At 40.7% G+C, this 288,358-nt stretch overlaps 1 protein-coding gene across 6 annotated transcripts; it reads left to right on the top strand.

Moving 5' to 3' along the window:
• The first annotated feature begins 53,862 nt into the window (after window positions 1-53,862).
• Window positions 53,863-274,317, top strand: CCDC85A (coiled-coil domain containing 85A). 6 transcript variants are annotated; one of them, XM_027966814.3, is made up of 7 exons: window positions 53,863-54,733; window positions 62,258-63,218; window positions 225,335-225,411; window positions 260,840-260,974; window positions 264,025-264,144; window positions 267,657-267,755; window positions 272,511-274,317. In XM_027966814.3, the coding sequence occupies exons 1-7, from the start codon at window positions 54,476-54,478 to the stop codon at window positions 272,598-272,600; spliced, it is 1,740 nt and encodes a 579-aa protein (XP_027822615.1). In that variant the 5' UTR covers window positions 53,863-54,475; the 3' UTR covers window positions 272,601-274,317. The 6 variants fall into 6 exon arrangements, with proteins under 6 accessions (XP_027822615.1, XP_027822616.1, XP_004005983.3 ...); XM_027966815.3 differs by lacking the exon at window positions 260,840-260,974; XM_004005934.6 differs by lacking the exon at window positions 267,657-267,755.
• Window positions 274,318-288,358: the final 14,041 nt, after the last annotated feature.

Genomic DNA, 288,358 nt, shown 5'->3' with positions numbered 1-288,358 from the left:
TTGCACTCAATTCTAACATACAACATTCTGAAATGTCTATCAAACACTCTAGTTTATGACATAATTTATATTTATGTAGAACCTAATTTGTTATTTAAATTTTAGAAAACTCAATAAATATTTTGGGTGCATGCTTAATATAAATTTATTTTTATTTATCTGTGTTTGATAAACAAATGCCTTCCCCCCACCCCATTCTCTTCACTCTGCATTTATTTTCTGGATTGTCTGCCCTGCGTTTGTAGGCAGAAGGTAATTGAAAGTTGTGACCGGCTGCCATCTACTGGGGAAATAGAACAATAGATAAAAAACAGGCTTGGCAGGGGCCTCAGTGCAAAAGAATGAATACTTAGAAAAAGAGAACTTCATGAATATATAAAAGGAAACATGGAAAGAGATGGGATGTTTACATATTCCTTGATACGGGAATCTAATATGCTTCTTTAACACATATTTTCTTTAAAGTAAGTGAAAGTGTTAGTTGCTCAGTCATGTCCAACTCTTTGCAACCCCATGATGGACTGTGGCCCACCTCTGTCCATGGGATTTTCCAGGCAAGAATACTAGAGTGGACTGCCATTTCCTTCTCCAGATAATCTTCCCAAGCCAGGGATCAAACTCAGGTTTCCTGCACTGCAAGCAGAGTTTTTACTGCCTGATTAGGTCAAACATTAGCTATCAGGAAAAATCCTTAGTCTATTAAACCCTCAGTCTACTTAAAATCCCCAAACTTTCATAGTGATAAGACCTTTGGGATCACCCATTTCAGCACCTTCACGTTATAGTTGAGAAACAGAGACTCTGAGGAAAGGGATGATGGCAGAGGACCTGCATCTTCTCATCTCATCACCAAGATGGTCCTCACTTAGATGAAGTGGCCATTTGGGTAAAGATCATGATTTAAAGGATGCCAAGAAGTTATTCAGGGCACCAAACATTCTCTCCTTTGCTGGCTAAATAGGCTGTTAGAAAGTCTCAGAATTAGAGTTGCTTCTTTGAGTCAAAACTGGTGCTTACTCATTTGTACTGTAAGTTCCCCCAAACACCTTCACACAAATAGGGTTTTTCTGATTACCTATTATTTCCCAGCTTATTTAGAAAGTAAGTAAGTAGTAAAATCACTGCTTGAGATCTAATTCTAGCCAAGAGAGGGTAGTGGTGAGTGAGAAGAGTCTTGTGAGATTCGCTGAGGCAGTGAGAGCCAGGGAGGAAAGCTGGACCTGGTGAGGCTGAGACCCTGGATCCTGGAATTCAGAGAAAAGCAGGTACCTGGAGGGATGAGGAGCTTTCAAAGCCATGGTACTTCATCTGCACAAATGCAGACACCCAGTGAGAGGTAAAAATGGGTGCTTAGAAAAACCAGGGTGGCTACACTGGAGCTCTCTGATGAGTTGTCATTTCAGAAGTATACTTGTAGAGGGAAGTGAGCTCTTGGAGCCGGGGGTGAGAGGCAAACCCTGTGGGAACAATGTTGTGGAGACTTTAATTCCCATGAGCTAATAAGAAATGTTCAGGGCAATAAACCCAATAAAATTAGGTTCAGAGTAACTCCACAAGGCAGAGGTGGGAAATGGGCCTGTTACCTGGAGTTTTTCTTGAATGCAGACCAATAATTAAAAAAAAAAAAATCAGAGATTTCCTTCTTCTTTCACCATTATTTTGGCAACAAAGAATGATCTTTGGATTGAAAATCATAGAACATCCATCAGTGAAAGGGAAATAGAAGTCCAGACGAGAGGAAACCCATGTCAGAGAGTAACAGTGACATATTGGAATGCTTCCTGCATCATCTCATTGAATTTGTACAATAACTCTGTGGTTTTAGGCACTATCTTATTTAGATATTAGGAATCATAAACTTATGAAGGTGAAACTATCTATGTTTCATGTAATTAGAGGAAGGGAAGGAGCATAATTTATACCCTGGTCATCTGAGTCTGAGAGCTAAACCACTCCGTTATTTGGCCTCCAGAGCACCTAAGAGAGATCAGGTCTCCTGGTGCCCACACATCACTCCAACTGTTGAGAGAACTTCCAAATATGTAACGTGGACCGTGGTGAGAAGCTGAATGGAAAAATCTGTGTGTGCTTGCTCAGTCATGTCTGATTCTTTGTGATCCCATGGACTATAGAACCCACCAGGCTCCTCTGTCCTTGGGATTGTCCAGGCAAGAATATTGGAGTGGGTTGCCATTTCCTCTTCTAGGGGAACTTCCTGACCCAGGGAAGATCCTTGTGTCTCCTGCATTGGGTTCTTTACCAGTAAGCCACCTGGGAAGCCTCGAAACAGGAAAACAGGTTTCTGTTAAAAAATGTTTTTTTCCTTAAAAAAAAGGAGACTGTAATAGATTCTACAAATTGCAAGTAGTGAGCTTGATGTAGATTCTGTGAAAAATCCTATGATAGTCTACTAAGGGATTATTATATTAAACTGTTAAGAAGATACTACACTTGATCTTAGCCAGAAGGTCAAGAAGCCATAATACCTGGGAAAGGAAGCTTTGGGTCCAAGACCCAACAAAGGTTGTTAACACAGGTTATGTCATTTAGAAAATACTGCAGCTGCTTTGGGCTTGCTGCTGTGTGGGTTACTTATAAAAAGAGTCATCCTCTCAAAATAGTCACAACCAGTGTAAAGGAGACTGGGTCAGATGATGACAATGCTGTAGATCTGCACACAGAGGTGCATCAATGGGGGTGAGGGAGTCCCAGGGAGAGGCGCACAAACCAGAGAAAGAGGGGCAGAGGAAGTTCTCCAAGGATCACATTCCTTTGCCTTCCATTAGAAAAGTTTCTAAAATTGAATTTCTGTTAAAATTTTAGGTTGAATTATGCAAACGTATGTTCATGTAGATGGGATGGCCATTTTAAGGTCACACATAGTCAAATATTGGCAATTTTGTTGATTCAACCTAACCCAAAATCTTAAAATTCAACAGCATTACAGACAAGTCCATGTTGAAAGAATAGGAGTTCTGTGCTCTGCATTTCCCCACCCAGCCCTTTCTCCAAGGCTGCCACAGTCTTCTCTTAGAGCTGTTTTCAGCTATTTCTTTGGTTACTTACTGCCTCTTAATATGTTCTATCATTTCTTGGCTTTTCATTTTCATACCAGCTATTGCAATTCTCTTCTGAGAATGGGGATTTAGCTCTCTAACACCACCTCTGTCATAAATGTCTGCACTCCCTTACCCTTCTTACCTTGCCCTGTTATAGTTTCTGGTGAAATCACTCTTCACGTTGGCATCGTTAATGTCAGGAGGGAAGCCTGTTCCCCGCTCCTGAAGTTTTCTTCCTTGAGGTGGGATTTCTCTGTTCTCTCTGCCCAACTTGGTTATTCATTTCCTTCTCTCTAAGGGAGAAGGAGTAGCTTGATTTGGTTGGTAAATTTGGATCCGTTATTTTTCCTTCTGCCCCACTGGAAACTCTTTTTTTTTTTTTTTTTGGAAACTCTTCATTACCAAGGAACAAGCACTCCATGGAGCACTGCCCTTGCTGGGTGAGAAAATATGCCCAATCTGGGGTTCAGTCCATTTGGCTCTCCCAACTAAACTACTTTAGCCAAATCAACCTTTATCATAAAGAATAAAAGTGGTATTTTATCTTTCCCCTGAATTCCTTAGTTTTATTTATCAAATTATTCAAAACTTAGGTGGGGAGGAGAAAAAATGATTTACCAGGTATCTTGGAAGGACCCCAAAATTATGATTATATACTTCTAAATCTGCAAGGAGATCAGACCAGTCAATCCTAAAGGAAATCAGTCCTGAATGTTCATTGGAAGGACTGATGCTGAAGCTCCAATACTTTGTCCACCTGATGCGAAGAACTGACTCATTGCAAAAGACCCTCGATGCTGGGAAAGTTTGAGGCCAGGAGGAGAAGAGGGTGACAGAGGATGAGATGGTTGGATGGCATCCTCGACTCAATGGACGTGAGTTTGAGCAGACACCACCAGATAGTGCAGGACAGGGAAGCTTGGTGTGCTGCAATCCATGGGGTTGCAAAGAGTCAGACACGACTTAGTGACTGAACAACAACAACCTCTAAATTTACTCTTCTTTTCTTATAGTACCTTTTATTTGCTCTAGAGCTATTAAGTTGCTCTGTTTTTCTTACCTATTTAGCTCACCCCTAAACTCCTGAAGGCTGAGCCCTTCTTTCTATAACGTCATAACTTCAAGTAATGTCTTGCTCTCCCTACCCCTGCCCATTCTCCTTGGAGATAAGCCTTTCAGAATTCTCCTACTCTGTTTCCATCTGCTCCAACTGTTCTCTAGGTCTGCAGCCCAGCTGTCACCCAGAGGCTCCCCTTCACCATTATTCTGGGAATTCTGTTTGTTTCTCTCCTGTGTTGAAATCTGATCTCGTGGTTTACATGATTCCTCTTCCTTGGTCTACATTCTACCCTCACACTTGACCAGTCATTTTGTTAAGTATAGAAATCTGTCTTGGACAGAATTTCCCTTAGAAATTTGAAGAAAGTACTCTTCCAGAATTCTAGTATTATGAAATTTTGCAATGATGGGCATTCTGCAGGATACCTGACACATTCTTTCCATTTAGAAGCACATTCAAGTTGTAGAAAAATTTCTTGCATTATCTTTTTTTATAATCTTCCTTCCTTTTTTTTTCTGATCTCATTTTCACCCACCCATGCTTAGAACTCTTATAATTTTAATGTTTGACCATCTGAATCAATGTTCTTTTCTCTCTTATTTACTATCTTTTTGACACTTTGTTTTACTTTATGTGAGATTCTTATACTTTATTTTTCCATGCATTTGATTACATTCCCCAGTCTTTAGTTGGTCATCTATCTCAATCCTCCTGCATCCATGTCTTGGGTCTCTGAGTCCAGAGCCTAAGTCCTGGACCTAGAGTCTGAAACCCGCTTCCTGTGCAGAAGGAAAACCTCCTGTCTTTCTCCCATTGCAGCAGCAGAGTCAGGAAGCCATAGAGGTGGTGATGGGGTGTGTTGCCTAATTCCATGGGTGTAGGAAGGGAACTTAATGCCTCCTTACAGAAACTTTCAACTAACCCTCCTATTTTCAGCCTCATCCCATAGCATGGTCTTCAGAAGTAACCAATGCATTCAATTTCTGAGACTTTCTGGTGCTTTCTGGCATGCAAATATTCCATCTTGTCTTCCCATATAAGCTTGGTTTTCAGCTTTTTTTGAGTCTGCTATGTCAGGATGAATGTCTGCTATGTACACTCATGCATCTACTTTTCCAGCATTCAAAATCGTGTTGACATCTCCCCTTGGCTGTAGTCTTTTCTCCCATGTTATTTGTCATCTCTTTTAAAAAAGAGATTACACCTTAAAAAATTTTTTTTCTCAGTATTTTGTTGGCATTTGGGGAGAGATTAATGCCTGGTGTAATGCAATTCATGGGGTCGCAAAGAGTCGGACACAACTGAGCGACTGAACTAAACTGACTGAAATGAATGTTACTTAATGTTCCATGTTTAAAGAGAACTTTGCTCCCCCATTCTTTTCTCCCTCCATCCCACCCTTTCTACATCAATTTTTAGTAACAACTCTGTTAAATTATAATTCATAGATCTTACAATTCACCCATTTAAAGTATACAATTCAATTTTTTTAGTATATTTCAGAGTTGTGCAGTCATTGCCACCATCAATTTTAGTATATTTTTGTCCAAGTATGTAGAATATTTTAGAATATTTCAAACCTAAAAGAAACCTGTACCTGTTGGCAATCACTGCCTTTCCCTCAATCCCACCAGCCTTAGGAAATCACAAGTCTGCTTTCTGTCACTATGAAAGTTTTAGTTGCTCAGTCATGTCTGACTCTTTGTGACCCCATGGACTGTAGCCCGCCAGGTTCCGCTGTCCATGGGATTCTCCAGATAAGAATACTGGAATAGGTAGCCATTCCCTTCTCCAGGGGATCATTCTGAGCCAGGGATTGAACCCGGGTCTTCTGCATTGCGGGCAGATTCTTTACCATCTGAGCTACAATCTGGGCATTTCATGTAGTGAAATCATACAATACAATATATGGCCCTTTGTGGCTGGCTTCATTTACTTAGGTCTTCTCTGGTAGCTCACCTGGTTCAACTCCTGAGTCAGGAAGATCCCCTGGAGAAGGGATAGGCTACCCACTCCAGTATTCTTGGGGTTCTCTTGTGGCTCAGATAGTAAAGAATCTGCCTGCAATGCAGGAGACCTGGGTTTGGTCCCTTTAGCATAATGTTTAAAATGTTCATCCATGTTGTATCAATACTTCATTTCTTTGTATTAACAAATAACATTCCAACATCAGGATATACCATATTGTATCTATACATTTATCACTTGGTGGACTTTTGCATTGTTTCTACTTTCTGGTCATTATGGATAATACTATGTTTCTGTGTAGATGTATTCTTTCATTTTTCTTGCATGTGTAATTAGGACTGGAATTGCTGAGTTAACTCTATATTTAATCTTTGAGAAACTGCCAGATAGTTTCCCAAATTGGCTGCACTATTTTATATTCCCACAATGTATGAGGGTCCCAAATACCCCACATCCTCATCAACAGTTGTTATTGTCTTTTTTATTATAGCCATTCTAGTGGGTGTGAGGTGATATCTCTTTGTGGTTTTGATTTGCATTTCTCTATGAATAATGATGTTGAACATCTTTTTATATGCCTGTTGCCTGTTCAGGCATGTCTTCTTTGGAGAAATGTCTTTATAAATCCTTTGACCATTTAAAAATTGGGTTGTCTTTTTATTATTGAGTTGTAAGGGATTTTTTTTTAATTTTTATGTTTATTTTACTTTACAATACTGTATTGGTTTTGCCATACATTGACATGAATCCACCACGGGTGTACATGCGTTCCCAAACATGAACCCTCCTCCCACCTCCCTCCCCATAACATCTCTCTGGGTCATCCCCGTGCACCAGCCCCAAGCATCCTGTATCCTGCATCGGACATAGACTGGCGATTCGTTTCTTACATGATAGCATACATGTTTCAATGCCATTCTCCCAAATCATCCCACCCTCTCCCTCTCCCTCGGAGTCCAAAAGTCCGCTCTACACATCTGTGTCTCTTTTGCTGTCTTGCATACAGGGTCATCATTGCCATCTTTCTAAATTCCATATATATGTGTTAGCATACTGTATTGGTGTTTTTCTTTCTGGCTTACTTCACTCTGTATAATCGGCTCCAGTTTCATCCATCTCATTAGAACTGATTCAAATGTATTTTTTTTAAATGGCTGAGTAATACTCCATTGTGTATATGTACCACAGCTTTCTTATCCATTCATCTGCTGATGGACATCTAGGTTGTTTCCATGTCCTGGCTATTATAAACAGTGCTGCGATGAACATTGGGGTACACGTGTCTCTTTCAATTCTGGTTTCCTCGGTGTGTATGCCCAGCAGTGGGATTGCTGGGTCATAAGGCAGTTCTATTTGCAGTTTTTTAAGGAATCTCCACACTGTTCTCCATAGTGGCTGTACTAGTTTGCATTCCCACTAACAGTGTAGGAGGGTTCCCTTTTCTCCACACCCTCTTCAGCATTTATTGCTTGTAGACTTTTGGATCACAGCCATTCTGACTGGTGTGAAGTGGTACCTCATTGTGGTTTTGATTTGCTTTTCTCTAATAATGAATGATGTTGAGCATCTTTTCATGTGTTTGTTAGCCATCCATATGTCTTCTTTGGAGAAATGTCTGTTTAGTTCTTTGGCCCATTTTTTGATTGGGTTGTTTATTTTTCTGGACTTGAGCTGCATAAGTTGCTTGTATATTTTTGAGATTAGTTGTTTGTCAGTTGCTTCATTTGCTATTATTTTCTCCCATTCAGAAGGCTGTCTTTTCACCTTGCTTATATTTTCCTTTGTTGTGCAGAAGCTTTTAATTTTAATTGGATCCCATTTGTTTATTTTTGCTTTTATTTCCAGAATTCTGGGGGGTGGATCATAGAGGATCCTGCTGTGATTTATGTCGGAGAGTGTTTTGCCTATGTTCTCCTCTAGGAGTTTTATAGTTTCTGATCTTACATTTAGATCTTTAATCCATTTTGAGTTTATTTTTGTGTGGGGTTTTAGAAAGTGATCTAGTTTCATTCTTTTACAAGTGGTTGACCAGTTTTCCCAGCACCACTTGTTAAAGAGATTGTCTTTACTCCATTATATATTCTTGCCTCCTTTGTCAAAGATAAGGTGTCCATATGTGTGTGGATTTATCTCTGGGCTTTCTATTTTGTTCCATTGATCTATATGTCTGTCTTTGTGCCAGTACCATACTGTCTTGATGACTGTGGCTTTGTAGTAGAGCCTGAAGTCAGGCAAGTTGATTCCTCCAGTTCCATTCTTCTTTCTCAAGATTGCTTTGGCTATTCGAGGTTTTTTTGTATTTCTATACAAATCTTGAAATTATTTGTTCTAGTTCTGTGAAAAATATCGCTAGTAGCTTGATAGGGATTGCATTGAATTTGTAGATTGCTTTGGGTAGTATACTCATTTTCACTATATTGATTCTTCTGATCCACGAACATGGTATATTTCTCCATCTGTTAGTGTCCTCTTTGATTTCTTTCATCAGTGTTTAATAGTTTTCTACATATAGGTCTTTAGTTTCTTTAGGTAGATATATTCCTAAGTATTTTATTCTTTTCGTTGCAATGGTGAATGGAATTGTTTCCTTAATTTCTTTTTCTACTTTCTCATTATTAGTGTATAGGAATGCAAGGGATTTCTGTGTGTTGATTTTATATCCTGCAACTTTACTATATTCATTGATTAGCTCTAGTAATTTTCTGGTGGAGTCTTTAGGGTTTTCTATGTAGAGGATCATGTCATCTGCAGACAGTGAGAGTTTTACTTCTTCTTTTCCAATTTGGATTCCTTTTATTTCTTTTTCTGCTCTGATTGCTGTGGCCAGAACTTCCAGAACTATGTTGAATAGTAGCGGTGAAAGTGGGCACCCTTGTCTTGTTCCTGACTTTAGGGGAAATGCTTTCAATTTTTCACCATTGAGGATAATGTTTGCTGTGGGTTTGTCATATATAGCTTTTATTATGTTGAGATATGTTCCTTCTATTCCTGCTTTCTGGAGAGTTTTTATCATAAATGGATGTTGAATTTTGTAAAAGGCCTTCTCTGCGTCTATTGAGATAATCATATGGCTTTTATTTTTCAATTTGTTATTGTGGTGAATTACATTGATTGATTTGTGGATATTGAAGAATCCTTGCATCCCTGGGATAAAGCCCACTTGGTCATGGTGTATGTTCTTTTTAATGTGTTGTTGGATTCTGATTGCTAGAATTTTGTTGAGGGTTTTTGCACCTATGTTCATCAGTGATATTGACCTGTAGTTTTCTTTTTTTGTAGTATCTTTGTCAGGTTTTGGTATTAGGGTGATGGTGGCCTCATAGAATGAGTTTGGAAGTTTACCTTCCTCTGCAATTTTATGGAAGAGTTTGAGTAGGATAGGTGTTAGCTTTTCTTGAAATTTTTGGTAAAATTCAGCTGTGAAGCCATTTGGACCTGGGCTTTTGTTTGCTGGAAGATTTCTGATTACAGTATCAATTTCCGTGCTTGTGATGGGTCTGTTAAGATTTTCTATTTCTTCCTGGTTCAGTTTTGGAAAATTGTACTTTTCTAAGAATTTGTCCATTTCTTCCACATTGTCCATTTTATTGGCATATAATTGCTGATAGTAGTCTTTTATGATCCTTTGTATTTCTGTGTTGTCTGTTGTGATCTCTCCATTTTCATTTCTAATTTTATTGATTTGATTTTTCTCTCTTTGCTTCTTGATGAGTCTGGCTAATGGTTTGTCAATTTTATTTATCCTTTCAAAGAACCAGCTTTTGGCTTTGTTGATTTTTGCTATGGTCTCTTTTGATTCTTTTGCATTTAATTCTGCCCTAATTTTTAAGATTTCTTTCCTTCTACTAACTCTGGGGCTCTCCATTTCTTCCTTTTCTATTGCTTTAGTTGTAGAGTTAGGTTATTTATTTGACTTTTTCTTGTTTCTTGAGGTATGCCTGTGTTGCTATGAACTTTCCTCTTAGCACTGCTTTTATAGTGTCCCACAGGTTTTGGGTTGTTGTGTTTTCATTTTCATTAGTTTCTATGCATATTTTGATTTCTTTTTGATTTCTTCTGTGATTTGTTGGTTATTCAGAAGCGTGTTGTTCAGCCTCCATATGTTGGAATTTTTAATAGTTTTTCTCCTGTAATTGAGATCTAATCTTAATGCATTATGGTCAGAAAAGATGCTTGGAATGATTTCAATTTTTTTAAATTTATCAAGGTTAGATTTAAGGCCCAGGATGTGATCTATCCTGGAGAAGGTTCCATGAGCACTTGAGAAAAAGGTGAAATTCATTGTTTTGGGGTGAAATGTCCTATAGATATCAATTAGGTCTAACTGGTCTAATGTATCATTTAAAGTTTGCGTTTCTTTGTTAATTTTCTGTTTAGTTGATCTGTCCATAGGTGTGAGTCAGGTATTAAAGTCTTCCGCTATTGTGTTATTGTTAATTTCCCATTTCATACTTGTTAGCATTTGTCTTACATATTGTGGTGCTCCTATACTGGGTGCATATATATATTTATAATTGTTATATCTTCTTCTTGGATTGATCCTTTCATCATTATGTAGTGGCCTTCTTTGTCTCTTTTCACAGCCTTTGTTTTAAAGTCTATTTTTTCGGATATGAGTATTGCCACTCCTGCCTGATGTCCTCTGCCAGCATTCAGAAGTTGTTTTGTGGAGTTTGCTCAGCGTTGAAATGTTCTTTTGAGGAATTTGTGAGGGAGAAAGTGGTCTTCCCGTCCTATTCCTCTGCCATCTTAGGACTGCCCCCCGCCCCCCGCCGGGATTTTTTATATTATGCTCACTAGTTCCCTTACCAGTTATTTAATTTCCAAATATTTTTCCCATTCTGCAATTATGTGTTTACTTTCTTAATAGTACACTTTGCAGCCATTTTATTTCTCGTTTTTATATCTTGTGCTTTTGGTGTCAAAGAATGAGTTGGAAGTGTTCTCTCTTCTTTGGAAATTTTATGACATGTTGGTTTTCTTCTACAAAGGTTTTGTAAAATTTATCAGTAAAGACAATTGGGCTTAGAATTTTTTGTAGACAATTTAAAAATTACTGACTATCTCCTTATTTATTATGTCTATTCAGATTTTCTATTTCTTTTTGTTGGTTTCAGTATTTTATGTCTTCCTAGGAATTTGTCCATTTCATTTTCCTTCATCTTTATGTTTATTTTTGTCTTGGACAGTAGAAAGGATAGTTCAAGGAAATACGGTGGTGTGCCTCATGCTGCTGTATGGGATTGTACAGGCTGTAGTTCATTTGAACTTGCTACTCTGAGGTGAGTGTGCACAAACTGCATGGCCAAACATGGTGTCTTAAATAGCAAGGGAGTTAAATGTGCCAGCTTTGAAGCATTTGGGTTTGAATCCTGCCTCTACCACTTTCCAGAGGAGTGCCTTTGGGCATATTACTTAATCTCTTTAAATATCAGTTTCCTTCTGTATAAATTATAGATAATATCACCTTCCTTAGGGATTTTTTTTTTAAAGACCAAATGACACAGTACAGTTAAAGTGCTTAAAATAGTGGCTGATTCAATAAGAATGTTACTTTTGTATATAAATGTTATTTACTTATGTTTATTTATGTTTATAAGTGTGACTTGTGTTATTGTTCAGTAGCTAAGTCATGTCCAACTCTTCCCGACCCTATGGACTGTAGCATGCCAGCCTTCCCTGTCCGTCACCATCTCCTGGAGTTTGCCCAAGTTCTAATGCATTGAATCGGTGATGCCATCCAAACATCTCATCCTCTGTCATCCCCTTCTCCTGCCTTCGATCTTTCCCAGCATCAGGGTTTTTTTTTCCAGTGAGTCAGCTGTTCACATCAGGTGGCCAAAGTATTGGAGCTTCAGTTTCAACATCAGTACTTCCAAAGAGTATTTAGGGTTGATTTCCTTTAGGATTGACTGGTTTGATCTTGCTTTCCAAGGAACTCTCAAGAGTCTTTTCTAGCTGAACATACCGTGGAAGTGACAAAGATTCAAGGGATGAGATCTAGTAAACAGAGGGCCTGAAGAACCAATAGATTCAAGGGATGAGATCTAGTAAACAGAGGGCCTGAAGAACTGTGGACAGAGGTCCATCATATTGTGCAGGAGGCAGCGAACACCATCCCAAAGGAAACACCTTATGGCCCACCTATAAGCTTCTGTTAGTAACTGAGGTCAGAAACGTTCTGTTTTTAAATTGCTGAAACTTTAATCCCCAGCAAGATGCCTGCTACACAGTAGGAGCTCAATATTATTTGTCTAATGTTTCCATGCCAAAGTACTGGATGTGAGGGCAAAGAGCTTGTTGAGGCACGGATTAGGGTACTGATTCATAGTGAATGTCACTGGAAGAGACTGGAGGCATGCTGAAGCTATTGTGGCTCTTGTGGGGTTCAACATAGTCATAAATGGCTTGAATAAAGCCACTTGACATAAAGAAACTATGAGGGAGAACAAAATTTGGGTATGCATATATTTGTGTATACATCCCTATACTTGAATCCTACAATTACCACTGCATATGTAACAGGAAGCTGTCGATTTGCTGCAACATAAAAGAAATGCTTTGGATTCTTGCCAAAAGCAAGGTCATTATGAGTAAACAATTCAGAAACAGTAGCAATAGAAAGCTATACTCTTTATATGTGAAACAAGGGATGGGACAAGTACACGCACAACAGAAATGTGTTGTAGCCTCACTCCTCTTTAACTTTTGGGGGGATAATTTGCTATCTCTTCTAAAAAACTGAATGTAGACAATTGGCAATAGACCCTGAAGCATTCTCTTTTATGGAGATGGTAAAGTTTTATGACGATGAGTTAAAAGTGTTCAGTAGACAGGTTGCCATATCCTTGGTATAGCACCTCATCAAGGTTGATGTAAGGATGCACTTTCTTATCACTGAATTATCACTGAATGTGAGTTGGCCTTTGTTCTTTGGCATGAGTCTCAGTCAGGATCCTCAGATTTCACACAAAGTTATCAGTTCTATTCCCCAGCTCAGTTTAACTGAAATAGAGTAAAGGTACCTGTCTGTACTCATTAGTACTCAATTACTTTCCAAACTGAAGCTGAGAGAAAAAATATTAATGGAAAACAACCTGAAGGTTATGTGAGTCATCCATCTACACTCTAAAATTTGTCCCTAAATGAAGCCTATCAGAGAATCAGGAATGCATCGTAGCCTTCCCGCAGAGATTTTCTTTTGTTGAATTGTATACTTTGGCATGAGAGTATGAAACTATATTAAAGATTGTTACAGGAAGCATCCTTATGAAATATGCCTTTGATTTTATATTATTCAAATACATTAATTATTATGCAGCATCCTAGGATAATTGCTTGAATTAAGCCTGGAAGATAAAGATTTTCCTAGGCAAAAAAGAGAGTAAGCCAGTGGAGGAGAGGGATGAAGAAAGTGAAAAAGGGTATATGTGGGAAATGCTGGTTACCTCAGGTTATCTGGGGTGAGGCATCCAACTAGGACTGGAAAATGGAATAGAACCAGAGTGTACCAGGCCAAAGAGAGAATCAGTTCAGTTCAATTCAGTTCAGTCACTCAGTCATATCCGACTCTTTGCAAAGCCATGAATTGCAGCACTCCAGGCATCCCTGTCCATCACCAACTCCCGGAGTTGACTCAGACTCATCTCCATCGAGTCGGTGATGCCATCCAGCCATCTCATCCTCTGTCAAACTCTTCTCCTCCTGCCCCCAATTCCTCCCAGCATCAGAGTCTTTTCCAATGAGTCAACTCTTCACATCAGGTGGCCAAAGTATTGGAGTTTCAACTTTAGCATCATTCCTTCAAAAGAAATCCCAGGGCTGATCTCCTTCGGAATGGACTGGTTGGATCTCCTTGCAGTCCAAGGGACTCTCAAGAGTCTTCTCCAACACCACAGTTCAAAAGCATCAATTCTTCGGCACCCAGCTTTCTTCACAGTCAAACTCTCACATCCGTACATGACCACTGGAAAAACCGTAGCCCTGACTAGATGGAACTTGTTGGCAAAGTAATATCTCTGCCTTTGAATATGCTATCTATGTTGGTCATAACTTTTCTTCCAAGGAGTAAGCGTCTTTTAATTTCATGGCTGCAATCACCATCTGCAGTGATTTTGGAGCCCAAAAAGATAAAGTCTGACACTGTTTCCATTGTTTCCCCATCTATTTGCCATGAAGTGATGGGACCAGATGCCATGATCTTTGTTTTCTAAATGTTGAGCTTTAGGCCAGCTTTTTCACTCTCCACTTTCATCAAGAGGCTTTTGAGTTCCTCTTCACTTTCTGCCATAAGGGTGGTGTCATCTGCATATCTGAGGTGATTGATATTTCTGCTGGCAATCTTGATTCCAGCTTGTGCTTCTTCCAGCCCAGTATTTCTCATGATGTACTCTGCATAGAAGTTAAATAAGCAGGGTGACAATATACAGCCTTGACATACTCCTTTTCCTATTTGGAGCTAGTCTGTTGTTCCATGTCCAGTACTAACTGTTGCTTCCTGACCTGCATACAGATTTCTCAAGAGGCAGGTCAGGTGGTCTGGTATTCCTATCTCTTTCAGAATTTTCCACAGTTTATTGTGATCCACACAGTCAAAGGCTTTGGCATAGTCAGTAAAGCAGAAATAGATGTTTTTCTGGAACTTTCTTGCTTTTTTGATGATCCGGTGGATGTTGGCAATTTGGTCTCTGGTTCCTCTGCCTTTTCTTAAACCAGCTTGAACGTCTGGAAGTTCACAGTTCGTGTATTGCTAAAGCCTGGCTTGGAAAATTTTGAGCATTACTTTACCAGCGTGTGAGATAAGTGAAATTGTGTGGTAGCTTGAGCATTCTTTGGCATTGCCTTTCTTTGGGATTGGAATGAAAACTGACCTTTTCCAGTCCTGTGGCCACTGCTGAGTTTTCCAAATTTGCTGGCATATTGAGTGCAGCATTTTCACAGCATCATCTTTCAGGATTTGAAATAACTCAACTGGAATTCCATCATCTCCACTAGCTTTGTTCTTAGTGATGCTTTCTAAGGCCCACTTGACTTCCCATTCCAGGATGTCTGGCTCTAGATTAGTGATCACATCATCGTGATTACCTTGGTCATGAAGATCTGTTTTGTACAGTTCTTCTGTGTGTTCTTGCCACCTCTTCTAATATCTTCTGCCTCTGTTTAGGTCCATACCATTTCTGTCCTGTATCGAGCCCATCTTTGCATGAAATATTCCTTTGGTATCACCAATTTTCTTGAAGAGATCTCTAGTCTTTCCCATTCTGTTGTTTTCCTCTATTTCTTTGCACTGATTGCTGAGGAAGGCTTTCTTATCTCTCCTTGCTATTCTTTGGAACTCTGCATTCAGATGCTTATATCTTTCCTTTTCTCCTTTGCTTTTTGCTTCTCTTCTTTTCACAGCTATTTGTAAAGCTTCCCCAGACAGCCATTTTGCTTTTTTGCATTTCTTTTCCATGGAGATGGTCTTGATCCCTGTCTCCTGTACAATGTCACAAACCTCCCTCCATAGTTCATCAGGCACTCTGTCTTTCTAGTCCCTTAAATCTATTTCTCACTTCCACTGTATAATCATAAGGGATTTGATTTAGGTCATACCTAAATGGTCTAGTGGTTTTCCCTATTTTCTTCAATTTAAGTCTGAATTTGGCAATAAGGAGTTCATGAGCTGAGCCACAGTCAGCTCCCGTTCTTGTTTTTGCTGACGGTATAGAGCTTCTCCATCTTTGGCTGCAAAGAATACAATCAATCTGATTTCAGTGTTGACCATCTGGTGATGTCCATGTGTAGAGTCTTCTCTTGTGTTTTTGGAAGAGGGTGTTTGCTATGACTGGTGCGCTCTCTTGGCAAAACTCTATTAGTCTTTGCCCTGCTTCATTCCACATTCCAAGGCCAAATCTGCCTGTTACTCCAAGTGTTTCTTGGCTTCCTACTTTTGCATTTCAGTCCCGTATAATGAAAAGGACATCTTTTTGGGTGTTAGTTCTAAAAGGTCATGTAGGTCTTCATAGAACCATTCAACTACAGCTTCTTCAGCATTATTGGTTGAGGCATAGACTTGGATTACTCTGATATTGAATGGTTTGCCTTGGAAATGAACAGAGATCATTTTGTCATTTTGAGATTGCATCCAAGTACTGCATTTCAGATTCTTTTGTTGACCATGATGGCTACTCCATTTCTTCTAAGGGATTCCTGCTCATAGTAGTAGATATAATGGTCATCTGAGTTAAATTCATCCATTCCAGTCCATTTTAGTCTGCTGATTCCTAGAATGTTGAGGTTCACTCTTGCCATCTCCTGTTTGACCACTTCCAATTTGCCTTGATTCATGGGCCTAACATTCCAGGTTCCTATGCAGTATTGCTCTTTACAGCATCAGACCTTGCTTCTATCACCAGTCACATCCACAACGGAGTATTGTTTTTGCATTGGCTCCATCCTTTCATTCTTTCATTATTTCTCCACTGATCTCCAGTAGCATATTGGGTACCTACTGACCTGGGGAGTTCATCTTTCAGTGTCCTATCATTTTGCCTTTTCGTACTGTTCATGGGGTTTGCAAGGCAAGAGTACTGAAGTGGTCTGCCATTCCCTTCTCCTGTGGACCACATTCTGTCAGACCTCTCCACCATGACCTCCCCATCTTGTGTGGCCCCACATGGCATGGCTTAGTTTTATTGAGTTAGACAAGGCTGTGGTCTGTGTGATCAGATTGACTAGTTTTCTGTGATTATGGTTTCAGCGTGTCTGCCCTCTGATGCCCTCTCGCAACATTTACCATCTTACTTCAGTTTGTCTTACCTTGGACGTGGGGTATCTTTTCATGGCTGCTCCAGCAATGTGCAGCTGCTGCTCCTTACCTTGGATGAGGGGTATCTCCGCTGCCCCTCCTGACCTTGAACATGGAGTAGTTCCTCTTGGCCTCCTGCACCCTCATAGCCACCACTCCTTGGACTTGGGGTTGCTCCTGTATTTGAGAATGAACACAAGATCATCCATTCATAAAAAAAATATGAGTTGACTGCTGCTGGATATGGAATGATAAGTAAAATGGACATAATCATTGGTCTTATGGAGCTATTATGATCAGTGAGATGGACATTAATACAGTAAGGAAACAAATAAATGCTTAATTTCCCTCCATGGATGAAAACGATAGGGTACTAGAAAAGTAGGAGAGATCAGAGTGAGAGAAAGCTTCATCAAGAAGAGTGAACTCATTTTGAGGAGTTGACATTGATGCAGAGACCTAAGGATGAGAGCTGTTGTCCAGATGAAAGTGGATGGGGAATAGGGTTCCACTCAAGGGGAACAGTAGATGCAAAGGCCCTGGAGCAGGAAGAACTTGATACTGGATGACAACAAGAACAGCAAGTGGAGCTGGAGAATGGAGTGGGGAGGCAAGTTGGAGAGGTAAGCCACACCCACTCGTAGCATTGGGAATTGTTCTAAGGATAATGAGAAGCTTTTTTTTTTTTAAAAAAAAAAAAAAACGTTTTAAACAGAGTGTGTGTGTGAGAGAGATAAAATCCATTAGTAATTGAGTTCAGGGTATTGGTTAGGGGACACTTGAAAAAGTAGAAAGAACAAGAAAGAAATTAGAATGGGGCAGACCTGTTGCAATAATATATATAGAGGAGCAAGCAGTTGGCAAATATTTTCTGTTAAGGGCCTCATAGTAAATATTTCAGGCTTTGAGAGGCAACAGTCTCTGTCTCAATCCTTCAGCTTTGTTATTATAGTGTGAAAGCAGCCAAATAATATGGAAATGTGAGGATGACTATGTTCCAGTAAAGTTTTATTTCCCCAAAACAGGTGGTGGGACAGATTTGGCTCTAAGCCCAAATGGTACTAGAGCTGTGCTAGGGGGCAGGAGCACAAAGGATGGGCTGGGAAAAACCATGGATGAAGAACTGCTAGGCTTTGTGACTACCTGCAGGGACTGAGAAAGAAGGTATCAGGAGGTGGGGTCCAAAGCTTGGGATATAGAGAGAATAGTATTTTCATTGACAACTACGTGGAAGTCAGGAAGAGAAGCTGATTTTGGTGACAGATGATGCATTTGCTTTTCAATTTTACACAGTTTATACCACATTTTAAAATTGGATTCGGCTAGTCTAGGCTTCCCAGGTGGCACTAGTGGCTAAAAAAATCTGCCTGCCAGAGTGGGAGACATGAGATTCGAGTTTGATTCCTGGGTTGGGAAGATTCCCTGGAGGAAGACATGGCAACTCACTCCAGTATTCTTGCCTGGAGAGTCCCATGGACAGAGGAGACTGGTGGGCTATGGTCCATAGGGTTGCAAAGAGTCAAACCGAAGCTATTTAGCATGCATGCAGTCTGGAAACATCCATAAGACTGGCAGTCGGTGATGATATTCAAGGCTTATGCAGGCTGTGAGCAGTCTGTGTATAGGATTGCTTTGTTTGAAGGCTGGGGTGATTTATCTGATCTGGCCCACAAGAGGACTGCCCCTTCTCCTTAAATGAGCAGCTTCTGGAAGGTGCAGATCCAGCTGAAAAGGCTTTTTTCCAAAAGACTTTGAAAGTTTTATTCTTTCTGCAGGCACACATTTGCATTTGAGTGAATGTGGTAAACCATTGTAGGGGCCAGAAAGGTCAGGAATGCCTTGGGCTCTATTCAGTGAATACTGAATTGGAGTGTGATTTCTCCAGCCAAGATGACAGTCCCCTAGACTAGATTTCCCATTTTGGGATCATCCTTAGTTTTAGCATATTTGTGTCTTAAAATATATTGTCATCCATCATTGATACATTTTACATTTATTATTATTCAAATACTAGACAATGTATTTGTTTAATGAAACAAATCATAGTGTGCCTGAGAAATACCCTGAAGAGAGAGGAGAGAATGGGAATCAGGCTTAGCTCTGCTTCAGATGGCAGCATGCTTCTTACAGAAAAGTTCCATACTGAGGGATTTTACGGGAGAGTTTGGCAAACTGGAGGCAGTTACCCCATGCTCTTCAGTGTAGCCTTAGGATTACAAGACTGGAATTGAGTGGGAGAAGGCCATGGCTTGGCTAACATCAGGCCTCCTGTACATGTTATGATGGTAGTCTGGCACAGGGGGACTTGCTGTGGCTATCCTTTTGCAAATTCTCACCCCTGTTTTCCTCAAAGTCCTGTTTGTTCTTGGTGTTCCCTGTGTCCGATACCCATAGTGAGGTTCAGTTTAGTTCAGTTCAGTCTCCCAGTCGTGTCCGACTCTTTGCGACCCCATGAATCGCAGCACGCCAGGCTTCCCTGTCCATCACTAACTCCCAGAGTTCACTCAGACTCATGTCCATCGAGTCAGTGATGCCATCCAGCCATCTCATCCTCTGTCGTCCCCTTCTCTTCCTGCCCCCAATCCCTCCCAGCATCAGAGTCTTTTCCAATGAGTCAACTCTTCCCATGAGGTGGCCAAAGTACTGGAGTTTCCAGCTTTAGCATCATTCCTTCCAAAGAATCCCAGGGCTGATCTCCTTCAGAATGGACTGGTTGGATCTCCTTGCAGTCCAAGGGACTCTCAAGAGTCTTCTCCAACACCACAGTTCAAAAGCATCAATTCTTCAGTGCTCAGCCTTCTTCACAGTCCAACTCTCACATCCATACATGACCACAGGAAAAACCATAGCCTTGACTAGACGGACCTTAGTCGGCAAAGTAATGTCTCTGCTTTTGAATATGCTATCTAGGTTGGTCATAACTTTTCTTCCAAGGAGTAAGCGTCTTTTAATTTCATGGCTGCAATCACCATCTGCAGTGATTTTGGAGCCTCAAAAAATAAAGTCTGACACTGTTTCCACTGTTTCTCCATCTATTTGCCATGAAGTGATGGGACCGGATGCCATGATCTTTGTTTCCTGAATGTTGAGCTTTAGGCCAGCTTTTTCACTCTCCACTTTCACTTTCATCAAGAGGCTTTTGAGTTCCTCTTCACTTTCTGCCATAAGGGTGGTGTCATCTGCATATCTGAGGTTATTGATATTTCTCCCAGCAATCTTGATTCCAGCTTGTGTTTCTTCCAGTCCAGCATTTCTCATGATGTACTCTACATATAAATTAAATAAGCAGGGTGACAATATACAGCCTTGACATACTCCTTTTCCTATTTGGAACCAGTCTGTTGTTCCATGTCCAGTTCTAACTGTTGCTTCCTGACCTGCATACAGATTTCTCAAGAGGCAGGTCAGGTGGTTGGTGACAACAAAAATTTTTCCAATGGTCATGTCTTGCCCTCTTCTTTTGAGGAAAGCTCCTCCTCTCCCCTCAGCCCCTGGTCATGTAGTCTAAAAGAGGACTGTCATCATTTTACATGTCCCTAGTTCCCAGACCATAGTCATGGATCCAGACATGCCCTCTGAGTTCTTCCTTGTGAATTCTTAAATGGCAGCTGCCCTCTCTGATGACAGAACTGTTTCAGAAAGGGGGACCCCTTTCAGGGCCCGGAACTGGGCTCTTGTCTAACACTCAGAAATGAATTGTCCGAGGAGACACATCTGTTGACAAAGCAAGAGATTTTATTGGGAAAGGGCACCCGGGTGGAGAGCAGTAGGGTAAGGGAACCCAGGAGAACAGCTGTGCTGCGTGGCTCGCAGTCTCGGGCTTTATGGTGATGGGATTAGTTTCCGGGTTGTCTTTGGCCAATCACTCTAATTCAGAGTCTTTCCTGGTGGCGCATGCATCGCTCAGCCAAGATGGATGCTGGTGAGAGGGATTCTGGGAAATGGATGGACAAGCGGTGTCTCCTTTTGACCTTTCCCAAACTCTTCCGGTTGGTGGTGGCTTATTACTTCTGTATTCCTTATCAGGATCTCCTGTCATAAAACAACTCATGAAAATGGCTACTATGGTGCCTGGCCAGGGTGGGCAGTTTCAATCAGTGTGCTTCCCCTAACAGAACCACAAGGATGCAAGTTTGCAGCTGTTGCAGGAAGGGGGACCCCTTCCAGGGCCCGAAACCAGGCTCTTGTCTAACACTCGGAAATGAATTGTCTGAGGAGATGCATGTGCTGACAAAGCAGGAGATTTTATTGGGAAAGGGCACCTGGGTGGAGAGCAGTAGGGTAAGGGAACCCAGGCGAACAGCTCTGTCACATGGCTTGCAGTCTTGGGTTTTATGGTGATAGGATTAGTTTCCAGGTTTTCTTTGGCCAATCATTCTGACTCAGAGTCCTTCCTGGTGGGGCATGCCTTGTTCAGCCAAGATGGATGCCAGAGAGAAGGATGCTGGGAGGTGGTTGGACATGTGGTGTTTCCTTTTGACCTTTCCCAAACTCTTCTGGTTGGTGAAGGCTTATTAGTTCCATGTTCCTTAGCAGGACCTCCCGACGTAAAACAATTCATGCAAATGGTTACTATGGTGCCTGGCCAGGGTGGGCGGTTTCAGTCAGCGTGCTTCCCCTGACACAGCTGCGGTGCTGTGTTCACAGCTGGTGACAGACTGTCTGCAGACAGAGGACGAGGAGGACCTGGGGTTGGGAAAGCCCAGGTGACAAGCAATCTGTTCTCCTCTAAGATATTCAGCACTGCCCTTGCTGTCCTGCTAAGAGCCTGGGAGGCAAGCTCTCTTTGATTTTCTGAGCTACCCTAGAGTCCTGCAACACATTTCCTATATGCTTAAGCTAGTTTCACTGGCCAATTTACAAAGTTTTAGGGTAGGGAATGGGACACAGCATTATAACAATGTCCTGAAATCACAACATAGAAACAGTAGTCCATTTGGTTTGAGTGAAGTCACCATTGTCCTCTAGTGTCTAAGAATTAACCTCAGGTCCTGCCAAATTTTAGACAGAGGCTGACCCTGAGGATATAGGTCATTTGAACACTTGGAGTGATCTTGTGATAAGAAATCACTTTTCATTGCCCTAACAATAGCAAGCTAAAGAGGGATAAATGGGTGAAAAGGGTCTGAGGTCTCTCTCTACAGAAATAGTCCATGAGTCTGGCTTTTTGCTAGGAGGGAGACTTCACTCTCTTGGTTCTCCTTCAAGTGGCTCCAGCTCATTGGTCCATCTTTATTGTCTACCACAGAGACAATCTGACAAAAAAAAACTTCACTGGACTTGGCTTCTGCTTTTTTGCCTCTGTCTTCAGACTAAGTGCCCCTCCTCTCCTCAGTTTTCCACCTACTGAAATCTTGCATATACTTTAAGACTTATTGAAGATGCCATCTCCCCTTGAAGCCTACCTTTATTGACCCCAGCTAAAATTAACCCTTGCCTCTTTAACTATTAATACAATAGAGATTTTATAGCTCCCTTAGCATTTATGCATTACTTCTTCCAAAACTTTGGTAAAACTCATCTTATTTTCATGCATTAGGTCAAGAATTGGCCTATGTAATTTCTAAATTTTCTTGCAGCAATTCTCTATTTTGTAACATCTGTAATTTTATAACTAATATCAATTGTTCACAAACTTAGGGTGCACATCTTTTTATTTTTAGAATGGCTATTTCACTACCTCTTATCCTGGGTTTTTTTTTTCCCTAGATTTATGAAGACATAATTGATATATAATATTGTATAAGTTTAAGGTGCAGAATATGTTGATTTGATATATTTATATATTGGAAAAACCACAGTAGTGTTAACTGATACCTCCATCACCTCATATAATTACTGTGTTTTTTGAGGGGGGTGAGAAAACTTAAGATTTATTAGATTTACTCTTTTACCAAACTTCAAGTATATAGCAGAGTGTTATTAGCTATAAGTGCCATGTTATATATTAGATCCCTATTGTCAAGAGTTTAGTATGTCTTTCTTCCTTGAGATTTCCCCAATTCTTGAACTGCTCAATAATTCTAGGGAGGCACTGTCCAATAGACCTTTCTGCCATGATGCTTCTCATATGCGATTATTGAACACTTGTAATGTAGCTTGTACAAATGAAGACCTGAGCTTTTCATTCCATTTAGTTTTAATTAATTTAGATTAAAATTTAAATAGCCACATGCAGCTAGTGACTACCATATTGTTTAATATAGCTCTGAAAGCTTCCACAGTCCCAAAACATTTACTCCAACCTCTGCACCAAGTTGAGTATCACTGGGTTCAGTAACCATAACAGCTGATGTTCCTCCCACCAAATATTGTTGCCTACAGAAGGTCAGTCCTGCACTGCTTGCTCACAGTCGCTGGTTCACTTCTTTGAAGAGGAGGTGACAGAACCCTGTTCTTCCTACTGCAACTCTTTGGGAACATGATCTCACTCCCTTGAGCTAACCTTGGCCAAACTGCCCGTGCCTGGACTCCAAGGCTTGGAGTTTTCTTACTCATGTCTCCATGCACAACTACCAACCAGAACTACTGCAGTAATTGAGTCAGGATCAGAGCCAATTCTGTTGTTGATCACCCGAAGGATCTAGAGTCACCCTTTCCCTGTCTAGTTATCCATCACAGGAGTCAGAAGATTTTTTTCTCTTGAACCCTCAAAAGCACAAGGAATTTGGCTTTGGATTTCTCTAAGAATAGACCTTTAGGTAAAGACTTAACTGAAAGTAGTTTATTTAAGGAGGTGATCCTAGGAAATATCAGTAAGGGAATTTAGAAGTAAAATAAGGAGGTGGTGAAGGAAGCTGGTGAAAGGTAATGCAGCAGAGTTACCATCTTGGGGAACTCTAAGAGGCAGTGTAGAATGTGCTTCAGAATGAGCCCAGCTGAAAGGCAAATGGTATCCATACACCAAATTCCTGTCAGTCATTGGTTGAAGTCTTCTCCTGAAGACTTTAACTCTTCTGCACTCTTGCCTGCTCTAAGGGTAGCAAGTATGCTCTCAATGACAGAGGAAGTCTCTCAGGCAGTTACAAGAAGTCTATGGAATACAGAGGTGGGGGTAGGGGTGATGATGCCTGCTCTGGTATCCTAGCCAATGGGTCAGTCATACTTCCTTTTACGATTTCGGCAGCTTTAACTGGTTCTGGGGTGCTCCACACTTCCCATCTTGGGACAGAAGCCTCAGAAGTTTCTCACAAAAGATTTACGACAACTGTAAAATCTAGGGCAGGGTATGTGTCTCTGGTAAGCTACTCCATTTTATCTTGTTTTGTCTATTTAGTAATATACTGACCAACATGCTGAGAACACCAAATAAAACTTTAATGTGGTCTGAAAAGCATAAGAGAAGTTAAATTGATACCACCTTCACAGGTTCTAACAGTATCACCAGCTTTGTGTAAAAGAAAGGGGTTTAGAATTTGAAAATATCTTAGAATTTCAGATTTTAAATGCACATATTTTCATGAACTTTTGCTTTCTTCAGCTTTAGCAGGCATATGGGGATTATTACACTTGCAAAAGGTGACTAAGATACAATATATTAGGTCTCATATGCACAAAGTGAAAAAGGCAAAAGAATTGAAGAATGAAATCTGTTCTTAAGTATAGTCAAGTGGAATTGAGTGATGTAGGAGTGAGTGAATGAAAGTCACTCAGATGCATCTGACTCTTTGTAATGCCATGGACTGTAGCCTGTCAGGCTCCTCTGTCCATAGAATTCTCCAGGCCAGAATACTGGAGTGGGTAGCCATTTTCTTTTCCAGGGGATCATCCCAACCTAGGGATTGAACCAGGTATCCTGCATTGCAGGCAGATTCTTTATAGTCTGAGCCAGCAGGGAGCCATTCTACAAGTGAACTCAGCGTTCCTTCACGGTAAAAGCATTTGGCTTGGTTTAGACTGGATCATTTTAGAAAGTTCATTGATAGCAACATTTCCTCTCACTATATCTGGAGGTCTGAAGTAGATGGATTTTGTGTGTGTGTGTGTGTGTGTGTGTGTGACTTTTCATTTAATCACAAACTTAATTTGGTCTATATGCAAAGATTTACAGTTTCTCCAGATAGGAGGAGTATCAATAATAAAGGAGATACTGGGCAGTGTGCTGCTTCTCATCAAATATTCAGTGTGTGATATGAAGATTTATCTTGTAAATATCACTGGGTATAACCTTGTAAATTCAGAGATACATCATCTACAGTTCAGCTTTGAGAATAGAGCAAATGAAGGAAGAATGGATTTTTTAAATGAAAAGATCAAAAAGGATAATTAATATTTCATAATCTTAACTAACTTTTCCATTGCACATTGGTTTTTAATGTTATTTGGGGAGTAAGGTGTGATTATTGCTTTCATAGCCAAATCAGATAATCTGGTCACAAACTTGAATGTCAAAAGGTAATGTGAAAATTTTGTTTGGCTTGAGAAATTAGTCATTAAGTTCTTCAATTAGCTCTGTGCTTATTCTGGGGAAATTGCATTACACAAGTGAATAAGATTGTAAGCTTTTAGAATAGGAAGCAAGTTATTAAGCATGTTAGGTTGGAGCCCACTGGTAAGAGATGTATGAATTGCTGTATTAGGAGAGAAAGAGGGACCCTGCACCAAGGTGCATGGAATAAACCATGCTTCCCAGTGGAAGCATGGATAAGCATGGATAAGCATGGATAATAGAATTTAACAGACCACCCAGCACAGTTGATTGGTAGGTGCTTCTGTGCTGGTAGGCACCTGATCCTTGAAGCCAGCCAGGATTGGACTGGATTCTTGACCCCAGCAAACTCACCTGCCTATCCAGTAGAGGTACACCAACCAGAGCTAGTGGGAAGTGTCCAGGACCATCCAAACTTTGATCATGGCTCACTTTTCCCTTGGCCTCATCTTCCCATCCTGAAGCATCTGGATTCAAGACTCTGACTTCTGAGCGCCCCCATCTAATATCTCAATTTCAGTTCTTTTACCTCCCTTGCTCTAGTGACTTTGCTTCAGCTGAAAACTCCCTGTTCCATTCTCTATTCTGGCGACTTAATCTCCAGCTGGGTTAGCTCCTGACCAGCTTGGGTTGAGGTAGGATTTAGGGTAAAAAGGGAAAGAAGGAATTCAGATAATTTACTCCTGGGAGGTGAATAGAACTTCAGGTTCTACATTTGCTGCAAAGCATACTAGGATCAAAAAGGTAAAATGAGAACCAACATGGGAATCATGGAGAGGTAGCCAAGAATAAGAGATTCACGTCTAATTTATAGGCAGGAATTGCAGTTTGTATAAATTAGAGTATGGTACATTGTGCTATTATTACACACTGCCCCACATCACTGTTTTAACAAAGTGAAAGTTGATATCTTATACAAGGTATCCAGTGTGATATAGTGTGGTGATCTGTCCCACTCAGTTACTCAGGGACCCAAGCTAACCAAGTTTCTGCTGTTTTATTCTCTGCATCGTTTGTGTCATGTAGACTTTATACCCCCCAGCAGGAGAAATAAGACTGGAGAATCTGACATGGGCTTTTCGCTTCCATGGTGCAACAGTGATATATGTCACTTCCGGACACGTTTATTGGTTAGAACTAGTCAGATGGCCCTGTAGCTTTAAGGGGGTCAGGAAACGTATAAGAGAAAGTAATATTTGGTGAGAATTCTGTTTCTATCACAATATACATGAGTAAAAACCTCATCAGAAGGAGTAGGGCAGGGGTGCTGTGGCTGAAGTTTGAGGAGGGAAGTGCGAGGGAACCCACCCAAAAGAGAGGTAGAGGAGGGTAACAAAAGAGCCTGGTCTGTCCAGAAGGAGCTGCATGGAGCCCTCAACTAGCTGGGTTCTCACTCTGACCATAGGATGGCCTGCGGCAGGCACTGATGTGCACAAACAATCTCACGGTCACTTTAAAAGGTCTTTGTTTCACATTATTATGAAGGGATTTTACCAAGTAACTCCTGAATGTATAGAATATGCGTGCCTTTTAAAGACAGGCAGATACTTGTATAACGTTATGAACTAGTCAGATATCGTCTCAGGAGGAAATGTGCTGTCTTTTGGTTGTCACTTGGAAGGAAAGTTACCTAAACCTCAGAGTCATATATTTCATGTGTAGAGCAGAGCTCACTTTTGATAAGTTGTTGCTATCATTTATTATAATAAGTAGTATACATGTTTGACCTCACCTAATCATCTCCATAAGCCTAGAAGAGTATTATTAGCCACCTACTTTACAGACAAGACTACTGACTTTCAGATAGGTTTAGTTATATAGCTAGTAAGTGACAGTGTTGGGATTCAAATCTAGGTCTCATCTGAATCCAGTGTCTCATATCTCATTGCTAGAATTAAGTAGATTAAACATGCCTATCATTAACTAGGAGCTCAACAATGTTGATTTTCTTCCTCTTCTTTTCCTTTTTCCCTCTTATCCTGGGATTCCAGCCAAGTAACTCATCACTTATTGGGGATTCCTTTGGGGACCTCTCTCTTAGAAGAGCCAGGAAACCACTTACACAATGATTTCGGCAACTGAGCAGGTGATGAGAGGGAGAGCAGGTGGAGAGGCGCGCTCTTGCCAGCCCCCCTTCTCCCCCTCTTTCGCAGTTGGTCTGGGAGAGGTAAGACCAGGAAGAGTTCTGTGCCCATTTACCTTCTCAAAAACAAGAATAAGGGTGGCAGCCTTCACCCCTCCTTGTCCCCTTTCTCAATATTTCTGTCTCTTGTGCTATTTCGGTTATTTGTTTACAGCTGGAGAAAATGATTCACTTGGTGACACAAAACTTTTCTCTGTCAAGCACAGGAAGCTGTACCAATTGCCAGCTCTTAAACATGAGGTCATGTTAACCTTTAATCTTAAAAATATGTAGCTCTATCCACCAGATTCCATGTTCCTCTTATCCTGAGATCCAGATGCCCTAGGGAAGTGGGGTTAAAGGTGAAGGGTTGTAGGTGGGAGGATGTGATTCTACATCTTGAAAACAAGATTCTCCCGGTTTTTTGTTTTGTTTTTGTTTTCTTTTTTTAATTTAGAGGAGAACAGGGGATGCCTGCTTATGGCACCCAGCATGGAGCCTGGGGCTATTTCTTTTATCTCATTCTATAAATAAACTGGATGGCTGCCAGGGAAAATGTAATCTGGGACATGATTCTTAGTTTCTACTAGACTGAACTGCTCTAAAAATTCTGGCTGCCACTTGGTACAAGTTTCAGGATCTTTAAAGAGTATTTTGAGTGCTCATGCATGGGAAGCGATGCGTTCCCTTCTTCATATAGTTTCCACTTAAAAAGAAAATCATCAGACTCAGAATGATTTAGAGTTTCTCTGTAATCAAACGGAGAAGGCAATGGCACCCCACTCCAGTACTCTTGCCTGGAAATTCCCATGGACAGAGGAGCCTGGTAGGCTGCAGTCCACGGGGACGCGAAGAGTCGGACACGACCGAGCGACTTCACTTTGACTTTTCACTTTCGTGCATTGGAGAAGGAAATGGCAACCCACTCCAGTGTTCTTGCCTGGAGAATCCCAGGAACGGGGGAGCCTGGTGGGCTGCCGTCTATGGGGTCGCACAGAGCTGGACACGACTGAAGCGACAGCAGCAACAGCAGCAGCTGTAATCAAATGCTAATAGTTTTAGTACATACTTGCTTATTGCTCACCATGCGTTGGGTGAGAGGCTAGTCTCTTGCTAATTTTGAGGATAATGGTGTTTCACTACCACTAGTCCAGGAAGGCCAAATTTGTTCTTAGTTGAAAATTTAAATGCTGCTCTCCTTATGTAACTTGGTCTTCCCTTGTGGCTCAGCTGGTAAAGAATCCCCCGTAATGCTGGAGACCTGGAAAATTCCCTGGAGAAGGGAACAACTAGCTACCCACTCCAGTATCCTGGCCTGGAGAATTCCATGGACTGTTTAGTCCATGGGGTCACAAAGAGTCAGACATGACTGAGCCACTTTCACTTTTACTTTACTTAACTCAGTAAGTTACATGTAGCCCTAAGAAATAAATCCCTTAGGGTAAATCAACCAATTTGTTAGAATTTTGGCCCCAAAGGTGGGTTTGAAGTCTCACATCTTATTTGTTGCTGTGATTTACTACTGAAAGTTCAAACATCATAAATCAGGATGATGAGATTTTAAGCATGGGTTACTGAGGCCTCAAAGGGAGGACACAGAGCATCTCCCAGGCTGCTCAAGAAAGAAGAGAGTCTGCTTTGCATATGATAGGGTGGAGCATTGGAAAGAGTATGTACCTGTTCAGGGAATCCAAAACCATCTTTCCCTCCCTCTGAACACTGGTGCTTCTACTGTCAAACCATTCACTTGGCAGTTGCCTTTGTCACATTCTGTTCATATTGTGAGTTAGATGTTCATGTGTAAGAGTCTAAGATCTCAACCTGATGGGAAGTTCTGCAAGGCACAAAGCTGAGCTTTCTACTCCTTCATGTCCTTGTATCTTCCAGCTTTGAACTTTGCATATAATGATGCATAATGTACCATTCATTAGTATGAATTATATATTATTGTTATGAATTATTCTTATGATCCTCATTATGACTCATTATTCATACTTGATGAAAATTCAGTCAAAGTTAAAAGTACACACGATGCTCTCTTTCTCACGCATTCGTGTAGAGCTTATCTTGACTCAAGGCCCAGAGGTCTTGTATAGGTATCTTTTTTTGTAGAAGGTTTATACTCAGGATACAGTTTATTTAATTCAATAAATATTTACTGAGCTTCTATCACGTGAAGGGTTATAAGTTATAAGAAAGAAATAAGATAATATTAAAGTACTCAATGTGCTTATGTCTACCCCATGAATGATGGATAGATTTCACCTTAAATGTCTAGTTAATTAACTGATGAAGGCTGCTTGGATTGCTGATAAGGATTATAAAGTCTGCTTTAGATTCAGGAGAAAATAATACCATGATTAATTAGCAATATCTGCCCTTTTATTTAGGAGTAGAGAATGGGCTTCCCTGGTGGCTCAGATGGTAAAGAAACTGCCTGCAATGCAAGAGACCTGAATTCGATCCCTGGGTTGGGACGATACCCTGGAGAAGGGAATGACTAGCCACTCCAATACTCTGGCCTGGAGAATTCCTTGGACAGAGGAGCCTGGCAGGCTATGGTCCAAGGGGTCACAAAAGGTCAGACAGGACTAAGCGACTTTCTCTTTCAGAAAATGGTGGCACAGATGCCACACATTCATAATCCCCAATTTGCAGAATGAATTGAAGTCCAGACAGTAAAAGAAGCTTGTATTTAGTAGAATCCAGTCAGTCAATAACTTATATTTAAGTACCAAACAAATACATAAATTACCTGAAATAATTATGTATTAATCTGGTTGGGCTTTCCATCACAAAATACCATTGACTGGGTGGCTCACACAACAGAAATTTATTTCTCACAGTCCTGGAGGCTAGAAGATATTTTTTGAAAAAGAGGTCATGGGTTTATAAAAGGCAGTCATTCATAAGAAAGAGCTCTTACAGGAACTGAACTGGCCCAAAACTTCATCTTGGACGTCTAAGCCTCCAAGACTGTGAGAAAATAAATTTCTGTTGTGTGAGTCACCTAGTCCATGGCTTTAGGCTGTGCCAGTGGTAAAGAACCTGCCTGCCAATGCAGGAGACATAAGAGAGGCAGGTTCGATCCTTGGGTCAGGAAGATCCCCTGGAGGAGGGCATGGCAACCCGCTCCAGTATTCTTGCCTGGAGAATTCCATGGACAGAGGATCCCGGTGGCCTACAGTCCACAGGGTCGCAAGGAGTTGGATATGACTGAAGCAACTTAGCACACATGCACGCGCATGTAGTTGATTAAAAATGTTGTGTTAGTTTCAGGTATTCAGCAAAGTGATTCAGTTTACAGATACATGTATATATTCTTTTTCAAATTCTTTCCCAATTAGGTTGTTACATAACATTGAGCAGAGTTCCCTGGGCTATGCAGTAGGTCCTTGTTGGTTACCCATTTTAAATATAGCAGAATGTACATTTCAATTCTAAACTGCTGAAATAAGTTTGTTTTCTAAGTCTGTGAAGTCTCTTTCTGCATGATCTCTTTTTTGTATTCTCTAGGAAAGAGTGATAAGGCCCTGTGGGACCAGGGCCCTGGCTTTATAACCTCATTTAGCCTTAATTACTTCCTTAGAGGCCTCATTTCCAAATACAGCCACATGGAATGGGGTGCCTAGGGCTTCACCATATGAATTTTGGGAGAATACATTCAGTCCTTAGCAGTATAAGGTAGATTTATATCTCGTGTTTGGAGGATGGTATAATATAGGAGTTAGCTATCTAGCCAGGGTTATCATTTTTTAAAAAGCAAGACATCAAAATTGATTTCTTAATTAATGTTTTTCATGTTAGCTACATTTATGAGTTTAAACACATCTGATCTTATGGGTTGTTCATAATAACTTAAGTCATTTACATAATGCAATTTAAAAATTATATCAAAGAAGCCAGTAGTTCAAAGTAACAGGTGGTAGACAGGTTTACAAATGTACACTTAACAAAAACTCATACACTTTTCTAAATCTTAGTGACATCCTAAAATAGTAACTAACCACTAAAAACAAATACTATCCATCAGATGGTGCTAACTGTAAACATTTTGCCTTGGAATATGGCACCCTTCCTGCTGAAACTCCAGTACTTTGGCCACCTCATGCGAAGAGTTGACTCATTGGAAAAGACTCTGATGCTGGGAGGGATTAGGGGCAGGAGGAGAAGGGGACGACAGAGGATGAGATGGCTGGATGGCATCACTGACTCGATGGACGTGAGTCTGAGTGAATTCCGGGAGTTGGTGATGGACAGGGAGGCCTGGCGTGCTGCGATTCATGGGGTCCCAAAGAGTCAGACACAACTGAGTGACTGAACTGAACTGAATCTTTGTGTTGGTGTGTGCTGTTGTTGTTGTTCTTCAGCGGCTCTCTGCGACCCCATGGACTGCAGCACACCAGGCCTCCCTGTTCCTCACCATCTCCTCAAGTTTGCCCAAGTTCATGTTCATTGCATTGGTGATGCCATCCAGATATCTCATCCTCTGATGCCCTCTTTTCCATCTGCCCTCAATCTTTCCCAGCATCAGGGACTTTTCCAGTGAGTCGTCTGTTCGCATCAGATGATGATAATACTGGTGCTTCAGCTTCAGCATCAGTCCTTCCAGTGAATATTCAGGGTTGATACCCCTTAAGATTGACTGGTTTGATCTCCTTGCTGTCCAGGGGACTTTCAGGAGTCTTCTCCAGCACCACAATTCGAAGTCATCAATTCTCTGGGGTTTTGCCTTCTTTATGGTCCAGCTCTCACATCCACACATGACCACTGTGAAGGCCATAGCCTTGACTATACGGAACTTTGTCTGCAGAGTCATGTCTCTGCTTTTCAACACTCTGTCTAGGTTTGTCATCACTTTCCTGCCAAGAAGCAATCGTCTTCTGGTTTCATGGCTGCAGTCACCGCCTGCAGTGATTTTGGAGCCCAAGAAGAGGAAATCTGTCACTACTTCCACCTTTTCCCCTTCTATTTACCATGCAGTAATGGGGCTGGATGCCATGATCTTAGATTTTTTAATGTTTAATCTTAAGCCAGCTCGTTCCCTCTCCTCCTTCACCCGTATCAAGGGGCTCTTTAGTTCCTCCTCGCCTTCTGCCATTAAAGTGGTATCATCTGCATATCTGAGGTTGTTGATGTTTCTCCTGCCTATCTTGATTCCAGCTTGTAACTCATCCAGCCCAGTATTTCTCATGATGTGCTCAGCAGATAGATTAAACAAACAGGGTGACAGTAGACAGCCCTGTCATACTCCTTTCTCAATCTTGAGTCAATCATTTGTTGGATACAGGGTTCTGTTACTTCTTGACCCGCATACAGGTTTCTCAGGAGACAGGTAAGATGGTCTGGTATTCTCATCTCTCTAAGAGCTTTCCACAGTTTGTCATGATCCCCACAGTCACAGGCTTTAACGTAGCTAATGAAACAGAGGTAGATGTTTTTCTGATTCTCTTGCTTTCTCTATAATCCAGTGAATGTTGGCAATTTGATCTCTAGTTCCTCTTCCTTTTCTAAACCCAGCTTGGACATCTGGAAGTTCTTGGTTCACATAATGCTGAAGGCTAGCATGCAAGATTTAAGCATGACCTTACTAGCATGGGAGATGAGTGCAATTGTCTGATTGTACATTCTTTGGTACTACCCTTCTTGGGAACTGGGATGAGAGTTGACCTTTTCCAGTCCTGTGGCCACTGCTGGGTCATCCAGATTTGCTGACATAATGAATGCAAAACCTTGATGGCATCTTCCTTTAAGGATATGAATAGTTCTGCTGGAATTTCATTGCATCCACTAGCTTTATTAACAGCAGTGCTTCTTAAGCCCCACTTGACTTCGCAATCCATAATGTCTGGCTCTGGAGGACTAATTACACCATTGTAGTAATTTGGTTCATTAAGATCTTCTTAAACAGTTCTTCTGTGTATGCTTTCCATCTCTTCTTGATCTCTTCAGTGTCTACTAGGTCTCTGCCATTTTTACCTTTTATTGAGCCCACCTTTGGGCAAAATGCTCCCTTGATGTTTCCAGTTTTCCTGAAGGGATCTCTAGTCTTTCCCCTTCTGTTGTTTTTTCTGTTATTAAGCATTGTCATTGAAGAAGGCCTTCTTGTCTCTTCTAGCTATTTTTTGGAACCCTTCATTTAACTGGGTGTAACTTTCCCTCTCTCCCTTGCTTTTTACTTCTTTTTGTTCTTCCACTATTTGTAAAGCCTCCTCAGATAACCACTTTGCCTTCTTGCTTTTCTTTTTCTTTGGGATGCTTTTGTTTGCCACCTCCTATAAAATATTACAGACCTCTGTCTATAGTTCTTCAGGCACACTGTTTACTAGATCTAGTCCCTTGAATTTATTTGTTACCTTTACTGTGAATTCATACAGGATTTAAGTCATACCTGGCTGGCCTATTTTTTCCCTGGTTTTCTTCTTTAGTTTTTGTGCTTAATAGACTAAAAATACCATGTTCGTTTTTACGGGTATACTCATTACAGTGGAATTAAAAAATGTGATTTACCATTTGGTCTCTGTGAAATTTAAATCTTGATCCAGGTTAGTTTTGTTTTCATGTGTGTGTGTTTTAATTACTTCCTCCAAGAAGCTTTATTTATTAAAGTGATAAGATACTACAGCTAGTGATTACACATAGAAGAAAGAAGATATATCAGTGTTTGAATTTTGACTCCATCCAGCCCATGCTTGTCTCTCCACTCTTCCATGATTTTATATTTCAGAGTAAAAATATTAAATAATATTTATTCTTTATTATTAAAGAAAAGCTGACCTGGGTTTTAATAGAACTCTTAGCTTCAAATGGGTCATAATGCTTTGTCATTTATCTTTTGTCTTGACATGATTTAACTGTAAGAACACTCATGTTGATGATAAAATGGATTCCCTTGATTTTAATCACAAACAAAAGCTTCATAAAATGTTTAAATGAATTCTTGGTTAAGGCCTAGAAAATTCAAGGGGGTATTTTTTTATCCATATTCTTATGTCAAAATGACTCTCTTTAATTATTAACATGGGAATAATGTAGTGGCTCAAGGTGACACCTCTAAGTATGACTGAATAATGTTTGAAATGTGACAAAGATCTGAAAATTCTGTACACAGGGAAGTGTTTCATTTTAAGAAATTAGCATGTAAATTATCATTTTTCATGTATTTGAGACAGTATAACAGGAGAAATTATAATCTGATACATACACTGTTTGTTATTATAGTTATTATATATGTAATATTATATATATAGTTATTATAGTTATTATTATAGTTATTATTTTCCAAATAAAACAATATCCTCTATAGATCAGAACAAAGAGTATAAAAATCTTACATAATTCCACCACTCAGTATTCATTGAATTAAATATTATTAATGCAGAGATATCTAACATTATTTTAATGTACAGTCTTCCTATTTTTAAAATTGGAATTATGTGACATATTTTAGGCTGCTACATTTACTTATTAATATATTATAAACATATTCTTATATCACTGCATATTAAATATAATTCTATCATGTAGTTATATCAAAATTTATTTAAACAGTCATCTGTTTCTGAATCGAAAGAGCAACAGAGTCCCAGAAAAACATCTATTTCTGCTTTACTGACTATGTCAAAGCCTTTGACTGTGTGGATCACAATAAACTGTGGAAAATTCTGAAAGAGATGGAAATACCAGGCCACCTGACCAGCCTCTTGAGAAACCTGTATGTAGGTCAGGAAGCGACAGTTAGAACTGGACATGGAACAAAAGACTGGTTCCAAATAGGAAAAGGAGTACGTCAAGGCTGTATATTGTCACCTCACCTTGCTTATTTATCTTATATGCAGAGTACATCGTGAGAAATGCTGGGCTGGATTGAAGCATAAGCTGGAATCAAGATTGCTGGGAGAAATATTAATAACCTCAGATATGCAGATGACACCACCCTTATGGCAGAAAGTGAATAAGAACTAAAGAGCCTCTTGACAGTGAAAGAGGAGAGTGAAAAAGTTGGCTTAAAGCCAACTTTTCAACATTCAGAAAATGAAGATCATGGCATCCGGTCCCATCACTTCCTGGCAAATAGATGGGGAAACAGTGGAAACAGTGGCAGACTTTATTTTGGGGGGCTCCAAAATCACTGCAGGTGGTGACTGCAGCCATGAAATTAAAAGATGCTTACTCCTTGGAAGGAGAGTTATGACCAACATAGACAGCATATTCAAAAGCAGAGACATTACTTTGCCAACAAAGGTCCATCTAGTCAAACCTATGGTTTTTCCAGTAGTCGTGTATAGATGTGAGAGTTGGACTGTGAAGAAGGCTGAGCGCCGAAGAATTGATGCTTTTGAACTGTGGTGTTGGAGAAGACTCTTGAGCGTCCCTTGGAGGGACTCTTAAAGAGAGTTCAACTAGTCCATCCTAAAGGAGATCAGTCCTGAGTGTTCATTGGAAGGACTGACGTTAAAGCTGAAACTCCAATACTTTAGCCACCTGATGTGAAGAACTGACTCATTGGAAAAGACCCTGATGCTGGGAAAGATTGAGGGCAGGAGGAGAAGGGGACAACAGAGGATGAGATGGTTGGATGGCATCACCGACTCAGTGGAAATGGGTTTGGGTAGACTCCGGGATTTTGTGATGGACAGGGAAGCCTAGCGTGCTGTGGTCATTGGGGTAGCAAAGAGTTGGACACGACTGAGTGACTGAACTGAACTGAACTGGTTTCTGAATATTTACATTATTTGCAGTTTTGTTGTTTCAAGTAATATTGCCTCAAAGTAATTTTATGTAAATATGATTGTACCTAAATTATTTTTATTATGATAGAGTCCTAAAAGTGGAAGTTTTGGGTTAAAGACTATAAATATTTTTTTGGATTTTAGTAGATATTGTTTCTCAGAAAGACGTATCATCTTACATATTTTTGGCTATACTGGGCCTGCACTGCCGCGTGGGCTTCTCTCTAGTTGCAGCAAGCAAGGGGTACTCTCTGTTGTGTGGGTTTCTCATTGTGATGGCTTCTCTTGTTGCAGAGCAGTAGTTGCAGCTCCTGGGCTCTAGAGCACAGGCTCGATAGTTGTGGAGCATGGGCTCCGTTGCCCCACAGCATGTGGGATCTTCCCAGATCAGAGATCAAATCCATGTTTCCTGCATTGGCAGGTGGATTCTTTACTGCTGAGCCACCAGGGAAGCTCCCATTTTACATTCCTAACAGTAATTTGAAAGTGCTGTTTCTCTACACCCTGGCTAACAAAGTGTGTTACAACTTTTTATGCTTGTCAATTCAAAAGAAAAAAGTATGATAGTAAGATGTATTATTTTTATCTACTTATAGGCCTAACTCTGAGCTTAGATCAGAATATAGAAGTACAGAAGGAAGCATTGTCAGTCTGTCTCATTGTTCTAAATACTAATTTTAGATTAATATCTTTTCATTAATCAATTCAACAAATATTCTCAGCGTTCTTCTTCAGAAAAGAAACAGAATTTGGAATGTAAATTTTTATTTTTGGCAAGTTAATCATATTCCTCAGCTGATGGCATGTTATTACCATGATCCATGCCTGGAAGCCCTCTTGTTTATTTCCTCTTCTTTCATCCTGATCCCAACTTCATTTCTCTTCTCTTCCATAAGCAGCCATTCTAGTGTGTTTAACACATACATATATTTGATATACGTATTTCCTTGAAGAACACATAGTGTCTTGTGGTTTTGAGTATATGCATTTTTAATTTACATAAATTATATTCATAAATATTATATAGCTTACATTTTCCATTATTAGCACATTAAAAAAATTCTACCTTTGTGAGCATGTTTGGATTTCTGTTTCTAGTTTGCTGCAAAAAATTCTATGGTGAAGATGGAAAGTCCAAAGAAGAATAAATGTTTGTGATTAATTCATCATTCTGGGAAGATCATATAAACATTTACATGTTATTTCTTAAATAAAGCAGATCATGGTTAGTTATGTGGCTACATATGTCTAAGGTAGGTTTATTAGTTTCTGAGAAGACTGCAAGAACTTTCAGGAAAGCTTACATTGATTAGCACCCCTTTGGAGCATCAACACTCCGGGTTAAGACTGTTGTATCCATCCTGCACATCTGTCCAGGGAGCATGTGCATCACGTCATTGACTTTAGGTGCGGGCAGTTGGTGTCATGTGTTGTGCTGTGCCTAGCACACTCTCCCACGGGTACCACAGCCAGGAATACAACCCTACCCCTTGTCTCGTATCTTCAGCATCACTCACAATGTCTGGCACATAGGAGACACTCGAACACTGTTTGTTGAATGGATGAGTGAAAAGGAATCAATCTATGCTGAATCTTAGAGAGGCAAGGATCCCTACTGCTCAGGCTATGAGGGATTTCCAGGGAAACGGCTTGCAGTTCATGGCGTAGAATCCACCTGTGTCTTCCCCTCCTTTCCCTCCTGAGCACTTAGATACTACTACACTTCCTAGCCCTTTGGCAACTGGGTGAAACTGTTTTACTAACTGAAGCCGATGAAATATACATGAAGTTACATATGCCATTTCTATGTCCAGGCACATAATGGCCAGTGGGCCACCTCTGAGCTCTCTCTTCCCTTCTCTGGCAACCTAGGAGGTCGCATGTTCCAGACTGTGCAGCTTACAGGACAACAATATTAAACAGCCTTGGACCCTGGTGCTATATAGAGACAGACCACCCTCCTCCTCCTCTGCCAACCCTCATTGGGAGGAGTTTGGAAGTGGTGAAGGAGGGGGTTACATTTTAAATAATGAGGCCAGGGAAGCTCTGATGGAGGTGTTTCAGTTGAGACCCAAAAGCTTCAAGGCAGTGAGGGGATGAGAGGCAGTTGAGACAGGACTATTATGAGCAGAAGGACAAGCACGTGCAAAGGTCCTAACATGAGGTTGGCTTTGGTGTGTTAAAGGAAGCAAAGTCAATGTGGCTGAAGCAGAGTGAACAAGGGGAAAAGTCACAGACATACCAGCTGGAGGGAGAAGAGAACAGATGTGCAAGGCCTTCTAGGTCCTTTTAAGGACTTCAGCTCTCATGGTAGGGGACACTGTAAAGTCTTGCATACTGGAGTGACATGATCTGACTTACATTAACCTCAGTTGAGAACAGAACCAGGGTGACAAAGGAAGAGGCAACTAACTAGGAGTCTACAACAATAATCCAGGCAAAGGATGGTAGCGGCTTGGGATAGGGTGACAACAACAGAAGAGATGTGAAGCAGTCAAATTCGGAATGTAGTTTGAAGGTGAAAGTGAAAGTGACAGTGAAGTTGCTCAGTTGTGTCTGACTCTTTGCAACCTGTGGACTGTAGCCCCCCAAGCTCCTCCTCTGTCCATGGGATTCTCCAGGCAAGAATACTGGAGTGGGTTGCCATTTCCTTCTCCAGGGGATCTTCTCAACCCAGGGATCGAACCCAGGTCTCCCACATTGCAGGCAGACGCTTTAACCTCTGCACCACAGAATTACAGATTAGACTGAGGGTCGGAGAAGGCAATGGCACTGCACTCCAGTACACTTGCCTGGAAAACCCCATGGATGGAGGAGCCTGGTGGGTTGCAGTCCATGGGGTCACACACTGTCAGACACGACTGAGTGACTTCACTTTCACTTTTCACTTTCATGCATTGGAGAAGGAAATGGCAACCCACTCCAGTGTTCTTGCCTGGAGAATCCCAGGGATGAGGGAGCCTGGTGGGCTGCCGTCTATGGGGTCTCACAGAGTCAGACACGACTGAAGCGACTTAGCAGCAGCAGCAGCAGCAGCAGCAGCAGCAGCAGCAGCAGCAGCAGCAGCAGCAGATTGAGGGTATGAGAGAGAAAGTCAAGGATGACTCCATGGTTTTGGTCTGTGTAACTGGGAGGATGCAGTGGTCATTTGCTGAGATGTGGAAGGCTGCAGGGTGATGGTGATCAATTTTGGAAGACTCTCAGGAGGTCAGGTTTGGATGAATTAGGCTGATAACCACTGAACATGCAACTGTTGCTGGAAGGAGAGTACACCAGGCTATGCTGGCAAGGAGGTGGACAGACTGACATGGATGATGGTGCTTCTTCCCTAGGAGGTTGAGGTCCAGGTTCTCTGAGTGGAGATTCAATTGTGAAGGGCATTGGGAAGCCTAGTCCTTGGTTTCTAGAGGGCAGGCTGACCTGGAACTGAGGTTCACTCATGATGACTAATCTGAGTTTTTACAAGGCTAGACTATAAATGCATCTCCACATGGCAGGCAGAAGGCCAGAATTTCATATTCTGTGGGAGAAAAGTCACCTAAAAATCCCATCCTCAAAGCTTCTGCCTCCTTGGGTTTGAGACCCCTTTCCAGGTTTTCAGATCTCAGGGATGAACTGTGAAAGTGTATTTTAAGGTAAACTAATTTATGCTTATTCTTCCAGCATAAAAAATTGTATTTTCACATCAGAGTCATGTTTGGTTTCTAAACCTATCACCACAGCAAGAACTATTTTCCCCAGTTTTCCCTAGCTGCATTGTTTATATTTTTTAGCTAACAACATCTAAACCTTTTTTTTTTTTAACTCACTTGGAACTGCCATTTATTGCAACCTTTGCTTATGAAACATTTATATTCTGAATGTGTGAAAAAATGCCCTTATGTGGGGGAATTTTACACACCACCCTGCTATCTGTTAGGGTCATGATAAAGGTAAGTTTTGTGTGTTTTCCGATGCCAGCCCTATACCAGTACTCTCCAGGCATCATACTTTCCATTCCTAATTGTCTCACAGTGTTGAACTTGACAGCACCTTGTCTGTGACTGGTAAATAGCGAGTCATTCCGTATGCTATCCTTCTGCACAAATGCCATTTCTGGGACTCAGTACTCGTTGAACACTTTGGCAGCCGTTTTTTTCTGTTATTAAAGTCCTTACTTTGTAGACTCATTTTGGTTTTTGTCCTCTTCCTGTTGTTTTGTGTTTTTATTTTCTCTGTTCTTCAATTTCTGAGGGGAGATTGAATGTGTCACATAGACCTGCCAGTCCAGGGGAAAGCTGTGCTTCTCCCACTGAAAGGAGGGGTTCAGCATCGTACCCTTGACTTACAGAAGTCACGTAACTCAGATGCTTGTCTGGGTAGCCCTAGTAAAATTTGAAAGGAGGCTTTGGGACTTCCCTGTTGGCCCAGTGGCTAAGACTCTGTGCTCCCAGTGCAGGGGGCCTGGGTTTGATCCCTGGTTAGGGAACTAGATCCCACATATTGCAACTAAGAGTTCACATGCCACAGCTAAAGACTGAAGATCCTGTGTGCCACAACCAAGACCAGGTGCTGCCAAATAAATAAGTAAAAATTTAAATAAAACAATACAAATTAGCATAAAAGGAGGCTTCATCAGAACAACTCCTAAAATGAGGTACCTTCTTAGGGTACCGAGTCTAAACCACGATTGGTCCAGAAACATGGTGGGATTGAGGAAGCCACTATAAAGTCCCTGAACTTGGAGAAGAGGAGGCCATTTCTTAGAGAGGTTGTTAAAACAGTGGGCAGGTCCCTGCCTGTGCTTGTGTAGACTGTGTTCTATGCTGTTGCGCCTAGCTGAGGGGCAGATAGGAGCTGGAATGTGGCCTGTAGTCCACCATGCACCTTAATTAATTTTATGTGTCAACCTGACTTGGCCACAGTGTGCCCAGATATCTGGTCACGCATGATTCTACCTGTGTCTGTGAGAGTGCTTCTGGATGAAATTAACATCTGAATAGGTAGATTCAGTCAAGCAGATGGCCCTTGCCAACACAAGTGGCCCTCATCCAATCCACTGGACACCTGAATAGAGCAAAAGGTGGGATAAGGGAAAATTTCCTCTCTGCCTGCTTTTGAGCTGGGACGTCTGTCTTCTCCTGCCTTTGGACTTGACTCAGACTGAAACCTATGCCATTGGCTTTCCTGGTTCTCAGACCTTGAACTTAGATTGGAATGAGAGCATCAGCTCTCCTGAGTCTCCAGCTTGCACTAACTCACAGAAAGTTTCCATATGGACTAACAAAGGTTCTGGCACTGGGTGTGGAGAAGTGGGAAGGGGGCTGGTAAGTATAATTTGAATAACAATGTCCCCCTCCACCGCTGTATAGCCTAGAGTTTGACTGTGGTTTAAAGCTCCTAGTCACAGCATAAGTTTATATTCTAGATGATTCTTATAGCTCCAGAGGGATGGGAGCAATTAAAGATTTTAGTTCCTCTGCTACATTAGCAGTAAGTCCTGAGAACACCTTTGCTGATTGGAAAGAGATACAGCAAACTGGGGATAAGTGCTATCCACACAAAATAGTTAAGCTGCATTTTGGTGTGGCAGTGTGCACTTTTCAAAACATGTTCCTTTCTATGCTTTAATACAGGGAAGGATGATGAATGCTTGTTTTATTCTCATTTTAAATGTGTGGTAACAGAGCTGCAAAGGGATGTCCCTGTGGCAAGGTGGCTTTTAGGTATCAGGCTTTTTCTCTAGTCGAATTGCTGTCTGGACTCCTGGATTCTTTCCAGGCTTCCTCACAGGCCTGACAGAATGCTTAGAATCTTGGCATGCTCTTTTGAAGCATTTCACTTCTTTTCTCTCCTTGGTTTCAAAAACTTTTGTATAACTTTTGAGGGTTCAGAGGGATTATGAATTCTAATATACACCACAATATAAGATTATTAAACTTGTATCTCAGGAAAGAAATTATACTTTGAAAATCTTATTGTAGAATTGGAGCTTTGTCTCATAGCAAAGGTGATGAGATTTGGATTCTAAAATATTCAAAGTTAATGTTCAGATAATCAGTGGAGATTTAAACATTCAGAGTATGTGCGATTGTCATTCTTGGATACTACAGTAATTAAACTAACAGCTAGTGTTTATTGAACACCTTACATCTATGCTAAGAGTCACACTAAATTTTTAAAAAATATATGTATGTAGAAATATTTATTTCTTAGGAAAAGTAGAATATGACAAGTAGGAGCATGGTTTTATCAAAGAACAAATAGGAGATCCTGGCTGGTGCAGATTTTAAGTTTTTGAGAAAATAACCATGCTTATTTGGATTATAATTATATATTTTAATCGAGTTTTCTCCTCTCACTGTCCATAGTCTCTTCTAATTGCTGTACACAAATACATGCTCACATGTGTGCACAAATGTGCGCGCGCGCACACACACACACACACACACACACACACACACACATCTCAGGTCTGTTTGTTTAACAATTTCTTTAAAAAAGCCCTCAAGACATAGGCACTCAGGGCACTGGGGTGTCACACAGGTCACCACAAAAGAGACAGAGTGGATGTGAGGTCATGTTTGCAGAATCTGACATATTGGCCTCAGAGTAAGAATTATTGTTGGTGCCCATCCCCAGCAGGCAGAGAAAGAGTGGCAATGATATTACCATGCTGTCAAGAGTTTCTTGTGCCCCAGGGAGAAGATGGAAGTCAGTGAACCAGAGAACCCATGTTTTGCTTTTGCTTTGTTTTCAGATGCTGTCTAAATTGGTTTCCTGATTTCTTGTACTTTTATGTAACCTTCCCTCTGGGTCATTTAATGCAGATTAAAACAACACAGCCACACCTCCAACTCCGGAAAGACCCCTATGAAGAATGACACAGTTTATTTAGGAGCATTAATAACAGATTCCTACACCATCTTCTAAAGTTTTGTGATCTTCATAGTCATACATCATTCTAGGAGGCTAAAGTTATAGGCCAAGAATCCAGCCCTTCTCAAACTCTGAAGTTCTTATAAATTGCCTGGAGAGCTTGTCTAAAGGCAGATTCCCATTCAGTACTTCCAGAGTGGGGGCAGGAATTCTGATATTCTAGCAAAGTCTTTGGTGAAGACCATGCCCGCTGGTCCTTGGACCACACCATGAAGAGTAAAGGCCCAGGGTGATGTTAATTTCTCAGGTACTCAATTCCTTTTCTTTTTTTCCTTTTGATGTTACTACTATGTGGCTGTGGACTCTGCTCCCTGTCACTGCCATTTCCAGCCTCATTCCCCATCTATTGCTAAAACAGTATTTAGTATTGATCTCCAACCACTCAAATCTGCATAGGGTTCACATGGCCATCCTTAGGTGGTCTACCTTTGGGTTCTTTTGCAAACCCCCAAAAGATGTATGTTACTTTGAGGTTCCAAGGAACTTGGGATACATTTTCCAGAAAGTGGAATTCTTTAGCTACCCTGAATATTCCCCCCAATTCCCACCATGTTGGTGGTCTCTGTCTCTCCTTCTTACTGGGGAGCATTAACTCATGGTGTATAGAAGGTAACATTAGCTTTGAATTTTATTTATGCCTTCTTGTGGCTAGACAAGGGTACATATGCAAATAGGAGTCACAAGATACACTCAGACATCCCCAAGATCCAAAAATGGGTGTGTGAATTAGGTTGTTGCCATGTCTCTCACTGCAAAGAGAACAAATACAAATTGTGTGAGGAGGCAGGCATGGGGTCCTGCATGCTGTTCTATTGACTGATCACATCAGGGTTAGCAAGAAGCAGCCTTTTAGAATACACATTTCCAGGACCTCACCTCAGACCAACTATATCAGCCTTCTAGTATTGGGGGATTTGTACTATTATAAAGCATAGAGTGATTAGGGGCTTGCTGTGCTGATAAGCAAATATTAAACATCTGCCATTTATCTAGTTACTAAAAAAGAGTTTCCGAATAGATACCATGAGTCAGGCACAACACAAACCCACCTCCTCCCTATGTGCCTTTCCCAGCTGAAAATGGAAAGTAAACAAACAACATAGAAACAATTTCAAATGAAAAGTGTTATAAAGGAAACTAATAAGGTGATGAACCCACGATGAAGGAGTAGGTCCTTCTGATGAGCTGATTAGTGATGGTATCTCTGGGGCAGTGACATTAAGGCTGCAACATGAAGGGGCAGGAGTCAGCAGCAGCACAGTGGTGCTGAGGCAGACAGCATCCTTTGCAAATATTCCTGTGGGAAAGAGCCTGCTTTAGCAACTTCTGTAGATGCTACCAGACAAACCAAAAGACAAAAAAATGTTACAGCTCCCTTCCTTGCAAAATATTCTGCAATTAGGTTTTCTTTCCCAGTGGCAAAGGCATAAGAACCCCTTTTATGTCACCTTCAGAGGCTGTTCTCATTCTGTGTTTGCTCTACTGCTATTTCCAAAAACCTGGGACTCAGTGTACCACTGAAGACCCCGTGCCATTCTTTGAAGGCTGTATGGAAGGTTGGGGCCCAGAGAGTCACCTGCAGAATCTTCAAACTCCTCCTGTTTTCTTTGGATGAAGACTATCATCCGGATGATACTCTGTGTTAACTGTGAGAGTCTGGCCTGAGCCTTGGACTGCTCATATATAAAAGGGAATCAAATGCCTGGTCATAGTTGATTCAGTAAGATCGTGTACCTCGCCCATGAGAGTTCTCCAGTTCAGTGTGCCCACAGCATTTTGGAAGCTTCTGTTCTGAAGGACAGTGTGTACTTGAATTTTTGCTCTGTCATTTATCATTTTAAATTATATGGGGGCATGATAAGCAACATCCCAGGTGGTATCAATGCTTCCAGGAGACTGTCCTTCTGCCTAAGAGCAGACTTCCCAATCAAACTTACACACCCTCAGAGCAGCTGATCTCTACATTAGGAGGAAAGCTATCTTATTGAGCAGACATGTGAAAAGGTATTTTCACCCGTGAGACTCTTAACTATGTCTAATTCAGGCAGCTGAGCAAAGAGACAAAAAATTCCCGTGGGGGTGGGTCTGCCCTGGGACAGGCGGAGGTGGGCTAGTTCTGCTGGAGTTTGCATCGCAGGTCAGACCTGGTAGGCAGTTCCTGTGTCTAGCACTTTCTTCCTTTTCTCTACTCCTGGGGTTACTGCTTCTCAAAGATACTTCAAGAGACTAGGGCAGGCAGGTGTTACAATGGATCAAATGAATGTCTAGATGTCTGTGATCTGTTGTCACTCTGTCAGATAGAGATCTCCCTTGGAGGCAGCCTGCCTTTCATGCTTTTCCAGAGCACACACAATCTGGGCACCCTGGAGACACCACTTCAGGTGCTTCTGAACAACCTTGGCTGATGCCTATAGCAACCACCTAACTGGCTGGGTGTGGTGAGGGTTCATCAATGAATATGCATATCCCTGCCTCAAAAGAGACACAGATATATAGAACAGACTTTTGGATTCTCTGGGATAGGGTGAGGGTGGGATGATTTGGGAGAATGGCATTGAAACATGTATATTATCATATGTGAAACGAATTGCCAGTCCAGGTTCGATGCATGATACAGGATGCTTGGGGCTGGTGCACAGGGATGACCAAGAGGTACAGGGAGGGAGGTGGGAGGGGGGTTCAGGATGGGGAACGCATGTACACCAGTGGCGGATTCATGTCAATGTATGGCAAAACCAATACAATATTGTAATTAGCCTCCAATTAAAATAAATTCATACTAAAAAAAGAGAATATATCAATAGGTATTCAACTAGCTGCAAAAGAAGACAGACTGTGATGACTGCAATACTACATATAAAAAGTATTAGTTCCTACTGTCGTATTAGTTCCTACTGTGGCCACATATTTAACATCTTTAAATAATAGAAATTTATTTTCTCACAGAAGGCCAGGAATCTGAAATGAGTCTTAAGCGGCTGAAATCAAAGTGTCGGAAGGGCTGTTTCCTCCAGAGGCTCTCGGGAGAGTCTGTTCCTTGACTCCTCCAGTTTCTAGTGGAAGCCAGCATTCCTTATTTGCAGCCTCATCTTTCCAATCCCAGTCACTGTGGTTACATAGCCCTCTCCTCTCCTGTCGGGGAATTCTGCCTCCGTGTCCCTTCTATAAGGATACATGTGGTTGCATGCAGGACCCGCTAGGATAAGCTACTGCCCTATCTCAAGATGCTTAATGCAATCATATCTGCAAAGTCTGTTACTACCATGTAAGGTAACATTCATAGGTTCCAGGGATTAGCACAGGATATCTTTGAGGGTGTTATTATTCAGTCCACCACAGGTGCCACTCTCTTTCTTCCACTCCTCCGCACCACCCCCACACCAAATAGAATACATCTGTGCTGTCTAATTTGGAAGCCACTAGTCACATGTGGATATTGAGCACTTGAAATGTGGCTTGTCTGAATTGAGATGTGCTGTAAGCATAAAGCTCATGTTAGATCTTGAAAGCTTACTACAAAAATGCAAAGCATCTCATTCAGAATTTTTATGTTGATTACACATTGAACTAACATTTTGGATACATGAGGGTAAATGAAATCTATTATTAAAATTAGTATCACCTGTATATTTTTACTTTAAAAAGAAACTACTAGAAACTTTGCAGGTTTCCCCAGTGGTTTAGTGGTAAAGAACCTGACTGCCAATGCAGGAGATACGGGTTTGATCCCTGGGTCAGGAAGATTCCCTGGAGAAGGAAATGGCAACCCACTCCAGTATTCTTGCCTCGAGAATCCCACGGACAAAGGAGCCTGGTGGGCTACAGTCCATGGGGTCACAAAGAGGCACATATGACTTAGGGACTAAACAACTAGGAACTTTAAAATTTCATTTGTGACTTGAATTTGTGGTTTGTACTGTACTTCTATCCCATCTACACCATCTAACAGTAATTTTCAAATGGATACACAACAGAATCATGTGAAGAGTTAAAAAAAAAACCCAATGTGTATGCTGTACCCCAGACTTATCATATCAAAAATCTCTAGGGAGAAGCCCTGGTTATTCCAGTATGCAATCAAGGCTGAGAATCTGTGGAGTAAAGACCGGAGGAGGGTTAACAGTGGCAACAGCATTAAAGGTCCTGGGATGACCATGAACGGGTATGACTGTTTCCTTTACAAACAACAGAAAATAGGGGTTCCTGAAGTACCCTCTGCTTTCACTTTCTTCCCTGAGATGCAGGCCTCATCCCACCCATGGTGCAGCTGTGAGACTGTGCGTGTGAGGGGGACAGAGCTGCTGTTCCCATGAGCCCAGGGACACTGGGGATCCCAACACTGATGATCAGGCCGACTGAACCTGTCTCCCTTGGGTGCTTCTGGCAGTGACATTAACACTTGCCTGGAAGTTTCTGCCTTGGTACTTGGCAGAACAAAGTACAATAAAACCCAGCAAGCTCCTAAATGTCCTGTTTGTGGGGCTGGATAAAGGCAAAGCACTTCCACATTGGCTTGAGGCAGAAGCATGTTTTGGAGTCAATCATCAATAATACCCACCACCCCCAGAGGTTTCTCACCAGAGCTGGGAATCTCAGCTGTTTCCCAGCTCCACACAAGGGCCATGTTCTCTGGATCTGGATGCAGAATTAGACACCAAAGCTAAAGTCTGATGCACTTCCATCGAGCTTTGAAATGTTGCCTGGGAAACAGGCCCTTGGGGGAGCAAGATAGGATGTTTCAATGGCTGCTTGTGTTACTTGACACAACACACATACAATGAGATAAGCCTCAGCCTTGTTGATGCAGTACCATTACTTACTCTGGCATCATCAGCGAATAAACCTGTCACCTGAGAGCATTTTGCAGCATTTGAGCACCATAATATCCTACCTTTAAACAATTTTGAAAAATCTGAAAAGTTTTCTAAACTGCAAAGCACTCCTTTGACTTCTATAATAGCAAATGCCAAACAGTAATTAATATTTTCAAAAGGAAGAGGCATTCCAAACCAGGGGGATAAAAAATTCTGAACAAAAGCTTCTAGGAAGCTTGTTCTCTCCTTGCTTCCCTCTTTTATTAAGTGCTGACTTTAAGTAGGAAGCAGGCCTTGTTGACAGAGTTTAGGGCTGACAGAGGAAAAGACATCAAAGTAAATGGGAGACAAGCATATAGGGTCTATGGCTGAAGGAAAGTCCTCTCTTTCCCTCCTGTTCCCTTTTTTTGTGTATATGTTTACAGATGTATGTATCTGACAGTGTACAAATATACATACAGAACAAGGTAAAAGATAAATTTGGAAATTTGGAGAAGGAAATTTGAAAGTAAAAAAAAAATGACAGAAGTCAGAGTTAGTCAACAGACGATATTCTTTAAGTCTTGTTGAAGTAGCTGAATGTGGGCCACAAATTTGGATCTGACTTCCCAGCAGCCAGTGCAAAGAACAATGCTTACCAGATGCATAATTCAGTCTCCATAAGATTAAAACTAATGAGTTGCCAAGAAATCTCATGGATGAGGATGCAGTGTCGTGACAATGCATTGTGGAATATACTCAGTAATGTCCTCAATAGCAAGCATCTCCCGTGGTCCTGAGGGGCTCTGTAGGGGATGATGGGGGTCTGTAGGGTTTGGAGACAATACAAAAGATAGATGATTAAACTCTGGCTGGAGCTAAACTTTCTACTAGGATTGAGCTGGGTTAGTCTGAGTTTCTACCTATACTATTCTGTAGTTGATAGTATGTTTCAAGTGCTGAGCTATGGTATGCACTGGAGGTGAGATGGGATACTCACTCCTACTTCCACTGAAGAACGTGGGCTGATGCCAGGGACCTGGAGAAGCTGGTGCCCATGGGAAAAATCAGTGTGAGTTGTTCAGGGAAAAGGCAGGAGAGGCACGGAGAGAAGAGCAACAGTGGGGCACAGAGGTATGGAGAGTGCCCAGAGGGAGCGATGGGTAGTTTGGCACTGGATAAGTATGAAATACGAGGCAAGGTAGGCAAAGGCCAGACTGTGCCAGCCCTCTGTGCTCTGCTAAAGAACGTGGCTTTGCCCTATGGAGAGATACTGAGATGCCACTGAAGGGATTCCAGCAAGGGAGTTGGACCTCCTATCTATCGCATTCATGATGCACAATAAAGATACCCCAAACTCGGTGGCTTACTAACAATCACACATTCTTGCACACAGATCTGAGTCTACAAGGGGAGGGTGGCCTGGCTTCTGGGTGACTGTGTGGGGCCCAGACTGAAGCAACAGCAGCCACCCAAGGTTAGCTCTTTCCACATAAACTGTGAAAGTACAGGCAGGTGAGTTCTCACCAGAGAAGCGATACACCCTCAGGTGCTTTGCTTTCCATTAGCAAAGCAAGTCCTGTGGCCAAGCACAAAATCATTAAGAGAGAGGATAAACTCTGCTGCTTTGGTGGGAGTTACTGCAAAGTCGCGGGGCAGAGATGGTATGAATTATACCTGGAGGTTGAGATGAGCAGTGATTCACCCTACCTGAGGGGGGTGAAACAGCTTGACTTGACTGTTTCAGATAGTTTATTTGGGCAGTTGTGTGAACTCTAGAGAAGTGATGCTGGAGTCAGAAGAACCAGTGCGGACACTCAGGTGAGACCTGAGACTCTGAGTTAGGCAATAGTGAGCTATTATGGAATAGTTGATTCAAAAGGACAGATGAGGTAAAACCATCAGGACCTAATGACGTAGAGTCACATAGTGGCTGGTTTTAGACACCTCCATTTACTGTATACAGAATCCCTTGCTAAGGTCTGCATATGAAACTGTTAATTGGCTTTATAATATCAGTTTCCTTATTTATTAACACAACTTTGATTTGACTTGTGACATTACTGTATCTTAAAAAAACTACCTAGCTTCCCATGAAGCTGGGAGGTGGTCAGATGGTAAGCCCTGACTATTAGGATATAAATGAGATTCACTGGGTCATGTTACCAACAGAACTTTTGGCATCTACATCTACCTCCTTCCTGCCTCAAATGTAGATGGATGGCCAGAGCTCCAGGTATAAACAGAACCCCACAGTTCAAACTCTTGTTGTTCAAGGGTCAACAGCACTAGAGGAGTCTGGGTGTTGGGGATGTTAGCTGATGTGATGAGCCATCTGTGTTTGCTAACTGGCACTCATTGGAGTTAGGCTTCTACCTCCAAGAGAGCTAGGGCACTATCTTCCCTGATGATCACATTTCAAATGGATGGCTCTCAGGTCCTTGAGAAAGAATTTCTGGGTGGTAATACTGGTGATAAGCTGGGAGGTGATCTACAGTTCAAGAGAGCAGAGAGAGAATTTACGAAGGAAAGTCTTCTAAAGTAAGTGTTCTATGGAAAGGGAAGTCATGGACCTTCAGGATGGGCAGGAAGAAACCTGTCTGAAGTGTAGTTAAGTGGAGGGGAACTTTAAGGGCATCAAGGTCAAAGGGAGAACCACCATTCAGGCTCTCCAGGAAGTCAGGTGTCAGAAGTCCCTGAGCGATCATCTCTTAACAGGTAGCAGCTTTATCAGGGGACATACACTGAGCAGCTGGTGGGGGGTGGTCCTCTGATTTAGATCCTCATCTTACTGGACAGAGAGATTGCCTCTGCACCCTGGTTTTCTGAAGTCCCTTGGGGGCAAATCTCTGTGGTTTTCTGACCCTGTCCCATCCTATGCCCCATGACATGCCCCACCCTTGGTCCTGCGCATATCACTTCAGTGAGTATACACTGAAGTGACATGCCCAGGACCAAATGCATCCACTTCTTCAGGCAAAAACAAGCGTTTTCCTCTCAGATGATCCCATGTGAATCATATGTGAGAGCAGAACTGAGGATAGGGGAAGAGACTCTTGTAGCCCAAACACAGTACACAGAGACACAGGGTACCCCTTCCAGAAATTACTACGATAAAAGGCCGAGCAGCAATACAGGGCAGCCTTGACAGGCATTACAGCTTGCCTAAAGGGCAGTACTCAGAGAGGAAGTGACTGCTGACCTTAAAATCCAGGCTTCCCTGAGCAGTTCATTCAGTTCAGTTGCTCAGTCGTGTCCGACCCTTTGTGACCCGGTGGACCGCAGCACGCCAGGTCTCCATGTCTATCACCAACTCCTGGAGTTTACCCAAATTCATGTCCATTAAGTTGGTGATGCTATCCAACCATTTCATCTTCTGTCATCCCCTTCTCCTCCCACCTTCAATCTTTACCAGCATCAGGGTCTTTTCCAATGAGTCAACTCTTCGCATCAGGTGGCCAAAGTATTGGAGTTTCAGCTTCAACATCAGTTCTTCCAATGAACACTCAAGACTGATTTCCTTTAGGATGAACTGGTTAGATCTCCTTGCAATCCAAGGGACTCTCAAGAGTCTTCTCCAACACCACAGTTCAAAGGCATCAATTCTTCAGCACTCAGCTTTTGTTATGGTCCAATTCTCACATCCATACATGACTACTAGAAAAACCATAGCTTTGACTAGAAGGACCTTTGTTGGCAATGTCCCTGCTTTTTAATATGCTGTATAGGTTGGTCATAGCTTTTCTTCCAAGGAGCAAGCATCTTTTAATCATGTCTGCAATCACCATCTGCAGTGATTTTGGAGCCCCCCAAAATAAAGTCTGCCACTGTTTCCCCATCTATTTGCCATAAAGTGATGGAACCAGATGCCATGATCTTCGTTTTCTGAATGTTGAGTTTTAAGCCAACTTTTTCACTCTCCTCTTTCACTTTCATCAAGAGGCTCTTTAGTTCTTCACTTTCTGCCGTAAGGGTGGTGCCATCTGCATATCTGAGGATACTGATATTTCTCCTGGCAATCTTGATTCCAGCTTATGCTTCATCCAGCCCATCTCTTTCAGAATTTTCCACAGTTTATTGTGATCCACACAGTCGACTTTGGCATAATCGATAAAGCAGAAACAGATGTTTTTCTGGAACTCTCTTGCTTTTTCGATGATCCAGCACAGGTTGGCAATTTGATCTCTGGTTCCTTTGCCTTTTCTAAAACCAGTTTGAACATCTGGAAATTCACAGTTCACGTATTGCTGAAGCCTGGCTTGGAGAATTTTGAGCATTACTTCACTAGTGTGTGAGATGAGTGCAACTGTGCTCATTTGAGCATTCTTTGGCATTGCCTTTCTTTGGGATTGGAATGAAAACTGACCTTTTCCAGTCCTGTGGCCACTGCTGAATTTCCCAAATTTACTGGCATATTGAGTGCGGCACTTTCACAGCCTCATCTTTTAGGATTTGAAATAGCTCAACTGGAATTCCATTACTTACACTAGCTTTGTTTGTAGTGATGCTTCCTAAGGCCCACTTGACTTCACATTCTGGGATGTCTGGCTCTAGGTGAGTGATCACACCATCGTGATTATCTGGGTCATGAAGATCCTTTTTGTATAGTTCTTCTGTGTATGGTTTCCACCTCTTCTTAATATCTTCTGCTCTGTTAGGTCCATATCATTTCTGTCCTTTATTGAGCCCATCTTTGCATGAACTATTCCCTTGGTATCTTTAATTTTTTTGAAGAGATCTTTAGTCATTTCCATTCTATTGTTTTCCTCTATTTCTTTGCATTGATTGCTGAGGAAGGCTTTCTTATCTCTCTGTGCTAGTCTTTGGAACTCAGCATTCAAATGGGTATATCTTTCCTTTTCTCCTTTGCTTTTCATTTCCTGTCTTTTCACAGCTATTTTTAAGTCCTCCTCAGAGAGTCATTTTGCTTTTTTGCATTTCTTTTTCTTGGGGATGGTCTTGATCCCTATCTCCTGTACAGTGTCATGAACCTCCATCCATAGTTCATCAGGTACTCTGTCTATCAGATCTAGTCCCTTAAATCTATTTTCCACTTTCACTGTATATTGTAAGGGATTTCATTACAAGAAGACTCTACACATGAACATCACCAGATGGTCAACACAGAAATCAGATTGATTACATTCTTTGCAGTCAAAGATGGAAAAGCTCTATACAGTCAGCAAAAACAAGACCAGGAGCTGACTGTGGCTCAGATTATGAACTCCTTATTGCCAAATTCAGACTTAAATTGAAGAAAGTAGGGATAACCACTAGACCATTCAGATATGAGCTGAATCAAATCCCTCCCTGGGCAGGAGTTTTTATTTTTCCCTTAAGGCTCTGATGTTTTCCAAACAAAAATATAAAAGATCCAGAACTTTCCTTTAAGCTTCTTCACTAAGTAGTGGGTTTTTAGACAAGACAGAGGCCTGCTCTGGTGAGTGTGAGGGTTTGCGGTCCTTAGAGTATTGCCCAGAAGCCTCTTTTACCCCTTCTTAGAGAGTTTTCTTACACGTTCCTTCCCCACAGCCCGCTTATGTCTTTGCCACCGACCTTTTCTTCTGTCCTCCAAAGTATACTCAGACGGTTACCCTCATGTCGTCCTACCCATCTTTCCTGAACCTCAATTTCTTCAAGTAGCTCATTTTGCTCACAGCTGTTTCCCCTGCCAGGTAACTAGCCTGGCAGGCAAGGGGCGGAGGGAGCAGTAACTTCGGTCACACGGTGGCGCCCGCGAGCCTCCCAAAGCCTGAGCGTCACGTCTTCTCATACTTCTCCCGCCCCACCCGCGCCGGGGCGCAGAACGAACCGCACCCCCGGCCTTCCCCGGCGGGACAGCGGAGAGCGTGCCTCGGCATCCCAGCAGGCAAGGGAACGGCTGCAGCTGCGTCCGGCCCGCGCGGGAGGTGCGGCCGGCTGCAGGCTGCCCTGGCTGCAAGCTCCTCCTCCTGCCGATCCAGCCTTTTCCCACCCAGCCTCCACCCCTCCTCGGCTCGGCGCTGCAAATCCTAGGCTTCCCTGGGAGCGGCGGCGGGAGTAGCTAAGGCGGTCGGAGAAGCGCCGCCGTCCGTCCGCACGGATCACCCGGGCAGCAGCGGCGGCGGCGCCAGCTTAGCCCCGGAGGTGCCGCGGGGCCCAGCGCGCCCCTGCGAGGCTAGGATAGAGGCGGGGCTGCAGCTGGGCAAGGGGGAAGAAAGTGAGCGCGTGTGCGTTGTGTGCGTGCGAGAGTGTAGGGGGCGACAGGCTCGAATTAGGGCGGTGGAGAGGGCAGGGGAACCGGGCTGCGGCTCCCCAGTGCCTCCTCGAGCGGCACCCGCTTCCCGGCGCCCCTCACCATGGACCTGCGCGGAGTCGGGATGTGCCTTGGCCGCAGCGCGCGGGTGGCTGCCCGGCCCTTGGGGTGCGCGGGCGCGCGCGCGGAGATGGCGAGGTAGGATGGCCGTCCAGCGCGACCCCTGCCGCCCCAACCCAGCGGCCCCTGGGCGGTGCAGCTGACTCGCTGGAGCGCACAGGGGTGTGGGCGGAGGCGGCCCCGCAGCGCCCGCGTCTTCGGGAGTCGCTTTGCCTTTTCCACCCACTCACACCTGCCGCCGCGCGGATACCATGTCGAAAGCGGCTGGAGGCGCATCGGCGGCGGAAAGTTGTCCTCCAACCTCTGCCGGCCCGTCTGCGGCCGCTGCCGTGGAGGACCTGTCCAAAGTGTCGGACGAGGAGCTGCTGCAGTGGAGCAAGGAGGAGCTGATCCGTTGCCTGCGGCGCGCGGAGGCCGAGAAGGTGAGCGCGATGCTGGACCACAGCAACCTCATCCGGGAGGTCAACCGCCGCCTGCAGCTGCACCTCGGCGAGATACGAGGGCTCAAGGTGAGCGCTGAGCTCTGCAGGGCGGGGAGCTGGGCGCCCCGGGGAGGTGGGGCCAGACGACTTTCCCTCCTTCCGTCAACAGGTAGTGCTCCCCTTTCTCCCTTGTCTGCACCCCCCGCTCCCCTTCCCCAGCCCTTTGGAAACTTTTCCAAACTTCGGAGACATTCGGTTCCCTCCTCTTCTCCATATGGGGCGCGCTAGCGTCGAGCTCGGTGGTCCTTTGTGGCCCCAGGAGCGTGCTCCAAGGATGTCGAAAGGCTGGGAGGTCAGCGATGGGCGCGCGGAATCTTTAATTTCCCAGGAAACCTGGAAAATCGGTGCTTTGGGGAGCCAAGTTACAGCCAGGCAGGAAAAAAACAAAAACGAGCGAAAGGTTGAGTCCAGAGCGTCTTCGCCCTTGGGGATCAGGGATATGATAACGTTGCTCTGGCGCCACGACTTCTCCATGGGGCAAAAGGTGAAGAAAGGGACAGGGGAGAGGGGCTGACGGGGCGCCCAGGGTGAAGCCCGGCGCCATCCCTGGAGCTGGGCTATGTCTCATCTTGCAGAGAAGCTTACCTCTGCCTTCCCGTTCTGTTTTCTACCTGTTCCGATGCTTTCCTTCTCCTCGAGTTAGACTGGCATCATCTGGGGTTGCCCGACCGTACCATTTGCCCCCCATTTGATTGTAAGTTCACCTAGCCTGGGGTGAAGGGCAGAGGGACTCAATGCGGGAAGCACAGGGATTTGAAAAGGCAGCTCAAGTATCAGCCAACGATGCTTTCCCTTTCTTTGCTATTAGGGGAAAGAAAAGAACAAAAGAAAAGCAAAACAGTAACGCCGCAAACCCCCACCAAGTTTCTTTTCTCCTGGAAGCCTCTGAGTGTGCCTGCAGCGTGCCCGCCCCAGTGGCTGCCGCAGATGAGTGGTGGGGAACCGCCCTGCCCCTGTGTACCACAAACTTCCTTTCCTCACTGCTTGCGCTGGTGCCTCCTGGTATTCCTTCCTCTCATTGTTCTTCTTTTGTTTATAGGAAGCCAGACACAAACGAAATCACTGAAGGAACCTGGGGAGCAAATACCCGCAGGCACATGCTGTTCTTGTCCGCTTTCCACTCCCACCCTGCTTCTCAGGCCCTAGACGCTTACCGCATACCGAATTTCCTCGGCGGTCCAGCTGTAGGATTCTGGGGCAAAGGGGAATGGGAAGGGTAGAAGGCAAGATGCTCACCTGGGTGGTGGGCCCGCTCCAGGTGGAGATGGCCCTGCCCTGAGGCTCCAGCTGACTGTCATATGGTCCCTAGAGTGGGTGCAGTTGGGAGAATCTCAGTTAGGAAAACCCCAAGGCTTAATCTCTCTTTTGGTTCAATTCATTACTAATGGACTATTTATTAAGTACTAGACTCTTGGGGGATTAGAGGCAGGCCAGGCTAGTGGGGAGCTCATCTCAGAGGTGGATTTGCATCTACAGTAGAATCCTCATTTGGCCAGGAGGGTGAGCTTGGGTAATTAATTTCTCAGAGCTTCATTTTACTCATTAATAAAATGCAAATCATAGTAACCATCGCCTTGGGGGTTGTGACAATAAATTATGATAATGTAGGCAAAGGTTTAATTCTGGACTTGTCTGCAAAAATGGTGGTTATTGTCCTCAGGTGACGATGCATAGGTGTATGTATATGCATCTTCCGGATCAGTCCCAGTTTCCTAGGCAAAGCCGGACCCAAGTATAGTTCACGATCCTCCAATTTCATCTTCTATGGCTTGACCTATAATATGACTTGGAAGAGTTTGTAATTAATTTCCTAGAGATTTTGATAGTATGGAACATTGACATAAGTGCTTAGAAATACTTGAAAGTTCTTTTCGTTTGTGTGGACTGTGTGTGTAAGTCTATGTGTAAGTGGTGTGGGGAATGGGGGACCTGGTCTTGATTCCAGTAACCTCATTTAGAGGAATACCTGTATGGCCAGTTAAGAGCAGCTATTATACCTCAAGTAGTCTCCCTTGTGGCTGGAATTTGTGACCAGTCCACCAAGTTCAGAAATGACGGGGGCAGGTTACTGCTATCTGACACAGCCTCTACTCCTCATCCACATCATCCCGCCTCCCCCCGCCCCCCCAGGGCTGTGAAAGCCCAGTCAAGGGGCCAGCCATCTTCCTTCCCTTCTTCATCTCGGCTCAGAGCTTCCATAGACACCATCATGATCCATAAATGTCATTGACTAAATAAGTAATAGTACATTTATTTTCACTTAATTGGAAGGAAGGGAATTTATTTTTTGCCCTCTGTTGGTTTGGGACTCAGCTGAAGACTAAAGTTTGGAGTAATTAAGGCCATAACACTTTGCTTTCTTTTTTTTTTTTAATGTCTCTTTCTTTGAGCTGCCTTTGAAATTGCATCTCAATATTTTGAAGGCTACTAGGTGGTACTGTGGCTGTGGACATGGGGAGATGGAAGCAACATTCTCATCCTTTGAGTGGCCTATGACTAAGTCCAAGCATTGGCTTGGTAGTTCAGGGTGGAGCAGTGGAAAGTGAAAGGTTTGGGGCCCTGATGATTTGGGTAGCATGGGCAAATAACTCACCTTTTTGAGCTTTTGTTTTATTTCATCTGCTAAATGGGTATATTATTTCTGAATGAAGTTTGATGAAGATTAAATGATACACAGATAAAGAAATCCAGTGAGGTTCAATAGCTTTCTTAAGGTCACACAGATATGAAATGATACAAGTAAGCTGATTTTTTTTTCTTTTGGCTGATTGACATTCTCTGGTTGGGATGCATCTTCCTAAAAGGGGTTCGAGAAAGGAGATTCTGGTTAGGGTGCTGATGTTGAAAGGGATGAATTCCTGAGAACCACGTTCCTGCTCTCTGAACATATACCAGCACTCAACACGGCTCTGGCCTAGAATTTTGGCAAGGGAGGTTGGGGGCAACTGAATCTCTATGGATTTATCTCCAGCACATTAATTTTCCTCCTCGCTCTCCAACACACTAATTCCCCATGCTGCAATGATGGAAAAACAACAAAATAACTCTTTAACCTCAGTTACAGTACTTGAGGGGTTTCCCTGATGGGGCAGTGGCAAAGAATCTACCTGCCTGTGTAGAAGATGCGGGTTCAGTTGCTGAGTTGGGAAGATACCCTGGCAACCCACTCCAGTGTTCTTGCCTGGAAGATACCGTGGACAGAGGAGTCTGGCGGGCTACAGTTCATGGGGTCACAAGAAGGTTGGACATGACTCAGTGACTGAGCACATGCACACACATATGCGGTACTTGAGAGCCCTCTGTATGAAATTTGGGATGATGTGAATTTCAAGTGATTATACATTTAGCCTTTTAAAAAGCCCACTTTAGACAAATGGGTAACATGTAGTGGCCTGTTGCAATGTTAAAAAAAAAAAATACTGTTTTGAAAAAGACAACCCAAGTCTTAAAGTGACAGATTTGAAAAAACTATCTCACAAGATTATCATCAAGCTGGTTGCTTAGCTATTCATTACAAGGCAAAGGAAATGGCTAAAAATTGGAGAGTACATAATATTTGCAAGAACCCAGGTGGCACTAGTGGTAAGAACCCACCTGCCAATGCAGGAGACATAAGAGATGCAGGTTTGATCCCTAGGTTGGGCAGATCCCCTGGAGGAGGGTATGGCAACCCACTCCAGTATTCTTGCCTAGAAAATACCATGGACAGAGGAGTCTGATGGGCTACAGTCCATGGGCTCGCAAAGAGTCAGACACAGCTGATACGACTTAGCACGCATGCAATGAAAAAAAGGAATAGTGAATAAATGAAATAAATGAAAAAAGGGATACTGATAAAACTGATTGAGGCAATACCTATCCCTTCAACCTCAACTAGAATTCTGGCATTTGAGCAACACAGGTGTGAATCGCTCAGGTCCACTTTTTTAGGGATATTTTTTCTAGTAAATACTGCAGGGCTATGATCTGCCATTGGTTGAATCCGTGATTGTGGATCTGGTGTGTATAGGGCCGACTATAAGTTGCATGGCTTTTCAACTTGGCCAGATGTCAGCACACCTAGCCCCCAGCTTGTTCAGGGGTCACATGTATATATTTCCCTCCATTTGGGAAGCAGCCCATGGTGGCACAAGTCCTGTTTACTTCCCAGTTCTGGAGAAAACAGGAATAGTTGTAGGACAGTCAAAAGGTAGTATTTTCACATGGGGATTCAGATGAAGAAGAACGTGACTTGAACTTTCTGTGAGATACCAGAATTAAGCTAAATGTGCAAGAATTTTTGAAGCTGAGAAAGATTGATTTTGTTTAGCATTATTTTCTCAGAATATCCACAGCTTCTGATTTTCCATAAAGCACCCGTGTCAACGGATAATTTATTCTCTTATTATTATAGGCTCCAACACAGCAGGAGCTAGCAGAAAACAATAAGAAGCCTTTTGTCAGTAGCTAGAGCTGTGTCTTGTTTGGATCACTTGCCTAGGGCTTTAAAGGGTCAGTTGCTCCATCAACACCTATTAAGCTTTCACTGTGTGCAGTGCACCAAGTCAGATGAATCAAATATGCAAAGAAAGACATTGAAATAGATTCTTGCCCTCCAGAAGCCATCTACATTAAAAAAGAAAAAAAAAAATGATGCCCAATGAATGAGTGCTCTAGGGAGTGCTTCTTACCGGCATTGAGCAGTGAGTAGAAATTCATTCATTCATTCTTTCAGACCTGGTGCTCCTGCATACCTGGTGCTCTTCTAGGGCTGGTGGAGTCTTAGAAGTGCAAGCTCTCCGCTTTGGCAAATTCACAGACCGGACAAGGTAGTTTTTTCTAGTTGCAAAGTTAGACCTAATCAGGGTTCCTAGTTGGCTGGTTCAGAATTAAAGGGGGCTAAAGGTAGAAAGGCAGGAGAAAGCCTTTCAGGCCTGGTCCAAGGGTTTCTTCGTTTTCCCTGGCAAAGGGGAGGTGATGGAGGCAGGAGAGATGTCAGCTGCAGGGAGAGTGTTTGAAGATCAGTCTGGCAGGGAGAGCTTGAGTTGGAATGACTTAGGGAAGTTAAGGGCTGGGGCAGATCAAGGCTGGGAGGCCTGGGGATGCTTTTGGAGACAGCAAAAGGTCACACCTGATGCTTTTTGAGACACCTGAGGTCAGAGGTGGCACTGAGAAGCAGAAGAACTGGATGGGCATTAGACACAAGGAGACAGAGCCATTGGTAATGCTGGGAGCTAGAATCAAGTTGAAAACTAAGCTGCACTGATCCTCTTTCTCCTCAGGCCTTGAGAATCACTCCTGCCTTAGGCCTCATGACTGCCAGGAGGTGCCAGGCATGGTTGGCAGACGTTTTATGTTTACTTTCTAGTCAGTATCAAGGAAAGTGTTGAAATCAGTCTGAGTTTGAGAGAATCAGGTCCCCTCTCCGAGTGCCTCTAGTTCTGGATTGTCTGACAGTCACAAGACCAGAGGTTTTCAGGCTTTGTGAAGCAAGGGAAATCTTAGGTAGCTTCCCCCTTTTACCCTCTCCAAAGGATGGTGCTGCAAGAAACAGCTACCCCTTTTACTCTGTGTGAATGGAGACTAAATGGGGATTTCACAATTAATTCTGACCTTGATGTCAGGTATCCACAGTGGGGGTGCTGTGTGTGGGGTACACAGAGGTGAAAGGAATAGATGGGTCTCCATTCTCATGACTCTGGTCCTGTGAAGAAGGAGACTTGACCAATAGTCACACTCAACCATATGTGATTAGAAGTTGTAAAAAGCCCAACAGAGGGGACGTTGACGGGGTCCCGCATAGAAGAGGACTTCCTTTAGATTGAGTGAAAGTGGGAAGGGCTCATCTCTTGGGCCTGAGACCAGCCAGCATGGGTGGGGCTCAGTGCGTGATGGGGAGGAATGGTCTCACTTTGTCCACTGACTCCATGGGTAGCAGCCGTTATTATCTCCCTCTGCCTAGACTTACCTTGTAGCCTCCTAGCTGGTCTTCCAGCTTTCACCCTATCCTGTCTCCCTCACTTCAAGCCACTCCCTCCTTCCATCCCCCAGCAAACTCTTTTCTGCACAGAACACTGGTGATTCTTTATAGAATGAATCACATCATGTCAAACTTCGAGCCTCAGCTCATTAACAGTCCAGAATTTTCCTGTGGCCCACATTACCTAGCCCTGGCACCCACCTCGCCTCCCAGACCTCCTTCCTCACTTTGCCCCTCTTGCTCATTCTGCTTTAGGTCCACTGGCCTTGCTGCAGCTTGAGCCACACTTGTCTCAGAGTTTTTACACTGGCCTTTCTCTCTTTCAACAAATGTTTGCTCCTTGATTTCGCCCAGGTATTTGCTCAAATGTTTTCCTTCTCTGCAGAGGTGCCTTCTCTTTATAGATAGTATTTTTTCACCTGTTTTAGTCTTTTTCCCAGCACTTTTTACTATATGACGTTACGTTCTATACTTTTTGCTAATCTTTCCCACCAAATGAAAGCCATAGGAAGGTCAAGGTCCTTCAAGGTCAAGGTCCGCAGTCAATGTCCTTGTTGTGTCTGCTGATCTCTCCCTAGGACCTGGACTAATAATACCTTGCACATAATAGATGTTTACTAAATATTCATGAAGGAATCCCCATTCATGCTGGAGAAGTAGGCCAGTTAAGAGGACTCGGAGCCTTTTGAGACTTACAGGATTTTGTACTTTATCCTAAGGGCAGTGAGACCCTTTTAAGCGTTTGAAGCATGGGAGTGACAAGGTAAATTTCAGAGGTAGAGTTTAGGAGATCTGTTTGGCTTGCAAATGGGAGGTGAGGGAGAAGGAGGTGTCAGGCACAACTACAGATTCTTATGAAGAGAAACAGGATGGGTGGAGGTGGCATGTGCTCAGAGGTGTGATTTGGGGAGGGGACCCTGGATATAACACAAGAGCTTGAGTTTCCATGAGATGCCTGGGACACCTGTGGGGGTTGGGGGTGGCAATAAGGGGCTGGATGTGCAGGATTGAAGCGCCACCAGAGGGCAATTGTGCTGCTCCCTAGAGAGGGATCAGGGCTGCGCATCCCATGTCATGAGCTGAACACCAAGGCTGTGTTTCTTGTTTGCGGTGATGAAAAGTCTGTTGCTTCAGAGCTTTTAAGTCTTTCACAGGTCACAAGTAGCCATCTTTCTTCCTTGAAGATGAGGTAGGGACCCTTGCCTTTTTTTTTTTTTCTTTTTTACTGATTTCCTGTTAATGAACTGGCTGCTCCCTCAAGACTGACTGGATGACCTTGGACAGGTGAAGCTTTTCGAGGTCCAGTTTCCCATTCTGTAAAAGACCCATTATAACCATTATCCCCTGAGGGTTTGGTGAGAAGTCGATGAGATAATGCAAGTAAAACAGGGCAGGGAGCATAATCAATACCCATTATTTTTATTTTTATGTATAGCTATGTATCTTTAGCTTGCTCTCACCTTCTCACTTCCTCCCCTAACATCACAGAGAACTCACCCATTCCAGACTCCCAGGTCCCAGGAAGTCTGAGTCTGGTGCCCCGGCCCATACACGATTATTCCTCCCTTGAATGGCTGTGTGTCTCTTTTCAGGATATTAACCAGAAACTCCAGGAGGACAACCAGGAACTGAGGGACCTCTGCTGTTTCCTGGATGATGACCGGCAGAAGGGCAAGAGGGTGTCCCGGGAGTGGCAGAGACTGGGCCGGTATACAGCGGGGGTGATGCACAAGGAAGTGGCCTTATACCTGCAGAAGCTGAAGGAGCTGGAGGTGAAGCAGGAGGAGGTGGTGAAGGAGAACATGGAGCTCAAGGAGCTGTGTGTGCTGCTGGACGAGGAGAAGGGCACGGGCTGCGCGGGCAGCCGCTGCTCCATCGACAGCCAGGCCAGCCTGTGCCAGCTCTCCGCCACCACAGCACCCTACGTGCGGGACGTGGGCGACGGCAGCAGCACTTCGAGCACGGGCAGCACCGACAGCCCCGACCACAAGCACCACGCAAGCGGCGGCAGCCCTGAGCACCTGCAGAAACCCAGGGCGGAGGGCAGCCCGGAACACTCCAAGCACGGGAGTGCCAGCCCCGAGCATCTGCAGAAAGCTAGGGCCTCCGGGACCCCAGATCACCCCAAAGCTCTCAAAGGCCCCAGCCCCGAGCACCACAAACCCTTGTGCAAGGGCAGTCCAGAACAGCAGAGGCACCCACACGCAGGGAACAGCCCGGAAACGCTGCCCAAGCACGTGCTGAGCGGGAGCTCTGAACACTTCCCGAAGCACAAGCCCGGGGGCAGCCCTGAGCACACCAGGCACAGCGGAGGGAGCCCCGAGCATCTGCAGAAACACGCCCTCGGTGGGAGCCTGGAGCACCTCCCCAGGGTCAGGGGCACCAGCCCCGAGCACCTCAAACAGCATTTCGGAGGGAGCCCTGATCACAAACACGTGGGTGGAGGAGGAGGCGGCAGCGGCAGCGGCAGCAGCAGCAGGGAGGGCACCCTCCGAAGGCAGGCGCAAGAGGATGTGTCAGCCCATCACCGGAATGTCTACAGTGGCATGAACGGTGGGTCAGTACGTGCTGCGGAACTGGGGCAACTCTGTAGACAGTTAAGATGATGAAAGGCTTGCCGGCCACCTAAGAAAGTGCAGGTGCCAGCAGGCGCTGGCCTGGAGGTGGGTGGGGAAGGGCAGCATACATTTGCCCCCAGATTATGATGTGTGTTACTCCCCCTCCATTTGTCCTAGGTTTATGCATTTATCAGGTAGCCTGGAGAATGTTGGGGAGGAGGGGGCAGGGGAAGGAGAGGAAAACAATAATTCTGTGGGACCCTGAGTAGTTAGGGTGAGATCTTGGTCACTGAAGATAAAAATAGAACCAATATAAGATTTCTGTATCTTGAACATTTTCCTAGTTGCCTATAGTTTCTACAGGGCTCTACTGAGACAGGTGACCAAAGCTTTTTGAATCCAGTTAACAGCTTATGTGCAGGAAGAAATAAGTATTTATTATGAAAAACAACACTAAAAAAGAACTAGGACATCCTTAAATGGCATGAAACTGGGTTGCCACGTGCCTGTAAACATGCCTTACTTTACGCTGAGGATGTTTTGCATTGTGTTGGGGACTTTAACAGGAATCTGTGACTTTTCTTTCCATCTGGAGTGCGTCAAATGATTTCCTTCCCAGTTCAGTCAAAACCCACCCAATCCTCTCACCAAAGTTCCTCAAATGTATTCTGAGTAGCATGCTCTTTTACGTTGTGAGTTGTCTTTTTGGTTGTTTAAACGTTCCCTTTAAAATGTACAGATGTGTTTGGACATTCTTTTGCTTTCCAAAACTTAACAGCCACTACCTTTGCTGAAGCAGCCCTAAACCTGACTCCAAACCTTTTGGAAGAGGTTTAATTTTCTGCATCTTGGTTCTGAAACCACTTTGAACTCGAGAGAAAATAGTTTTCTGTTTAACAAAAAAAATCCTCACAGTTCTTTTATGTTACATGTGACCGAGTTAGAACTAAAACGACTGGTTTTATGAAGTGGAGTTTTTGCATCCAAAAAGTTTCAGTATCTGAGGTTTTTCACTTTATTTGAAAGCTGCCCCAGAGTCGGTGTGCAGTCAGCTCTGAGCAGTGGTCGAGGCCACCAATTTTAGCAATGACACAAAGGGGTAAATTTTCAATATTATACTTGGGGATTTACCTGTTGGATTTCATTTCATCCTAATCTCATAGTGCTGAAAATTGACTCCTGAAGCTTGGCTTCTAATACATCCAATATTTTAAGCACAGATTTGGAACTGGAAAGAGCAGGAAAGGGCGGATGCCGTTGCTTTCTCAGTTGTGTGTGCTGGGAGGTGGAAGCCAGGAGAAGCCAATTCACTGTTGTGTTGAGGCCACCGCCTAGCTGGCGGGGCTTTTACTTTGCTGATGGCACCCTCCCTTGCACTTGCTCTTTCTTGGGGAGGTGGAGGAGTGGCCTGATTGCAGGGCAGCCTCAGTTGTGTAGTTCTCGAAAGAGATGAAAGTCTTTTAAAAAGATATTTTGGTTGTGTTGCTGTCACAGATCTATGTATCATCAGCCATGAAACTTGACTTCGGGGGTAACGGGTTAATGGGAAGGTAAAGGTGATGACTTCCATTTCTTGATTATTTTTTAACTAGCATGACAAGTAAATGTGCACACTATTTTGAAGAAATTTTGTATCTTGAACCAAAATAAAGATTACTTAAGGGCAGGTGGTTCACTTACAAAACAATTCTTCTTGCAAAAGGACTCATTTAAATAAAGAACTTCTCTAATTAATGTATGATTTAACTTACCAGAAGGGATTTTAGGTGCAATTTTTAAGCAATTTGTGCAAAGTAAGGCCTGTCTCTAGACTGAGAGGACATTACATCATGGAATCTTATTGCCTGAGTTCAGACAAATTTCAAAGGAAAATTATTAAAAAGACTTTTTAAATTTAGTTAAAAATTTGATGTAACATAGATGTATTCTTTAGAATGAAACCATAGCTTCTTGTTTACTTCAGGTTTTCTCTTTCAAAAGTGACAAATCTTCTGACAGTTGATATCCTCACCAAAGTGCATTTGTAGTCCATTTGCATTGCATTTTTATTTCAGTAATTAATTGGAAAATGAAGAGGCGCGATGAGATGTTTATGGATCATCAGCCTGGAAACTTGGGCACTGGTAGCTTGTGTTTATCCTGCTGTTACAAATTAATTTTTTATATGGATGGTAAGACATGACTTTTCAAAGTTTTAAATCCCCACACACTTTAGTTGAATTACTGGCTTATAAACAGATAGGAATCAGGAGCGAGGTAAATCCCAAATTGCAAATTTGCTGAGTCATTTACAGAGTCCTTCAGTGTGGGGTTGGAGTGATGGGTGTTTTGGATGAGCATTTAAATGTTTTTGCTCGAACACAAAGCAGGTGAAAGTTGCGAGGGAGTCGTCTTGTGTGATTTGGCAGGTGTAGCGTCACTCCCGACTTACGGGTCTACTGGTAAGCCATCCCTAGTTGTGACGATTATACATCCAGATGGCTGTCAAAGTTTCCTGGGGTATCGAGATGGCAAAATTGCCCCTGGTTCAAAATCACTGCTTTCCAGCAGCGTTTTTCAGTTTGGCTGCAGGTTAAAATCACTGGGCTGACTTTGTAAAAACACTGATGCATGGACCCGACATTCTGATGAACATTGATTTGTTCTGGCACTGTCCTGTGGGCACATTGTAAAAAAGAACCCTTCAGGTGATTCTAATAAGCAGACCAGGTGGAAGCCCCTAGCCAAGGTGCATGGTTGTTGGATAAGATAGGTTGTTGTGAGTGAAGCTCTTAAACACCTAGGCAGCCTGGGAAGAAGGAAGTTCTTTCCTTTGTTGAACTCCAGAACTGAGAGGACTGATCACAGCAGCTACTGAAAACCTGCACCCCTCAAAACCCCAGCCTAAGGCTATCTTTGGGAATGTGGGTTGAAAATTTGAGTTTTTGGTGGGTGGGATTATTAGGTTAATTTGGGGAAGCTCTGACATACGAATCATTTAAGGCTACTTTTTAAAGCCTTCAAATTAAGATAAAGAAGCATGGGGGTTTCTAACTTATTTCCAGTGGATGCTTACAGTGCATGTAGATCACATGGGATCTGCCATCCTAATGGCTTTTTCCCACAAGAGAACCCTGCATTTCAGATCTCTCAGTTTATAGGTTTTACCTTGAGTTTTAAGATTGCTTCTGATTCTCTGTTGAGGTTACTAATGAGGAGATGAAAGATGCTGATAACACAAAAATGGCCTTGTCTGTTAGGAATGAGATAACCTGTGTGTGGAAGAGCCCAGCAGGGTTTCTCTGAAGCTAGGTTGACTGTGAGTTCAGTAGTGGTACATTACAGCATGAGTGGTCGCTCTCATTCCTCTTTTGTTTTTGCTTAGAAAAAGTCAGACCACCACTTATGAATGCATTGGACAATAGAAATTGACTGTCTCTTGGGAGAAAAATGTCAGCAGTTACAGTTACAGAAATACTACAGAACTGATTTTAAACTGAGGTTCTCTGACTATATTTTCTATTGTGTGAGCTAACACAAGAGGGTTAAAGACCTTGATAACAGTTTTTGATCTTCAGGCTTCAGTATGGTAATTTGGTAGCCTTATATACACTTTGATAGGACAGAAATTTTAAGAAATTTTGAAAAATATAATCGATTATACTCTACCTGTTTATTCAAAGCATGTTGCATTTATCATAAGAATAAATTTGTTTTAATGATATCGGTCAGTTCAGTTGCTCAGTCGTGTCCGACTCTTTTGTGACTCCATAGACCACAGCATGCCCGGCCTCCCTGTCCATCACCAACTCCCAGAGTCCACCCAAACCCATGTCCATCGAGTCGGTGATGCCATCCAACCATCTCATCCTCTGTTGTCCCCTTCTCCTCCTGCCCTCGATCTTTACTAGCATCAGAGTCTTTTCCAATGAGTCAGCTCTTTGCATCGGGTGGCCAAAGTATTGGAGTTTCAGCTTCAGCATCAGTCTTTCCAATGAACACCCAGGACTGACCTCCTTTAGGATGGACTAGTTGGATCTCCTTGCAGTCCAAGGGATTCTCAAAGAGTCTTCTCCAACACCACAGTTCAAAAGCATCAGTCCTTTGGTGCTCAGCTTTCTTTATAGTCCAACTCTCACATCCATACATGACCACTGGAAAACTATAGCTTTGACTAGACGGACCTTTGTTGGCAAAGTAATGTCTCTGCTTTTTAATATGCTGTCTATGTTGGTCATAACTTTCCTTCCAAGGAGTAAGCATCTTTTAATTTCATGGCTGCAGTCACCATCTTCAGTGATTTTGGGGCTCCCCAAAATAAAGTCTGACACTGTTTCCACTGTTTCCCCATCTGTTTCCCATGAAGTGATGGGACTGGATGCCATGATCTTCGTTTTCTGAATGTTGAGATTTAAGCCAACATTTCCACTCTCCTCTTTCACTTTCATCAAGAGGTGCTTTGTTTCTTCTTCACTTTCTGCCATAAGGGTGGTGTCATCTGCATATCTGAGGTTATTGATATTTCTCCCGGCAATCTTGATTCCTGCTTGTGCTTCCTCCAGCCCAGTGTTTCTCATAATGTTCTCTGCATATAAGTTAAATAAGCAGGGTGACAATATACAGCCTTGACATACTCCTTTTCCTATTTGGTACCAGTCTGTTGTTCCATGTCCAGTTCTCACTGTTGCTTCCTGACCTGCATACAGGTTTCTCAAGAGGCAGGTTGGGTGGTCTGGTATTCCCTTCTCTTTCAGAATTTTCCACAGTTTATTGTGATCCACACAGTCAAAGGCTTTGGCATAGTCAATAAAGCAGAAATCGATGTTTTTCTGGAACTCTGTTGCTTTTACGATAATCCAGCAGATATTGGTAATTTGATATCTGGTTCCTCTGCCTTTTCTAAAACCAGTTTGAACATCTGGAAGTTCATGGTTCACATATTGCTGAAGCCTGGCTTGGAGAATTTTAAGCATTATTTTACTAGCATGTTAGATGATTGCAATTGTGTGATAGTTTGAGCATTCTTTGGCATTGCCTTTCTTTGAGATTGGAATGAAAACTGACCTTTTCCAGTCCTGTGGCCACTGCTGAGTTTTCCAAATTTGCTGGCATATTGAGTACAGCACTTTCACAGCATCATCTTTCAGGATTTGAAATAGCTCAACTGAAATTCATCACGTCCACTAGCTTTGTTCTTAGTGATGCTTTCTAAGGCCCACTTGACTTCACATTCCAAGATGTCTGGCTCTAGGTGAGTGATCACACCATCGTGATTATCTGGGTCATGAAGATCTTTTTTGTACAGGTCTTCTGTGTATGCTTTCCAACTCTTCTTAATATCTTCTGCTTCTGTTAGGTCCCTGCCATTTCTATCCTTTATTGAGCCCGTCTTTGCATGAAAAGTTCTCTTGGTATCTCTAATTTTCTTGAAGAGATCTCTAGTCCTTCCCATTCTATTGTTTTCCTCTATTTCTTTGCATTGATCGCTTAGGAAGTCTTTCTTATCTCCTTGCTATTCTTTGGAACTCTGCATTCAAATGGGTATATCTTTCCTTTTCTCCTTTGCTTTTTGCTTCTCTTCTTTTCACAGCTATTTGTAAGGCCTCCCCAGACAGCCATTTTGCTTTTTAGCATTTCTTTTTCTTGGGGGTGGTCTTGATCCCTGTCTCCTGTACAGTGTCAGGAACCTCCATCCATAGTTCATCAGGCACTCTGTCTATCAGATCTAGTCCCTTAAGTCTATCTACACTTTCACTGTATAGTCATAAGGGATTTGATTTAGGTCATACCTTAATGGTCTAGTGGTTTTCTCCACTTTCTTCAATTTCAGTCTGAATTTGGCAATAAGGAGTTCACGATCCGAGCCACAGTCAGCTCCTGGTTTTGTTTTTGCTGGATGTATAGAGCTTCTCCATCTTTGGCTGCAAAGAATATAATCAGTCTGATTTCGGTGTCGACCATCTGGTGATTTCCATGTGTAGAGTTTTCTCTTGTGTTGTTGGAAGAGGGTGTTTGGTATGACCAGTGCATTCTCTTGGCAGAACTCTGTTAGTCTTTGCCCTGCTTCATTCTGTACTCCAAGGCCAAATTTGCCCGTTACTCCAGGTGTTTCTTCGTGCTTTATCATTTCAGTCCCCTATAATGAAAAGGACATCTTTTTTGGGTGTTAGTTCTATTTGATGACATAGAATGCTTAATATTGGAAACATAGTTTAAGATATTGCAAAATATCTGAGGGGCAAACTATTATTGGAAAACCTAGATGACTTACAGAGGTAATTTCTAGTAGAATGTAAGGTTTTCAGCTGAACTGGCAATAATAGCACAAAGCTATAAACACTCTTGAAATCTTGGGGACCGTTTTAATCTTCTAAAGAGATTATCCTTATCATCTATATGCTCTGTGTGTATGTATGTATGTATGTATATATATTTCAGTAACTTTAATATTATGTCTAAATAATGCCTGCCATTCGGCTGATTGATTCTGTTTAGCATACACCTTCAATTGCATTTAGGTTCAGTCACATAAGCTGTGAAGCTGAAGACGAATTACTTTCAGCTGATCATGGTTTTGCTTTTTAGACCTAGTTGAAATCAATTAAACATTTGTAGTTTGGGGTCCATTGCAACTTTTCAGAAGATATCCACAGTAGGGTAATACCCTTGAGTTAGTAATGCTTTCATCTTTTTAACTGAAATGATTCAGAAAAAGCCTAACTTACAACAAAATTCTGGTGACTATTCCATTTCATCTGAGAAGTCATTTTCACAAGTGTCAAATGAATAAGACAGTGATTGCTGTAAGGCTCTACATTTACTCATAGTAATGATAGAGTATTCTGGAGACGCCAGTGTGGGGATCATATTAGTTAAGCTCCAACTGTTTAAAATTAAGAATGTGAAGGCAAACCTTGCAAAAACTGAAAAAAAAAAAAAAGTTTTGCTTGTATAGCACCAATGGGCTAGTGTGTGCTGAAGTCTCCTGGAGGAGGGCATGGGAACCCACTCCAGTATTCTTGCCTGGAGAATCTCATGGACTGAGGAGCCTGTGTGTCTCCAGAGGTGGCCGTAGTCAATAGGGTCGAAGAGTCAGGCTTGACTGAAACAACTTAGCATGTACACATGTGCTGAAGTCTATGGCCCTAGACTCTGAAATTTCCCGTTTTAGCCACTGGTGATATTTAGAAACTCTGAAGCTGGATAGAGCTGTGAGTCCCTATGTTAGATGGCTCTTCTTTATTTTTTTTCCAATATCTACTTTTAATAGAATTTCAGTTACTCTAGTAGCAGCATGGTGTCAGCAGTATTCCTTGCTGCTCTTACCTGGCCTGATTTTAACTCATTCCCTCGCTATTCCTAAATTCTGCTCTGCTCTAAGGGTCGTCATACCTTGGGGAAATGGATGACCACACTGATAAGAAAGAACTGTGTTGAAAACAAGAGTAAGTGACCTTGAAGTATCCTCTGTGAGTAAAGTGCACAGGCTTTAGTGCACGATCCATGTGTCATGCATTTATCAATTATTTGGGCTGAAAAAGTAAGTTTTTGCTTGTTTTCTGGGTCTTGACTGTTTTTCAGATAATTGAAGTGTTTCTTTAATACAGGGGTCCCCCTACCTTTCAAAAATTTGCTCTACTGAAGACCTACCTTAGTACCTGTTTTTGCTAACTTAAATCTAAAGAGGCTATTCAATTTTATGGAAAAGTAAAAAGCAAAAATACCTTTCAGGGTTGGTTTGGCACTGAGCCTCTGGAGACCCAGTGGACACCCCAGTGGTGAGGGCGGCACCACCAAGCTCCTTCCCCAGGAAGCACACTCAGCATCAGGCCACCGTAGCTTTGCACTGTGTCTGTGAGCATCTGTGCTTTATCTCGATTGGCTTTGTACATCTGTTAGCAAGATGTGTCTGAGGCAATTGCTGCTTCACTTTACGCCATTTCAGCTTACAAACAGTTTCATAGGAACGCTCATTTTTTTCTGATAGCAGGAGAACCTGTTAGCAACTCAGCAATTTTTGCTCCTTCGGTACTACAGAACAACCAGGTTGCTCTTACTACTACTTTAATGCATAGTGTTTATGACATGCTTTGTGAACATTTGAAGAAAAACACTTATTTTGAACTGGATCCTGGGAAATATTAAAAGTTTCATTTTATGAAATGGGCTGATTCTTCAAGAGTTCTAGGAAATTTGTGATTCAACATCAAGAGTAGGCCATGGGTCACTTGAGAAATCAGATGTGTGAAATCTCAGCTCTAATTTCTATGTCTCTAATCTGCAAGAGAGTGAGGTTCAAGTTACTGCTGCTTCTGCCATAAATTGCCTTCTCTTTTAGAGTGCCATTTGAGAGTTTCCAATAGAAAGAGTGGCTGCTCTTTCAGAGAGGGGAGATCCTTGAGCAGCAGAGTGGCAGAAGAGGTGTTTAGAGAGGAGAAAAGAGCAGAAGAATAGCAGCTTGTTTCTTTGTCCTTAAAAAGGCAATACTGATTTGTCCTCCTTCAGGAAAGACAATGGCTAAATTATTCACACCATTGAGTTGTTTACAGTTTTCATGTCCCAAAGAGTTAAGTGTATTACAGCGCTAACATACTTGAATCATTATGGAAGGGTGCACAAAGTCTTGGGAGTTCGTCTTAGCCCTGGTTTGAAATTAGGCACATCCCTGATGGCTCAGAGGTTAAAGTTTCTGCCCTCAACGCGGGAGACCCGGGTTCGATCCCTGGGTCGGGAAGATCCCCTGGAGAAGGAAATGGCAACCCACTCCAGTATTCTTGCCTGGAGAATTCCATGGACAGAGGAGCCTGGCGGGCTACAGTCTATGGGGTCGCAAAGAGTCGGACACGACTGAGCAACTTCACTTCACTTCAATTAGAAATAGATGAAAGTATGGGGAGTAATATTTTTTAGTGTTTTCCTTCTTCAGATCCTTAGTTTTTTAGGCCCCTCATGGGCTTTTCTATGAGACAGGATATGTAAAGGAGAAAGGTTGGGTTTGATGATTGCTCTAAGTTTATATTTCAATTATTTGCTTTTCTCTCTCTCATGTGCACACTGCATTGAGTGGTCTTATATGCTTTTTTAAAAATTTTTATTTTTACTTTATTTTACTTTACAATACTGTATTGGTTTTGCCGTACTTTGACATGAATCCATCAAACATTAAATGCTTTGAATTTGAAAATACTGAATGACTCCTTCCATTTTCAGCTACATAAAGGAAAGTGACTACTTACATTTTAAAATCTCACAGACAAGATAATTATATAACCATTTTTGCTTGCTGCTGTAGTTGAGGGATAGAATGTTTTGGTTACCTTTTGATGACCAAAATTTTGAAGATGGTTTCTGATTCCTGGGTTGGTTTCTCTAGTCAGACATGTTCATTGCTATGTTAAACTCAGAATTTTGTCTTCTAGTCTTGATTATAAAGGAAACTGAAAGGCCCTCTCATCTTTCTTCCAATTATTGAGGGGGGCATCTTTTGGCTTTTAGGGGTGACCCTGATCTGGCTGATGTGCAGCTGCAGCTTCCTGAGTGTCCATAATTGCCTCCTGTTTTAGAAACGTTAAGTGTGAATTGCATTTGGGAGCATAGATGTGTTTGTACATATTTATTTTATTTGGTTAATTGAGAATGTCTATTTCACTGCTAAACAATTAGGACACTATCTGATAACACTTGGAGCTGTAAATTCAGTTCAGTCGCTCAGTCATGTCCGACTCTTTGCAACCACATGGACTGCGGCACGCTACCAGGCTTCCCTGTCCATCAGCAACTCCCGGGGCTTGCTCAAACTCATGTCCATCAAGTCAGTTGAGCTCCAACTTGATGGAGCTATAAAGTCCTCTCCATTTCATGCACTTCTGATTGAGAAAATTGACTTTCAGAGATGTTCAGTGAGTTGTTCAAGGCCAATTGCGAGTTAGTAGAGAACTAGAATCCTGTTGACTCCAGGGCAAAGCATAACTTTTATAAAGGTATTTAATCTTCCAGACTTTGAAGGTGCTTGATGTAAGGGTAGTGTTAACAAAGATGCTAAATAGAATAGGAAACCAGTCTTCCTGTATTCCTGTTGGAAATTCCAGAAAACCAGCGAATTGTGATGAGTGAGTGAGACAGGGCAGATGTCAGTAGACTTGGGCCTAGAGAAGTTGCAGAGGAGACCTGGAGATGCAGGAGGGGAGCTGGGATCGCTTGCCCCTGCTTCAGTTAGATGGGGTGAACTGTTCACAGCTGGGTGAACAAGTCTTGAAATGCATCCCTAGTAGAAGGAATATTCCTGCTCTTTTCTTGAGAGACCAACGGCTTTCTTGCTCTTCTTCCTCACACATGGACTCATCCCACCCCAGGACCACATTCCTTCAGATCAATAGTCTTGTGAAGATGGGCTGACGTTAGTCCTGTCCTCACACATCTGATGGTCTTCACAGCCAATGGGCTTTGTCTGGAGAAGTGTCAGCTTCTGGACCACAAGAAACACAAGGAAAGACCAGGAGCAAGGGGTTAGACCAGATGGCAACACCAACTGCTCTCAAGGAATTGTGTTTTTAATAACTTTGCGTACTGCAAACAAAACTAATTAAGCCTGTTTTTCTGATTTATGCTACTGTCGGCAGAAGTAAAGTACACTTTCATTACACTTTTGATGTCATTTAAAAGGTCAGAATATCTGAGTTGCAAATTTCTGTTTCAAGCAGCCTGGTCTGTTGAACTACTTTTGAGAATTCAAATTAACTGTGCTTATTAATTCAGCATCTTTTCAATTTTTCCCAAACTGCAAGTGCCAGTTCACCTATTCACCTAAACAGTGTAATATAACACTGAAAGACAAGTCACTTAGTTGTATCTGTAGGTGATGGATTCCTAGTGAATCACAGGAAAGTGATGTAAAAGTCAACTTACAGGAAAGAAGGGGAGAGAGTGAAATTACTGGACAAAGGCTGAGGGAGGGGGGTGCCTTGAGGAATGTCAAAAGATCTACCTATTTGGTGGTGACCCTTGTTGCTAATGGGCAGCAGTCTTATGTGATTGGCAAGGCCAGCTGCCTCACTGTTACAGGACCCAACCAGAACTGACCTGGTTATGGAGCTGTATGGGAGGGCAGGGGGACTGGCTGAATTTAGCCATTTATTGTATATAAAGGGCACTTTGGAAGAGAATACATTTATGATTATGATCAATTAGAGGTCTAGAAATAAGCATTATTCAGGTGGTTTGTCATGAATCAACTTCCTCATTGTAGTGATTTTCATGAGAAACCATTAGGAATCAAGGAACAGGCTTGAAAATTGCTTGATTTTATAGTGTTCCTTTAGCTCTTAAATGGAGAGCAGTACTTAATCCTTCTTACTCTTATACTATATGCCATATGGTTTTCACCCTAAACTGCTTTTGACTTTTTCTTGTTGCAATCTCAAAATTGTCTACTTTGGGTTTTATTGGCCTAGCACATAAATCTATCTGTAATGGAAACATTGTTCTTGGTAGAGTCTGACTAGCCATGTATACAGTGGGCATTTATTTAAAAAAGAGAGCTAGGTTACTACTATTATACTTATTCACAAAACATAGCTAGTTATTTTTACATTTGTAGGTATTGGTGGAATTTCACATTTTAAAGGAATATGCAGATCAGTTCAGTTCAGTCGCACAGTTGTGTCAGACTCCTCGTGACCCCATGGACTGCAGCACGCCAGGCCTCCATGTCCATCACCAGCTCCCAGAGTTCACCCAAACTCATGTCCATTGAGTTGGTGATGCCATCCTCTGTCATCCCCTTCTCCTCCCACCTTCAGTCTTTCCCAGCCTCAGGGTCTTTCCAAATGAGTCAGTTCTTCACATCAGGTGGCCAAAATATTAGAGCTTCAGCTTCAGCATCAGTCCTTCCAATGAATATTCAGGACTGGATTTCCTTTAGGATGGACTGGTTGGATCTCCTTGCTGTCCAAGGGAATCTCAAGAGTCTTCTCCAACACCACAGTTCAAAACCATCAATTCTTTAGCGCTCAGCTTCTTTATACTCCAACTCTCGCATCCATACATGACTACTGGAAAAAACATAGTTTTGACTAGATCAACCTTTTTTGGCAAAGTAATGTCTCTGCTTATTGAAAAGCTGTCTAGGTCAGTCATAACTCTTCTACTAAGGAGCAAGTGTCTTTTAATTTCATGGCTGCAATCACCATCTGCAGTGATTTTGGAGCCCTCCAAAATAAAGTCTATCACTGTTTCCACTGTTTCCCCATTTATTTACCAGGAAGTGATGGGACCAGATGCCATGACCTTCATTTTCTGAATGTTGAGTTTTAAGCCAACTTTTTCACTCTCCTCTTTTACTTTCATCAAGAGGCTCTTTAGTTCTTCTAACTTTCTGCCATAAGAGTGGTGTCATCTGCATATCTGAGGTTATTGATATTTCTCCTGGCAATTTTAATTCCAGCTTGTACTTCATCCAGCCCAGTGTTTCTCATTGTGTACTCTGCATAGACGTTAAATAAGCAGGGTGACAATATATAGCCTTGACCTACACCTTTCGCAATTTGGAACCAGTCTGTTGTTCCATGTTCAGTTCTAACTTGCTTCTTGGCCTGCATACAGATTTCTCAAGAGGCAGGTCAGGTGGTCTGGTATGCCCATCTCTTTCAGAATTTTCCACAGTTTATTATGATCCACACAGTCAGAGGCTTTGGCATAATCAATAATGTGAAGTCTAGTGAGCCTTAGGAAGCATCACTATGAACAAAGCTTGTGGAGGTGATGGAATTCCAGTAGAGCTGTTTCAAATCCTAAAAGATGGTGATGTGAAAGTGCTGCACTCACTATGTCAGCAAATCTGGAAACTGCAGCATTGGCCACAGGACTGGAAAAGGTCAGTTTTCATTCCAATCCCAAAGAAAGGCAACGCCAAAGAAGGCTCAAACTACTGCAGAATTGCACTCATCTCAGACACTAGTAAAGTAATGCTCAAAATTCTTCAAGCCAGCCTTCAACAGTACATTATCTCCACCACAGTTTGGCCTCAGATCAAATAACAAGGAGGGAACACAGCCCTGCCCTCCAACAGAAATTTGGATTAAAGATATACTGCGCATGGCCTCGCCCATCAGAACAAGACCCAGTTTCCCCCTCAATCAGTCTCTCCCATCAGGAAGCTTCCATAAGCCTCTTATCCTTCTCCATCAGAGGGCAGACAGACTGAAAATCACAATCACAGAAAATTAACGAATCTAATCACGTGGACCACAGCCTTATCTAACTTAATGAAACTACATGCCATGCCATGTAGGGCCATACAAGACAGACAGGTCATAGTGGAGAGTTCTGACAAAACGTGGTCCACTGGAGAAGGGAATGGCAAGCCGCTTCAGTATTCTTGCCTTGAGAACCCCATGAACAGTATGAAAAGGCAAAAAAATAGGATACTAAAAGATGAACTCCCCAGGTCAGTTGTGCCCAATATGCTACTGGAGATCAGTGGAGAAATAACTCCAGAAAGAATGAAGACATGGAACCAAAGCAAAAACACCCAGTTGTGGATGTGACTGGTAATGGAAGTAAAGTCCGATGCTGTAAAGAGCAAATTTGCACAGAAACCTGGAATGTTAGGTTCATAAATCAAGGCATGACGTTCACAGTTCATGTGCTGTTGATGGCTGGCTTGGAGAATTTTGAGCATTACTTTACTAGCGTGTGAGATGTGGGGTATCTCCTCACAGTTGCCCCAGCACCATGTGGCTCCAGCCATCCTTAAACTGGCATATGGTACACTGGCTTTATAACTTACAATGAAGCAGTCTTATAAACTTCCTTTAAGTGGTATTTATTTAAAACATATGTCAAAACAGCTAAAACTTATACATTTATTCATGGAGTTAAAGTGTGATACCCTAACTTCATAAAAGGAGATCTGGGTATAAACTGGCTTTGCCACTTTCAATGTCGCACTTTGCTGTACGACCTTTAGCACACCACCCACTTCAGTGGGCAAGATAATTTATCTCTCAGATAAGGGGCTTGCAATACATTTTTTCTAAGTCAGAAGTCTCAGAATTTGGATTTTATAGATGTATAAAACCTGAGAATAAACCAAGAATTGCCAACTTTCTATGTTTGTTAGGTAAGAACTGCTATAAAACGATCATCTATTAACACCATCTGTCACAAAAGATCATTTGAACATTTAGAAACAAAAGATACTATTTACTAAAGTGTAGGTTTTTTCCCTCACATTGTACTGATAACATCTCTACATCTCTGCTAAACTTTTTTTGGGAATAGTAACAACATATAGCCTGGCTTTCAGATTCTGCGATGCAATGTGAAGCACATGTCTAGCGCCCAGCATGTTTGTGGACTTTATTTTTATCTCAGTCATCATAGAAAATCTAGTTTCAACAGCTTGACATGTTGATAAGCGCAGAACCCCACAATGTTGATTTCACTTAGGCAGAGTCTAGGTGAACTGATGGAAACCGGGAAGTACAGCCCATGTACCACTTCCAGCTTCTTGCTCCTCTTACAAGGACGGGACGACTAGAGACGCATCGACTTGAGGGCCTGACCTGCTTGGACTGGGGGCTCCTCTCTGTGCATGTGAGCCCATCTGCCTTCTCCAGAGTTTGTGCAGCTGGGTCTGGGCTCCTCACAGTGCAGTCAGGATGTTACCCTTGAGGGCTTCTGTGCTCAAGTGGAAGGTTCACTGTGTATGGCACCACCTGAGAACTGTGGCACTAAATCCTGCCCTGCGTCTCTGCGCCTTGTCAGGAGCTTGTTGGGTTTGCAGCATTCACCCAGCAATGTCCAAATAGACCCAGTCTCTTTAGGCATGGTGACAGTAATGATTGAATACCTCATGAGTGAACAGGGAGCTCTATAGGCCATAGCGAAGGTGTCTTGGGATTTGCAGCATCCTGGAGTTTGATGTAAGATTTCTTTTCTTTGGGTGGTCTTAGGTGGTAGGCTGCAACTGGGTTGGCCATGGGTGAAAAATGCATTCTGGGTCAAGATTCTTATTTCCCTGTGGCTTAGTGGGACAGTGCTCTGGAAAATCAGAGTGGAGGAATTTATTTTCTGCTCCTTTGTAAACCAGATTTCCTCAAATCTCTTTGCCACCTTTGTACCAAATGGAAGAGGATGGTTTAATCAACTCAAGATCAAAAGAGAATAAGCCAGTGGTGATGCAGTGTTGCCATACTGTTCATATGTTTTTGTTATGTCCCATCTAGCCAGATGTTGGTCACCTTTTCCTGGAACCTTGAGGTGAAAGAGGAGCCATTCTTTCCAGCGTTTAGCACTTTAATCCTATAACTTCACAGCTGGAGCTTGGACTACTTTGGAGGGAGACTCTTTGATGAAACTGAGTGGGTACCATGAACTGAAGGGAAAGGCAAAGTTTCATTGTAAAGCTTTCCTTGGCTTATCAGCCAGGCACATGTTCTAAGCAGTATTGGGGTAACAGATTTATTACAACAAATTAAAGGCTAACCACAGCATGTCCTAAGATAAACAGCATAGCCAAACAAACATAAATGACAGTTGGGAGAATCACGAGCTGGTAAAAGACTCAAGGGTGTGGGTGGGAGCAGAAAGCCAAACTCTGCTCATGTTTCACTTGCTTTGTGTAAGTATCTCCACTGTCTCATGTGTAGATGAGAGATGATTGAAAATGACACATGTATGAAGGTGGCTCAGTGGTGTTGGACTCTTTGCAACTTCATGTACTGTAGCCTGCCAGGCTCCTCTGTCCTTGGGATTTTCCAGGCAAGAATACTGGCGTGGTTGCTGTTTTCTTCTTGACGGAATCTTATCTACCCAGGGATCGAACCTGGGCTTCCCACACTATAGGCAGACTCTTTACTGTCTGAGGACACGGGTATAAACACAAGTATTCAACAAGTGTTTGTATGCTCCGTGTGGGTGCAGCCTGGTGATACATCCTTTATGAGGGGGAGCAGAAGAGTGAGCCACATGCCCTTCATACTAGGAATTAGCCATCCACCTTGTCCATGGGAGGAGGTGTGTGATTATGAGCCAAGTGGACAGAGTGAACTCTGGGTGCTGTGGGCCCCTGTGAGCCTGAGCGCTGGTTCACATTCTGTCACGTCAGTGCTGGCTGCTCAGGGAGCCCTGTTGTCAGGCTGGGTCTTAGGAGGAGTTGAATTTGAATTCACTGGCAGGTGGGTTGAGGATGTTTGGAAGAGACTATGTGAACCAGAAATGCACAAACAGTATTAACCACGAGGGTGGGAGCAGGTCTGTGCTGGATATCTTTGTTAGGTGATGCTGCAAAGTGGGTAGAGGCTAGATTACAAGAGGGTATTGCTTTTCAATATTGTTTCCTAGTAGACATTAACTTCTCATACCAGGAGGAAAGTAAAATGTTTTCCATTGTTGGGACCTTTTGATTAAATGAAATAGACCAGAAAAGCTAGTTCATTAGCATTAAAAAAAATCCCTTGTTAGGATTTTTATAACTCAGTTTAATTTCTTTGTTTCTTTTCTTTAGGATTCTTGGAGGAAAAAATTTTTAGTGATCAGTGCTTGAGGGCTTTATGTACCCAAATTTATGCTACCATTTAATCCTCTTCCATTAGTTTTTCTAGCAAAGGCTATGCTGAGTTACAGTTCTTTTTTAGTGGGCAAGTTTTACAATTAGGGTCATCTGCTAAGAAAACCCATCTTTCTGACTAGTATCTTTTCAGTCAGTAATAAAGATGTGATAAGGTTTTGGGGAAAATATAGCCTCATTCTCCAGAAGGCAGACATACACTGCTAGGTGCAAATCAATAAATTAATTCTGTTAAAACAATAAAGTGAGAAAAATATTCTTGGAACCTGTTGACCTTTGGGTTGGTGTAATGTAAAATTAACCTAATTTAACCTTTATGTTTCATTCATTCTGATGTCTCTCAGATAGGGGCCAAATTTACTCTTTTGATCTCATTTTAGCCCTTGTTGCTGTATATTCAGTCTCAGATGGTTTTTAAAGTGTTCCACTGAGCCCTGGCAGGGGCGGGAGGAGCCAGACTCTGCCACCCGCAGCAGATGACCACAGGTGCCCTTCACCTGGGGCAGCCCTGCATTTAACTGGCTTGTTCACACTTCTGCTTCAGCTTCTGTGGATCAAAGGTGACTTTTTAAAAAGTTTGAAAACCCATGATCTAACCCAGAGAGGCCAAAAGAGGCAACATTTGGATGTATGAGCTGGGTTTCTGGACCAGAGAATAGATAGTCCCAGATAACACCATTTCTTGATTCTTCTTCTCGCTGAGGGTGTGAACTTGGTCTCAGCTGTGATGATAGGCATGTTATGAAAACACACATTCAGGTTAATTTATAGGCCTGGGGACTGTCTTTTTCAAAGGCAGACGTTTAAATTAGTGCATCTTCAAAAACCTTCACCTTCAGGGTCTCCTCCTTTAGTCTCCACCATCTGTTCTTTATTTTGTGATGCCCTCTGGGGCTGGAGAAGAAACAAAATGTAAATTCTTTGAAGGAAACCAAGCCTTTGTTAACCTCTACCGGGAGCTGCTGAGGTGTGTGCTGGTCATTTTGAATGATTTTCATAGTAGTGACAAACTTTTCTAGAGAAATGTAACTTAATGTTTATCCTTGAATCTACCAACAAATAACTTTTTTCTGTTGGAGCCTCCCCTTTTCCTCTCTGTTCTGTGGAACTACTTGGGTAGATTTTATGTTTTCCTAGCTTAATTAGATAAATGTAATCTTTATTGTTACATCAGTAGGTTGCCATTTGAAAAGGTCGTGCTTGAGTTTTAGGGTCATTTAATGGCCTCATTGACTCAATTCTGAGTTCTGACCAGATTTATTTATTGAAAAGCCAGCTTTTATTCAGGATACTAAATTATATTAGCTCAGAAAGAAAAGATAAATTGGTAATTTTATCTATAAAATGAGGCTTTGTTCTAGATCTCTGCCCTTTCTCTTACATACACATACTCTCTCTCACAAACATACGCCTAATCTTGTACCACCACCAAGGTGTTAAACTCACTAAGGATACAGTTCATTGCAGCAGAGCATTTTGAAGCAGTGGTGTTTTTTTTTTTTTTTTTTTTTACAGCAACACAGGAGCCTCTGCTTTCCTGTAGTCAGGGCTTCTGGAATCCTGGGTTCAGGTAAATCAAAAAGAGCCTGGATTGATGAATGGAAGCTTAGAATTTATGGGGCCCATGGTGAACCACTTGCCGTGGGGTCAAGAAGTGTCTTGAATCCAGCTTGAGTCAGAGAAACTTTCACAGTGACTTGACAGGCTTCAATATAATAATTTCCAGTTTCTACCTCATTCTCCTCTTCCAGGCTCACCCAGTACACGTAATTAAAGGGAGGTAGGGGAGGAGAGAGCATTATCCGGAGAGCTGGCAGTGAGGATGTTCCTCCTGTCTCCTTGTAAACTCTTGGCATGTTCTGGTCTCCAGAATTCTTTCATAACTACCAAAGAAACCAGAATTTCCTTCTGTACCCTGTATGGAATGTCAGAAATCCCTTGGTTATAATACTCTGCTGCAATGAACTCTATCCTTAGTGATAGGCAGATAGGAGGCAGCAAGCATTCTTCACCATCACAAGAACTTCCTGTGCGTATATGCCTGGGGTCTAAATCAGGCAGAAAGGAAAGGAAGGAAGGAATCCTTTGGCCATGGTGTCAGTGTCTGGCCATTCTGAGCTATATTTCTCTGAGCAGATGGAAAAATGGTGGCATATTTGAATTTGCTGTCAGAGATCATATTTAAGTTGTCTTTCATATTTGGTCTTGATGTGATAATTTCTATCATAGTTTCCTTCTATAGATGACTGTGGTACAGTGATTTCAAACAAAGTAAATAGAATGCTAATTTGTTGAATACAACCTATTTAAAAGTAAACATTCTTATGGATTCTCATGTGCCTTCTTTTCTCAGCTTCTTATAAAGAAAATTAAGCAAAATCCTAGTCTCAAAAAGATTAATTTAGGCCTGGCTGATATTTGGTAAAACTTAGAGATACAAATGGGCTTCCCTGGTGGCTCAGCTGGTAAAGAAAAGAATCTGCCTGCATTGTGGGAGGCCTGGGTATGAATAGACTCTGTTTTTTTTTTTTTTCCCCTGGAAGTCAATGTTGACTTATATACAAAATTTCCTATTTCATAGTTTAAATGAAAGTGGCCTCTTTTTGGTGGTCTATTTAATACTTCCATTTTGGCAAAGGTTTTATTCTGTATTGGGCTGTAATGAACTAGCTTTACTGCTAGGTCACCATCAGAGACAGAAACTTGGGGGAATTTGTCATTTCTGTTTTAGAGACTTAATAATTCACATCAGTTTAAGACCTAAGTGAATTTAGACTAGGTTGTGATTTTGTCTTTGTGGAGATGCCAAAATACATTATGAAGGAAGATGGGACACATCACCTATTGAAATGGTTCTTTATTCCTCTGTTTATGAGTGCTTTTGCTCACTGAGTCATGTCCATCTCTTTGTGACCCCAGGGACTGTAGCCTGCCAGGCTCTGCTCTGTATGGGATTTCCTAGACAAGAAGACTGGAGAGGCTTGCCATTTCCTTCTCCAGGGGATCTTCTTTTATCTTTTACTGAGCTTACTACTAGGTACTGGGCTTCCCTGGTAAGTCAACTGGTAAAGAATCCTCTTGCAATGCAGGAGACTCCGGTTCAATACCTAGGTTGGGAAGATCTCCTGGAGAAGGGATAGGCTACCCACTCCAGTATTCTTGGGCTTTCCTGGCGGCTCAGCTGGTTAAGAATCTGCCTGCAAAATGTGGGAGACCTGGGTTCTATCCCTGGGTTGGGAAGGTCCCCTGGAGAAGGCTATGGCAACCCATTCCAGTATTCTTGCCTTGAGAATCCTCATGGGCAGAGGAGCCTGACGGGCTGCAGTCTATGGCGTTGCAAGGAGTTGGACACAATTGAGCGACTAAGCACAACACACAATGTAGCACTAGGTACTAGGCTCAGTGCTCCTTTTTATTCTCCAGCTCTGCTTTATAGACTATGGATCTTAGGCCTGCTGCTTGAACTCACATTTGGGACTTCCAAACTTAGTGATCCTTGAATTTTAACATCAACCCCATGGCTTTGGATGTTGGAATGTGGACCTTAAAATCATTTGGAGGTTTAAAACTAAAGCAAATCCTAGAGTGCTTTTTAGGAATATTTGGGGGAGTGTCTCAGACTTATCTAGAGCTGTTTCTTGCCTAGCGTGGTCTACGGCAAAGCAGCCATGAAAGCTGGTGTGGCGCAGAGTGGCGATGGCAAGGTGGTCTGAACCACTCACTGACTGTGTGCTTGTTGAAAGAGGCCAACACCATGTGCATATCCTTGTGCGGCTGTAGCTTCTATATTCTACATGAGGAGTTGCAAACTAATGATCTAAGTCGCAGTCATATTTCATTTGGCCCATAGTTTTCTAGCAGTTGGAAAAGTTGTGTACAAACCTAAATTTCTGTCTTCTCTTGATAAGTGGGAGGGTCTTCTGCCACTGGTCACGCACCCCCACATGGTACTGGTCAGCAGTTGCAGTAGTGGCTGCCCCTTTAATGGAGGTGTTCTAGTTTTCCGCTGCTGGGTAACAGACCGTTCAGCACCTAGCGTTCTAAAACAGCAACCCTTGCATCACGTTCATGGATCCTGTGGGTCAGAAATTTGGACAGTTTGGAGTGGAGATGGTTTGTTTTTATTCCACAGTGTCTGGGTCCTCAGCTCGGGGGACTTAAATTTTGGAGGCTGAAATCATCTGGAGGTATTGTTATTCACATGTCATATGCTTGGCTTGGGATATCTTGGGGTTGCTTGGGCACCCTCCAAATCTGTGTGCAGCTCCCGGTCTTTCCATGTGGTCTTTCTCTGTGTCTTCTGTGACTTGGCAACCTCAGGATAATCAGGCTTGCTACCTGGCAGCTCAGCCAGCCAAGAGCAAGAGTTCTAGCAGAACCAGGCAAAAGCCACCTGGCCTTTTCGGATCTGTCCTCTGAGGTCATACCGTGTCTCTTTCCTTGCCCTCTATTATTGATTGAATGTCAAGCCCACCAACTTGTAAAGAGAGATTATACTCCTCCTCTCATTGGGCTAAGTGTTGAGTAATTTGCAACTTTGTTTTAAAACTGCCCAAGGAGGCAAAACACATCTCCCTATTACCAATACATGCAATAAATATCAATACTTTTCTACCATCTGACTGCCGCGGAGGGTTTTGGGTAAGGAATTACTGCTCTTCCTTTGTACTTCCAAATGTAGATGACCCTAAATTCTAGTTAGTTTTTTTTTTTGTCAACATTCATAATGGTAAATCTAAGTGTGTCCTTTGGGGAAAGGAGTGGAATGCAAAGATTGCTCACATGACAAAGTTCTTTTGAGAAGCTTTGTGTGATTTTTTTAACTGGGAAGATAATACACCAAGGTGTAATTTGTGCTTGTATTGGCCGTGTCCTGTATCTGCACTTGCAGAAATGTGTTATCTTACCCATGTATTCATTTCCTTATTTCTTGTTCTTGGCCATGTGCATTTCCTTCTTTTGGGGAAGATGGGCCAAGCCATTTGTTTATTATTTTTAAAATATCCTGTGGGTGTTACCAGCGTTGTTGTAAATAATGAAGTTCTTGTTTATTGTTGTTGCACTAGTAGGAATATTAGAAACAAAGCAACCACAGGTTGCTTATATTTTCTTAAAAAATTAAGAAAAACTATCTAAAACTAGTGCTGTTGTCTCCCTTTTCATTTTTACCAACTTCTCTTCTTCCAGTGAAGGTATCATTGTCCTGGTTGGAACACTGGGTGTTATCCAGTCCTTTTCTTGCCCATCACCCTAGGCTGTCAAATTTATTTAACCTTCTCTGTATTCGTTCTCTCGATCCCCTAAAACTACTGTTGCTCCCTTGGCTCAGCCTCTCATCACTGGCACTTCTGGTAATCGGCCACCTACCTGTATGTTCTTCTCATCTCTAATCTCCCATTCCAAACTGTCCTGTTTTACAGTGATCTTCCTAAACTATCAGATCATGTTAATTCTCTGCTACTGACAGTAGCATCTCTGTGCCTCTGGATAAAACTCAGCCTTCTTTCAAAATGGCACAGGATGTCGTAACAGAATGAACTGCGTGTGGCTGTAAGACCTCATATCCAAACTGCTGTTAACCTGCTCCAGGACATTCACACCCTAAGTTACTCTGGTCACAACTGGCCACTTGCTCCCAAGTAGTTGCCAGGTGCACTTGGCCATATTCTAAACTGGAAGCCTTTGCTGGTGTTCTGTCATTTCCATTCTGTTCCAACTCAGTTTTGGGTTTCTGTAACATTCCAGAGTACTTTTCCAGTATAATAATGTGTTTACCACCTGCTTTCACATTCTAGTTTAGATTTTTTGAAGGCAGAAACTTATCTTTTGTCTCTGGATATCAATCCCTGGCATATGTAGGGCTGTTGGTAAATGTTGATGGAATGGTTGACTGGTTGAAGCCCACCAGTGATTCCATTCCAAAATTACTCTTGTGGAAGGGCAGACATATGATGGGGGAGAGAACCCTGTTCCGTTATTATTGGCAGGGGGAAGGCATCCTTCTCTGCTCTTCACACTGAAAGGGAATGTATACACATTGTGTATTTGGGAGGGGAAGGAGGCAAGATCTTTTTCTGAAAACTGTATATTCTGATAATGTACATGTGTGCGGTCATGTCTGACTCTGTGCAACCCTGTGGACTGTAGCCTGCCCAGCTCCTCTGTTATGGGATTCTCCAGGCAAGAAATAAGGAAATGAATACATGGGTAAGATAATACATTTCTGCAAGTGCAGATTGTACCTCAGTGGATTATCTTCCCACTTAAAAGATGGGAAGCATAGAGATGCTACTGTCCCAGCATAGAGATGCTACCGTCAGTAGCAGAGAATTAACATAGTTTAGGAAGGTCACTGCAAAACAGAGGACAGTTTGGAGTGGGAGATATTAGAGATGAGAAGAACATACAGGTAGGTGGCTGATTACCAAGAGTGGGTTGCTATGCCCTCCTCCAGGGAATCTCCTGACCTAGGGATCAAACCCTCATCTCTCACATCTGCTGCATTGGCAGGCAGATTCTTTACCCCTAGTGGCACCTGGGAAGCCTGTGATAATATATTTGTGTATATTACAAAATGAAAGTATTAAATCTAGTCCTTCCTGATAAATGTCAAGAAGAACCTTCCTTTGTGCATATTTGCATTTGTGACTCATTTCTTAGTTCCGTCAGTGAGCAACTCAGATTTTCACAATAATTCTCCTGAAAGCATTGTGGTACAGTGGGCAGGATGTGAACTTGGAGCCTGGCACTCTGCAAATTCGGGTTCTAGTCTTTCCTGAACTACACGTCTTGGAGGACAGCTTATCTCATAGAGCCTCACCATATTTATAAATGTAAGTAGCAGGTAAGAGTGGAAGTTGACAAATGTTAGGTCCCTTCTTTCCTTCCTCCAGAAGGGAGATAATTGTACACCTAAATATTTTGTTTGACAATCGGAGAGTCATTTCCTTCACCTCTTAGCTCCTTATTTTGTCACTTTAATTGCAGCAACTTGGAAGCAAGTAAACCTCAGATTGCAAGTTAATTGTCGCTAGTGATGTGTATAGAGGATATAACAACACAGGATCAAGGGAATGAAAAGCGAAGAGCTCTCAACTGACCGTTCAGTCCTCGGCAGGGGTCAATACTATTATGTCAGCTGACAGATTTACAAAGATTCTCTGTGGTCACTCTTGTTTTATGAAAGAAGAAAGAAGCACTTGACATGCTCTGAGTGTCTAGAATTTCAGTTTCAAGCTAACTGCTTAGACCTGATCCTCTGTTGACTGTTTCTATGGTCTTAGGTCAGTATTTCACGTGGAGCTGCATTTCATTCCCACTTCTTATGGACAGAAACTCAGAAGGGCTTCGATGGCAAGACAGAGCAGGAGCAGCTGAGATCCACAATCTTGTCTTACGAAGAGTTTAGATTTGGCTGTAATTGGCAGCCGGCTCTTTGTGTTGCCAAGAGCCAAGGCTAAAATTACCCAGGTTTCAACCAAAAGGAGTTCTTCTAGGAATTGCTTTTTTTTCTAGGCAGCTGAAGCAAGAGGGGAGATTGATGACTTGTGACTGAATACCCAGACTCTAGGATCTAGGCCAAACAGGGATTGAGTTGCCTCTTAAAATTTTTATTATTATGTACTCTAGGAACCTCTTGGAAGGAGACTAATGCACTTTTGATGACTGGATATTAGGCGTATTTATTTCAAGTGTAAAAAAGTTGCTGTTGAAGTGATTTTCTTTATCCCTTGCCTCAGCTTGGGCATAGAAAGAACAAAGTCTAATAACTGAAAATAGAACCATCCCAAATAGTCTCTTCTTATAAATGTGAGCCAATCCCTGTTAAGTGGCCCAGACTGGGTAGAGGAAGCCTTACTAGTGAATAGGAATCTGGGGGAGAGGGTGCACAGTCAGCAGCAGCGTGTGGTACCAGATGTGTCCAGTAAAGTTGGACAGGCATCGGGGACTCAGCTTGACTGATAGGTGATTTGAACGTTCTCCAGAGACAAGTCTACACAGATAAGCACAGTTTCCTAGGGATGAAATTGATGTTACTGTATATAGAATATATTATTCATGTCTGGACTTTGAGGCCAGACGGGATTTTATTTCTTGGCTTCTCCACTTGCTGCTTGTATGACCTTTGGTAAATGATGTAACTTTTTTGAACCTATTTTTCTCATTCATAGGAAGAAGGTGGCAAAACTATCTTACAGAAATGTTGTAAATAGTAAGAAAATCAACATATTTAAAGCATTTAGATTGAACCTTCACCTAGTAAGTGCTGCATAAATGTCTAAGATGGGTTAGGATTTTCCACTGATGGCTGTATTGCTTGGAGACTGTAAGTGAAAGTTAGTGGTAACAGAGGTGGAAACTTTACCTGGACGCTAATTCCCCAGGGGGTGAATTTTGTTTCATCTCGCTTGCCAAATTCCTAGTGTCTAAGATGAGCTAAAGATTGTACAAGTAAAGAAAAATGGGAATGAAGAGTATGTGTAAATCATGGTTAACAGTGGATTTTGCTTCCTGGCAGACCTGAATTCAAACTCAGGTGGTTTGAATCTAGAGTCTGGACTTTTAACCTCAAAGTGAAATGTGATATACCTCTTCCCCACCCTCAAGAATAATGACTTCATTGTTTTTGTAAAAATTTCATATGATAAAGCAATTTAAGCAACCCAGGAAAATCATAAAAAAGGGAAGAAAAGCCAAAATTGTATCATCCAGCTAAAAACTTCCTTCAAATTTGTGAACCCTTTACACAGCCCCCATGCATATTATAGATGAAAGGTAGACAGAAATTGTTTTATAAACTGAGATAGATCTATCCCCCCACCTTGTTTTGAAGATTACTGTAGAGAAACATAAGGCCAACTTGACTTCTTCCTTTTCATGAATGTGACTTTTTCTGGCTAGGTTTTCCAGTAAACTTCCCCTGAGCATGTCTTGATGTTGATGCTTCAGAATTGTTTTTCCTGGGGTGGAGGATGCCCTATTGATGCTTTTAAATTTTATTATTATTCTATTATATCATTGAAGTATTTAACTTTTTTATTATAACATAATGTAGAGAAAATGGATTGAAACTAAATTATACAGTTGTAAGGATTGTTTATAAACCAAATTTTCAGGGAACGACCACCTGGATGAAGACTCAAATCTTCACTGCCTCTGCACAGCTCCTGTTATCCCTTCCCAATCATGACCCCTTCTTTCCCTTGGGGGGACCCTAACCTGACTTTGAGAGTCATTGTTTCCTTGCTTTTCTTGTAGTCTTACCCTCAGCATTCATTTCCTGAAATGGCCTAGTTTAGTTTTCTTAAACTTGCACTGCATGGATTTATTAATTACAAATGATGTTCAATATCACTGAGTGATTTTTGTTTTGCCACTTGTATGTTTTCTCTGGTGAACATCTGTTCAGATCTTTTACTCATTTTAAAATGGATCATTTGTTTTACTGAACTTTTAAGTTTTTTGTGTGTTTTGGATCCAAGTCTTTATCAAATATTGTTTTACAACTATTTTCTTCCAGTCTGTGGAGTGTTTTTTGTAGAGTAGAATGTTTTAAATGACGTCTACCTTTTTTTTTTTTTTAATGGATCATGTTTTGGTGGTATATCTAAAAATTCATAGTCAAATCCAAGGTCACCTGGATTTTTGTTATTTTTTGAGTGTTTTATGTTTTACGTTTAGGTCTGTGATCCACTTTGACTTTTTGTGAAAGATGTAAGGTCTGTGTCAATTTTTTGTGTGTATGGACAGCACTAGTTTTATTTGATTACCTTTGTTTCTGTCTCAAAGATCAATTGATTATATTTATGTGGGTCTGTTTCTGAGCTCTCTTTTCTGTTTCATTGATCTGTATCCTTTTGCTAATTCTGCACCATTGATTTCTATAGCTTTGTGATTATAGAAATTGGGTTGTGCATGTCCTCAAAATTTGTTCTCCAGCGCTGTGGTGACTATTCGGGGACTCTAACTTTAGAATCAGTTTGTTGATATTCACAAAATATTTTCTGGGATTTCGATAGGGATTCCATTGAATCTATAGATCAGATTGGGAAAATTGATGTATTGCCAACAACTGTAAGTTTTCCAGTCTGTCAACCTAGCTCTCCATTTGTTACAAATGGTATTGTTTTTTAAGTTTCAAATTTCAGTTATCCATTTCTGATATATAGGAAGGCGGTAGACTTTTATGAATTAACCTTCTATCCTGTGACCTTACCATACTGGCATATTAGTTAGATCTAGGAGTTGTTCCCCTTCTTCACCTCCCCACCTTTTGGCATTTTCTGCATAGACAGTCATGTCATCTGTGAGCAAATATAATGTTATTTCTTCCTTTCCAGTTTGTGTATTATTTCCTTATTGTGCTTGCTGGACTTTCAGTGTGATGTTGAACAGGAATGATAAGATATGACATTCTTGCCTTGTCCTAGATCTCAGGGGCAAAGGATCCAGTATGAACTTGGCTGTACGCTTTCTGTAGATGTTTGAGATCAAATTAGGGACGTTCTCCTCTATTCCTGGTTTAAGAGTGTTGGGTTTTTGTTAAATGCTGTTTCTATATTGATATAATTTTCCTCTGCAGCATATATATTTTTTAAACTTTTTAAACTGAAAAAAGTTTTAATGATCTCACTTATATGTGGAATTTGCTCACTTTTAAAAAAACTCAGCCTTATGTGTGCAGATTCATGTGCCTTCTGCAGCTGGTTGTGCTTTGTATATTTTCATTGCTGTACTCTGACCTGCAGGCCATGGCTAGGCAGCTGCCTGTTTTTATGACTTGCAAGCTGAGATGGTTTTAAAATTTCTAAATGATATTTTAAAAGGTCTAAAGAAAAATAATATCTTGTGGTGTGACAGTTATGACATACAGATTTTATTGTCCATAAATAAAATTTGATTGAAACATGGCAGTTGATTTGTGTGTGTAGTGTCTATGGCTGCCTTTGTGTTTCCATGGCAGAATTAATTACAACAGAGATCATAGTTTCTCAAAGCAGAAAGTGTTTACTATCTAGCGCTTTACAGAAGCCTTTGCTGATCCCTGTTGTGTAGTAGTCTACTGCATGAATATTCCACAAAATGTGAATCTGTTCTCCGCTGATGGGCTTAAGGGTGTTACTGGATTCTGACAATTATGAAAAAAGTCATCACGAACAGCTCTATACATGTATACTGGTTCATGTAAGCATGTGTACCGTGGCTGGGATTGTACTTTGGAGAGAGTCTTGGAGTGTGTCTGTCTTCAGGTTTCCTAGATGATACCACTTGTTCCAGAGTGGACATTTCTTGTTAGGTGATGAAATGCTCACCAATAATGGCTATTTATATGACTTAAAATTTATCAGTCTGAAAGGTGAAACCTAGAATATAGGTGCTCATTTGTTCCTTCCTGACCACCAGTGAGGCCCATTATATTTGAGGGGGGTATTTTTCTGCATTTAGTTCTTTTCTCTCCTTTCGAGACACCAATTATATGTGTTGTGTTTTCCCCCACCCTCCTTTTAAGATGACTTACTCCGTCCTGTCCATCTTGTTTTTGATTGTAGTTTTAGTTGTATTCATTCCATCTGTTTTTCTTCATAATGTTTTTTGTCTCAGGAATATTTCCATTTCTCTCTTTCCTTTTTAAGTCTGGACTTTGCCATCTTATTTCTTTGAAACTTGTTTCTTTTTTTTAATTGAGCTTTTTACTTTATTGAAATGTTTTTATTTTTGGCTGCATATGCATTGAATTATTGAAAAAGCAAGAGTTCCAGAAAATCATCTACTTCTGCTTTATTGACTATGACAAAACCTTTGACTGTGTGGATCACCACAAGCTGTGGAAAATTCTTCAAGAGATGGGAATACCAGACCACCTGACCTGCCTCTTGAGAAATCTGTATGCAGGTCAGGAAGCAACAGTTAGAACTGGACATGGAACAACAGACTGGTTCCAAATAGGAAAGGGAGTATGTCAAGGCTGTATCTTGTCACCCAGCTTATTTAACTTCTATGCAGAGTACATCATGAGAAACGCTGGGTTGGAAGAAGCACAAGCTGGAATCAAGATTGCCAGGAGAAATCTCAATAACCTCAGATATGCAGATGGCACCACCCTTAAGGAAGAAAGTGAAGAAAATCTAAAGAGCCTCTTGATGAAAGTGAAAGAGGAGAGTGAAAAAGTTGGCTTAACGCTCAACATTCAGAAAACTAAGATCATAGCATCTGGTCCTATCACTTTGTTGCAGGAAGGGGGACCCCTTCCAGGGCCCGAAACCGGGCTCTTATCTAATACATGGAAGTGAATTGTCCGAGGAGATGGATGTGCTGACAAAGCAGGAGATTTTATTGGGAAAGGGCAGCTGGGTGAAGAGCTGTAGGGTAAGGAAACCCAGGAGAACAGCTCTGCCACATGGCTTGCAGTCTGGGGTTTTATGGTGATGGGATTAGTTTCCAGGTTGTATTTAGCCAATCATTCTGACTCAGAGCCCTTCCTGGTGCTGCATGCCTTGTTCAGCCAAGATGGATGCCAGAGAGAAGGATTCTGGGAGATGGTCAGACATGTGGTGTCTCCTTTTGACCTTTCCCAAACTCTTCCGGTTGGTGGTGGCTTATTAGTTCCTTGTTCCTTAGCAGGACCTCCTGTCATAAAACAACTCTCAGAAATGGTTACTGTGGCGCCTGGCCAGGGTGGGCAGTTTCAGTCTGTGTCCTTCCCCAAACACCTTCATGGCAAATAGATGGGGAAACAGTGACAGACTTTATTTTGGGGGGCTCCCAAATCACTGCAGATGGTGACTGCAGCCATGAAATTAAAAGACCCTTGCTCCTTGGAAGAAGAGTTATGACCAACCTAGACAGCGTACTAAAAAGCAGAGACATTACTTTGCCAGCAAAGGCCCATCTAGTCAAGGCTATGGTTTTTCCAGTTTTTATGTATGGATGTGAGAGTTGGACTATAAAGAAAGTTGAGCTCCAAAGAATTGATGCTTTTGAACTGTGGTGTTGGAGAAGACTCTTGAGAGTCCCTTGGACTGCAAGGTCCAACCAGTCCATCCTAAAGGAAATCAGTCCTAAATATTCATTGGAAGGACTGATGCTGAAGCTGAAACGCCAATCCTTTGGCCACCTGATGTGAAGAACTGACTCCTTTGAAAAGACCCTGATGCTGGGAAAGATTGAAAGCAGGAGGAGAAGGGGATGACAGAGGATCAGATAGTTGGATGGCATCACTGACTCAATGGACATGAGTTTGAGTAAACTCCAGGAATTGGTGATGGACATGGAGGCCTGGCGTGCTGCAGTCCGTGGGGTCACAAAGAGTTGGATATGACTAGGCAAATGAACTGAACTGCGCTGGGTGTTTCTTGACCCACGGCTCTTTCTTGAGGAAAGTGGAGGCTTCTCTAGTGTGACACATGGGCTTAGTTGCCCTAAGTCACGTGGAATCTTAGTTCCCTGACCAGGGATTGAATCCCCATCCCCTGCATTGGAAGGCAGATTCTTAACCACTGGACCACCAGAGAAGTCCCTTAAATGAGCCTTTTAATCTAAAATTTCCCTGCACACGTTGGAAACTATTAGCTTGAAATTTTTCTCTGTTTCATTGTTTTTCTTTTTATGTTCCTCATCTTTGCTCATGGGCTAAGGGGAATGTGAACTGGGACAATCTTTGGTTGTAATTTTGGTTTTTGTTTCAGAAGTCCTCGCATTAAATAGGCTATTTTTTTTCCCTTTGGGTTAGTCTTCCCTTAGAGTTTAGTTTTTAACAGGTGATGTGGCTCATGGCAATACCAGCGAAGTAAGAGACTCTGTGATCTCCTGGCCTGACTGCTTTTCCTCTGAAAATCTCTGTTCTCTAAGGTTAGGTCAGAGGTAACAGATATTTAAAAACAGCAATAACTACAAAAAAACAGGTTTCTGTTTTAGCTGTATCTCCTGTTGTAGTCTGGCTTGTTTATGTCTTTACTGCCCTCAGATATATCAGTATTTCCTATAACCATCCAAGTTTCCAACTCCCCCCACCTCTTTCTGCAGATTTGAGCCTCTGCATCTGGTTGCCTTAGTCACTGGATGGGCCTTCCCTGCCTGTAGGCCTCATCTGACTTGAACTCTTAGGAAGCCACTCCCGCTGATGTATGAGGAGGTGTGGGTGGTGACATTGCCTCCATGGTTGAGGTGGGCTCCACAGCTCCCCTTGTGCATTTGTCACTTCTTGCTCTAAAGAGATTTCTTCTATATTCAATTTTTTGGTTGGTTTTGGAGGAGGTGAATCCTTTTACTTAGCTTCTTTTTTTTTTTTTAATTTTACTGGCAGTCATATCTTTTTGGTGCTTTAAAATAAGTGAATGTTTGGTGTTATACAAAGTAAGTGGATAATGAATTTTCACTTTTGTATCCTCATATGTTGAAGCTATGTAAAGAGAGCCAGCATTTGTAAGGTATTGATGTTTTCTTCCCAAAGGCATAAACATCTAGCATGGAAGGGAAAAATAACTACGTGGAATAAAAGCAAAATGCTCAAAATAATGATTTTTTTCCTAAAAAATAAATGCAAAGTATCTTAATTATCCAAGGATTATATTTATTGAACATGAAAATCATGGCAAACATCTGAATATACATCTCTGAATGTGATTTGCCAACCTTTTTGGTTAGTTATAATTATCTTTCTTAATTAGGTTTGCCTGATTATTGGTTTCTCAAAATATGTGCATATTTTAAGGATCATAGGGAAGTCAGTTTATGAAAAAGCATCATGAAATCTGTTTTACAGACTCTTGAGTTGTTCCTGCTGAGTTTTGAGGGCATATGGCATTGTGTCTGATACAACATCTTGTGTGAAAAATCTTGCTTAGGAACCAAAACAAAAGCAGCAAAAAAGAAGAATAAACCTCAATGTAGAATTTTTCTCAGTCAAAATGCTCCTTAAGTAATTTCAGGAAATAATTTGTACATTGTAACTTTGGGTAGAGTGCTAAATATCTTCCTGAGAAAGAAGAATTTAAAAACAAAAATGGAAACTATAGTCTTAATATAGTGATCTAAACTATTTTAAAGCAAAACTATGCTTGCTAAAGAAGCTAGGTTACTTAACTACTTTTTCAAAATTAAAAATAACTTTTATTATAACAGCAAAGATGTACATTGTAGAAAATAGAAAATACAAGAAAGTAAACACCATCTTTCTAGCACCAGAGATTACCATAAATGTAAATTTTCTTCATATCCATTTCCACGCACATGCTTTTTTAACCAAAATAATCATACTCTACATGCTATTTTAGAATTTACTTTTATTCCAGCTAATGCTCACTACTATTTCATGTCAGTAAATTTACATTTTATGTATTACCTGGTCAGTATTCAAAATTGAATGATCATCCCCAAAATATCCTTTAGAACTGTAGTTAGTCTAGCCTAGATTCTATTGCAAGTCACTCTTTGCATCTAGTTGTTTTGTCCCTTTATGGTTCTTTCATCTAGCACAGTCCTCACTTTTTCCTGTGTTGTGACTTGATGAAGAGACTGGGTCAGAAGGAACTGGGCAAGCTGTCTTGTTCTCATAGATTTTTAATATTAGAACTTTTGGAGATAGCATTTAACTTCTTGAATTATTAGAAATTTACTTCTTAGAAGGTGTAGGGAGGACCAGAGGTAGGAGTTGGGGGAACATGTGAATATATTACTGAACTCAGAAAATACTTTCATCTGCAAGGGTGTGCTGATTGCTTCTTATTTACATATTTAGTTTATGAGATGCCTCCCAAACTGTGAGGCCCTGACTTGTCCATTTTTTAGTAGATTAAGTAGGATGGTACTTTGCCAACAAAGGTCGTCTAGTCAAGGTGTGGTTTTTCCATTGGTCATGTATAGATGTGAGAGTTGGACCATAACAAAAGCTGAGCACCACAGAATTGATGCTTTTGAAGTGTGGTGTTGGAGAAGACTCTTGAGAGTCGCTTGGACTGCAAGGAGATCCAACCAGTCCATTCTAAAGGAGATCAGTCCTGGGTGTACATTGGAAGGACTGACGTTGAAGTTGAAACTCCAATACTTTGGCCACCTGATGCGAAGAGCTGACTCATTTGAAAAGACCCTGATGCTGGGAAAGATTGAGGGCAGGAGGAGAAGGGGACGACAGAGGATGAAATGGTTGGATGGCATCACCGACTCAGTGGACATGAATTTGGGTAAACTCTGGGAGTTGGTGATGGACAGGGAGGCCTGATGTGCTGTGGTTCTTGGGGTCGCAAAGAGTCGGATATGACTGAGCAACTGAACTGAGCTGAAGTAGGATAGTCATGAGCACCAATGTACTAAGGAGGTTGGTAGTGATGCAGGGGTGCCATTGTTGAATTTTGTTTGGACTGTAATGTGCCTTCACACTGACTTTATTCATATATGTGTGTTCACGTGTGCCTGTACACACACACATGCATTTTTTTCTGGGCCCTTAGGTCCCCTGCCAGAAGCAGTAGTATAGTGTACCTACAATGTGCCATGCCTTGTGTTAGATCTTAAGGAGGTGAAGATGAGTAACGTTAAGATAAACAACATAGACTCTTCCCTCAGGGATCTCTGTAGAATAACTGGAGAAAAAAGATCTACCAGTATATGGAGAAATAACTAAATGCAGTGTTAGAGGGTGTGTCAACAACAAACAAGATGGCATTAAAAATACTCCATTACCGGGTACCCCTGAAACTAACACAATACTATGAATCAACTATAGTTAAAACACTCTGTGATCTTGCATTTAAAAATCCTCTCTTGAGGCATCATTTGCATACAATAAAATGTATCCATTTTAAATAGCTTCTTTTTCCTGACCATTCCCTCCCTCATCATGCTACAAAAACAGCTCAGTCTTCTGCCTTCTCATCTTCCTCTTGCCCTTCCAGCTATTTGGCATTTTTGTGCCTTTGCTTTGTTCCTTTGTCTGGAATGACCCCCAACCCCGACTTGCTTTGCAAATTTTACTTCTCAACTTTAGCCTCACACCTGGCTGTTCACCCCTCTCTGTCCTCTCAGACATCCGTGTGTATAACACCATTTACTAAAGAAAGTGTACGCTTAGTTTTCTTCCATTCCACTTGAACAATGTCATTGTTTTGCCCCCTACAAGCAGACATTTTCCTTTTTTCTGTTTCATCTATTCTGTAAATATTTTTCTAATGTTCATTATGTGTCAGGATTAATACTAGACTGTGGGATAGATACAAAGGAGAATAAGAATTTGTCCCTTTCTTTATGAGACTGAAATATAGTAGGAGTTAGTGTCAGAAGCAGTAGACTATACTAACTGTAATGGACATGAGTGTGGTGGTTTATGGGAGCAAGGTGTAGGGAGCCATCGACTATGTGGGAAAGGGGTAGAGCTTCACTGAGGTTTCTAAAGATGTAAAGATTCTGACATTTGCTAGGGAAGGCCAGTGGAATATGGGAAACAGTAAGTATAAAAGCATGGCATTCTGAAGTCAAGACATACTTGGGGAAGCCTGAGATGTCAGTGTTCTGGGAAGATCTTTGCTTGTCACTTTAGGCACAAATATTCTAATTCCTTTTTGATGTTTTCTATTTAATCTAAAATTCCATTGCTCCACTATTATATTTTTTTCACTTAAAAGGATGCTAAATCAGATACCTTCCACATGCTGAATAAATATTTTAGGGATTTTGTTGTTATGAAACCAAGCTTGTAGACTATAAAGACAAAACACTAAACTATTGACATATCAGAGAATAAGATGTGAGTATTTATAGCAAGCCAGGAAGCTATCACTAAGCTTCTGAAAACAGCTTACCTTTTATAATAATGACTCTGAAGAAAGAAAAATGTACTTTCAAAGAATAAACTAGGCACAAAGAACGACACAGAGTGGGTAGTACTTTGTTCTCCAGAGACTCGCTCACTTATTGCAGACAGTTTAGCGGGCCAGGCATTTCTGAGAAGGCAGCTTGTACTTTGTCATTTCTTCTCGGTAGCTAAGTGGCATTCCAGAAGATCACTCTTCAGCAATGTCAGTGCACTTAGTGATAGGACCAACCACAAATGGATTGTCTAAAAGCTAAGTATGACTGGCTTTACCTAACAAAACAGCAGTAAAGGTTGGTCTCCATCGATAACCTCTTCTCTTTTGTCTCCTGGCTACCAAAAATAACATATAGTAAATTTTCCCATGGCTCTAGAAGGAAAGAGAAATCAGGTGGCCAAGGATGTAGGGTCTCTTGGTGGAGTCTAGTATAGATTCTCCATTCCCACCAAAGCCTTTGTCACCCTTCCTTCACCACCCTCCACCCCCTGGTCCACTGGACTAGACTGTGTCTCTGTTCCTTTTCCAAACAGATTCCTGTTTTATGAAAACATGCACATTTAAGATCCTAATCCTTTTTTCCGTGGTTCTTTGCTTTTCTGACTCCATTTCCTGGTACACAAATAACAAGTGCTCACTTTGAATAAGAGATGAACCACAAATAATTTCATCAAAATGTCTTGGATAGATCTGGGCTCATAGATGGCTACTCAGATAGAATCAGCCTGTGTTTGCAAAGCTTTTAAAACTGTCAACCTCATGAAGTTGTATATCACCTATGCACATACAGTATGGTAGATGTGCACTTAACTTTCACTTTTCCTACTTAACACAATGAGTATTTCCATTTTTGCAATAAAGCATACTGACCAGCGCCATTGCAGCTAGAAGAATACTCAGTCTGGTACACTCATCAACTTCTCCCACTAGTTGAACTGTTGCTTACCAGGAGTTGTATGTATTCCCAAACCTGTTTATTGTCCATTACAATGGCTGTAATCCTGAAATTTGGTTAAAATACTGCATAGATTGATAAACTATAACAGCAAAGTCAGAGTTATTTTTCTGTGAAAAGTAAATCAAATGATATGGGAAGATTCAGTAAAGGTAAGTTGTTTAATGAAAATTGCTGTCAAATTTGAAATTGGGCAAGAAAGTGGTAAAATATTTGAAAACAGAGTCATAAAAATTGAGAAAGATTTTGCTAGGTAACATATTTCTCACTCTACTTTTACATGTTTAAGTGTGAATTTCTCACTGCACTTGAAAGAAGAGCGCAAAACTAGAACATCTAGGTGGTGCGTTTTGAACTGGCTTTTGTGAGCAGTACAGTAGAGGCTGAGGAAAGGTCTGTGCATATATTTATCCTTGTTAAAATGACTCCCAACTTTTGGAATTAATGAAATAACCCCTATCAGGCCATATCTTAGGCAAAAGACTTGGGAATTATTTGAAATGCAAGCCCCCCCCCCCACATTTTTATGTGCAGTCATGCATAGAGGGGTATTCTTTGTTAGAGCCACTGGGCTGGAACACTTCTCTGTTATAGAGGAATAAATTTCTGGACCTAGGCAGGGAAGAAGATGTGCAGCCTATCAGAAGGCCCATCAAGGATAATTGAACCATGGAGAGTTAATGTCTTTGTAAATCTGTTTTCTTGGCACATAATATTCAGGGGCATATTAGACATATTTGCCCACCCGCTGATAATAAATGTATCCAAAGTCCCCAGTAGGAGATGTGACTGGGAGGTAAAGAGAGAATGTAACCAATACATTGGAATTTATACATCCAAATGAGCTTTCTTCTTCAAAATGATGACAGTAGGAGGGTCAACAATTATTCAAAAGATGCTGTCTCTACTCAAGCCATCTTTGGAACTGGTTTGAAGTTGCTACTGAAGACAGTTTGCATGCTTTGTGGGAGTGCCAGCTGAATTGTTTCACGTCATGCTGTGCTGCGCTGCCACTTCAGTCGTGTCTGACTCTCTGCGTGCCTATGGACCGTAGCCCTCCAGGCTCCTCCGCCCATGGAATTCTCCAGGCAAGAATACGGGGGTGGATTATTTAAAGTCATACCTGATTTTAAACCAGTGATAATTTTGCCCGTCCGCATTTACCATCTTCGTTCCAAATAGCTACTTACCTTGGTTTTCCATTGCTAGGACATGCATTTCAGATCTTAAAAGACAACCTAGAAGGAGAATATCGGAAAAGCATGGAGCAGTGGTGGCATCACTGAGATAAATATAAACCATCGAACAACGTGAATGCTTTGAAAAGGAGACTGTTAATTTGGGTGTATAAATTGTTTGTTAAAAACCAAATTAGTTTTATTTCTCTAGAGTGGGAATCAGCAAACTTTTTCTGTAAAGAGTAAGAGTAAATGGTTTAGACATTGCAGGCCATGACTGTCTGGCACAGATATTCAGCTCTGTACAGAAGCAGTCATGCACAACGTGTAAATGAATGGGCATGGTTCTGTTCCCCTAAAACTCTGCTTACAAACACAGGTAGGAGGTTCTGGCCCCCTGAGCCATGGTTAGTCAACCATTGCTCTCACGGTGTCCCAAGAAATGGATGAGGCTCAATAGTTCTATCTTGGTCTCATCCCCTGAAAATAGGAATTAAAATCATTGCTCCCATCTTTGATATAATAATTGTCATTTTAAAGGACAGTTCATTACATCAAAGCTGAAAAAATTACTCTAAATTAAAATCTGATATTCTTAGCAAGTAGCCTTGGCAGAAGTCTAAAGGGCTGAAGGGGAGTTTACTTCTGTGCCTCGTTCACTGTGTTGTTCTGACCGTCAGTGTTGTTGCCCCAAAGTTTGACCATACATGTGTCTGGAGTGGCTTCATCAGAGATTGGTCAGAGCTGTGATGAGATGGATCTTTCAGTAGCCCTAAACAATCCTCTAGATTCTGCCTCAACAGTCTAGTGGTGTTTTTTGTTTTCTTCTCCTTCCCTCCTACCCAGCTTCTTCCCTCTCCCCTCCTACTCACCTTACCTTTTCACCTCCTTTCATATCTTTACAATAAGTGAAGTTGCTCAGTCCTGTCTGACTCTTTGCAACCCCATGGACTATAGCCTCTTCTTAATATCTTCTGCTTCTGTTTAGGTCCATACCATTTCTGCCCTTTGTCGAGCCCATCTTTGCATGAAATGTTCCCTTGGTATCTCTAATTTTCTTGAAGAGATCTCCAGTCTTTCCCATTCTGTTCTTTTCCTCTATTTCTTTGCATTGATTGCTGAAGAAGGCTTTCTTATCTCTTCTTGCTCTTCTTTGGAACTCTGCATTCAGATGCTTATATTTTTCCTTTTCTCCTTTGCTTTTCACTTCTCTTCTTTCCACAGCTATTTGTAAGGCCTCCCCAGACAGCCATTTTGCTTTTTTGCATTTCTTTTCCATGGGGATGGTCTTGATCCCTGTCTCCTGTACAATGTCACAAACCTCATTCCATAGTTCATCAGGCATGCTATCTATCAGATCTAGGCCCTTAAATCTATTTCTCACTTCCACTGTATAATCACAAGGGATTTGATTTAGGTTATACCTTAATGGTCTAGTGGTTTTCCCTACTTTCTTCAATTTGAGTCTGAATTTGGCAATACGGAGTTTATGATCTGAGCCACAGTCAGCTCCTGGTCTTATTTTTGTTGACTGTATAGAGCTTCTCCATCTTTGGCTGCAAAGAATATAATCAATCTGATTTCAGTGTTGAACCATCTGGTGATGTCCATGTGTAGAGTCTTCTCTTGTGTTGTTGGAAGAGGGTGTTTGCTATGACCAGTGCATTTTCTTGGCAAAACTCTATTTCTTTGCCCTGCTTCATTCTGCATTCCAAGGCCAAATTTGCCTGTTACTCCAGGTGTTTCTTGACTTCCTACTTTTGCATTCCAGTCCCCTATAATGAAAAGGACATCTTTTTTTGGGGTGTTAGTTCTAAAAGATCTTGTAGGTCTTTATAGAACCATTCAACTTCAGCTTCTTCAGTGTTACTGGTTGGGGCATAGACTTGGATTACTGTGATATTGAATGGTTTGCCTTGGAAACGAACAGAGATCATTCTGTCGTTTTTGAGACTGCATCCAAGTACTGCATTTCAGACTCTCTTGTTGACCATGATGGCTACTCCATTTCTTAGGAGGGATTCCTGCCCGCAGTAGTAGATATAATGGTCATCTGAGTTAAATTCACCCATTCCAGTCCATTTTAGTTCGCTGATTCCTAGAATGTCGACGTTCACCCTTGCCATCTCTTGTTTGACCACTTCCAATTTGCCTTGGTTCATGGACCTAACATTCCAGGTTCCTATGCAATATTGCTCTTTACAGCATCAGACCTTGCTTCTATCACCAGTCACATCCACAGAAGAGGTGGCAAGAATACACAGGAGAACTGTGCAAAAAAGATCTTTATGACCCAGATAGTCATGATGATGTGATCACTCTAGAGCCAGACATCCTGGAATGTGAAGTCAAGTGGGCCTTAGAAAGCATCACTATGAACAAAGCTAGTGGAGGTGATGGAATTCCAGTTGAGCTATTTCAAATCCTGAAAGATGATGCTGTGAAAGTGCTGCACTCACTATGCCAGCAAATTTGGAAAACTCAGCAGTGGCCACAGGACTGGAAAAGGTCAGTTTTCATTCCAATCCCAAAGAAAGGCAATGCCAAAGAATGCTCAAACTACTGCACACTTGCACTCATCTCACACGCTAGTAAAATAAGTCTCAAAATTCTCCAAGCCAGGCTTCAGCAATACGTGATCCATGATCTTCCTGATGTTCAAGCTGGTTTTAGAGAAGGCAGAGGAATCAGAGATCAAATTGCCAACATTCGCTGGATCATGGAAAAGCAAGAGTTCCAGAAAAACATCTATTTCTGCTTTATTGACTATGACAAAGCCTTTGACTGTGTGGATCACAATAAACTGTGGAAAATTCTGAGAGAGGTGGGTATACCAGACCACCTGACCTGCCTCTTGAGAAATCAGTATGCAGGTCAGGAAGCAACAGTTAGAACTGAACATGGAACAACAGACTGGTTCCAAATAGGAAAAGGTGTACGTCAAGGCTGTATCTTGTCACCCTGCTTATTTAACTTATATGCAGAGTACATCATGAGAAATGCTGGACTGGAAGAAACACAAGCTGGAATCAAGATTGCCAGGAGAAATATCAATAACCTCAGATATGCAGATGACACCACCCTTATGGCAGAAAGTGAAGAGGAGCTAAAAAGCCTCTTGATGAAAGTGAAAGAGGAGAGTGAAAAAGTTGGCTTCAAGCTCAACATTCAGAAAACGAAGATCATGGCATCTGGTCCCATCACTTCATGGGAAATAGATGGGGAAACAGTGGAAACAGTGTCAGACTTTATTTTTGGGGGCTCCAAAATCCCTGCAGATGGTGACTGCAGCCATGAGATTAAAAGACGCTTACTCCTTGGAAGAAAAGTTATGACCAACCTAGATAGCATATTCAAAAGCAGAGACATTACTTTGACGACTAAGGTCCATCTAGTCAAGGCTATGGTTTTTCCCGTAGTCATGTACGGATGTGAGAGTTGGACTGTGAAGAAGGCCGAGCGCCGAAGAATTGATGCTTTTGAACTGTGGTGTTGGAGAAGACTCTTGAGAGTCCCTTGGACTGCAAGGAGATCCAACCAGTCCATTCTGAAGAAGATCAGCCCTGGGATTTCTTTAGAAGGAATGATGCTAAAGCTGAAGCTCCAGTACTTTGGCCACCTCATGTGAAGAGTTGACTCATTGGAAAAGACTCTGATGCTGGGAGGGATTGGGGGTAGGAGGAGAAGGGGACGACAGAGGATGAGATGGCTGGATGGCATCACCGACTCGATGGACATGAGTCTGAGTGAACTCCGGGAGTTGGTGATGGACAGGGAGGCCTGGCGTGCTGCGATTCATAGGATTGCTAAGAGTCGGACACGACTGAGCGACTGAGCTGAACTGGACTATAGCCTATCAGCCTCCTCTGTCCATGGGATTTTCCAGGCAGGAGTGCTGGAGTGGATTGCCATTTTCTTCTCCATGGGATCTTCCTGACCCAAGAATCGAACTGGGTCTTCCGCATGGCAGGCATATGCTTTACCGTCTGAGCCGCCAGGGAAGCCCTTTAAGATAATATAACCTATATCATAAAATTCACCTGTTATATTCAGTTGTACAGCCATCACTGAGACTTGGGAACATTTTAATTTTCCCCAAGAGAATTTGTATTTACCCCAAGGCTTCCCAGGTGATGCTAGTGGTAAAGAATCCACCCACCAATGCAGGAGACACAGGAGACGTGGGTTCCATCCCTTGGTCTGGAGAGTCCCCTGGCGGAGGGCATGGAAATCCACTCCAGTATTCTTGCCTGGAGAACCCTGTGGACAGAGGAGCCTGGTGGGCACTGGTCCCTGTGGTCAGAGCGAGGCAGACATGACTGAGTGACTGCATGCATGCAGGCACACCCATTGCCTGTTAGTAGTCCGCCTCTCCCCTCTGCCACAACCCCAAAGAAATCACTGATATATTTTGCTTCTGTAGATTTGCCTGTAATGGATTTTATATAAAAGGAATCATATAATTATTCTTTTGTGACTGCATTCATTCGACATAATGTTTTCAAAGTTTTCTTTTAGCATCTATCTGTATATTGTTGCTTTTTATTGCCAGATAATATGCAGCATTGTATGCATATTCCGTATTTTTTGATCCCTCCATCCATTGATGGACATTTAGGTTTCCTTATCTTGGCTGTTTTAAACCTACTATGGATGCTTGTATGAAAGTTTTTTTTGTGGACATATGTCTGTCTTTCTATTCCTTGAATAAATACCTAGGAGTGGGATTCTAGGTTACGTGGCAACCATATGATGTATGTTTAGCATTTTGAGGAACTTCCAGCTGTTTTTCAAAGGGGTTGCACCATTCTATATTCCCACTAACAATATATGAGGGTTCCAATTCTCTCCATCCTTACAATGCTGGTTGTTGTCTTTTATTATTATTATTATTATCCTAGTTGATATGAGGTAGTATCACAGTTTTTTGAGTGTCTTTCCACGTGCTTAACCATTTGTATGTCATCTTTGGAGAAATGTCTATTCAATTCTTTTGCCCATTTTAAAGCTGTTTTTTTTTTTTTTAAAGTGGTAAATCTTCTTTATATGTTCTAGATATAGGTCCTTTATCAAGTACACATATCAGATTTACAAATATTTTTCGCCATTCTATAGGTCATTTTGTCCTTGGTATTGTCCTTTGAAGCGTGTGTGTGTGTGTGTGTGTGTGTGTGTGTGTGTGTGTGTGTGTGTGTGTGTGTGTGTGTGTGTGTGTGTGTGTGTGTGTGTGTGTGTGTGTGTGTGTGTGTTAGTCGCTCAGTCGTGTCTGACTCTTTGCGACCCCATGGACTGTAGCCCACCAGGCTCCTTTGTCCATCGAATTCTCCAGGCAAGAGTACTGGATTGGGTTGCCATTTCCTTCTCCACCTTTGAAGCATAAAAGGTGTTAATTTTGTTGAAGTTCAGTTTATTTTGTTGCTTGTACTTCTAGGGTGATGTCTAAGAAACCACTGCTTAGCCCTAGCTCATGAAAGTTTTTCCTAGGGATCTTATAGTTTTAGCTTTTACAGTTAGGTCTAAAGCCCATTTTGTGTTTTTCTTTGTGCATGGGGTGAGGTAGGAAGTACGGACTCATTGCTTTGTGTGTGGGTGTTCAGTTACTCCAGCATCATTTTTGAAAAGACTATTCCCCATTGAATGGACTTGGGACCTCTGTCAAAAATAAACCCTTAGATTTATGAAAGTTCTCTTCATTGGTCTATAAGTCCATCCTTATGCCACGTCCTTATGCCAGTACTATACTGTCTTGATTACCACAGCTGTGTAGTAAGTTTGAAATCAGGAAATGTGAATCATCCAACTTTTTTTCATGATTATTTTGGCTATTCTGGGTCCTTTGAATTTCTCTATGAATTTTGATATCAGTTTCTTAATTTTTTCAAAAATAAGCAGGTCAGATTTTAAAAAATATTTATTTGGCTGTGCCAGGTCTTAGTTCCTGCATGTAGGACCTTTAGTTGCAACATGTGAAGTCTTATTTTCAGCATGTGGAATCTAGTTCCCTGACCAGGGATTGAACCCAGGCCCCATGTTTTGGGAGTTCAGATTGTTAACCACTGAAAAGTCCTTCAGCTGAGATTTAAATAGGGATTACAGTGAATCAGGGGACCAACTTGGGGAATATGGTCAGCTTAAGAGTATCAGGTCTTCTGATTCGTTAACACTGGATGTCTTTCTATTAATTTAGATTTTCTTTAATGCCTTTCAATCATGTTTTGGAGATTTCAGTGCATAGATTTTACACTTCTGTTATTAAATCTATTTATATGAGCTTTATTCTTTTTGATGGCCTTGTTAATAGAATTGGTTTTTCTCAATTTTATTTTTGTTTGATTATTGCTAATGTATAGAAATAGAGTTGATTTCTATATCCTGCAGTCTTACTGAATTCATTTATTAGTTCTGATAGTTTTTTGGATTTCTTAGAATTTTCTGTGTTTAACATCATATCTGCAAATTAGACATTAAAAAAATGGACTCAGTTAATATCTTTTTTTCTTGTTCCTCTCTATAACTGTTTCAGACATTTTAACACCATAGTTAAGTCTCCTTTTCCTTTTCAGCCTCTGTACCCTCTACTCTCAGCAGAAAATCTCCTAGGATGACGAAAAGGAAGAGCGCTAAATAATACTGTATATTATATATGGGAAACCTCAAGCAATTCTGTATTATTGGTCCTTAACTGCGAGTCAGGGACAAGCTGAAAAAAAGAAATTTCTATCTTTCATAGCTGGTTTGTTAAAAAAAAAAAAAGTCCAAGGTCAGAAAAGTAGTGACCTTTTTTTAAAGGAAATTATTACGATTTTTATTAATAGTGAGCTGATTTTGATTTTCATTTTTGGCCATAACCAAACAGGGTGCTTGCTTAGCTTATTGTCTTAGAGCAATGGGCCAGTGAAATCAGGATCATGAATTTGATCACTGTCTTAGCCAGTCTTGTGAAATACATACCATCCTCTGTCATGAGGGGCTGGTGAAAAGGTAACTTGAGCTTACAAGGCCATGGGCACTAGGGGACATGGAACTCAACATGTTTCTTCTAACTGGAAGAGGGTTGGTTATGTTCTCTTGGTTTATGAAGGATATGCAGGGTTGGGGCATATGGCCTGGCAAATTATGCCTTGAACAGCTCCACAGAGTGCAATTCACAGAGACTATAAAATGTACAGTGATACTCAGTGGTCCTGTGATAGGACCAATATATATTCTCTGAACTGGAAACCTTACAGATTTGCTGGTAGAGGATTTAGAGTTTTGAATATTCATTTATATTTGCCAACTCTTCTTTGATTCCTGGTTCTTGGGTTTCCTTCAGGCCACTCCTGCTACATGTTGGCTGTCATTGTTTTGATTTTTTACAGCAAGCCTTAAAGAGTGGTTAAAGATAAATAGGCACCTCATTGAACCTTTTCTCCTTGATATAGTCAACATAATTTTAAAAGAAAATTGAAAACGAGTTTTTTCTTCTACATGCAGGAATATATGTCTGGTTGCCTGAATTTTATATGTATGTACGTATGTGTCAGAAACTAAAGTATAAGACTTCTAGAATGATAATATATTGAAGTGGATGGATTTTTGGAAACTGTTTGATCCAGCCTTGAGTTCTCATACATCATCCATATCACTGTCCATGGTTTATTGGCTGTTCTCCACTTGAAGAATTTCAGTTCCTGAGACTTCATTTTTTAAGCATATTAAAAAAAATCACTTATGTTTGGCTGTGCTGAGCTTTTGTTGCTGTGCGCCAGCTTTCTCTGCAGCGAGCAGGGGCTGCTCTCCGGGTACAGCGTGCGGGCTTCTCATCGTGAAGCTCCCCTTGTGTGGGGCACAGGCTGTCGGCGTGAGGGCTCTCGTGGCTGCGGCAGGTGAGCGCAGTGGTTGCTGGTTGCGGGCTCCAGAGCACAGGCTCGGTAGTTGTGGTGCACAGGCTTGGTTGCCCTGTAGCCTGTGGGATCTCCCCTGACCAGGGATCCAGCCTGTGTCCTCTGCAGCGGCAGGTGGGCTCTTCATCACTGGGCCACCAGGGAAGTATCTTCATTTTGTTCTGAAACCACCTATAACCAACTTTGGTCAAATTTTTGTGTCAGAAAAGCTCTCTTTGTTGAACTGAAATCTGCCCCTTCTTATCCTCCACCCATTATTTTATCTTTGGTTCTACTCGTGTTTCAAGGCTTTATAGAATAAGTCTCATACTTTTTCTATGTAAAAATTTTCTGTTATATAGATGTTTATCACATCTCCACCTAAATCTTCTCTGCTGGTCAGACAACCTGGAGAGTATTCCTGATATATTTTCCAGATATTCCACTCTCCTGATTGACAAACTAGAATGTGTCTAGAGGAATTCAAGGCTCCCTTTAAACTGAGTCACGTAGAACTAAAAACTACTGTTTCCTAGGTGTGATGTTATTGTGAAGCACAATGGAATCTTCACCTCTCAAGTTAGGGCACGAGCACTGAACTGTGGTAGATTCTGGAGTCAAAACAGACTTGAGTGGCAATTCCACGCCTACCACTAACTAGCTCTGAGGGGAAGTTACTTAATTTCCTCATCTATAAAATGAGGATGGTGAGTGCAGCAAGTTCCTCTAGACTCTGGGTTTCATGAGAGGAAGAACTCTTCATTTTGCTTTGTTTACCATCAGTTACCCAGCTCTGTTACCATCAGCTAGGTGAAGTCTAGCACTGAAAGATGCAAAAGCTAACAAAAAACCATTCAGTCACTGAAAGCACTTAATTAAAGCCAACATAGTAGCAGTGACATTGCTGTGTTTTCATATGGCTGCAGCAATTTGAGTATCTGCATAGAATCCCCCTTTATTATTAGCCCTGTACTTTGAGTTTTCTGAAATTGAAGATTTCATGGCTTTCTGTTTCCAGTGTAAAAATGCAGTGGTTTGATATGAGTCCTATTTCATTTCTTACTGTTTGCTTTTCAGTTATTTATTTTAAAAAAAAAGCCTTCATTCTGTAATCAAGATATCCTGTTTCTATAACCTTTCTATACGACTGAGAATGTTAATCAAGGTCTCAGATTTTATCACAGCAAACGTATGTTGCTTGGCAACAGAAAGAAAGATATGATGTTTTCAGACTTTAAAAATAGTTCAGGGTTTTATTATTCATTTTTTTTATTAAAATGATTTCATTATTTGGGGAAAAATAGCCTAGAGGTAGAAGAAAATAGCATGGCAGCAATATTTTTCTTGCATTTGTCTTCTAAGAAATGTTTTAAGTAGAAATTAGCTTTTGTCCATTTGAGCTCTATAGATACTCTGGCCGGAACTTATGCTCACAATCTAAAGATTTGCCCAGGCTACCCATTACGTATGGAGGAGTATATATATATATATTTTTTTCGTTTCTTTTCGTTGTTTCCTTCTGAAAAATTACAGCCCACAGGCCTTTTAAACTTCAGGAAGCCTTTCTGAAACAAACCCTATCCATTGTCTGACACATTGAGACCAACTCCATCTTCTTGGTGTATTTAATTATTGTATGTTTATAATAACTGTATATCATCTTAACCTCTCTCCCCTGTCAGAATTCAAGGCCCCTGAAGACCTTTGTCAGAACCCTCTGTGGGCTTGTTATGAAGTTTGTTGATGGTCTGAGTGCCCTTTCAAAGTGAGCTTACCTAAGTTTCAAAAAGTGTGACTCAGTAATTTGGACACCAGTGCTCTTCCCCTAGAATGTTTCATTCTGTTGTGAACTTTCACTGTGACTTGCAAAGTAAATCTGTACTATTTCAGAGTCATAGAAGTGACTGAGTTGCTGAGAGATTAAGAGATGCTTTTTTAAAGGACATAGCACAGAGCAGAGTTGAGGACTAAAGGTCTCCCGTTGAGCATCAAGGAATAACTGTGTAACTAAGAACTTCCTTTGGGAAGCCAGCCAGACTGATACTGCTTTCTGACTCTGCTGCTTTCAAGCACTGCGATCGGGTTTCTTAACTTATCTGTGCCCTAGTTTCCTTATCTGTTAACTGAGGATAATAGTACCCACCTTTTTATAAGGTGCTTCTCAGAATTAATACACTAGAAGAGGACAGTATATATGTTTGTTTTTATTATTTGATACATGTCTAAAGGCAGTAACAGAAGTCAACACACTTTCCCCTTCCTTCTGTTTTAATTCCACTCGATGTGGCCTCATTAAGATTCAGAATCAAATTGAGAGAAGATATGTTTTCATCAACCTTCTAAACTTTGTATTCATTGGATGATAATACATTTAAATAATAAGCTTTCAGGATAAGGCTCTCCCATTGCACAACTAAAATAAAAAGAGACCTGGATGCTGCTGATGGTTCTGAACCCTGAACTTCTTCCTGGTTAGCAATCTCTCTCTCTCAGCCAATGAAGGATTTTCCTATACTATTTATCCTAGTTCAGGATTGCTGTGACACAGTTACTTTTATCAGCTGAATTAGGACCTATATACCCTCTGTTTGGAAGTTTTGCTTTCTTTGCAGGAATTATCTAAAGCTTCACTTGTCATTGCATATCCAGTGGTGTTTTTTTTCTGTCCTAGTGTTAGCTTATAAGAGGCTTAATCCTACATGATCAAGGCATACTTCTGTCTCTGAATATCTGTTTTATTTCTCATCCATTTCATTTCCTCCTGTTGCTTGGCTGAATGTTTTGGACATGTGTGATGTTTCTCTCGTTTTTAATAGAGGACCTTATTTAGGTACAGTTGTGAACATTGTAGCTAGTAATTGTGGCCTGAGCTTTGAGTGAGTGATTGCCAGTCATTTTAGATCTTAGTTTTGCAAAATTCTGTAAGACTTGAGTATTGGTGGCAGTGACATGGAAGTCTACACATTTTCTACCCCCCTCCTTCTATTTCTTGAATTCCACTAGAGTATAGGGGAGAGGAGAGGAAAGTTGGAGAAAAAAGGAGCAGCAAACTGCTGGTATCTTAGACCTCTGATTTTTGCTGTTTTTGTCTGGTTGCTAAGTCATGTCTGACTCTTTTGCAACCCCCATGGACTGTAGCCCACCAGGCTCCTCTGTCCATGGGATTTTCCAGTCAAGAATACTGAAGTGAGTTGCCATTTCCTTCTCCAGGGGCTCTTCCCAATCCAGGGATCAAGCCTGCATCTCTCGCATTGGCAGGTGGATTCTGAGTTTTGCTGTAGGTAATCATAAACTTGCTCATTCTTAAAGGTAGGAGAACCATGTTGAAGATGATGAAGCAGTTACAAACAGTTAAATCTTTGTCTTTTTTTTCCCTAAATGAAACATGAAAGTGATCAATTTTTTGAAACAGTATGGTACAAATTAGTCTTAAATAGCCTACACTGTGTTTTATCTGAGGCAAAAATGAATCAGTCCCAGCAAATGGATTTTCACCAGGGAATCAATGACTTTCACTTTGAGCTGACTTTGTTTTAGCAGCAGGATGTACCTGAATTTTGATTCTGATATTATGCTAGGAAAATTTTTTCTTTTTGACGGAGAATTTTGGTGAAGTTGATACAGATATTGATGTTGTCAGTAACATTATGCTTGAATTTTTAAAAATACTGGCCAGTGTAATTATCAGAATCAGCAAGTGAAATTTATCAAGGTATTAGGCAACATTACATACATGCTCAGTTGTGTCCATCTCTTAGCAACCCCATGGACCAAAGGCCACAAGGCTCCTCTGCCTATTGAACTCTGCTGACAAGAGTGCTGGACTGGGTCACCATTTCCTACTCCAGGAGTTCTTCCCTACCCAGGGATTGAACCCATGTCTCCTGAGTCTCCTGCACTGGCAGGTGGATGTTTTACCATTGTGCCGCCTGGGAAGCCCCAGCGTTGAGCCCAGCATATTCAACATTCTACTTTCTGCATCTTATGTTTCATATTCTGGGTTTCAGTCCTTTTCCTTAGTTTGCATAAAATTTGTACAATTGCTTAGAATAATTGAACTAAACCCTTCCCTGCTTGTGATATTCGGAAGTCATGACTGATAATTTAGCAACATAGACTTACTCTAGGGATAGATACCAAGGGCAGATGATGTAATTCGTGGACACAGGCAGTAAAAGTACAAGCAGTTGTAATTTTTCTGGGCTCCCTGTTCTCTTAATTAGTCATTGAAAACCTCATAAAAGAAGTAATGACTCACTCCTTTTTATAGGCAATCCCAGGAGTTCATATTTATTTTTTCTGCTGTTAGCAATACTGCTGCTAAATGGCTTAGTCTAGGTTATTTTCCAGTGGTTCCAAGTCTGATATTGGAAGCAGGATTTTAAGAGCATAGACAGAACACTCTTCTTCAGTTTTTCCCATGGCTGACACCTTGTTGTTATTCAGATCTCAGCTCATGCATGACCTCTTCTGAGAGTCTTTCCCTGACCACCCTGTTCTCTTATATTTTTTAAAAAACAATAATCCCAACTTGAAAGTTTCTTTATATATATATGTGTGTGTATTTCCATTTGAAAATTTCATATAGTTAGATACATGGCTATTTAACTTAATTGTTTTTCATCCTTAAAAAGTGAGCTCCATTACAGCTCAGCTGTAACTCAGTGCTTGGTTCTTGGTCCTCACCTTGGTTTTGCCTTCTGAAAGGCAGTGTATGGCAGAGGGTTGCTGGAGGAGATAGAAGAACAAGCATGAACTGTTTCTAGTTCAGATTCTTTTGCTACTAAAAGTTGGTGTCTGTGCTTAAGTGAGTTGTAAAGCATGATCCAGACAAGCCCTGGTTATCTGTGCATTACATCTCAGCATGGCTATAAGAAATGTGGTAAGCCTGACATACATGGTTTGGTATCTTTCCCCTATATGAAAGGGCAACATGCCAGCCAAAGTTGAGATTTAGGAGCAAGTGAGAGGTAGAAAAATTAGTCCTATGAATACTACTTTATCTTTTAAAAATTCAGACTCTGTAGGGTCTGACAGTATGATGTCCTGGCTACTCATTGGCTTAACTTGGCACTAGAGGCTTTTCTGGAAAAATAAGACTATTTCAACTGCCTTCTTGGTGAAATCCTTATGCCAGTCACAATCTCCTAAACTTGAGATGGCAGGAAAAGCAAGACAGGTAATAGAATTAAGGTATCTGAGCTCTGATGCCCCCCAACTCCCCACCCCTCAGTTGAACAGACTCTCTTAAACAAGTCCATGAAAGAGCTAGAGTGAATCTGCCTTAGTTCACCATAATGAAGCCTGTGGGTTCTTTCTGAATCTCAGTGATTCCATTTTATGAAAAAGAGCCACATTCTAAAGGGAGCAAGCTTCATGGGAAAGACAGGAGACCTCCAAATACTTGGAATTGTCCATGTTTTCATGACTGTAGGTTTTGGTTGGCAGTGTGGAGTTTGCCTTGGTGGTATGTTTCCACTGTGGACCAAGGCTTTTTAATGGAGTACGTAGAACCTTAGGGGGTTCATACTTCTAGAGAGTTCTACTGTGTAATCCCCCCAGTCCCCTAATACTTGATGCTTCATATGTTAGTGTGCCTTTTTTTTTTTTTTTTTTGGTCTGGGATAAAAGTTCTTGGTTTCATCAGAGATATTTACGTTTTTCACTTCCTCACTTCATTCTTTTCTTATCCCATTCCAGTAGCTTTTCACTGCCCACCACTTCACTGAGACGACTCCATTCGAGTTGCCTCCATCCTGGTGCTCCCAGAGGGCAGTGTGCTGCAGCTGCAGCTGCCCAGCAGCAATGGACAAGGAGAGCCATTTCTCCTTGTATTAGTAATACTCTTAACTCTAGGCTTTCGTGACTTCGTGTTCCCTTTGCCTCCTTCTCTGGCTGTTCATCCTCTTAGACCTTCCTCGCTTCTCCGCTTGACCTCTCAGTGCTGAGGGGCCGCAGGGTGCTCTCCTGTGTACTCCCCCCCTTTTCTATCTGCATATTTAAGTCATTTCAGCTGGTCCAAGGGCTTTAAATGCTAACTTAGTACAGAAGACTCTCAAATCTGTGCCTGTATCCATCACTTTACTGAAGAACATCAGACTCTTCTCTCTAAATCCCTCTTCAGCATTATCACTAGGGTGTCTGATTGGTATTTAAATCTTGCCCCAAAGCACACTCGGGATTTCTTCCTTGTAGCTGCTTCTCCCATGGAATTGCTGATCTTAGAATATGGCACCAGTTGCTCACAGCAAAAATCTCTTACTTGTATTCAATTTCTTGCATTTTCTCATCCTCCACATCTAGTCTGTTGACTCTCTCTCCATATGTCTATACATAATAAAATTGTGTGGGTAGTTATTTATATACATGTATTTATATATATGTATATAAATAACGACAATATCTATATGTGAATGTGTGTAAGCGTATATAGATTGGTATTTGTTGTCTGTTTCCCCAACAGAATATCAGTTGGCAATCACAGAACTCAATTATTTGTTGGGTAAATGAATGCATGATTATACTCAAAGGGATTTGTGGTTTAAAAAGGCATTAAAAATGACTGATGTTAGCAAAACAATTGATTTGTGATTTGGGATTAGTCTTTTGTGCCCCTATGTGGCCAGTGCCTTTGTGTTGTGTACATATAAACATCTCAAATGGGCATGTGAAAAAAGAACTTCTAATGTGCGCTAAAAGGTGAAGGCCAAGAACCCACAGCCTGTCCAGCTCCTGGTAAGCCTAACTGCTGGTCGGTTGGTGTGGATTGATAGTGTTCTTCTGGGCAGGTGAGGAAACTGAGGCTCTGACAAGTTAAAAAAACTGGCAGATTGCACGGCTGGTGACTGAGGGATCCGGACTGGAGCCCCGTCCTTGTGACGACAGAGCCTGCTGTGTAATGACAAAACTACACAGCTTTCCTGTCTCATCCTTTGGAAAGTGACAGAATTCATGCTTGACATTTGTGTTGAAGAGGCCTGGCATGCTCTTAAAGCAGAAGTCAGTCAGCTTTCACTGTCACCCAGATCGTAAATATTTAGGCTGGGTTTCTGGCCCAAAAGGTCTCTGTTACTACTTCTCAACTGCTATTATAGTGCCAATGAAACCATAGACAATCTGTAGTAAAGTGGCTGTGTTCCAATAAAACTTTATTATGGACACTGAAATTTGAATTTTATGTAATTTTCACAAGTCACAAAATATGTTCTAAGACCTTTCTTTTTAACCATTTAAAAATATAAAACTCTTTCATAGCTCATGGACCACGTACAGATGGGCAATGGCCTGGATTTAGCATAGGGGCCACAGTTTGTGGACCCCTTCTCTACTGGAGTTCTCCTGTGCTGTGTTTGTGAGTATGAGAATGGCTTTCATGTGTTTATTGAACTCTGTCTTCCCTTGAATGACTCCTGTGCTCGTGGACAAGTGTGTCAGTGGTGGTGAGTCATGTCCTTTACAGTGGAGCTTAGTCCTCTTCCTCCTCATCTCTGGGTTCTTCTCTCCTGGTAGTCATCTCCATCTGCCGTCTATCGTGGTTTTTAGGTATGGTGCTAGCTTTGTTTTCATCATCTCATTAGGCTTCTGGAGAGTGAGGTCTTTCTTCTTTTGTCTTGTGGGCTCTGCAGCTCTTGACATGACAGCTTGTCCTGGGTAGGACTTCAGTAAACCGCTGTGGAATTAAACTTCCACCTTACCACTGCCTCTGCCACCCCCGCCCCAACACCGCAGGCTTCCTTAGCCTTTCCTAACTATTGCTCTTACCACTACAGAATGTCTCGGCTACAGTTATTTTTCTGATTTTTAAAAAAATTCACCCTCCGTGGATTTTGATTTTCCCTTGTGTTTCATGCTTTTTCTCATCTTGATTCATTTTGTAACTCCTTAGTCTTTTTCTCATATTTGCCTGTTACACGTCAGTCCCTCATTATTCATCATCTATCGTTTTCTCCCTTCTGGCTGGGTTCCATTTCCCTTTCAAATATGCATGTTCTTCCAGAGCCACCTTAGACCTTTCTTAAAGAGATTCAGAATTCATCTAATCTTTTTAATCCTTCGATTATGTACTCATTTTCCTTCACCTGAGTGTTTACACATTCTTTTCTTGTCCTGCCTGTTTGCTGACTTAGGGGAGATGCTGTGTTCTAATTATTTGTTGAATAATAATTAGCGTATTATGAAAGTTGATAGTTCTATCATGTCTGCTGATAGAAATAGCTTAGTAGATGTTCCCAAATACCTATAAGCCTGAGTGTGAATAACTTGATCTCAGGTTGTGAAAAACAGTTTACTAAAATCAGAAACAAAACAGATGTAAGGTTTCAGGGTCATTAATTTACACTAAACTTCCATGGAGACCTGTGAACAAGCTGAAAATACTGAAATACCATCTTCTCTAGTGTGCAAAGTGATAAAGAAAAGGTATGAAGCTAAATATTAGTTTATTACTCCTAATCTGCAAGTGTAACTAAATGAAAATCTGGATAATCTTGTCACTCAGACTAGTTGATAGAGTAGGCACAGAAAGTTTTCTGCATAGCTTCTTCCCTTAATTTCTTCAGGTCCACTTACTACAGTCAACCAGAGCCTTGAGTAACCATTATTAGATATGCTTTGAAAAATATAAGACTGTAGAAGGCTTGTTTTGATACTGTTTTTTACACACAAATGAAAAAGGTAAATTAGAGAAAAGACAGAACTTACCAATGAGAGGGGGCCTCCCAGGTGGCACTAGTGGTAAAGAACACGGCTGCCAGTGCAGGAGACGTAAGAGACACAGCTTTGATCCCTGGGTCGAGAAGATCCCCTCGGGGAGGGCATGGCAACCCACTCCAGTATTCTTTCCTGGAGAATTCCATGGGCAGAGGAGCCTGGCAGGCTACAAAAATATCTCTAATAATGAAGAGAAAACATTATTTTTGGCTAAGAGGTATAAGAAGTCCTTGTGGAGGAAGTGTGTCTAGACATCCTTTGAAAAGAAGTGCCTCAGAAGTAGGAGGACATTTCTGTTAGAGGGAAAGCCACAGGCAAGAACCAAAGGGGAAGAGCCAAAGGCTTGAATAAGAAGCAGCAGGTTCAGTTTGTTGAGGACTCAAGCAATGATACTGAAAGTATAGATGTGACCAGATATGGTGGTAGAAGAATACTGGGGGTAACAACAATAATAGCAGAATAACTTTCTTCCAGGGTCATTGTGAGCACTGGGACTACTGAAGGAAAACCTGATACAGTCCTGGTACTCTGTGTGTGCTACGAGTTACCAGCTGGTATTAAGCGGGCAGTTGAAAGTTGTTCCCTGTGTTTGAGCAGAGAAGTGACGCAATCGTGTGCCTGATGGAATGGAGTGGGGAGGGAGGGACCTACAGCTGGGAGACCAGGAGGGCCAAGACAGTGTGACCTGTGCTGTGTTTTCTGTAATCCATTTCCAGACCTGGCCTCTCCCTTGAGTTGGAGTCCAGTGCAGGTGGTAAGGAGAGAGGAGGTGAGAAGGGTCTCTGTGGAGGGAAGAGGAAGAGCAATGAATGGAAGGATAGAGGAAGTGTGAGCCTGCACACTTCTTGACATTTTATGAGAAATTTATTTTATTTTTTAGCTCTCCTCCCACATTTTGCACGTTCCATTTCAGAATCTAAAAAAACTCTGCATAGGATCAGGATGAGGGGTGATGACTTGGGGCAGATGAGATAAAAATCGGCATCCTGGGCTACCTACTGAAAGAGGGTCAAGAATCCAGGTCTCCCGAGTATATTCTTTCTTTTCTGTAGGTGGCTGCTTCAGAAATTCACCCTCACATTTGTGCGGATTTGTCGGGCTTCTTCTGTCCGCATCACCCTTACTCATTCTTATGCCCAAGTATGTGAGTAATGCAGTCTTTCATGGAAGTTACAAAGCAGTGCCCTCCCCTTAGGAATGTTGATTCCATCTGTCTTGTCCAGCTTACCTAGAGCTTATTTACATGGCTCATCAAAATATATGTTTTAGCTGACTACTAATCTGTGCAAACTGCTGCTTTGATACAAAGGGCCATTTCTACACAGTGCTTAATTCAGCATTTCTGTTCTATCAGGCCTATCCCTGGAGTAGACCTAGACTCTATAGCCTCACTAGGTGGGTTGACCTAGACCTTGCCAGTCTGGAGAGTTACTTGCTCAGATGTGGTTGTGCACTCTGGCAAAGCCAGATGTCCTCTCTAGATTCCCGGCATGACTTAGCGTGCATCATTTATCATTAGCTTTTCAAGCTTATTTTTGTTACAGTTAGAATGATCTTTCAGATAACAGGCAGGCCTAGCTCATTTGGCTAGGAAGCTTGGGTGCAGGAGGCAGAAAGCAGGTGTCTGCAGGTGTTTCTGGGATGTTGTTTTTGCTGCCATGATGGAAATTCAGCAGACGGGTACATAAAGTAAGTCAAGAGAAAGAAAAAAAAAAAGCTCATATAAGAATCTTGATAAGTAATAGCAGTAATCTCAAATGTGTATCAGGCACCTTGTTAGGCGGTTTATGTGAATGTCTCATCCCTACTTTAAAGACAAAGGGACTGGAAGAACGGGAAAAGGACTGCTTTTAGAAGGTTAAGAAAGTTTGTGTGAGTCTACTTATTTGGGTGCAGTGCAGCTAGGATTAAAAGTTAAGTCTCGTTACTGGTTTGCTGGAGCTCTCAACTGGGATGCTATACTACCTGTAGCCACTGGATGATAATAATAACACAAATTTGCTGTGACAAATGAGTAGTAAAGTATTGTTTCTTTTGTAAATGAGACAGTATAGGTTAGGTGCCTACTCCAGGCCTAGAGACGGATGGTGGGTCTGGTGCCACATGCCGTGTTACGTGAGACAGTGATTGTTGCATCCTCACGTAACCTTAGAAGTTATATATAATTATCTCCATTGTCCAGAGGCAAAAGCAGATGTTTGAAGAAGTAAAGTGACTTTCTCAAGTTCACCCACAGCCAATTCATGGCCAGGCTGGGCTTTGAACACAGGGCTACCTGCCTGTCCTATTTATTTCTGCTCTTTCCACTGGGCCGCTCTGCCAGGAGGTAGCAGGTTGATGTCAAATCAGCACCCAGCACTCAACTTTTTCTTTTTTTAAAATTCAAATGTATAATATAGCCTTTTCTTAAAAATAGGGCTTGTTATTTTTGACATTTCTGGTGCAGTCTGTGTAGCTCATATCTTTGAACATTGTATAAACATGTTGAGAATATGAAGAAAAAAACTTTGAAAATTATTTAGAGGCTTTGTTTTTGTAGGGGTACTTGGTTAATTGGAGTGACCAAATTATGCAGTTCGTTTGGGTAGTCAGAGACTTGTTTTTGCTTCAAAGAATTGATCACTTACTCAGTTCTGGGCAAGAGTGATAGTTGTAGTATTCTGAATCAGGGGTCAGTCTACACAAAACCAGTCATTTTCACAGAGGATTGATTCAGTTGACAACTATCATGTACACATGTAACCTTACATGTGGAGCGGATGTTTGCTAAAGGTTATTTAACTACTTTATATCTTTTTATGTTATGTTTCCCTGTGAGATGGACATTATATCCATATACTTGGTACTAATCTAAAAGCAGAATGGATCTTTATACTTAAGAATCCCCTTGGCAGCTGAAAAAAAATGCAAAGTAGCTTCAAGAGAGACAGGTTTCCTCTCTAAGGTGTGCTAAAATTTAAAATCCTGGAGAGAGACGGGTATGCTTTTTGAACTTCTCTGAGCAGACATTTCACTGTCTTTTTATTGAGCCAGTTGTCAGGGTCACTGTAAGACTGTGGAGTAGGCACAGAAAGTCTGTTTGGGTCAGAAAAGAGATGATTAAATGTCCTCAGGTGCAAGGTACATGTCATGCTATTCTTTGTTTAAAAGTGGACAAGAGGGATAGAGAATTCAGGATGATGAAGCCCAAAAGAGAAATGACATGAAGTGATAGGCGCATGAAGCCAGGCTGACTAATGGCTTGTGTTGGCTGACAAATTACTCCGTGTAGGTTTTATCTGGTGTGGGACAGCTCCCTCTTCAAAGTAACTTTGTAGGAAGCTACTTGTTACTGGGAGAGAGCCAAACACATTCCACCAACTAGGTTGGGATCTGGAGCCTTGTAAAATTCACTTATTTGTAATTTATTTATCAAATTACTTATTTGAGAAATAAATTGCAGTACTCATTTTAATAATGAAGATTTGTTAAGAAATTTTGGGGGGATAAACTTTGTTTGACTAAGGGTTTTCTTAAAGAGTTACTGAGTTGGAATCTTCAGACCGCTTTCTAGGTTTGGATTGTCTGGCCTTGTTCAGCAAGCACATTATCCTGACCTTTCAGTGACAGCAGTAATATGATGTGATAATTTGTTGAAGAATTCCCTTGGAAATCTCTGGAATACTTTAAAGGACTCCCTTAATTTAAGATGTTTTTATTAGTTTGTAGTTTTATATACTTATCTGTTTCATGGTAAGTTTTTAGTGGAATTGCTTGATTTTTTTTTTTTAAACCAAGATTTTCATACTCTTAAAATCTACATGCCACTAAAGTTCAAAGTTTTAAGGTATAATTCATATACCATACAACTTGCCCTCTTAAAGTGTACTATTCATTGGTTTTAAGTAAATTCATAGAATTCTGAAACTGTTATTAACACTAATCCTAGATTTCATTCTTCTTATCACTCCAGACAGAAACATTAGCAGTTGCTCCCCATTCCTTTCTCCTTCAGTCTCAAGGAACCACTTACATGCTTTCGGTCTCTGTGAATTTGCCTCTTCTGGACATTTCATACAAATAGTCATACCATATGTGATCTTTTGTGTCTGCATCTTTCATTGGGTTGGTCAAAAAGTTCATTTGGATTTTTCTGTAAGAAATTATAGAATACTAAGAGTCGGTGATGGACAGGGAGGCCTGGCGTGCTGCAATTCATGGGGTCGCAAAGAGTCGGACATGACTGAGTGACTGAACTGAACTGAACCCAATATTTAGTAAAATGTTTTTAGGGTTCATTAATATTGTAGCATCTATCAGTACTTTAGTCCTTTTAAAGGCTGAATAATAGTCCATTGTGTGGATGTACCACCTTTTATTTATCCACTCATCCATTGATAGGTATTTGAATTATTTCAATTTTTTGACTAGTGAATAACGCTGCTATGACTATTTGTACACAGGTGTTTGTGTGGATATATGTTTTGAATTCTCTTGAGAGTAGAATGGCTCATCATATGGTGACTCTGTTACTGTTTGAACAACTGCCAAACTATTTTTCCAAAGTGGCTGTACTATTTTACATTCCCACTGGCAATATGTGAGGGTTCCTATCTCTTCACATCCTTGCCACCAGTTGTTATTGTCTGTCCTTTGGATCATTGCCATCCTAATAGGTATAAATGCTGTATCTTGAAGTTTTGATTTGTATTTCCCTATAGACTAGTAGGGCTGCCCTTGTGGCTCAACAAGAATCTGCCTGCAATGCAGGAGACATGGGATAGATCCCTGGGTTGGGAAGATCCCCTATGAAGGGAAAGGCTACCCACTCCAGTATTCTGGCCTGGAGAATTCCGTGGACTGTATAGTCCATGGGTTGCAAAGAGTCAGACAAGACTGAGCGACTTTTACTTTCACATTTGGACTTCCCTGGTGGCTTGATGGTAAAGCGTCCATCTACAATGCGGGAGACCTGGGTTCGATCCCTGGGTCGGGAAGAATCCCTTGAGAAGGAAATGGCAACCCACTCCAGTACTTTTGCCTAGAAAATCCCACGGATGGAGGAGCCTGGTGTCCATGGGGTCGCAAAGAGTCAGGACACAACTGAACAACTTCAGTTTCACTTTGACTTTTTTGATAGACTAGTAAGCATCTTTTCATATTTCACTGGCCTTTTTGTTATATTGCTTAGATAAATACTTTGCCTATTTTTGAAATTGAGTTGTCTTTTTATTCAGTTCAGTTCAGTTGCTCAGTCATGTCCGACTCTTTGCGACCCCATGAATCACAGCACGCCAGGCCTCCCTGTTTATCACCAACTCCCGGAGTTCACTCAAACTCATGTCCATCGAGTCAGTGATGCCATCCAGCCTCTGTTGTCCTCTTCTCCTCCTGCCCCCAATCCCTCCAGCATCAGAGTCTTTTCCAATGAGTCAACTCTTCGCATGAGGTGCCCAAACTACTGGATTACAAATTTTTTATATAATCCAGATATAAGTCGCTTATCACCATGATTTGCAATTTTTTTTTCTCATTCTAGGGTCTGTTTTTCACTTTTTTGATAGTGTCATTTGAAGCACAACAAAATTTTAATTTTGATGAAATCAAGTTTGCCTATTTTTGCTCTTGCTTTTGGTGTCATAGCTAAGAAACAACTTTCTAATCCATAGTCATGAGGATTTATGCATATGCTTACTTCTAAGAAATTCGTAGTTTTGCCTTTTACTTTTAGGTCTTTCATCCATTTTGAGTTAGTTTTTATACATGATATAAGCTAGAATTTTAATATTATTCTTTTGAACATCTATAGACAATCTCAGAACCATTTATTGAAAAGACTATTCTCCATTGAAATATCCTGGCATCTTTGTTAAAAATCAGTTGACTGTGAATGTGAATTTATTTCTAGACTATTTTATTCCCCTGACCTATGTGTTCTTATGTCACTACCAGATTGTCTTAATTACTGTAGCTTGTAGTAAATCTTGCATGTGAAGGGTAAGTCTTCCAACTCTTTTTTTTCAAGACTATTTTGTTTGATCTGGGGCCCTTGAATTGCTTTGTGTATTTGGGTTTGGCAATTTCTGCAAAGAAGCCAGCTGGGATTTTAGTAGGCATTGTATTTGGGGAGTATTTTTGTTGGGGATCATCTGAACATCTTAACAATTTTAAGTGTTCAAATCAGTGAACTGGGATATCCTTCCATTTGTTTAGGCCTTCTTTAATTCTTTGAACAGTTTTATAGTTTTCAGTATACATATTTTGCACTTCTTTTGTAAAATTTATTCCCAAGTGTTTCTTTTGATGCCTTTGTAAATTGTTTTCTTAATTTCATATTGGGTTGTTCATTGCTGATGTATAGAAATACAGTTGATTTTTGTATCTTGAGAGCTTTCTGAACTCATTAATTAGCTCGAGTAGTTTATTTGTGGATCCTATGTATAAGATCATGCCATCTGGAGAAAGAGAGTTTTACTTCCCTTCCCTCCAAACTGGATGCTTTTTATTTTACTTTCTTGCCCAATTTCCATAGTTAAAACTTACTGTTTGTGACCCCTTGGACTGTAGCCCACCAGGCTTCTCTGTCCATGGAATTTTCCAGGCAAGAGTACTGGAGTGGGTTGCCATTTCCTGCTCCAACGATCTTGAATAGAAGTAGTGAAAATGGGACATCCTTATTTTGTTCCTGACCTTAGTAGGAAAATTTCAGTCTTTAATTATTAAGTATGATGATAGCTGTGGGTATTTCATAAACACCTTTTATCAGCTTGAGAAAATTTCCTTTTATTCCTAGTTTATTGATCCATTTTATTATGAAAAGGTATTGGATTTTATCACATGTAATTTTGTTCTTTATAAATATGGTCTATTACATTTTTTTTCCCAATGTGTTGAACCAACTGTGCATTCCTGAGATAACTCTTACTTGGTCATGGGTAGAATTTAAATTCAACTTGATTTGCAGGCTCCTGTCTTGAGAGGAAAAGGTTTTATGTTGTGGTGGCTTCGATATTTTTTAAGCTAAATTAATGAAATTTATATCTTGAGAGACGATGGAGGACTGTGACCTGAACTGGCATTTAAAATAAAGGCAGATCACAGTGTCAGCATTGGGAATCCATTAGAGGATCATTGCTTCATTTGGTTTTGGACATTCACAGTGAGTTGCTGGAAGGACAGGCTTTCCTGAGGGTGAGGAGAGTGGGGAATAGTGCTGTTGCCAAGAGACCTTTCCCTAGTATGTCAGTGTGTTTTCCTCTTCTAATCTGCAGCTCCCTTTGACATCTTAAATGGTGACCTTTGAAGAAGGGACAACTTTTTAAAAAAGAAATTCCTAGAAAGAAGAGTCAGTGTAAAGTAATAAAGGAGAACACATACGAGCAGGAGGGGATTTGGAACATGAGAATATAGTCAACTTTGATTTCAACATTATAGTTTTCAATGCATAGTTTTCTTTCATTGAGTTTTTTTCTTTCTTAAGCTAAAAATGTAGCTTTTGTTGTATTTGTTTCTGCTCTGTTTTATATCGAAGGTTGATGGTTTTAGGACCTTCTTCTTCTGACTTCATGGTTGAAAATATTTATTGTGAGAAAGAACAATCCATTCCAGTCATCCTTACATCCTTGTGTGAAGGATTTGAAGGAGTTGTGATTAGAATAATCTTAACTATTGTTCTTATAAAAATTCAACGAAGCTCCATTTTATAATTTTATTATGGGAATTCAGATATGCTATAGGCTAAATGATATCCTCTCAAAACATGATTATGCCATGGTACCGGTTCTGCCTAGGAACCATGACTGACTAGGGTGTGTGACTTTGACTGCCTCATGTGGGGGAATTTGAAAGTGACCAGAAGCAATGGCACCCCACTGCAGCACTCTTGCCTGGGAAATCCCATGGACGGCGGAGCCTGGTGGGCTGCAGTCCATGGGGTCGCTAAGAATCGGACACGACTGAGCGACTTCACTTTCACTTTCACTTTCATGCATTGAAGAAGGAAATGACAACCCACTCCAGTGTTCTTGCCTGGAGAATCCCAGGGACGGGGGAGCCTCATGGGCTGCTATCTGTGGGGTCACACAGAGTCGGACACAACTGAAGCGACTTAGCAGCAGCAGCAGCAGCAGAACATAGTAAATTCTAGAACTTTTCCTATTTTGTCATGATCTCTTGTTTGGATTGGCATTGAGACTCTCTGACATTGGGTTGCAATGTAAATACATTGCATGGGAAACTAACAGTAACCTACTGATATCTAGTGGCAGTGAGTGCTGAGAAGTTTAAACTTTAATATTTATCTGGGAACTATAGAGTTGGAATGCGACAGGTAACATTTTTTTTTTTTTTTATTCCTGGGAGGAAGAGGGAAGAAACTTGGAAGATAAATTTTTCTTCTGCAGTTCTGCCCTGTACGGATCACACACCTGGTGTGTCCCCTCTGCAATCTTAAAGCAGTTGGAGTGTTGTCCTGGTTTTTCTCATTGAGAGTATTTTGGCTTTTCATGCAGTAGGAGGCCACAGAAAGAATTAATAGGATCCTTGAAACCACCTTGTTTATATCCTTGCAGTGTTTTGTTTGGATATTTCCAGACTGTCTTGTTTTGATGGGGACCGATAAGTGTCTTCTTTTCTACTTTGATAAAAATGTTAAATGGAAAAGACTAGACCGTTTAAAATATAAACAAAGTGAAGACATCATAGAGGATGTGAAGGACACAGAAGAGATTTTTTTTTTTCCCTCCTTATATAGTTCTGTGGAATGTGGCCCTGTTTAACCCTCTCTGAGAAAGGACAGAATGCATTGATGGAACAAACAAGTGGGGAGTCTGAGGATATTGGAATTGGCACCCATGTTTGGCTGGTACCTGAAGCTACTTAGAGAGGGAGAGGAGAGTGCTTCAGAAGCAACCCGCGTGCTTGCGGGGGAGCAGGGAGACATGTCAGGTATACGCATGCTTTACCTGCTCGGGGGAAAATTACAGCAACTTTATCTTTCTCTCTCCTGGATTGTTTGAGAGAGTGACAGGGGATAAAAGTGATATTACTCAGATGGCTGTTTCTAGATGTCTCCATTTCTGGAAGTCAGAATATATCACTGTGATAAATGCTCTTGCTGTCTAAATATTCCACAGAAGCGTTGGCTCAAGAGGGAGAAAGTCCTGCCAGCTGGCAGGAAGGACGATGGATCGAGGGTGAAGAGTCTATTCTGGGCCTGGCTGGCTCTGGAAGGGGCTTCCTTGCTAGGGTCTCCAGCCTTGGTGACTTCTGGTTTGGGGACAGCCCTAGTTTCCTGATGAGGTGCTGGGGTGTGGTGGTACACTCGGGAGACCCCCATGCTGCTTGGCTCACATATCAGGCTTGCCCTTGGGAAGACAGGAAGGCAAATGACGCAGGCCCTGGGTGCCCATCTACCTCCGTTCCCGTGCTGGCTTCTGTGCTTTGTGGCTGGCCTCTCTCTCGAGGCCTCGGTTTCTGCTTGGGGGCCCTCGCTTCTCCGGGCTCCTGCGGTGATGCACTCAGGCCTGCCTACCACACTCGTCCCTTCTGGGCGCGTAACTGCGTAAAGTGATAGGTGGTCCACCCTGCTGGGTGTGTCGTGTCTCCCTGCAGTGTTTCTCTTTTTGTTTTATTTTTTATTTAATAGACTATTTTTTAGAGAATTTTTAGGATCACTGAAAAATTGAATAGAAGGTACAGAGATTTCCCCGATATTCTCAAGGTGTTTCTATTTTAACAAGTGCCTTCTGGCAATGCAAAGGCTTATCACAAAAGTGGGAGTTTCAGGCAGGTAGCATTTCAGCAACGGAAAAGCTAGGGAGGAATCACTGTAAATAATAATTACTAACTTAATCAAGCACTTTTACACGGTGAGGGTAAGTTCAATGCCACATGCCTGAGTTAACTGTCATGACAGCATTCTGATCTGGGTTCCCTTAGGATCCCCAAGATGAGGAAGCTTGAAGAGGGCAGGTCACTGGTCCAAGATAGCATAGATACTGACTGGCATGCTCAGTTGCTCATTCATGTCCTACTCTTTGCGACACCATGAACTGTATGTCACCAGGCCCCTCTGTCCCTGGGATTCTCCAGGCAAGAATGCTGGAGTGTGTTGCCTGCTCCAGAGGATCTTCCTGACCCAGGAATCAGACTTGCATCTCATCATTAGCAGGTGGGTTCTTTACCCCTGAGCCATCTGGGAAGCTCCATGATATTGACTGGCAAAAGTCAAAACTGATATCAGAGAATTGTTGAACCTTAAAACCCACAGTCACAGCTGTTGGAGTTGTCCTGAAGATCATATCAGGGGGGTATCTGTGTCAGGACTCAGAAAAAACAGGTGGAACTCCATGACAAAGGTTAGAGCAGGAGTTGTAACCTTCAGTGACGTTTCAGATGTCAGCCCACAGTGTTATGGGAGGGAGTTGTTGGGAGAATGAAAACCAGGACCTCGCTCTCTGCCCTCTGTCCAGTGCTCTCCAATGCTGCTTAGTGACACCCCCAGCGGAAGCCAGAGGCTGGGAGAAGCCACTGATGTAATCCATATGGTTCAGGCCCATAGGGACAAGGGCACAAGGGGAAGACGTGGCTATCAACATGAGAGAGGGGCCCCCAAATACGAGTGCTGCCTGAAGTAGGAGCACGTACCCACTGCCAAACCACAGCCTGGCTGGGGGAGAACCCCAGCTTTTCTCTTTTTTGACTCCCATCTCTTGCCAAGGCTTATCATCTGAGCCCAGTGCTAAAAGGCAGGGAAGCTGAGGTGAGGCAGCTTTCTGGGGCACAGAGCAGCATGGAAAAGGGGAGAGTGGATCCGGATGAGGACACAGGAAATGTCTTTGCTTATAGCCCATCTGTGAGCTGGTCCCTGAAATCAACCTCAGAAGACACACTGTGACAGCTTGGAGGTCGCTGGGTCGTTGGTCAGCAGCTGTATTTAAGTCAGTTACCTTTGTACATATGACACCTTCCACTTGACCTAGTTACATATTAGTTTTCTCTGAGCCTTTAGGAAGAAGCTTGCGTCAGTTTGCCTTCTGAGTGAAAAACCAAGCATATTTGCAGAGGTCTAGTCTCCCCTCTTTCATGCATTGGAGAAGGAAATGGCAACCCACTCCAGTGTTCTTGCCTGGAGAATCCCAGGGACGGGGGAGCCTGGTGGGCTGCTGTCTATGAGGTCATACAGAATCGGACACGACTGAAGCGACTTAGCAGCAGCAGCAGTCTCCCCTCTCTGGATGTCTGTGTTGTTTGCAAATTCTCGACCTTGAGTGGCTGTGGCATGTAGTTATCCCTCTGTCTATGCCTGGGCCCTGGGGCATTTGTGTCCTTCAGATGCCCCTTCCTCTGATAAACTTTCCGAAGGTTCAGCGTTTTCCGTGTCTCATTAAAATTTAATTTGCTGTAACACTGCCAAGCCCAGCCATAGCTTTATTTAAATGGCTTCATCACCTCATTCTTTGCATCAGCTCTGCTTTTGAGGATCTTGAGGCAGTAAATGCCATCAGCCAGCAGCCATGAAGGGCAGGCGGGGCCTTGTCCGTGAAATCTGTGTGTTCACACAGTTCACTTCCCTGTCGTGTGCAGTCAAGAGGTTATCGGGGAATGCAATAGATGGCAAGGGCCTTGTGGGATAGCAGAAGCATCTAGAAACAAATATTAACTCTTTAATGGGCTTGGTACTTTTTTCATTTGGGGGGAGCCTGCTCAAAAAATACGATTTTAAGTTAGGATGCTCTCCTAATCTTTAGCCGTGGAAATGTCCCCTAGATCCTATCTGAAATTGGTATAGAGACTGCAGTGGAGTTTTACAGTTATTTCCACACACTCAGGCTTGTGCATGAGTACTCTGAAAAGTGTTCTTAGTTTGAAGTTAGAAGACATGCAGACTTTCTATCGGACCCATTGTTGAGAAAGATATTACACTGTGTGTCAAGAATAAGATGATAAACGTATTAAGATATCTTCCCTGGATAAATGTGAAGAAAAGCTCTCCTTGGGCTACTGGCAGGGCCATTGAATGAGGAAGAAACCAGGATGGAGGCCAGGGCCAGGACATTCAGGCTAAGGACGGAGAATTCCAGGTCTCCTAAGAAGCAGAGAGTAGGGATTTCTTTACTGAGTTTTTAGAAGTTCATATATTAGAAGAAGGATTATAATGTGATTCAAATAGTATGCTTCTTTTAAAAATATTGATGCATCCAGAAAAACTGAGGTGTTTGGTTAATTTTAGCAATCAGTTCTCTGCTCAGTGACTATTTGTTGTGTCCAGAGATGGTCTGTTGAGCCAGAACAAACAGAGGAATGTTAGGAGTGCATTTGAAGGATTTTGTGCTCAGTGCTCTTGTGAATATCTCGCCTTTCTTTTTTGCCAGATTTCCATTATGCCTGCCTGACCTCCCTTCTCTTCTGTTTTGTTTTCTATTCTGCTTCCTGTTTATTCTCTTTCCACTCAAGTGTAATTCTCCCCCCACCCCCTTTTTATGTTGCTGTTGTCTTGTTCTGTTTTCCTTTTTGGGTGGTTTTGGTCCAAAACTCTCCCTCGTCTGATATTATCAGTGCCGTGTACCTTGTCAGTTCCTCCCCCAGGCTCATATCCTGGATCCTTAAGTAACGCCAAGATACGGTGATAGTCCTATAGACTTTGGGGAAAGGAGGGCATGGGTGCATTTGACTTGACCTGAAGTAGTTCCGCCTTGACATGGCTCTGTTTCCTCCTCATGGCTATTTAATGCCTTGTGAGCCCATGTCAGCCCATTGCCTGCTGCATATTGGGTGCTTGGTGGATGTGTGAAAAAGTGGTTGGTTTCTCTGGAAAAGGTGGGCAGTAAGAGTGAAAGATAAAGGTTGCTCTTTGGGAAAATGGTGGAAAAAGAAAATTTCTCTTGGATTTGCCTCTGTGTATGGAGAAGGAAATGGCAACCCACTCCAGTGTTCTTGCCTGGAGAATCCCAGGGATGGGGGAGCCTGATGGGCTGCCGTCTATGGAGTCGCACAGAGTCGGACACGGCTAAGGTGACTTAGCAGCAGCAGCAGCAGCATGGTGGTTTTGCTGTTTTGGCTGTTTAGTCTCAGGCTCTGTTTCCTTCACAATCGCTCATTTTCAGTGGGTTCTACTGTTTCTTTTCCCTTCTCTGTTCTTAACGTTGTTTACCCTAAGCTGTGCCTTCCTCTTAGCTTAGCCTCCAGTGGACGGTGTCACTGCCGGAGGCCCCTGGGCTTCTCCCTCCACGGCCAGCTTGGCGCCAGCTCCCTGCTGCCTCTGCCTGTGTGGCCCTGTCGTGCTGTCCTGCCTTGCCATTGAGACGCTGCTACTTCCCTCCCTTCTATAGAGCCTCTATGGCTGCCTCATTCTGCCTTCCTGAATGACACAGGTCTCTCCAGGATGGGGAGCTTGGCTTCCTCACACCAGATGAGCACTGGCTGCTTGTGGGGGGACCCTGAGAGAGTGGAATGTTCACCGCAGGAGAGAAAGAGACCATTCTTTCTCCTGTCACAGAGTCTGTGCCATTCGCTGTGACCCATTTTAAAATTTTCTGTGAGATTCATTTTACCATCATCTCACTGGCCAAATCACATCATATTTCTTGAGCATGTACCTAGGCCGGGCAATGCAGAGTTACTGAAGAGCGCACCCAGCCGACTTTCACGGAGCTGATCATCTAATGGGAGAATGTTAGATGTTATTCTAATGTGACGTTGCAGCTGTGCAGAGGCAAGATACACAAATGAAGAAATACATTAGGATCAGAGTGCCCTGTGTACTTTTAAAAGCTTTTTATTAAAGTATGATATACATATTGGAGAGGACATTTATAAGTATATGGCTTGGTGGGTTCTCATGACCTCAGAATTCCTGTGTTGCTGGCACCAGATCAAGAAAACTGATCAGCTTATAGATCTTAAAACTGATCAAGAACTTACCAGCACCCAGAAGTGCCCCCCTCGCATCCTCTTCAAGTGCTGCTCCCTGTTGGAGAATGAGCTCTGATGGCAGTCTCTAAAACTGTGGATTGGTTTAGTTGTTGTTATTCACTCACCAAGTTGTAGCTGACTCTTTGCAGCCTGGTGAACTGCAGCACACCAGGCCTCCCTGTGCCTCTCCATCTCCTGGAGTTTGCCCAAGTTCATGTCCATTGAGTCAGTGATGCCATCCAATCATCTCATCCTCGGTCACCCCTTCTCCTCCTGCCCTCAATCTTTCCCAGGATTGGGGTCTTTTCCAGTGAGTCAGCTCTTTGCATCAGGTGGCCAAAGTATTTGTAGCTTCAGCTTCAGTATCAGTCCTTCCAGTGAATATTCAGGGTTGATTTCCTTTAGGATTGACTGGTTTGATCTCTTTGGAGTCCAAGGGACTCTCAAGAGTCTCCTCCAACACCACAGTTTGAAAGCATCAATTCTTTGGTACTCTGCCTTCTTTATGGTTCAACTCTCACATCCGTACATGACTACTGGAAAGACCATGGCCTTGACTATATGGATGGTTGTTAGCAAAGTGATGTCTTTGGGTTGGTTTAGAGAATGGATCAAATATGAAGCCAGGAAAGGTCTCCTTGAGGAAGTATGCTTGAACTGAGAGCTGAAGGGTGAGAATGACAAGAATTCAGGTGATGATTGGAAAGAGTTTCCAGGTGGGTTCTCCTGTAGCAAAAGGGCGTGGGAAGCGTTTGAGGAGCTAAAAGACGACTGGCATGGGATGCGCAGAAAGAGGCGGGTGCAGAGTGAGTCTGGAGAGGGAGGTAAGACTGAATTTGCTGGATCTTGTGAACCGTCATGTGAGGTTGTGCTCATTGTAAATGCAGTAGAGAGGAGGCTATCAGATATATCTTTTTATGAAGAGATGGCTCTGGATGTAGGCTGAAGATTGGACTGGAGAAGAGCCAGGGTGCATAAAGGGAGATGGTTAGAAGCTTATTTCAGTATTCTAATCCAGAGAGGAAGGGCTTGGTTAAGGGTGGCAGTAGCAATGCAGAGAAGTGGGTGGATTTGAGAGATATTTCAGAGCAAGTATTGACACGACTTGATGTTAAGCTATAGGGACTTGAAGAGGAAGGTGTCAAGCATGACTTCTAGGTTTCTGGTTGGAAAAGTGGCAGAAGGGTGATGTCAGTCACTGACGCCATCTGCCACCTCAACTAAATGGCTGTGAAGAATGCAGATTTGGGAAAGGGCTGGCAAAACCAAGGACAGGCGTGATTAGTTTTGTGTTCATCTAAGCAGTTGCTGGCAGTGATGGCTCTAAGTCATAGATTGACACATGTGGGTATTAATAGAATGTGTTACATTTCCTCTTCTAACTTATTCCTCTGTACTCCTGAGGAAGAGATACACAAACACGCATACGTGCACACCCATGCACATCTATCCATGTGTACCAAATATGTGTATTGAATCTATGTATATATGTATGTATAGATACATACATACATATATATAATAAATATATGTATACATACATATATTGAATATATGTATATGTGAATATAGATGTAAAGAATCCGCCTGCAATGCAGGAGACCCTGGTACCATTGCCTGGGTCAGGAAGATCCCATGGAAAAGGGATAGGCTATCCACTCCAGAATTCTTGGGCTTCCCTAATGTCTCAGATTGTAAAGCATCTGCCTGCAATGTGTGAGACTGGGGTTCAATCCTTGGGTTGAGAAGATCCCCTAGAGGAGGGCACAGCAACCCATTCCAGTATTACTGCCATTAGAATGCCCATGGACAGAGGAACCTGGTGGGCTGCAGTCCATGGGGCTGCAAAGAGTCGGACATGACTGAGCGACTAAGCTCAGTATAGCACATAGATGTGTGTATGTCAGGGTGTAGTTTGTATTTTTCCTCTTAGCAGGCAGAAGTTAGCTAGAGTAGGTATATGGGGGAATGATGAAGTTTGTTGAATTTGATGAATATGAAAGGACAAATCCTACTTTCTATTTGCAGCTCATAAAGCACTCTTCAGCAAGTTCGCAGAGGGTCCAGCTCACACTTTGATGATGCTTACAGGATTTATTGATACTGTGTCCCCGTACCTATGGTGGTGGTGGGAGCAGTGATATCAAGAATAAAAATGTGTAAATGCCAACCCTGATCTCCCAACTTATCCTCCCACCTTTCTTTCTTGTTCTCTATATCTCTGACTCAATTCCTGTTTTATAAATAAGTTCATTTGTACAGTTTTTTTAGATTCTGCATAGAAGTGATATCGTATATATTCGTCTTTCTCTATCTGACTTACTTCACTCAATATATATAGAAGATAACTAATAAGAACCTACTGTAGAGCACAGGGAACTCTATTCAGTGCTCTGTAACGACATATGGGAATGGAGTCTAGAAGAAAGTGAATATGTATACATGTCCAGTTAATTCACTTTGCTGTACAGCAGAAACTAATACAACATACTCCAATAAAAATTAATTTAAAGAAGGGTAAAAATGTGAATCTTGCCCTGAAACAGTTGAATAGAGGTGATTAAGTCATTTATTCAATGTCTATTGTTTATGATAGTGCCATATAATTTAATTAATATTGAAAACTAAATATTGTACCAAGCATTGTGCTAGACACTGTAAATAGAAAGATGAGCAACATTGACTCAGTTCCCAAGTGTGTATAAATTTCTTTATGCTGTGCTGGTTGTTGGGTTTCCATGGTGACCTAAAACAAGCATGGCATCTCTGCTCTTAATGGCAGTGGCAGGCTCGTGATGTATCCCATAAGGGAGAAATACATGGTTTATGAGAGCTTATAAATAGGGATTGGATCTAGCTAGTGACATCAGCAAAGGCTTCCCTAGGGAGGTTGATGATTAAGGTGCAAGAAGAATAGTATCATTTGGGTAAGAGAAGGAGCTGAGAAAAACATACCTCATAGGGCCGTTTGAAGGGTCAAGACAGATAGCCAGCTAGGTTATGTATGAATAACACATTAACCACCAGATTCTAGGGGCTTAACTTTAAAGAGGCTTGTTTCCTCCTTTCCCCACATGAATGATTTACCTTGGTGAGGAGATTCCTGTTCTTCGTAGGCCCTGGGGGACCCCAGCTGATGGTGGTTTCCCCTTCTAGAGCATTGCTGGTTGGTTCAAAATGAGGAGAGAACACATGGAGTCCCCATGCCTTGCTTTTCTTTATTCCCATCCAGAATTAACCTACTTCCCCTCATAGCCAATTAACCAGACTGATTGCATGACCCCACCTAACTGCTGGAAACTGGGAGACAAAGATAACATGTACTGGAGTAATGATTATGGATATGTCAGAGGAGTAAAGCATATCAGTGGCCATGAAAATGATATGTCAGAATGACTTGGTGGTTAATAAAAGGTGGGTGGTAAAGGAGGGGAAGGAGTTAGGGAGAAAAGAGGTGACCTTTAGCACCTGGATGGATGTGGAGTTAAGGTATAGTTCGTAAGGTTAAGGGAATGATATTGAGAGGAAGAGGGTAAGTCTGGCTGAGATCATGTTTAGTCTGGGGTATTAGGTTGGAGAAGATGCCCACAGACAGTTGGAAATGCAGGGCTAGACCTTGCAAGAGAAGGGAGGGTTGGAGATGGCATTTTAAGTGTAAGGACAAATACAGAGCCATAGGTGAAACTACTGGAGAGAATGAAGATAGTGAGAACTGTATCCTGTTTCTTTTTTTGGATTAGTGTATTTAGTCTTTTTACGTTTTTTGTTAGAGTGTAATTCCTTGACATTGTTGTGTTAGTTTCTGCCTATGATGAAGTGAATCAGCTACACGTATGCATATATCCCCTCCCTCTTAGACCTTCCCACCCGTCCCACCCCCCCAGGTCATCACAGAGCCCAGAGCTCAGCTCTCTGTGCTATATAGCATGTTGCCACTAGCTTTCTATTTTATGCGTGGGTGTGTGTATATGTCAGTCCACACCTCCCAATTCATCCCACCTTCCTCCTCCCGCTTTGTGTCCACGTGTCTGTTCTGTGTGTCTGCGTCTTTATGCCTGCCCTGCAGATAGACTCATCACCATTTTTCTAGATTCCACATATATGCATTAATGTACGATATTTATTTTTCTTTCTGACACACTTCACTCTGTATGACCGACTCTAGGTCATCTTGGAGAGCACTTTCCTGCAGCCAATACCAGGAGAATAGCACATGAAGTTATGGTAGCCGGTGAGGGAACTTTCAGCAGGAAGAAGCAACCAGCACTGTCAAATGCTGTAGACATTTAAGAACTTGGAAAATGAGGCCAGTCATCAGGTCCTGGGAATTGAGAACATTGTTGATGATCAGCTAGGAAGGAGAAAGAAATGATGGAACTCTGGGTCATTATGAAAGTCATGGGTTCAGGGATTTTTTTTTTTTTTTCCGAGGGGGGAGTAAATTCTGGATATGATGATAAGCATAGAATAGAGATGATGTGGAGAAAGAGAAAATGAAAATACAAGTAGTATTTAGAGGAGACCAGAGCAGAGTACAAAGTTAGCCTTGGTAACAAGGTAGGGGGGCGGCATTTCTTTCTTAGAGCTGAAAGCAGTAGATGGGAGGGGCATTTGAAAATACAGAGAAGCATTTGAGGTGATGAAAGGGTTGATAGAAGAGATGAGAAGATGTACATAGCCCATGTAGATTCAAGGTCCTTAGAGGCTTCCTGATCATGATCCTGGAAAATACAGTAAATTGTTTGGTGGGATCAAATATTGAAAATAGCTCTTTACAAAGGTCAGAATTCCAAAATATCTTAATTACAGGCTGAAATACTGAGGACTCTATGAAAGGGCTATTATTGTGAAATTAAAAATAAGAGTAAGTGTTGCATTTTGAATAATTGTGCATGTTACTGTGCTGTGTTCTTATGGGAACATAGAACCAACCTGCTGGCTGTAAGGGATTACAGATCTTTTAAAGCAGAGTCAAGGTAGCTTGTAGGGCTGTGTCTGAGATTAATTAATGAGACTATCTTTCAGATGTCAGGCACCTTATTACTATTTATTAAGTGGGCACAATGTGTCCTTGGTGGCCTATTGATCAGTGTTATCACTTTAGAACCTGTCAGTCAGACTAGCTGTGAATTGCCTAAAGAAAATTCAATTATAAAGTAGTTGACTAAAATAACTCATGCATAAGGAGGGAATGAGTTATACCCATCAGAATTCATCTGCAGCATTAAGTTGGATTTTTTTTTTTTAATAGAGGGTTAGGTCTTCAGTGTTCACTTTAAAAATTCAAAGTAGGGCAAGCCATTTTTATCCTAATTTAAGAGCCACACAGGTGACTCAGGTATTATCTGGATTAGAGTCTCTTGCCTAGCCAGATGAATAGATCTCCTGCCCAGTGCCTAAGCTGTGTGAATGACTGCTGTATACTGTAAGCTGTACACCTACACGGGGACTGGTAAGATCCCTGTAATTTCAGAAGTTGTGGAAAGAGTAAACAGTCCTGCAAACTCATCTGAAAACATATTAAAAAGGAAACACAGACAAAAAAGGACAGGTCCTGGTTGTAAAGTGTCGCTAAATGCCATTTATTTTTCATTTTGTGCTTGAGAGTTTTAAAAATAACTGGTAGTAACCTCAGACAGATTCAACCTGTCAAAGTATTTGAGAAGGAAAAGGAGAGAGTTCACTCACACAGGGAACCTTGACCTGAAGTCCATATGGATGGTCCATGACCTTAGAAGTTACCATATTATAGACTCTAGTTTGCTTTTCATCAAGTTGCTTTTAATCAAACATTTAACATGTACCCTCCCTGAATAAGGTCTTGTTACATTCTGGAAGCGCAAAGCACAAACTTAAATAAGACTCAGTCCTTGACTTTAGAGAACTTTATAGTATTGTATTGTCATATGTGTGTATGTGTTGGGGAGGTGGCAGAAATGGTCATGCAAACCAGACTGTAATGGGTGGCAAAAATGGGACCCAGAGTACTATAGAAGTTCAGAAAGGGAAGGCAGTGTTTCCAGTCGGGGGATCAGGAAAGTTTTTACTGAAGAAAGTAGTGTTTAAAATGGACCCTACGTGAAAAATAAACCCAATTATGGTGGTTTAGTGAAAGAGCAAGATGGGGAAATGGGGTAAAGTTACAATGATGAGCATAAGGCAGTGGAAGGGAAACAGGAGGTGGCAAAGTTGAGGGGTATGCAGCCACACAGGCAGGCAGAAGCGAGGGGTAGGGGTAGAGAGGTTACATAGAAAATATCCATGAGGAAGGTAGGTTTGGGCATATTTTGGAGGCTCTTAGAGGCCTGAATGAGGAGTTGTTAATTTTTTGATTTGATTGGAAGAAACTATATTTTTGAAGGCTAATGAGGTATGTATCCAGGTATGCATAAGAAGAGTTAGAGGCAGAGAGATGAGTTTGGAAGTTATTTTGATGATCTAAATGAACAATTGCAAAGATCTAAAGGACAGTTGATCTTTGAGTTGGTATGAAGGAGAGAAAACAAAGATGCTCTTGATGTCAAATTTTTGTGCGTTAGCTACTGAGGGAGGGAAAGAAACAGGGATGGAAGATGGTGATAAGATGTTGACATCCTTTTCATCAACAAGAGTGGGTAAATCAGGACTGTTCTTTATGGAGGTCGGCCAGCATAACAGGTTTGGATTTCTACTTCTTAAATCATTGATGTATTAGAGATGTTCTTCCTCGAGATGTCAGCCTGGGAGCCACGGACATGGCATTGAAGGAGTAAATCAGTTTCTGAGCAGTGAATGTGAGGATGTAGAAGACAGTAGACAGCTGGGTCTAGGAGCACCCCTGCAGTGAAGCAGTGAGGGGGGGACGCGGGGCCGTGGGAGGAGATGTGGGGGAACGGCCAGGGAGGGGGAAGAATGAAGCCAGGGGAAGACAATGTGTGGTGGGATCTCACTAAAAGCCAGGATGCAAGAAATTCAGGGATGAGTGGGTGCTGGGGAGATGAAGGCAGTGTGTTGAGTGTGATGCCCCTTCCCCATGTCCTGCTCTGTCATCAGCCATGGCCTGGCTTGGCCTTAACCCTTGTCCTTCACAGAGAATCGTGCCAAACAAAGGTGGCTGTGGGGCGGGGCTGTTTGGCATCCTGGTACTGACTCTTGCATCTAGAATTTTGGGAGGAGAATAAAGTCCTGGTTTAAAAGACAAAAGGAGATACAGGACAGGAGAGACCTGAATATGGCTGTGAAAAGGAGGGAGTCAGGAGGAAAATGCGGCTGAACTATGGGAGAAAGGAGCCTATAAAGTCTCGCAAGTCGAGAGGGCAAGAGATCAAGTTGGGTTTGGCTTGGCAAGAAGAGGAGACATTTTTTCCTGAGATACGAGGGGGAAGGTAAATACAGAGAGTGATTCTGAAAAAGATGGAAAGAAATTTGGAGCACTTTAAGCTGGATTTCTGTAGTCTTTTCCTTAAAATGTGAAATAAAGTCCTCAGTGTAAATAGGTGGGTAAGATGTGAGCTGAGGCCCTTTGGTAAAGTCTAGGATAATTGCTGAGTGTGTGGTGATTCCACATCAGTGTGAGATGAATAAAATAAGAATTACGCAACCTTGAGGACCAAGTAAAGTTGGATGTCATGTATTTATAGTGACCTAGATTATGACTTTTTCCTTCAACTGACGGCTGCGCAGGGCTTACTAGTACTGAGGATGAACAGAGCAGGAAAGTTGGTAAAGAACAAAGACCTGGGAGCCAGGGGTAGTACGGGTACATTATTGATACTATTTTGTTCCCCATTTTAAAGGAAATTTATATTTATATTACAAGTATAATTATTCATACATTGATAAAGAAGAAGCAGAATCCTCTTGTAGGTTATTACAAAATTTTGTCACAAAGAGTCGGACATGACTGAGCAACTTTCAATTCACTTCACAAAATATTGAGTATAGTTCCCTGTGTTATACAGTAGGTCCTTGCTGGTTATCTGTTTTATACATAGCAATATGCATACACAGCAGTATGTATATGTTAATCCCCAAATCCTAATTTATCCCTCTTTCCTTACCTTTCCCCCTTGGTAACCACAGGTTTGTCTTCTATGTCTGTGGATCTATTTTGTAAGTTCATTTGCGTCATCATTTTTTTTGTTTGTTTAGATTCCACATATAAGCGATATCTGATATTTGTCTTTCTCTGGCTAGGTCACTTAGTAATTTAACATTTAGGTCCATCTATGATGTTGCAAAGAACATTATTTCATTCTTTTTCAAGACCGAATAATATTCCATTGTGTATGTATACACACGCACATGTGCATACACACAGCATGTCTTCTTTATCCATTCATCTGTCAGTGGACACGTAACGTTGCTTCCGTGTCTTGGCTATTGTGAATAGTGCTGCAGTGACCATTGGGATATATTAATACTGTTTTGGATATGGCTCACTTTTTGCAGACAGGATCATATGCATTGACTGCTTTTTTCTTCCCCGCTTCTAGAGGCTGACATATCAGAATGAATGTCACGAAATGGTAAAGAACAAAGGAGACAAGAGGGAAAGCCATGGCCACAGAGCCAGTGGGCCCCGGTCCCCCCAGCACCACTTCTTGGCCCTGGTCTTCTAGGCCTCCCCCTTCTAGTTCAGTGTAAAGTCCTGAGCACCTTGAGCAGGACAGGGCGTGTGCACACTGGGGGCTTCCAGTCTGTTGGTGGGTGGAAGTGGATTTAGTCTTGCTTCTGTACTCCCATGTCTGATATGGATGTGGTGGGTTCTGGCCCTTGGGTGTCCACGGAGTTGTAGCCCTCCCTTGAGCCTCTTGGTATTTGCAGTCTGGGCAGCTGTTTCTATTTCCTCCTAGTGCTCCTCTTCGGGTTTGGTAGAACCTGGAACTCTACCTGCATGGCTGGCCCTCTGTTGACTTAATGGATTGAAAACCACAGAACTCCTTTGTCCTTCTTGCCACATTGGGCCTCTTCAGATACACTGCTGATGGCCCAGGTCAGGTCTGATTTCTCCTTGTCTCCTCAGACACTGAATGCTGAGCTCCCATAGCTCATCTTAGGGGACAGTCTTGATAGCTGGAACATCTCCATTCGGCCCCAGTGGGCCTGCTTCCTTATGAGTCTGTTCTGTGGAGACCTGAGGACTCCCTTGGCCAAACCTACTCAAATGTTCATATTGAGTTGGGAAATGTGAGGTGGTGGGTTAGCAAGCAAACTGGCATTCAAGACATGAGAAGTAGAATGTGAAATAAACCAGAGAGTCGTAAAACATTAAGATTGATGGTGAGCAGAGAAATACCAATTTAAAAATCAGCCTGCATCTTGATGTCTGGAAAGATAGTATGGAACAACAACAACAGCAGGGCAAAATGGACAGGGCAGCAGGCAAGAGATGATCAGTAATGTGTGCCCTTGCCAAAACACCATTTGGCCTTCTGCTGGAGAGTAGACTTTCTGGAGTTTGGCTTTCCTAGGGATTTCCGCTTGAATCAGCCTGGGGGCACTGGTGAAAAATAAAGGTCGATTCTAACAAAGAATCACAAGAATCTTTCCTTTGATCACTGCTCTTTCCAGAAGATATTTGCCCCTGCCCATAATGGGAGATGTCATGCTTGAAATAAAACATTAGTGGAACTTTTTATTCAAACTTAGGCTTTCACAAACATGATAATATTTGTCCAATTTTTCTTGAGCTACTCTAACGTCATGATAACTTACCTGCTAGCAGAAGTAGCCATGTGCTGTGATTCTGAAGTTTAGCATAATGAGCAGGTCGGAGCTGTGTTAGTAATCATGTCGCATTCATGACCCGGGTGACCTCTCCAGTAGGTGCTGCTGCCGGGAATTTTGTGCGTGAGGGTGCCTGGAGTTAGCGTAAAGTCACTGGCTCTGGAAGTATGGTAACTGTTGCTGTTTAATTGCTAAGTCATGTCTGACTGTTTTGTGACCCCCTGGACCATAGCCCTACAGTCTCCTCTGTCCATGGGATTTCCCAGGCAGAAATACTAGAGTGGGTTGTCATTTCCTTCTCTAGGGGATCTTCCTGACCCAGAGATTGAATCTGGGTCTCCTGCCTTGGCAGGTGGATTCTTTACTGCTGAGCCATCAGGGAAGCATACCTGGTAGGTAATTAGTATAAGGAAAATATCGATTGGATGTATAAAACAGTGTCATTTAAAAAATATTCCTAGTGATTCAATTTGTTGGCTAAACATCCTATTTAGCCTGAATAGTCTCTGTATTATTCCAGGGCATTTAACCTTTGGTTATTAGATTCTCATAGATCTTTGCAAAAAGCAAAAAAAAAAAAAAATAAAAATAAATAAATGCACCTTGCCTTTGGAAAATCATTTCATACAATTTTGTTTAGTTTTTAGTTTTCGTCTCTTAAAAACAAATCTGCTTTAGGAATGAAGTTGACACAGCCCTGAGTAGTCCTGAATCAGTATCCTGGGTTTGCATCTTAGATCAGTCCTGTCCTTGAGTGATCCAGGGAAATATGCAAAGCCTCTTGGAAATGCCATTTCCTCATCTCTCAAATGAGGATAATGAAACCTCCATCAGGGAGATCGTGAGGAAACCTGCGGTCGCACTTTGGAAACCACAGGGCTGTATAAACATATGGTGCTATTCTTGGGTTAGAACTGAAGCACAGCCTTGCAGAGGGAAACAGGGCAGTGAGACTGGTAATTTATAAGCCCGGGTGTTCCAGTCTCTTTCCTTCCTTTACGGATGCTGTGTGCATATCCTCCTGCATCCAAAGTGACTCAGGCATAGCTCTGCTGCCATTCCGAATGTTCATACATCACATAACCAAATTCATATGCTAAGACTTATCACATTTAAGCCAGTCTGAAATTCTGCATGCATTCATTACAGCACAGTGGGATCACTTTGGTTGTATTCACACAGTCTATGAGCGCCAAAGAATTGATGCTTTTGCACTGTGGTGTTGGAGAAGACTCTTGAGAGTCCCTTGGACTGCAAGGAGATCCAACCAGTCCATTCTGAAGGAGATCAGCCCTGGGATTTCTTTGGAAGGACTGATGCTAAAGCTGAAACTCCAGTACTTTGGCCACCTCATGAGAAGAGTTGACTCACTGGAAAAAACTCTGATGCTGGGAGGGATTGAGGGCAGGAGGAGAAGGGGACGACTGAGGATGAGATGGCTGGATGGCATCACGGACTCGATGGACGTGAGTCTGAGTGAACTCCGGGAGCTGGTGATAGACAGGGAGGCCTGGCGTGCTGTGATTCATGGGGTCACAGAGTCAGACACGACTGAGCGACTGAACTGAACTGATGCCTCATTTTAGGACTTCCCTGGTGGCTCAGTGTTAAAGAACCTGCCTGCCAATGCAGGATGTGGGTTTGATCCTTGAGTTGGGAAGATCCCCTGGAGGAGGGCATGGCAGCCCATGCCAGTATTCTTGCCTGGAGAACCCATGGACAGAGGAGCCTTGTGGGCTACAGTTAGTGGGGTCACAAAGAGTCGGACACAACTGAAGCAATGCCTCATTTTATTTAGTCTGTTTTACCTGACATTTACTGAGTGAGTATCAAAGACCTGTGAAGTATAACCTGGCCCCAGCTCTCGAAGACTCTCCACCTGGTGAAATGAGAATGAGCTAGCTGTACATTTGCTATTTGAAAGGTGGAAATAGTGCTAGTGACGGGGCAAGTTTGTGTTGTAGGTGAAGTGAAGTTTTGGTGTACCCTTCACATATCCTTTAATGATGCCCTTGACTCATGTACTGTAGTTCTCAATGGCTCAGAGTTTCAAACCAAGCCACATGCTTACTCTTTACCCCTTAACCCCATCTTGGCTCTACTGTCCTAGCTACTCTGGCATCTACTTTCCTGGGAACTAGAAAAGTGCAAATGAAAGCAGTTAACCATACATTCATTTAGTATGTACTCAGTGAACATCTGTCATATACTGTGTTAGAGAATTTTAGAGTATTTTGAAGCTAAGAAGAGACAACTTCATGAACCCAGTTTTTCTCTAGTGGTGAAATTTCCATAATCAGGAGTGGGAATGTAGAGGAAATTTGAGAGGGTCAATGGAAGTATGAGCTAGTCTATAGCTGTATGAGCGCTTCCCTTATGGTTCAGCTGGTAAAGAATCCGCCTGCAATGTGGGAGACCTGAGTTCGATCCCTGGGTTGGGAAGATCCCTTGGAGAAGGGACAGGCTACCCGCTCCAGTATTCTGGCCTGGAGAACTCCCTGAACTGCAGTCTATTTGGTCACAAAGAGCTGGACACGACTGAGCGACTTTCACTTACAGCTGTACAATAACCCATCTTAAAATTGAATTTTTTAAGTCTTCTTTCATTGTTTTCTAACTTCACTGATTTGTTGAAAACCTACTGAGTTGTGACATATGTCTAAAGTCAGTATAATATTAGTTTTACTATTTTTGTTTAATATTTTTGAAAAATTTTTTTTCACTTTTAATTTTTTACCACTGATGTGTAATTAATATAAATTATTAATTAGTTTCAGGTGTACAGCATAGTGATTTGGTGTTGTGTATATACTAACTGATCACAATAAGTCTGGTATCACCATAATATTAATAGTTACAGAATTTCTTTTCTTGTGGTGAGAAATTTCAACGTATACTTTCTTAGCAACTTTTGTATATGGAATATACTGTTACTAAGGCAGTCACTAAGCTGTATGTTACATCCCCATGACTTATCTTACAGTTGAAAGTGTGTATCTTTAGATCCTCTTCAGGCTTTTCACTTGCTCCCTAGCCCTAGCCCCTGGTAAACATTGATTCGTTCTCTGTATCTAGGAGTTTGGGGTTTGTTTTTTTATTTTTAAGATTGCACACATACATGAGATCATACAGTATTTTGTCTTTCACTGTCTGACTTATTTCCCTTAGCATAATATCCTCAAGGTTTATCCATGTTGTTGCAGATGGCAAGATTTCATTCTCTTGTGCTTAAGCCTTGATTGAGGTTTGGATAACTGTAGGGTGGTTTTTTCAGGGCCAACTTAATAATGGTTTTGTATTTTTTTAAAAAAATTGGTATGAATAGGAGTACATCAGATATTTTGGGGCTTTATCTCAAACAGAATGATAGACTTTGCTCACAGACTTGTTTCACTTTTTTCTGTAACTAATTGTTGGAAATGTCTCAGTCTAATACAAAAATGACTTTCACCCAGATTCCCTTAGTTTCTAAGGGTTTTTCTGAATGAGAAGGCAGGGTTTGGGCAATTAGGTGCTGCTGGATAAAGTGATATAACTCAGGTACCCCCAGGTAATCAAGGTTGTCTTCACCTTACTGGGAGATAGATGCTCATTCCCAGTGGCGGCCATCAATAAGCAATCCACACACTGTTACGGGTTCATTAAAGTCTCTGTGGTAACTGGTATGTAGTAGCGCTTGTGTTTATGAGAAACTGTGGCAAGGTCAGACCTCGTGTTTAGAGGAGGGTTGAGACAGGGCATTGCTGTCTCTTGCTTCCAGTCCAGTCATCACAGGCAAGCTCTAAGGTACAGAGGATGTCCATGTGATGCCAGCACAACAGCTTATGAACAGAAAATTTAAGGACTCAGCCATGTGTCTCTAAACAGGGCATTTGGTTTGCCCACTTCTCCCCTGACTGGATCATTCCACTACTTTGGCAAAATATAACTACAGCTTCAATTATAATGCTTGAGAAATAAGAGGTGCCTCAGAGAACATTTCTTTTTCAAGACCACTTAAAGCGTTTGATTAACAAAGAGACCAGCAGGGACCAAATGAATACTTAGTTGCAGAACAGAACTAGAAATACTGCAAGCCAACAAAGCAAGTGAAAGTACTTAATTAGAGTGTAAATCTTGACCTTTCCTGGGCACTATCGCATCTCATAGAAACGCAGCCTAATCCAGAGGCATAGAGTTTCCTTAGACAGCCCTGCAGATTTAGATTGCTCAGTCCTGGTGCATAAGGGGAGTTGACTATCCTGGGGCTCTTCGTCTTCACAGCTGAGGACGCTCAGAGAGCTCCTGGATAGTGTTAATCTCTGTTAGTTTTAGTAAGAAATAACTTCTCCTTTAATACTTGAATGAATGTTTGGAGACAAGCAGAATAATTTACTTCTGAGGTTTTTGTTTCCTTTGGGAAAATATTTTATGTAACTGAATCATACACTACCTTGAAGTTTGCAGAGTCCCTGTTCCCTTCCTCCCTCTCTGCCTGCCTTGTCAGGTGAGTGGAGTGATGCTCGTGGTTAATTCCTGGCTCCGTGAAGCCCTGGCTGGGAAAATCCCAAGTGCGTTCCTGTGTGTATAGAAGGCATGTTTGTTGGCAAGAGACGGAGTGGGACAGTGTAGACACCTGAGCATTGGGAGCATCGCTCCTGGGGATTGTGAACTAGTTCATTCTCCTTTTACAGTGGGGCACATATGATTTAGAAGGGACTCCTCCTCAGCCCCTTCTCCTGATTTTATCTCCCTCAGTTTATACACTGAAACAGTCAACTGCCCCCGGTTTCAATTCTTAACCCTCTTCCCTTTTCCATTCTCCTTATTCCGTAGATGATTTTTTCCTATTTCATGTCACTCGTACAGCCTTTATATCATTTCTCTGCTTTTCACTTTCAAATTTTATCTACAGACTGAACCTCTCTCCAGAATTCCAGATTCTTATATTCTTGTATCTTGTATTTGATATTTCTTCTTGAATATCCAGTAGATTTTCGAACTTGTTGAAAACCAAACTTCTAATATCCTCATCCCCCCAAAACCTGCTCCTTGGGTTGCCTCACCTGTTTTCATAGAGAGTAAACACCATCTTCACCATCTTTTCTGTTTCCCAGACCAGGAAGCCACGTGTCACCTTTGACTCTCTCACATCTTCTCTTTCTCTGAAGTTTCATGTCCAAACTACCAGCAAATCCTATTGGCTCTGCTTTCAAAGCAGACCCAGAATTCATCCACTTTCCCTACCTACCCCTCTGTCATCCTGGTCTGAGCCACTGTGGTTTCTCTCTGAGAGTTTTGCAGTAGCTTCATAACTGGTCTCCCTACATGTCTCTTGCACAGCAGCCAGAGTGAGATTGTCATTCTCTCACACTTCTATTCTCAACCCTCCTAATAGCTTCCCTTCTTACAGTCTGAAAGCAGAAGTCCTTAAAGGACTCAGAAGGCAGGCCCTCTGTGATCTTGCCCCCACCTTTCTCTCTGATCTCACCTCCCAACACACCTCACCTCACTTACTCCCCTCCAGGCCATCGTAGCAACTGTGCTCTTCAGCCACACCCAATGTGCTTTTGCTTTGGGACCTCTGCGTGTACTGTTCCCTTTTACCTTTAGGTGCTTTGTACAGTTCTATTCAGTTCAGCTCAGTTGTGTCCGACTCTTTGTGACCCCATGGGCTGCAGCATGCTAGTCCTCCCTGTCCATCACCATCTCCCGGAGTTGACCCAAACTCATGTCCACTGAGTCGGTGATGCCATCCAACCATCTCATCCTCTGTCATCCCCTTCTCCTCTCGCCTTCAATCTTTCCCAGCATCAAGGTCTTTTCCAGTGAGTCAGTTCTTTGCATCAGGTGGCCAAAGTATTAGAGTTTCAGCTTCAGCATCAGTCCTTCCAGTGAATATTCAGGACTGATCTCCTTTAGGATGGACTAGTTGGATATCCTTGCACGGTTTAGACCCTGGATTAAATCTCTGGTAAAGTGTCACCTCTGTAAGGAGGCTTTCCTGGATTTGCCTGTAACACAATGGCCTCATTCTGATGTTAACCTCCTCCCCTTCTACCTTCCTTTATTTTTCTCCTGGTACATACAACTGTGTGAACTTAATCTGCCAGAATGCCAAGGGGAGGAGGGGGCAGGCATTGCTCATGGATACTGCTGGCGCTTCTAAGTCTTACTTGAGGAGTAGGAAAAGGGAAGAGGAGCAAAGAAGAGGCATCAGAAGGAAAGGACAAGCTATAGAAAGAACAGCTGTCCTTCTGATACCAGTTTGCCAGCAGTGTCAAAGTTGCCTATATTTAAATCAGCTTTCTAGATTGATCCCTTGTGGGAGGACAGTTCTACTATACTAACACAGCTACCAAAGAAGGTTAACCTTAATGTATACGAGATGAGTTGAAGAAAGCCTTGAAGTGTATAGTTTAGGGTTCGTGACTTTGTGTTTCCATTGAGGGTCTTGGCCTCAGCTGCCTGCTGATTCCTGTTGTTGTTCAGCTTTCTTTGTCCCTTTACTTCACTGTCACTGCTGTTGTCACCCACTTATAACGCGACCCTTAGTAAATTGTCCAAATGAGGATGCTTCAGATATGTTAGCAGTTAATTAAGACTTCCCTATTGTTATATGAAGATAGGATAAAAGGCCTTTGACATTAAACGGGTGGAATATGGTTTGATTTAAATAAAAAGTGACTATTTGAGAACAAGGTCTTTAAAGATTTTTCTATTTGTGAATCTCCTTGTGCTTGCACACATGAAGACAGCCTTAGCTTTTCCAAAATAATCTGTATACAATGTAGAGATAGTGTACTGTATAATTATGGACAATGAAATATGTTCTTGGGCTTGGTTTGTGATGTTTCCATCTGAGAAGTAGAAGCTGTTCTGAAGTGGAACAGTTTTTGCTGACCCTAAAAATAGAGATGAACTCCTCCTCCTCCACCCCCCAGACCCATTTTCTTGCCAGTTTGCACCATCACTAAGTGAAGGCTACAGAACAGGAGTCAAGCCAGCTCCCTCTCTCTGTAACAACCAGTACTGCTATTTCTGATCTTTTTTCCCTAAACAAAAAGATGCAGACTTATAGAAAGATTGATTAAACCTGTTGGAAATGATAGTGTTTCAAGTACTCATGGCCTTTTTACATATGGTACACACCTAAATCATTTGAACAATGTTTTGATCCACCCAGCTTTTTATTCTTTCTCAAAAAGTAATTGATGTGTTCATCACAGTGCACAGACCCTTGTGTTCACTCCGACTGGGACCAGATGGGAAGGATGTGGCATGCCAACATGGCTCGGCGTGCTGGCATCCAGAGGGAACCCAGGGAGGATGGGAGGGTCTATTGGGGTAGGTTTATTGAGTGCTCACAGCTCTCATAGAGCATAAATCTGGCTGTGTTTTACATGGTTAACCTCAGAAGACAACCAAATAGACTCATATTTCAACTAGAAACACTGGGGAGTGGGATTCACTGTAATTCAGGACTATTTTGAACTTCACTCAGAATTACACTTAAAATAAATGTAATTAGTCAAAAATCTGACTATCAGGATTTAGAAATATCTAGACTTTCTCCTCAAACATAATTTAGAGAAATAAGCTAAATGGTAGTGGAATTAGAGCCATTGCTGTTTGGTGTGAAGTTTGGTAGGCTCAGAAGGCTTATGTCAACAATTTTTCCTAAAAGTAAATTTCAAGGATAAATCTCATAGACTGTCTATGTTGACTCTTCTGTATGATGGTTAAACGATGCCCTTGAAGCTTTATATATGAATTAAAGGAGATGTTAGATCCAATTATGCTCCAGGTTAATTCATTATTTGTTAGATTTACATGAGCTCTTCAGGTTAAGATTAAGTTAAATTTTGAAGTTTCTGAGGTTTTCATATATTTATCAGAAATGATTTTCCATTATCCTATGGAATATTGAAAATAAGGATCTACTATTCAGAAGCAGACCCAGGTTTTATGGGACCTGAAGCACAAAATTTTGGAGGCTCTCTTAAAGGAAAAACAATAGATAAGTACAAAAATCCCAACAAATTACAATTTTAAAAAGCCTGACAAATAACACCATTATCAAAAATATTCAGAAAAATTATGTAATACTTTATTTGCTTCTACTGCTTGATTTTCGAAAAACATTTTTGGCTGTATGGTCTTTGATCACTTCATACAGTAATGATTTTTGTGATATTTTCTACAAAGAGCTTAGATAATTATCTTGCCTTTATCAGCATTAATTGGACTTTGTTTTTTATCATTAGCTCAGAAAAATTTTGGATTTTATTAGTAACATCATGTGTTTTTTAGCACTATTGTCAAATTTGGGAAACTTCAGTCTCTTTCACGAAAAATATCTTCCTCTAAGATTTGGAAGACTTTTCCATACACTGATTTCTGGCTTTGAACGTATATTTCAACCTTTGTTTCCTCCTTCCACACCTCACTTCTTTTTGGTGCTAGGTGACGCAGACCACATTTATTTTGCAGTCCCTGGCCCTGCATCTTTGGGTCATGATGCAGGGGGAATTGGGACTGTGTATAGCAGGAGCGTCCCTGAAAATAATTTTCCACCAGGACCCCTGGTAATAATTTACCTTACATGCAAGCACATAAATGTATCCTCCTAAATCCCAACTAAATGTCCTCCCAACTTAACTTCTCCTTAGCTGGATCCCAACCTGCCCATGGATGTTACCATACTGCCTGGCAGGGTATTTGTTTGGCAGGGTATATGTGAAGCAGGAAAATTTGGAGTAGAAGGAAGCAATCTCAATGGTACTGGTAACAGATCTCACTTTTACAAAATTTACAAAAATCCAAATCTGTTATGAACACATTGCTGGAGCTCCTCCCAAGTCCTTGGAAGAGGCCCATAAAAGTGAGAATCCTAAAGATTAAGCTTCATTATCATCACAGTAAATTTGTCTCTGCTAATGGCACCCCACTCCAGTACTCTTGCCTGGAAAATCCCATGGACGGAGGAGCCTGGTAGGCTGCAGTCCATGGGGTCGCTGAGGGTCGGACATGACTGAGCGACTTCACTTTCGCTTTTCACTTTCATGCGTTGGAGAAGGAAATGGCAACCCACTCCAGTGTTCTTGCCTGGAGAATCCCAGGGACGGGGAGCCTGGTGGGCTGCCGTCTATGGGGTCGCACAGAGTCGGACACGACTGAAGCGACTTAGTAGTAATATGTATTGAGGATTCATCAAATCCATCACCAAGAGTGTTCCCTAGGGAAGAGTATGGCACTTTGTCTCACCAGCAGTGCCAATTCCCAGGGTCACATTCAGTCCTCCTAATTTAAGCATGTGAATTAAAATCTCCTTGTATTTAATTGATGGTGTCTCATTCCTCCCAATAGCACCACCCACCTCCTCGCTAAAAATGTACCAGGAAAGAAAGCTGTTGTTTCTTTTTAAAGTGAGGGTATGTGTGTATATGTATGAAGCTGAGTCAGCTTTTTAAGTTAGGCTGACTCTTGGGCATAAGACAGAGTTAACACTCATTCATTCCCTTGGGTTATCTCAGATGATCCATTACCAGAAACAGCACTATTAGATTTTTTTTCCTTCCACATTAGCTTTGGTGGTGATTTTTATTTTATACTCAGCTTAAAGTGTGCATATCTGTCATTTGGACTTCTGTTAGGAGTCTTGTCTGCTAAATGATTTCTCACAGTAATGGCATTGTCAGGCTAAGTGAGTGTCAGATTCATTTTGTGCAGAAATAGCCTGTCAAGGATACCCAACCTGTTTTCATTCTACTGCAGAAATTAAGATCTTGGTGGGTAAAGGTATACATGTGTTTTTGTCAGCTGGGATTTGCTAATTTGCCCCTTTCCATTACAGTAATTAGTGGTAGGATCCAGAAAGGTTTGATTTCTTGGAAATTGACAAGATTTCAAGAATTGTGGAGGAATTAGCGTTGTTTTTGTAAGTAGTATTTATATAATTTTATAATTTGATAGCAAAGAACAACACCTTAAAATAGATTTTTCTATTATTAATAATTCACTGGGTATATCAGTACAGTTACTCAGTCATGTCTGACTCTTGGCAAACCCATGGACTGCAGCATGCCAGGCTTCCCTGTCCATCACCAACTCCCGGAGCTTGCTTAGACTCAAGTTCATCAAGTTGGTGATGCCATCCACCATCTCGTCCTTTGTCATCCCCTTCTCCTCCTGCGTTCAATCTTTCCCAGCATCATGGTCTTTTCTAATGAGTCCGTTCTTTGCATCAGGTGGCCAAAGGATTGGAATTTCAGCTTCAGCATCAGTCCTTCCAGTGAATATTCAGGACTGATTTCCTTTAAGAGTGACTGGTTTGATCTCCTTGCAGTCCAAGGGATTCTCAAGAGTCTTCTCCAACACCACAGTTCAAAAGCGTCTATTGTTCAGCTCTCAGCTTTCTTTATAGTACAACTCTCACATACATACATGACTATTGGAAAAACCTTAGCTTTGACTAGAAGGCCCTTTGTTGGCAAAGTAATGTCTCTGCTTTTTAATATGCTATCTAGTGTGGTCATAGCTTTTCTTCCAAGGAGCAAGCATCTTTTAATTTCATGGCTGCAGTCACCATCTGCAGTGATTTTGGAGCTCAAGAAAATAAAGTCTGTCATTGTTTCCATTATTTCCCCATCTATTGGCCATGAAGTGATGGGACCAGATGTCATGAGCTTAGTTTTCTGAATGTTGAGCTTTAAGCCAACTTTTTCACTCTCCTCTTTTACTTTCATCAAGAGGCTCTTTAGTTCTTCACTTTCTGCCATAAGGGTGGTATCATCTGCATATCTGAGGTTTATTGATATTTCTTCTGGCAATCTTGATCCCAGCTTGTGCTTCGTCCAGCCTAGCATTTCACATGATGTACTCTGCATATAGGAGAAGGCAATGGCACCCTACTCCAGTACTCTTGCCTGGAAAATCCCATGGACAGAGGAGCCTGGAAGGCTGCAGTCCATGGGGTGGCTGAGGGTCGGACATGACTGAGCGACTTCACTTTCACTTTTCACTTTCATGCATTGGAGAAGGAAATGGCAACCCACTCCAGTGTTCTTGCCTGGAGAATCCCAGGGACGGGGAGCCTGGTGGGCTGCCATCTATGGGGTCGCATAGAGTCGGACATGACTGAAGCGACTTAGCAGCAGTAGTAGCAGCAGCAGCACTCTGCATATAAGTTAAATAAGCAGGGTGACAACATATAGCCTTGATGTACTCATTTCCCAATCTGCAACCAGTCTGTTGTTCCATGTTTGGTTCTAACTGTTGCTTCTTGACCTTCATACAGATTTCTCAGGAGGCAGGTATGGTGGTCTGGTATATGGTATCTATAGATAGATAAATATGAAGACTGATTTTTAAGAGTCCTAGGTAATTGAGTAGAATATTGCTACCACTCTGATTTCCAAAGAGAATATGATAATAAAATATCAAAGAGCAAGATTAAATGCAATAGTATCCTACCATTTCCATTTAAAAACTTGGGATGGAAAGTGAACTATACTTTGTGGATATCTGTATCTAAATGATACAGATAGTACAGTGCAATAGTATAGTTTGACACTATTGTATCGTACTATTTTATTGACATTGTATACAATACCATAGTATAGTTGAGTTTACACTTAAATCAAGAACTGTTAAACCTAGCTGCTACTTTTGTAGTTATTTTACACGTTCAAATTAATTGTAGCAACCTCCCATTTTAATTTTTTTGTTGTTGCTATTTCAATATACATTGACTATTGTAATGGGTCTGAAAGATTGACTATGCATTGTGTTTGAATGGAGGTTGAAGGATTTAGAAGCATCCAGAAATCAGCACTAAAGATAAAGGTGATTAATTTAGGAATGCAAGGCAGGCAGGGTCCACATGCTTCTCAAACAGTCTTAAGTTGTACACCATGGGGAAACTGTGATTTATTATTGGTTCAAGTTGGTTTGGGGATGGACTAACACTTATCAAGTGCTTGTTCTATTTTATATATTCTGCTAATTGATAGTTTTATATTATTTCTTTGAATCCTCACAACTCTATGAATTAGAATTTATTATCTCTATTTTCCAGTTGAGGAGTTAGGCTTAAGGAATTATAATAATTCACTCAAGATCCCGCAGCTAATAAGTGGCAGGGCTGCAATTGAATCCAGGTCTATCTGACTCCAGTGTTTAATCTGTTAATAGTATACTACATCACCTCTTCTGTAGGATTTACTAAACTAGAGTTTTGAGGCTAGAATCAGATTTGGGTCAGATGTGAGTCAGTTTTGGGGAGCTGTGGATTTTGAGCAGAAACTGGTTTTCAGTAAAGTCAAGAATAATTTGAGTAGTGGATTACCATTGGACAGAGCACAATGGGAGGATGGATAGATCCTGTGAGTCCTTAGGCAAGCACAAGATTGAACTAAACAGCAAAGCTCTACTGGAGAGGAGCAGACAGGTATCACTGGTTAGGCTGGCAGGGCTCAGATGCCAAGAAGGCGGGAGTGCTAACCAGAAGTGAGAGGCATTTTACATGAGCCAGAGCTTTTTTCTGCCCTATTTGATAGAGCATCTTTGCTCTGGGTTCACAGACAGTACACAGCAGGTGTCAGAGTTATGCAGGTGAGATTCAGGGCAGAGATGGTCGGGTTGCCTTATAAAGAGGCAAGCAAGTGATAGTAAATCCTTCAGTCTTTTTTTTCCCCTCCCTGTTGAGCTGCTCCTGGTACATTATTCTGCCTCAAAGTTTCAGACCACTTTGGTCTCCACTGCTGAACAGCTCTCTGTGTCTGATGGTGGACGAGGCACAGACACAAGGGGAGGCATTCCCTCCACCTGGGGAAGGTAAGAAGCCCCAGATCAGGAAGCTTCAAACAGAGCATGAAGACAGTGTGCTTAGGGGCAAAAACAGATCTAGGCTATTCCTGTCAGTGGCAGGCTGTCCCCGGCCAGGTCCCTGCTGTTGTTGACACATGATGGCATTGATGACATGGAGGGAAAGGTCTAAGAAAGTTATGCACCATTTGGATTTGTGAACTTCCAGTCTTCTTCCAGCTTCTGCCTGAACCTGGTGGGAAGCTAAGAGGAGTGGGTGAGGTGAGGTTTCATTTCTAAATATGTTAGTCAGCTGTATATATGTGTGTGTGTGTGACTAATATGGTGATCCTGGACTTTGGACACAATTTAATATGATGAGTAGACCATTTGTTTTTTCTCTCCTCACCTGCTCCACTCAAGTGAAAGTGAAAGTGAAGTCACTCAGTTGTGTCCGACTCTTTGCAACCCCATGGTCTGTAGCTTACCAGGCTCCTCTGTCCATGGGATTTTCCAGGCAAGAATATTGGAGTGGGTTGCCATATCCTTCTCCAGGGGATCTTCCCAGCCCAGGGATCGAACCCAGGTCTCCCACATTATAGGCAGATGCTTTACCATCTAAGCCACCAGGGAAGTTCTACTATCAAACAACAGTAAAGTTATTAAATGATATTAATCCCTAAGGCTAAAGAAAATGGGATAATGGCATTAGTGGATAGTAGACTTGAATAAAGTTTAGCAAGATCAAATGCAGAAAGAGGAGTGGTAACCAGCTTAGCAAAACAGAGTAAGCTACCACTTAACATCTTTCAGAGGGGTATACTGCCCAGAAGCAAATGGATTCATCTTATAGAACCTAATGATCTTAGAGGTAGCAGGTACTAGAGATAGTGGCAATGTGATAGGTCTGAAAACTGCCAAAATACTCTCTTTTAGAAGGTTCATAATGTTGAACTAAAAGAAACTATGCAAATTAAAAAAAAAACAGAATGGGGACATTAATATAAATGTCTTAACAGCTGTTAGAACAAACAGAAAAATCCAGTTGAGGTGAAAAATTTGAACAAAGTAACTAATAAACTTAAGTCACATTGACAGAGAATATTAAAATGAACAACTAAAAATAAGTCTTTATTATATTCCTTCATATACCTTATTATTACATTTTTCCCAAATGAATATGGAATGCTTACCAAAATGAAAGCAGTTTTCTCATTACATTGAAGTCATTGATATCCATGGGCTTTCCTGGTTGCTCAGTGGTAAAGAATCCTCCTGCCCACACAGATGTGGGTTCAATTCCTGGTTCAGGAAGATCTCCTAGAAAGGGAAATGGCAACCCACTCCAGTATTCTTGCCTGGGAAATCCCATGGACAGGGGAGCCTGGCGGGCTACAGTCCATGGGGTCACAGAGTCAGACGCAACTTAGCAACTAAACAACAGCGCTGAAATCCACAAGCCCAAATGCTTATCAGAAACAAGACAATAGGCCCAAAGTCACTTACACTACCCCCAGTGTTACCAAACTGAGAGTTAACTTAATTACACTTTTAGCCTCTCTCAGAAGCAGAATTTTGGACCAGGATCTACCACTAGTGAGGTAGTCTGCCTCGTAGATGCTTATCATCCCCTAAAGGGCAGTGACATTGCCACAACCAGTCCCTTTTGTAGTAATATAAAATCCTTCCCCCACTCCCTTCTGCCTTTAAAATTCTTACAGTTTGTACAGTTCTTCTGAATGCCTTCTATTCTGCTAGAGGGGATGCTGCCCGATTCATGAATCATTGAATGAGGCCAATAATATCCTTACAATTTACTGATTTTAATTTTGTTATTTAACAACATATTAGCCAGAAATAGTAGAATTATGCTAAAAATTCAAAGAAAGGTGTAACTAGAAAGTATCCAAATAATTTTGACATTAGGCAATAATATTTCTGCTTTTGGAATAAGCTTACCAGATGCAATGTTCTCCAGCCAATGTAGGCCAGAAATACACTTGTTGAATATGTTGAATTTATTACTTATTGTAGTGAGAGAGAATGTACATCATGAGGAACTACAGGATATCTCAGTTAGATGATATTTTAAAACATTTATTGTAGAATTTAGGTTTGTATTACTGGAGAAGGCAATGGCACCACACTCCAGTACTCTTGCCTGGAAAATCCCGTGGATGGAGGAGCCTGGTGGGCTGCAGTGCATGGGGTCACAAAGAGTCTGGCACTGCTGAGCGACTTCACTTTCACTTTTCACTTTCATTCATTGGAGAAGGAAATGGCAACCCACTCCAGTATTCTTGCCTGGAGGATCCCACGGATGGTGGAGCCTGGTGGGCTGCCGTGTATGGGGTCGCACAGACTTGGACACAACTGAAGTGACTTAGTAGCAGCAGCAAGTTTGTATTACATGATTTTATGGACAGTTTAAGAAGTATGTGTTTGCTCTGCATCAGACATTGTCAGAAAACAGGGCTAATTCTATTATTGGGTATCTCAATAAATCTTCCCTCAGAGGCAAGACTAGATTGAAGCCAAAGTTGTAATTAGTAAAGAAGCTACAGTTTCATCTTTGCCAGGATAGAGGACTCTTTGGTAGTTTTTGGGTTGACAATATTCATGTCCTGTCTCTTTCCAGACTTGATTACAGAGTAGTCTTGTTTTGATCCAGCATGGGCACTGGGTGTTCTTTCCCAGTATTCATCTTCAGTGGAATTGTTTAACAGGAGAACACCAAGGCTTGTAGGCAGTGACTAGACCAGCTTGTAGCAACACAACTGTTTAGCTGATGGACTTGGCAAGCACCTAGATGTTTCTCTCTTTCTTGGGGAAATGCATTGAAACTACACCAGTTTGGATGAAAGTGATACGTTTACCATAGTGAGCTTTTCAATCCATGGACAAAGATATATCAGTCCAAATATTTAGCTTTTCTTAATTTTTCTCAGTTTTCTTTTTCTTTTTCTGTTTTTCCTTGGAGAAGTTGTATTCATATTTTGTTAGATGTGCTCCTGGATATTTGATTTTTTTATTCGATTATAAGTGGTTTCATTTAAAGTTTTTATTAAATTTTTATTGATATGTTCATTGCCATGTGTAGAAATAAAATTGAGATCTTATATATCTAGGAAAAGCCTCGTAAGAAACAGTAAGTTTGGGGATCATCAGCCCCTCTGTATGTGACGTGGTCATGTGATACTTTCTTCACCAACCTCCCCTCTCTTTATCATGGAACTGAGGTTCTCTGTTTGACAAATTAGCTGGGAAGCTCTGTACTTGGGAATATCATGTATGTAGCAGGGGGCAAAGATAAATTACAGGGGAAAGCAAGGAGATTCAGTGAATCTGCACATAGATACTCCAGAGGCAGGAGAGCAGAAAATTAGTGTCTTGAGAAACAGCCTGACTCCTGGATGGATTTCCAGATCCTTACATTTGAGATTCTCTTCAGAAAAAGAAGAAATGTCTTCTCTCTGATTGATTCCTCTTCAGTGAAGCTACCAGGCAACATGCCAAGCCTGTACATGTCAAGCTCCCACTGAGATTTTTAGTGCTTTAACTTGTAAATATGAATATGCAAGCAAAGATCACAGCATTAGAGGAAACTTTCAACGAGGAAGAAACCCTAATATGAACAAATTGGAAAAAAAATAAAGTATAAAAATGGAGACAAGAAAAAGTCAAAATAACCACAGTTAATATTTTTAAAGAGATTTGAGATGGTAGTTTATTTATGAATTAATATGATGCTATGATAAAGGAAGAATTAGGGAACAAGCAAGCAGTCTTGTAAATAAAAACATAGCCGAAATAAATTTGAAGGAAAATTTGGAAAATAATTATCCTAAAAAGTAAATAAAAAGCAAACATAGAAAATAGGAGATGAAAGATAAGAAAAGTAGATCACCATGTGAAGTTCAAATCAATATGATTTCTACAGAGATAAACAAAAAAGGATAGGAAATGAACATAGAAGCAATACAAAAACAAAAAAAAGACATGTTTTTGAACAAATCAAAATTCAGAAAGACATGTATTTTTGAAAGGTACATTCATTAAATGCCTTAGTACATGGGGTAAAACCTAGACCAGTATAGAATTCTACAGCGTTGGACGGGGACAGGTGGGGGGCAGAGAAAGAAACACAAAGGAATTAGAGTCAGACTTTATAATAACACCAGCTAGGTTCTAGAAAACAAAGGAACAACGCCTTTGAAATTGAGGGGGCATTACCTTCAACTTAATATTTCATGTGCAGCAAGTGGTCAAACAATTGTGAAGTAAAATAATGATATTTACAGGGAAAAAAGTATTTTTAAAATGTACCTTCCATATAACCTTTCTTGAAAAGTTATTGGAAGATGCACTCCAACAAAATGAGTAAATAAATCAAGAAAGACAAGGACATGGGTTCCATAAAAATACAACACTGAAAGGAAAAGGGAGTCCCAGGATGACAGCTGTGGAGTAGATATGGGTGTGAGGAGTAGAAGGCCTTGGAGATGACTCCAAGAGAGGACCCCAGGAAAAAAAATAGTTGATAGGATATCTGATGTTTGTTCACTGTGGGGAAAAAATCTTTTTTGTCAGACAAATGGCAATGTGCTGGCAAATACTAAAGATGAATGAACTGAAAACTCTGCATTTGGGAAAACTCTATTTAAAAATTTTGTTTTTTAAATCTTCAAGGCCATTATTATCTCTAGGGAGAACACAAAATTGGTTAAAGCAAGCATAATCAGGGGGCTTCCCTGGTAGCTCAGTCAGTAAAGAATCTCCCTGCAATGCAGGAGACCAAGATTTGATCCCTGGGTCAGGAAGATCCTCTGGAAAAGGAAATGACAACCCACTCCAGTATTCTTCCCTGGAGAATTCCTGTGGACAGAGGAGCTTGAAGGCTACTCTCCGTGGGGTCGCAAAGAGTTGGTACAACCGAGCGACTAACACTTTCACTTCAGTTCAGTTCAGTTCAGTCACTCAGTTGTGTCTGACTCTTTGCAACACCATGAACCATAGCACGCCAGGCCTCCCTGTCCATCACCATCTCCCAGAGTTCATTCAGGCTCACATCCATTGAGTCAGTGATGCCATCCAGCCATCTCATCCTCTGTCGTCCCCTTCTCCTCCTGCTCCCAGTCCCTCCCAGAATCAGAGTCTTTTCCAATGAGTCAACACTTCGCATGAGGTGGGCAAAGTACTGGAGTTTCAGCTTCAGCATCATTCCTTCCAGAGAAATCCCAGGGCTGATCTGCTTCAGACTGGACTGGTGGATCTCTTTGCAGTCCAAAGGACTCTCAAGAGTCTTCTCCAACACCACAGTTCAAAAGCATCAATTCTTTAGCGCTCAGCTTTCTTTTCAGGCCAACTCTCACATCCATACATGATCACTGGAAAAACTGTAGCCTTGACTAGACGGATCTTTGTTGACAAAGTAATGTCTCTGCTTTTCAATATGCTATCTAGGTTGGTCATCACTTTTCTTCTAAGGAGTAAGCGTCTTTTAATTTCGTGGCTGCAGTCACCATCTGCAGTGATTTTGGAGCCCCCAAAATAAACTCTGACATTGTTTCCACTGTTTCCCATCTATTTCCCATGAAGTGATGGGACCAGATGCCATGATCTTAGTTTTCTGAATGTTGAGCTTTAACTGTTGCTTCCTGATCTGCACATAGGTTTCTCAACAAGCAGGTCAGGTGGTCTGGTATGCCCATCTCTTTCAGAATTTTCCACAGTTTATTGTGATTCACACAGTCAAAGGCTTTGGCATAGTCAATAAAGCAGAAATAGATGTTTTCTGGAACTCTCTTGCTTTTTCCATGGTCCAGCAGATGTTGGCAATTTGATGTCTGGTTCCTCTGCCTTTTCTCAAACCAGCTTGAACATCAGGAAGTTCCCAGTTCACATATTGCTGAAGCCTGGCTTAGAGAATTTTGAGCATTAGTTTACTAGCGTGTGAGATGAGTGCAATTGTGTGGTAGTTTAAGCATTCTTTGGCATTGCCTTTCTTTGGGATTGGAATGAAAACTGACTTTTTCCAGTCCTGTGGCCACTGCTGAGTTTTCCAAATTTGTTGGCATATTGAGTGCAGCACTTTCACAGCATCATCTTTCAGGATTTGAAATAGCTCAGCTGGAATTCCATCACCCCTACTAGCTTTGTTCGTAGTGATGCTTTCTAAGGCCCACTTGACTTCACATTCCAGGATTTCTGGTTCTAGGTGAGTAATCACACCATCGTGATTGTCTTGTTCGTGAAGATCTTTTTTGTACAGTTCTTCTGTGTCTTCTTGCCACCTCTTCTTAATATCTTCTGCTTCTATTAGGCCCATACCATTTCTGTCCTTTATCGAGCCCATCTTTGCATGAAATGTTCCCTTGGTAACTATAATTTTCTTGAAGAGATCTCTAGTCTTTCGCATTCTATTGTTTTCCTCTATTTCTTTGCACTGATCGCTGAGGAAGGCTTTTTTATCTCTCCTTGCTATTCTTTGGAGCTCTGCATTCAGATGCTTAGATCTTTCCTTTTCTCCATTGCTTTTCGCTCCTCTTCTTTTCACAGCCGTTTGTAAGGCCTCCTCTTACTTAAACATAGTCGTAATAGACAGTGCTAAAAGCTTTTCCTTCTTTGCTTAGCCTTATCAGCCACATCAGATACATCTAAAATAGTGTACCCGTGTAAGGGCTTCCCCGATGGCTCAACGGTAGAGAATCCACTTGCAATGCAGGAGACACAGGAAACCTGGCTTTGATCTCTGGGTGGAAAGATTCCCTTGGAGGCAAGGATGGCAACCCACTCTGGTATTCTTCACCTGGAGAATCCCCATGGACTGAGGAACCTGGCAAGCTACAGTCTATAGGGTTGCAAAGAGTTGCCATGACTAAAGTGATTAAGCACGTGCGCACATACACTTCTCTGCAAATTGCCCCTAACTCTTAAAGATAACTTGAGAAAGATGTGCTATTTTCTTTCTTCATGTCCTCTTCTGTTCTAGTCATAATTATTTGGTATATTATTTGACATGTCCCATGTGTGTGTTGTGCCATTTTGCTTAATTTGTGTATTAGGCAGAGTTTTAGAGTAAAACAGAATCAAAGAGCATGTACAAGTGATACACAGAGAAAGAGGAAAACAGATTTATTTTAAGGGACAGTTGGGGAAGGGTGGTAAATCTGAAGTTTATGGGGCTGAGTAGCATATCAGAAATCTGGCTAAAGGTTAATGAGTCCAAAATCTGTAGGGCAGGCCAGCAGGCTAGAAACTTGGGTAGAGTTTTTTGCTGTAGTCTTGAGGCAGACTTACTTACTTTTTAGGGAAACCATATTTTTGTTCTTAGGGCCTTCGACAGATTGGTTCCACATTATGGAGGGTAATGTGCTTTACTTAAGATCTACCAACTAAAAATATTAGTCACCTTCATAAATCCCTTCACACAAACATCTAGACTAGTGTTTGACCAAACATCTGGGTGCCTTAGCCCAGCCAAGTTGACCCATGAAGTTAACCAGCAAAATCTGTTAAGTGTAACCTGTATCTCAACCTGTTTAGCCTGCCTTAACAAAATGCCGTAGACTGGCTTAAACAACTTGAATCTCTCTCTCACATTGCTGGAGCCCATGATCAGTGATGTATCAGCAGGGCCAGGTGTCTGGTAAGCTCTCTCCCTGGGTTGCTGATGGTGCCGTCAATGACAGTTTGATTCCTTTACAGTAGCTCAGCTTAAACAAGGAAGCTGAGTCCTGGTTTCAAGTTGGCAGTTCTTTGATAAACCTTCCCCTAGTCTTTCCCAGTGGGAAGTTGCTACTCGTACTTTTGAAGTCTGCATCCTATAATAAAAAAAATTAGGAAGTGGGAAAGGAGGTAAAATTTAAAAATAATCTTGTATGGCCCCTCAGGTTCATGGCACGGTTCAACCTTTTAAAACAGATGGTTGGTGGTTTTTCTCCTGAAAACTCTGGGAGCGGAATCCCCAAATGTCCCTCATTTTCTTCCTTGTTAAGATGTTCTTTCTTATTGTCCAGCTAGAATCTCTCCTATTTTAAATTAAGCCCATTTCCTTCTTGTACCTCAGACTTTTGGATTTGAGAAGAATTTTTAGTGATTGTTTAGCAGCCTCCCCCTTTGACACCAGAGACATGGAAGCATAAGGAAATTCACCAGCCTTTTTTAAAGTCATAGGCAGTACTCAGACTTTGACTTACTGTAAGATGATTGCTTCAGATATTACATTTCAGTGTTTTCTGGAAGAAATCCTTGACAGAATTCATATCTTTAGTGGTTTTCTCATTTATTCTCTCAGATAAAATGTTTTAGCCCTTTCTGTGGCAAGATACTGCTCAGCATAAGGAATGCAAGCATGAGTAAGATAAGGCTCTAGATGTGGCCTTGGAGCCTCCTAAGGGGCTGCTGCTTAATATTTTCTTCTTAGGAAACACCATAATGTAGAGAAAGCAGCATTATCTCTGCTGGGTTTCTAAGAGGAGGTGACTCTTGCTCTGAGTTTAGTAGCTACTCCAACTTACTCCGAAGGTGAGTTGGAGTAGCTCAGACAGAGGGAAGGACATGCCTGACAGAGCCATGTTACATGTATCATTAGTTGTGTGTTTGTGTTAGTTGCTCAGTCGTGTTCAACTCTTTGCAACCCCATCGATTGTAGCCAGCCAAGCTCCTTTGTCCATGGAATTCTCCAGGCAAGAATACTGGAGTGGATTGCCATTCCCTTCTCCATTATCATCAGTTAATTATTTTCTAAATAATGTGTTCAGTTGTATGAATATAGCACAACTTGTTTATACGTGATTGTGTTGATAGGCATTTGGGTTGCTTCTAGTTTGGGACTATTTTAAATAATGCCTTGTGTGTGTACCCATACATTTTCATTTGTTCTGGTTAATAGTTAGAAGTGGAAATATAGGTCATAGGGTAGGTATATGTTGAACTTTGTTTTTTAAAAAAATGCCAGATTATTTCTGAAAGTCATTGCACGCTTATCATCAAGCACATGAGAGTTCTAGTTACTTCACATACTCAAACAATATTCAGGCTTTTTAACTGTAGCCATTCTGGGGGGTATATAATGGTACCTTGTGGTTTTCATTTGCATTCTTCTGATGCACAGTTGCACTCATCTCACACGCTAGTAAAGTAATGCTCAAAATTCTCCAAGCCAGGCCTCAGCAATTCGTGAACTGTGAACTTTCCGGATGTTCAAGCTGATTTTAGAAAAGGCAGAGGAACCAGAGATCAAATTGCCAACATCTGCTGGATCATAGAAAAAGCAAGAGAGTTCCAGAAAAACATCTATTTCTGCTTTATTGACTATGCCAAAGTCTTTCACTGTGTGGACCACAATAACTGTGGAAAATTCTGAAAGAGATGGGCATATCAGACCACCTGACCTGCCTCTTGAGAAACCTATATGTAGATCAGGAAGTAACAGAACTGAACATGAAACAACAGACTGGTTCCAAATAGGTAGAGTACATCAAGGCTGTATATTGTTACCCTGCTTATTTAACGTATATGCAGAGTACATCATGAGAAACTGTGGGCTGGAAGAAGTACAAGCTGGAATCAAGATTGCTGGGAGAAATATCAAAAACCTCATGCGGGAGACCTGGGTTCGATTCCTGGGTTGGGAAGATCTCCTGGAGAAGGAAATGGCAATCCACTCTAGTACTGTTGCCTGGAAAATCCCATGGACAGAGGAGCCTGGTAGGCTACAGTCCCTGGGGTTGCAAAGAGTCAGACACGACTGAGCGACTTCACTTAGTTACTCACTTATGCTGATGATACCACCCTTATGGCAGAAAGTGAAGAACTAAAGAGCCTCTTGATGTAAATGAAAGAGGAGAGTTAAAAAGTTGGCCTAAAGCTCAACATTCAGAAAACGAAGATCATGGCATCTGGTCCCATCACTTCATGGCAAATAGATGTGGAAACAGTGCCTGACTTTATTTTTCTGGGCTCCAAAATCACTGCAGATGGTGATTGCAGCCATGAAATTAAAAGACGCTTATTCCTTGGAAGGAGAGTTATGACCAACCTGGATAGTATATTGAAAAGCAGAGACAACAAAGGTCCGTCTAGTCAAGGCTATGGTTTTTCCAGTATTCATGTATGGATGTGAGAGTTGGACTATAAAGAAAGCTGAGCACTGAAGAATTGATGCTTTTGAACTGTGGTATTGGAGAAGACTCTTAAGAGTCCCTTGGACAACACGGAGATCTAACCAGTCCATCCTAAACAAAATCAGTCCTGAGTGTTGATTGGAAGGTCTGATGTTGAAGCTGAAACTCCAGTACTTTGGCCACCTGGTGCAAAGAACCGACTCATTTGAAAAGACCCTGAGCTGGGAAAGATTGAGGGCAGGAGGAGAAGGGGACGACAGAGGATGAGGTGGTTGGGTGGCATCACTGACTCAACAGACATGAGTTTGGGTCAACTCCAGGAGATGGTGATGGACAGGAAGGGCCGGTGTGCTGTGGTTCATGGTGTTGCAAAGAGTTGGACACGACTGAGCAATTGGAATGATAAGTAATAAGTACTTTTTGATGTGTGTTTTGGCTTTTTGTATTTCTTTTTAATGAAGTGTGCAATTATTCTGGGTTTCTTAAATTGGATTGTTCATCTTTTTGATTAAATTGTTGGTGTTCTCTCTCTATATATTTGCAGTCAAGTCTATTGTCAGATAAGCATGTTTGATACTACACATTGTGAATAGTTTTTCAGTCTTTAGCTTAATATTTCATTTTCTAGAAGAACAGGAGTCTTTAATTTTGATCAAGTCCAGTGTATCCATTCAAAAAATTTGAGTTTGTGCTTGCTATCCTTTCTAAGAAAGTGTTGTCTACTCCATAGTTATCTTCTGTGCTATTTTTCTGTTAACTAGAAATTTTATCACTTTAGGGTTTACCTTTTTAGATCTATTATTCCTTTAATGTCTTCCCCCCCCCCCCCACTAATACAAGGAATTAAAGGTTCTTCCCACTTGATAAGAGTATCCTGGTTCCAGCCCAATTTGTTGAAAAAGAGTATTCTTTCTCCATTGACTGTCTTACACTGGTACCTTTGTTAAAGATCCTTTTATCATATACGCATGGAACTTTCTGTGGATCTATTCTGTTATATTTGTTTAAAAGATTGTCTTGACAACTGTGGCTTTCTAGAAAGTCTTGATATCAGATAGCCTAAGTCCTTGTTCTTAACATTATTTCCATCATTTGAGATCAAATGTTGTATTAAATCTATATATCTTAATAGTAATGGAGTCTTTTAATTTATCCTCTTTATTTAGGTTAGTTTCATCTCTTAGAATTTTTTTAAAATTTTTCAGAAGAGCGGCCTTGCAGTTCTTCTTAAAAGTTTATTCCTAAAGATTTTATTTTTATTGAATTGCTCCATTTTTTTTGCTTGTATATAGAAATCAGTTGGTATTTATGTATTAACCTTGTGTCCTGGGACAGTATTAGATTCTCCTATTGTAGTAGTTGTTTAGTAAAATATTTAGGATTATCTGTGTAAAGGAAAATAATCATGTCATCTACAAATAAAAACATTTTTATTTCACTTTTCAATCTATATTGCTTTTTTTTATTGCCTTAATAGACATGTGCAAGCATGCTCACTTGTGTCTGACTCTTTGCACCCCTAGGAACTCAAATAATATGTTGAATAGAAGTAAAGAGAGAGTCCTTTCTGAGCTTAGAAAGGGAAAGCATTTGAATTTCATAATGGAGCTGACTGTGGCTCAGATCATGAACTCCTTATTGCCAAATTCAGACTTAAATTGAAGAAAGTGGGGAAAACCACTAGACCATTCAGGTATGACCTAAATCAAATCCCTTATGATTATACAGAGGAAGTGAGAAAAAGATTTAAGGGACTAGATCTGATAGACAGAGTGCCTGAATAACTATGGATGGAGGTTTGTGACATTGTACAGGAGACAGGGATCAAGACCATCCCCAAGAAAAAGAAATGCAAAAAAGCAAAATGGCTGTCTGAGGAGGCCTTACAAATAGCTGTGAAAAGAAGAGAAGTGAAAAGCAATGAGAAAAGGAAAGATATAAGCATCTGAATGCAGAGTTCCAAAGAATAGCAAGAAAAGATAAGAAAGCCTTCCTCAGCGATCAATGCAAAGAAATAGAGGAAAACAATAGAATGGGAAAGACTAGAGATCTCTTCAAGAAAATTATAGTTACCAAGGGAACATTTCATGCAAAGATGGGCTCAATAAAGGACAGAAATGGTATGGACCTAACAGAAGCAGAAGATATTAAGAAGAGGTGGCAAGAATACAAAGAAGAACTGTACAGAAAAGAGTTTCATGACCAAGATAATCATGATGGTGTGATCGCTTACCTAGAGCCAGACACCCTGGAATGTGAAGTCAAGTGGGCCTTAGAAAGCATCACTATGAACAAAGTTAGTGGAGATGATGGAATTCCAGTTGAGCTGTTTTTCAGTCCTGAAAGATGATGCTGTGAAAGTGCTGCACTCAATATGCCAGCAAATTTGGAAAACTCAGCAGTGGCCACTGGACTGGAAAAGGTTAGTTTTCATTCCAATCCGAAAGAAAGGCAATGCCAAAGAACGCTCAAACTACCACACAATTGCACTCATCTCACATGCTAGTAAAGTAATGCTCAAAATTCTCCAAGCCAGGCTTCAGCAATACATGAACTGGGAACATCCTGATGTTCAAGCTGGTTTTAGAATAGGCAGAGGAACCAGAGATCAAATTGCCAACATCTGCTGGATCATGGAAAAAGCAAGAGAGTTCCAGAAAAACATCTATTTCTGCTTTATTGACTATGCCAAAGCCTTTGACTGTGTGGATCACAATCAACTGTGGAAAATTCTGAAAGAGATGGGCATACCAGACCACCTGACCTGCCTCTTGAGAAACCTATATGTAGGTCAGGAAGCAACAGTTAGAACTGGACATGGAACAACAGACTGGTTCCAAATAGGAAAAGGAGTACGTCAAGGCTGTATATTGTCACCCTGCTTATTTAACTTCTATGCAGAGTACATCATGAGAAACACTGGGCTGGAGGAAGCACAAGCTGGAATCAGGATTGCCAGGAGAAATATCAATCACCTCAGATATGCAGATGACACCACCCTTATGGCAGAAAGTGAGGAGGAACTAAAGAGCCTCTTGATGAAAGTGAAAGTGGAGAGTGAAAAAGTTGGCTTAAAGCTCAACATTCGGAAAACAAAGATCATGGTGTCCGGTCCCATCACTTCATGGGAAATAGATGGGGAAACAGTGGCAGACTTTATTTTGGGGGCCTCCGAAATCACTGCAGATGGTGACTGCAGCCATGAAATTAAAAGACGCTTACTCCTTGGAAGGAAAGTTCTGAGCAACCTAGATAGCATATTCAAAAGCGGAGATATTTGCCAACAAAGGTCCATCTAGTCAGGCTATGGTTTTTCCAGTAGTCATGTATGGATGTGAGAGTTGGACTGTGAAGAAAGCTGAGCACTGAAGAATTGATGCTTTTGAACTGTGGTTTTGGAGAAGACTCTTGAGAGTCCCTTGGACTTCAAGGAGATCCAACCAGTCCATCTTAAAGGAGATCAGTCCTGGGATTTCTTTCGAAGGACTGATGCTGAAGCTGAAGCTCCAGTACTTTGGCCACCTCATGCGAAGGTTGACTCATTGGAAAAAACCCAGATGCTGGGAGGGATTGGAGGCAGGAGGAGAAGGGGATGACAGAGGATGAGATGACTGGATGGCATCACTAACTCGATGTACATGAGTTTGGGTGAACTCTGGGAGTTGATGGTGGACAGGGAGGCCTGGCTTGCTGCAATTCATGGGGTTGCAAGGAGTCCGACACGACTGAGCAACTGAACTGAACTGAATGGTATCTGTCACTTTTTTTTTAAACATGGTTGAGGTTTTCTTCCAGGTGCACCATTTTGAGTTAATTTTTGTTCAGAGTCTAAAATCTAGATTCATTTTTCTTTTTTGAATTTGAATGTCCAGTTGTTCCTATTACTTTTTTGTGGATGTCCTTTGTAGTGTTGTGTCCTTCTGTTCCTCAGTTTTCATGGGTGTTCTGTCAATTATGTTTTCTATGTCTCTTGTTACAATACGTTTTTTTTTTTATTCTTTTAGAGTGAATTACATTGATTTTTTAAAAAATTTTTTATTTTTACTTTATTTTACTTTACAATACTGTATTGGTTTTGCCTTACATTGACATGAATCCACCACGGTGTACATGTGCTCCCAAACATGAACCCCCCTCCCACCTCCTTCCCCACAACATCCCTCTGGGTCATCCCCATGCACCAGCCCCAAGCATGCTGTATCCTGCATCGGACATAGACTGGTGATTCGATTCTTACATGATAGTATACATGTTTCAATGCCATTCTCCCAAATCATCCCACCCTCTCCCTCTCCCTCTGAGTCCAAAAGTCCACTCTACACATCTGTGTCTTTTTTGCTGTCTTGCATACAGGGTCATCATTGCCATCTTTCTAAATTTTGGACTGTTAAACCAAATTAGTGTTTGGAACAAACCCTGCATAATCATGACATTTTTTTTTTATCTTGCTCGGTGTGGATATTTTTATGATTATTTATACAGTCTACGAAGAATTTTGATTTGCAACTAAAATCATTTTAGATTGGTTTTGGTATCATAGTTATGCTGGTTTTTTTGAATAAATACTGATAATTTGTATTTTTCAAAGAATGTGTCTTTAAGTTTTAAAAGTTTCTATTATGTGCTTGCTATATCTGTATGATCTATAGTAATATACCATCTTTCTTTTATGATTATTTGCAAATTGTGCTTTTCTTTTTTTAAATCAGCATTGTTAGGGGTTTTATTAATTGTCATAATTTTTAAATTAATTATCTTAAGCTTTGTTAAATTTTTACTGGTGTTTGTGTTGTCTACTCTGTTAAGTTCTATCTTTATCATTTCTTCTTTTAATTGTTTTGGATCTAAGATTTCTTTCACTTTTGTCTAGCTCCTTAAAAAAATACTTAGATAACTGGTCTTAAGCCTTTTAATCTTTTTTAAGTAGTTATAACTCTACATTTCCCTCTAAGCACTTCTTTACCTGCATCCCATATATTTCAATATATTGTGTTTTTGTTACTCATCAATTTCAAATTCCCTTCTGATTTGTTCTTAAATAAAAAAAAGTTACTAATAAGTCATTACCTTTTAAATACTTAGGTATTTATATGTAGTATTCTTGATTTCTAATATAATTCTCTTGTTTTATATATCATACTCTATAATATGATTTTTATTGCTCTTTCTTGAGTAACCCATTTGTAACTGAGAAGAATGTGAATTCTGACTTTCCTGGATATAGCCATTTCTAAATGTTCATGAGTTGATAGTGTTGAGCAGATCTCTTAAGTCCTTACTAATTTTTTGTGTTATGGGATGACCTTTCCTTAGGGTGTGTTGCTTTTCCAAAGTGTAGCCATTCTGTGGTCTTAACTGAAGGCTAAGGTGCTTGATGAGGTCTCTCCACTCTGGCTACAGCTGAACTCCAGTGTTTCTTTGCATTAGTGTAACACCTGGACTATTAATTTATTTTGGACTTCCAGGGTCTCCCTCTTCACTTGTACAGCCCAGCCCTTGATCAGGGACCTGTGGGAGATCTACAGAATTTGTTAGGTTTCCCTTCTCTCAAAGATTTTCCACTGCCTGTTGTCAAGTGTCTGAAAATGGTGGTTAATATTCCATCCAACTTTTTAGTTGTTTATGTGAGGGAGGCAAGGCCAGTTCCAATTACTGTGTTAGAACTAAAAGTAGAAGAAAGCTGAAACTCCAATACTTTGGCCACCTCATGCGAAGAGTTGACTCATTGAAAAAGACCCTGATGTTGGGAGGGATTGGGGGCAGGAGGAGAAGGGGATGACAGAGGATGAGATGGCTGGATGGCATCACCGACTTGATGGACGTGAGTTTGGGTGAACTCTGGGAGCTGGTGATAGACAGGGAGGCCAGGCATGCTGCAATTCATGGGGTCGCAAAGAGTCGAACATGACTGAGCCACTGAACTGAACGTTCTCTGTTGAATGCATATTAAGGTTAAATGACGGATTCTCTGTCTTCTTGCATTCTTTGTCTACCAGATACATTAATATGTCAGGCTCAGCCTTTCAGACCCAGTATTTATGTGGATCTTCTTTCTTGGCTCCAAGTCTGCTATTTCTCTTTTATTTTCTCACCTTTATCCTTTTTGAATTCTTTCCCTTTTCACTGTTTGCCTGATTTTAAGAAATGGGACCTGGTAGGCCCAGCAGGCAACATTCTGTGCATATAAATGTGAACTACTTTGGGGAGTGTGACATTTTCTTCCCAATTTGGAGCAGGGCTTTAGGCCTCTTAAGTTCCTTCTCTGTTATCTTCAGGTTTTTCCTCTTCCCCAAAGAACTGCCATGAATCATGGAAGAGGCTCTCTGGGGAAGCCTTAGGACCTGTGTCCTTGCTTTCCAGAGTTGGTGACAGCCTTACCTCTGAATACAATCCTTGGGAGCTGATTGACAATTCCCTCCCCACTGCTGAAAAGGATCACTGATGTTATAGTCATTATTCGTTGCATAGGGATGGGTGGACTGAGGAAGACAGAGGCCTTTATATTAGTGTGATGAATAGTTTTATATCTGGTCACAATTCTAGCATTTTTTTTCTTATTGTAAATTTATTTTAATTGGAGGTTAATTACTTTACAATATTGTATTGGTTTTGCTATACATCAACATGAATCTGCCACAGGTATGCACATGTTCCCCATCCTGAACCCCCCTCCCTCCTCCCTCCCCGTACCATCCCTCTGCGTCATCCCAGTGCACCAGCCCCAAGCATCCAGTATCATGCATCGAACCTGGACTGGTGATTCATTTCATATATGATATTATACATGTTTCAATGCCATTCTCCCCAGTCATCCCACCCTCTCCCTCTCCCACAGAGTCCAAAAGACTGTTCTATACATCTGTGTCTCTTTTGCTGTGTTGCATACAGGGTTATTGTTACCATCTTTCCAAATTCCATATATATGCGTTAGTATACTGTATTGGTGTTTTTCTTTCTGGCTTACTTCGCTCTGTATAATTGGCTCCAGTTTCATCCACCTCATTGGAACTGATTCAAATGTATTCTTTTTATTTATTTATTTATTTTTTGGTTTCTTTTTTTTCCTCTCTCCCTTTTTTTTTTAAATTTTATTTTTTCACTTTACAATACTGTATTGGTTTTGCCATACATTGACATGAATCCACCACAGGTGTACATGTATTCTTTTTAATGGCTGAGTAATACCCCATTGTGTATATGTACCACAGCTTTCTTATCCATTCATATGCTGATGGACATCTAGGTTGCTTCCATGTCCTGGCTATTATAAACAGTGCTGTGATGAACATTGGGGTACACGTGTCTCTTTCAGTTCTGGTTTCCTCGGTGTGTATGCCCAGCAGTGGGATTGCTGGGTCATAAGGCAGTTCTATTTCCAGTTTTTTAAGGAATCTCACACTGTTCTCCATAGTGGCTGTACTAGTTTGCATTCCCACCAACAGTGTAAGAGGGTTCCCTTTTCTCCACACCCTCTCCAGCATTTATTGCTTGTAGACTTTTGGATTGCAGCCATTCTGACTGGCGTGAAATGGTACCTCATTGTGGTTTTGATTTGCATTTCTCTGATAATGAGTGATGTTGAGCATCTTTTCATGTGTTTGTTAGCCATCTGTATGTCTTCTTTGGAGAAATGTCTATTTAGTTCTTTGGCCCATTTTTTGATTGGGTCATTTATTTTTCTGGAATTGAGCTGCAGGAGCTGCTTATATATTTTTCAGATTAGTTGTTTGTCGGCTCCCATTCTGAAGACTGTCTTTTCACCTTGCTTATAGTTTCCTCTGTTGTGCAGAAGCTTTTAATTTTAATTATATCCCGTTTGTTTATTTTTGCTTTTATTTCCAGAATTCTGGGAGGTGGGTCATAGAGGATCCTGCTGTGATTTATGTTGGAGATTATTTTGCTTATGTTCTCCTCTAGGAGTTTTATAATTTCTGGTCTTATGTTTAGATCTTTAATCCATTTTGAGTTTATTTTTGTGTATGGTGTTAGAAAGTGTTCTAGTTTTGTTCTTTTGCAAGCAGTTGACCAGTTTTCCCAGCACCACTTGTTAAAGAGATTGTCTTTTCTCCCTTGTATATTCTTGCCTCCTTTGTCAAAGATAAGGTGTCCATAGATGCATGGATTTATCTCTGGGCTTTCTACTTTGTTCCACTGATCTATATTTCTGTCTTTGTGTTAGTACCATACTGTCTTGATGACTGTGGCTTTGTAGTAGAGCCTGAAGTCAGGCAGGTTGATTCCTCCAGTTCCATTCTTCTTTCTCAAGATTGTTTTGGCTATTCGAGGTTTTTTGTATTTCCATACAAATCTTGAAATTATTTGTTCTAGCTCTGTGAAAAATACTGTTGGTAGCTTGATAGGGATTGCATTGAATCTATAGATTGCTTTGGGTAGTATACTCATTTTCACTATATTGATTCTTCCGATCCACGAACATGGTATATTTCTCCATCTATTAGTGTCCTCTTTGATTTCTTTCACCACTCTTTTATAGTTTTCTATATATAGGTCTCTAGTTTTTTTCAGTTCAGTTCGCTCGCTCAATCGTGTCCGACTCTTTGCGACCCCATGAATTGCAGCATGCCGGGCCTCCCTGTACATCACCATCTCCCGGAGTTCACTCAGACTCACGTCCATTGAGTCAGTGATGCCATCCAGCCATCTCATCCTCTGTCGTCCCCTTCTCCTCCTGCCCCCAATCCCTCCCAGCATCAGAGTCTTTTCCAGTGAGTCAACTCTTTGCATGAGTGGCCGGAGTACTGAAATTCAGCTTCAGCATCATTCCCTCCAAAGAAATCCCAGGGCTGATCTCCTTCAGAATGGACTGGTTGGATCTCCTTGCAGTCCAAGGGACTCTCAAGAGTCTTCTCCAAAACCACAGTTCAAAAGCATCAATTTGTCAGCGCTCAGCCTTCTTCACAGTCCAACTCTCACATCCATACATGACTACTGGAAAAACCATAGCCTTGACTAGACGGATCTTTGTTAACAAAGTAATGTCTCTGCTTTTCAATATGCTATCTAGGTTGGTCAGAACTTTCCTTCCAAGGAATAAGCGTCTTTTAATTTCATGGCTGTGGTCACCATCTGCAGTGATTTTGGAGCCCCCAAAAATAAAATCTGACACTGTTTCCACTGTTTCCCCATCTGTTTCCCATGAAGTGATGGGACCAGATGCCATGATCTTCGTTTCCTGAATGTTGAACTTTAAGCCAACTTTTTCCCTCTCCACTTTCACTTTCATCAAGAGGTTTTTTAGTTCCTCTTCACTTTCTGCCATAAGGGTGGTGTCATCTGCATATCTGTGGTTACTGATATTTCTCCCAGCAATCTTGATTCTAGCTGTGATTCTTCCAGCCCAGTGTTTCTCATGATGTATTCTGCATATAAGTTAAATAAGCAGGGTGACAATATACTTTAGGTAGGTATATTCCTAAGTATTTTATTCTTTTTGTTGCAATGGTGAATGGAATTGTTTCCTTAATTTCTCTATTTTCTCATTATTAGTGTATAGGAAGGCAAGGGGTTTCTGTGTGTTGATTTTATATCCTGCAACTTTACTATTTTCATTGATTAACTCTAGTAATTTTCTGGTGGAGTCTTTAGGGTTTTCTATGTAGAGGATCATGTTATCTGCAACAGCGAGAGTTTTACTTCTTTTTTTCCAATTTGGATTCCTTTTATTTCTTTTTCTGCTCTGATTGCTGAATTCTAGCATTTTTATTCGAAGCAAACTCACCAGGGTTTATCTTCAGTAACCGCCTCTCCATACCTAAAATTTCCTTTTGTTGTTTTCTTCCCCTTTTAAAATCAAAATAATCAGATGCTTATAGATATCACAAAGGAAGAAACCAGGAATGAATTATGATGAGAATCGTTGCCAGTTTTTAAGCTCTTCTTAAAAACACAAACCAGTTTAATATTTTTGACTCTACTTTTCAATAAATAATGAAATTATTAAGAAATAAGTTAGAATTGGTTATGTCTGCATGCATATTTTAGGCTCAAAGAATGTTTTAATTAGGCACTTTTGATGTATTACACATAATTATGTTTACCTTTAATTTGGCATGAAAATGACATTTTGAGAGCTAAGTTCAGTGGTGTATTTTAGAGCACACCACTAGAGAAATACGTTTTATCTCCTAGGGCCCTTTTTCTGCTTCTCCCTACCATTGCTGAATTCAAATCAATATTAAAAAAAAATGTGATGGTGATGAAATTGTAGATTCTGAAACCAGAGCACCGTAATTAACACCATTTTCCTAATCAATGAACCTTGCAAATTTGTAGTTTGGTGTCTGTATTAATAGTTCAGATGACTTGAGAATGGGGGCATGGCATTTGCTCTCTAGTGAAAAAGTGATGATTATTTCTAAAGGTCAGTGTGCAGAGAAACTTGTGCCCCATATGTGGTGACCCTTTAGTTTCTGAGGGATTCACTGACATGACAGTGAGTGACTCAACAGTGTTAGCAGAGATGGGAGGGGACTGGGGAGTCTGGGAGGCAGACCAGGTTTCCCATTTACAGTACAGGCAGAGTTGCTTAAGCTGCCATCAGCATGTCCAATGAAAGTATATAGATTCATAAGTGAGTAGGCACCAGGACCCATTATTGGCTGAATTCAGTTTCACATTATCACTCCTTGTCTCTCTTTTTGCATAGATTTTTTCATGTATTTATTCTTTCTACGTGTACATATTACTATTTACTGTTTATTATGACAGACACTGAGGATAAGCATGACAATAAATTGTCAGGTAAATAGACTAGGCAGCATGCATTCATGTATGCTAAGTTGCTTCAGCTGTGTCCTACTCTGTATGACCCCCATGGACTGTAGCCCACCAGGCTCCTCTCTGTCCATGGAATTCTCCCAGCAACAGCATAATATAGCTATTCGGATATAATTATGTGAGCCCTGGGAGACTCAGTTAACTCAGACTTTTTAAGGGTTTTTTTTTTTTTTTTTGAGATTGTTTATTTTGGTCATTCTAGGACTTTTGCTTTTCATATACATTTTATTTTCTTTTATTATTTATTTTTTTAGAATGAACATTTTTATTTATTTATTTTTTATTTTTGAGGGACAGTGGCATGCTTGGGAAACTGCTTCATTGCTTAGAATGTAGAGTCCAAAACAGTTAAGGCAGAAGTGACAGTAGGGGACCGTGAGAGGAGCTGGAGAGATGGACACACACCAGACCTTAAAGGGCCCTCTCAGTTGTTCCGCCACCATCTTCTTCACACAGAGCAAGTTGAAGAGCTTATTCTGGCCCTTAGGGTCTCAATCAGACCCTATCCCGGAGGAGTTGGGGTAGTGATGGTCCCAGTTCTGACTCAGACTGTCTTTTCCTGCTGTGATCTGGTTCTCCGTCCTGTACTACTGTGGGTCACATCCTTCTCCAGTTCCCTCCTCTTTTCTGAAATCAGTGCTGACATTTCAGTTGTAGTGAGTTCTCAGTCTCTCTGTCTATAGTCACTCAGGGAGATCAGTCTTAAATTTAATCCGTTATCTGTCCTTCTAGCTGTTTTGCTTCTGAATTATTAACTACATCATTTATGTAAATGCTGAAGGTGTAACTTTTTGCCGATACTAACATGACATCTCTGTTTTTTTTCAGTGTGCTTTTTTCCTGGTTTTGCCAGAAGGGGGCCTTAGGAAAGTTCATTGTTTGTGGTGCACAGGGCAAGAGAATAGCTTTTTGCCATTTCCCATGTTTATGATTCGACATGCCTGACTCTTTGCCTCTCAGTAATGGTGAATGAGAGCAATGAATTCTCTTTGTGTTTATGGTGAAATTTTGCTCTTTAACTCTTCCAGGCTTACTCAGCTTTAGTTTGAACTCAATAGTTAACATCACTAATGGTGATTGTTTAACTATCCAAAAGACAAACAGGAAAAGGAAATAGTGTACATAATTCTGAAATCATATAATTAACCTCTGGTCTATAGATCACTGACTTTTTAAAAATTTATTTTTGATTGAAGGATAACTGCTTTATAATGTTATGTTGGTTTCTGCCATACATCAACATGAATCAGCCATAGGTATACATATGTTCCATCCTTCTTGAACCTCCCTCCCACCTCCCACCCCCTCCCACACCTCTAGGTTGTCACAGCCTAGAGTACCAGGTTGAGCTTCTTGTGGATTGTTGACTTTTAACTATCTTTTGCATTGTTTCAAGTTTATAGCACCAATACATATTTATCTTGAATTTGGCAAATGTCTCCTAAGAAAATGACATTTGGCATCTTCCATATATTCATATTGGAGAAGGAAATGGCAACCCATTCCAGTATTCCGGCCTGGAGAATCTCATGGACAGAGGAGCCTGGTGGGCTACAATCCATAGGGTCGCAAAGGGTCAAACATGACTAAAATTGTCTCCCTGGTGTATCCTGTGAAATATTAGTTCTTATGGATGTTCATTGGTGCTGGTAGAAAAACTGGTGCTGTTGTCAAACAAGTATGGAAAATCTTAAAGCTGTGGTTAAATGAGGATAACCAGGCTTTACTGAAATTCTTCTGGAGCTTTTAATATGTTAATATGCATTGTGAATTTCCAAGGCAAAAAAAAGAAAAAAAAATGTGGCATGTTGCCCGGATTCATTTGATCATGTAACTCTATTTGGGGGATGGGAGATGATTTGCAGAAAGTATGTTGTGTGGGTTGTATGGTAGTCCTTATTAGTACAACCGATGATAAATTGGGAGACTCTGATCTCAGGAAAATTAAATGTATTTCAGAGACAAGTATCAAAGAATACAAATAGAACAGTGAGAGAATTAAGAGAATCTTTATGTCTTAATCTTTGAGTAGAGGCTCAACAACAAAATATACCTAGATGGATCCAGCCATATTGTAGCTCATCTCTTCACTTACTAGTCATTTAAGTGCTGGTGGAGCCTCCACTGTGAGACAGGCACTGTACTGGGCCTTAGTGACAGGGTCTTAGTGAGAGAGAGCTTGGAAGAACACATCAATAGACAGTGGAATGCATCAGAAGATAATGAAAAGAGCTGGTAGTGATGGCTGTGAAGTCATGGACTGTGGCTCTGAGAGGGAATATGACGGTGGGGGGTACCCTGGCTAGGGTGCTTAGAGAAGGCCTCCCTGGATAGGTGATGTTTAAACTGAAACTTAAAAGATGAAAAGATTCTATTTTTGTGAAAATTTGGGAGATCAGAGGGACAGTAAGTACAAAGGTTCTGAAGTAAGAAGGGACATTTGAGGAGCCATCAGAGCCCAGTGTGGTTGGAGCTTTGCAGGATAATAGAGGCTTCCCAGGTGGTGCTAATGGTAAAGAACCCACCTATAATGCAGGAGACTTAAGAGACACAATTTTGATCCCTTGGTCGGGAAGATCCCTGGAGGAGGGCATGGCAGCCCACTCCAGTACTCTTGCCTGGAGAATCCCATGGATAGAGGAGCCCCGCAGGCTACAGTCCATAGGGTTGCACAGACTCGGACACAACTGAAGCAACTGAGCATGCGCACATGTGGGACATGAAATTAGTCTGGCTTGCTTTTAATGTTGTAGGTCACTTGTAACTGCCTCATACCTAGGCAAATAATGAAAATATTCCACGTGATCTGTTCTGGGTTACCAGGGGTCTACAGGAATGCCCAGTTCCTTTGGACATGGCATTTATACCTATATCTTCCAAAGGGACCACAAAGGCATTGTGGATTTTGCTCCCTGGCTTAGTGCTATCCCAGCCCATCCCATCAGGGCTAACACTGATGAGATCATTTATAAAAAGAAGCTAAAAATGAAGTAATGTGCATACCTATGTAGGCGTAAATTTCTGGATATTTTAAAGTGAAATAATCCTGTGAAGCCCAGATGGAGGAATATAACATACTCAGCCTTGTCATGCCATGGCACACATAGGAAGTGAGCGCCCTTGTACAGCACAGTGGAGTGAATGGACCAGGCTGGAGAAGCACAGATTCAGGACTCTGGCCCCTTGGGCACTGGATGGCTGCTCCAGTTGGTGAGGGGATCAGTGTCTGTGGCCTATTACTGACTTATTTGCTGCCTGCTAGCTGTCCCAGTTGGGATGTTCTACGCTGGTGGACTGTATGAAGAAAAAAGCCAAACGTGTACCATAAATGGGACTTACAAGTCAGTTTTCCAGCTCACGGTGTTGGCTTTTCATTCTGTAGAAATAGTTACAGTAGTGTTATCTAGTCAGTGATATTCTTAGTTTGGAAGTGGCATCGTGGAATTAGTTTATCTTCTTGTTCATCCTAACCAGATAGCTCTTTTCAGAATTGTTGTTCTTGTTGTTGAGTTGCTAAGTTGTGTCCGACTCTTTGTGACTCTATAGACGGTAGCACCCCAGGCTTCCCTGTCCTTCACTATCTCCTGGAGCCTGCTCAGACTCATGCCCATTAAGTCAGTGATGCCATCCAACCATCTCATCCTCTGTCGCCACCTTCTCCTCCTGCCCTCAGTCTTTCCCAGCATCAGGATCTTTTCCAGTGAGTTGGTTCTTCGCATCAGGTGGCCAAAGTATTGGAGCTTCAGCTTCAGCATCAGTACCTCCAATGAATATTTGGGTTTGATTTCCTTTAGTATTGACTGGTTAGATCTCCTTGTAGTCCAAGGGTCTCTCAAGAGTCTTCAGCACCACAATTTGGAAGCATCAGTTCTTTGGCATTCAGCCTTCTTTATGGTCCAACTCGGACATCTGTACATGACTACTGGAAAAGTTTCAGAATTGAGGATTCACATCTTTTTCAGTCACTTGGTCTGTAATCATATAGGGACTGACTGTCGATGACAGATAAAACCCTTACCTAAGCAGCATCAGAATTTGGGGGTTGATGAATGAAAAGAGGATAGTGTTTCCAGGTTGCTGAGCTGGAGGGGAGAACTTCTAGAAATTTCATACTTGAGATTCTAAGTCTTCAAAGACACAGCAAATAAACTTATGGTTACCAAAGAAGAAAAGGTGGGGAGGGATAAGGTGGTGGGAGGAATAAATTAGGAGCTTGGGATAACAGATAAAATAAACAATAAGGCCCTACTGTATGGTATAGGGAACTATATTCAGTATCCTATGATAACCTATAATATAAAAGAATCTGAAAACCTGTAATGTATTGGAATCACTTTTATGTATGTAGAAACGAACACAACGCTGTAAATCAACTACAATCCTGTGTTCTTGCCTGGAGATTTCAGTGGACAGAAGAGCCTGGTGGGCTATAGCCCATGGGGTTGCATAGAGTCAGACTTGACTAAGTGACTGAAACTTTCACTTTCAAATCAACTATACCTCTGTTGACAAAAGAAGACCCTAAGTCTAATACGAGATTTGCTGCTTTGAAGAGAGCTTTAGCCGTGAGGAAGTGCATGGTGGTTCCCAAGGCCAGTACCTCCCATTGCCGCTGCTGCTGCTGCTAAGTGCTTCAGTCGTGTCCGACTCTGTGCGACCCCAGAGACGGCAGCCCACCAGGCTCCCTTGTCCTGGGATTCTCCAGGCAAGAACACTGGAGTGGGGTGCCATTGCCTTCTCTGACCTCCCATTGCTAGATACCCAAAATTCTCAGAATGGGTTGGTGGTGTTAATAGTAGTAAAAATTCCAGCAGTGATTTTGGTAGTCATGAAGACTAAACATGTGACAGCAGAAACTTGAGTCATTGAACTATATACATTACCTGATAAGAGTATTAGATTCAAACATTGTATTTATAGCATCCAGATTGCTGAAGGAATATGCCCCAAATATTACATTTTTTTCTGCCCAGATCTTTTTCATTGACCAGTTGTTTTTCTTCCTTTTTTTTAATAAGTCAAACACCTACCTAAATTTCACCCACTAAAATAGTCTCACAGCTTCAAATAAAGAAGCTAATTTGACAAGCATGTTAATTGTTCAATTGTGTTCGACTCTTTTGCGACTCCATGGACCACCAGGCTCCTCTGTCCATAGAATTCTCCATGCAAGAATCCTGGAGTAGGTTGGCCATTCCCTTCTCCAGGGGATCTTCCGGACCCAGGGATCAAACCCAAGTCTCCTGCATTGCAGAGATTCTCTACTGTCTGAGCCACCCGCGAAGCCCATGTGTTTATTATTTATTTTTCCCTTGCACTTGTTTTTAAGAGCATTAGATCATTATTTCTGAACTTTATCCTAAATTTTATTTTCTTTTGTATAATGAGGCCTAAATCAAGGATCCCTTTGTGTTTATTAATCTGTCATCTTCCAGGATGGGTAGGTTTCTTTACAAAGGGCCAGACTTTGCTTACAGGCTGGGCTGTGAGTCTAACTGATTAACAGCACGCTGTTCAGTCTTCTGTCTTTGTAATCTGGAAACTCAGCCTGCACATGATTAATGGGAAGGAGGTTGACCTCTTTCTGAAAGGATGCTACTGAAGTCCATCCTAAGGGTCCTCAGAGGGTGCCATTCAGAGTGGATAGTGGTGCCTGGCTCCACTAAAGAGAAGTGACCCCTCTCTCTGAGGAGGGGCACTCTGCTGCTATTCCTTCTTGTTCCAGATCATCTCTGTCCAAATTAAGAAGGTCTGTGTAGTGACTTCTTCCCAGGAGCTTTAGCATCATTATCTAATGTCAGGAAAATCTTTGGGGCATAGAATGAGAAGGCTGTGCCTGGGGGAATCCCTCTCCCGCCCACACCTAGTAGCTTCTAGCTTCAGGCACAGGCCTGGTGAGAGGGGGAGGTGCCAAGCTACTTAGGTGTCTGCCCACGTGCTGTGAGCCTGAGGATTTCTGGGTCAGGATTCTGTAAATTTAGCTGACAGGGTTTTCTACTACTTTCCAATTAAGTCAGTAAAGTGTTGACATCTTTCTTACATATATGATAAGGAGACGGGAGGCAGGCAGCCCTGAAAATGAAAAAAGGAGTCAGTTTTTAAAATGTGAAATCTACAGGAAGTAATTTTCCTTTCTTCTATGTGAAAATAACATCAGGAACTTTAGCACACTGACAGACTCTCATGGATTTAGCTCTCATTGCCTCTTTTTTATCCTCTTCCTTAACATTTCCCACTTAACCGAAGCTTCTAAATGTGTCTCCCGGCCACGTGAGTGCCTCCCTGGCTCCATCACAGCACCTGGATGAAAGGTGTGTCCCTTATTTTAGAAAATGATCTGTTGCTAAACTGTGCCAGGATGTTATAAAAACTGTTTATCATACCTACTGAGGAGTCCCTGGAATGTGGTAGTTTTCTTCTGTCCCTTTTCCATAAGCAGCAAATGAAAACAAGGAATAGAGACTTTTTTAAATTACTGAAGTATAGTTAATTTACACTGTTGTGTTAATTTTGGTAATATAGTGATTTATGGGTTATTAATAAATATTGAGTATACTTGTGCTATACAGTAGGTCTTTGTTGGTTATCTATTTTATATGTCCTAGTGTGTATCTGTTAATCCTAAACTCCTTATTTATCCCTCTCTCACCTTTCTCCCTTGGTAACTACAGATATCTTTTCTGTGTCTGTGGATCTATTTCTGCTTTGTATATAAGTTCATTTATATCATTGATTTTTTTCCTTTTTTTTTAGATTCCATATATAAGCGATATCATGAGATATTTTTCTTTCTCTGTCTGGCTTACTTCGCTTAGCAGGATAATCTCTAGGTCCAAGGAATGGAGACTGCTGAAGCACACCTAAGCCTGTCGGAGGAGAAGACAGCATCACCAGACATCTGTTATTACTCTATGGAGACAATAGTGCTCCCTACCAGCTGTTTTTGCCTAAGCAAAGTGGTGGCTTCTGGAGTAGAGAACAGAATGTTAGTGGATTTTGACATTGAATGAGCATTAAGCAGGCATTATACTCAGTGCTTCTCACTGAGTTTATGACTTGTTTTGTAAAAAATCTTAGGAGAGAGCACCTGGATTATATGTTTTGAATGTGAGGGAGGAAACAGTTTGCCTTGGGAAGGAATTTTCCATTTTCCTTGGGAAGAATTCAACCATCTCTAATAATGGAAAGAGGAAAGAACAGTTTAAATAATTTACATAGTGAATTAATAACACAATAATTATCCATTTGCTTATTTAAAATGGACCGGAAAATCCAACTTTTTTCATGAAAGATTATTTCATTGCATGTACTAAAATAGCATAATGCTGTACCAAAAGCTGTAAAAATGATACGACTTTTGAAAATGTATTAATATATAAAATATTTATTATGGAGGCTCAGTAGTGTTTGCATTTAATCATTTTTATTGTATATCAGGGGTTAGTCACTTCATTCTGAATTCTGAAAAATGAACATGAGATGTTTTGCAAGCACTGCTTTTTCTGGAGTGCATTCTCAGCGGGATTTACTGAGGAAATACTTATTTGTTGAGAGGTAGGGGCATGTATCTGTAAGCACATTACAAATGCTTCCCACAATGGCACTAAAATGATTGGGGGAATGAGAAGCAAGCCAAGCCACATTGCTTCATTGAATTGAATTCTTATCAGTATGTTAAGTGGAGTTGGATGAGTTCGGGAAACATATTCAGGACAACAGAGAGGCAATGCCTTTCTTCTAGCTCTGTGTTTAGAAAACCACATCCTTTTCTTAGCTTTTTTGGACCCCAGCCTTTGTACTTGTCTGTGTTTTCCATTATGTGACCTTTATGTGACATATGTACATTTTTCTGTTTCCAAAGCATGCGTGTGAGGTTGTTCAAGTTTTAGGGCCAAGAGTTACGGCATTTGTGATGTAGCTACGTAATAAGGAAGAGTTAATCAACTAAATGCTGATATATTTCAAATGGAATCACAGTGCAGGGCCGAGGAAAGTGGTTTCTCATTGGTAGGTTTTCTGTGTTACACTGAGGTCCCCAAGGACCAAGGGTATGCCCCATTCTCAGTCAATTCCAATAGTGTAGATGGTGGGAAATATTTTCTCACTAAATTCAGGTGAGTGTCAGAGCTTGCCTCCTGAAATGCTTTTGGGGCCTTGGGTGTTAGTACATCGAAATGGGTCCAGAGCTGCATTCTCCCTCGGCCATTTGGCCAAACCGGGTGGCACTTGGCATACAGAGCTTGGCACCAACTATTGGCAGTATTTAGGGTTGTTTATTAAAAAAAAAAAAAAAAGAAGTCTGTGAAATGGTGGTACCTTTCAACCTGTTCCAAGTTTAAATCTCTATGATCTGCTATCAGCTACGTAGTTACCCTGGGAAAGGGTTAGCTATGATTCCCAGTCTGTGCCATTCCATACAGGGCTGCAGAGATTTACAAGGTCATGCCCAAACCCTGGAGCCATCTTGCACAGCCATGGAACCTTCCTGGGGTTGATGTTATGTTGAAACATAATGATTCCTTGTTTGTGGATGCATTTGCTAAATGGCAACCTGTGCTATTTGGGGATAATTGGAAGCTGACTTAATAGTCCTGGGTGAGAAATGGCAGCAGGAGAGAGAATATGCAAGACTGAAGTAATGTCCAATGCTGTGTTCTATACAGAGGTAATTGCAGAAGTGAGGGTTCTGGTGTGTGAAGAAGTTCCAGTCAGATGCCTGCATAGATAGGAAACGTCATGGAATTTCAGATCTTGGTGTCTCCTAAATGCAGGAGAGCCTTCATTCCAACCACACGCTAGTCTGCATTGTGGAGAAAAAGTGATATTGTTCCACAGTTGGTTAAAGGCACATGTTAATGCTTTCAGTAAGTAGTTAGATCCTTACTTCTGTTTCTGCCCGGCTGAATATCTTAATTAATCTCTTTTTAATATGTAAGTGTGTGTGCTTAGTCACTCAGTTGTGTCTGACTCTGTGACCCTATGACTGTTGCCTGTTGGGCTCCCCTGTCCATGGGAATTCTCCAGGCAAGAATACTGGAGTGGGTTGCCATGCCCTCCTCTAGGTTTTTTAATATATGTGATATCAAATCCTAAGGATTTGATGAGTTTAAGTTATCTTTGGAGCCTACTATACCTTTTCCATTTTTAGATTTTCTTCCACTCTTTCTAGGATAACTGAAGTCCAAGCAGTCACTTGAATGGTTCATGGTGACATCACCAATCTAAAGAGAAGAAAACAATTGAAAATTAGGAGCGGCAGCTAATTTAATTGCAAATAAAGCTCTGCAAGGTTAGAAATTTGTGGGTTTACTAATAAAGAGTATTTAACCGCACACATTAGTTCTGTTTACTTTTGTGGCCTTGGAAATGCTGTGATTTTATTAGCTAGGCAAATTGCAAAGGTCTAGATGGGAGAGGATTGCAGAGCAGAGTGGACAGAGCAGCTGGAGAGAGGGTAAGGACCAGATCAAAGGTACTGATCCTTCCTCAACTCTGTCATTCTGATTACCATTGTGGACACACAGAGTAGCAAATCCAGTCACATTGTAGCAAATGCTGGGAGGGGGGAGGGCGGGAGCAGCGCTTAGGCATGCATTAGCCTGGCAGGTCTGAATAAAGCTTTCTGCACCTGTAGTTCTCATGCATTATTTATCGTGACACCTCTGCTCTCACTCCTCTTATAACTGCACTCCATCTGAAAGAGAGAAGGGTGCATAGGAAATCCTTAGCTCTTGGCCTAGTGCACTTAGAGAAGATGGCCTGCCAATTTGGTAACTGTGATAACTGCAGCAGTATTCCTGGGTAGCTTGTTTTCAGGGCATCTTTAATGGGCAGGAAGGATGTAAGGAGGCTATTAGCCTTGGCTGTACTGAGCTTAGAGTGCTGTCAGCCATCCACTGCACGGATGCCCCCTGCTGAGTTCTTCCTTGATTAGTCTGTTCTAATGTCTTTGCCTGGGTGCATCCGTGCTGCAGTCTAGAATTAAGATTTGCAGTGTCTGCCTGGGAGTGCAAGGCTATTCTCTGTTTTGGACCCCAGAGGCCTTTTGTTTCCTTGCTTTGCCACTGGAAACACATTTCCTGGCAAGTGGGCTGGTTGTTGGATGAGCAGCATGAACACGGAAAAGAAAATACTGGGAGTGGAGGGTGGTCAGCTACAGTCTGTCTGACTCGGAAGAGGAGATTCCAGCTGCTGTGGAGATGGGAAAGGGTGGTGGCTGGTGAACACTTGTCCTGATTCAAGAAACTGAGCAGGGTGAGGATCAGCTCGCTGTAAGCAAAAAGACAGACTGAATTAGCTCCCTGTAGTAATATTAGCTGCAAATCCCTGCCGTTGTCCTCATGAAGTCAGCTTTCATCCCCACCCCTGGATTAAGGTGTTTGATGCGGGGCTGGGAAGTGGGTTTTGCTAACTAAAGACCTACAGTGGTTCACTTCAGGTCTGAGTACAAGGGGGACCCATTTCTTAGATGTCCCAGATGCAATGATTATAAGGGCAAAACGGGGACTTGAAGAGTGAACTTTACCAGTTTGGGTAAAACTGAATGAGATGAGCAGCTGGCCAGGAGACTTGACCTTTGGCACATTCAATAGGCCTTATTCTGGGGAATAAGGGAGTACAGTATCTGGAGAGAATGGTAGCAGGTAAGAGGTACCCGGGTGACATAAAGAGGTATTAGTGGTGGCCCTAATTAGTGGGAGCTGCCAGCATTCAGAGACAGATAGTTCCTGTGGATCCAGGCTGACCAGGCCCCTCCAAGGTGACTGAGATTCACAGAAAGGATTCCATGGACCCTGGACTTGAAGGAGCTGGCTGCTGGACAGGTTATCAAGACACAGAATGAGATATTTGGGGACAAAGGACAGGACATGGTTCTTTGGGGAAGAGATGGGTGGAGTTTGGCATTTGACTTTGGTGTCTAGACCATAAGACTCTTGAAATTAAATACCATATGTTATACAAAGTAGGTTCTAAATAAATATTTGTTGAACAGGTAAACATTGAAAACACTTTTTCTTGATGCTGAAAATAGATTCAGGTGGTGTATCTATCAGACTCATTTGAAAAGACCCTGATGCTGGGAAAGATTGAAGGCGGGAGGAGAAGGGGGACAGAGGATAAGATGGTTGGATGGCATCACTGACTCACTGAACATGAGTTTAGGTAAACTCCAGGAGTTAGTGATGGACAGGGAGGCCTGGCGTGCTGCAGTCCGTGGGGTTGCAAAGAGTTGGATGTTACTGAGCGACTGAACTGACTGTCAGCAAGTATAATATAATGATGGATCTGTTAGTGAGTTGACTTAGAGTTCCCCAGTAATCCCTTCTCCCCCTCCCCCTACTGTAACGGCAGATTTAGTCACCTTGGATTGAGGCTGAGCCTGGTCAGGGGAAGAGAGCCCCCTAGAACATGATCAATGTGTCCTAGTTGGGTGGAAGAGCCTGTAGATGCAGAAAAGATGGGTCACTCTAGCACACCAGTGCCTGAATTTTCAAGGATGGAGTACCTTTCTGTTTGTAAACTCAGTTATAGTCTTTTTTTTTTTTTTTTCAACCAGAGGATTTAAGGAATCATTCCAAAGTAGTTACAGATAACCTGATGTAAAAATAGGTGGCAGTATGGGGCACTCCAGTCAGTGTGCATGGGCTGGCCTACTCTTGTCATCTCAAATCTAGAAGGATGTTTTCTCCTAGTACAATTGCGTTTGTGTTGGTTGCCTTGGAAAGACAGTGAATCTTACATTAAGAGTTTATGTTTTGAGTTACATTTAGTCACATTATTTTTTTCCTACAAACTGTGAATTTTAGTCTACATTATCATCCAAGTAATACAGGTTTTGAAACCCTGGCTTTATTTTATAAGCAGCAACGAATGGAAACAGTAATATTCAACCCCCCCCCCGACTATTTTTTAATCTATTCAAGTTGCTTAAACTAAGTTTTTGAACCAGAAAATGTAAAAGAAGTCAACCTCTACACTTTGGATACTGCTTTTACTGAAATAATATCATGTCATGAAAGTATTTATGAGGCGAATCAAATTACTCAGTGGTCGCTAAATGTGTGTGTTTGTGTGTGCGTGTGTGTGCAGAGTTCTGTCATGGGATGAATTAGTGGCAGGACTTCCTCTGAGTGTGGCCTTCCTACCATCCGAGAAAGAATCCCCTAAGGTGCCATTAAGTGTAGCTTCTTTGGCCCTACTTTCCAAGCCGAATTTCTTGAGGCATTATTCTGAAACATGGGATATCAGGCTGAATGAGTTTTTGGACAAGATGTGATTAACAACAAGTGAATAGCAAGCAAGAAAGGGAAAGGCCATTGGAGATGGTGTTTGGGGTGTTGGGAAAAACGTTATAGGCAATCTAGAATTTGAATTTTTTTTTTAGGTTCTGAGACAAGAGATGGACACTTTCTGCACAAAGAATGACTTAAACAAAAGATAGAGTTTAAAAGACCATAAATAGACCTGCACCATCGGATGAAGACTTTGTTTTCCCTAGGGCAGTAGATACCTAGATAGGCATGATGAAGTGAAATATAATGAAGGACTTCTGAGAAACACTGAGAGACAGAAATGAGACTGATTGTAAAACCACTGAGAATAACATGTGATGCTTTGATCCACATAAGTTTCCTTCCTGCATCCCACCTCCACATGGGCATGGTGTTCAGAAATTTGGACCAGAAAAACTAACCACATGATTACAGGGGGAAAGCTATTTGGAAGAAATGTATTTGCTTTTGTACTATTTGCTAAGGACAATAAGATCTAGATAGAGGTGAATGTGTTCAGATAATGTTTTCTGAATACAAAGATATCTTTGTTTCCTCTGTTTTCTGCCATAAACCTAATATTAAACTAATGTCATAATTGCAACATAAAGCTCATTTTCACAAATATCTCTGCTAGAGTCAATGTGAGCGTGTGTGTTATGTTTATTAGTGTACATTATGTCAGCTCTTCTAAGCTTTTTATACCCTTCTCTACAGCCAGCCTGGTATAATAAGAATTGAGAATGAGGGTTTTAGTAAATTGCATTTCCCTCTTTTTCCTTTATTTGATGCTCACATGAACCCTATGAGGTAGATGAAATTGACAAGACTTTGTTGATGCATTTAAGCTGATAACCTGAGTAGGGGAGAAACTAAGATCTGTGCTCTGTGTCTTGCAGAGCTAGACAGAGGAGTCAGACCAGTGCCTTTCCTGTCCACTGATCATGCCCCCTTTGAATGGACTTGCTAGTTTCTTTTCTATTCTCTCCTTGACCCAGGTATAAAGCTTATAGACTGCTGGAAATAATTACTTGTTTTCCAGTCACAGATTTCTTATAAAATCCAGAGACTTAATATGCTTTCAACTTTTGTCATAGGATTAGGTTTATCATCTAAAAGAAAACATAATAGGAAATACTGGGGATTTATGTTCTTTCTCTAAATATTTAATACATGTTGACTTATTTCATCCTTATAATAACCCTGTGAAGTAGAACTATTTCTATGGCTATTTTAGATAAGAAACAGAGACCCCAAATTGATAAGTACTTGATTAACATTGAACAGGGAGGATAAAAAGAAAAGAAGAACAAAGTTTCTCTGGGGCTCTCCAAGCTGGAATAATACGTTGCTAATGTGATCACTCAGTGTCCCTCATTCTTCTTGTGTGACTGTAGTGTACTGTCTTCTGAGATGCTGATTATAGTACTTAACTCATAGGACATGCTGACAGTTGCAAACTGGACACTCTTTAGTGGATTTAGAGAGTCTTGATTGAATATATTTCTGATAATTGAAGTTTCAAAGAAATCCTTCACTTTTTAGTCATTTCCACATGCAAGGCATGTGGGGCTTACGTAGGATTGTAAACCCTAGGTTCCCCAAAGCGTACTGTAGCATTTTTTAATGTATCTTGTAGGGCTGAAGATAAAGAATGAGGTTGAAACTTCCAAGGGAATAATTTCTCTCCCATTTAAAATAAAATTTCAACCATTTGAAGGTGATATTACTATTCAATATCTTATTAGTAGACATGACTTTCTTCATTATTTTTATTTACCATATTTTAGTTCTTTTAATCTGGGCTTAGACCCATTAAGATGGAGAAGGCAATGGCACCGCACTCCAGTAGTCTTGCCTGGAAACTCCCATGGACAGAGGAGTCTAGGCTGCAGTCCATGGGGTCTCGAAGAGTCAGACATGACTGAGGGACTTCACTTTCACTTTTTACTTTCATGCATTGGAGAAGGAAATGGCAGCCCACTCCAGTGTTCTTGCCTGGAGAATCCCAGGGACAGAAGAGCCTAGTAGGCTGCCATCTATGGGGTCTGTTCACTGTTTCCTAGAATGTTGATGTTCACTCTTGCCATCTCCTGTTTGACCACTTCCAATTTGCCTTAATTCATGGACCTGACATTCCAGGTTCCTTTGCAATACTGCTCTTTACAGCATCGGACCTTGCTTCTATTACCAGTCGCATCCACAACTGGCTATTGTTTTTGCTTTGGCTCCATCCCTTCATTCTTTCTGGAGTTATTTCTCCACTGATCTCCAGTAGCATATTGGGCACCTACTGACCTGGGGAGTTCCTCTTTCAGTATCCTATAATTTTGCCGTTTCATACTGTTCATGAGGTTCTCAAGGCAAGAATACAGAAGTGGTTTGCCATTCCCTTCTCCAGCGGGGCCACGTTCTGTCAGAATGTACAAAAAAGATCTTCACAACCCAGATGATCACGATGGTGTGATTACTCACCTAGAATCAGACATCCTGGAATGTGAAGTCAAGTGGGCCTTAGAAAGCATCACTACTAACAAAGCTAGTAGGGGTGATGGAATTCCAGTTGAGCTGTTTCAAATTCTGAAAGATGATGCTGTGAAAGTGCTGCACTCAATATGCCATTAAATTTGGAAAACTCAGCAGTGGCTACAGGACTGGAAAAGGTCAGTTTTCATTCCAATCCAAAAGAAAGGCAATGCCAAAGAATGCTCAAACTACTGCACAATTGCACTCATTTCACACACTAGTAAAGTAATGCTCAAAATCCTCCAAGCCAGGCTTCAGCAATATGTGAACCGTGAACTTCCAGATGTTCAAGCTGGTTTTAGAAAAGGCAGAGGAACCAAAGATCAAATTGCCAACATCTGCTGGATCATGGAAAAAGCAAGAGAGTTCCAGAAAAACATCTATTTCTGCTTTATTGAGTATGCCAAAGCCTTTGACTGTGTGGATCACAATAAACTGTGGAAAATTCTGAAAGAGATGGGCATACCAGACCACTTAACCTGCCTCTTGAGAAACCTATATGCAGGTCAGGAAGCAACAGTTAGAACTGGACAACAGACTGGTTCCAAATAGGAAAAGGAGTATGTCAAGGCTGTATATTGTCACCCTGCTTATTTAACTTCTATGCAGAGTACATCATGAGAAACACTGGGCTGGAAGAAGCACAAGCTGGAATCAAGATTGCTGGGAGAAATATCAATAGCCTCAGATATGCATATGACACCACCCTTATGGCAGAAAGTGAAGAGGAACTAAAAGCCTCTTGATGAAAGTGAAAGAAGAGAGTGGAAAAGCTGGCTTAAAGCTCAACATTCAGATAACAAAGATCATGGCATCTGATCCCATCACTTCATGGCAAATAGATGGCAAAACAGTGGAAACAGTGTCAGACTATTTTTGGGGGCTCCAAAATCACTGCAGATGGTGATTGCAGCCATGAGATTAAAAGACGCTTACTCCTTGGAGGAAAAGTTATGACCAACCTAGGTAGCATATTAAAAAGCAGAGATATTACTTTGCCAAACAAAGGTCCATCTATTCAAGGCTATGGATTTTCCAGTGTCGTGTATGGATTTGAGAGTTGGTCTGTGAAGAAAGCTGAGCGTCAAAGAATTGATACTTTTGAACTGTGGTGTTGGAGAAGACTCTTGAGGGTCCCTTGGACTGCAAGGAGATCCAACCAGTCCATCCTAAAGGAGATCAGTCCTGGGTGTTCATTGGAAAGACTGATGCTGAAGCTGAAACTCCAGTACTTTGGCCACCTCATGTAAAGAGTTGACTCATCGGAGAAGACCCTGATGCTGGGAAGGATTGAGGGCAGGAGGAGAAGGGACGACAGAGCATGAGATGGTTGGATGGCATCACCGACTTGATGCTCATGAGATTGGGTGAACTCTGGGAGTTGGTGATGGACAGGAAGGCCTGGCGTGCTACGATTCAAGAGGTCGCAAAGAGTCAGACACCACTGAGCGACTGAACTGAACTGAACTGAACTGATCTTCTGTAGAGGGATTTCTGGGTCTTATGGTAACTCCATTTTTAATTTTTTTTTTAAGAAATATCCGTACTGTTCTCCAGAATAGCTGTACCAATGTTCACTCCCACCAATGGTGTAGGAAGGTTCCCTTTTCTCCACACCCTGATTTTTTTCCAAAATGATCAAATGGTTAAATTTTATTGACACCCTCTCCTATTTGCCATATACTGCAGTGGGTAAGCACTATGATACAAAAGAATTTTGAAACATAGCACCCATCATCAAAGAACATAGATTTCTCTTGCATCTATCACCTTCTTCCTTCACTCTGCATAGTATGAACTCTGTCCTAATTTCCATGATTTGTCTGAATATTTTTTAAATTTTATTTTTCTCCCCATTAGCTACTTGCAAAATTATACTGTCCTCTTAAATTGTACTGTTTTCTTAACTTGTTATATACCTGTCTCTTACCACACAGATCTGGTCTGTTCTTCCATTTATCAATTTTCAGTGGCTATCCAATGCCCTGGTCAAAGGGCATTGTGAAGATAGGAAGAGGTTCTTCATCCCCTGACCTTTGCCCACCTTCCTGGCCTCTCTCCCACTTCCCTGACACTACTTTTGTCCCCTTATGTCTGTCTGCATTGTTTTTGCGTTAGGATTCACTGTCCTTGCCCTTTGTTTATGTGCTATCATTGTGAAGGCATCTCCAGCTTCCTCCTCAACCTAAAAAGAATCCTTCTCTGTGTTTTCCTATCCCCTTATCCAGTCTTTCACAAACCAATCTCTCTGTACTGCAGTTCCTTACGTATCTGTCTGTCCCCTGTGCTGGGCTCAGAAAAAGCTGCCTAAGGTCTATGATTTTGTCCTTTCTATACTTTATGGCCCCCATGCCCTTGCACCTATGTAATGTTTAAATGAAAGAATATGCATACTGTCATGGTTCAAACTCAAATAGTTCTAAAGATATAATGCTGGACCTAGAACCCAGAGGACATCAACTGTTATTTTCTGCTCTGATACACCCTCAGTTCTTGGCTGGAGACCTGGGCCAGACTATATGCCTAATCAGTATTTGTTGCGTGAAGAAATGGATAAAGATCAGCAAGGACTCTCATAAGTAGGACATGATTTGAACACTGAATCTGAAAGAATAAGTAGGCTTTGCTTGAAAGATACCATCCAGTAAAGGCATTCTAAAGTTGGTAATTACTAGGAGCAAAAGATTAGGGAGAAAGAGGAGTCTGCCTTCATGAGAGCCTGATCATTTTCTCTCTCTGAATAGTTGCTCTGTTTACAGTGCAGATGAGAAACTACCAGGTCCTTTCTTTTTTCTTTCTTTTCTTTTCTTTTTTTTGATTGATTGATTGCAGGAACAAAATTACTATACCCATAAAAGTTTTGAACTGTCTTTGGTGAATGCAAGGAGCAATTATTTGATGAGTATTAAGTATAACTTAGACTCTTATGTTCTGGCATTGTTAATGGACAAGTAATAAGTTGGGTGATATGTGTCCTGCAGGCTGGTTGGAAGCCAAGAATCTGTAAGGGCATTTTGGGGAACTGACACTAAGAGTTGAGGAAGTTCATCATATCAAGGAAAGCCAGGAAAAGCTGTGAAAGAGATAAAGATTAGAACAAAAAGAGGAACAAGTAGATGTTAGATCTCTCTGTCCTACTGATTTTCATCAGAGGAAAGCAGCAGTTACATGAGTTATTTCAACTCGGTAGCAATTGTGATGGTTCCCTGCATTGCTGTGAATTGGGCTGTTGTAAGTACATTCTCATTGGGAAATATGACATGTTATCTGCAGTCCCATCCCATTTCATGACCAGTGCCACTGACAGGAAGGTTCACCTTACATTTTGTGGTTTTTATTGAAGATAGCACCTATTATTTGGGCTTTCTGGACTTAAGGGGAGATTCACAGAAGTGACATTTCAAATAAATAATGTTTTGAAATATTGTCATGCTCACAATAAACAATTGCACTGAAGATGGATTCTGAATAGAATTTTAATTCTAAGGAACATGATAAGCATGCAAGTTTGACTTTTATGCAGTGGCATTGATAATTTCCTCTAGGACTAGTGGATTTATACAAGAATTCACTGGGCCAAGTAGACATAATTATGAGGTGAAATAACACTGTGATTTATTTGCATCTGTGCTGGTGGAAGCATAGGAAATTCAAGTTATGGGGAGAACTATTGGGCCACTTGAAATAATACCTTGAGGAACGTGAAACTCAGAAATGTTGAAATAGCAAATGTATGAAAAAACGATTCACCTGGTATTCAGTTTTATTCACGGGGGAATCTGGGAGACAGAAATATGTTGCAAATATTAAAAAAATAATTTTCTTTTTAAAAAATTTTTGGTTGCAGTATGCAAGCGCTTTGTTGTGGCATGTGGGCTTCTATCTAGTTGTGGTGTGGGGCTCAGTAGTTGGGGCGTGAGGACTTAGTTGCCCCATGGCATGTGGGATCTTAGTGCCCTTACCCCAGATATCGAACCCATGTCTCCTGCATTGAAAGGTGGATTCTTAACCACTGGACCACCAGGGAAGTCCTTATCTCAAATATTTTAAAGAAAATGTCTGACTTTAGTAAATTTTCTTTAAAATGTTTAATTTTAAATGTTTAGAAATTTAAAAAAAATGTTTTAATAATCCAGGGGAGATTATCCTTAGGATTATTAGAAAAAATTTTAATGACTATATGAATATATTTAGAATATAATGTTATTGAGACATTGTGACTTTAAGGAATGGAGGGTGAATACATAAATTTGTTAGTAATAGCTAACATTTACTGAACAGTTGACTGTGTAACAGATACAGGTGTTAACTTGACCTTCCAAAAAGTTTGTTCAGGTCTTACTGAACTTTTTGGCCAACCCAATATTATCATCCCCATTTTATTGAACAGAGAGGCCAAGTAACCTACCCTAGTAAGTTACTTACTCACAGCTAGTAAGTAGTGAAATTGGAACTTGAACTTGGGTAGTCTCTAGTTCCTATACTTTTAAAAGCTAAAACATACTGCCCTGTGTTCGCAGTTAGGGGATTTCTCTATGTAGTATATGACCTCTGCTTCCAAATTTATTCAAAAGGCAAGAGAACAGCCAGTAGATAATAACACTGAGAATTTCTATAACTTGTACATCTGCCCCAAAGGCAAGAAGATCAGGATTGTTAAAAGTATTATGATAAGGAGGCCATTAGGTTCTGGTCGCTGATGCCATGATCACCTAGGTGAGCTAACCAAAATCTCAATCAGAGTGAATACACTTGAATACAGGAAAATGAAACTAAAGGACACCCAGTCACAAACAGACAATGAGACTTTTTCAGATAAGGCAACCACCAACCACTTATGCTATAAATAGTGAAGTACAGTTGATCCTTCCTATATAGGGGTTTTGTATCCTCAGATTCAACCATGATAGAAAATTAAAAAAAAAAAACATCCAGAAAGTTCCAAGAAGCAAAGCTTGAATTTTCTGTCCCTGTTTACATAGCATTTACATTGTTTTAGGTAACGTAATCTAGAGATGATTTAAAGTATGCAGGAAGATATGTGTAGGTTATATGGAAATACTTTACATTATTTTATATAAGAGACTCAGGCATCTATGGATCTTAGTATCTGCAGGGGAACCAGTCCCCTGTATATACTGAGGGAAACTATAAATTCTTTGCTTTCACATTTTCACTATGAAAACTTGGCCCCCAGTTCCTCTTGGTGGAACTTCAGCCACTTTTGGTTTTGTACTGCCCAATGCCAATAAATGTTTTCTCATAGGCTTTTCAAAATTTTAATGTGCCTTAGTTTACCTTTTAACAGGTTTCAACAATGACCTGTTTCTTTACTTGCAGAATTCAGCAAATTGCATCTCAACATTCACTGATTAAAGTCATGGTCTCAGTTTTAATTGATTGGCTGGTTTATATGCTTAAAATTTGATATTGATGTTTACAAGTGGGCACATTAGCTTTTGATTAACTGCTGAATTTAATTCTGTGTAGAGTGCTTTTGATTATGTAATCAGCATTGCTGATTTAATAATCAAGTACTCTTGTTTCCTAGATAATGATATTTGGTACCAAAAATGACAGTTTGAAGATTGACACATTTCTTTTCAGTTGAACTATAAAGTTGTTCCAAGAAGAGATTCCCTCCTTTCTCACGCTCTTTGTTCTTTCTTTCACTTTCTTCACAAAAATTGTATTAAATCCTTAGGTGCCAGACTGTGCTCAGTGATATGGTTATGATGATAAACACAAACAGGGTGGTCTTAGCCTCTTCTTCTGTACCACAAATTTTGTGAAACTTGAGCATAGAAGAACTTCTCTCTTTCTTAGCAGCAATTTTTGAGTTGGATTGAAAATGTTTTTTAGAAATATTCAAATGTTAACTCATTGCATAACCATAGTGAAAATAATAACTTAGAATTGCTTTACTTACTGTCTTTATTGCTTGTAATTACCCACTGTCATGGCCTGTCTTAACTTGGGTTGCCATAACAAAAATATCACAGACTAGGTACCTTAACAATGCAGTTTTATTTCTCACAGTTCTAGAGACTGGAAGTCTAAGATTCAGGGTCCCAGCATGATTGGTATTGGTGAGAGTCCTCTTCCTGGTTGTTGTATCCTTACATGGTAGAGAAGATAGACCATCTCTCTTGAGTTTTTCTTAAAAAGGCACTAATCCCATTCATGAGGGCTCCACCCTTATGACCTGATTACATTTCAAAAGCTCCACCTCCAAATACCATCACATGGGGTGATGATTAGGGCTTCACTGTAGGGATTTGAGGACATGTTTAGTCTGTAGCAGGGACTGTTTCTAGCTGGAGATCTGCCAAGTTTCAAGTAAGCAATTTGATACTTGGACAGGCAATAGATGGAGGAGTAAATGGCAACCCACTCCAGTATTCTTGCCGGTATAATCCCATGGACAGAGGAGCCTGGTGGTCTACATACAGTCCATGGGTCAACAAAGTCCATTTGTCCAACAAAGAGTTGGGCAAAACGGAGCATGCACCCACGCAGGCAGTAGATATTTATTGAACACCTACTATGTGCCAGGCCTGGGCTAGGTGCTGAGTTATAGCAGTGAATGAGATGCAGCACCTATCCTTTTGGACAAGGTGATCTAGTAGGTTACTGCCCTATTCAACATGATTATTGTCCAAAGTGGTTTACATTCTTCTCTTTCCCAGCCCTTGTTATCTTGGAAAGGCATTTTGCCTAATTTAGGTTGATTGATTAAAGATTCAGAATGAATGATTTTACTTGATTCAAAATTTATGTGACTTTCTTAATAATTTAGATTTTTAAGCTAGAAATAAAGTTAAACATTTAAAGAATTTCTAGAACTTCAGCCCAAGCCAAAGACGTTTAGGCGGTCATCTTCATAATTTACTTCCAGGGTCTTAACTAGTTGAAATTGGAGTCTTTTTAAATAGTTTATTGTAAATATTTTAAAGTTCACTTTTCTTTCTTTTCTTGCATATTATAGTATGACTGCTTAAAGTGATTGCCTACTTTTAGGTACGTAAAACAACAAAAATAGCAAATAATGAAATTTATCATTATGAAATGTATTAATTCCATAATAAGAAATTATCATTTGTGCATTAAAAAAAAACTGGGTTTAAGTCCAGTGTGAATCAGGACAGCTTTTAGTCAAGCCCCACACTGGCCTCTCTCATTTGCAGGAGTGACCCTGATACCTTGCACAGTGATAAGAGGTAGTGTAGAAGCTTAATGAACTAATATCTATTGAACAAATAGCCCTTTTTCTTCTGCTGCGTGACACTGATGAGTGGAGACTTTGGGTCTGCTCTTCTTTATTGATGTCTGCATGTAAAAGTGATAATCCTTAGCCTACTATTGATTATTTTGTGACAGTTATTTCTTATTCTTAGAGCAATTCTATAAAATATTGTTACCTTCATCTTACAGGTGAGGAAACTGAGAGTCAGTTAATGGTAGTGTACCTAGTAGTTGGTAGCACCACAATTAGAGCAAATGTCTCCATGACTCAAGGCCCACGCCTTGTCCATATCTGTGCTGTTTTACTTAGCAAGGAAAGATGGGGAATCCAGTGATGCCTTAAGTGGAAACAGCAGGATGCACACAGAGCCCAAGGGCATCCCAGCACTGACCTGCAGTGAAGCAAAGTTGATAGAAGAGCCTGTAAATGCTTGTTATGTAGTTTTGCTCCTTCCAATATCAAGATGTTCCTGCCTGCTTCCGGCTTTGCTGCAGAAGATGTAATATACCTTAGACTAAAGCAAACCGGATATAAAATGATTTGACATATAGAAACTTTGATTTATTAAAAAATCTTCTCCAAATACATCTGTTATGTACAGAGAGGTGGCTATGACTCATATATAGGAATGACTTCTTGAGTTTTTTGAGCAGTGGCTGTTGGCAGTTGAGGTAAGCTTGGTGTGAGTAACAGTGCAGTGAAGAAAGGGCTTTCTGAACACAGCCTTCATGACATTATTGTCAGTAGCAAACACTTAAATGTCTTTAGGAAGTACATTTTATGTGAGTCACTCCCATTCTGAAGCTCATTCAATCTGAGAACATTCTGTTCTTCCTCTCTTAGCATGACTAGCTATTTAAAGAGGTGACCTGGTGGTTTGACAGCAGCCTAAGCCATCGTGGGCAAATCTTGACACTTGCTCAAACTAGTTATGGAAAAGCTGGTATAGTTCACCATTTTCAGTCATTTTTTCAAATGAGACCCTTTTTTAAGACTTTATATTTTGGACAAGTTTCAGAGTTGGAACAAAAGTGGAAGGTACAAAGTTTTCCCACATAACCACTACCCGACACGTGCATAGCCTCCTCCACTATCAACATCCCTCATCAGAGTGGTACATTGGATACAACTGATGAATCTATATTGATAGATCCTAATTACTCAAAATCCACAGTTTACCTTGGGGTCCATTCTTGGTGTTGTACATTCTGTGGGTCTGGACAAAAGTGTAATAGCCAATATCCTTCATTTTAATGTCATATAGATTACTTTTACTGCCCTAAACATTCTCTATGCTCTGCCTGTTCATCCACCCACCCCTCTTCTGGCAACCACTGATCTTTTTACTGTCTCCATCGTTTTGCCTTTTCCAGAATGTCATAGCGTTGGAACCATACAGTATGTAGTCTTTTCAGGGTGGCTTCTTTCACTTAATATAGATTTAAGATTCTTCCATATCTTTTCATGGGATGATAGTTCATTTCTTCTTAACACTGAGTAATACTTTATTATTTGGGTGTACCACAGTTTATTCATCCATCCTAGTGAAGAAGAATATCTGAGCTGCTTCCACTAGAGAGAGATTTAATTGATGTTCATTAAAATGTTTCTGTTCTGAAGTTCACTCTTTGAGCTATGTTGTTGTCGTTCAGTCACACAGTCATGCGACCCCATGGATTGTAGCCCACCAGGCTCCTCTGTCCATGGAATTTTCCAGGAAAGGATACGGGATCAGGTTGCCGTTTTCCTCCCAACCCAGAAATCAAACCCATGTCTATTGGATTGGCAGGAGGATTCTTTACCACTCTGATACCTGCAAGCTGTCTGTATACCTGCAAGCTGTCTATATCTCTGTAGAAAGAACTCCTCCTTGCTCCTGCCTAACCTGTTTTGGACTAAAATGGAGGACAGTGTTGGGGGAGCTGTCATCAGTAGATCCATGTAAGGGTTCTGGGTTCAGCCAGTGTCACTTTAGACTGGGATTTATTTACGGCATTTGGAACTGTGAGGATCCACTTAAAGTGGGAGTTAACAAGATTGCACTTGCTTTTGGGCTCAGAAAGATGTGGCTTCAAATCTTGACTGCTATCTGCTAGTTATTTGAACATTAGTGAGTACTGGAGAGATGAATTTCCTGAACTTCGCTTTCCCTCAACTGGAAAATTGAACCTAATGATAACCTACTGTGGATGTTTTTTTATAAAGCTCTGTCACTGTTGATACTACTATTCATTGAAAGCAAAGAAGGGGGGTTCAGCCAGAATGGCAATTATTTGTGAGTGGGAAGAAACTTGTATTTTAGATGTCCACTAATTGCAGTCCTTTGACAGGTCTACAGTTACACTGAATCTGTGTACCATGTACTGTATCGTCTAAGTTTCTTTGGCTTTGGAGTCCTAGCCTTGCAACTTACAGGCTGTTGCCTGGAGTGAGAGAAGCTGTTCCTTTGGGGGAAGTGAGGGGATTCTTCTCTTTGGAAACCAGAATTCCCTTTTGGATGTGACAAAGAGAGGTGAATTCCCGTTTCCAAAGTTCCAGACACTAAAAGTGACCTTGAGACTCCCTCTTATAGAAGTAATTGGAAAATATTATTATTAATAAGATAAGTCTGCTGTATTGAGAGTTGTTGAGATTTATTTTGGTTAAATGGGAACCTGGGCATTCTTTCTGTGGGAAAAAATAGAAAAAAACCCATAGTATATGAATTTATGTAGCAAAACTTTTTCATAAGATAACTTTACAGAGTAAACTTTTAAGATTTTATTTCTTGTCTGAAGACAGAATAAAGAAAATAAGTAACTTATGATGTGAATCCTTGTAATGGTTAAATTTCTTGAAATCAGAACCAGCTTTTGAATCTGATAGGCAGCAGCTCTGCAGATAGACGTTTTGTAAGAATGTTTTATGAGCTTCCGCCTACAACACATTAAGTGAAACCATCAGCTTAATAATCGTAAAAGCTTCAGAGACCCTATTTGGTATCATAAGCTCAGTTTCTAAAATGTTTGATGATATAGTGATAACTTATCTAATGGCACTGTATAAAATAGTTCTCAGAAAGTAATGGTGATGCTGATGGGCGAGGTGACAAGATTGTTTATAACATTTGATTAATAATAAAAGTGATTTTGAAAATCAGTTTGGGGGCAGTTTGAACTGAGGAAATGAATCTACTTGATATTGGTTTGTCTTTTGATGGTCACATTTATTCAACAGCTTTAGGAAGGAATTTGCACAAATAAAGAAGCCGTCATGTACCCCGTGGTGAAAAGTTGTCACTGACCATTATGCTAGCTGAGGGCAGGAAAGGATGTTAACTAGGAGCCTGAATGCTTCTGAGAAGGTGCTGGGGTTTCGACAGTGGGGTTTGAAGCTGAATTCATCACAGCGCAGTTGGCTAAATATAAGTCTAGCTCTATGCCCAAACTTTATGGCTGCTACTTGAGTTTTTGTTTGCTTGTTTCTTTGGTTGTTTTTGTTTGTTTGTTTTGTTTTTCCATACCATGCAATATTCGGGATCTTAATTCTCTAACCAGGGGTTGAACTGGTTCCCCCTGCAGTGGAAGCATGGAGTGTTAACTAATGGACCACCAAGGAAGTCCTGCTTCTTGAGTTTTTATAATTTAATATGCACTTTGCCTAACAGAGAAAAAGGGTTTTCTTTCTTCTTATATGTTTGCGTAAGGCCCTGGAGGAGTCATACTGGTCACATTGTGAATCTCAGTTTAGCCCATATGACATATGAAGAACCAGGGACTTCAAGAAATGATATATTCCTGATCCCATCCAATTGTGGAAGGGCTGGAGTTATTTGTTGTCTCTGGTTCCAACTACTGTTTAACCTACATACTTGTAGTCTCAGGTAAGACAGAGACATGCTTTGGATGAAATGCCACAGCCATGTTCACTGATACAACTGGTTGTTGAGCAGAGGTTTACTTATCTGGACAAGGTGAAGGGCAAGTCTGGAGAGGAGGGTTTCCCCTAAATACATGAAGCAGTTTCTAGTGGACCATGGACCAGCTTAAGATGCTGTGGAGGTTAGCATATATTCCTGATGGAATCTACCTTTCTGTTGTGTCACCTGCAGCTACCAGAAGCAACAAGAAGTCCCAGGGTTCATGAGAGGACACAGCAGGAATCTCAGAACAATTCTGTTTAGACAAAATGGACTTCCTTTATTCTAATTTATAACGAGGTTCTTACAAAGTTGGACCACAATAATGATTTTATATTAAGAACCAAATCAATCCAACTAGACCGATCAAGCAAATAAACAAACAAAAAAATTGATCAACTTTGCTTTACTTTATTGGATTATCTGAGCACATTCTTAATTGATTTCATGTTCCCTGGGTTCTCAGACTGATTATTAGTAGTTTGTTTTGAGTTTGTATTAAATATATGGCTACATCTGAGAATTATATATGGCAAGACTGTACAGAAAATTGCATATGCTTTTCAGGAAGAAACGATTAATCCCATCAAAATTTTCACTGCAGATTTACAGATGTGCATAGACAGAAAACAAAGACTGTTGAATCCCTATTCCTCCCACAGCTTGAGCCATTTGTCTGTCTCTTGAATTCATACCTTCCAGGAACTCTTGATCCTTGCAATGCTGGCAACTTTTAATTTAGGGAGTGAATGTCAAATATGACCTTTTCTACGCACATTTCCTATAAGTTCAGTGGCAGTGTCCTTAAACATTTCTGTGGATTCTTATTCTGATGTCATTCTTATATATGTTTTCCTTATATGTTGGTATTTTGATTGAAATACAGAAGGGAGAGAATAATTTTGATTTGTATTTTGTTCCAGTATTTCTTCCTAATTCTTGGTCCTCTCTGGTGATAAGGCTCAGGGGAAGAGAATATAAGCTTTAACATCTCATAGCCTTCTTTAACTGTTGCCCGTTTTCCTCCCGCTCTCATCACATTGTAGCAGTCACACCATCCCTTAGGTCCCAGTGCCTTTTTCCATTCCACACTTTCTATCAATATTTAAACATAGGATTTTGGCCATTGCTGGCTTCTAGCAATTCTGATAAGAGTTGTTTACAGATTGCTTCTGGCAGCTTAAGCTAATGTATCTTGATTTGGTTCGTTTTGATGACTTTTCAATGAAGTGAAGGTGCTGCTGCTGCTGCTAAGTCGCTTCAGTCATGTCCAACTCTGTGCGACCCCATAGACGGCAGCCCACCAGGCTCTGCCATCCCTGAGATTCTCCAGGCAAGAACACTGGAGTAGGTTGCCATTTCCTTCTCCAATGCATGAAAGTGAAAAGTGAAAGTGACGTCACTGAGTCATGTCCAACTCTTAGCGACCCCATGGACTGCAGCCTACCAGGCTCCTCCGTCCATGGAATTTTCCAGGCAAGAGTACTGGAGTGGGGTGCCATTGCCTTCTCCAAAAGTGAAGGTAACTAACACTTAATGAGAATCTAGTTATCTGTCAGGTACCTTACTAAGAGCTTTACAATAGTTCCAAAAATGGAGCAGTGGAAATTCTCTTTTGCAGATGTCAGACCAGATCTACAGGCTGAATGACTTGCTCAGGGTCTCACAGCTAGCGGAAGGCAGAGCAGGAATTCAAGCATCTGCAGCATTCTAATACCTTGTTTCTCAAGGGTAGTACCAAGACTGGCAACAGGAGTGTCATCTCAGCCCAGAATTGCTGAACCAAAATCCCACACTTTAAGGTGATCCATAAGTGACTTGTATGTACATTAATGGTGGAGAGGCACTGCTATCACAGAAGTCTGATAAACCAGAGACTGTTACAGATAGAGGATGGGGGGCACTTGCTTCCTGGTGGCACTGTTGAGCTGTGACATGGGGCATTTGCTTTTCTAACTGTGACTAAAGCAGGAGGTAGGAGCAAAAGAAGAAGACATGGGCTGTGTTAATGGTGACCTACAGAGTAATTTTTGAGGTGTAGACACACTTGCATCACTATCATGATCACTAGAAAGCATCTATTAAAACCTTTTTCTTTAAATGGCAGCTCTCAGTTGATGGATTGATTTAGAATGCCTCTATTATGAGATATTTATTGGGAGAAAATTGAAGCCTAAACCAGAATTTCTCGTACTGTGTTTGAGTTCCTGGAGACAGTGCTAAGCCAGCAAGAAAATCATTTTTAATTAAATGTTTATTATAGTTACTACAGTGGTTTGGGTTTGAATTTATAATATAATGGGGTTGTATTTGGATGTAGGTACAATTTATGATGCATTGGGTCCTTTGTGTAATCATTGTGTACCATGCAAGATGCCTCTATTATAGGGTTTGAAGAAGAACTTTAGTACGTTCCATGATTATGAAGATTTATTATTATTCCATCTTTGCTTTTATGACACTGTAGATTATATTTGTGACAGCTGTGATACCGAATCCTTGGTCAGAAATAAACATCCAATTACTGTATAGTCTCAGAGGGAAAGCATGATCTGCTTTATGAGAGTCCACTTTATAAAGTGAGTTTAAGGATTTTAACTTGGCAAAAAGGAAATACTATCTGCACAGCATGTCATTTATTTGGTATTTCTTGTCTTCTCTGCACTAATTACATTCATCTCTAGTTATGAAAATCTGACAATATTCACTAGCCCTGAAGCTGATTTGATGTAATGTTTCTGGAGTTTCACATGAAGAGAATTGACTTGGTGGTCTAGTTCTTGATCCTGAAATACAAAAGCATGATAAATGAAGAGTTCTTCATGCTTCCATACTGCTTCATATATGCCATCTTGTCTAACCCTCCCATGGGTCAGGGCTTAACATGCTCATTTGATCAAAGGATTAATGAGTCAGAGGGTCTCACTGCCTTTTGTGTCCTCAGAGTCTTTTGTTATGAGCAGAGATGAGTAATTGTCATCCTGTCATCTGACCATTCATGGCTATCGTTGTTTGTACCATTCAGTTGACAGCTAGTCACGTTCTTTTTTATGGTAACTTTGCTTTCTGTTTTTATCTTAATAGTCCCTTAAATCATATTTATCTTCTTATGCATTTCAGTTTTACTTTCCTAACTAGTTTGTGCAAATCTCACGTGTGTTATACATTTCTTTATATTCCTTATATTACCTGATACATCACAGGCCCCTGATAAATATTGTTGAATCTGAAGTGGCGATAAGGAGAACTAATATCTTGATTTGCATCCTGCCTGCATTTGTTTCATCTCCTGGGCAGTGTTTTTTCTCTAGGTCTGTTAAGGTTAGGACTGCTGTCTTTTTCAGATTCTCACTTTAAGCCATGTCTTTGCCCTGCAGACCACAATGCAACAAAGAGGATTTGGAGCCCAATGTACTTGGTTTTGCCAAATGTTCACTGCTCTGATAAATCATCTATCAGCTAAGCTAACTTTGGGGAATTATCTATGGAGTTTAATTCTATTTGCTGGCCCCATCTGGTTACCATGGATACTTGCCCTGGCAGAAGGTTGTCCTCCTGGCCCTGGTACATGATGTTGCCTGTGGCAACAAACAGCTAGCTGGGTGGCAAAGGAACAGGGATGGGATGTGAGTACCAGGTATTCACAGGGAGGGCAGGGACTTTGCTTGGACCCCTGAGGCTATGGGGGACCTTATAGTCAGGGCGGGGCCTGTGGAGGGAGCCAGGGTGTGGTGTCAGAAGATGGGGTTGCTGCAAGCAGTAGTCAGCATTGAAAAGGACAACAGATTTTGGCTCAGCCACCTTGAGGAGAGGATTCTGATAATCTGCGGAGATCCAGGTGAGCAGGTAGTTGAGACTGGATCTGATATTAGGTAGAGTAGAGTAGTTCAGGAGGCAAGGGTAGTCTTGAATGAGCTTGGGCTCTTAGCTATGGAAGGGAGGGGAAAGGCAGAGCCTTAGGATAGTGAGGAGAGAAGGTTGGGTGAGCCACAGCTTCCTAGCAATGGATTCTGTGGTCAGAGTTGCAGTTAGAAACTGGGAGGTGCTCTGAAGAAAGAGTACAGCTCTAGAGTAGGACAGTTCTGAGTCTTATTCCTGTTCTTCCATATAGTAATCCTGCTGTCTCCAGAAATTACTTAGTTGTCTCATCCGTAAAATACAGAGGATGTTCATATGTGTTTTCCACCCTATGACCTGCACAGTGCTGCCTTCTGGAAAAGCATCCTGTGTTCATATAGTTTGGGAAATGTTGCGTGGTTTGTCTTCCCTCAACATTGACAAGATTTACAATATTCTCTGTTATCTTCCAGTAGCCGGTAGTGACCTGCAATGATTTTTATTTAGCCCGGTGGTTCCCAGACTGATGGACCATGGCATGTCATCTCCCAAATAAGCTGTTGACTTGATGAGGGAGTTTCAAGCTTGAGAAAGACTGTGCTCAGCGATCTCCCAGATGCCTGCTAGTGGGGGGTACCCTAAGTACATCCATCATTCATTTAAGAGGCCATGGATATACAAATGACCCATCCAGTTGAGGAGCCGCAAGTGGTCCTTTCCTTTCTACTTTAACTTGGTGTTCCTTCCCTCCTGAAAGTTATAGTGGAGGCTCACTGCTCTTTGGAATTTCCTGACCCCCAGCATGGGAGCACTGGTCCCTGACTCCCAATCAGGATTTAGAGGAAGGGGTGTGGAGGGTGCCTGCTATTGTTCCTCCTTCCTTTCCCAGAGCCTTGATGTTGGGCGTCAAGTGGGCCTCCCTGATGCTGTGTCTCTTCCTCTCAGCCCCTTTGGCTTGATCAGTTACAGGCTGCTGGAAGACGAACAACACAGCCCCCACCCCTCCAAACCTGGGATATTATGTCAGTCACTTTGGAACGTGTTTTCCTTTTTCCCAACAACTGGTTTACAAATAAACTCTTGGAATTCTGCCCACCCACCCTACCTCCCATTGGATTGGCTGAGGTAACTTCTTAACTGCAATCTGTTTAAACGTTTTGTAATCAAGAGTGGGAAAAATACTAATTGTTTTATCAGGCTGCATTTTGCATAAATAACTTTTTTTACCAGAAGTCTTTTGGGAATGGGGGAAATTTCATTAAAAACTTGGTGGAAGTAAAAGTGACTATTTTTTAAGTGACTGAATCCAGCTATGGAAATGACTTTGAGAATGAAAATAGTTACCACATAGAAAGTATTTATGCAGCTTATACTGTGTGTCTGTCATTGTCCCTGACACCATGGAATATCAACCAAGCTTCTGCCTGCAAGGGACTGAAACAACTGGCGAGGTAGAACCACTGTTCTCATGGATACATGAGCATGGAGTCCAGGGTTATTCTGTGTAGCATTACATTGAGTTAAGGCAAAGTGTGGTATGAATTCAGAGATGGGAGTGACTGTGACAGACCGACTTAGTCCATGGAGTCTCTGCTGAGATGGAGGGACTCGAGGGCCAACTACAGAAAGACAGGTGGGAATTGTAGATCTTACAAAGAAAAGGGACAATGCTTAGATGGGCAAAAGCATATGTAAATCACACCTTCTCAAAGGAAGGGCTTCTTAAGCCCTGTTGTGTGCAAGGCAATGTTTTGTATCAGCGGGTGATCTTGGGAACTTCCCCTTTGCGGTGGCACGTGGATGTGCAGGACCTGAGAGAATGAATGTGTCCACCTCAAACAGGAAGAATCCCATCCCAGCTGCCCTGCTTAATTGTAAGTTGGAACTTTCTCAGCTTGGTGGCTATGCATAGAACACCCATTTATGATAGAAGGAGTCGGTTCAGTGGTGGACTTGGTGTTGGCAGACCTGGGACCAGATAGAGTGGTGATAGGGGAGCACAATGTTAATAATAAATAGTAACAATATTCCTGAGACATATTTGTTGAAAAAATTAGATATTTGGATTAGTTGACAGCAAAGGAGATTATAAATTTCAAATAAAATGTTGCCTGTTTCCTTCTGGAATCATTCCAAGAACTGCCCCAGTGCCATATTTGGTTTGGATGGCATTTAACTATTAATCTTTGCCAGGATGCTTATATGATCATTCAGACACTTATATGGTTCTCCTAAAACATGTTCTTTGTTATTAGGGACAAAAGCAGTCTGATCCCATTTGGATTTTTTCCTGGGCATAGATATATCACTCCAGTGATTTGCCTGAGTTTTATTTTTGGTATTATTGACAGAAATTGACAGGCTGTTGATGAAATTAACTGACTAGTTCTGTTGAAGCTTTGACTGGCTTGCAGTTATAGACACAGTCTTAGTACTTAGAAAAAGTCACTAATCTTCACTAGATCACTGTCACCCTGCCTGTCAAATAATTATGATATTATTGTGAAAATAAAGCTTAGTGTCCAGAATGTGCATAGTATGGGAATGTTCTGTTAAATGTATTCTATTAGGATATTTGTTTTCCATACAGACAAATGGTTGACTGCCCATAAAATGTTTGTTGAATAAGTATGTGGTTAAGGATTTCCACTTCTGTTTCAGGCAATTATTCACAAAGTAGCAAAATGTCACTTTTCTATGATAAACAGGCATCATTGACATTCAATAAATTGAAAGTACTAATGGTAGTTGTCAAAAGGTTTTTAAAATATCTTTTGTATTCATCTTACCTGTGGCTGGAAAAACATTCCTAAGCCAGAGTTATAATTTTTCCTCTATTTTGTGTTCAAGTGGACTTTCTATTCAGAGGGTAAATTTTGACTTCACATATTGGAGAATTAACTCAGGCTATCTCACATTCTAAGAGATGCGTGTAGTAAATGGAAGATGGTAAAGTTGAAGATTTTTCTTTTGCTTCTAAAAGCCTGTATTTCCCATAGCTAAGCTAATTCAGCAAAGACTTGGAGGCACCAGTTATTTAAGATTTTCCTTTTGAGCCGCAAACTTTAATTAAAATATATAGTTTCTTGGTTTCCGACGCCTCTCTTTGATCTATTTATCTGTGAAGATATTTTTACAACAGAAATTCTGCATTAATTGGAAATTTGCTGCTGCTGCTAAGTCGCTTCTGTCGTGTCCGACTCTGTGCAACCCCATAGATGGCAGCCCACCAGGCTCCCCCATCCCTGGGATTCTCCAAGCAAGAACACTGGAGTGGGTTACCATTTCCTTCTCCAATGCATGAAAGTGAAAAGTGAAAGTGAAGTTGCTCAGTCATGTCTGACTCTTAGCGACCCCATGGACTGCAGCCTCCCAGGCTCCTCTGTCCATGGGATTTTCCAGGCGAGAGTCCTGGAGTGGGGTGCCATTGCCTTCTCCAAATTGGAAGTTTACCTTCCCTAATAAGGGGCATACCTGCACCAGCAGGTTGTAGTCCAGAGAGTCTGAGCTGGCTTTGCTGGATGTAGCATTTCCCCCAAATCTTTTTTCCAAAAGGAACATTATGCCATTTTTCATTGATATTAATGTATGAACTAAAGCTTTCTGTCTTGACTTGCCAGACTGAGTGAGAAATTAAATACTTAGCCAGGCAACTCGGTTTATCCATCCTCAGACTCTCTCTTCCCTTATTAAGAGGAAATTTTACCTAAAATATTGGAGTTGTCTTCATAATTGGAAAAGAATTTTTCAGAAGGGGCTTGAAGAGGGTGTTTGTTTCAGAGGTCCTGCAGAGCAGTGTGACTGATGTTCATGAACAGCCTTTGAAATTTAAATTTTTTTTAATGATTTTTTAAACTCCAGGTCGTTCATGTATCTGCTTGGCTGTTGTCTCATCTCCAAGTCCCACCTTCTCTCTCCGCATCTCCTTCATCCTCAAGTCCCATGGTCTTTAAATTGTGAAGATGGGGAATTGTCTTTGACCACTTTACTTTTTCTTTGACCAACCAGATAATAACAAAACTTATAAAATCCAATCCATCTTCTGTATTCTTGTGATGACTGCTTATGCACGTCATCTACTGAAATGCTTTCCTCTGGCGTTTTTGTATAGTCAGTCCAGAGTATGAGAGCCAGTTTAATCTGCCTTATCTGTGCCTACCAATACATCACCGTCTAGAGAGATGTATGGAGTTTTAGACCTGAAGGGATCACATGAACCTAACCACCAGATATAGACCTGGTGCCTAATACTCTTCTTTTTTTTTTTTAAACAATTTTTATTTTTACTTTATTTTACAATACTGTATTGGTTTTGCCATACATTGACAACGAACCCACCACGGGTGCACATGCGATTCCAAATGTGAACCCCCCTCCCACCTCCCTCCCCACAGCATCCCTCTGGGTCATCCCCGTGCACCAGCCCCAAGCATGCTGTATCCTGCATCGGACATAGACTGGTGATTTGATTCTTACATGATAGTATACATGTTTCAATGCCACTCTCCCAAATCATCCCACCCTCTCCCTCTCCCTCTGAGTCCAAAAGTCCGCTATACACATCTGTGTCTTTTTTGCTGTCTTGCATACAGGGTCATCATAATACTCTTCCTTTTAATTGTACTCAACTATTTATTTGTTTAATATTTATTTATTTTATTTGGTAGTATCAGGTTTTGGTTGCAGCACATGGGGTCCTTGTTGCATCATGTGGGATCTTTCGTTGTGGTGAACAAACTCTCGTTCTGCACCCAGGATTCAGTAGTTGTGGCCTTAGTTGCTGCACAGCATGTGGGATCTTAGTTCCCTGACCAGGAATCGAACCCATGTCTCCTGCATCACAAGGCAGATTCTTAACCATTTAATCAGGGAAGTCCCTATATTTTCTAATTAAAAAAAAATAAATACTTTGCTCATCTCTACCACAGGGCCTCTGCATGCACTGCCCCTTTTGTCTAGATTGCTCATCTTCTGAACCATGGCTCTCAGTCATTATTTCTTCACTTAAATGCCCATTCTTTAGAGGGTCCTTCTCTAACTCTCCAGCCACTCCTTCATCACCCTTAGCACATTTGAAATTATTTTATTTTCATGCTTATCTGTTGTTTGTTCTCCATTATAGCTCCATGTTCGAAACATTCAACTATTTGCTGTATGAAAATTTATGCTTTTTTGGCCTAAATTCAGTGTTCATTAACAGCCAGAGGGTCACTAGTCACTTTATAAAGACTAATGAAATGAGATGTGTGCACATTTAGTTAGTGCTGCTCCCAAACATAGGCATTCCCTTTCCTTTGAATCTTCTTACCCATTTGTATTCAGCTGGTTTTCACTCCCATCTCACAGATTCTCTTTGCTGATGTTCAGTGTTTGATGCAGTGGTCAGGCTGTGCTCAGTGAAAGGTGTGACTTCCCAGGGTTCACATGTATGGCTGAGACAAAGTAGCCAGAGAGCAAGGCTGAAGAGCCTGTGAAATGCATGTGCATAGGAGACCGCACACGTGTGGAGCACAGTCCTGTCTGCCATCGAGTATCTGGAAGGAGGAGGGCCAAGCAAGCAGCCTGCTCCATGGCAGAGGGCCGGTGGTGCTGGTGGTGGCCTCAGAACCACACTGAGCACTAGAAGGGAGGCAAGAATTAAGAATAGCTGGGGCTTACCCTAGATGCCAGGCACTGTCCTAGGTGCTTCTACCTGGCAACTCACTCAGTACCTACCTCATGAGTGGATGATTGTTACTGATCCATCTGCAAATGAGGAAACTGAGTTTAATAACTCACACAAGGCTACAGAGGAGGTGGTTGAGTGAGGATGCAAACTCAGGCAGTCTGGCTCCATGCTCTTCACCACTAGTCTATACCAGATCCCAGATGAATGTCTTTGGGGGCTGCACAGAGAGCAATAGGAAAATAAATTTCAAGTGAGTTGCTATTTAGACTAAGACAATTTATCTCTTTATAAATCAGTTCATTAAAATGGACATTATGGAAAGATATATACATTTGTAAATTTAAGAGGCATTCTTCATTTTCCATGGATTTGAATTTACATGGGCCATGGACCTACTGTTTTATTCTATCTTAATGTTCCTGAGTACTTATGGACAGACAGCAAATTAAAAATACTTTATCTTGTCCCACTCCTGGGTCAAATGTGATGATTTAAGAAGCCTTTTCTCGATTAATATGCTAAGCCAATAGCCATAAACAGGAGCCCCGGTTAGTTTGTTGGTGCTAATGGCAGAAAGCTGAGCTGTCCATAGAGGGGAGAAGGATATATTTATAAAATCCTGCCCCTCTTCTTGCATTGTTGTAAATTCCTGCATAGCTTTATTCTCAAGGAGAAATATTAGACTCATAATTCTTTTCACAATGATGTTACCCACCCCCAGAGCAGTGTACTCCCAGAGGAGTAGGAATAGAATAATGTTTAAAATAATAATTATTAATTGACGGAATACACAGGCAAGGGGTACCTCTTTAACCAGTCTCCTACCACCTAGCATGCCCTAAGATATCTCTTTAGAATGGAATTTTCCCAAGGGTATAAAAACATCATTTAATTATTGTTTTAATTAGAATCCTTCACTCAGCCCATCTGAGACCAGGTAGACCTTTTTTCTTAATGTGTTTTAAAGGGAAATGTTTTTATTGTGATCTGATTTGCACATCTGCTGCTTTTATTCACTGTTACACTTCTTCCTTAAAGTCACCTGCTTGGACTTTCTTTCAGCTCACATACACTTGAACTTTATAGAGACATTTTTAATTCTTAAAATACTCAAAGGTCATTTTCATGTTGAAGAGGCATGCACCTTAGTTTAACATCTATTTGAAGTTAAATATTGGTGCCAGACTTGGGTTATAAAGAAGAAAAAAAAAAAAAAAAAGCACAGTCCCTTCCCTAAGGAATGTGGACTTCATAGTTTATTTTAGGATTTCACACTCTATATTATTTCTTCTTTTACTTTTTGACTTATGCATTTCTTTTATTTATAACTTAAGGTTTTCCCTAAATAGAGACTACACTGAGAAGAGTTAACACAAGTGAAAATGTAAAGATTTTCAATTCCATCTGCTTTGAAAGTTAAAGAAGCTCTCTTATATTTTGTGAGGGTGAATAAAAGTCATTGATTCAATGATGTCATTTTATAATACAACACATAACATTTCTAGGATAATACATTATCAATCTGGAAATTAGTATAAACAGCATTTAGTAAATTCATTGCAGGGCCAAAATGAAGTTAAAATATGCTTTCCATTGTTGTGTGTATAATTTCAGAGTGTATGGAGCTTGTGACATCATTGTTTGGTGATTACAGTTACTTCAGGTATACAAGTTCATTGTACCTGCTCTTGTTTCTCATGACTCATTAAGTATTGATACATACTTTGAGTGTCTGTAGGATTTTGTGGCCAAGGATGATTACTTTAGAAATACTGTGTTGAGATATTCACCTTGGGGGAATAACCAACTTCTGTCCAGCTTCCTACGAGGTGATGTATATCAGATTTCATTTTGATATCACCAGGAAGCATGGTAAACAACATTAAATTAAGCAGAGTGGGTAACATTTCACTGGGTTCCCCAACAGTTCAGAAGCGAATCCAGGAAAGCAGCTGCTGTGAAAACAACTCAGGTTAGACATCAGCAAGCCAGAAGAAACTGCTTTTTGCCTTTGTGCAGAATTTTCTTCTAAGCCTGTTGTCATACTTGTTCAGTTGCTCAGTCATGTCTAACTCTTTCTAACCCCATGGAATGCAGCATGCCAGGCTTCCTTGTCCTTCACCATCTCCTGGAGCTTGCTCAAACTCATGTCCATTGAGTCAGTGATGCCATCCAACCATCTCGTCCTTTGTTGTCCTCTTCTCCTTCTGCCTTCAGTCTTTCCCAGTATCAGGGTCTTTCCAGACCCTTTTCAGACCCAGAGTCAGTTCTTCACGTCAGGTGGTCAAAGTATTGGAGCTTCAGCTTCAACATCAGTCCTTCCAGCGAATATTTTGGACTGATTTCCTTTAGGATTGACTAGTTTGTAGGTTTCTGAATTGTAAGAAGTTTGTAAAATTGTTCAAAGAGCATGTTGTAAAAAGTATCTGTGTTCGTTAAGCCCACTAATGATTTGGCAGTCTTCTCTGGTGGCTCCGACAGTAAAGAATCTGGCTGCAATGCTGGAGACCCAGGTTTGATCCCTGGGTTGGGAAGATCCCCTGGAGGAGGAAATGGCAACCCACTTCAGTATTTTTGTCTGGGAAATCCCATGGACAGAGGAGAAGAGCCTGGCAGGCTATAGTCCATTGGGTCGTAGAGTTGCACACAACTGAGCAACTTACATCTCAGTAGCACCTAATGACTTGGCAAATCCAAGCACTTAGCCAGGGGTGATTTGGTGGTTTTTGAACTAGAAACTTGCTGGCTCTACTTTGGCTGACTCTGGCTTACTGGAAGGTCAGTTCAGTTCAGTCGTGTCTGACTCTTTGTGACCCCATGGACTGCAGCCTGCCAGGCTTCCCTGCCCATCACCAACTCCAGGAGCTTGCTCAAACTCATATCTGTCAAGTCAGTTCTTCACATCAGGTGGCCAAAGGACTGGAGTTTCAGCTTCAACATCAGTCCTTCCAGTGAATATTCAGGACTGACTTACTTTAGGATTGACTGATTTGATCTCCTTACAGTCCAAGGAACTCTCAAGAGTCTTCTCCAACACTACAGTTCAAAAACATAAATTCTTTGGTGCTCAACTCTTTTTATGGTCCAACTATCACATCCATACATAACTAATGGAAAAACCATAGCTTTGACTAGATGGGCCTTTGTTGGCAAAGTAATGTCTCTGCTTTTTAATATGCTTTCTAGATTGTTCATAGCTTTTCTTCCAGGGAGCAAGTGTGTCTTAATTTCATGGCTGCAATCACCATCTGCAGTGATTTTGGAGCCCCAAAAAATAAAGTCTGCCACTGCCATCTATTTGCCATGAAATGATGGGACTGGATGCCATGATCTTAGTTTTCTGAATGTTGAGTTTTAAGCCAACTTTTTCACTCTTCTCTTTCAATTTCATCAAGAGGCTCTTTATTTCCTCTTCACTTTCTGCCATAAGTGTGGTGTCATTTGCGTGTCTGAGGTTACTGATATTTCTCCCGGCAATCTTGATTCCAGCTTGTGCTTCTTCCAGTCCAGCGTTTCTCATGATCTTGCAGTCAGGATTAAATGCAGTATTGCATGTGAAAAATGCCTTTGCCCCTTTAGTGAATTGCTTGATAAATGACAATCAAATTAAAATTATTAGCTATTAAGGGTATCATCCGATACACTTCCTTAACCAAACTGATTAGTCTGTTGTTTGTTGCCTAGTAACTGTTTAGTGAGACAAGATGATTGAATCTTTGGGAATGGAGAAAGATGCAAAGTTTTCTTAGAACTTGCCCTCCCTCCTGCACTATGATCAGGTGTCTCTGAAATCAAAGGGCATGAAAACCATCATGAACATATCCAGGGTGCCCTGTGTTGGGTGTATTTAATAGGACTTACGAGATTTGTTGTTGTTTAGTCACTCAGCTGTGTCTGACTCTTTGCAACCCCATGGACTGCAACACACCAGGCTTCCCTATCTTTCACCATCTCCTGGAGGTTGCTCAAACTTATGTCCATTGAATCGCTGATGCCATACAACCATCTCATCCTCTGTCATTCCCTTCGATAGCTTACAGTGAACAATGTCAGATTCATGATCTCTGAAGAAGAAGATTTGGCTTTGGGACCAGGGACCAGGCTTGATCACTCAAGAGCTTTTGTGTAGCAGAGTTTTATTACAGTGAAAAGGGACAAAGAAAGCTCCTGACATTGACATCAGAAGGGGGAAGGAGAGTACCCTCCTCACTAGTCTTAGAAAAAGGAGTTATATACTTTTTCAATTGGTTATTACAATAAATCAAAAGAATGTCTCAAGGTCGTAAATATCTTACTAGACCCATTCCCACAATTTACATTTTAAGATAACAGGATTAGAATTTAACAATAGAAAGAACAGGATTAGTCAGAAGGTTTTCAGGAAGAAGAAATTTCCCTCAAGCAGGATGTAGTTTTGTTATAAAGTTCTTACTAAGGTTTCTGGGAGAAATATCAATAACTTCAGATATGCAGATGACACCACCCTTATGGCAGAAAATGAAGAGCAACTAAAAAGCCTCTTGATGAAAGCGAAAGTGGAGAGTAAAAAAGTTAGCTTAGAGCTCAACATTCAGAAACTGAAGATCATGGCATCTGGTCCCATCACTTCATGAGAAATAGATGGAGAAACAATAGAAACAGTGTCAGACTTCATTGTTTTGGGCTCCAAAATCACTGCAGATGGTGACTGCAGCCATGAAATTAAAAGACGCTTACTCCTTGGAAGAAAAGTTATGACCAACCTAGATAGCATATTCAAAAGCAGAGACATTACTTTGCCAACTAAGGTCCGTCTAGTCAAAGCTACGGTTTTTCCTGTGGTCATGTATGGATGTGAGAGTTGGATTGTGAAGAAGGCTGAGTGCCGAAGAATTGATGCTTTTGAACTGTGGTGTTGTAGGAGACTCTTGAGAGTCCCTTGGACTGCAAGAAGATCCAACCAGTCCATTCTGAAGGAGATCAGCCCTGGGATTTCTTTGGAAGGAATGATGTTGAAGCTGAAACTCCAGTACTTTGGCCACCTCATGTGAAGAGTTGACTCATTGGAAAAGATTCTGATGCTGGGAGGGATTGGGGCAGAAGGAAAAGGGGACAACAGAGGATGAGCTGGCTGGATGCCAGCACTGACTCGATGGACATGAGTCTGAGTGAACTCCGGGAGTTGGTGATGGACAGGGAGGCCTGGCGTGCTGTGATTCATGAAGTCGCAAAGAGTCGGACATGACTGAGCGACTGAACTGAAGAAATGTAGGGAAAAAAAAAAAGTTTGTCCTTTCCTCCTCCTTGAGCATGCCAGACTCCCGTCTCCTCCTTGAGAGCCTCAGACACCTTTCTCCTTCTCAGAGACCCTGAACTTCTTATCAACCTGCCTAGGAATTGACACTCACATTCTCCTCCTGCCTTCAATCTTTCCCAGCAAAAGGGTCTTTTGTAATGAGTCGGCTCTTCACACCAGGTGACCAACACGTTGAACTGATGCCACTGTAACGTACCAGCCTCCCTTCCCTAATGATCCCTGCTCCAAATAGTATAAAATCGCATCTCCTTTTGTTGATTCACTGACACCATGGGTCTTGTCTCTACTCCTCCAACTTCATCTCCCCTCACTTCTCTCGGACCACTACAGTCTTTTTGTTGTTGTTGAGAGCCTTTGGCTCATCCCCTTCTTGGGGACTTTCCAGATTTTATTCTTGCTGTTTGGAAAGTTTGTTCCCAGAATCTTTACATTCAAGCTTCAGTTTGGATGCCTTGGATCTTCTCTGATGATCTAGATCTCAGCTAAAGTTGTGGCGAGTGTATAGGGGAGCAGTGTGCTTACTTCTGTGTTGGTGTTTGCATGTCCGTCTGTCTTCCATACTTGAGTGCTCCTTGAGCACAGGAGCTCTTTTTGTATGTTTTTAGTAGAGTGCGTATAGCCCATGAGAGTGTAGCACATAGTAATTACTTAATAAATGTATGTTAACTGAGTCCAAAGTGCTTGTTAATACAACTAAAATAGCTCACCAAAAAAAAAAGTTCCACAGTATGTGGTCTTTCAAATATTATCTAAACTATTTAGCCATTATCTAATAGACTCATCCATTATCTATCTATATCACTTTGTGTATGGATAGATAATGCTAAAACATTGTGAAAACTTTGCTTTTCTTATGTAAGGCAATTATTCCTTAATTGTCATACTCTGAGTTTGTTTTGCCCACTACTTTTCATAGCCAATGTAGAGATTATATATAAGTTGAAATAAAATTTTTATGAATTTCCAATTGATGAAATTCAAACTAATGATGCTTTGCTGTATAATGCCATAAAAATATTTTATTTTGCAGAAAAGTATGACAATGAAAAGCTATTGTATATAGGCCTTTACAAACACCTAAATATACATAAAAATCAAAATAATTATCCTAAAAAAATTTTATAGGCTTATTGTCTTTTGAAAATCTGTTTTCTTATAGATTTGCTTCCTTGTTCATTCATTGACAGTGATGACAAGATGCACTTACAAGGGGACTACATACATTGAAGGAAATTGTTACATTTCTTAAAATGACATGAATTTTTATCCTCCAGCATTGGGAAAAGGCAGTCATTTTTCCCTGGGAAATAACAACAGCAGCAGCAGCAGCAGCGTCATAGCAGTGGAAAGTAAAGCACATTTTAACCCAGAGTAACTGTTAAAATGATACACTAAACAGCTATTTAGAGTTTGAAATATTTTCCGTAGAGTCACCAGTCCTTTAGGCCAGTTCAGTGTTACTTATCTACTTTCTCCTTCATAGGGTTGATGCTTTCAAAGAGCAAAGTCAAAGGGAAAGCAATTTGAAGGCACACAAGCTTCCTCTAAGCCAAACATCAGTTTAGATTGCTTGTTATTGGTGATCTTCTGGTGGAAATTTGACTGGATTTCGAGTTAAATTTGTTTTAAACTGTTCTGGGAACACCAAACTTAGAGAGCAACCAGAGCAGCTGGGAACCGAATGATGAGGACATTCATTCATTTCTTCAACCAAAAGTTATGTGACACCTTCACACATAGCGCTGTGTGAGTCATAGGACAGCTCGGAGTGTAACTATAAGGCCAAGGACTTGCCATATGGAGCCTCTAGTTTCTGAAGAGAAATGGAAGCTACAACAACCAGGCACTAATTCCCAAGGAATAGGTACAGGTGGATGTTGGCAAATAGGCAACAAAATGCCATTCTCTCTCAGTCTAAAAACACTCATTTGGAAAGAAGAGAAACTTGAAAAATGTTCGGTGATTATTTTCTGGAACAAAGCTAAGACATAGGCCTTGAATTTCTTTTCTGTTTTCTAAATTGGTTTATGTGCACATCAGTGGCTTTCCATACTCATTTTTTTATAGAAAATAATTAGTGAAATAAACTCTGAATTGTTTCCAAAAACATATCCCTTGCATGGCACTCTCAGGAGATAGCACTTGTGATTTTTCCTGTCAAAGCATTCTCGGGAAAGGCCTTCATTTCCAGCCTTCATTCTGATTAAAATAAACAGGACAGCACATTGCTCTGTTCTCTTTTCTCTTGAAATGACAGGTTTTTCTCTTCATGAAGAAACATAACCTGTTTCGACACTGACCACTGCTCTCCGCCCTCCTCAGGCTACTCTCTGCCAGCTCAGAGCCCCTCGCTCAGGGCCCGCTCAGCTGGCCCCTGCCGCAAGCCCCACAGCTGTGATTGCTCCCCTGCCTTCCCCCTCACACATCCCTCCGTCGCAGGGATGGGCTGGGAGGAGATTGTCCAGGTGAAGTTTAAATTGCTTCCAGTGGCATTTCTAACCAAAATGGGGAAACATCAATTTAAGCAGATTTCCAGCTGGAAATACTGTGTTCCAAGATCCTAGTGGCAGAAATGCTTCATATTGGTGCATTTCCCATGACTCTTTTTATTCCTCTGTCTCTCCTGAATAGACTCTCTGTCTATTCCTCCTACTCTCCCTCATCTTGACTTTCCTTCTTGCCCTTTTTCATTCTCCATGCACCACCCTCCCCAATACAGAAAAAAAGTTTTTGAGCCTAATGAAAACACATTTTAGATTTTCTTACTGAAATGGCCCACCAGTGATTAGATCTGACATAATCTGAGAACCTCTCCAGTGTTTCCATCCAAAGTTTAATGTTCTGTAGAATGTTCTTCATGTTCAGTGGCACAACCGAATTGATATTGGCTCCATTCAAATACAAACTGTCTTACCTGGTGTGATTGAAACATGCAGACTTGTCCTATGAAATAGTGTCCTTTCAGGGCACTGTCTGTGTAATTGGTTTATTGACTTGTTCAGTAAATTTTTATGGTGCCAGACACCATTCTAGGCATGTGGAGTGCATCACCCAACATAGCAAAGATCCCTGCCTCCTGGAACTGACATTCTGAGGACGAGAGATGGGGCTTCTACAGTAAACGTAGCATGTGAATAAGACAGTTTGTATGACAGAAGGTGATAACGTATTTTGAAGAAAAATAAGGAAATAGAACAAGCTACCAGAGATGAGGAAGATGTGGGTGGAGGTGGGGGCAGTTTGCAGATTAAATGAGGTAGGCTTGGTGAGTGTCATTGAGAGGGAGGGATCTGCACAGAGACTTGTAGGAGTGAGGAAATTAGCCAAGCATCTCCCTGAGACGAGCAGCCCAGAAGCTGGACAACAAAAGCAAGTGTGTCCCTGGGATGTTCGGGAATAGAAAGGAAGCCTGGGGGCTGGAGCTGAGGTGCGAGGTCGTGAAGTCAGAGACTTGCCGGGTGTCCAAATCATATGGGGCCCTGCTGGGCTTTTTAAGGACTTTGACTTTAAGAGTATATATTTATTTATTTTGGGCTGCACCGAGTCTTGGTTGCTTGCACAGGTACGGAGAGCAGGGGTGTTACTCTCTAGTTGTGGCGTGTGGGCTTCTCATTGCAGTGGCTTCTCATTTTGCAGGAGGGGCTGTGGGGCAAGTGGGCTCAGTAGTTGTGGCTACTGGGCTACAGAGTACAGGCTTAGTTAGTTGTGGTGCACGGGCTTAGTTGCCCCCTGGCATGTCCGGGATCTTTATGGACCAGGGATTGAAATCGTGTCCCCTGCTCTGGCAGGCGGATTCTCAGCCACCGGACCACCAAAGGAGCCCTAGGACTTTGACTTTTATGTGGAGCAAAATGGTGAGCTCCTGGGGTGTTTTAAAGAATTGACGTGATCAGACATCATTTTAGGAAGTAAACCCTGGCTGCTGTGGGTTTGAAATAGATCTTGCATGATAATAGATCCAGAAAAGGAGGTAGGGATAGAAGAGAGGACACCTGTTAGGAGACTAGTAGGAGGCTGGATTTTCAGTATATTTTGGCAGCACGGTCAACAGAATTTCCTGATAGGGGGAAGCAGGGTATGTGAGAGGGTGCAGCCAAGTAGAATGCTAAGGCTTTTGTCACAAAGAAAACCTAACAGTCAAAGGATTAAAGTCTAGGTCTGAGTGTAAATAGCCAAAGAGAACACAAAGTTTTTTAAAAATGTAAGTAGTGGAGAAAGGTGAGATAAACAGGTCCCAGTTTCAAGCTGCTGTCCCTTTCCCCTTCACAGCTAGACCCCAGAAGGGACTCTGCAGCAGAGCCTGTGCACACCCTTCCCTGATTTGGAGAATTCTCTTCCCCAAGCCATTTGCAAAGTTGACTTATTTGCAGCTTGTCTTCCCCAGAGAATTCCCAGGCCAGGCTCCCTAATGCAGCCCCACTTGTGCTCATCTCTCTTCCCAGGATCTCTGTTTTGCTGCCTTTATTTCTCATATTGCCTTCACAAAAGAGTGTATCTGCTTTCCATTGTCTGTCTTCCCCTCTGGAATGTGCTATCATGAACTCACATCCTTATCGCTCTTGCTATTGCTTGCTGCTTTATCTGCAGTATCTAGAACAGTGTTTGGTACACAGCAGATATTCACTATTGGTGAACACCAAGAAGTGATATTACAGGAAATCAACAAGTGTGTATTAAATCCCTGCAGGGAACACCAGCAGTTACTGTGTAGGGTTTAAGGGAATGTTTTAATGTAGCATATTTGGGCAAGAAATGAAAATGTGCAAATAAATAACATATAAATCACTGCAAATGGTGACAGCAGCCATGAAATTAAAAGACACTTGCTGCTTGGAAGAAAAGCTATGACAAACATAGTGTATTAGAAAGCAGAGATAGCACTTTGCTGACCATGGTCTGTATAGTCAAAGCTATAGTTTTTTCCAGTAGTCATGTATAGATGTGAAAGTTGGGCCATAAAGAAGGCTGAGTGCCAAAGAATTGATGCTCTCTTTTGAACTGTGGTGCTGGAGAAGACTCTTGAGAGTCCCTTGATCAGCAAGGAGATCAAACCAGTCAATCCTAAAAGAAATCAACCCTGACTATTCATTGGAAGGACCGAGCTGAAGCTCCAATACTTTGGTCACCTGATGCAAAAAGCCAACTCATTGGAAAAGACCCTGATGCTGGGAAAAATTGAGGGCAGGAAGTGATTGGGGCAACAGAGGATGAGATGGTTAGGTAGCATCACTGAATCAATGGACATGAATTTGAGCAAATTCTGGGAGATAGTGGAGGACAGAGGAGCCTAGCATGCTGTGGTCTATGGGATCTCAAAGAGTCGGACACGACTTAGCGACTGAATGACAGCAACAACATAAACAACTATGTAAAGAAAAATCCCAGGACACTCAATATATGATTTCTTGGCAAATGATAAGGGAAATTGAAAGGCACTTATGGAGGGAGAAGAATTTAAAATTGTTCATTTATTGATTATCAGAGGTAGAGACTAGCCCAGCAGCATATGCAGGTGGAAATCTTTGCTGAATCTCATTATAAAGCTGTTTTTCATAACATGCATAGAGGAATAAGGAGTATGGACTAGGCAGAGAAAGATTATTTGGCAGGGAAGGTGTGGGCCGAGACCCAGAGCTAAGAGAAGTTGGGGCCAGTGAAAAACAGTGAACAGGTTTCCATATGGGAGGACTGGAACAGAAAATAACCATCTCATATTTCTTTCAGATTGCCATCTAGAGAAGGGTCTGACAGGAGTAGAATTAGCTTCATAGATGATGAACTGGAGCAAGACCTGACATCATTTTTTTAACCTACTGAGGACAATTAAAGATCCCATTAAAAATAAAAAAATTCTATCTCTGCCAATAAAACAGTTTGAGTTAAATATCCAGGCAAATCCTAAAATGCTGATGCCAACAAGAATTTTTTTTAATAAGAAAAGCATCAAATTATAGTGAGAAATGGTAATCACTTGTACTTCTCGAGCTAATATTAATTCTTAAGTAGGAGGCTGAACTTTGCTTGCCTGAGGAAGAAAGAGTAATACTTTTAGAATCGTAATAATTTTTAAAATATATAGTTCTGAAGACTTTCCCTCAGGAATATGTAAAATCCTGTGGATGGTGGGATTAATTTGGAACTAATTCAAGGAGTGTCTTTAGAGTTTGGGGTTTATTAAAGAGATTGCCTACAGATTTGAAATCATCTGGCTGTTGGACTTTCTCTGACTGAGGGAGACTAACTTAGCCTCAGAAAAGCTGACACCTGTAAATCCACAGTGGCAAAAGTCTTCCAGATGACTTTCCTCCTGCACATCCTTCCAAATGCTGTAATGTGTTTTAGAATGGACCATTACCAAATTTTATTTTTTGCCCTGAAATCTTAAAGACCAGATGGCACTTTGTCAAGTCAAAACCACTTAGAAGTTTGACAAACCTTAGACAGTTGCAAATATCAACAGTAAACCTTTTGGGGACAATGATCAGGGTAACTCATGGCTGATTTCATGGATGGAGTCCTCCAGGGAGAGAAACACCACTTTAGAAACCAAGGGGGAAATTAGAGGGTTTAGTATGTTGACCAGGGTATTTTCAAACTAGCAGAGAAAAAAAAAAGTCAACCTACTTTATATGACTGAACGCATTTCAGGTAAATTGAAGTGAAATCAAGTCCAAGATGTTGTCCAAGGAGAATATCAAGTTATTTTAAAGGTAAAAGTCCATCCAGAATATCTAAAATCAGGAAAAAATAAAAGACGTTAGAATTTAATGATCTGTGTGAGAAGCTTGACATCTCAGTGATTAGAAGATCTGCAGTGGGAATCCCTGTGATGCCCCAGGAATGAAACAAAATCTTTTGAATGTATGTAGCTAATCCCCAGTGTTGGAGGCCAAATTCACTAGCTTCTGGACTTTATTCTCTCATCTGCCAAATGAGTCGGGATTAGGGATAAGTTAGATTAGGGAATCATTTAGGTATATTTTAGTTCTAAAAGTGGAATCAATTAGAAGATGTATATTAGTGGAATTCTTATGACTGTTTCTTTGACTAGTTTTATTGCAAGAGATACTGTGAACTCATGTTCCATATAGGTTAAAAAAAAATGAGGTACATGGAGAGAATGGTTTCTGCCTTGAAAATGTGATCAAGATTTACCCAGAAAATCTTGAGAATGTCATTAGATTTTCACAGTGGTATTGTTTGCTTCACCTAGCTTTTCTAATGTGTAGATGTTTGTAGATTTCCAAGGGTGGAAATATAAAATGCCCTTGGCGGAAGTAAAAAGCAAATCTCACCATCCGCATATCTGTGATTTGACGTTGGTTCTTCAGATCCATGAGGCTGGAATGTACCTGGCTTCTCCTCTGTCTGCTCCCAGTATATCCCCTTCTCTTTCATGTAAATTCCTTCTCTCTTCCTTGTTTATAGCAGGGTCATTCTTGTCCATCCTGTTACTTCACTGGCTTCTGTCTGATCTCTGAAGCTCTTGCTGATCCATTAGTGAGGTTTCTTCAGAAGAACTACAGACAGTATTGATCTTGGTGTACTCCTGTTTCACATGATTCAGCTCTGAATATCATGTTATTGCTTTATTTTTTCCCTCCTTATCTCCCCTCAACTCTTTATACACTCCTTGAAGATAGCATCCTTCTTTAATATGTTCGACATAGCCTCATATTTGGCTATTTTCTGCAGGTAATCTTGCTGCTCCTTTGGAACCTCATCTTCACAGTTCTGAAAGCCAAAAATGACATCCTGAAATCTGTTAACAGCTGTCAGCCATTGATATAAATGTAGCCATCAGTTCAAATGATAGCATGTTCTAATGCAGTTGTGTGTGTGTACGTGGACATGCATGTATGTATCATTTTGTAATAAAAACACTTATTTCTGTCATATACTTTTCTTGGGAGCACAGCTGCACTCCACGCTCCGTGGGTGTAATGAAAGACCAGCTTATCTTAAAGTTGACACCACTCTGGAAGGTCCTTGAGAAAGGAAGGGAAAGGACGTAGCAGCCTGGAGAAGGGACTGTCACAGACAAGGTCAGATACATTCCAGCACACAAAGGGCTCATCTTTCTTACAAGATTTTATCTTTCCTTTCTGATGATCAGCTAGGACTAGGATGTGGATTGTGGTGTATTTTTTGAAGTGGAATTTCTTACACTTTATTCTATTATGTTTTATTAAAATGTTTACATATTTTCTGTACCATGATCGGTTATGTGCTAGTAGTCAGGCTTGTCCAGCCTATGGTGCAGTAACAAGTCTTGAAGTCATAAGGGTTTAACAAAAGAAATATTTGTTTTTCTGTCATGTCACAATTGAGAGATTGGATAGTTCCTCAATCGCTCTTCATATAGGGACTCAGGGATTCAGTGATGATCTTCCAGTATATTCTAGAAAAAAAGTGTGCGTGCTCTACTCCCATGTAAAACCAGCATATAATCAGTTTCTTGATGAACTGAACAGTGAACAGTGTGAATTCTTGTATTTATTTATGCAGATCAGCTATTCTTCCTGTCCCCTCTCCCTCCATACACACACACACACACACACACACACACACATACACACGTACACACACATACATGAGGAGTCTTTCCATTCATTGTATCTGTTCATTGTTAAGTAATAATGGCAACAGAAACTGAACCTGGAAGAACAGGACCTTCTGGAACACAGCACATGGGCATGTAATCTTAAAATGAAGTCTGCGTTTTGAGAAACTTAAAGACTTCCAGTAACTGGCCTTCTCTTCATACCAACCCCAGTAGTGCCTTGACAGACAGCAGTGACACAATAAATACTTGTGTGGAACAAATGAACTCAAAACTTTCCTTAACTCTGCCTTTACTGTAGAGCTAACTTTTCTCCTAATGTTGCCTGTCTGAAAGTATTCCCTATCATTTCCTGTCCCCACCCATATTTGCAGTGAATGCTTTGAAACAAATATTTGGACTTCATCTGTTGTAACTTGACAGTAAAAATTGCAGTTAAGGAATGTTTTCCAAATTTAAGAGTTTCCCATTTTTTGGAATTGACATGACTTTTGTAATATAAGTAGAAACTTAATGAAGTCATCAAATATGTAAACTGCAAAGATTTAAAGAGAAATAGATTAAAGTGACTGAAGATAGTTATTGAGTTAAAATTCATTCAGTAGCATTTTTCAACTGTCACCTAAATCACTCTGTATAGTGTCATTTCAGCTCCTTTCAGTATCCTAGCCTTAAGGATAGTGCAGTAAGTACAATAAAGATAGGGTATAAATTGTGAACAAAGTATAAAAGGATTTCAGCTGTTCATGGTTTACGTAGACTGTTTCTGAGCACCTTTTCACTTCAATGATATTTATCAATTTTTTTTTTAAGAGAGGGGAGCTTGTAGAACTGTAAATCAGGGAATCTGTTATACATTCACATTTAGATGATCAGCAGATCACTTATTCATTTGCTAGACTAGAACAGATTCATGAAATCAGTAAGTTTGTTATTCATTTATGCCAGACACTTTTTCCCCTCTTGAAGTCCGTAAGGCAAACACATAACATTTCATTGAGCTAAAAAAGAATGAGAACATATTTTTAGCAAATGTCACCAGTTTCCTTTACCTTGTGTTTCTTCTGTCTTGTTGAGAAATGCTCAAGGCAAGTCATCACCATTGGCGTGAGATCAGTGGATGATTCTATTAATGTTAGTGATGGGGACTTCTGCAAACATTTATGAAAACAGGCAGGGTATAAACCAGTTAGGGGTGAGTTTAATTTTTATATTGTGAATTACTGAAGTTTCTTAGGTGTTTTAAGAAAATAAAATGTTATTTTGTTGCCTTGGAGGTCACAAAATGGAACTGGGTTCATATAACCAATTTTCATATATTTTTTATAGAGTTTCCATGACGAATTTCAGGTCAAGATATTCATTTGCACACATAGTCATCCTAAGCGCAGACTATCAGGAGCTTCAAATGCTGTCCTCTTAAATCCACTACCAAGTTGGCCTTGCCTCTTACTCTTGTATTTTTCAGGCCGAAGAACATGCACTGAGGATCTGTTGCTTTAATATTAACTGTGGAAGTGTGCTCTGAAGGGATTCTTTGGTCATGTACATTTCACTATACCTGAAGTATGTTTGCTGTTGGCTAAGGAATGAATTTCAGCTATGTTGCAGTATGATGCTGTGCTCTGGATTATTTTTGGTTTGATGAAGAACCATTGCTGTGAAATGGTTGCTCAGAATGAAACTCCACCTTTTCCACATGTGCACCACATTTTCATAATGTAAAGCTATAAAATCTAGTGTTTCGTTATAGAACAGATACTAACATGATGCTGATTCTGATCTGTCAGCATACACCTGAGCATGTTGAAGAAATGAAAACAACAAATTTCAAGTCTGCCCTGATTTACCTAAATAGGGAAAAACTTGAGCCAAAATCAAGTCAAAATTCAGGCTAGCTTTATTATTTAGCCGTTTTGTAGCTGCTCTCTAAATACAGTCATAGGTATCTATAGATTTGTGAGAAGAACAAACCATTCCTCTTAAGATTTGAAAAGTTTATTGAGAAAATGAAGGGAGCTCGGTATTCAAAATATTTTATTTTCAATTTTTTAAAAGACATTGTAATTTAGCTTGGTTATAATGAATATTATAAGAAGGCTTATGTGTGGGAAAGCTCAAAATGCACAAAGTAAATAGAAAAGGGGGAATAACTATCTTCAAAATGTCTAATGTTCTGAAGGCTGCATGGTGTGCAGACGCCTACAGTCTTACCACCTATATATTTCTCTGATTCTCCTTAACATTGTGCAGTTGTTCAAACTGCTTAGAGTTTTAATGGCTTCTGTTATAGTTTTTCTGGGGTGAGATCTTTTTTTTTCTAAATATCAGACTAAGTAGTCACTACCTGATTTAAATAAATGGAGCCAGAAGTAGCCTGACAGTGTACCAAACAAGACCTGTGTGTATAATGTGAGTTCTTTCTTTTCAATTTTAGAATCAACCTTGTCCTATGTTAGGCAGCTGGAGGCAAGAGTAAGACAGCTGGAGGAAGAAAATCGCATGCTGCCCCAGGTGGGTGACTTCTAGAAGCTCACAGCTAGTCAGTGTCATTTGAGTTATAGTATTTTATTTGGAATTTAAAGTCTCAATTACATTTTCTCCTTTAAATGATAGACATCATTTTGTCAATAGTCATTCATCAGTGTACAGCATGATTGCTTTTCATCATGAATCATCATATTGTCCAGATTCTTAAGCATGATACTAAAGGGTACATATGTCTAAAATAAGACTGTCGTTACCATTTTGTAAGAAGAAGAAAGAGAAAACAAGAGTAGAAGTGCTTTGATGGTACTGCTCACATCTGTCATGCATGTTGTTGGTGAACATAGGGAAGGGACTTTATTTCAGGGGAAATATGCTAATTTACAAGCTAGGGAGAACTACAGGTAGTTTGAAGATTTCATGTTTTAATTAAATGAGTACTTTCTAAAATTTTTTGTGATATAATTGAACACTTAGAGTGCAACAAAAAAATGACAGTAATTGACAGTTTTTACCTTGGGGCTTAATTTCTTTTCCTGGGTGAATATAAAATGGTAATTTTTATGGGATTTAAGTCCTTGCCATATATTTTACTTAAAAATGTATTTTACTTTTTTCCACGGGCTGTTTATCTTGAAATGATGTTGGTTGAGGTCATGGTTCTTGGGAAATGTTTTGTTGAAGAGTTTAACAAATCTACTGATTTGGCTTGGTTTCCTTGACAGACAGGTAAACAGTATTTTAATATTTCATAGAAAATAGTTTTCTCAACATTTAGTCACTTGTGTTCTTTCTACATTCTGGTGACTTTTTCTATTTCATTGGTGACTAACAGAAAATTAAACCTCTAATAGTAAACAATTTAAATGTCAAGACAAAGAGTGTTTATAGTTCAGGAGAAATATAAACATTAATACAAAGAATTAACCAAAGACTTTGGAAAGCTGTTTTAGGTCTTTTAAATCTTGTTTTTAAACTAGTTTTGCTCTCTGATGATGGTTTAGGCTGTCAGGTACTGCATATAGAAATATCTCTTTCTTTCTTTTATTGGTCAGTCATTGGAGATTAAATGAAATGAGGCTATTTCTCACCCTTCTGAAACTGTACATATGTCAATGCTCGTGATGACAGAAAGGTTTATTTGCATTATGAAACAAAATACTACTGGTAGAGTTTTTTCTTGTGTTCTTTTATACTTTTCATTAAAAATTCTTTTTTGCCATTTTCCCTTTTATATTGGATTCAGGCTGTGACTGTGCTAATATCCTTAACTGACCACATCTAACTTCTCTGTTCCAAGAAACCTAAGAAATGTGATTAGTTTATTTACACATGTTATACCATCTCTGAGGCAACTGGGATTGTAAGCAACAAAAAAAGAGGGAAAAAAGAGATGTGTTTCTTGCTTTTCCTCTGAGTGGAAATTGAAATTTACACCAAGTATTGAGTATATGTATGTGTGCTGTCTTATTGAAAAAGAGGTACAACATATGGGAAAATAATTATATAATTGATTTTTAAAAATCTATGAAAGTGAGTTTTAGAGGTCTTGAAGGGAGATCAGAAGAGTCCTCAACTATATCTGATATGTACATGTATATTTAAATATTTGCATAGTTAAGAATAAATGATATTACTTAATTTTTTTTTAACAAATTCATATGATTTTAAGTGCATTGCTGTTTTTCATCAAAGAAGATTGCTATTGTTTTTGGTTTTGGTTTTCTCTACAAGAAAGGGCTAAGAAAACCATATTTTATTGAACCTAGGATGCTATTAATGTGGGAGGCACCATTAGCATATGTACTTTTCAGAAAGAAAAAAGATGTTGTCAATTATTGTCAGATTCTTGCTGATTTCAATGATGGACGTTAAGAAGGAAAAACAATTTTTTTAGAATTCAGCTTTTTATGTGTCTAAAGTACTTTAATGCAGAGAAGATCTATTGTTTGCAATACTCCCTTGGACTTATGCAATGAATATAATCTGACACAGTTCAAAAATATTATTCATTTTAAATTTCTGTACTTGAGAGTGTTGCCTTCACTTATAGCTAAGTTAGATATGATAGAATCACCATTTGCGACTACTTGTATAAATACTGAAATGAAGTGAAATTGGTGAACAAAAACTGAACAAAATGAATAATAACAACAAAAAAAATCTGAAATGAACACAGACAGTAGATCAGATGTGAGGATGGAAAATAGTAAATGGACCTCAGAGCAGTGGGAATCATGCCAACTGAATCCTTATAGAAGTCTGAGACTTGGACTAAATAACACAAAGACATATGTAACTTATTCTTAGATGTTTAATCATGAAATTTCCCTTCAGAAACAATTTCTGACTGCATGATATGAGCTGATTTGCAAGGTCAGTTCAATGTGACAAGCTGACATCCCTGAATAGATTAATATGAGTATCTGAACACTTGATTTTCAATTATAAGAACTTGTTCACTGTGCCTTGATTAGAAGGTTTTTTTTTTTTTTTATTCCCAAGTTTTTAAAAAAGAAAAAAAGTCCACTTGTCTTTGGATAAGCAGGAATAAGAATATAGTAGACAATTGGAATTCCAAGTGTATCAGATACCTTTTGTGGCTATAGAAGGTTCCTTGCTGTTGCTTGAGTATTTAGACTAAATTACATAAAGCCTTTCCTGGATGAAGAAATCTCCTTAATGCCTACTTTTATTCTTTATATAAAATGGTATATAATGAACAGAAACTCACAACTTTGCCCTAGAAATACATATTTAAAACTAACCAGGATGAGTGTCATAAATGCTTGTGGATTTTTCTCTGGGTAGTTGCAAAGGCTTCCATTTCCTAACATGTAAATGACAGGGTTTCTCCTAACTCTTACGTTTCATAAGCGTAAGGGTAATTAAAGCTTGGATCCAGTGTTACACCCATGCAAAGTTACCAGGTCCCAGAATGAAGGATTTTTTATAAAATAGAAAAATGTAGTGAAGACTCAGTTTGGTTCTGTCTGGTGGTGAAGAGGAGCTCACAGGAGGCAGGGATGAAATGTCAGTGTGGCTGCTGTGGCAGGTCATCACTAGTAAGCACAGAATTCTTTGCTGTGCCACAGCCTTTGCAGTATCCTCCAAGGACAACTAAGCTGCACCGGAAGTCTGGTTTGTAAATACAGTATTTCAGAGGTGTCCTAAACTAAGAATAGTCTCATTAATTTCAGAAAATGCATTATTATTATTTGCTAGGTATTATTTGAAAAGAAAATGCTTTTTTATACTGTTTTTAAAACTTTGTGAGGAAGACAACATGAGGTCTACCCTCTTAATAGGTTTTTCAGTGTATAATACAGTCTTGTTACCTATTGGCACAACATTGTACTTTAGATCTTCAGAACTTACCTTGCGTATTGAAAATTTTACACATGTAGATTAGTAACTTCTCATCTCTCCCTCCCCCTCTTCCAACTCCTCGTGACTACCACTCTATTTTTTGCTCCTATGAGTCTGACTGTGTTAGACACCTCATCATGTAAGTGAAATCATGTGATGTTGGTCCTTTTGTGACTGGCTTCTTTCTCCTGCTGTAATATTACCATTTGATCCAGCAATCCCACTTCCAGACAATTTACCCAAAATAATTGAAATCAGGAGCTCAAGGAGATATTAGCACTCTTATGTCTATTGCGGCACTATTAACAATAGCCAAGATATGGAAGCAACTTCAAGTATCCATCAGCAGGGGAAAAGATAATGAAAATGTGGTATAAACATACAATAGATCATTATTCACCCTTTTAAAAAAGAACGAAATCCTGCCATACAAGACAACATGGGTAAACCTTGAAAATGCATTTCTGAAAGTTGGCATAAATGGTCATTAAAAATAATGTGGACCTGGGGTATTCTTCCTTGAACACGTAAACTAACAACGTTTTTTACAAATTATGTTTAAAAATGTTTCAAACGATTGCATCTACCCTCTTATAATACATATAATAATAAAATAATAATAAAACTGCTCAGACTGGTCTATCAACTCCACTATGTGTATACTTAATATGGTGAAAGTTGCTTAGCCATTTCTGACTCTTTGCAACCCCATGGACTATACAGTCCATGGAATTTTCCAGGCCACAATACTGGAGTGGGTAGCCTATCCCTTCTCCAGGGATTCTTCCTGACCCAGGAATCGAACTGGGGACTCGTGCGTTGCGGACAGAGTCTTTACCAACTGAGCTATCAGGGAAGCCCTAAATGAAGATTGTGTGTTACTTAAATAAATGTAGTTGCTATCTATGAAATTACACTAACTTTCAATTCTAATAAGGTAGATTTACCCACAAGATCATGCATAGCCATTTGTAACTAAAAGACCCGAGATGGTATAAAGTTGTAGTTATATAAAATTTATTATTATTTTGGCTGTACTGGGTGTTCATTGATCCATAGCATGTAGGATCTTAGTTCCCGAACAGGAGTCAAACTGGCATTCCCTGAGTTGGAAGGCAGATTCTTAACCAGTGGGCCACCAGAGAAGTCCCAGGAATTTTTATGAAATTTAAAAGGAACATACCTATTTCATGTATATTTATGCATAAACACAAGCTTGCTCTGGAAAAATTATAAATTTTCAAGTCTGACTGGAACCTTAGATTTGTATCAGATTGGACAACCCCCTCCTTTAGAAAAGGTATATAAGGTTCACAGAGTCTGGGAGTATAGTCCTGGTCAGACAGCTAATTACAGACTGACTCAGGCCAAGATGTAGGCCTGTTCAGCATTCTTTCTAGTGTACACACAGTGCCGCCTTTAATCATTTCATACCATTGACTTAATTCACTGGAATTAAGCTGCTATATCTATTTTTGTCCTACTGTCAAATTCTTTTTTTAAACATTTATCTTAAAAAAAAAAAAAAAAAAGGGCTTCCCTCATAGCTTAGTCAGTAAAGAATCTGCCTGCAAGGTAGGAGACCCACATTTGATTCCTGGGTCGGGAAAAACCCCTGGAGAAGGAAATGGCAACCCACTCCAGTATTCTTGCCTGGAGAATGCCATGGACAGAGGAGCCTGGCGGGCTACCATCCATGGGGTCACAAGAGTCGGACACGACTTAGCAACTAAGCCACCACCATCTTAAGAATTAACATTAGATCTGAGTAGCCATCTAAGATTTGTTAGGCCTTTATTTCTGCTTTAAGGGAAATACTGTTCTTCAGGCTGCAGTATCCATCATAAATGAAAGAAAAACGTATTTTAGAGTCTTCTCCTCCTTGACACATTTTCAAAATTAAAAAATGAATCATAAAATTATATTATACAAACATACCAACTCATATCTGCATACTTAGAAATTGATTTCACAGCATGTGGTCCAAGACGGTCATTTGTTCAGATGATTGGGAGGCAGGTGGGCAGGAAAATTAGTAGATGCAATAGTGGTTTTTGAGGCATATCCCAGTGACATTTGACATTTTAGCCGAAATTCAAAACCCTTACTTGGATCTCTTTGTCCTCTTCTTGATGGTCACAAAGATTTTTTTAATCCAGACCTAATAGATAACATTTATGTGCTATGTCTGAGATGCAGTCTGTTCACCAGGAGAAAATATCTTAAAGTGGGTGATGATTACCTATCTGATGATTTTATTGTAAATACTATCCTTTGAAGACATCAGTTACTTTTCAGATACAACCATAAGGTAAAAACTAATATTTTTAAAGCTATTTTCACCCATCTTGTGTTGAGTTTGAATCTTGCGTCACGGAGAGGGCTAGAGACAAGAAACAAGCAGTTTGCTGAAAATTCGAAGTCAATTAAGTACATTTATTACAAGTCTTACTGGGAAATGTGTTTTTTCTTCTAATGCTCTGGCACCAGCATCTGCTAGGAAAGCATTGTATGTCCTCTGTGCGCCAGAAACCCTCTCCAGAACAAACCACCCACCTCTTGAGACCAGCATTTTAGAGCCAGTTTTCAGTGTTGGTGCCTAGCGTCCTGCGCTGGCCCTGTGCTCTGGGTTCAGCAGTGTGTTTGAAAGGCACTGGCAACTTGGATCACCACCGAGTGGGCCCTTCCAGCAAGTGTTTCTATTTCTGTTGTGCTAGCACACATGCAAGAGGCTAATTTTAGGAATGGAAATGAAAAATCTCCCTCTCATGTAATTTGGTTGCAATGTGGCCTCAAAACAGTGTGGTCTTTCAGTGTTCTGGGCAAGAGGCAGGGTCATTTCTAGAACTGTTTCTGAATAAAAGAAAGAAGCTGTCACTGTTCCCAGAAGTGCTGAGGAGGGTACACAGGAGCTGAGGAAATCGAGCCCCCACTTCCATGGCAACACACTGCAGGTCCCGCGTCACATCTCAGAAAGGCCCCCTCACCGGTGTGCTTCTGCAGACTGCCAGGCGCTGGGCAGAGACGAGGCTGGGGGTGCTTCTCTCTGACGTGTAGATTTGCCTCCTGTGCTCTTCCTGTTTACTGATTGTGCTATTTACTGATTGTGTCCCTCTTTCTCCTTTCCACATTTTTCTGACTTTATGTTTTGCAAATCACTTTTGCCTTATCAGGTCATAAATATATTTGGCTTTTCTTGAACTATGATTGCTCTGGAAGGAAAATTCAGTAACAATTTTACAAAAGGAGACACACAGTGATGCTTTCTAGGAGGCTTCAAGGGAGTGGTGGTATCCTCCTGTTGTTATTTGCCTGTGACACTCCTGAGGAGTAACTCGTGTAAAAAGATTGTTTTCACGGATAGCAGTTCTAATTATGTTGCATGACCTGAGTAGAATCGGGATGGTACTGATAGGAGAGTTTAGTTAAATCCATTAAGGGTCAGTTGCTGCTAGTCGTATTTGAGGAAAAAATAGACCTCCACCAGAGAAACAGTGCTTGTGGAATATGATTTTCTCTAAATCACCATAATTTATATAATTGAACACAAGGAAAAAAAGCTTTTCTGTATGGTTCAGTAGAGTTTTCAAAGGACAGATGGGTGCTACACAAGTGGTGTGGGTGTATTGGAATAAAAGAGACAGATAGATATGGAAAGTAAATTAATGGAGGAAAGTCATGCTGGAGAATCTAAATACATGGAGAAAATACATGGAGAAAATAAGGGAAAAGTGAAAATCTATCAGAAAATATAGAAAAGTAAAGCTCATAGGAAAAATGTCTATGGCAACATGGACTCTCAAAGGGGTTCTTTATAGCTTTCCTCAGTGACCCTCTTCATGCTTAAGAATTCTTGTTTGAGAATCTGCTTCATGATGAGAAATCTTATTTCTAATGAGAGAAAATTGATGAAGTAGAAATGTAATAGGAAACACAGCTATACTACTTATTAAACTTATTGATATAATTATTGATTTTAAAAGGTACTCAATTATTATGGCTGTGGTGTCAATAATTTGTATTTAACAATTTTTTATAGCTATATTAGTATGTTAGTAATTCAATCACAAAGGCATGTTTTTTAAAAAGGTTTTTAATTTGTCATCCATCACCATAAAAATAGCAGCAGTTTTGTTACCTGTCTGTGGCAGAATTTGTCACCAAAAATGATGGGACTTGCTGAGCACAAAGTTTTGCTGTATAGTAATATCAGCTAGAGTCAAAGAATGAGAAGCAATATGGAGGAATATTGGGGGAAATTTTGAGATGGACTATAAGAGAAATTAACGATGCCTTGTGCTGTAGTAATGGCTCTTTACTTACATTTTTTAATCCAGAGTCAAGTCAAACAATTTTTATAAGGTAGAGATGGAACAGTCTTCCCTTCCTTGCTCCTTTCTAAGGGTAAGAAAACAGTCTTATCGAAAGTGGTGGAGGGCCTGCCCTGGTGGTACAGTGGCTAAGACTCAGCGCTCCCAATACAGGGGGTCCAGGTTCAGTCCATGGTCTGGGAACTAGATCCCGCATGCCACAACTTGAGATACCATGTGCCACAAAGAAGACCAGCTCAGACAAATAAATAAACATTTTAAAAAATGTGATGGAAAATGTATCATATTTGACTTGGGGATTAAATTAAGTAAATTAAATACTACTGAAATATGGATATAAAAATGTAAGTTATGACACCATGGTTAGTTGACACTTGTGAAGGTGCAGAGACCCCCATTGGAGCACAGACTCATTCTTATCTCTGTTTCCTGCTGGACGTCAAGACAAAGAGGTATCTGAACCATGTTCTATCCTCCTCTTATCTCTGGTTCCAATCTTTCCTACAGTGGAGTTTGGGCATTTTTTTCATGCACGATCTAAATGTTCAGTTTGTTTCTTTGCTGTAGCTTGAGGAAGTGTGTGGGCTTCCCAGGTGATACAGTGGTAAAGAATCCACCTGCCAGTTTAGGAGATCCAAGAGATACGGGTTTGATCCCCAGGTCTGGAAGAACCCCTGGAGGAGGAAATGGCAACCCCCTCCAGTATCTTGCCAGGATAATCTCATGGATAGAGGAGTCTGGCGGGCTATAGTCCATGGGGTTGCAGAATTGAACACTAGTGATCACACACACATGCTGTTGCTGAGGAAAATGTGGAACTTAGAATAAAAATTAAAATTGGTGTGTCTTAGTAATTGATAGTTACCTATATCTTCAGAGTGTAAAGTAGACAAACATAAATGTAATATAGGCAACATCTGTATTTCCTAAGTATAAAAACAATATAAATATAATAAATACAAGTATAAATACAATAATGTAATATAGGCAAATAATTATATTCTTTGACAAAGGAAGACAGTTTGTCAATATATTTCCGAGTCAGTTGAGATTTTCCTAAATTATATTTTAAAAGCTATCATTGTGTGATAAATAAGCAAAACATAACTAAGTTGTTTTTAAAAAGCTGAGACATAGTCAGCCATGACTTTGGACTCTTGTTAGTAAACAAGGAATTAATGGAGTCACTGTGAATATGCTAGACCAAGCACCGACTAGCAATTACAAGAATTAGGACTTGACCTAATGAGCTGTTGGACCAGGATGGAACCCTAACCTCTGTGAACTTTAAATGCCTTGATTAAAAAGGAAGATTAAATCAGCTGTATATATACATATATCCCCTCCCTCTTGGACCTCCCTCCCACTGCCTTCCCCTCCCCCCAGTCTCACCCCTCTAGGTCACCACAGAGCACGGAGCTGAATTCCCTATGCTATACAGCAGGTTCTCACTAGCGATCTATTTTACGCATGGTATTGTATATAAGTCAGTCCCTATTACCCAATTTATCCCCCATGTCCACATGTCATTCTGTACATCTGCATCTCTACTCCCACCTTGCAAATAGGTTCATCTGTACCATTTTTCTAGATTCCACATATATGTGTTAATATACAATATTTGTTTTTCTCTTTCTGACATCAGTCTGTATAAGAATTACAGATAGTGTCTAGGTCCATCCACGTCTCTACAAATGACCCGATTTCATTCTTTCTTATGGCTGAGTTAATATTGCATTGTATATAGGTACCACATCTTTGTCCATTCATCTGTTGATGGACACTTAGACCGCTTCCATGACCTGGCTATTGTATATAGTGCTGCAGTGAACATTGGGGTGCATGTTCTTTTTGAATTATGATTTTTTCAGTATAAGGACTCTCCATACTGTTCTCCATAGTTGGTATATCAATCTACATTCCCACCAGTGGTGCAAGAGGGTTCTCTTTTCTCCACATCCTCTCCAGCATTTATTGTTTGTAATTATTTTGTTGTTGTTATTGCACTGAGTTGTTCTGCGTGGGCTTTCTCTAGTTGCAGTGAGCAGGGACTGCTCTTTGCTGTGGTGTGCAGGCTTCCAATCGAAGTGGCTTCTCTAGTTGGAGCCCAGGCTCTGGGGCACACAGGCTTTAGTAGTTGCGGCTCCTGGCCTTTAGAGAGCTGGCTCAGTAATTGCAGTGCACTGGGCTTAGTTGCTCCAGAGCATGTGGGATCCTCTTGGGCCAAGGACTGAACCAATGTCCCCTGCATTGCAAGGCAGATTCCTAACCAGTGGACCACCAGAGAAGCCCTATTTCTTGAAGATTTTTTTTTTTAATATATTGAGCTTCATGAACTGTCTTCATGTTTTGGAGATTAATCCCTTTTCAGTTGCTTTGGTTGCAAATAATTTATCCCATTCTGAAGGTTGTCTTTTCATTGTGTTTATGGTTGCCTTTGCTGTGCAAAAGCTTTTAAGTTTCATTAAGTCCCATTTGTTTATTTTTGTTCTTATTTTCATTACTCTAGGAGGTAGGTCAAAACAGATCTTGCTGTGACTTATGTCAAAGAATGGTCTTTCTGTGTTTTCTTCTGAGTTTTATAGTGTCCTGATGGGACACTGGAAATCCATGACTTTTTATCCAGAGAAAGTTTTTGTGTATGTGTAATGTATACACAAAAGAGGTGCACCCTTTTTAATTCTGATAGAAAATTCCCTAAACCTACAACTTGACATTGTATTGGATCTTTTATTTACAGGTGTGTATTGTATGTTATTCTACCTCATTGTGCTCTAACGTTAATGAAATTTCATCAGATAACTACTAAATTTAAGTTAATATACAGTCTAGTGTATAAAACTTAGAGGTTCATATCACATCAAGTATGCATATAATGGGGCTCACATTCGAGTCTGGGCCATGTTAGCTTATGTATATTTTGAGAGATAATGTGCAGTCCCCTTAATGTTTATTTTTATTCTTTATATAAAATTATATGTAATGAACATAAAGGCATTCATTTTCCCTAATAGTATACATGTTTAAAAATAACCAAGATGAGTGTAATGATTGCTTATGGATTTCTCTCCGGTCAGATACAAACGCCTCTGTTCACTGGAAAAGGACAAATAAAAGTGTGTGTGTGTGTCTTAAAACTGCAAAACCACCAGTCCCCAGAATGAAGGGGTCTGTAGTCCAGAACAGATAGAGAAATGCAGTGACGACTGAGTTGGTTCTATCCAGTGATAACGAGGAGCCCACATGAAATATGTATGGGTATCATTCCTCACCCCGTGAGCACAGGCTCTTTGTTCTTCCATGCTTTCTGTGGTACTCCACAGCATCACTGAGCTGTGCTCTACATCCAATTTGTGAATACAGCATTTCAAAGAAAGTGAAGTCACTCAGATGTGTCCGACTCTTTGCGACGCCATGGACTGTAGCCCGCCAGGCTCCTCTGTCCATGGGATTCTCCAGGCAAGAATACTGGAGTGGGTTGCTATTTCCTTCTCCAGGGGACCTTCCCAACCCAGGGATCAAACCCTGGTCTCTTGCATTGCAGGCAAATGCTTTATCCTCTGAGCCACCAGGGAAGCTCCCAAAGTTTGAACAGCCCTATTACATTTTGAAAATGCAGTATTATCTATTAGGTATTATCATTTGAGAAGAAATTCCTTTTCCAGGTTGATACCAATGATAGTTAAAGATCACCAGAACTTAGGATATTGCCTCTTAAACACAAAAACTAATGTGAACATTTTTTAAAAAATCATATGTAAAATATTTCAAAGGATTTTATATAATAAATGGAGAATGATATTTCACATGATTTTTAAAATTATGATGAAAGAGAACATCAATATAGGAAATGTTGGAAAATCAACTTTTATTATTTACCTCTAATTTATGCCAAAAAATGTGTATCCTTTATTCTAAAATATACTTTTCAGGAATTCAATTCTGAGAGAAGCCAAAATAAAGTACTATGAAAAAGAGATGACAAAGATATGGCATATCAGACAGTCTTTTGCAGTGTGACTGGACTGAGGAAAATAATGCAAGAGGCCCTGCATGGGAATCAAAGGTGGATATACTGGGATCCACAGGAGGGAGAAAATGTTCTTTCAAAGGAAACTGATTTCTCATGGATGACTGTAGACTGCAGACTAAAGCATCTGAAACAGCAGCCAGCAAGAAGTGAGCCAAGCCTTTCTTTGGATATGGTAGATGACGCAGAGATTGAAAGAGAACTGGTAGGAGATACGCTGCGAGACAGTGATCAGTGTTGCTTTTACAGTTCCCACGGAACATTTATATACTGTCTTTTGGGTTGTGTGCCATGGAATCTGTAGAAACTGGTAACGTGTTGACATATGAAGCTAATTAAAGCATGTGTAGAGAAGCAGGGCTGCACAGAGTTGGACACAACTGGAGCGACTTAGCAGCAGCAGCAGCAGCAGAGAAGCAATATGAAGAAAAAGTGTATGAAATACACTACAGGCTTCTCCTTAATTGTTTTATGACCTAAGGGCCTTTAGGGGCTGGATTCAGGGTTTATTTTAAAGTTTAATCTAGAAATTCTACAATGCAGTTTCTGTATTGCTAAGCAGTGGAGTATTTGAAAATACACTGTTTGCTAAGGCCCAGCTAGCATAAGTTGGGTGGGTGGATGGGGTCTATGCTCAGCCCTTGGGGGCCTGCCTTTGGGAGCTGCTTCCCCCTCAAGTGTACAGGTTTCCGAGTCCTCCTAAGTCTGGTCCTCACTTGGGCTGTTGACTGGCTGCTACAGTGATATCCTGGCCCTTTCCCAGGGATCCTGTGGTCAGGGCTCCCAGCATTCTGTGGGCTGAGAAAATTCCCCAATTCCTATTTGTCATCCACCTTGTTCCAGGCCCAAAGCCCATAGAAAAAGTATTTCTTGCCACAGGATTTTAGTGTTAGACCCAGCACTGGAGGTGGGAGGGAAGAGGTATGATTAGTGAAAGGACAGTCTATTTAAAGATTGTTCCTCCCTGTTGAAAGTATTTCTTTATCTTTGATTTAAGTGTCTCTTCCCTGGTGTAATTCTTTCCTTTGGGAGAACGTTTTGTCCCCAAACTTTTCAGTAACTCATACAAATCCACTCATCTCAGATACTTGTGATTTCAGGAGTGCTTTAGCCACAGCACACAGATCATCAAGTCCTCTTTATGAGTTTTTAATCTTCTTTCAGATTTTTATAACTTCCATAATATAGTTTAGTGGAGTAAAAGCAAGTTTCGAATTATTATTTTTTAAAACAGAGAAAAATAAAACACAAGGAGACAGCTAACCTTGCTTAAAAACTCTTGAACTAATTAGTATTTTGGTAGTTTTATCATCCAGCTATTGCTCTTAGAAGTTTATGAGAAAAAAGATTGGATATAGAAATGTAAGGATCACAGAAGAAATGTAAATCTGACTTAAATGTAGTAGAAAAAAATAAAGAAATTTGATACTGTCTTTTCTTGACCTAAAATGCCTCCCATGTGCAACAGAACAACATGTGAAGCAGAAGTTCTAATGTTTGACAGATAGCAAATAACTAATAAACCCACGACCAGATGGGAGCCATCCTGGGCTTACATAAAAGCTGGCTCTAAAAAAGGCTTTTTAATCATCAAAATATTTCAGCTGTTTTTGACATTCAAGGCAGGTATGTCTTAATATTAAAAAGAGGGATTTTTTAAAAATTTAAACATTAATATTAAAAAGAGGGATTTTTTTAACTTAAACACTTTCATGTCCTAAGAAATTTATTAAAATAATCCTAACTACAGAAATATCATAAAAGAAAAACGTAAAATACACACTCAGAAATAAATTACAACTCCAGTAAATTTGATCACAAATAAATTGTGTGGGAATGATGGGTTTTTATCGTTTTGGGTGCCAGGCATGTTTGAGTGCCAGAAGGTAACAGAAGCTGCAGATAGAATCTGGATGCTTTCTTTCTGACAGAGTTTTAGACAGAGGGGGATTTAGCGACTTTGCATTCTGAAATTTGTTATCTTGTTTGGGACAAATTCCGTTCACTTTTCAACCCTTGTTCTCATCCCACTCCTGTTATAATACACAGATCCTTAACCAGCAAAACGTACATGTCTTTGTTGATAATTTCTGCAAATGATAGATAGTGATGGCAGCACATGTTCATTGCCAATTAAAAAGGATGTTGGAGAGGTCCCTGAAGACTGGACCCTCTACTAAATGGCCACTTGTCAAGAAGGTGGCTCATGTGGCCTCACAGCTTTTATTTTATTAGAGAGGATTCTCTTGGTGAGGGAACCAGCTATTTTGAGCCTTTGACACTTGAGAACAAGATGAAAATGCGCCTGAGAGCAGGTAAGGACAGCTGCCCTTCAAATGTTTTTCACTTAAAATAAAGTGCCCTGCTCAGGATCTGGGTATAGACAAGGTCCTTCAGAGTCAGTCACCAGAATGTGATAAGACATCTCTCAATTCTTAGTGGTTTCTCAGGGCTTCAGGGCTATAAGTGATACCAGAGTAATTTGTGAATCATACTTCAACTGGTCTTTAAACCAGGAAAATATGTTTAATTTTGTTATCTCATTGCTGTTTAAAAAAATATTTTATTGTCCTATTCAGTCAGTTCAGTCACTCAGTCATATCCAACTCTTTACAACCCCATGAACTGCAGCACGCCAGACGTCCCTGTCCATCACCAACTCCTGGAGTTCTCCCAAACTCATGTCCATTGAGTCGGTGATGCCATCCAACCTTCTCATACTCTGTCGTCCCCTTCTCCTCCTGCTCTCAGTCTTTCCCAGGATCAGGGTCTTTTCCAGTGAGTCAGCTCTTCACATCAGATGGCCAAAGTATTGGAGTTTCAGCTTCAGCATCAGTTCTTTCAATTAATATTCAGGACTGATTTCCTTTAGGATTGACTGGTTTGATCTCCTTGCAGTCCAAGGGACTCTCAAGAGTCTTCTCCAACACCATAGTACAAAAGCATCAGTTCTTCAGCGCTCACCTTTCTTTATAGTCCAACTCTCACATTCATACATGACTACTGGAAAAACCATAGTTTTGACTAGATGGACCTTTGTCAGCAAAGTAATGTGTCTGCTTTTTAATATGCTGTCTAGGTTGGTCATAACTTTCCTTCCAAGGAGTCTTTTAATTTCATGGCTGCAGTCACCATCTGCAGTGATTTTGGAGCTCAAAAATATAAAGTAAGCCACTGTTTCCCCATCTATTTGCCATGAAGTGATGGGACCGGATTCCATGATCTTCGTTTTCCGAATGTTGAGCTTTAAACCAACTTTTTCACTCTCCACTTTCACTTTCATCAAGAGGCTCTTTAGTTCCTCTTCACTTTCTGCCATAAGGGTGGTGTCATCAGCTTATCTGAGGTTGTTGATCTTTCTCGCAGCAATCTTGATTCCAGCTTGTGCTTCCTCCAGCCCAGTGTTTCTCATGATGTACTCCGCATAAAAGTTAAACAAGCAGGGTAACAATATACAGCCTTGATGTACCCCTTTTCCTATTTGGAACCAGTCTGTTGTTCCATGTCCAGTTCTAACTGTTGCTTCCTGACCTGCATATAGGTTTCTCAAGAGGCAGGTCAGGTGGTCTGTATGCCCATCTCTTTCAGAATTTTCCACAGTTTATTGTGATCCACACAGTCAAAGGCTTTGGCATAGTCAGTAAAACAGAAATAGATGTTTTTCTGAACTCTTTTGCTTTTTCGATGATCTAGCGGATGTTGGCAATTTGATGTCTGGTTCCTCTGCCTTTTCTAAAACCAGCTTGAACACCTGGAAGTCCATGGTTCACGTATTGCTGAAATGTGGCTTGGAGAATTTTGAGCATTACTTTACTAGCATGTGAGATGAGTGCAATTGTGTGATAGTTTGAGCATTCATTGGCATTTCCTTTCTTTGGGATTAGAACGAAAACTGACCTTTTCCAGTCCTGTAGCCACTGCTGAGTTTTCGAAATTTGCTGACATATTGAGTGCAGCACTTTGACAGCATCATCTTTTAGGATTTGAAATAGCTCAACTGGATTTCCATCACCTCCAATACCTTTTTTCATAGTCATGCTTTCTAAGGCCCACTTGACTTCACATTCCAGGATGTCTGGCTCTAGGTGAGTGATCACACCATCGTGGTTATCTGGGTCGTGAAGATCTTTTTCGCACAGTTCTTCTGTGTATTCTTGCCACCTCTTCTTAATATCTTCTGCCTCAGTTAGGTCCATCCATTTCTGTCCTTTATTGAGCCCATCTTTGCATGAAATGTTCCCTTGGTATCTGTAAGTTTCTTGAAGAGATCTCTAGTCTTTCCCATTTTATTGTTTTCTTCTATTTCTTTGCACTGATCGCTGAGGAAGGCTTTATTATCTCTCTTGCTATTCTTTGTTAAATTATGCTTTTTATTTTATATGTCTTTTTTATGGTAATTCTGTTTGAATGCATCAATCCTACTAGTTTTAAGTTTATGTTTGTTCAGAATCTTAAGTTTTCAGAGCCCATGGAGATACCCCATTGTAGGTTGTGAAAAGGATAGTGTCTAATCTTTTATTTGAATATGTTCTTCTTTTAAATGATGTGGTCATAGCCTAAAATGAACCTTTCTTTTCTTTGAGAAACAGCTTGGCCCACAGTACGGTGAGTGACTTAGAAGAATCTGTGACCCTTGCAGCTGGGTCCCCTTCAGGGTGCAGACAGTGCACAGGATGTAATGGTTGTCTCCTATTTCACCCAGGAGGCTCGTTTAGGTCACAGGCACTAAACCACAAGCCGAGTAACAGCTGAGGTCCTGGGGTCTGGACCAACATGGAGTCCATCTTGGGACCGGTTCCCATTCTAACCTCGGTCCCTGTGATTATCCCTATTGTTGTGAGTATACGTTCACTAATGGGCAGAGACAAGCTTTGTGTGCAGACTTTCAGGTGCTGCTAGCATAGTGTTCTTCCCATTTTGCTGACACTTGTCCTGTGGCAAGTATGTTTCTCTTGAAACAAGATAGCTACAAAAACACCTTGACCAGCAACGTCTCCACCACCATCCAAGACAAACCTCTGGTGTGGTACCACTGAGGTGTGAATTGGGAATTAACTAAGAAACCCAGTTATTTTTCTAGTCCATCTGCTTTGCTATCACTGAGAGTTTTCATCACTCTAATAATGATTTTCTCAGCATGGGAAGATCTCATCCTTTAATCAGTCTTAAGGACAGTTCTAGCCCCTAGATATACGAGTACTCAGGAAAAAACATACTTGTTCACTTACATCACTTACCTTCTGCTTCAGTTATCGTCTCTCCTTCACTGCTTGCCTCCTTCTCCAGAAGCTTCCCGGACTATTCCAGTTGGCAGTGACCTTGTTATCCTCTATACCAGGGGTTGGTGCTTTTTAACTAAAGGGGCAGATAGTAAACATTTTCAAATGTGTAAGCCGTACAGTGTGTTTCAGCATCACATGTCTGTCATTGTAGAACCAAAACAGCTGACAACAAATGCAGAATATCTAAATGAACAGGTTTGGCTGTTTTCTAAAAAGACTTTGTTTATGGCACAGGGAAAAGGGGCTGGAATTAGTCAGGAGTAGTTTGCTGACTTCTGTCCTACACTAAAAACATTTGTGTGTCAGTTGGGTTATCTGTTAATACCTTATTTTAAATTGATCTCTCATAGAAGATCTCCTAGAGAAGGGAATAGCAACCTACTCCAGTATTCTTGCCTAGAGAACTCCATGGACAGTGGGGCCTGGCAGTCTATAGTCCATGGGGGTCACAAAGAGTCAGATACGACTGAGTGAATAACACTTTCAGTGTTACATAAATTTTCATCTGTGCATAAAGAATTTAATTGTATGCAAATGGTTTTCTCAATAAGTATTATTTTTTCATTGGTTTAAATTTGTCTCATCATCTCCAAACCTGTTATCAGTATCTGGGATTTGAAAAGTAATTGAACTAAAGGAGTAGTTGAGCAAAAGTAAAAGTATTGTTTCCTAACAAATGACTTAGCTTTGGAAGGATTTTGTTGGTCAAGGTGCTTGCGTTTGACTTGCAAAGGCAAGTCCTCCCTTACAAGGACAGTTATGATGCTAACAGGAATATGTATGTTTCTGAAGCACATACAAATGGTGACTGAATCTGCACTTAGTGTATGAGTGATTATATTGGTTTTGTGTCCTGGCTATTCTTGCCTGCCTTCAAGAGATGGCTGGGAAGATAACATGGGGCAGGCTTGTCTTTAATGGCTCGTGGCTTGGAAAGAATGTGAATTTCTATAAAGTCCTTCACAGACAAGCAAAATTTTAAATCCATGTTTATCAATAAATGAGGAAAACCACTTCTCTCCTGGGAGGAGATCAGAAATCAGTTAATCTCCCTTTCCCTTTAGTGAGAGCATTTCATGAAAGACTGAAAATATAGGGAGATTGCTGACAGGAATTAAGTGAACTGTGTGTTTTCAGGTCCTTTATATTAATCTTCTCTCTCATCATCTTTGTCAAATATGTGGTATGCACACACACACGATCTGCAAGGTGCTTTGGGAAACAAAAGAGGAATACAAAGGCTAGTTCATGTCTGCAGTAGATCAGGAAATGAGAAATGAGTGAGAGAAACAGGGGAATCCTCACTTGTCTTTGTCACCAGGAGTGACTGACATCAGAAGAGTCAAGAGGAAGAAGGGAGCTTAAAAAGAGCTGAGTGCATGCGCAAGGCTTAGATGGTGACTGATGGCAACCTAGCCTTTAGCAAGCCTTTCTCTGTATTGCTTGTTGTTTTCAGAGTATCTTGCAATCAGCTTTTTAGTCACCTGTCTCAGTCACTATGTGAAGCTAGTTGACAGACCTCTCTCTGCTTTATCATTGAGGACAAATGACTTGCTGAGGGTCAGGCAGTGAGTTGCTTATGGAACTCATTAATCCCTGGGTCATCTCTCTTGGGTTAGCAAAATACTATCTCTCTTTTGTTTTTAAAGACAACTCTAACCTTGGAAAACTTACCTATTCATTGACCTGATTGTTTTCCAGGATAGCACTACTACAGAAATTCTAACTTTAATCTTTTTTTAAATTTGCCCTTCTTAAAGCTTTATAATGTCACTTTTCAGAAAGAATTTAGCTGTGCATTTTAAAGTTTAGCCAGCTCCTTTGTTTAGGTAATGATCTCATAATTCTGGCCCTTTTATTTCTCTTGAGTTTTTCACCTAGAGACTTCAGGAGAGATTTCAGGAGAAATAAAAATTTTTAACCAGGCAGACTTGGTTTGTGGCATTAGCTGTTGTCAAAATCTGTATGGAAGGGTAAGATAAAACTGCTTTCTATTTTAGTTATTCTGTCTGTTCTTCCCAGAAACTCATATAGGCTAGACAAAAGCATTAACCTCAGTTTTTGGAAGGAGAGATGCTGACATTTGTTGTTAAATTGGTTCAGCGATCAGTTCAGTTCAGTTCAGTCGCTCAGTCTCGTCCGACTCTTTGAGACCCCATGAATCGCAGCACGCCAGGCCTCCCTGTCCATCACCAACTCCCGGAGTTCACTCAGAGTTGCGTCCATCGAGTCCGTGATGCCATCCAGCCATCTCATCCTCGGTCGTCCCCTTCTCCTCCTGCCCCCAATCCCTCCCAGCATCAGAGTTTTTTCCAATGAGTCAACTCTTCGCATGAGGGGGCCAAAGTACTGGAGATTCAGCTTTAGCATCATTCCTTCCAAAGAAATCCCAGGGTTGATCTCCTTCAGAATGGACTGGTTGGATCTCCTTGCAGTCCAAGGGACTCTCAAGAGTCTTCTCCAACACCACAGTTCAAAAGCATCAATTCTTCGGTGCTCAGCCTTCTTCACAGTCCAACTCTCACATCCATACATGACCACAGGAAAAACTATAGCCTTGACTAGATGGACCTTATTCGGCAAAGTAATGTCTCTGCTTTTCAATGTGCTATCTAGGTTGCTCATAACTTTTCTTCCAAGGAGTAAGCGTCTTTTAATTTTATGGTTCAGCGATAGTCATTCAATAATGAGTGATCACTGGGCTTTCTCTGCTTTTCTTAGTATAACCAAAACAACCCCTAACAAATGGGGAATGGAATTTCTGTAGATCATGGGAGGCTGATGACTAGTATTGGCAACTCAGTCAGTGTTTTACCCCTTAAGTATTTTTTTAAGCATCCCTCGTGTACAGATACTGTTTCAGACAATGGAGATACAGGCCTGAATAAAATATTCTTGCAGCTTACATTTTCTTAGGTGGATTATTGTTTTAAAGCTTAAATACATAGTAATGGGAAGTGATGATAACTGTACAGAAAACAAAAGCAGGGTAAAGAATTGGATGGTGACTGGAGTAAGGGGTATTTTATGTGGAGTTAGCAAAAACCTCTCTAGGATGTGACGTCTGAAGAGGACTGAAAGAAGGAAAGGCTTATGGCTGGAAAAGAGGATTGCAGTAAGTGAGAACAGCAAGGACAAGAGCCTTAGGTAGGATTGAGATAGGTGTGTGTGAGGAAACAGGAGCTACAAGGCTAGAGGGGCTGGAACAGAATGCTCGGAACAGAGAGTATCAGGATGTGAAGTGAAGTCTGAGATGGGGGACAGACCCTGTGGGCTCTATTGACCAAGGTCAAGTGGGTGGTTTCTGGGTCTTAGTTAATGAAAAACCATTGGAGGAACTGGTTGAGGGTATGGTGTCATCTGTTTACATGTCCCAAAGGTCTCTGTGAATGCTGGATGGAGACTGGATTGCAAATGGTAGAGGCAGGGGAGGGGACTTAGGGACACTGATTAGGGAGCTGTTTTGGAAGATTGAGGGCTGATGGTAGCTTGAAACAGGGGTGGAAATGGTGAGGAGGCGTGGGATTCACAATGCTGTGTCTTTAAGTAGAGCTGATGGAGCTTCATGACAGATTGGATGTGGACTATAGAGGAAAGAAACTGCATGGGTTGGGCACCAGCCACCCCAGGAGGAGCTGTTTACAGAGACTGCAGCGGATGGTGGCCGAGGGGAAAATCAAGGATGACCCTTGGATTATGATCTAAGCAGCTGTCTGTATGATTGGTGGCACTTCTTACTGAGATGGGGAAGCATGGAAAGAACAGGTGAGGGGTTGCAGGGGAATCAAGTTCTTTGGGCTGTGGGAAAGGTGAGCTGTTGGACACAGACGAGATGTCAGATGTAGAGTCAGATACGTGGAACTCAGGAAAGGTCAGTGCTGAGTATAAAAATTTGAAAGAATACACTGCTATGGAACTGAATAAGCAATTTTTGTGAATGCATGTTTCAATGCATGTTTGGGGGGGGGTAAAGTGGTTTGTGGACTGTGCCCTGGGACATAGCACAAGTTAGAGGTAGGGAAGGAGAGGGGAGTACAGTGCACCCTAAATTGTTTATGTTAGAAAGTAGTGCAGAAATAAACATATTTGTAAAATCACTTATTTTCTTCCTTCCCTAGTAAGAGCCATTTGTGAAAATTGAGCTCATGTCCCCGTGATGCTTCCTTTTGAGCTCTAGTGGTGCTGTCACTGATGGGAGATCTCAGTTCTCCCCACTGGTGATATTACTACCGTGTGTGCAGAGACTATGGGGCCTCGGTTCATTTGGGCCACTCTGGTTTTTATAAACCTTTTGAACTCAGATCATTGTGAATTGCTCTGAGGTAACGTTTTGCACAAATGGCACAGCTGAGCTGCAGCCTGACAGGCAGCGTCCTTATTTGTGTTATGAATGCCTGTCCTAGGGTGGTAACCACCCATGGATGAAGGTGACTCTTTGCACTTCTCTGTTGACGTCTCTCGTATCTTGATCTCCCCATTTTGTGTGGGACCCTTGTGGACTGGGAGATTCTGAAGAAACTGGAGATCCTTCTGTTTGCCAAAGCCCAACCAGCAAACACTACCTCACAAGGATTTGTCTTAAGTTTCTGTTTAGTCCCTGGGGCTCTAGCTACATCTCTTCCGCTGGGCTCTGAAGTGCTGAGGTATTTAACACAATCATTACTGAGCTCTGCTCTGCAAGCCAAATGCACTGTTAATTAGCATTACGTTTTTGATTTTGCCTCTGCACTGTCATTTGCGTTCCAGGCCTTGAGCTCTCTCTTCCTCATTCCTTATTCCCCACCCCCGCCGCCTTTTTTTATAAGCTCAAGACCTAAAAATATTCAGATGTTTCTCTCAACAACAGTATTGTACACTTACTACTTAATGTCAACCTGATTGGAAACCCATTGAGATATCATCTTTTTTTCCGCCCTAGAAATTTCAGTCTTTCTCAACAGGGAGGTGTATGGTTAATACAGAACAAGAATTAAGCACATAAACTCTTCTTAGAAGCAGAATGATGTAAATCTAATTGTCCGCATTTCCTACCTATTGTTTAATAGCTTTTTTTGTTGTTTGTTTGCTATGCCTTTGTTGTTATTCTTTGTTGTTGCTCTGGCTGCAGAGATAGAGGGTGTTCGCCGTTCTGGCCCTTTCAAGATATTCATTCTTTTCTTCCTGGGGTTTGCTCTCTCATTCTTGTAAAAAGGCATCCTGCTAACCTCTGTAATTACTTTCATTTATTATTATTACTATTTTTGGAAACTGCATTTAAATATCTGCAGGTTTCACCTAGCGTCATAGATATTTCAGAATTATTTTCTCTCCCAAGAACATATTTTCATTATGGCATGAAGTTCAAGTCATTTACAATTTAAATATTTTGCAAGCTCCTATTTTACATGTCAGAAGGAAACCATTTTGGGGAATATTTGTGAGAAAGATGCTTTTGTGCTTTATACTGTTAATTCCCTCTTTGATCTTGATTTTAAAATCTGAAAGGGTTAGATATATTACATCTCCTGGCATTTCCTATCCTGGTTAATGGCATGACGAGTTAGCTGCTCGCATCCTGGAGTCCTCTTTCAGCCTCCCTACCTACACTCAAATAAACATTAAAGCTCATAAGTTCCTTCCCTTTAATCCATCAATATCATCCTTTGTATTCTTTTGGCTGTTGTCCAGTGTAGGTGATGAGTAATCATTGTTCATTTGAACTTCTTTGTTAATCTCATAATTGGATTTCATCCCAGACTAGCTTGTCTTCATACCAACTAGTCTGGTAGCTCAGCTGGTAAAGAGTACACCTACAATGCAGGAGACCCCAGCTCAATTCCTAGGTCAGGAAGATCCCCTGGAGAAAGGGATACGCTACCTGCTCCAGTATTCATGGGCTTCCCTGGGTGGCTCAGACAGTAAAGAGTCTGCCTGCAATGTGGGAGACCTGGCTTCCATCCCTGGATTGGGGAGATCCTCTGGAGGAGGGCATGGCAACCCACTCCAGTATTCTTGCCTGGAGAACCCCATGAACAGAGGAGCCTGGTGGGCTATAGTCCGTGGGGTCGCAAAGAATCGGACATAACTGAGTAACTAACTACAAGTCTTGTCCCACCCAGATCAATCTCTACATTATTCCCTGAACAATCAACCAGACCACATCAGGTCTTGTCATGCAGCTATCATAGAATAAATTTCGAATCATTTATATGCTATGGAAGGTTCTTCATCATCTCACCTCTTGCCGTTCATGTCCGCCTCATTTCTTGCTACCCTGTCCCTAATGTTCTAGGCTCACATTCTTCTGAACAACTTCCTGTTTCCCTGAATGTGACAACTGCTTAAAATTTCAGGTTATCTGAATTGGAGCGCCTCACCACCTCAGCTGTGACTTCACAGACCTCAATCTTAGACATTGTTTGGCATGATAAATGAGGAGTCATGCATGTATGCATGCTAAGTCACTTCAGTCATGTCCGACTCTGTGCGACCCTATGGCTCACAGCTTGCCAGGCTCCTCTGTCCATAGGATTCTCCAGGCAAGAATACTGGATTGGGTTGATGTGCCCTCCTCCAGGGGATCGCCCTGACCCAGGGATGGAACCCATGTCTCTAACCTGCATTGGCAGGCGACGAGTTCTTTACCACTGGTGCTGCCTGGAGCTGGGATTGGCCTTATACATTGACTGGTCTATACTTAATGAAGCTGAGAATAATACCTCTTTTGGTGATAACTTTTTAATATTCACCATTTGGTGTTTGGCATTATATAATGATTTTGATGGAAATCACCATATACTTCGGATGCCTCCATAATAAGGTCTTATTCTTTGGGTTTGCTAACCATTCCTAGTAATCTTTTCAGTTACTTTTTTTTTTCTTTAACATATTTGAGCTCACTGCAGCTTTAGAAATAGAAGGAAGTGATTCAAAATTTTCAGAATAAATTAATTTGGCTCCGGCTAATAAAAATAATAGAAATTTAGTCTATATTTAAATTCTGATGAATCAGAAAAAAAGAATGGAAATTTAGTCTGTGTTTAAATTCTGTAGATAGACATCACAGAAATTTCAGTTTTATTTGTTTCAGGCCATTTTAGCACTCTAGAAGTATGCTTTAATGACTCAATAAATAGTTGAGTACCTACTAACTACAGAGTACACAGAAACATAATTAAAGCATTTACACAACTACTTCTGAGATGATAGAGGAAAAACTACTGTCCTGCGCATAGGTTTTTATTATCCATTAATATATTAACTTTGTTGAGCAACTTCTATGTGGAGATAGGGTGCTGGTCATTGTGATTATAGAGATAATAAAAGTCAAGTGCAGTGACCTTAAGGAGTTCCAAGATACGTGAAATATTACTAGCAAATGGGATAGGGCTATGAACAAGAGTCCTTTATTAGCTCACCTTGCAGTGGGTGGTCAGGGTAATTGTATCCTCTGCCAAACCATGAAAGTAGAGTCCCCATGATCATGACTTGTTCATCAGAGCCAGGATGGAAGCAAGCTTTTTCAACACCTGTTCCAGAATAAGAGAAAGAATATGAATAAATATGAAGGAACCAGAATCAAGAGAGTGACATCCTGGATCACACCAGTATGGAATAAGAAAAGCATGGGATCCAGAAAACTATCACTGGAACTGCAAACCCAGAGAGCAGAAAGCTAGAATAGGAAATAGATTACTCTCTTGATAACTGTGTTGAGCTGGAACCCTATTGTATTTCATTTATACCGTGACTCACATAGTACTCCAAAATGAGTTGCTAACAATTCTCAACAAGTTCATTAGGTGATTTCATGAAATCTCAAAGTTCAGAATCTTTGGGTTATTACAGCTGCAAGTTTATGTAACTGTTGTGGCCACAGTTCTGGGTCTGGAGTGGACAAAGTCCTTGGGCCCACAGCTGATGTTCACCTGGTATGTACCAGTTCTTCTGCATTAGTTATTAACATGCTTCTATTCTGACCTCCCCAAGCCCCTGAGTCAGTCCTGATGCTCCCTAGGATCTGCAGGATCTCCTTGTAGCCCAGGAGCTAAAGGATGAGTACCTGGAACAGAAGACCTTCAGGGCCCCAAGCCAAAAAGAAAAAAAAAAGTCGCTATGAAGTATAAATTACTGAGAACAAGCACCAGACCAACAGTTCATGTCTTAATGGGTATTATCATATAGTAGAAGCTCATATGAGCTACTCTTAATAATCTTTTAATTGACAGCACTTAGGAGAGGCCTAACACGTAGCAGGGGCTCAGTAATTGAGAGCTGTTATGATTCAGATGCACCCTCAAGGAGTCTTCTTCCTACTGAGGAGACAAACATGTAAACAGACTTGGCTACATCTGGAGAGAATGGTCCCTGTTCTAGTCCAGCATTCTCTGATTCCTCTCTGCCTATCACAGCGTATTCTCATCTGCCCTGGGATGTTGTTTCATGTGTCAGAGCCCTCATTTCTATTTGTGGGCAATTTTATTCTTTCTTGGTATGACTACTTAATGTTAATGGCAGAATCTTTACCTTTTGTTTTGCTAAGGAAGATTCATTTTCTCCCGTAATGTCCACAAAGCACCTCTGCTACTTTACTCCCTGTGGGATTGGTGTCTCTGTTTTCAAGGTGCTGCAGTGTCCACACGCTATCCACTCTGCAGTTCTTTGTCCTCTGGACTGCTGCCCTGAGCCTGCCCATTCTGCGTGCTCTTTCTGCTAGTGTTATTATAGTAGGATGTATCAGGTTTTTTTTTTTTTTTTTAAATACTATTCCTTTTGTTAGAGTAATTTGCTTATGGGGGGGGGTGGAAATAAGGATGTCTTTATACTTAGATCACTTGAGGTCTTAAGCTCAGAGAATTTCCTTCAAAATCATCACAGGCTCCATCACAGTCTTGTGGGCAACTTGTCTTCACATGCAAAATGCAGAGATTCACTAGATTTGCTACATCAGGATTTCTCAGCCTGAGCACTATTGACATGTGGGGCTGGATAATTCTGCTGTAGTGGGCTGTCCCTGTCCTGTGCATTGTCAGATATTCAGCAGCATCCTTGTCCTCTACCGACTAGATTCCCATAGAAACTGCCCAGTTTTGACAACTAAAAATATATGTAGGCCTCTTTGCCAAGTATCTCCTGCTGGGGGCCAAATCACCTCAGGTTGAAAACTGCTCTAAATAATAAACATGTGAAAGCAGATTGACAAACAAGTTATAAAATGTGTTGACAAGCAAAGCTAAAACATTTGCGATAATGACAGCAATTACTTAGCACTTACTGTGGGCCAGGGATTGTTGTAAAGCTCTTTTCATGTAAGTAACCAAACCTATAGACTGACTTTCCATTGTAGCATTACTATCCACATTTTATAGACTAGGAAACTGAGGCACAGAAGAGGTCATGCCAGTGTCAGATTAAGACTCTGAACCTAAGCATTGTGATCCTATAGTCAAAAATACAAACTTACTGTGCTTTTCTTGCAACAAAAATTTATTGGAATGGAAATGTGCTTGGCATCATATGGAATATTATCTTTGGTAGGTGCTTAGTAAATATATGTGAAGTGAATAAATAAATATCTGTAAATCTAGGAAATTATTTAATATATGTAGTATTTAAAGTCATGTTGAATAGATTCTTTAATTTAAATAAGAAGTGCTTTTCTCTGAATACAGTCAACTATTACCTATTAGACCAAAGCAGAGGGTCTCTTAGCATTTTTAAGTCTATTCTCAGGAATCTCTTGGAAAAGACTTGTCAAAGAGACAAGTCTTTAAAATCTCTTCTTATCTGAGCATTTGTTTGCGTGCTATTGCAGTATTGCAGTATGTCAGAATGAAGACTGATCAAACTGAGCAAAATATTATTTTCCAAAGCATCTGCTCTTGCCATATAATAAGGAAGAGGAGAATTCATCCTCACTCTTAAATTAGGTATGCATTCTCATGAAGTATGAGGCACACAGTTTGATACTTTGACCTAGCTTCAGGATTTATAAAAAATTAAACATCTTTAACTAACAGGAAACCACTTTAGCCGATCAATCTTCAGGCTTTCATAGTTGGCTTTCTATAATAGGTAAGGGGGCTGGGCTCTAATGTTTGCTACAAATATATTACATCTGATTTATATCAAAGTGGGAAGCATGTATTCATGATAAAATATAAAAACATAATATTCTCCTATTCTTGTTAAAGACTTTATTTTTTTAATGGTCATAATTTTATTAATTCTATTTTCTACTCATTAAGTGGTTAACAATGTAAATATTTGAACTTCCTTTTCCCTGTTATAATTTTTTAATTAATTACTTAATTTTTTATTTTACTTTACAATACTGTATTGGTTTTGACTTTTTAAAAATGTACTTCTATGAGGCAAAAGACTGGAAGATTCTAGAGTGTCAGTTAAATATAATTTTATTAAAACAAGTAAAATATAGCCATAAAATAGCAAGAAGATAATCACAAAAGCTTTATCATGCTGCTGCTGGTGCTGCTGCTGCTGCTGCTGCTAAGTCACTTCAGTTGTGTCCGACTCTGTGCGACCCCATAGATGGCAGCCCACCAGGCTCCCCCGTCCCTAGGATTCTCCAGGCAAGAACACTAGAGTGGGTTGCCATTTCCTTGCTAGTTCTCTTAAATCTCACATCATGAATACTTTTCTTCCAGGACCATACAGAATAAGTATTCTGGGACCATAAGTATTTTCTTAGATGATCTTTTAAAAATTTGAATGATTTCATATTTTTTCCTTAATTTAGAAGATCAGTTATTTTAAGGACAATAATAGAACGTATCCCAAATTTCCAGATATCATGTCATGAAAAATGGGTAGTAGGGACTTCCCTGGTGGCCCAGTAGTTGGGACTCCATGCTTCCATTGTAGGGGGTATGGGTTCAGTCCCTGGATGGGGAACTAGGATCATGCATGCATAATTACCATGTCTTTTGTATACTATCTTTTGACTTGTATACCATATCTTTTGACTGATTCATCTATCAGTCAGCTCTAAGGTTGTTTCTGTCTCCTGGCTATTGTACATAATGCTGCTGTGAGCATTGAGTGTAGGTGTCCTTTTGAATTAATGTTTTTGTTTCCTTAAGATATATATTCAGGAGTGGAATTGCTGGATCCTATGGTGGTTCTCTTTTTAGTTTTTTAAAGAACCTCCACACCTTTTTCCGTAGTGGATTCATCAATTTACATTCCTAGCAACAGTGCACAACGGTTCCCTTTTCTCCACATTCTCACCAGTGTTTGTTAGTTGTGGTCTTTTTGATGGTAACCTTTCTAACAGATGTGAGCAGGATGACCTCTCTGTGGTTTTGATTTGCATTTCTCTGATAACTAGTGATGTTGAGCATCTTTTCATATGCATGTTCACCAACTGTGTGTCTTCTTTGAAGAAATGTCTATTTAGGTCTTCTGTCCGTTTCTTAATCAGGTTTTTTTTTTGATACTGAGTTATATGAGCTTTTAAAACTCATATATATATATATGAGTTATATATATATATAAGTTATATATATATGATATATATAGGAGTTTTAGAGATGTATATATATGAGTTTTAAATATTTTGAATATTAACTCCTATTGGGCATATAATTTGCAAATATTTTATTCCCATTATTTGTCTTTTCACTTTGTCAATGGGTTCCTTTGTTGTATAAAAGTTTTTAAGTTTAATTAGGTCCTGTTTGTTTTTGTTTCCTTTGCCTTAGGAGACAGATTCAAAAAACATTGCTGATTCATGTCAAAGACTGTTCTGCTCATATTTTCACCTAGTGTTATGGTGTCTGATCTTACATTTAGGTTTTAATCCATTTTGAGTTTATTTGTATATATGGTGTAAGTAAATGTTCTAATTTCATTGTTTCACATGTAGCTGTTCAGTTTTTTCCAGCATCGTTTATTGAAGAGACTATCTTTTCCCCGTTGTATATTATTAACTCCTTTGTCATAGATTGATTGACCATAAGTGTGTGGGTTTACTTCTGGGCCCTCTATTCTGTTCCATTGATCTAAGTGTCTATTTTTGTGCCAGTATTACACTGTTTTGATCACTGTGGCTTTGTAGTATAGTCTGAATTCAAGGCACATGATAGCTCCAGTGTTGTTCTGTTTTGTCAAGATTTCTTTGGCTATTAAGTCTTTTGTGGTTCCATATAAATTTTAGGGTTATTTGTTCTAGTTCTGTGAAAAATGTCGCAGATATTTTGATAGGGATTGCATTAGGACTGCAGATTCCTTTGAATGGTATGGACATTTTAACAATATTTTTTTTCCCAATTCATGAACACAGGATATATTTCCATTTATTTGTATCATCTTCAATTTCCTTCATCAGAGTGTCATAATTTTCAGAGTACAGGTCTTTTACCTCCTTGGTTAAGTTTACCCCCGGCTTCCCTGGTGGCTCAGAGGTTAAAATGTCTGCCTACAATGCGGGAGACCTGGGTTTGATCCCTGGGTTGGGAAGATCCCCTGGAGAAGGAAATGGCAACCCACTCCAGTATTCTTGCCTGGAGAATCCCATGGACAGAGGAGCCTGGTGGGCTACAGTCTTCAGGGTGGCAAAGAGTCAGACACGATTGAGCGACTTCACTTAAGTTTACCCCTAGGTAGTTTACTCTTTTTGATCCAGTTTTAAATGTGATTATTTTCTTGCTTTCTCTTTCTGATAGTTCATTATTAATGCATAGACAAGCAAGAGATTTCTGCGTATAAATCCTGTATCCTGTAGCTTCACTTAATTTACTGGTTAGTTTTTTGGTGATGTGTAGGATTTTCTCTGTTTGGTATCATGCCATCATGCAAACAGTGGCACTTTTTTTTTTTTTCAATTAGTATTTTTATTTCTTTTTCTTGTCTGATTGCTATGACTAGGACTTCTAACACCATGCTGAATAAAACTGGCAAGAGGGGACATCCTTGTCTTGTTGCTCAGCTTAGGGAAAATGCTTTTAGCTTTTCAGCCATTGATTATGATACCAGCTATGTCATCATAGCTGACATATTTAGCCTATGTTTTTTTTTGTTTGTGTGTTTTGGATGGTATTTTTAGCCTATGTTATGCTGAGGTGTGCTTTTGTTTCCTGATCTAGGGTATTTGTTTATAGTAGTAGAATTTGTGACTTCTATAATGAGTACTTACCGCATATTAAGTGATCTGTAATTTACTTCTCATACAGTCTGGGTGTGCAGCATTCCGTTGCTATTAACAAAAGAGCAAAGTTAAATAACATGCAAAATACTAAATAGGATACTAAATACTAAATAATTTTCAGGTTAACTGTATATAAAGTAGCTGAACAGTAGCTGATGAGTACCATGGCAGGGTCATTCATGCATGCTTTTTAGGAAAAAAATGAATTTGAATTTTTGGAAAACTGCAGAAGACAAAGCAAAATAGAATTCCTTAGAAAACAGGAAATGACTTTGTTAAGGTGGTTGGGAATTGTTCTCCCAATTCCTGGATAGAATTTGGGTATCCCCACTTCAGGTTCTGAATTTGCCAGAAATCACTCCAACCAGAATTACTGATGATTTATATTCTATGAATCTATCTTCAAAAAAATAGCATGATTGACAACTGTAGAGCTAGCAGAAAACCTTCATTATATTTTACTTGAAGGTCAAAAATGATGGCCAGTCCAGAATACATTTTTCCGTGACCTGATTTAAAACAAGAAAGTTGCTGAAATGAGTAGAAAGTCAATAATCCTGATTTTAAAAGAGTACCTTTTCCTTTAAAATGATAATAAAGTAGTTTATTCATCTGTGAAAATCTGACTCGTATCAGCTCAGTTCAGTTCAGTTGCTCAGTCGTGTCCAACTCTTTGCAACCCCATGGACTGCAGCATGCCAGGCCTCGCTGTCCATCACAAACTCCCAGAGTTTATTCAGACTCATGTCCATTGAGTTGGTGATGCCATCCAACCATCTCATCCTCTGTTGTCCCCTTCTCCTCCCAGCATCAGGGTCTTTTCCAATGAGTCAGTTCTTTGCATCAGGTGGCCAAAGTATTGGAGATTCAGCTTCAACATCAGTCCTTCCAATGAATATTCAGGACTGATTTCCTTTAGGATGGACTAGCTGGATCTCCTTGCAGTCCAAGGGACTCTCAAGAGTCTTCTCCAACACCACAGGTCAAAAGCATCAATTCTTCTGCACCCAGCTTTCTTTATAGTCCAACTCTCACATCCATACATGACTACTGGAGAAACCATAGCCTTGACTAGATGGACCTTTGTTGGCAAAGTAATGTCTCTGCTTTTTAACATGCTGTCTGCTGCTGCTGCTAAGTCACTTCAGTTGGGTCCGACTCTGTGCGATCTCCAGGCAAGAACACTGGAGTGGGTTGCCATATCCTTCTCCAATGCATGAAAGTGAAAAGTGAAAGTGAAGTTGCTCAGTCGTGTCTGACTCTTAGCGACCCTGTGGACTGCAGCCTACCAGGCTCCTCTGTCCATGGGATTTTCCAGGCAAGAATACTGGAGTTGGGTGCCATTGCCTTCTCTGAATATGCTGTCTAGGTTAGTCATAACTTTTCTTCCAAGAAGCAAGGATGTTTTAATTTAATGACTGCAATCACCATCTGCAGTGATTTTGGAGCCCCCCAAAATAAAGTCTATCACTGTTTCCACTGTTTCCCCATCTATTTGCCATGAAGTGATGGGACTGGATGCCATGATCTTAGTTTTCTGAATGTTGAGCTTTAAGCCAACTCTTTCACTCTCCTTTCACTTTCATCAAGAGGCTCTTTAGTTCTTTTTCACTTTCTGCCATAAGGGTGATGTCATCTGCATGTCTGAGGTTATTGCTATTTCTCCCAACAGTCTTGATCTGAGCTTGTGCTTCATCCAGCCTAGCATGTCACATGATGTATTCTGCATATAAGTTAAATAAGCAGTGTGACAACATATAGCTTTGACTTACTCCTTTCCCAGTCTTCAAGCAGTCTGTTGTTCCATGTCCAGTTCTAACTGTTGTTTCTTGAACTGCATACAGATTTCTCAGGAGACAGGTCAGGTGGTCTGGTATTCCCTTCTCTTGAAGAATTTTCCACAGTTTGTGGTGATCCACATAGTCAAAGGATTGGCATAGTCAATAATGCAGAAATAGATGTTTTTCTGGAACTCTCTTGCTTTTTCCATGATCCAGCAGATGTTGGCAATTTTATCTCTGGTTCCTCTGCCGTTTCTAAAACCAGCTTGAATATCTGGAAGTTCACGGTTCATGTACTGTTGAAGCCTGGCTTGGAGAATTTTGAGCATTGCTTTACTAGCATGTGAGATGAGTCCAATTGTGTGGTATTTGAACATTCTTTGGCATTTCCTTTCTTTGGGATTGGTATGAAAACTGACGTTTTCCAGTCTTGTGACCACTGCTAAGTTTTCCATTTTATTGTTTTCCTCTATTTCTTTGCACTGATCACTGAGGAAGGCTTTCTTATCTCTCCTTGCTGTTCTTTGGAACTCTGAAGTCAAATGGGTATAGGTTTCCTTTTATCCTTTGCTTTTCACTTCTCTTCTTTTCACAGCTATTTGTAAGACCTCCTCAGAAAGCCATTTTTCTCTTTTGCATTTCTTTTTCTTGGGGATGGTCTTGATTCCTGTCTCCTATACAACATCATGATCCTCCATCCATAGTGCTTCAGGCAATCTTTCAGATGTAATCCCTTGAATCTATTTGTCATTTCCACTGTATAATCATAGGGATTTGATTTAGGTCATACCTGAATGGTCTAGCGGTTTTCCCTACTTCTTCAATTTCAGTCTGAATTTGGCAATAAGGAGTTCATGATCTGTGCCACAGTCAACTCCTGGTTTTGTTTTTGCTGACTATATAGAGCTTCTCCATCTTTGGCTGCAAAGAACGTAATCAGTCTGATTTCGGTATTGACCATCTGGTGATGTCCACGTGTGGAGTCTTCTCTTGTGTTAGAAGAGGTGTTTGCTATGACCAGTGCATTCTCTTGGCAAAACTCTGTTGGCCTTTGCCCTGCTTCGTTCTGTACTCCAAGGCCAAATTTGCCTGTTACTCCAAGTATTCGTTGATTTCCTACTTTAGCATTTCAGTCCCCTATAATGAAAAGGACATCTTTTTTGGGTGTTAGTTCTAGAAGGTCTTGTAGGTCTTCATAAAATGTTTCAACTTCAGCTTCTTCAGCATTACTGGTCGGGGCATAGACTTGGATTATCGTGATATTGAATGGTTTGCTTTGAAAATGAACAGAGATCATTCTGTCGCTTTTGAGATTGCATCCAGGTACTGCATTTTGGACTCTTTTGTTGACTACGATGGCTACTCCATTTCTTCTAAGGGATTCTTGCCCACAGTAGTAGATATAATGGTCAGATGAGTTAAATTTACCCATTCCAGTCCATTTTAGTTTGCTGATTCCTGAAATGTTGACGATTACTCTTGCCATCTCCTGTTTGACCACTTCCAATTTGCCTTGATTCATGTACCTAAAATTCCAGGTTCCTATGCAGTATTGCTCTCTACAGCATCAGACTTTGTTTCTATCACCAGTTTCATCCACAACTGCATGTTGGTTTTGCATTGACTCCATCTCTTCATTCTTTCTGGAATTATTTCTCCACGGATCTCCAGTAGCATATTGGGCACAACTGACCTGAGGAGTTCATCTTTCAGTGTCTTATCTTTTTGCCTTTTCATACTGTTCATGGGGTTCTTGAGGCAAGAATACATATATTGCCCCCTTTTATGAGATTAATCCTCTACAATCTGTATTGCATATGTTTAAAAAGAACCTTTTACAAGATACTGAAAAATGTTGCTATTGCATGTTGTATCAACTTTCTGGAAATGAAAATAAATGACTGCTCCTTCCAGCAGGCCTCTAACTGTTCACAGATATTACCTTAGATTTCATGGTTATTGTAATAAATTTTGTTACAGTGGAGAGGCATTGGGATTTAATCTCACTACACATTAAATACAAATGAAAGAAATTTTTATGTTTTATTTGGTTGTTGGATACAAAAAACATGAAATCTGTGATGTTTAAGTCTTGGAGAGAACCAAATTTAGAATATAGAGCTCATTTTTAAAAAGAAAAAAACTTCATTCATTGCTAATGGTCATCCCAGGAACAAAACTGTGCAGATTGGGATGGGGGTGACTTTTCAGCCATCCACCATATTATAAATTGTTGGATAATTCTTTATGATGGAAATAGACACTGACAGATGATTACTGAGAGAGCAAAGTTTAAGTTAGTGTTGACTGAGGAAATGATCATTGTGGTCCAACTGCAAATATATAATTTTCTCTGCTATTTGTGAAGAGTATTTGTGACTTTCTTACTTAATAGGTTACTTGTACTTATTTTGTAGACTCAGAATAAAGTTTTGTGAGTACCAAATGCTGGTCGACATTGCTCCCTTTCTGATTTCACTTCTGACCATGGTATATTTCTTTATTGTTCAGCCTCCAAAAGTCTGAGAAAAGTAAAAATTAGACCAGTGCTATTCACCATAAAGCAAATAATAGATTAATGAGAACTAAAAAATCATTTTTATTGTAAGTCTCCTAAAATTAACTTAAATATTTGTACACTGAAATTTTTAGACTATATTTGCAAGTTTTCTATATTTCAAAAATTGTTTCTTATTCTTTAGGACATAACATTCTGAGAAGGTCTTAGTGAAACTTGGCAGGGAAGGGAAATTATGGACAAATGAGTTAATTTTGTTTCTGATCATTTTAATAAAATTACAGTTTGGAAAAAACTAAAATTTAGGGATGAAAATCTTTCTATTTTCCTTTTATGTCAGTTATATGATAGCTCTAGTTATAACTAGTACAGAAACTTGGGAAATGACTGATTAATAGAAATTTTGATAATTATGTATATGCCCCATGTAAAATAGTTTATTGCAACAGTGATCTCTGAGTTCATTATATACTCTTCAGTGTACAGAAATTTTGCTGAGAATTTGATGCAGTGTCAGTTTTTATGAGTATTGAATATATCTACCCAAATTATGTTTCTTGACATAAGGTCTGAGTGCTACCAACTGCATTTAAATAATTTCTAAGTTCTGAAGTTATCACTTTAAATACTTAGAAGACCTTATGTTAATTCTCTATTTCTCACAAATAAAGCCAACAAAATTAAGTTGTATAAATAGCTTCCTTTTCTTTTTTTCTTTTTTTTTGGTAGAATTTTGGCATTATCATCTATCTCTTTTTGATAGCTTGAGAATTAGTTATACCTCTACCCAAAACTTAAAAAAAAAAATCAATATTAGCTCTTACATTCAGGACTTCACTGAGTTTTTTAATGTTCTCCCTTGTTAGAGGTGCATGTTACAGCTTGCCATTGTGGTCATTGTGGTTCATTTCATTAAGCTTCTTGTTCTGTCTGCTTTCTTGAGACTTGGGAAACAGCATTTTTCTGAGTGATTGTACTATATTGTTCCAAATATAAGGCCACCCAGAATAGAAGGCAACCTCCAACTAGAAACAGCTCAAATATGGAGAAAGGCTGGGGGCCCAGAGCCCGGCGGGTCTTGCAGTGGTGGCAAGGGTGCCGAGGAATAGGACGATGCCTGCCCACTCTCCCGGTGAGTGAAGATGAGTCAGCTGCTGATTTGCTTGTGCGTAACCAGATGGATTCTGTTGCTAGAGGAAGTGATACTGGGGGGAGAGAACAAGTCTGCACACATGAAAGAAAGTCACTGTGTGTCCAAATCAGGGGAGGGAAGGCGGGAATAGAGTCTTTTATCTTCTAAACAGTCACCTTCAGTGCTTTCCCCTTTGAACCTGGGAGTGAAAGTTGAATAACTAAACACTGAAGAAGGAGAAAGGTACCTGCACCTTTTTTTTTGAAAAGGGGCTTAAAGTCAGTGACCATGAAAATGAACTGTTAGACACCAACAGAAGTGTCAAGACCAGCTCAGAAAACTATTCCCTGCCCTTTCAAACTGACTGCTGACCCACTGTGTGTGGTCATGTGTAGCTTGAAAACAACCCCAAAGCTGGGACTCTCATTTCCAATTTCAGTAAGACTTTTTTCTTTTTAAATTCCCAGTCTCCTGAGTCAGCCAAGATACAATTTAAATAAGCAGGCTAAATCTGATTGAAATAAACTCCAAGGGACTCTTTTAAAATATTTTTTGTGCTAGTATTTTACCCAGTAGCATATTTTAAAAAATGCTTCAGTGAAAACATATTATTCAGCTGAGAATATGTATTGATGGAGCCCAGAGCCTAGAGAAAGCACAGTTAAAACTCTACCAATAACTAGAAATCTAAAATTTTATTTTATAGTAACTAAATCAGATGTGACAGAAAGAATGAGGTGCTTGTTTCTGTTATAATCAAGAAAACTATTTAGCATCTATTAGTGTACAACTTAACCTGTCTTCGGTAACCTTTGCAGCTACACAAAAACTACATGAGATATGAACCTTTACCTTTCTGGTGATGACTAAGTCCATGGCTTGCAAAGCAGATTTGAAGCAGAGCTTGAATCCCTGAATAAGTTGCCTGCCACCACCTCTTCCCCCTTCCCCCACCCATGTAGCTTCCATTGTAGCTTTTATGATGATGATGGTGGTGAAACTTCTTTAATAAAAGGGTCTGTCTTTCTGAATAGGCAGAACTGTCCTTAAGTCTAAACAATGCTAAATTGCCCAAAGGATGTGGTTTAGGGAAGCTACTTATTGATTTCAGAAATTTTCTTAAACCAAATTACCCTGAAAGATAGAGGTCCTGCGCCCAAGGGCAAAGAAGCTAGAATTGGACATGCCTACCACATTTTGCCAGGTCTGGAATTTGAAACAGGCTGGGCAGAAAAGGAAGAATTTGAAGGAAGTTTGTTGCAGAGGGGGAAGGATCTTGCCTGACAAGTTAGATTACCATTCAGAGGAAACAGCACTTGCAGTGGTGGAACCCAAATGAGACACGGATGTGAACTCTGTATAACCTCAGAAACCTTTTCTGAAGAGTTCCTAAGGGTGGTACTGGTAAGGAAAGAGAATAGTAGAGAACCAGAGCTTTTCAGGGAAGAACTTCCTTTAGTTCCTCATTTGTTTTGGAAATATTTGATTTCTACAAAGGAAGAGAATGTCCAAATTTGGTGGTTGGATGGGGGGCATGTGCCTGTTATTAATCATCTTTAAACTTCATATAGTTTACTTTCTATTATTTGTTTTAGGCACTCTATGTCTGATTTGATTCAAATTACAACAAAACAAACCTTATATTTCTTTCCCAGAGGGGGTTGGGCTGAGATAATTGTATGTCCTATGTCATCACCTGCTATTAATTTCATCATTAATTACAGTGGCAAACAGAAGCTGAAAGGTCACCTAAATGTCATAATCCATGGCTTCCTCTCCCTGTTGGCTAGTGAGGATGGGGGCAGGACCTGACCTGATTGCATAGGAAAGAACATGGCCTCAGTTGGCTTGTGAGATGGCAAGGACAGCCTTCAGGGACATATAGATAGAAAGGACAGTGACGAGGGAAGGGAGAAGATATTCCAAATTCATTATAAATAATAATCTCTATAAAAATCAATAGCAAGAGTTAATTTCTCTGCAGTTAGCATGGTTTGTATAAAACCCATACCGGTAACTATTGCTGTGCTCAGCTTCTCCCACCCATCCCTAAAATGAACAACATAGAAGTGTTCCTGTAGATGCTAGAAAATTAATGTCCCAGATCACTGTTGTTTCTTCCTACCAAGAATCGACATATGATGCGCCTTCCATGGCTCCTTCTCAGGGGATTAGATTCATAGGATCAAGTTAAAGGAAACAGTTATTAATCTAGTAGGTATGAAAAAATCTGCATATTTGTTGATGAATAGAAATTAAAATCTCTCAGACCCTAAAAACAGGAAAATTCCCATTAGACTGTTTTTGCTCGGAGGGTAGATCACTGCTGTTCTTTTTCTTTCCTGATCCATTAATGTTTTTCCCAAGGAACCCTGGAAAAAGTGACATTTTTACTTTTTCCCATTTCCTGTATGGATGATTGTGACTCTTGCAAGTCAAATTAATAATGCCCAGATTCTGACTTCTCAGCAATTCAGTTGAAAAGTCTCTAAACTGCAGATATGTAATTTGCAATCTGTTTTTTTCATTTTTAAAAAGTTCATAAAATAAGAGAATGCTTGAAGAAAATGTTGCCTATGGTTAAATCTCTTTGGGAAACGTTCCGCCATAGGCAAGGGACACCATTTCTCCAATGTGATGTGTCTGCATTTTCTGAGACATATGGAACATGACATTTGCCATGCTGAGTGAGCATGCTTAACTCAAATGTGGAGTAACTCACAAATTCCCTACTCTTGAGTATCTTTAAGTTTCAAAAATCCTTCTTAAAATGTTCTTAATGGGCATTCCTTAGGGGGCATTGCTCTCTTCAGTAAATCAGAGCTGACATCTGAAAATGCATAGAGATGGCTCTTGGTTACCTTTTTTTTTTTTTTTTTTGCTGGTCAAGCAGCAAGTATATTCCAATTAACAGGTTGATAGCATCTTATGACAGGCTAGAAAAAAAAAAGGCTAATTGTCATTTAGCAGTGAAATTGAATATTGAATGACATCTCTTCAGTTATAAACGACTTTTGTTTTAATAACAAAGTTGTTGATTTTCTACTAAGGGTTCTTTTAGGTTGTCATCTGGGGCTGATGGGAGTAACAGTTCACCCAACTCTCCAGCTAGCTTCAGTGGACATACCACACCTTCTCAGCAGCCTGAACCCGTGGTACACTCTCTTAAGGTAACCAACTGTGTACAACCATTTCTTCAGTACTTCAGTTGTGTTGTGGCTTGTTCACTATAGTCTGGTAATCCTCACGGTCTCGTTTTAACCATAGATACTTTATTTTTTGACCCGTATGGTATAAAAATTTTTTAATATTAAGTTTTGAAGAATGATTTTAATTGTATAAACTAATAGTGGGTTTGAGTACTTATGCTTGAATTGAATCTAATTTTATCATTTTGTTTTGAGTAATGTGATTCATATCTATCTGCATTGAAGTTAAAGTCCGATGTGCATGTATGTGTAAAATATTGTTACAGGTATTTTCTGTGCAGTGTTTGTAACATGGATGTCTTCAAATACAGGAACTTAATAGTTAGCCAAGATAAGGAAGGATATACCATATTTTTCTTTTTGCAACTGAAGTACATTATGCAACTTACTAAAACAAAAGTTTTCAAATAAACAAAGCCTACTCTGTTCACCACTAAATAGAAGTTAAGTCTTCAAACTCTAGTTAATGCCTCTTTATAGACTATTAGAAAATAGACATCTGGTCTTATTTATAAAGATATTTTACTTTTGGCTTATAATTAAGATTCTGCAATAAAGAAAGATGTGGCTTAAATTTATCATTTATTTTTCTTTACCACTAATGAGCTTTCCAGTAAGTAAAATTAATAATATGCAATATAAATATTTACCTAAGAAGAAACTGCAGGCAATAAAAATCATATTAAAAACTGAGACAATTCCTTGAAATTTCATCAGCTCCAAAGTATAAAACACTGTCCTCCAATTTATCTCTAATTCCTAACATTTCACACAGAGTCGGACACGACTGAAGTGATTTAGCTTGCATGCATGCATTGGAGAAGGAAATGGCAACCCACTCCAGTATTCTTGCCTGGAGAATCCCAGGGACAGAGGAGCCTGGTGGGCTGCTGTTTACGGGGTCGCACAGAGTCGGACACGACTGAAGTGACTTAGCAGCAGTAGCAGCCTTGACTAAACCTTTTTGAGCCATAAAGTAGGTAGAGTGCTTCAGTCCTGCTTTTGCCACATGGATTTCACAACTTTTCTAAAGTTGTTTTGGTTTCAGAATGATTTATCCACAGGCTGATGAGGCACTCTTATGCAGGGGGCCACACTTTACTTGGCATGCAGAAAAGCAAAGAAGTAGATGAGAACTTCAAAATATTTACTTGACTTGAGGATGATTGTTTTAGCAGTTGATTTAGCTCCCTCATTACATTTTGCTGTAACTTTGATAAAATGAGTGTGCTTTTCTCAATCACTTACAGATTGCTGATAAGGGGAGGTGGTAGAACTATGCTGGGGGCCAGTGGCAATGAACTTGGCGTTTCCTGTCTCGACTGGGAAACCTCACAAAATGAACAACTGAGGGGAATTTGTGGTAAGGCACACCAGAATGAGGGGCGCTCCATGCCCTTTGTCTGACAGCTGCTGGTTTATCAACTGGCTTGCTCTTAGCAACAGCATTTGGATACTGTTTAGTATGAACAGCATGCTAAACAAGCTGTTACTTGAGCATAAATCAGGCACTAGCAATCTGAAAGCACTTTAGAAATGGAAAAATGAAGGAGTGGCTTCAAGCCTGTAGTATTGGTATCTACACATACTTCAGAAATGACACACTGCCCTGCTTTCCAAACTGAAACCTGTTTCAGCCCATTGCCTTATTCAATTACAAGTGCCGTTGGAATCAGATCAGTGTAGTGGGTCACACTGACATCTTTCCCTGGTTTCTCAATGCAGCTGTGGTAGTATGGCCTAAAAGGAAGGGGAGGGCAAGGAAGAGCTCTTCAGTTTTCTCCAAATTCATTTTTGAATTTTCATATAAAATTTTATCTTAAGAGGAAGATATTATGTTATAATCAGAACACATTAAGTGTCCTCACTTGGCTGATGGGTAATGCTGAGCAACTAAAGCACCTTGATTGGGTAACTGGAGGCTCTTGAATATAGAATACACTTGCTTCTATGAGTCGAGACAGAAATACGTGCAAACATAGCCTCTGGGAAACACATCTTTGGAATATCTCAACATAAAAAAAAGATGTAGCCTCTTGACATGTTTTGTTTTTAAAAGGCTATCAATCTAGAGCTGATTTATATCATTTTTCTGTTCTGAAAGTAGTAGTTGAAACAGTGGCTCAGTTTCTCATCTTCTTGTAAAGTTTTAAAAATTTCTAAACTTTAATAAACTCCATGGTCATAGTTTGGGGGAAAGAGTTGTAAATCAATGTGAGGAATTGCCCACTTGAAATATGCCACATTTTTCTTGCTTTAAAATTCATAACTATTAATTGGAGCCTCACTTCATTTAGCAGAAATTAACTGATTTGAAGTACACTTCTCTCAGGTGCATAATAAATCGAATTTGTGGGCAAATGAGCTTGTTCCAAGGAGTGCTTTAACTTTTCTATGAATATTCATTGAGCATCATCAATAATTTCCTCTAAGTATAAAAAGAATGTGAACTGATTCTGTAAGGTTCTGCTTCAGGCTTTTAAGTATGAATTCTCAGGTGACACCTTTAGGTGTGGCCATCAGCATTGACCGTGGCAATAGAACCAAGGAGTTTAGCAGTGTTACAGTTCAGTGTGGATTATACAGGAGCTTTTAGGAAAAACATTTTTTTAATACTACATCAGTGATTTGATTTAGAAGCTGATGTAGAGAAAAATAACAAACAGCACTCAAGGCCAAAGTTTTGTCTTCTTTTGTACTGTATAGAGTATTGACATGAAACTTTTAAAGACATTTTGAACAGAAGCTTATTCTCAATTCATTTAGAAATAATTTAGAGAGGTAGAATCTAACATTGTTTAAAAGCATCTCATTCTCAGATGAAAAATACTTAGTGTTGCTCACATATTTTCATGACTGGGGAGCCATTGCTTCTCTTTGCTTTGGTCAAAGAGCTGTCTCCATAGTCCTGTCCTAGGCACCAGGAACAAATCTAGGCAAGAACTCTGAGGTCAGTAGCGTTCATGTTAAAAGTTCTTATGGGTTCTGACAAGTCTCACCTGTCACTATTATCCTTTTTAGTCATTTTTTCTATAGGCCGTGTCTACATATCATTTGGACTGTTGAGTAATATAATTAATTACATGCCAGTCTTTACATTGGAGCAAGATTTATTGACTATCTCCAAATGGTTGACAGTCAGCTTTATCTTAATGACCAGATTAACTAAATGCATCTAATTATTTTGGACATGAATGAATTCAATTGACTATTAGTGATGCAATAGATTGCTCTTAATGGCCATTTGCAAATCAAGCAGAATTGACTCCAGATAGCTTTCAGAACAATCAACTCTTTTAAAAGATTTTGCCATATACTAACCTACTCTGATATGCAGACATGGAAAAAAACTAAGGTTTTTTTCTTTTTTTTCTTTCTTTTTACAAAGTGGAGCTCCTTGATGATTTTTACTCATAACTAACAAACTTTTTTTTTTCCATGTGAAATTTGCTTTTCTTTTTCAACAAATCCAGGTCTTGGATGTTCAGGAAACTATAGATCGTCAACAGGGTAAAGAGTATGAACATGACCTTAGTGAGACAGAAAAAGCTATAGTCAGAGAAATGTGCAATGTAAGTTTAATGTGCTTTATTGTGTATTCTGTGTTGAAAGCCTCATCATAGCTTAGATTTTGCTTCATGAACACCCACTTTTAAAATACTGGCCAAATGCCTTTATATTTTTATGTGAAAGTAAAACCAAACCTTGATTGTCTTTAGTAAATGTTATTGCAGTATTTTTTAACACAATAGTCATGTAAAATATGCAGGTGAGCAAGAATCGGCCAATTCTGTGTTCCAGAATGAACTGTGAAAGTTTCTGAACAATAGATTTCCTTAAATGTTACTAGTTTTGATAAAATAAATCAGTTTCCATTTCATAGTTTTCCTTAAAGAGCAGTGTTTAAAAACCTTTGATAAAGAAAACACAGCCTTCTGCAGATTATTTGTAACAGTCCTTGGGGAAAAAAATCACCATCTTAATATTGGGTTGGCCATAAAGTTTGTTCTGTTTTTTCCATAGAAATTGGAATGAACTTCTTAGCCAACCCAATAGGTAATATTTGCTACATTCTTCATTCATATGATGTGTGCTTTATGTCATGCCCAGCAGTATCTCAAAATAGTAAGAGATAGATATGAACTTAAGAGATAGCCACACAGAAATCTACCTATGAAATCACAGAAATACAGTGGTGGGGGGGTGGGGGGAAGACATGCTATTTTCACAATGCTTAGCCTGTGTAATCATTATTGAGGTTTGGATTTGATTAATCTTAATTTTAATTTTTGAGTAATATGCTTTGGATATATCATTTAATCAAGAATATAATTTGTAGAACTTATTTAAAACTAAGTAGAATATGATGGGGAAGACATTTGTTAAAAGCAAAAATTCATGGTCAGTTATTTTAAGCTTCGATTTGAATTGGTGTTTCATTGTGCTTTTATCCTTTGTTCACTAGGATATCAAAATTGCTTAGAAATACCCTTCAGCTTTAGGCTATTAGGACCAGGTATCTCCTTTACCTGCCTCCCCGAGGCATCCTAGAATCCAGGAAGTGTTAAATAAGTCCATGGCCATTTAGCAGTCTGGCCCCAGCACACAGTCTCTTGCTTGCTTGTGGTGCTGCTTTTCTTTCTTACATATCTGTTGTGTGTTTTCAAATGGTCATTGGTTCCAGATGTCATGATTTCCTAAATGTGTCACTATTTGTCTTCTGTAGCTTTTTGTCTGTTCTTAAGCTTTTCAATTTGAACACCTCCCTCAGATAAATTTTAAAGTTCAAACATTAGGAATTGTAAAACTGGAAGGGACCATAGGAGGTCATACCTTCAGTGGTTCTCAGAGTCATATTGAGGCTCCTTCATAATTCAGAAGTCTGGGTTTCGTACCAGGTCTTGGGCAATTGGGGTAGGAACTCTCATTTTATACTTGAAGAAACTAAGATTCTGAAATTAAGCTACTTGCCCCAATTGTCCTGTAAAGAATAGAGAAGTCAAGCATATACCCAGATTTTCTCTGAGGACCAGCTCTTTCCACTTTCCCAATTGTAGTGAATCTAGGCACTTCTGTTTTCTTTCTCAAGAATGGAAATCAATGTATCTTACAGAGGAAACCATCTCTATTGTGCTCAATGCCAGAATTTGTCTAAATAAACACAGGTCTGTTTCTTGTCTCTTTTTTTGATGAAATATTTTTAGATATTAGAAAGTTTATTTCTTAGAGAAGGGACCCACTAATGAATTGGGTCTTGATTAGTTTTGCATTGATCTTGATTTGCCTGTATTTCCAAAAATCCTTCAAAAGGACACACACAGTGGTAATTATCATTGCCTTCAGAAAGCCAAGAGCTTTTTACCTTTGAAAGTTCTCTAGGGCATCTTTTCTGTTTTTTGCCTTTGGTCACCACAATTTGAAAAACAAAAAAAGTAAATTAGTTCAAATCTGATTGTTAGCACTGTTATATTTGGAAATTATTTAAAAGCCACAAGAAAAAAAAAAGTGTTGATTTAAAATATTTGTGTCACCATTGTAAGTTATATCCACATCAAGAACACATAGCAAATATTGGAGAATAAACGAAAATACAGTTTGTGGGACAGTTTCAAAATTTCTAAGCAATAATGTATATAAGATTATGAAACCTATTAAGAGGAACTATGGGCTTTTACAGTAACGTTACAGAAATGTAAAGCTTTCTCATAACGTGAGATCAGTTAAAAGACTCAGGTTTATATCTGTCTCTGATATTCTTTCTGGAAATAGGTTAACATCTATACAGTCTTCCTTCCATTTTATAGACGTTAACAACCTTTCTTCACAGCACCATCATTTTGATTAATAAGCATGTAATGCTTCTAGTCTCTTCCAAGCTCAACCACAAAAATATACTGTTCTCTAAGAAACAGTATATTATCTATCTTTTTGTAGTAATAGTTTTATCTTAGGTTTCTCTGTTTGGCCCTTGTCAGTTCCCTGAGAGCAGCTGAGATACTTGACTGGTCCTCCATCTCAGTAACCATCTCAGATACCCAACCGTTCAGCTCTCTTACTTATTTAACAAGTTGCTACTCTGTGTCTGTCTTAGTGTCTTTGGCTTATTTCAAAGTTCTGTCTTCTCTGAGCTTCCTTTCCCCACGTAATTTCAGGGTTAAGGCCCATTACATTCTACATTTGAATACTTGAAGAGGGAGTTGTATACAACACTTTGGAGTTGTAATCATCTAATGCCTTTTGTTCCTGATCATTTGAATCTATCCTTTGCTTTTAAACAAGACGTTGAAGCATTCTGGGTAGATGTAATACCATTTAAGGGCTAGAAAGGGAAAGTCCACAGTGTCCGTTGGCTTCCTGATTCGGAATGTGTCCCTCTTCAGTCAGTGTATTGAGAAAGGACACTTCCCTAAGTCCCTTGGGTGCAGCCTGAACCATTCACTGCTATATATGCTCAGTTGTGTCTGACTCTTTGCAACCTCATGGACTGTAGCTAGCCGAGCTTCTCTGTCCATGGGATTTCCCAGGCACAAATATTGGAATGGATAGCCATTTCCTTCTTCAGGGGATCTTCCTGACCCAGGGATCAAATCCAGGTCTCCTGAATTACAGATGGATTTTTTACCATCTAAGCTACTAGGAAATTCCTTCCCAAATATTAAAGGACCATAACTACAGCTCCCTTCAAATATGACAGGACATCTCTACCACATAGCAGTGTCTCTTACACCCAGAGATGAATAGTTCCATAGGTTTCAAAATGAAGGTAGACAGACCCCTACATGCTTATGTGTTACTTTGACTAGAAATCTGCTTCTCTGGAATATCTGCTCTTTTAAAAGAGAAAACAAAGAAGTATTGATGAACCAGCTGCTTTATGTTCATGCCGCTGCTGCTGCTAAGTCACTTAAGTCGTGTCCGATTCTGTGCAACCCCATAGACGGCAGCCCACCAGGCTCCCCCATCCCTGGGATTCTCCAGACAAGAACTCTGCAGTGGGTTGCCATTTCCTTCTCCAATGCATGAAAGTAAAAAGTGAAAGTGAAGTTGCTCAGTCGTGTCCAACCCTCAGCAACCGTGTGGACTGCAACCTACCAGGCTCCTCCGTCCATGGGATTTTCCAGGCAGGAGTACTGGAGTAGGGTGCCATTGCCTTCTAGAGCAATGTAAATTTCTGTGGAAGTAATCAATCTGATCATAATCCTAACAGTGAAACACTAAGAGAGTTATGACTGTTACTATGTGGTTTCTTAATGTAGTATATTGTTATGTCATTGTTGGATTTGGTGGTTTTACTTGTTATTAATCTCACCCTTTGCTATTGTCCCTTTAAAATAGCCTGATTTTTAACATATTGTTTTTAGTGACTCTTGATTTTATTCTTATCTTTTCCCTGCATCTGAATGCTTTCTATTGTGGTAATCTGAGATATACTATTGGGTAGCTAAGATTTATGATAACTAAGGCCCCCATTTGGAGAAGGCAATGGCACGCCACTCCAGTACTCTTGCCTGGGAAATCCCATGGACAGAGGAGGCTGGTAGGCTGCGGTCTATGGGGTCGCTAAGAGTCGGACACGGCTGAGCGACTTTACTTTCACTTTTCACTTTCATGCATTGGAGAAGGAAATGGCAACCCACTCCAGTGTTCTTCCCTGGAGAATCCCAGGGACGGGGAGCCTGGTGGGCTGCCGTCTGTGGGGTCGCACAGAGTCAGACACGACTGAAGCGACTTAGCAGCAGCAGCAGCAGTAGCAGCAGCAGCAGCAGCAGCAAGGCCCCCATTCCACAGGGAAAACAAGGGAAATCTACTAGTGACCCTAAGGCTACTAGCTCAGGACTTTAAACCACTAGAGACAGTGAAGGAGCTTTTGTTCTTAGTTATTTAACATTTTGGTATTCCTCATTTTAGATGTATAATATAGGAACCAGGATGATTTTGCTCGTGTATTCTTAACTACACATTAGAATCATGTTGACAGATTTTAAAAAAATAGACAACCCTACCTGTTTAAGAATAATTCCTAGCGGACAGCCAGAGTTGGGGAACACTCTCATAACCAGTGTAAGTTGGTATATCATTTTGTAGTTTTGACCCTGATTGCTAAAGAAGCATGGCACTCCTGTCTTTTGAGCAGTTCTCATGATTTAGAAACTTGCATCACATTTCATTTTATTTTTGAGCTCATTTGTGTGAATATTTTGTCTCTTGTCTTATATTCCTTTGTCCTTCTCATAGATTTCCCCCTTAAAAAAAAAAACAACAACATACACACCCCTTGGTGGAACAGGACAATTAGGATGCTTACTCTTTTTCTTCTTTTTCTTAAGGTTGTATGGAGGAAACTTGGAGATGCTGCAGGTTCGTGTCCTGGAATTAGGCAACATTTGTCTGGAAACCAGTACAAGGGACCCATGTGAGATGTACTCTCTTTCAAACATGACATCACCACTGCCAGAGAGATAAGAGAGGAAAGAGTGGATTTCCACAGACCTGGAGTACTTGTACATTGCACATATTTTCCCTCGATAAAATTTAGTATGGCTGAAGTTGTATTTTTTGTCTCTCACTTTGATGTTCACTACAGTCCATCTCAAACAAGGTAGCTTTGAAAATCACCATTTTGGTTCCAATATTTTCATTAGAACTAAAATGTTTTGGACTCTTCAGATCTAAGATTGTAATGGGGAAACCTGCATGATTGGAAGAGTCCAGTAGAGCCTCAGTGGTTTTGATAGACTCGAATCATTGCATATCATGGTGGGAGTGTTCTACCATGTTGTTGAAGATAACAAGTGGTTTCCAGCTTCCCAAGTTGGAGAGTTGGTCACCTATTATATTTTAGTCAATAAAATACTAGTTCCTGATGCATAATTAATTTGGATGCAAGATAAGGTTAGGTTTCTTGGATTTTGTTTTGACTTTTGAGGTACTAAAAATACCACATCAGTTTTCCTTACCAGCTAGAAGGGTAGCAGGACTTTGTCGAGTGCATTGTCAGAGTGCCATTTACTTAAACTGATCAAAGTAAATACATCTTTTCTTTTCATTTTAATGTATTATTCATGAAGACACATCTTGGGGACATATCAACCTCCATCTTCAGTGTATTCATTAATGTTAATATTAACAATTTCAATTAAAGAAGAAGCAAACAATTTTTCTAAGTGTTTCCAGCTGTGAAATGTCAGTTTCTACAATTTAGTTTCTAGACATGCTGTTATATTTAATAAACTTTCTGTAAACTTTAAAATATTGCACTGCATTTATGGAAAAAGCTTTCGTAGCCTACAGCAGCTATCTTAACGTTTTATGAAATTGACGCATGTCCTTCATTATTGAAGCTAAAAGCTCTTGTTCAGATTGCTTGAGATTTGAAAAGGAGGTGTGCTAGCTTTAGTTTTTCCTTATTTTTGGTATATATATATATATATATATAAAATAATAGACTGTGTGTATTGGAAATGCTATGATAGGTATTTTGTGTTTATTCAAATGCAATGATAGTTTCTTGTATGAATGTGCAAGAGGCCTGTGACCGAATGCTAAGTTTATATTGTAATATAAAATTATAAAAGTAGGAATGGAACGATTCCCAGTTTTCTTCTAAATTACTCAGATTTGATTCATAGCAGATACTCTGTTGCTCTTGTTTTTAAATGGGCTCATTACACATGTATTAATTGTCATTGGTGAAGGAACTGTTATACTTTTTTGAATGTTATTGTGATGAAGAGGCAATCCTATTCTGAGAAAATATTTATGAATTAATTTGCTATAAAATTATCTTTCTAATTATTGTAATTGGGTTACTATTTAAGCTTTTCTTTTAAAACGTTATATATTTTAAGACTATTATTACTCTATAAAGGAAAATTGCTTGCTATATTTACACCTTTTCTTGAAAAGCTTTCATCCTTAAATTGTTGTATTCCTACACTCTGAAGACATTTTAAAAAAGTTTTGTGCCTGCAGTAGAGCCTGCAGAAGCTAATACAAGGAACACTGGTCTTTTGACAAAATACTTGTGTAAATTTTGATACTGTATTAAAACTATTTTTTTAAAGTTCTAAAGTTAAAATTGAGTATCAAGTATATGTGTTCATCTTAGCAATGGTAATAAATTATTTAATCCCAGTGTTTTTTTCCTTCAAAATGTTTTCCCTAAATTGAGATTTTTCACAGTTGCTAAGTATCATATTGCTCATGTATGATGACAATAACTATAGTAATATAAAACAAAGGCATGTTTAAATATGCTCTTAAAGAGGGGTTTCATATTTAGAGATTCCTTAATTCACTATTTTTTTAGCATAATGTAGTTAAAAAGTTTAGAATGATATTTAAGAATATTTAAAAATTAGGTATCTATTACTTTTAATTCATATACATTAATATTAAACCTCCATTATTTATTTTTAAAATATTAGTAGTCAGAAGGATATAAACTAGAAGGGAAGTATTAAAGAAATGGAAAACTTGGTGTCTCTAAGACACTTCTGCATTTTTGAGGAAAGAATGACTTAAGACGCAAGTCAGAGGACAGACATACTTCTTGGAAATCACTGTGGAACAAGGCTTCTTACACTTAGCATTAGTCCCTACTTTAAATGGCATAGTAGATGGACAGCTCAGGGTCTGAATCTTGCTACTGCCCAAAATTTTTATCAGTAAAACTGAGTGATACCCTTCTTTTATGTGACCAGATTATTTATCTCATTTTCCCTGGGAAAAAAGGTTAATTTACATATCTTGGTAGGTTACTTTTACCAGCCTTGAAGCTGTCAGTCTATTAGAATCTAAGCTTTTTAAATTCATGCTTTATAAGTTTCTAGCACATGTTAAATGCACTAAAGAATATTTAGATCGTGTGTGGCATCCAGCAAAATACTGACAGTCTTATTCTTTAATTCAATGAACTTTTAAAGAATGTCTGCCACTATCACATGAATAAATATATTTTCGTTCCTTACTCTGGATGTGACTGTTCAGGGAATACATGGAACCACAGTATCTTGGCTACGAGTAAGAGCTTCCTTTATCCTTGAGACCTAGATAAGTTTCCCTCAAATACCCATTTTTGTGATCTTGAGGAAGTGCTACATTTCCTCGTGACTTCTCATTTCCAGAGTTTTCACTCTATGGCAAGCTTTCTGTTGCCTCATCCTCTTTCACCTCAAAGACAAACTGATTCTGTTAGGAATCCTGTCACCCATCCTTGGAAAGATCTGCCTACTTCAAGCTGGCTTATTGAGGTAAATTCCCAACAAGCTCAAGATACTTCTATGAGGAATTCATATATTTACTTCTGAAAGAAAAAATTTTCCATCTCATTATACAATTAAAGGACAGTATATCAGACGGAACCATATGAGATTACCAATATTTGACCATCTCTGGATTATAAAAACAGCAATTTCATATGGTACAACTTTGTATGATTAGTAGACTTTTGGTGGGATTAAATGCAGTACAAGTTAGTGTTAGCGTGTTGAGCTGGAGCAGTATGCTTTACTAAGTGCAGCATTGAATAAAAGGCCTTTGGCTTAGTGAGGCTGACTTTAGGGCAGCAAGTTCGGCATGTGACTATTATTAGCTTTGTGCATTCGAACAACTTAACTTTATGGAGCCTCGATGTCCTGACATGCCTCATGGAGACAACATCTGAGTTACTCTAAGCTCCTTAGTAGTCTTCCGAGTTCCAAAGTTCAATGATCTTGACAGTTCACAGAAACAATGGTGAATCCTTTAAGATACTAGAGCCTAGACCTGTGAGCAATTTATACCATTAGGCTGGGGAAGGGCCCACATCAACACTGAAGGGACAGTTGACCACACAGAGATTCTAGCTGCACTATGTACTTTCAGGTTCTGTCCTTTACATCTCATTCAGCCTGCCACAGGCCCTGTCATGACCAATCACAGAATGTGATTTTGGAAATGCAGAAAAGGGACATTTGTCTGATTCTCACGTGGGAAGAGTATGTTTGAAAAACAATTTACACAACCATTTAATTCTTTATTTTTCATGCCACCACAGAAATGTTTGACAATACTTTCACTTCAAAATGGCAGAATGAGTACGTACTACAGCTTCTCCCTCTTGCCTTGATCCCTAAAAATGATGGAAAAGATACTTAATAAACTCATAATTCCAGTAGAACATGAAAAAAATAGTGTACTCTGTAGATCCTCAATTATGATGAATTCTTGAAAGAAGGGAAACAAAACATTATCTCATTGAAGAATGGATCCAAAATTCAAAATACATGATGGAGGGTATTGTTTAAGAAGGAGTCATGGCTCCAAGGATGTTAAACAAGGAAGAATTTGATATACCTGTGGATAATTGGCAGTAGTCAGTCGTTTTGACTCCTGCGTGTAACCTCTCCCTCCCTAGCTCTGGCAGAGAACAAATGAGATAGTTACTCCCAGGCCAGAATAGAGGAGAAACATGATTGAATCAGACACAGTGCAAAGGTTTTGGATTGATAACACCCAGTAGAAAAGGGACCCTCTGTGTTCAGATCCTCCGCTAATGATAACATCTTGCCTAAAAGATTGTCCCACCACTCCTTTGCACTTAAAGAGGCTAAAGTATCTCCCACACCCGGCATCCTTCCCTCTTCTTCCAGCAAGTGAGAATAAACATAGCAGGCTAATATGGAAATTTCAATACTAAGATGCATATACCACCAAACACTACCCAACATTTCTCTCACTTTCTTCCATTTCCTTCTTCCTTCTCTTTCCTAGTTGTTTAGTTGCCCTATTTTATGAGTTTAAATGTTAAAGGTACCACAAAACCATCTGGAAGCAAGGAGCAATCATAAGTGAAGCATAGTCTCATTTCACTGAAATTTCAGAATGTCTCTGTAAAACACAAGAGCCTCTCATTTTGTGGAAATGTTTCTCAGTTTTGATGCCCAAGTTATAATTCCATTTGGTCCTATTACCAAGAAGGCTTTCATTTTCTATTCTAGGACCATTAGTTTTCTAGATCCTATTCTAGAGTGACAGCACACAATATACACCACTGTAATTGCCACGGCAACAGGATTCATATGCTAATCAGGAATACAGGTTTAAAGAAACACAAAGGGTCTGAAATTGGCCTTTGATTCTATGGGCCATTTTTGTGTATGGGCCAACCTGCATGGGCTTAATATAGTATTATACAAAATTTGTTTTCCCTTTTCAAAAATCTGGATTAGGTAAGAATGAGTTTCTGACAGTCCAGATAACAGCCTCTGGATGTCTTTTTTAACCATCATCATTCACCAGGTTCAGTCTAGCCCTACCACTCAACAGTGACCATACTGACTGGCAACCCAAGATTCATTTTTCTCTTTTTCCTAAGACAGTTCTCCTTTGCTTTAGAAAGACACTGCCCAAGAGAATGAGGAGAAGCTGTTTGCAATTCTATCACTGAACCTTGGTTATTCTAAAGCCTAGACTCAGAGTCCATCTTGGTACTGTCATCCTAGTTGCCAGGAATTGGTTTAGGAAGCCCAGCATCAGCCCATCATACACAGCATTCCTATGGCCCAGCTGTGGCAACGTGATCCAACAGGGTTCATCTAAGTTTTACTGAGGAAGAAGTTTTTTTTTTTTTCAGATGTATAAGGAAGAGTTATCTGTTGCATGAAACCATATTGACTCTCATTGAGAAGTCATCCTGAGGAGAAAGCGTGCATATAGGAGAGGGTAGGGCCAAGAGAACTGTGAAGAAGGGAGCTGAAACATGGATTATACCTTGTCTGGAGTCTACCCTAATTCTGGACTCTTAGAGATTAAATTTTTCCATACTGTTTTTGATTTGGGATTCTGTTACTAATATTGTACACTTTAAATGTTATAAATTGAATACCTGGTCTCCTGATGTGGAAAATTGCAAGATAAATAGTCTACGATGATGGCTTAGTTGTATTGGGAAGAACAAAGAGTGTTTTCAAACAACTGATTCCTTTAACTGCTGTCACAAAAAAGAGATTCTATGTTATCTTTATGTAGTAGAATAAAAATTAGCAGAAAGGAGGTCAACATGGTGGAATATGATGATGTGGAAGTTATCTCTTCCCACAAACACATCAAAAATATAACTACTTGTGGAGTAATTTATGAAAAACTAACTGGAAATGGGCAGAAGGTCTCCTATAAAAGCAATGCTGTAAGAAAGATACAGACATATTTGGGTAGGATGGGAAGAAAAGCACTGAGCCAGGATCTGTCCCTCTGGGAGGGGACCAAGGGGAAAAGGGAGACTGCACATGTGAACACTCACCCCGGGGAGTGAGTGGCTCAAGGCACAGACTGGGTATCCCAGGCCTGGGGTCCTATGTGTAGCAGACAAACCCATTTGACTGATTAGAAAAGGATTAGGACAGATAGAAAGACTATAGAAGTCTGGACTCTACTGAGGAGTGTACAGGTGCTGGTTTGCCCCTAGGCATGGCAGAGAGAGATCCCTAGTCCAGGCCAAGTGAATGCTCTGGCCCTGCCCACTGCATGCCATAGTCTAGCACTAGATCTAAGGTGGTTGCAACAGGGGAAAAGATGTACCATGTGCTACATCTGAGCAGAGTCCCAGACGCCTACCTAAAGAGGCAGAGCACTGCGCCTCTGTGAGCATACCAACTCTGCTTCAGCAGTGCCCTCCTTTGGTACAAAGGTCCCAGTGTGGGGAGAAGGAAAAACACACGACTGAAGGGAATGGAGCTAGCTTGAGTGAAACCTTCAAGTGTTCTACTCCAGCAGCTTGAGAGGAGACCCCGAACCTGATAGGGCAGTGATGGCCACTGAGCAGAGAGCAAGTCCTGCCTCACACCCCTATCAGACTCTAGCTCCTCTATCAGCAGCTGCACCTCCTACCAAAGTGATAGCTGCCAGCACTCTCTGAGGAAAGACATGACTGGCACCCACATCAAATTGATCCCTGTTGGCAAAGGGGTTGAACACGTGCTATTTACACAGGTACATTCCCACATAAGATCACTCCTTCAAGACCAAAATAGGTAACTGTTTCACCTAAATTCATAGAGACAGAAAGTTAAATAGAAGAAAAGACGAGCTACTCTCAACTGAAAGACCAAGAGAAAACTTCTGAAAAAATAATGAAACAGAGTGTAATCTACCAGACAGATAATTCAAAATATTGGTAATAATAAGGCTGACTGAATTAGGGGAGAAAATTGATGTAAACAAAGTAAATTTTTCATGAAGACTCAGAAATTATAAACAAGTAGCACACAAAAAAATAGGTAATTAAATATTTGAGATAAAAAGCATGCTAAGAGCAACAAATAGCTGACTAAATGTCACAGAAGAATGCATAAATGATCTGGAAGATAGACTAATGGAAAACATCCGATCAGAACAGCAGACAAAAATATGTGAGTACAATGTATGAAATATCTGGGAGACTATCAAAGGTGTCAACATAGGGGTTACAGGAAGAAAGAAAAAAAAAGGATTTCGAGAAACTATTTGAAGAAATTATGGCTGAAAACTTTCCAAATATAAAGAAGGAAAGAAATATTCAGACAGGAAACACAGAGAGTCCCAGTCAAGATGAGCCCAAACAGGTCGACACTGAGGCATATCGTAATTAAAATGGCAAAAGTTAAAAACACACGACAGTACAAAAAAGATCTTCATTACCCAGGTAACTAGGATGGTGTGATCACTCACCTAGAGCCAGACATCCTGGAATGCCAAGTCAAGTGGGCCTCAGGAAGCATCACTACAAACAAAGCTAGTGGATGTGATGAAATTCCAGCTGAGCTATTTCAAATCCTAAAAGATGGTGCTGTGGAAGTGCTGCACTCAATATGCCAGCAAATCTGGAAAACTCAGCAGTGGCCGCAGGACTGGGAAAGGTCCTTTTTCATTCCAATCTCAAAGAAAGGCAATGCCAAAGAATGTTCAAACTACTGCACAATTGCACTCATCTCGCAAGCTAGCAAAGTAATGCTCAAAATTCTCCAAGTCAGGCTTCAGCAATATGTGAACTGTGAACTTCCAGAATTCAAGCTAGATTCAGAAAAGGAAGAGGGACCAGAGATCAAATTGCCAACATCCACTGGATCATCGAAAATGCAATAGAGTTCCAGAAAAACATCTGCTTCTGCTTTATTGAATATGCCAAACCCTTTGACTGTGTGGATCACCACAGACTGAAAATTCTTCAAGAGATGGGAATACCAGACCACCTGACCTGCCTCTGGAGAAATCTGTATGCAGGTCAGGAAGCAACAGTTAGAACTCAACATGAACAACAGACTGGTTCCAAATAGGGAAAGGAGTATGTCAAGGCTTTATATTGTCACCCTACTTATTTGACTTATACACAGAGTACATCATGTGAAATGCTAGGCTTGACGAAGCACAAGCTGAAATCAATATTGCTAGGAGAAATATCAATAACCTTAGATATGCAGGTGACACCACCCTTATGGCAGAAAGTGAAAAAGAACTAAAGAGCCTCTTGATGGAAGTGAAAGAGGAGAGTGAAAAAGTTGGCTTAAAACTCAACATTCAGAAAACTAAGATCATGGCATCACTTCATGGCAAATAGATGGGCAAACAGTGGAAATAGTGACCGACTTTATTTTCTTGGGCTCCAAAATCACTGCAGATGGTGACTGCCACCATGAAGTTAAATGACACTTGCTCCTTGGAAGAAAAGCTATGAACAACCTAGACAGCGTATTAAAAAGCAGATATATTACTTTCCCCAAAATGGTCTGTCTAGTCAAAGCTAAGGTTTTTCCAGTCATCATGTATGGATGTGAGAGTGAGTGAAGTCTTTCAGTCGTGTCCAACTCTTTGTGACCCCATGGACTGTAGCCTACCAGGCTTCTCTGTCCATGAGATTTTCCAGGCAAGAGTACTGGAGTGGGTTGCCATTTCCTTCTCCAGGGGATCTTCCCGACCCAGGGATTGAACCTGAGTCTCCTGCATTGTAGACAGGCACTTTACCCTCTGAGTCACCAGGGAAGCCCTCTGGATCTGAGAGGTGGACTATAAAGAAAGCTGAGCGCCAAAGAATTGATGCTTTTGGACTGTGGTGTTGGAGAAGACTCTTGAGAGTGTCTTGGACTGCAAGGAGATCCAACCAGTCAATCCTAGATAAAATCAGCCCTGAATATTCATTGGAAGGACTGATGTTGAAGCTGAAACTTCAATCCTTTGGCCAACTGATGAGAAGAACCAACTCATTTGAAAAGACCATGATGCTGAGAAAGATTGAAGGTGGGAGGAAAAGGGGAAGACAGAGGATGCGATGGTTAGATGGCATCACCAACGTGATACACATGAGTTTGAGTAAGCTCCAGGAGTTGGTGATGGACAGGGAAGCCTGGTGTGCTGCAGTCCAAGCCGGACATGACTGAGTGACTGAACTGAACTGAAAGACAAAAAGAGAATAAAAGCAGCAAGAGAAAGTTGTACAAGGGAGTTCCCATAAGGCTATCAGCTGATTTTTCTAAGGAAACTACCAGCCAGAAGAGAGTGGCATGATATTTTCAAACTCCTGAAAGAGAAAAAGCTGCAACCTAGTGTACTCTACCCAGGAAGATTATTAAATATTTAGAAAATAAGGAGAGAGAAAGAACTTCTCAGTCAGTTCAGTCACTCAGTCATGTCCAACTCTTTGCGTCCCCATGGACTGCAGCAGGAGACAAGCAAAATCTAAAGGAATTTGCCCATACTAAACCTACCCTAAAAGGAATACTGAAGCATCTTCTCTAAATAGAAAAGAATCAAGAGTCTACAGAACAGGGAAAATCTCAATACGAAAGACAGATATATAGTAAGGATTGAAGGTTACTTAAATAAGCCAGTATATTGATTAAAAGACAAAGATTTGTAAAAGCAACTATAACAATGATACAGTTAAGGGATAAGCTTAAGGTAGAAAATGTAATATTAGAAAGAAATGGGGAAGGAAAGTAAAAATTGTAGATCTTTTGGAATGTATTTGAACTTAAATGAATATCAGTTTAAATCAAGTAGATATAATTATAGGTCAACAATAAGAACCTCATAGTAACCACAAATCAAAAACCTACAAGAGACATGAAAAATAAAAAGGAAACCAATCATGCTACAACATATAATCAAACCACAAAAGAAACAAAAAGAAATGAACAGAGAATGACTACAAAAATAACCAGAAAACAATGATTAAAATGGCAGTAAGTACATACCTATCCATAATTATGATAAATATCAACAAACTAAATGACCCAATGAAAAGACATAGTAGCAGATTAGATTTAAAAAACAAAGTAAGAACCTGCAATATGCACATTTCAATGCAAAAGACATATACACAACTGAGAGGATGGAAAAAAGAAAGTTTCTATGGAAACTCCCAAGAAAGCAGAGACAGCAATAGTCATATCAGACAAAATAGACTTTATTTATTTATTTTTATTTTTTTATTTTTTAAAATTTTAAAATCTTTAATTCTTACATGCGTTCCCAAACATGAACCCCCCTCCCACCTCCCTCCCCACAACATCTCTCTGGGTCATCCCCATGCACCAGCCCCAAACATGCTGTATCCTGCGTCAGACATAGACTGGCGATTCAATTCTTACATGATAGTATACATGTTAGAATTCCCATTCTCCCAAATCATCCCACCCTCTCCCTCTCCCTCTGAGTCCAAAAGTCCGTTATACACATCTGTGTCTTTTTTCCTGTCTAAAATAAGGATGATAATTAAGGACAAATAAGGCTATTATATATTGATAGAATAATGCAATAAGAGATATTATAATATCCATTAACATCAGTTCAGTTCAGTTCAGTCGCTCAGTCGTGTCCGACTCTTTGCCACCCCATGAATCGCAGCACACCAGGCCTCTCTGTCCATCACCAACTGCCGAAGTCTACTCAAACCCATGTCCATTGAGTTGGTGATGCCATCCAGCCATCTCATCCTCTGTCGTCCCCTTCTCCTCCTGCCCCCAATCCCTCCCAGCATCAGAGTCTTTTCCAATGAGTCAACTCTTTGCATGAGGTGGCCAAAGTATTGGAGTTTCAACTTCAGCATCAGTCCTTCCAATGAACACCCAGGACTGATCTCCTTTAGGATGGACTGGTTGGATCTTCTCACAGTCCATGGGAATTTCAAGAGTCTTCTCCAACACCACAGTTCAAAAGCATCAATTCTTCAGCGCGCAGCTTTTTTTCACAGTCCAACTCTCACAGCCATACGTGACCACTGGAGAAACCATAGCCTTGACTAGACAGACCTTTGTTGGCAAAGTAATGTCTCTGCTTTTGAATATGCTATCTAGGTTGGTCATAACTTTCCTTCCAAGGAGCAAGCATCTTAATTTCATGGCTGCAATCACCATCTGCGGTGATTTTGGAGCCCAGAAAAATAAAATCTGACACTGTTTCCACTGTTTCCCATCTATTTCCCATGAAGTGATGGGACCAGATGCCATGATCTTTGGTGCATTTAAGTATATAAAGTAAATACTAACAGACTTCAAGGGAGAAACTGACAGAAGTGCAATAACAGTGGGAAATTTTAACTGTATCACAGACATCAACAGACAGCTCATCCAGATGGAAAAATCAAGACGAGACTGGTATTAAATGAGTTGGATTTAATTGATACCTGCAGGGTGTTACATCCAAACAGAGCATAATACATGTTCAAGTGCACATGGAACATTCTCCATCAAAGGCACATACTAGGGCATAAAACAATGCTCAACAAATTGAATAGGATAGAAATTATATCAAGCACTATTTCTTACCTTAAGAGTACAAAATTAGAACTCAACTACAGAAGCAAAAATGAGAAAAGGAGAAACACGTGGACACTAAAGAACATGCTACTAAAAAACTAATGTTTCTAGGACAAAAACAGAAATACATTTCAGTGGAACAGAATAAGAAGTCCAGAGATAAACCCACACACCTATTGTAGTGTGTCAGCTAATCTATGACAAAGGAGACAAGAATATACAATGGAGAAAAGACAGTCTCTTCAATAAGTGATGGTGGCAAAACTGGACAGCTACATGTAAAAGAATAAAAGTAGGATATTTCCTAACACTGTACACAAAAATAAACTCAAAATGGACTAAAGACCTAAATATAAGGCCAGATATTATAAAACTCTTAGAGGGAAACATAAGCATAGCACTCTCTGATATAAATAATAGCAACATCTTTTTTATCCACCTCAAAGAGCAATAAAAATTAAAAAAAAATGGACCTAATTAAATTTAAAAGCCTTTTCACAGCAAAGGAAATATGAACAAAATGACAGGTCTCAGAATGGGAGAAAATACTTGCAAACAAAGCAATTGACAAGGGATTAATCTCCAAAATATACAAACAGCTCATGTAGTTCAATATCAAAAAACAAACAACATAATCAGAAAATGGACAGAAGATCTAAATAGATACTTTTCCAAAGAAGACATACAGATGGCCAAAAAATATATGAAAAGATGTTCAACATCACTAATTATTAGAGAAATGCAAATCAGATGAGGCACACCTTACAAAAAGGTATCACATTTTTTACAGGCAACAACAAATAATCTTAAAATTCATATGGAACCACAGAAGACCTCAAATTGTCAGTGTCTTCAGAAAAAAGAGAAAAGCTGGAGTTATAACCATTCCAGACAACTGACAACAAAACTACAGTAATCAAAACAGCATGGTACTGGCGCAAAAACAGACAAATAGGTCAATAGACCGGAATAGACTTTAGAAATAAGCCCCCAAACGTAAAGTCAATTAATCTATGACAAACTGGCCAGAATATACAGTGGAGAAAAGACAGTTTCTTCAAAAAGTGGTGCTTGGAAAACTGGACATTCATATGTAAAACAACCAGATTAGAATGTTTCCTCATGCCATATACAAAAATAAATTCAAAATGGTTTAAAGGCCTAACTGTAGGTCACTGTAGAACCCTCATCCTATGGAGCAAGCAGTCAAGCTGCAATCTGGATATCCTAGTCCTAGGGGCCTGTGCGGAGGAGACAAATCCTGTTGCCTGCCAGTGGGACAACCACTGGCACAGACAGAAGGGCTGGAGAAGCCTAAACTCTGCTCATGAGGAGTGCATGTGTGCTGGCTTGCCAACCATCAGAGTGGAGAAAGTCTTGCACTATGGGCTGCCACCTCACTGCTGTACTCCCCAATCCAAACAGGGCAAAGACCCTGGCTGCACTCACTCTATACCAAAGTTGTCACGGCCCTCTTAGACTAGGTATATAGACACAGATGAGTGTTTTGGTGTGTAATCTGAGTTTGGAGCAGTGGGGGCCATTGTCAGCACATGAAAAAGGCAATATCATAGGAGTGCACTGCAGCTTAGATCTGGAAGACTGGCACACAAGCTCTGGGAAAGGACTCAGAACCTAGCTATGCAGAGACACCTGGGGGACTTCGGTGTCCAATGCAGGCAGTGGCAGCCATGCATTGCAGGGGCAGTCAGTGGTTCATCTCCCAATGAGACCACCCTGGCCCTGCCCATTCCACACCAAAACTTAGCACTTGATCTGGGGCAGACAGGTCTTGGGAGAATACTGCCACAGAGGCAGCCCAGATATTGGGCAACATTGCAGCCACCTGAGAATACCATACCCTCAGTCCCAGATTATTCCACAACATAACCTTGGACTAGATGTGGTATGAACACAGATGGGAAAGGATGTGATCTTGGCCTGCTTCTAAGCAGAGCTGTAGACATCTACACAAGCAGTGCATGTGGGAATCACCACATAGAAATCACTTTTGCAATTGCCTCCTTTGGGGCAGGACATGCACTCAAGGGCAATGAAGCCTGATCAAACATGACCCCAGGGCTTCTACTCCAACAACTGGGAAGCAGACCCCACTACCAACAGGGCAGTGACATACACAGAGCAGAGAGCAAGTTCTACATCACATCTCGCACAGGTTTTACATTCTCCAACACCAACTGCACCCTCCTATCAGATAAAGGCCAGCACCCCATGAGGAAAGACATGACTGGGTCTATACCAAAACCAGCCCTTATACCAAAGACTTTGGACATACACACACTGTACAAGGTTGCTCCAACATAGAAACAAACCCTCAAGGCCACAGTAAAGTGAAATGAAAGGGCAGAGGAATTATAGCCAACTAAAGGAACAAGTAAAGGAATACCTGGGGCTTCCCAGATGACACTAGTGGTAAAGAATCTGCCTGCCAGTGCAGGAGACCTAAGAGACAGGGGTTCAATCCTTGGGTTGGGAAGATCCCCTGGAGTAGGAAATGGATGCCCACTCATGTTCTTGCCTGGAAAATTCCATGGACAGAGGAGCTTGGTGGGCTATAGTCCACCATAGCTTGGTGGGTCCCCAAGAGTCAGACATGACCAAGTGACTGAGCACAAAGAAACAAGAGAAATCCCCTGAAAGAATAGTAAACAGAGCTTGCTAGTCTACCACACTCTGTGATCAAAAGGGTGGTAATAACAACGCTAACTGCATTAAGAAAAATATCAATAGAAGTGCAGACACAGTAAAAAGGAACAGGAAGTATAAAGATAAAATAATCAAGAATAGAAAATTCAACTGCTGAAATAAAAGGCAATCTAGAAGCAAAGAACAGTCAAATAAATGTCTCCAAAGAATGCTTAAGTGGTCTGGAAAATAGAATAATGGAAATCACCCAATCAGAATAGCAGAAAGAGAGACCAAAAAAATATAACATACAAGATCTATGGGATAATATAATGCATGTTCAGTTCAGTTGCTCAGTCGTGTCCAACTCTTTGCGACCCCATGGACTGCAACACGCCAGGCCTGCCTGTCCATCACCAACTCCTGGAGTTTACTCAAACTCATGTCCATTGAGTCAGTGATGCCATCCAACTGCATAATAAGTGTTTCAGGAGGAGAAGAGAGAAAAGAGCATTAAAAATGTTATTTGAAGAAATTATGGCTGGAAACTTCCCAAATCTAAAGAAGGAAATAAATATTCAGGTACAGGAAGCACAGAGTTTCCCAGTCAAGATGAACCCAAACAGTCATATTAATATAATTAATAGTAAAAGTTTAAAGGTAAAAATAGGACTCTAAAAGCAGCAAGAGGAAAAGTGATACACAAGGGAATTCCCTTAAGGCTCTCCAGTTTATTTCTCTACAGAAAACTTTACAGGCCAGAAGGGAGTGGCATGATATAGTTAAAGTCCTACAAGGGAAAAAACTACAATCCAGGATACTCTTACCTGGATTAGGATAGAATAAGAGATAAAGGACTTCTGAAACAAGCGAAAACTAAAAGAACTCAGCATACTAAACCTACCTTAAAAGAAGAATAGAAAGGTATTTAAAAAAAAACAAACACAAAAATCTGAAGGAAAGGAAAATTCCCAAAATGAAAGGCAAATATATTGTAAGAATTGAAAATCATTTAAATAATCCAGTACATAGATTAAAAACAGTCAAAAATTATAAACATGATTATAACTGCTCTAGAAGTAGAAGGATATGCATTAACAGAACATGAAAATCACAAAATGTGGGTGAGGAGTATATAAAAATATAGATCTTTTGGAATGTCTTTTAAATTGAATGACTCAGGTTAAAGCAAATAGATATAGTTACGTGTCAAATTCTTAAATTCCGTGATAACCACAAATCAAAAACATAAAATAGATTTATAAAAAAACAAAAAGAAAGGAACTCAAACATACTACAAAGAAAATGAAACCATAAAAGGAAAAAAACAGAACAACAAAAACAACTAGAAAACAAGGGCAGAAATGGCAAGAAGTACATGCCTAAGAATAATTACTTTAAATAACGAAAAAAAAAAAAACCAAAATAATCTGATAAAAAGACAATGTGGCAAAATCTTCCCAAAAAACCCACAAAATTCCAGGACCAGATGGCTTCACAGGAAAACTCTATCAAACCTTTAAAGAAGAGATAACATCCATCCTTCTCAAATGCTTCCAAAATATTCCAGAGGAAGGAACACTCCTAAGCTCATACTATGAGGCCACCATCATCCTGATATCAAACACAAACAAAGTTATAACCCCTAAAAATTTGGGGGGCAAACATCATTGATGAACATAAACACAAAACTCCTCAACAAAATACCAGCAAACAGAATCCAACAATACATTAGAAAGATAACACACCATGATCAAGTG

This window comes from Ovis aries, chromosome 3 (assembly GCF_016772045.2).
Source record: "Ovis aries strain OAR_USU_Benz2616 breed Rambouillet chromosome 3, ARS-UI_Ramb_v3.0, whole genome shotgun sequence".
Taxonomy (NCBI): Eukaryota; Metazoa; Chordata; class Mammalia; order Artiodactyla; family Bovidae; genus Ovis; species Ovis aries.
The sequence above is the reverse complement of the archived record's forward strand: the minus strand, read 5'-3'. Positions and strand labels throughout refer to the sequence as shown.

Coding starts and splice junctions, on each gene's coding strand:
- CCDC85A (XM_027966814.3), top strand. CDS start 54,476: ATGTCGAAAGCGGCTGGAGGCGCATCGGCGGCGGAAAGTTGTCCTCCA. Junction 63,219..225,334: donor TGTCTACAGTGGCATGAACG/GTGGGTCAGTAC, acceptor TTTCAATTTTAG/AATCAACCTTGTCCTATGTT. Junction 225,412..260,839: donor AAAATCGCATGCTGCCCCAG/GTGGGTGACTTC, acceptor TCCAAATATAAG/GCCACCCAGAATAGAAGGCA.